The 280,913-nt window shown below is 49.0% G+C and overlaps 11 protein-coding genes across 17 annotated transcripts; 5 read left to right on the top strand and 6 right to left on the bottom strand.

Moving 5' to 3' along the window:
• Window positions 1-50,972: 50,972 nt before the first annotated feature.
• Window positions 50,973-57,603, top strand: LHX5 (LIM homeobox 5). 2 transcript variants are annotated; one of them, XM_030460539.1, is made up of 5 exons: window positions 50,973-51,145; window positions 52,960-53,183; window positions 54,345-54,622; window positions 55,828-55,993; window positions 57,236-57,603. In XM_030460539.1, exons 1-5 carry the CDS (start codon window positions 50,973-50,975, stop codon window positions 57,601-57,603), a joined length of 1,209 nt encoding a protein of 402 aa, XP_030316399.1. The 2 variants fall into 2 exon arrangements, with proteins under 2 accessions (XP_030316399.1, XP_030316400.1); XM_030460540.1 differs by having other exon boundaries at window positions 50,976-51,145; window positions 52,960-53,207; window positions 54,360-54,622.
• A 4,463-nt stretch (window positions 57,604-62,066) lies between these two features.
• SDSL (serine dehydratase like) lies at window positions 62,067-64,303 on the bottom strand. Its single transcript, XM_030460541.1, is given in 9 exon segments — window positions 62,067-62,323; window positions 62,437-62,561; window positions 62,668-62,821; window positions 62,824-62,894; window positions 62,989-63,077; window positions 63,355-63,494; window positions 63,599-63,638; window positions 63,729-64,009; window positions 64,209-64,303. Coding segments are annotated over 9 exon segments (1,143 nt in total). The 5' UTR covers window positions 64,258-64,303; the 3' UTR covers window positions 62,067-62,129.
• Window positions 64,304-67,058: 2,755 nt separating this feature from the next.
• On the bottom strand, window positions 67,059-72,460 carry PLBD2 (phospholipase B domain containing 2). 2 transcript variants are annotated; one of them, XM_030460331.1, is made up of 13 exons: window positions 72,369-72,459; window positions 71,396-71,668; window positions 70,747-70,840; window positions 70,483-70,641; window positions 70,044-70,144; window positions 69,475-69,689; window positions 69,301-69,395; window positions 69,051-69,211; window positions 68,850-68,945; window positions 68,450-68,521; window positions 68,178-68,330; window positions 67,604-67,766; window positions 67,059-67,497 (listed from the first exon to the last, which is right to left on the bottom strand). In XM_030460331.1, the coding sequence occupies exons 2-13, from the start codon at window positions 71,602-71,604 to the stop codon at window positions 67,330-67,332; spliced, it is 1,686 nt and encodes a 561-aa protein (XP_030316191.1). In that variant the 5' UTR covers window positions 71,605-71,668; window positions 72,369-72,459; the 3' UTR covers window positions 67,059-67,329. The 2 variants fall into 2 exon arrangements, with proteins under 2 accessions (XP_030316191.1, XP_030316193.1); XM_030460333.1 differs by having other exon boundaries at window positions 67,489-67,536; window positions 72,369-72,460.
• Window positions 72,461-72,696: 236 nt separating this feature from the next.
• SLC8B1 (solute carrier family 8 member B1) lies at window positions 72,697-79,078 on the top strand. 2 transcript variants are annotated; one of them, XM_030460329.1, is made up of 16 exons: window positions 72,697-73,417; window positions 73,879-74,031; window positions 74,120-74,172; window positions 74,270-74,327; window positions 74,570-74,675; window positions 74,786-74,953; window positions 75,034-75,141; window positions 75,227-75,283; window positions 75,493-75,623; window positions 75,789-75,930; window positions 76,300-76,421; window positions 76,617-76,770; window positions 76,866-76,946; window positions 77,449-77,513; window positions 77,596-77,769; window positions 78,400-78,532. In XM_030460329.1, exons 1-16 carry the CDS (start codon window positions 73,241-73,243, stop codon window positions 78,469-78,471), a joined length of 1,821 nt encoding a protein of 606 aa, XP_030316189.1. In that variant the 5' UTR covers window positions 72,697-73,240; the 3' UTR covers window positions 78,472-78,532. The 2 variants fall into 2 exon arrangements, with proteins under 2 accessions (XP_030316189.1, XP_030316190.1); XM_030460330.1 differs by having other exon boundaries at window positions 72,698-73,417; window positions 77,596-79,078.
• A 522-nt stretch (window positions 79,079-79,600) lies between these two features.
• Window positions 79,601-129,320, bottom strand: TPCN1 (two pore segment channel 1). Of its 3 annotated transcripts, none has more exons than XM_030460361.1 (28): window positions 124,748-124,793; window positions 123,573-124,463; window positions 103,825-103,949; window positions 101,165-101,341; window positions 100,357-100,470; window positions 99,958-100,088; window positions 99,556-99,644; window positions 99,089-99,123; window positions 98,453-98,511; window positions 97,588-97,687; window positions 96,576-96,692; window positions 95,556-95,680; window positions 94,262-94,310; window positions 94,023-94,086; window positions 92,974-93,018; window positions 91,935-91,991; window positions 91,792-91,845; window positions 90,674-90,746; window positions 90,324-90,431; window positions 89,035-89,106; window positions 88,117-88,206; window positions 87,217-87,335; window positions 86,495-86,541; window positions 85,879-85,947; window positions 85,344-85,428; window positions 84,688-84,824; window positions 83,360-83,440; window positions 79,601-82,253 (listed from the first exon to the last, which is right to left on the bottom strand). In XM_030460361.1, the coding sequence occupies exons 2-28, from the start codon at window positions 123,682-123,684 to the stop codon at window positions 82,131-82,133; spliced, it is 2,457 nt and encodes an 818-aa protein (XP_030316221.1). In that variant the 5' UTR covers window positions 123,685-124,463; window positions 124,748-124,793; the 3' UTR covers window positions 79,601-82,130. The 3 variants fall into 3 exon arrangements, with proteins under 3 accessions (XP_030316221.1, XP_030316222.1, XP_030316223.1); XM_030460362.1 differs by having other exon boundaries at window positions 87,217-87,332; XM_030460363.1 differs by lacking the exons at window positions 123,573-124,463; window positions 124,748-124,793 and adding an exon at window positions 129,214-129,320.
• Window positions 129,321-129,434: 114 nt separating this feature from the next.
• On the top strand, window positions 129,435-135,381 carry DDX54 (DEAD-box helicase 54). 2 transcript variants are annotated; one of them, XM_030460738.1, is made up of 20 exons: window positions 129,435-129,496; window positions 129,920-130,055; window positions 130,138-130,208; window positions 130,291-130,476; window positions 130,575-130,624; window positions 130,732-130,773; window positions 131,029-131,124; window positions 131,239-131,360; window positions 131,534-131,595; window positions 131,744-131,875; window positions 132,200-132,410; window positions 132,871-133,005; window positions 133,313-133,534; window positions 133,624-133,697; window positions 133,806-134,009; window positions 134,151-134,296; window positions 134,364-134,477; window positions 134,565-134,669; window positions 134,884-134,984; window positions 135,067-135,381. In XM_030460738.1, exons 1-20 carry the CDS (start codon window positions 129,455-129,457, stop codon window positions 135,288-135,290), a joined length of 2,475 nt encoding a protein of 824 aa, XP_030316598.1. In that variant the 5' UTR covers window positions 129,435-129,454; the 3' UTR covers window positions 135,291-135,381. The 2 variants fall into 2 exon arrangements, with proteins under 2 accessions (XP_030316598.1, XP_030316597.1); XM_030460737.1 differs by having other exon boundaries at window positions 135,064-135,381.
• Window positions 135,382-135,629: 248 nt separating this feature from the next.
• CFAP73 (cilia and flagella associated protein 73) lies at window positions 135,630-137,880 on the bottom strand. The gene is made up of 7 exons (XM_030460711.1): window positions 137,825-137,880; window positions 137,142-137,250; window positions 136,912-137,016; window positions 136,649-136,849; window positions 136,310-136,531; window positions 135,862-136,020; window positions 135,630-135,767 (listed from the first exon to the last, which is right to left on the bottom strand). Exons 1-7 carry the CDS (start codon window positions 137,878-137,880, stop codon window positions 135,630-135,632), a joined length of 990 nt encoding a protein of 329 aa, XP_030316571.1.
• A 1,054-nt stretch (window positions 137,881-138,934) lies between these two features.
• On the bottom strand, window positions 138,935-147,258 carry VSIG10 (V-set and immunoglobulin domain containing 10). Its single transcript, XM_030460559.1, is given in 9 exon segments — window positions 138,935-139,470; window positions 139,610-139,710; window positions 139,712-139,765; window positions 140,137-140,149; window positions 140,477-140,587; window positions 141,118-141,411; window positions 142,227-142,508; window positions 146,079-146,363; window positions 147,088-147,258. Coding segments are annotated over 9 exon segments (1,296 nt in total). The 5' UTR covers window positions 147,173-147,258; the 3' UTR covers window positions 138,935-139,399.
• Window positions 147,259-148,402: 1,144 nt separating this feature from the next.
• Window positions 148,403-151,026, top strand: PEBP1 (phosphatidylethanolamine binding protein 1). Its single transcript, XM_030460812.1, has 4 exons — window positions 148,403-148,599; window positions 148,906-149,015; window positions 149,599-149,699; window positions 150,166-151,026. The coding sequence occupies exons 1-4, from the start codon at window positions 148,465-148,467 to the stop codon at window positions 150,381-150,383; spliced, it is 564 nt and encodes a 187-aa protein (XP_030316672.1). The 5' UTR covers window positions 148,403-148,464; the 3' UTR covers window positions 150,384-151,026.
• TAOK3 (TAO kinase 3) lies at window positions 150,502-209,977 on the bottom strand. The gene is given in 22 exon segments (XM_030460811.1): window positions 150,502-153,643; window positions 153,761-153,943; window positions 154,331-154,543; window positions 155,356-155,595; window positions 157,862-158,065; window positions 158,999-159,127; window positions 160,166-160,402; window positions 169,021-169,155; window positions 178,529-178,735; window positions 181,995-182,162; window positions 188,177-188,258; window positions 190,950-191,043; window positions 193,023-193,114; window positions 194,134-194,247; window positions 195,472-195,568; window positions 196,529-196,574; window positions 197,801-197,902; window positions 198,844-198,915; window positions 202,813-202,890; window positions 202,892-203,026; window positions 204,246-204,344; window positions 209,914-209,977. Coding segments are annotated over 20 exon segments (2,697 nt in total). The 5' UTR covers window positions 202,934-203,026; window positions 204,246-204,344; window positions 209,914-209,977; the 3' UTR covers window positions 150,502-153,481.
• A 39,594-nt stretch (window positions 209,978-249,571) lies between these two features.
• On the top strand, window positions 249,572-274,360 carry SUDS3 (SDS3 homolog, SIN3A corepressor complex component). The gene is made up of 12 exons (XM_030460610.1): window positions 249,572-249,861; window positions 252,140-252,209; window positions 253,150-253,205; window positions 253,938-254,009; window positions 256,857-256,876; window positions 257,448-257,604; window positions 259,995-260,090; window positions 261,818-261,879; window positions 262,779-262,800; window positions 263,504-263,609; window positions 268,402-268,486; window positions 270,604-274,360. The coding sequence occupies exons 1-12, from the start codon at window positions 249,696-249,698 to the stop codon at window positions 270,700-270,702; spliced, it is 1,011 nt and encodes a 336-aa protein (XP_030316470.1). The 5' UTR covers window positions 249,572-249,695; the 3' UTR covers window positions 270,703-274,360.
• The last annotated feature ends 6,553 nt before the right edge of the window (window positions 274,361-280,913 follow it).

Below are 280,913 nucleotides of genomic sequence, written 5' to 3'. Positions count from 1 at the left end.
GACAGCTGTGGGGACAAGAGTGGTGGCATCAAACACAGCATCCTCCCCGAGGTGAGACCTCAAGGAGATAAACCAAGAGGCCCAGGAGAGAGATCCCAGATCTCCTCCAGCTCCCAGCCTTGGGAATCACTTTCCCATGGAGTTACCTCTGCAGTGGGAAGTGGTGCTGTGGGTACTGGAGGTCCTCTGGCCCTGGGGTAGGGTCCATGCCAGCTCTCCTTGGAGACACAAAGCTCAGCTCCCAACTGGCCTGAGCAAACCCCAAAGGCTTCCACTTGCTGCTTTTTCCCCCCCTCTTTCACTTTGTATTTTTGCCCTGCTGGGCTCTAAGCATCACAAACCAAATCATCACAGGGTTGGTTCAATGAAAAACCCCAAACACTAGAGAAGACATTTGAAAAAAATGCTCGAGGAACCCTTAACATAAAAAAAAAAAAATAAAATAAAAAGGATGTGGTTAATGGGCTCACCAAATCTCTGGGTTCCAGCTCTGGAAGGGGGGGGAGCAGAGCTCTGTGGGACCCTCCCAAGGATCAGACCAAAGCCACCACCCTGCTGAGCTCCTCCTGGGATGAAGTTCCAGCTCCAAAGTGATGGAAAAGGAGATGGGGAACACAACCCCCCCCCCTCCTCAGCCCAGGTGGCCAAGGGTGCAGGTAGGAACTGATGGAGCAGGATGAGGGACACCGAGGTGCCAGGTCCCAGAGCCCCCCCGGGACACGGCGGGGCCTTTCTGCAGCCTTTGTTGGGCAGCTCTGAAGTGGTGTCCCCACAAAGGGGGAGGTGAAAGGGGTTAATTCGGGGGACAGAGGTAGGATGTGAAGATGCAGAGCGGGGACAATGGGCTGCCCTCTCCTTTTGTCAGCGGCCGCCATTGTGCCGCGTGTGAAAAATGAAATCTGTTTCATTTTCCTCCCAGATGCGATCGGGTGCCTCTATTTAGAAGCCATCAGAAAAAAAAAAAAAAAAAGGGGAAAAAAAAAAAAAAAAAAAAAAGCAATCAAAGTGTTGTGGTTGGGAGGGGACAGGGACACATAGACGGGGAGGGGGGAGAGCACAGGCCTGCCAGACACGGGCACACCCCAGCCCAGAAGGGCTTTTATTTAGTTGGCATTTATTTCGATTTAACCCCCTCCCTGCCTCCGGCCCCCAGGTGGCTGGAACACGGTCAGAGTCAATGGGGAGAGCTGGGCAGGGTGGGGTCAGAGCACCCCTCCAGCCCTACATCCTGGGGGATGCCCTGCCCAGTGCCCATCACTTCAGATGTCCCACCTTGTGTCCCCTGCCATGTCCCCCCAGGACTCCTCCAGGGTTCATCAATATTTTCCCTTCCCCTTGGAAGGAGCAGATGGAATGGAAGGAACCTCAGCCCAGCTGCTCCCCCCGTTTCCTTCTCCCTCTCTCCCCCCAGACCAAACCGTGGGGTTTGCAACCAATGTGAGAAATTTTCACCTCCAGCAAAGGTGTGAAACTTGGCAGTTTTCTTCTCCCCTCCGAGGGGAATTACAGCCTCTGCTGAATGCAAACAAACAAACAAATGCAAATTAACCCCCCCAAAGCATGGTTTTTTCCAGACGCATTTTCACCTTTGGCTCAAATTAACAAATCCAGCTGGAAACTCCCAAGTTCTTTTTTTTTTTCCCCCTCATCCAAGCACAGAGCTGGTTGTCTGCAGAGACACAGCACCAGGGTGAATATGGGGGGTGGGCAGAGCAAGCCCTGAACCTCAGGCTGCTCCTAGAACCCACAACCATACAAAAAAAAAAAAAAAAAAAATTAAAAAAAATTAAATTAAAGAGAGGGGAAGGTGAGCAGAGCACAGTGAAAGCACAGGATGCTGGAGGGGGGAGTGGAGGACATCATCCACCCAGCTCCGGGCAGCTCTTCCTGTCTGAGACCCAACAAACTCACTCCAGCTGTGACATGGGTCAGGTAGCACTGCCAGCTCTGTCCCAGCCCCTCTGGATCCCCCAGGGTCCCCACCTCTGTTGGCCACGTCTGGCTGGGTCCATGCTGCTCCTCCCCATCCCTGTGCCACCTGGGGCTTTCTCCAGGCTCTGGTCTGTGCCAGCTCTGTGAGAAGCAGGTTTGGGGACATGCAGCCAGGTCTGGGGACACGCAGCCAGGTTTGGCACCCAGGACACTTCCAAAGGTCCTCCCTCCCAGATCTGCTGTCACTGAGCCAAGGCCCCCAGGCTGGCAGGAAAGGGTGGCATGGTGAGACATGCCCAGGGCCACCCGGGAAGCCAGCGCTGTTTGGGGACACCAGGGATCTCAGCAGCTTCAGGGGACACATGTGACACCCCATCCATTCAACAAAACCCACCCACGGACCCCCTGAGGTGACCACAGGGAGGGTTTAGAGCTGGAGGGTGACCAGGTGGAGGCTGCTGGGACCCAACATCACGCAACCTCCTTCCTCCTCTGCAGACCATCCTCCTCCTCCCTCCTCCTCCTCCTCCCCAGCTCTTTGTGCCAGAGCCAAGCAGATGGGTGGTCCTGCCAGCTCGGTGGCCACAGCCCCCTCCAAGCCCATCCTCATCTGCCAGCGAGTCCCTTCCCTGCTCCCAGCCAGCCCCTCATTGTCCCCGACACGTGTCCCCACCCCGGGGGCAGCCCCGGGTGGGCTCTGTCCCCTCGGGAGTGGGACCCCCCGGCCAGGGGGAGGGCAGGATGGTGGGAGCTGGAGGAGAGAGCGTGGGTGTCAGATCACATAAATCAAGCTGGGAAGCCTTCCTATTTAACACACTCTTCCCCTTCGAGTTGTCAGTGAAACCGTTAATTAATTAGCTAATCCCGCCATGAAGTGGGTTCTAAATGGAGCTCCCCTCCCTTCCTCCTGGTGAGGTAATTACAGCTGAGGGAGCTTTTGTCAGAGTAATTTTCCAGCAGGGACAACCCCGGATGGCAGAGGGAGATGAATTTAAAGAGAGGGGGGGAGAGAGCTGGAGTCACAGCACAAAGCAAGGGAATGAGGGAGGCAGCACACAGCCAGGGCAAGGGAGTGGCCACTGTGGGTCTGAGCAGCACCCATGGGTGGGAGCTGATGAAAAACCTCAAATCAGCCCAAGCCAGGGTGGGTACAGCAGCTCAGCTCCTCTCTGCTCACCCACAGACTCCATCCTCCCCAGCAGGAGATGCTCAGCATCTGGGAACCAGCCAGCTCTGGGTCCCTGCCCACAGGGGGGTTGAGACCTTTAAGGTCCCTTCCAACCCAAACCCTTCTTTGGTTTCACGATCTCTGCAACAGCAGTGGTGAGACCACAACAGAGCTTCCCCACTCCAGGCTGTCCCCTGGTTATCCCACCAGCACCTCCCAGCTATGGTCACACAGGTCTGGTTCTGAAGCACCTTTCACAGTAAGAAATCCATCAGTAGGAATGAAGACAAAACCCCAAAGCCCTGAAGGGTGGGTCTGAGCCAAGCAAAGAGGTTTTCATGGCTAAGCAGAGCACTAAGCCAGCCGACCCCAGCCCAGCACCTCTCAGAGCGTTCAGCTGAGCACCAGGACACCACTGGCACCGTTCCTCCTTCAGACTTTGCTCCTCCCATACCCCTGCACAGCTCCAAATCCTTTTTCTTTTTTTCTGTTCCTGGCTCTGTCAAGCAAAGTCTCCAAGTGAGGATTTTTCAAGTCATGTTGAGTTTCAGATCCTCAGTTTTGTGTCCCCAAGCTCTGCTGTGCCCAACAGAGGTACCAGAGCTGCACCCCCACCCCCCTCCTGCACCCACCCCTCACCCTGGGGCCAGGGGCAGGGCTGAGGGGGACAGGAACTGGAGCTTTGGGGGACTTCTCCTCTCAGGGTGGGGACAACAGCATTAAAGTCCCCCCACGGTGTTTCTAGGTGCTGGGTTGAGTGAAAAGGCATCAACTCCTTCCAGGGATCACCCTAGCTTTGGGTGAGGGTTTGTTCACAGAGAGAGCAGGAAAATGGGGTCACTGAGGGGGGGGAGGGTATGACAGCTCTAATTTAACAGGTGTCTGCAGTTTGTTTGCAAGGAAAACATTCCCATCCCTTCAAGAGGTTCCCCCAGCACCTGGCAGGGAGATTCCCATTTTCCATCCCTCCCCACACGTTCGTTTCCCCAGGGCCAGGGAGCAGCAATGTCTCCTTCTTTTGCTTGCAGACTCCCAGAAAAACCTCCTTGCCACTAAACATGGCCCCAGAGAAGCCTTGGAGGGAGGCAGGACCTCTTCTTTTAGGCTCTGGGGATGTAATGACCAGGGTGGGACAGCTGGGAATGCTGGAATATCCTTTTCCCTGAGGCTCTCACCAAAGGTGCAGCTCCCCAGACTTGTTCTGTTGGTGCAGCTGGAGGTTCTCTGGGGATGTCCCAACCTCTCCTTCTCCTCTCCCTGCAGTCTGAGGGAGGCAGGGACGGACTCCTCCTCCTCCCAAGGAACAGCTCAGCAAACTAGAAGTGAGAAGAACATCCCAGGAGATTCCTGAGAAGCTCTGGAGGTGGCATGGGGACAGGACCTGCTCTGGGGCTCTCTGGCCCAGCAGCACAGAGGACCCTGGAGATGGGGCAAGAGGTTCTTGGGAGGAACTCATCAGGATCTGCTGAGACCATGGCAGAGAAATTGTCATGGAAAAGTTGGTCTGAGAGCTGAGGCCAGGCAAGTGGAAAGGGGGAGCAGGACAGGGAGGGATGGCTCCAATTCAGGGTGTCACATGAAGGACAAAAAGGGCAAGGGTGGGGATCCTGCTCAGCAGCAGGTGGGCTGGGGGACCCTGCCCTGGTTCCTGCTGCAAACCCAGCCCAGCTCCATGCACTTCACCCAAAATCCTGGGCCATGCCACCCCTTCACTGGGAGGTGAACCTCCTGGTCAGGCTGGTCCCACCCGCACATCAGGGGGGGGAATTATCCCACCTGAGCTGTTATCCATCCTCCAGGCACAGACACAGCACCAGGGGCTGGGGCTCTGCCTCTCCCCCTGCCCCAGCAGCCAGATGGAAAACAAAGCCCCCCAGCCTGAGCCTGGAGGAGCATGGAGAGGGACAAACAGCTCAGCCCTGCCACCCTCCTCTCCATCCATCCCTCCATCCCTCCCGGAGTGGTAAATCACAGTGACAGCCCCAGCAGTGGCAGCTCCTGCTCCCAGGCAGAGGTCCAAGGTCAGCTAAGTGGTTAATGGGCCTCCTGTGAGGACAGGAGAAGAGAGGAGGCCAGAAGGGAGCATATGTCACTGCCTGAGCTCTGTGCCTGGTTTGAAGTGACAGGGAAAGACTTCCCAGGCGAGCAGGGGGGATTGCTTGCTCCAGCCCCTCTCCTTTTCCAGGAGCAGAGCAAGGATCTGCTGTGGCCTCCAGCACCCAGGTGCTTGCAGGTTGAGCATGGGTGATGGGTGCCTGGATGCCTGGATCCTGCCAGCAGAGTGTGGCCAAGGACCTGCAGCCCTCCCAAGAGCTCTGACAAAAGCCACCATACAAAGCAAAACCCTCTCCTGGCCTTGGGCTTGGCTCCAGTTCAGGGTTTCCTGGTTCTGAGTCAGCTTAAACGCTGAGCAGGAGAAGTGAAGGGTCTGGAGGGGTCAGGGGGATCAGGAGCCATGGTGGGACACAGACCTGGGTGGGAGGTACCTGGCAAGGCCACCTGAGTTGTCTCCTCCCAGTCTCTTGTCTGAGCACACCTGGACACAGGCACCCACAGCATCTCCTTGGCTCCTGACTTCCAACACAAGTCCTGGCACAACTCAAGCCTGGAAGGGTTTTTCCAAAGCCCAGGCTAAGACACCAGAGGACATCAACAATCATTTCAGCAGCCTATTTTCATTGCTATCCCAAAATGAGAAGGATACTCTGAGCCAAGCTCAACATTTTGGAGTTGTTGAAGCATTTTGGCACCTGAGTGTCCCTGGAAGGTGCTCTGCTCTCTCCACAAACTGCTGCATCCTGTAGTATCTCTGTAGTATACCATACAGAGGAGCTGATGACCCTCCTCAAAAAGACCATGTCTGGGTGGTCAGGGTGGTTTCAGGGTTGTTTGGGGTTTGGTTTTTTTTTTTGTATCTCACAGTTTGATAACTTAAACCAGCAGCTCCTTTACTGGGCACCTTCAAGCCAGGTAAGAAAAGATTCTCCCAGTGCTATGGCTGGAGGAGGTGCAGGGTCCAAACCCCCATCCCCACAACAACTTCTGGTCACAACCAAGCAGTCAAAAGCAAAAGAGGTGCTGAGCCCTCATGCAGTCAGGGCTGCAGATCCTCTGGTCCTTCTCCAGCAGCTTCCTATCCCTCCTGTTTGCTTCCCTATCTCCAAAGGGAAATCCAGCCATCCCCACCTCTCCCAACCCACCTTTCCCTCTTCCACCTCCACATAACCTGCTCACCCTGCTCATGCCCACAGGAAGCCTTTGAGATTTATGTCCCCCCTGGTGGAAGCTCCAAGCTTGTGTTTCTGAGACCTTTGCTCCATCACCCCCTCACCCCCACCTGCACCTCCCCTGCTTTTCCCCAGATTTTGGGGCGAGAAGGGACCAGGTGTGGGGCAGAGCAGAGCTGGTGCCCAGCAGCACATCTCGGGGGGGGTGGAAGGAGTGGGGAGAGGAGGGCACTGGGGACGTGGGACACGAGGTTTGCTCTTGCAGAGGGAATCAACCACCCCCAAGCTGGTGAATTATCTGTGTTTGCTGAGCAAACGCTGCCGGGTGGGGACAGGAGGGGGAAGAGTGCTTGAGCACACAGGATTTTATTTGCCAGCAAACATCTCCAGCTCCTCCTCTCCCTCCCTCCCCTGTTCTTCCCTGTGCTTGTTCCTCAGCTTGTGCTCCAGAGAGGCTGGACCATGGGAGGAGGAGGAGGAGGGATGACATTCCCAGGGAAGAGGGGAAATGTTGGAAAAGTGTTTGCTTTCACCAAGGTGTCTGCACCAGAGCAGCCCAAAGGGGAGGGGGGGCTTTGGTGAAAAAGCCAAAACCAAAATAGTCACATCCTCATCAAGACTCCTGTGGGCTGCATTGTCCACCTGAAACAGGGGCTGCACCCTGGGGGGGGACACTGAGGGCATCACAGAGCAAGAGACAGGCTGCAGGTTTGGCAGTGTCACCGAGGAGAAGCTGTCACCAAGGAGAAGCTCATCCCCCTGCAGCTTTGGGGCCCAGCTCCTGCACTCTGGGTTTGCTTCTTGCACGTCGAGGTTGGGTTGGGGTTTTTTGGTCTCACTTGTCCCTGGGTTCTGCTCCTCAAACATCTCTCCCAGCTGCAGTCCCACACTGCAAGGTTGTGATTTACAGGGATGTCAAAAGGTGGGACAGGAGGAGAGGGAGGAACTCACCTTCTGCAGCACTGGGAAACATCTCCCCATCTCTGTCAGCTGCAGGTCACGGTCAGACACAAAGCCACATCTCCCCCTCTGGGACCAGCAGGACTGGGACAGAGCAGACACGTTATGGTCACCTATCTAACACCTTTAGAGCCCAATCTCTTGGTCTTCCTTTCTCTGTGCCTTCTCCAGGCTTTCCTAGTGCTGTTTGTTGGCTCCATGGTTCTGTTCCAGCTCCCCAGGCAGAGGTGGGAGCAAAGACCCAAAGGCAAACAGGGACATCCCAGCACCCCCTTAGCTGGAGCTCAGAGACCTGCTTCACAAACACCACCACCTCTGGCTGAGGGTTCTTGGAGATCACACCTTGAAATTCACGTGGATGATGCTCATTTCATGCCCGTGGGGTGAACCACTGGAGACCACCAGGGTCAGCATGGTCACCGTGCTGGATTCCCCACAGCTGAACTTTTGGCTGGAGTGAGGGCATCTCCCCAAATCCCTGCTGCTTTTTGAGGCTGTGGACAACTGGTTGTGAAGTTTTCCTTCCTGCAATGCAGAGAGCCCTGACAGGACAGGCTGTCCTGAGAACCTGGGGGGTGGCAGCACCATTCCTGGGAGCTGAGCATCTCCTGCTCAGCCACCCATGGTCCTCAGGACCCATGGTCCTGCACAAGGCCAGGAGCTCCAGAGCCAAGGCCATGTGCAAATGGGATCTTTTTATCTCAGGCTGTTGGCATCTGAGAGCACAGGCAGGCATCCCCACCACCCCTGAGTGTCTGCAGGGGCTGATTTATAGCCTGGTGCTCTGAGATGTTCCCCCTGTGGGCAAGTGTCCCTTCACTGTGTGGGAGGAAACTTCCTTCTCCTGGTAGGTGGTGGGAATGCTGCTCTGCTGACCTTTGCACTGGCCCAGTTACACCCATCCCAGGTCTGTGGTGGGGTCTCCAGCCCACAGCCAACCCCCCAGATTGTCCCCTGGTGACACTTGCAGCTCCTTCATCCCTCAGCCAGGGCACGGGGATGAGATCCTTCTGCATCCTCCAACTCTGGGCAGCTCCTCCTTGAAGGGCTTTTGAAGTTGTCCTACACCTGGAGATGAAGAGAGAATGCATGGAAATTCCCTGGGATCCAAAGCCACCTCAGAGAAGTTAAGGAGAAGAGAAAAATCCTCCAGGATGGAGCAGGTGGGAGCCACGTTGAGGTGCACGTGTGCCCTCACAGCCACCTCTCCTCTGCCTCCTCCTGCTCCTTCTCTTTCATCCTCCTGAAAAGGAAAACTCGGTGATTTCTGGGCTTTGTTGGTGGTTGGGAGGACACTGGATAAAGAGGCTGAGAAAAAGTGAGGGAGGGTGCTGCAGGGCTGCGGGAGGAGAAGGAGGGGAGAGCAGGAGAAGGAGGGATTCTCGGTGTCTACAAGGGAATTAAAGAGCTTTTTACTGGAGTGAAGAAATCAGCTAAAGAATGGCAGGGGAACAAAAGCAGCAAGGCTATGGACAAGGAGCTCTGAATAGATCCAGATCCCCTTAAGTTTGTAACACCCCCTCCACGCTGGGGTTTTTTTTTTTTTTTCCATTCCCCCTCCCCATCCCTTCTTAAGCCTTCACTCTTTGCTCCTTCCCAGGACAAATGCAGGGCCAGGGGGGGAAAAAACAACACACACACACACAAAAATAATAATAATAAAAAAAAAAACGGGAGGGAAAGAGTGGAAGAAAGCTAAAAAAAAAAAAAATCAAATAAAATAAAAGGTAATCCTCAGCCACTTTGCCCCTCTGGGGGCTGCTCAGGGCCAGATTAAAGGTCCGGTGTGAAGCCATTCTGCTATTCAGATGCGATAAGCAGGATTTACAAGCAAAGAGAAAGAGAGAAAAGAATGGGGCGAGAGGAGAAAAGGAGAATTATTTGTGTCTCTTAATACTTGTTAAGCACTTCTCTTTTGCTAGACAAGACACAGCTCTGCTCAAAGTCCTGCACTATCCTGCTGGCTTGTCCAACACATCCCCCCCCTCCCCTTCTCCTCCTCCTCTTCCCCCCCCCAGCCCAAACCCCCGGCAGCACTTTTGTTGCTACTGAGCTGAGCTGGGTCTGCTCTCCCAGCAGCACACAAAGGGGACAGCAATTAACCTCCCTGCTCCCTGGTGACAACGATCTCATCAGAGCCTGGGCCAGCAGCTCCAAGGCTTTTTGGGCAGGGATTGGGGGCTACTGGGGAGCCGTGCCCTGTAGCTGGGCTGGGGTGGATGGAGGGATGGATGGATGGAGGGATGGGTGGATGGAGGGATGGGTGGAGGGATGGACAGAGGGAGGGGTGGATGGGTGAATGCCCCAAAGACACCCAGCTTGGATGATTTCAGGCGAGGAGACCTTGGTGGCTGCTGTTGGTATGAATCAGGGCCACCAGCCTCCATAGAGAGAAGACATGGAGCTCCTTGAGCAGGTCCAGAGGAGGCCACAGCAATGATCAGGGAGCTGGAGCACCTCCCTTGTGAGGAAAGGCTGAGTTGGGGTTGTCCAATTTGGAGAGGAGAAGCCTCTAGAGAAATCTTCCTGTGGCCTTTCAATACTTAAAGGGTCTTGTAAGAAAGATGGGACAGACCTTTTGTAGGGTCTGTAGCAGTAGAATAAGGGGTGATGGCTTTAAACTGCAAGAGGGGAGATTTACACTAGGTGTAAGGAAGAAAGTTATGCTGAGAGAGGGTTGGACTCGATGATCCCTGAGGTCCCTTCCAACCCAGCCTATTCTATGATTCTATGATTCTATGATTCTATGAGGGCAGTGAGGCACAGAGCCAGGATTCCCAGCTGCCCCATCCCTGGAAACTTCCAAGGCCATGGATGGGGCTCTGAGCAACCTGATCCATGGGAGGATGTCTCTGCTCACTGCAAGGGGATGGAATGAGGTGACCTTTAAAGGTTCCAACCCCAATCATTCCAAGGTTCTATGAAATTCTGGCCAAGCACAGACCAGGGCCAGTAGCCCTTATTGCTGGTGGCCCAGTAGGACTTGGCTGCTGAAGCCAGAGATCACCAGCAGAGTGATGCTACAGGGCAAGAGGTGTCTGTGGGTGATGGGATGGAGCCCCCAGGCCCACCCTGTGCTGGACACTGGGCAGAGTGGTCCAGATGGGCCTTAGGAGCCTTCTCAGTGCTGCTGCTCTCAGAGGGTCACTCACTCCTTGCTGCTTCTTCCTGTCCTTCAGAGCTGAATGATGGGAGAAGGATTCTTGAGGAAGAAAGGAGGGAAAGGGCAGCCCAGCCTCCCATCACCAGCACCAGGAAGGCACCTGTGGTGTTTCATAGCCCAGAACTGCATGCAGATAGAAATCCTTTAAAACTTCCATGTAAGGTTGAAAATCTGGTTTTGGTTTGGTTTTTTTATTTGGTTTGGTTGGTTGTTGGTTTTGGTTTTCTGGTTTCTGTGGGGGCTTTTTTTTTTCTGTTGGGTTTTGGTTTTCTTTTTTGTGGGTTTGTTTTTGTTTTTTGGTTTAGGTTTTGGTTTTGGTTTGGGGTTTTTTTAAGGGAAAATAGTGTTGTTAGAAAATCCTCAAGCATCCTTTACAAAAGAACTGCTACTCACCCCTGGTACTTTCCAGCAATCCTCCTCCTCTCCATATTTTTCCATTTTTGCTGGATCTGTGGCTGAGAAGCAGCAAGTGCCTTGTTAGAGGACTAAGACCTGAGAGTTGGGTTGGTGTCCTGATGGGGATGGATGTTCCCAGCTTTGACACCACCTCCCATCCCACCCCATCCCACCCCATCCCATCCATGGGGTAAGCACTGCCCATAATCACCTGCTTAAAAACCAATCACTCCCCGTGTCCTTATGGTTTGGAGTTTAGGGTTTCAAGCCTTTCTGGCGGCTTTTCTGCTGCCTTCTCCCGGGGGCTGGCACATCTCAGGGCAGGTTAGCTCGACCTGATGACACAGAGCTTTGTCACCCGAAGAGGTGACAACAGCCGCAGCTTCCTAACCCGCCCGGGGCCCCCCTGTGGGTGTGATTTGAGGCCATCCCCCCCCCCTCCAGAAGGCAGCCCCAAACCTCTGCTTCTCCTTTCCTGCCCCTTCCCGGGACTGGGCAGATCCCGGCTCCATTTCAGCTCCCTCGGAGTTGTTGGGATCGATTCCAGCCGAGCTCGGGGTCCCGCGGGGAAGCCGAGGAGCAGTTTGTTTATTTTTAACTCATAACCAGGACAAAAATCCCAATTCCGGGGCAGGATGGGGGCCACCCCCTGCCCCCTCCCTCCCATTTTTGTTCCCCGTTCAGCACCACGGGCAAAGCCCGATCCCCGCCTATACCGCTCCCCCCCCTCCCCATCACCCCCCCCGGAGGCAGAGCCATTCATTAGCAGTAATTAGCACCCCCTCCTCCTAACTTCAGAGGCTAATATTAGGCTTCATTTTTAAGAAAGGTAATTCGATGGCCATAAATTACAATTATAAAAACTTCATTAGAGTCGGCAGCGCGATCCAGCCACCATTGTTCTAATTACACACTGGAGGAGTAATGAATGCTAATGGTTTAATGTACAATAATTACCACAATTGAAAAATAATAATAATACAGAACAACCTCAGTTATCCAAATGTCACCCGGGATGGGTCTGGGGGGGTGGGAAAGGGTTGGGGCAAACGTGGCTTCAGATAATTGAGGGGCTCTTCAGTGGGATTAATTGGGGAGGTGACCTCTGGCTGGGGAAAAGGAGTTGGAAATGGATGCAGCATGGTCAAGTGAGGTAAAGGCCCTGTGCAGAGCAGGAAAAAAAAGAAAAAATAAAATCAAATATCAGGCATCTTCTGTCTTAGCTTTGGATTTTACATGGGTGGTTTTGGGTCTGAGGTAAATTGATGAGGTTGGAAACCGAGCTGTGCCACCTCCTGCTGGGTTTCAGGCAGGGTTGGCAGGGATGGAAGCAGAGGTGCAAGAGGCAATTTCAGCCCCTTGCAGCACAGCAAACACCCCCAGATTGTAGAATCTTGCAGGTGGGACGGGGCCTCAGGAGATCTCTGATCCAACCTCCTGTCCAAAGCAAACCCAGCGCTGGCTTCAGGCCAGAATTTCAGGGATTTGCCTCTTCTTGAACCTCCCAGGTGGGGATCCTGTGCTCTCCTTTGGCCCCTCTTCTGCTCACTGTGAGTTTTATTTTCTTATATCCCACCAGATCTTCCCCTGCTTCAGGTTCCCCTCCCCCCCCTCCTCTCCTGTCCTCCACCCCAGCAAAGAGCTCAGGGTTTTATTCTGGCATTACTGGGAGCCCTCCAGGCTCAAGCATCACCTCCCACAGGCCTCCCCCCTGACCACTTTTTGTAGGACATCTCCAGAGCCTGAAGCAGATCCCACCCATATCCCTGATTAGAAATGAGGAATCCTTGATACCCCTCCCCTTTAACAGGATCCTAATTTATAAGGATGCAGATAATATATCAATGGGAATTAACTTCACACTTCCCTTACACTGGCAGGTTGAGCTGCAGGTGAGTGCAATGTAATTAAGAAATTAAAAGGTAATTTCCACATATGCTTTCTGCTAATCTAACTCAGCAATCATTTAATTTACAGCAGGGGACTGCCAAGGAGGCAAGCCAAAACAAATAATGTAATACTACATGGAGTTACTGGGTGGGATGGGGATGGAACAGTGTGGGGTCTGCAGGGAGAGGGGCAAGGCCTGGGTCAGTTCCTCTTCCACCAGGATTCAAACTGTCAGCCACTGCCAACGAGTTTCCTTGGATTCAAATTTTTTACATTTTTAAAAGTTAGCTTTAAAAAATATATAATTTCTTTTAACATCCCCCTAATGTTCATGTTCATGTTCCATTTTCTGTAATTAATTGCTTATCTGGCACCTGACAGGTCTGACTTGATCCCCACAGAGGACCAAGAAGTTTCTCCTGGGTCTTTCCATTTCCATTCTCCATTCTCCAAGGGCAGCAGCTGGGAGGCAGGTAACCAGGAGCAGCATTGCACGGGGAGCTCCCTGGGGAAACTGAGGCACGGACTGGTGAAAACCAGAACTTCTCAGTGTCCTCAGCCCCAACACCTGGGTCCCCACTTTGGCTGGTGAGGTTTAGGTTGAGGAGAGCAGATAAACCCCATGCAGCAGAGATTTGCTGGGTGTCCCCCAGTGCCACCACAACCTCTGGACACAACCCTTGGCTCACTAGGGAGCCATTCCCCTCCCTCTGCACCAGGCAGACCCCCTGGTACCTCCCTGAGCTGTGGGCACACTGGGGGACATCAGCTGGGAGGCTTTGGGCTGGGGGCTGTGGTGGGAGCCCCTGGAGCCATGCATGCCATAGCCAGCCCTCAATAGCCACTTTTGGGAGCCCAGCCCCAGGGCCCCAGCAGGGATGCTCCTCATGGAACTCTGGCTTTTTGTTCCCAAACCTGAGCCACGGGGAGAGGGGGGGGGGGGATGTTTCCCACCTCCCTGCTGGAGCCCATCCCCTCCTCCTCCCCTCGTGTCCCCCGAGATGCTTCCTCTCCTTCCCTGGGGAGCATTCATATGGGAGCTTAATCCTCCAGAGACCTGGGGACAACAGGGATTACTGGCAGCCCTGGAGAGGGGGGGGGCTTCTCCCCACAGAGCTATAGGGCTTCTGAGGCTGCCATGGGGCCACCAGCCCACCCACCTTCTTCTGGTGGCCTCGAGTCCACCTGGGACAAGCAGGACAGCAAGGACTGGATGCAGTTCTGAGTCCCCTGCCCTACTTCTGGTCCTGCTCGCTCAGGGGAGTTGGACTCGAGGACCTTCGGGGGTCCCTTCCAACCCCAGAAACTCTGTGATTCTGTGACCAAAGTGTAACCTGTGCCTCCACGGCAAGAGGACTTTGGTGGCAGCTGTGACACCCCTAAGTGGGGCTGCATTATTATTTATCTGAGGAGTTGCAGCCTGCTCTTGTCACATGAATGAGTCCTGACGGTGAGGGAGGTGATATTTGTCCTCTTCAAGCAGCTCCAGAAACGGTCAAATAATATTTGCCCAGCAAATTGTTAATGGCAATTCTTCTGTTGCCGGTGGAGTAAATTACTCACTGAGCACTTGTTTACTCAGTGCCAGAACTCCCTGCCTGCTCCCTACACAATTGAGCAAGACCTGCCCGAGCCCTGGGAACCCCCCTGAGGGGGTCTGTGCATCCTTAGAGATGGGGAAAGGTGATGGGAAAGGTGCCCAGGTCAGGGGTTTGGTGATTATGGTGACAGAGGAAACCTGTGGCTCAGGTACCCTTGTGAGGGGTGCTGGGAGCTGCTGCTGCAGCTTCTGAGCCTGAAAGGGAGGGTGTTCATCAGACAAAATCCCTCTGGGCTGTTGGTCCTGGCCAGACCATCACCTTCATAAGTCCCAGTGTTACTGCCTACGTGTTTCTCATCTTTCTCCTCCTCTCTTCTTCACTGCACCCCTCTCATCCAGAGCTGTGTCCAAGCCCTGGCTCAGCCCCACAGACCCTGGAAGGGCTCCAGGGGAGATGGGAGCTGCTTCCTCTGGGGGGATAAGGACCAACAGCATAGAGAAAAAGAAAAAAAATTGTAAGAAAATAATACAACTGTAAGAAAAAGAACAATTGTAAAATGATTCTTTAAAAAATATTCTGGTTTCGTTTTAACCAATTAAAAACCCTGGAGGAGGACTCAAGGATTTTCTTTTTCTCTGTTAGGTGTTGGTTTGATTTTTTTATTTTTTTTTTTCCTATAGATACATCTCTGGCGTTTTTTCTTGGGTCTCTGGGGACAGAGAAATATAGTTTAAAACCTGCATCTTTCCCTGCTACCCCAGCAGCATCTCTTGCAGACCACAGCTCAGGTTGTAGCTAAAGCTGCCTGGGTGTTCCTGTTCAGCTGAGGAAGTTCCTTCCTGCACCATGGGAAACTTCAGCTGAACTTTTCACCTCAACACAAACCTTGAAAAACCTGCACAAAAATATCTGCTCAGCCAGGTTTAGGGCAGAAGCCTTGTCTGGGGGAGGTGTCCCAGCATCCTGGGGCTCTGTGTCCCTCTGTCCTCCTGCCCCATCCCCTCTCCCTCCCTCCCTCCCTCCCGTTTTTCCCGTCTTGCTGCAGGATTTCTTTGCTTTCACCCTCTATTTATTTTGATTATTTTCCTCCTTTAATCTCCCTCCCACTCCCCCCTCCTTTTCATAGGGTTTTCTGCTTGCATTAATCTCATCCCTCCCCCCCCCCCCCCTTGCACTTTTCCTGCAAAATAATCCAATGCATTCCAGCCCCAGTCTGCCCAGGCTCAGCCATCCCGGGAATGCTGGGGTCCTATCCCCTCCCCACACCAGAAATTCCCTCTGATCCAACAGGTTTCCACCTCCTGCCCGTGTCCCCCTCCAGATGTCCCCCCCCTGCCCACTTTGTACCCTGGTGCAGCAGCTCCTTTCCCAGGGGAAGCTGCCAGGATTCATCCCATTCCCTCAGAGCAACAAAATCCTCCCTTTCCCTTTTTCTTCCCATTCCCTCTATTCTTCCCCTTCCCTTCACCCTTTTCTCTCCCTTCTCCTTCCCTTTTCTTCTCTTTCTCCTTCCCATTCCCCTTCTTCCCATTTCTTTACCCTTTTCTTCTCCTTCCTTTCCCTTTGCTCCCCCAGCTCCTTCCCATTCCTCTTCCCCTTCCCTTTCTCCTTCCCCCCTCATCTTCACCCTTTCCTTCCCCTTTTCCATTCTTCCCTTCCCCTTCTCCTACTCTCTCCTACACACACACACACACACAGAGTAATACACACACACGTGTGCACACACACTCACACGTTTACATACACACATTCACACACACGTGTACACACACACACGTGTGCACACACACACGTGTGCACACACACACAGTCTCTCACACACACCCGTGTGTACATACACACATTTACACACACGTGTGTGTAACACACACGTGTTCACACTCACACGCACTCTCACACACGTGTACACACAGTCAAACGTGTACACACACATGTACACACAGTCTCTCACACACAGACTCACAAACACACACGTGTGTACACACACACACACACGTTTCACACTCCCACTCGTGCAGCTCCCTCAGTCCCAGCTCACTCCCCAGGGCTCTCCATTCCCTCTGCACGGCCCGGGATGCTCCGGGCTCTCCAGCGGCGATTCCCTGATTGGGAAATGTTCCCGGGCAGGGCGGGGAGCGGGAGGGATGAGATGGGAGGGCTCAGAACCCCGAGCGTGTGGCCAGGGATGAGTTTAATAAATCCGGCACATCCCCTGTCACAGCACCTGCTGCTCCCTGATCCCATCCCGTGAATCCCATTTATTCCTCATTAGGAAAATCACCTGTTTGTGAAATAGGGACAGGAAACTGTGAGAGGGATGAGGAACAGAGGGGAGGAAGGGAGGGAAGGGAGGGAAGGGAGGGAAGGGAGGGAAGGGAGGGAAGGGAGGGAAGGGAGGGAAGGGAGGGAAGGGAGGGAGGGAGGGAGGGAGGGAGGGAGGGAGGGAGGGAGGAGGGAGGGAGGGAGGGAGGGAGGGAGGGAGGGAGGGAGGGAGGGAGGGAGGGAGGGAAGGGAGGAGGGAGGGAGGGAGGGAAGGGAGGAAGGAAGGAAGGAAGGAAGGAAGGAAGGAAGGAAGGAAGGAAGGAAGGAAGGAAGGAAGGAAGGAAGGAAGGAAGGAAGGAAGGAAGGAAGGAAGGAAGGAAGGAAGGAAGGAAGGAAGGAAGGAAGGAAGGAAGGAAGGAAGGAAGGAAGGAAGAAGGAAGGAAGGAAGGAAGGAAGGAAGGAAGGAAGGAAGGAAGGAAGGAAGGAAGGAAGGAAGGAAGGAAGGAAGGAAGGAAGGAAGGAAGGAAGGAAGGAAGGAAGGAAGGAAGGAAGGAAGGAAGGAAGGAAGGAAGGAAGGAAGGAAGGAAGGAAGGAAGGAAGGAAGGAAGGAAGGAAGGAAGGAAGGGATTACACAGCATCTTTAAGGGTTGTTTTCTTTTTGGTGTTGGGGTGGGTTCTGATGGGCTCAATCCATGGTCACCAATCAGAAGAATGAATTTAACACATTTCCCTTCCAGAAGAGGTCAGGGACAAAATTTCATCTGATTCATTTCTATAGCTTGGGAGGTTTTCTAGAAATTGAGCAAAGATGTTGGTGGGTCTGACCTGTTCTTCCAAAGAAGCAGGGTTTTGATGAATCAGGATTTTCCACCAACATTAAAATAAAAATAAAAAAAAAAAATCCCTGGGCTGCACTAAATTAAACGTCTGTCATGCCACCAGCTTGGCAATGGAGGCTTTTTTCTGCTGGTTTTGCAGCTTACTTGATGCTTTTCCTAATGCCAGCCCTGGCGTTTCCCTTTATCAGTTGCCTGCCATGAGGGGAACCAGCTGGCTGCAAATCAAGCTTGCTGGTCTGCTGAAATTCTCCCTGGTTTGTGTAGATTTGGAGTTTTGGTTCAAATTTGGATCCCACCCAACCATGTGTGTAGGAAAGATACAGAGAGAAACTTGGGGAGGTTGGGGAGAGCTCAGAGCTCCCCATGGCTCCCCTGCCACCCCCTTGCCAAAAAACTGGAGGAAAAGACCCAGACAGCAGCTCCTGGGTCTCCAGCCTGAAACTCCACCTTCTTTTTTTGTTTGGTTGTTGGTTGATTATTTTTTTTTTCCCAGGTTATTCTGCATTTTGGAGAAGTCCAGCACAGGCTGGGTTTGGTCCCAGTGAGGGATGGGTTGTGGGGAACTCCTGGGGGCCATCAGCTGGGTTAAGCCACTCAGGGGGCTGCAGGAGGAGTCACCAGCTCTCCAAAAGGTCATTTTTTAACTTGGGGAAATAAAGGATTAGGAGGTGAAGGAGAAGACCGTGGCTATGCACATTTTTCTACTCACTGCCTTTCCTCCTCTTCCTCCTCTACTTTTTGTCTTGTTCTGACCCCCATCCCCATGCATCCAGCTCTTTTTCACCATGCTTTTTCCCCTTCCTTCCCAGGATACTTTCCTCCCCCCACCACTGAACTCCTTCCCCCCCACCCTCTGCACATCTCTCCAGCTCCTGCTCACGACCTCTTTCTGTCTTGGAGGACGTGTCTGGGGACATCCAGAGCCCCAGCCTGGTGGGCCACAAGTCCCACAGCACCAAGCCCAGCTCCCTTTATCCCCCTGTGGTGGTAAATTGGGTTAAAATGTGGAACCATTCTTTACCTAGCTCCAGGGTGGTGGCAGGGCTGGTGGGGGGGACAGCAGTGACCCCCACCCCAAGCTTGCAGCCCCACCTGCCTGGATCCACCCCCACTGCAGAGCAGGAAAGGCAAAACCTGCCCATTGAGCTGCACCCAATGCCCCATGGCCAGAAGGATGGATGGGATCCCACCACCCCTCACCTCCTCCCCCTGGGTGCCAGCCGTGTCCCTGCAGCCCCTTCCCCACCCAAGCCACCACTGCCTGGCAATGCCACCACGTCCCCCCTGCCCTCATCGTGTGTCCCCCCCACCCCTTCCCTCCTCTCTCTGAAAGTCATCAGGCCTAGCGAGGTCTTCTCCCACTTATGCAGCTCATGAATATTTAACAGCATCTGCTCTGGAGGCGATAAAGCCTACCAATCCTTGACAAATATGGCCTAATCTTTTCAATTTCGGGGTGCAAATATTCCTTCAGAGTCCTGTTTGTCACCTAGATTAATGACTCTGCCTCCCATAATCCTTTGGTGCTAATTCAAGTGGTGGCTGCCGGGCTGGGCATGGTGGAGGGATGTTGGGACACATATGAAGGGGAGATTACCCACTTGAGGGCCCTTCGCTGCAGGGTTTTGTTCCTCCTTGGCAGTTGGGGATGAGGAGGGGGGGTCTGGGTGTTTGTTTGGTTTTCTTCCTTCTCATAGCTGCTGAATTTCCATCCTGGTGCTCCCTGGCTCCCCTCTTCCCTCTGCTTTCCCCTCGGGAATGGGATGTGATGGGAGACACAGGTTTGTCTCCAGCCTTGGATTCCCAGTTTCCAGTGCCCAATGTGGGGCCACCAGACTGGGTTTCCAGCACTTCTCTAAACCTGGACGTGGTTTGGAGCCCTTCCTCAAGTTCAGCCCCAGCCCAGGGACCAAAGGCTGAAGCCAGGGATGTCTTAGCCAGAGGAATGAGTCCAGCCCCATGCCAGGACCCCTCTCTGCATCCTGGGGGGCTGTGGGGCTGAGTGATGCTCAGCTCTCAGCCACAGTCAGCAGAAGAATTGATGGATTTAGCCAAGCTCTGGCAGTTCTGGAGCTGATGGTCCCCTGCAAGACCCACAGCAGAAACCCCAGGACCTCTGGGCCAGTAGAACCACTGCTCCTATTTATTTATCATGGAATAGTTTGGGTTGGAAAGGACCTTCAAAATCATCTACTCCCAAATCCCATGAGAGGACACCGACCCCTCCAAGAGCTCAGGGGCTGCCTGATTCACAGCAGAGCCAAGCCCTGGGGTTTGAAGTGAAGAGCAGAAGGAAACCTTGAGCCCTCCCAGGAAATTTGGAGGTGAAGCTCTCAGCACCATCAGTGCACACCCTGTTTGTGCAGGAGGGCAGCTGGAAGCACAGACAGGTTTGCAAGGAAGATGCAAGATTCTTGGAGAGAGGGTCTGGAGAAACCTCTGGTCCTCTTGATCCAAAATTATCCATGCAATCCTCTCTCATGGAAGTATCTGAAAGGCTCCAGCAGGGAGGATGTGGAACCATGAAGGTTCTCATAAATAGGATTTATTTTCTTCCCTCTGGCTAATAAGAGTTGCTGGGGGCAGGGCAGCCCTGAAATAACCAGTCAGCATCACACCAAGGTGTTTCCCTGGGGAAGGACTTGCCAGGGAAGTAGGAACTCTCTAAAATCCAGAGACTGGACCAAAACCCTTTCTCCAGGAGTGGGGACAATCCTGGGTGCTGGCAGAAGGGGGTCCCTAGGAAAAGGTCACCTCTGCTTGCTGGCTGGGGCAAACCTCCCCCTGCACAGTGAATGCCAGAGAATCACGAGTGGGAAGGAGGAATTTTTAGTTTTGTTTTACATTTCTGGGGCAGAAAATGCTTTCTCAGCCAGGCACAAAATACCATGGCAGGTAAAGCAAAAGCAGGAAAATACAATTTTTAAATTATTTTTGTCATGAGTGAAATCAGAAAAAATGCTGCTTCTCACTCATCAGCTGACAGCTTTTGAACAAAGGAAAATTCTGGGCTTGTTTCTTCCTCACGATACTTTGGGAGGGCAGAACTGCAAAGCCCTTTCCCTGACTCGAGGCCCCACTTTGGCTTTGCAGCCCCGCAGTTCTCGGTTCCCCTGAGCCGATTCCCCGCTTGCTGCCGGAGGATTTGTGCTGGAGATCCAGGGCAGCGTTTGCAGCCCCAGCTTCGGAGTTTCCCGGAGTTTCCCCCTTTCCCGAGGGTCCCCAGTGCCGGGACAGGGGGGTGCGATCCTCCTGGGAGCGATGCTGGTCCCAGCACAGCCAAACCCCCCCCTCCCCCCAAGGAGGGAGACTCTGGGGCAGTTTGAGGTTGACCTGAGACTTGAAGCCCAGAGAAGAGAAAGAGGGAGGGATGGGGGGGTGGAAATGATGCCTGGTTAGTGCCAAACCCTGCCCCCCCCCACACCTCCTCAACAGCTCCAAACAAAGTTGAAAAGCCTGGCTCGGGAGAACAAAAGCTTCTGCCATGCAAGGGGATGGGCTCTCTCCAGCTAATCTGCTGCCCTACCCCCCTCAGCCTCCCCAAATCCCTGGAAAGAAAAAACAAAAAAAATCAACCCCCCCAGCCCTGCACACTCCTCCTCCCAGCCCCCCAGAACCCCAGGCTCGGTGTCAGCCCCGTTCCGTGCCACGCTGCCCATCCTGGGGCTGCACCGGCACATCCCTGCCTCCTTCCCTCTGCTCCCTACCCCCTCTCCTAATTTTTTTTTTTTTTTTCGCCGCTGAGCAGGCTCAAAAAGCAAAGCTGGAGCCTTTGTATCCCCGCAGCATCGTTAGGGCCCTCCCGGAGCCGGGCAGGAGGGAGCCAGCGGCTCATTAGCCGGCGGCTTTGAAGCGGGCTCTGTTTGGGGTTCATTTGTTGGCGGCAGAAGGGAAACCTCTGTGTTTGGAGGATGTTTTTTCTGGAGGGGCTTCCTGGAAACATAACAAACATGACCCCGAGGAGCGCTGCCCCAGCCCACATGGGCAGCCCGGCTGGGTGGGAGATGGATCCGGCACAAAGGCGGCCCCGGCCCCGCAGGCGGAGAGGGAAAACCAAAGCTTGGAGCAGGGACCCCTCCCACAGCCCAGGGGGCTCCAAGCCCCATCCAACCTTCAGCACTGCCAGGGCTGGGGCAGCCACAACCTCCCCGGGCAACCTGGACCCTCAACCCAAAGAATTTCTTCTTTAATCTCACCTCATTTGGATGCCAGGAGAGAGGAATCAAGCCATGACTTCTGATTCAGATCAGCACTGAAAGGTTCCAGGCTGAGTTTCCCCTCTGCTGCAGATCCCCAGCACACCCAGTGCTGGAGGGCATGGCTCCTCCTGGGCCTCAGAGAAACCCTGAGCTTGGAGGGACCTTGGAGGGACTTCAAAACCTGTCCCTAAGATGCTCTGTCTGCTCACCCTCCTGCTGCTGCCCCCAGCTTTAGGCACCTCCATCCATCCATCCATCCCGTGGGACACGGCTGCTGGGACTTTCATGGAGTCACAGAATCATTAAGGTTAGAAAAGACCTCCAAGATCATCAAGTCCAACCACCAACCCAACACCACAGTTCCCACCAAAACACGTGCTGCAGTACCACATAAACACATTTTTTTAACCCCCCCCCCAGGGATGGTGACCACCACAGCCCTGGGCAGTCGGTTCCAGTGCCTGACCACCCTTTTCCTAAAGAAATTCTCAAGGAAAGGAAGAAGAAACCCACAATAAGCAGAGCCTGGCTGGCTCTACCTCCCTGATCCTTTCTCCCCTTCCCCTCTGGCAGCCTCTCTGCCTGCCTGTCCCCAGCCCCATCAGGCTCTGGCTCCCTTCTCCCCCTGCAGCTCTCTGGGTGACAGGGAGCACTCGGGGAAAGACGAATCGAGGTGACACCTGAGCTGTAGCTGGGGTGATGCATGGGCAGCTGTCACCTGCTGCTCCTCCTGAGCAGTACAGATGAGGGACTCACCTCCCCTGCCAAGGGGTCAAGGGCATTTGAAGGGCACACAGCAGCTAGAGCTAGCTGGGGAAGCAGTCAGGAAAATAACCTCTTCTCTTTTGTCTGTGAAGCACCTCGATGGTTTTAAAGCAGGTGATACCCCATCACTGTTCCTTCCTGCCAAGGACAGCAGCAAAGAGTCAGCCTAGAGCTCCCGACATTCTCAAGGGACAAGGCACCAGGATCCCTAATCCTGCCTTGCTCCAGGTGAGTTTGCATTAGTGCCAAAGCAGAGATGGAAATTACTCTGCAGAGTTCTGCAAACCCCAGAACAGAAGTTCTGACAGAAGTGAGGAGCTCTTCCAAGACCCCCAAACCTCCTGCCCAGCTCAGGCCTGAAGTCCCCCTCAGTGTCCTCCACCCAGCTGGGGTGTCTCAGAGGCAGCCTGGCAGCACTGCAAAGCACCCCAGAGCTACTAAACACCCCAAACACCCCAGGCTGGAGCATGTTTACTGTCCCCTGCCCAGCCAGGAACCTGGACCTGCTGAACCACCTGCTGGGCTTGTCCACGTGGAGCCAACAGATACCATGGGGAAGTGATTTTATCATCATCGCACAGGGAGCTGAGCTTGGTGGAGCTCTGGGTCACTCACCTCCCCCTTCTCCTCCAAGACAAACCCAGGTTCATGTAGCAGGAAGAGCCTTTCTTGCTCCTGGGGCTCGACGAGCTGCTGGCCTCTCCATTGCCTCACACAAGACTGAGCTGAGCTTCTCTCTGTGGGTGTGTGTCCCACCTTTATTGGCCCCCTGGTAATAGGGGCCCTGTCCTAACCAGGCACAGGTGGACTCACACCCACTCTTTGGCAACTCGAGGCACCTGGTTTATCTTGTTTCTCTACAGTCAAGTCTTCACCTTCTCCTTTGGGTGCCTCTGTAGCACTGCCAGCCAACACCTCTGGGACATGGCTCCATCCCTTGGGGTAAAGATCCAGTGGATTCCAGCCTGGAAAAAAAAAAAATTGTTAGGCAAATCCATCATGGTTCAAAATGCTGTCTCAGAGTGACTGGGAAATTCAGCTTGTTGCCACAAATTCCTGCCAAGTTTGGCAAAGCAACTTGCCTAAAAAAATGTGTTTCTAACAGAGACATCATGCTGGCAAAGTTGGATCATGTATTCTTCATATTTCCAACCAAAGCAAAAAAAAAAAAAACAAACAACAAGGTGCTTCATTTGCCTCGATGGAGGAAAATATATATTTATATTTTTAAAACAGCATCAGGCATTTTATTTTTAACCAAACATTTCAGCTGTCTCGAGAGAAAAAGGAAATCCCTTGTTGGTGCAGGGGAAAAAAAAATTGGCTTGGTTGCTTGAGTAAAACCAAACCAGAAATCATCTCCACCATGAGCCCCCCAAATCGAGCTGGGATCTGGGAATGCCTCATACCTGGCATCTCAGGACTCAGAGTCCCCCTGCTCTGCACCTCCTTTTGTGGATGGTTTCTCTCTTGCCCCAGCAGGAAGAGCAAGCAGAAGGACCAGCCCTGTGGTGTCCCCTTCTGTGGCTGCTGAAAACCGAGTGATAAGTTGAGTCCTGCCTGAGGGAGAGGCTGGAGAGCAGCCAGGGGGTGCAGGGATGTGATGACCCCCAGGATGTGCTGCTTGAGAGGGAGCAGGGAAAGCTGTGAGCCCCTTAGCAGGTCCTGTCAGCCTTATTCACACCTTATCAGATGGGGGAAGCCCGAAGGGCTGAGAGGGAGGTAATTAATCTTGGTCTGCAGCAGAAAGACCAAGGAGAGGAGGGGGGAGGTCACAGGGAGGGACTGCTTGAGGAGCAATGGGAATTTTGCAAATGCTTGGATGGTTTTTTGCCCGTAATGTGAAGTGCACCCTAGATCTGCAGACACCTTTGTGCTGCCTCCCTGGTTTAATTTGGCTTTATTTTTAGTAGTAGTAGTAGTATTTAGGATCATCAGCTTCTACTCACCATAAAACATATCGTCAGAGCAAAGTACTTTTATGACACCTCTGTCTGATTATCTGGAAGCACTTAATCAGCATTAACTCATTAAGCTTCTCCCTGGCCACAGCAGGAGGAGCAGAGTCTGTGCCTGCTTGCAGACAGACCCCTGCCTGGGGGCATCTGGGGCCACAGCTGGGGTCAGAGCCATGAACAGGGCTTGGTCCCCAGCTCTGTCCATAGGGAACTCACCACTTTTCCTCCGGGATGAACTGGAGGGACAGAAGGTTGCTCTGGTAGGTGGATCCACCCCATCTTTCAGGGGTCAAAGGAAAAGCACCTGGCACAGGCTCAGCATCACCCAAGCCTGGGGATGGGCATGCTGACCTTGACCTTCTTGAGACACATCCTGATGGGGCTCAAAACCTCATACAAATCATCACACACAGCTCTGACAGAGGAGAGAGGCAGCCTTGTTTAAAAAGCCCACCTGAACTCCCCCATTTTATGGCAGAGAAGAACAAATCCAAACCACAAAGAGATCCCAGCAAAGATCAAACCTCACTCGTGGAGACGCTGTCACCTGCTGAGCTCTGGTGATGCCCCAATTCCCTGCCCACTGGATTTGACCCCAAGGATGAAGCCCTAAAGCATCCCCCCCTCAGCAGGATTTACAGGGTGTTGGTGCCTCCTGCATCCCAGCCCAGGGAGGGCTGTGCCAGGCAGAGGGAGTGGGGACATCTCTGGGGACCCACTGGGGTGGTGGCTGTGGGATGCTCCCAGCTCCCCCTGCACTGGGGGTGTCCCTCAGCAGCAAGTCAGGACACAGCAGCCAGACTCCCCTTGCCCAGGGATGGATTCCCCTGGCTTGGGTGGCAAATTAGACCCCTGGAAAGAGGAGGTGGGCAGGGTTGCCCATCTGCTCCTGCTTTTGTCCATCAATTAGGGCTCATTTCCTGCTTGCTCGCTGGGGTTCATTGCTTTCCGCTTCACGTTCCTCCTGCTTCCCAGACACCACAGCACAGCAGCTCTGCTCCCTCTCCAGAGAGTTCCTGCCATTATTTCCCCCCCCCCCTTCCCCTTCAGCCCCCCCATATTTTTTTCCCCCAGTGCTCACTCTGAAGGGTGAGTTGCAGGGTGCTGCACGGTGCCCAGGGTGCCCACCAGCACCCATGGGTTCACCACCTGGGCAGTTCCCAGCTGGGATGCTCTCTGTAAAACTTCTCTTGGATGCTCCTGACTCCAGGGGACAAAACTGGATGAGGAAAAAACAGGTGGGACCCTCTCCCATCCCAGCCAAGGGTGCAGGGTGAGGGGTACCCAAGGCAGAGGTGCAGGAAACTCTGGGGACTCCTTGGGTTGCTGCTGCTGGAGCTCTCAGGTGCTTCACAGGGACTTGGCTGTCCATCCCACAAACTTCATGGAGAACCTGCCAAGCATCACTTCATAACCCTGAACCAACCAACTGGAAGTTCCAGAGACCTGAAATATAAAATAAATGCACAAAGCCATTGGGGTGTCCATGGGCTGAGCCTGTGTTGGTGCTGACAGGATGCAGTAGTGAAGTGAGATCCCTCCATCTTTTTTCCTTCTTACCTTCACATCCCTGGCTGCCTGCTGTTGCTGCACTCCATCCCTCCATTTTTACATCCTAGAGATATTATTATTTCATTCCCCTTGCAGCTGCTGGCAGCTCCTGATGGCCGAGCCATTCGCTGGCTGATCAAAAAACAAAAAAAATATAAATAAAATTGAGCATCAGTCAGTAAATCAGCAGCAGCAGAAGTGATGAATCATGAAATCTCCCCCTGTGATGTATTTCAGAGGGGTTCAGGAGCAAAGTGGCTGGGAGAGCACACACTGCCTCTGGAAATGGGAATGTCCATGGAAGAAGGCAGCACCTCTGGGTGAGGAACCCAAGCACCTTTTTCCCTCCTCCCTTCACCCATTTTTGCATGGCTGCCCAAGTTAGAGAGGTGGTCCAAGACTCCAGAAGTGGAGCCCAGGTTTCATCACCTCTGCTGCACCACTGCCTCAAAATGCCAGATTGGTTTGGGTTGGAAAGGACCTTAAAGCTCATCCAGTCCCAACCCCTTCCATGGGCAGGGACACCTCCCCCAGCCCAGGGTGCTCCAAGCCCCATCCAACCTTGGACACTGCCAGGGATGGGGCAGCCACAGCTTCTGGGGGCACCCTGGGGCTCAGCACCCTCACATCAAACAACTTCTTCCTTATGGTCAACCTAAATCTCCCCTCTGCCACTTTAAAGCCATCTCCTCCTCCAGGCCCTTGTCCCAAGTCCCTCCCCAGGTTTTCTGTATCCCCCTCAGGCACTGGAGGGTGCTTGAAGGTCTCCCCAGAACCTTCTTTTCTCCAGACTGAGCCACCTCAACTCTCAACCTGTCCTTGTAGGAGAGGTGCTGCAGCCCTCTGAGCATCTTCATGGTCTCCTCAGGAGTCTTATTCCCTCCCCCTTCCCTCTTATTCCATCTCCTCCTGCCCAAGATACAAAAATGCCTCCAAGTCCAAGCTGGAGCTCCAGCTGGCCAGGGGCACTGCCCACCAAAGCCTCTGTTGTTTGGAAAGGCACAAACCCAGCTGCCAGCCTGGGGACAACGGTGTGTCACACAGGCCACCGTGTCCCTCAGCCTGGCCATCCCTCTCCAGCTGGGATGCTGGATGCAGTCAGGGGGCTCCAAAGGCAGCAGCAGAAGAGAAGAGCCAAGGTAAAGCAGAGGAATGCCCTGTTTTCCTGGTTCTGGCCAAGGTGGCTCTGGCCCATTTAAGTCCCTGCTCAAAGGGGAAAATCCTTTCCCCTGTGGAGAACCAGATATTTTGGATTGATACCAAGTAATGACTCAGGAAAGAAAAAAACAGAAATCCCCATTTTTTGTAAAAAAATAGATTTTTAAGTCAGGGCCAGGGCTGATGGGAATAATGTAAATAATTGGAGCTGCTTTCTAAGTCCTGGTGACACCTTGGGGTCAAGCAGGGCTGAGCATGAGCCACCACTTAGTGTAATCCCCCTCTGGGGAGATGCAGGGGGGATGCCTGACCCAGGCACAGTGCCTTCCTCCAAGCACCTGAATTCCACATCCCACCCCTCTCCCACTCACTCATCCCATAAATGCAGACCAGTGCTGATGCCTTATTCGGGGAGGAAGGGAAGAGGGAAGGAAGATGCTCTCAGCACCCAAAGACCCACAGAGTCGCCTTCAGCAAGAGCCTCAGGGGCAACCTGCCCAGCACGGAGCTGCCTGTGACTCATCTCAGGGCTCTGGCCTCTTCCTCCCACTCACCCCTCCCCAGATTTTCCCTTCAGGGTGTCACCTTTTGGGCAGTGAGGCAAAACCTACCCGAACCTCCTGCTGCTTTCCAGATCAGCTTCATGCTGGGGGAGGGTCAGCAGCATCCCCATGGAAGGGGTGCTCCAGCAGAGCCCCTTTTACCCCAGTCTGAGCTGTTCCTTGCCCTCCAACAAGTGCTTGCTGCCAGGTGAAACAATTATTTGTTTCCCCCATTCTTCCTCTTCTTTGTAAGGAGAAGAAAAAGGGTAGAACCTCCCTGGACACAACGTGTGTCCCACCAGCCTCATCCTGCTGTATCCTGCTGGGTACCCAGCACATCCCCCAGCTTCTGCAGGACCCTCTACCCGGGCATCTTTCCACCGCTCTCACCTCAAGGAGCTGCACAGAGCTCTTAAATTCCCTGAGGAATCAGCAGGGGACCAAAGGTCTCAGTCCTGTCCTCAGTCCCCCAGGGGAACTCAGTGATGTTCAGCCTCCTCCAGGTTGGAACCAACCTCATACCTGGATAAGGAGAGCTCACTCCTATGTAGTTTCCTCACAGCCTCGCATTTTTATTGACCAATCCTAATACTGGAGCAGTTTTTATGGTGTTTCAGAGAGGCAAAGGGCTGGAGGCTCCACAAGCTCCTTGGAGAGACTTTCTTCCAGATCTCCCTGCGAGATCCTCAGGACCACCACAACTGGGGGCTCCCCTTAAACCCTAAAACCAGAGAGACAAGTTGGGGGACATATGGGTGTTGGATGAGAGAGAGAAGAGAAATAGAAGGATGAAGAGCTGGGTGGGGGGAATGGCAAAGAGATCCAGGGAGGGAAGGAAGGAGGGGAAAGGTGGTCAAAGGAGGGGAAAAGAGAGGAAAGGAGGGGAAAGGAGGGGAAAGGAAAGGAAAGGAAAGGAAAGGAAAGGAAAGGAAAGGAAAGGAAAGGAAAGGAAAGGAAAGGAAAGGAAAGGAAAGGAAAGGAAAGGAAAGGAAAGGAAAGGAAAGGAAAGGAAAGGAAAGGAAAGGAAAGGAAAGGAAAGGAAAGGAAAGGAAAGGAAAGGAAAGGAAAGGAAAGGAAAGGAAAGGAAAGGAAAGGAAAGGAAAGGAAAGGAAAGGAAAGGAAAGAAGGAAAGGAGGGAACGAGATGCAGCTAGACCCTGGGGTGATGGATTCATGAGGCAGAGCAGCGGCTGGAGCAGAGGAGGGGTGCCCAGCCCTGGGGCCACAGAGCCCGGGAGCAGCCAGGCCCTGGTGCTGTGCCCTGCCCGAGGCCAGGGGGGCTGTCGGGGTTACCACCACCCCATGGGGTGTCCCGGCCGGCCCCGGCGTCTGTTTCCTTTTGTAGCGGGGAGGAGTGCGGGAGCTCCGGAGGGGATTTGGCAGAGAGGCACTTCTGCTGGGCAGCGAGGCTCTTAACGAGAGGTTTGGCTTGGCTCCCCTCCCTCCAGCACATGGCTCCCTCTCCCCTCCAGGCTCCCCGTTGAACGGCAGCCCCGGCGATCTCCCGTCCGCGTCCCCCCGTCCCCGCCCCAGCCCAACCTCATTGTCCCCGGGAGATGCCTCCTTCCCCCCCCCCCCTCCCCTCCTCTTCCTGGCGAATTCTCCCCCTCCTCCTGGATCCAGCCGCTCTCATAATAGCATCCTTTTCATGGAGACAAATTGTCCAGCCGGGGGCTGCACCTGAGGGCTTTCACCCTTTAACAAATAGCCTTTTAATTTTCTGCCAGAAGGGCATGGAAAGGGAGGGGGGAAGTGGGAGGGGGGAGAAGGAAACAGGGGGGGGGCTGCAGAGGGGGCTGCAGAGAGGAGAGAGAATCAATCAGACATCCATCTTCATCATTGCTGCCAGGGGACCATTTGCACTGGCTGGATGCCCCTGGGGGAAGGTGGGGTGGAAAAGAGAAGAGGTTGGGTTGAGGGGGAGGCAGGAGGTGGGGAGGGGAGGGGCGGGGGGGGGGCGTGTCACAGAGAGCTCCTCTGCTTCTGAAATCCACCAGGACCGGTTGTCCTCCAGCAAGATAAACAGCAACCCTTGGAGCCCGGGAAAGGGAGCAGAGGGTGGTTTTCCTGCTCTTCTGCTGCTCCCCAAAGAGGTCGGGTCAAATCCAGAAGAGGACACAAAGCAGCGCAGCTGGGGAGACCCTGGGGGATCCCCGTGGAAGTGAAGAACTTCCCAAGAGAGACCAAGAACAAAGAAAGGTGTGGAAAAGCCCACGGTGAGGGCATCACGGTCACCAGGCACAGCTGCCACCGCAAGGCAGAGGGCCCAGAAAGGTTTGGAATTCTCCTCTTCCTGGTGTCTGGACAGCAAGGAAGAAGCCAGCAGGTGAAGGGACCAAATCATTTCCCTCCCCTCTCCTCCAAGATCCAATCCTGCAGAGGGGACACCGAGCCGTGGTGCCAGTTTTGGCTGGAATCTGTCACCTTACCCACTACCACCAACAAAAAATAAGCAAAGAGGTTAATTATATGTTCACAACCCAATTTATGTCTTGTTTGTGAAACCAGCATTTCGCCTGGGAGCCTTTCCTGTGCCCTTGCTCTTTTGCTAAATTTATTTCACAGCTTTGCAGAACAGGCTGGGCCGGGTCAGAACTCTTCCATTATCGTGTTATCACTGCCTCTTACTCTGTAATTACAAGCTGCTTCTCCCACACAGCCCCCTCCTCCTCTTCTTCTCCCCCAGCCCCCTCCAAGCACAAGGTGGGAGATGCTGGTCTTGCTTTCAAGCTCCTTCTACAATTTGTCTCACCCACCGAGGCTGGGAAAGGTTTGGCCCTGGTTGGAGCAGATAAGGAAGGGAAGGTGGCTGGGAAAGGGGGGTCATGCTGTTCTCTAGCTCCCCAAGGATTAAAATATTCAGATGCACCGATGAATAGCAATGAGCATGGAAAATTAAGGCCTGGAAACTAAGCTTTGGAGTCAAGCTGGCAGGAAGGAGAGGAGCTGCAGAGGTTTGCGTGTTCCCTCATGTGTCCTCTGCCCTACCCTGACCTGCTCCCCAGGGCCTGACTGGGGGGAACTGGTGGGCATGGGGTGAATCATGCCAGGATATGTCAGCAGAGGCGGTCAGCACTCTCCCCTGTACCCTGGGGGGCTTTGGGAGCCCTCTTGGCCAACACACCCAGCAAGGATCCCTGGGGAGCAGCTGAGGTGCCCAGCAGGAAGAGCCAGGGACCAGTATCTCCTTGGACTCCCAGATCAGGGACGGGGACTTGAGTCCCAAGGCTGGCATCACACCCAGGGGACAGTCCCCATCCAGCAGGGTGGCTCCCTGCCACGCAGGACACCTGGAGCAGCAGCACTGATCCACACACACAACACTTTATCTCCCCCATCCTCTCCCCAAAGCACCAGGCTCCTCCATCTTGGGAAGGGACCATATCCTTACCTATCTCACACCCCAGGACAGAAGCATGTTGTTCTGCACAAATTCATCACAAACTCAGTGCCATGGTCTAGCAACTGCAACGGTGGTTCAAGGGTTGGACTCGATGATCTCTGAGGTCCCTTCCAACCCAGCCAATTCTATGATTCTATGATCCTGAAAAATCTTCCCTGGGAAAGCAGAGGGGATGCCCACCCTTTCGGGGCTCTGCAACATGCTGGCCATGGGGGCAAGTCCTGCCAGGACTCAAAACCTGAGGTTAGGCTGGAGGTGGCCACTGTGCCTGCCCTGGGAGTCAGAGCTGCTGCCCCAGGGGCAGAGGGTCTGGATGCGGCCAGGATGTGGCCAGCAGCACCTCGCTTTGTTGCAAGATTTGGCTTCACTTCAGTCACCTGTGAACAGGAATCAGCCACGAAGTTGCAGGCAGCAGGAATGTGCCCAGGCAGGCAGCTCAATTGCCCATGAGAAGGTTGGTGTAATTAACAGCCAGCCGGCTTCCCTTTCATGTGGCACAGAAAGGATGATGGGGGGGCAGGGGAGAGGATTTTTCCAGGCTCATTCCCTGCGAGCAGGTTCCTACAGGACAGCTCATGGGAGCAGGGACCACGACATCATCTGTGAACAGGACCCCAGGGGCAAGGAGGGATGGGCCAGGGGCTCCTTTGCCCCTCCACATGTGAGCTGGGTCCCTTCCCACCCTTGGGGAGAGGAAAGAAAAGATTTTTCCCTGCCAGATCCACTGGGCAGGGAGCCTTTCTGTGCTGGAGATGGGGAAAGGATGGATCTTGGTGCTCCTTGTGCTAGGCAGCAGGAGGCAGGACCCGTGCTATGCTCTCACACCCTGCTCTGTGCAGGTCCCACCACGGGATCTCCATCACATCTCTGAGCACAGGGTTCAACCCTTGTGCCCAGCTCACACTTGAGCACGAGTCCCCACCCCAGAGTATGTCTGGCTCCACGTTGTTCAACCCACACACACCATGCCTGTCCACAGACACCCGGCACAAAGACACTTCAGTTCCCCAAAAATGAAAAAAAAAATCAAAGTTCTGCACCACGCCAGCTCAGAGCTGAGGATTCTCCCTCCCCTTTGCTGGAGGAACATTAAAACCCCGTTATCCTGGAGGTGTCATTAATGTTACCCATGGGGACAGCCCTGATGCCCGAATGCCCAGGCTCCTGCCAATGTCCCCGGCCTGGCTTCAGGTGACACAGGATCTGGGAATAACCCTCCAAGTGCCAGGTAATGAATTTCGTCCATGAGGCAGAGGAGGAAAGTTTCACAGAAAGTGGAAATAATCACCCAGAGGCATGGCAGGGAGGGGACCCAGCCACATGCCAGCCCTGTGGGTGACAATCCCTTCGGTCTGAGGGCACAGTGAGGACACCCCGTTTATCACCCACTGGAAGAAAACCTCCAGCCATGCCACAGAGAGCAGCCAACCAGAGATCCCAGGAGATGACCACTCTGGAGACCTCCAGAGGATGCCGCGGGAACATCTTGGGCATCCAGCACGCAGGGAACACCAGGAGAGCCGAGGCTCTGCCTGCAGGGATCTATGCAGGCTGCAGCCCCATCAAGCCCTCACAGTTGGGTGATATTAAAGCTTTCCCCTCATGCATAGAAGCAAGCAGGGGGGCTAATTGCTTCTTATGACACTATAATGGTAGGACTATTTACAGTAGATTAAAATCCAATCCATAATGAGGCATAATAACTTTGCAAATGCCAGGATTCGTCAAAGGGTGAGGAGCATCACTGAGGCACAGGGCTGGGGATGGGGCCTGAGCCCAGGCATGGAGCAAAGGGCTCTGGCTGGAGCTGGGGGAGGGGGCTTCTGGTTGCTTCTCCTTACCTGGTTGCTTCTCCCATAGGTTAAGCCAAGTCTGAAGAAAGAGCCAGTGGGGACTGGAATAATGTCACACCCAGGACTGTGCAGGGAGGATGGAGTCTGCAGAGTGCCTGGAAAGGCTGAGCTGTGCCTGGCCAAGTGGTTGGACACATCCATGGAACTGCCTGCTTTTACTTGCCATGCCAGGAACAGAGCTTCTTCCCGAGGGAAGGGTTATCCCAGGTGCAGATAACCAAGATCCTCCAGCAGCATCATACCAAGGGTGCTGAGGCAGCACCAGAACCCAGCACCAGAAAATTCCCAGCTGCTGGATGTCACAGATCAGCTACAAGATCAGCTCCCACCAAAACCCATATTCTGCCCAGTTCTGGGGTGGCCCTGCCTACAACCCCCCAGACAGTCCCATTCAGTCACCCAACCAGGGACACAACCAGGGACAACTCCCGGGCTGTGTCCCCCATTTCCAGGCTCTTCTGGAGCAGAGGAAGTTGTCCTGCAGTGCCAGGGCTGAGGTCTCATCCAGTCTGGATTTGCTTCCATCCTCCATCACATGTTTATGGGTGTGACCTTGGAGGAGCCCAGCAAGGCCTCACTCCTGGCTGGTTCCAAGGAGGAATTTATTTATTCCCTGCCAATGACAGGGGCTGGTGGTGCCTTCTGAATTTCAACAAGGACTTGGCTTAATTTTTAAAGTCTGAGTGGCTCTGCTAGGAAAGGGACAGAGGAGAAAGAGCCAAAAAAAGCCAAGCCATAATTTCATCACTTGGGAAGGGAACGCTGCTCCCCAGATCCAAGAGCTCTGGGCAATTCCTGGATCCCACCAGGTGGGGCTCAGTGTGGTGCTGGGCTTCAGCAAAACACTTGAGGCTCCCAGTGACCTCTGGAGGATCCTCTCCAGGAACTCCTGGGGGTTTCTCATCACCAGGCTCCAACTGCAGAGGATAAACAGACCCCAGGCTAGAAGGAGCAGGAGGTGCTGGGGTTGGTGTCAGCCCTTCTGTGCTGTTACTCTGGGTGTAACCAGGCTCTCCAAGCACCACCAGCACCACATTCACAACCAGCTGCCTGCTGAGACAAGCTGACAGCTCCAGACACCCAGTTCTTCAGTTCCTAATGCCATGAATTCACCCCTCATCCTGCTGGACACTTGGTACCCCCAGTTTCCCGACGCTGCATCGTGTGCCTTGAGGATGAGGAGAGCTGGAAGCAATATTTGATTTTCTAACCAGGGAAACCCTCACCTCCATACAAACTCATCCTCAACAGGTCACCCAGTGCTTGGGGATGTAGGGGAGGCATTACATTGTGAAGCCAATGAGGAGCTCAATGCTCTTGGTGCTTGGAGGAAGATCAGCTGAGCCCCAAGGACAGCAAAGATAAACTCAGTGGTGTTAAACTCACCCTCAGGTCAGCTCAGAGGCTCCATGTAGGACTCTCCCTGGCATCACAGCTGAGGATGCCCCATGGCCAAGGCCCAGCAAGCCCCATCCCATCCTCTCCAATATGGTCACCCCAGGAATGGCAGCTGGGATGTTCAGAGTCCCTGCCAGCAGCAAGGCCACGGTAATGAATCAGGTCTGAAAGCAAGCTGGAAACACAAGTGAAGATCAGGGCTGGTGGAACAGAGCAGTGAGCAGCAGACAGGTCCATGGCAACAAGGGAAGCCAAATTTTGGGAAGTCAGCCCAAAGGCTGGGGCCCAGCACCAAGAGTTCAAAGCTAAGAAGAGACAAACCTGGAGCAGGCAGAGCTCCAGCAAAGCTGGGGAGGAGCCCAAACCCCCTGCCCTGAGCTGGAACAGAGCTCCCAGCTGTGGGCAGAGGGTGCTGGGGGTGTCCAGGTGAAGCTGGGTGGTTTCCTTAAGGACAATTATGTCCCCAGGGCCCCAGCACCCATTGCCTCCAGCTGGAGCTGTGTCCCAGCAGCCTGGGTGCACCCAAGCTGAAATGTTCTTCCTGGAGGTTACTCAGGATCCTACTGCAGCTGAGAGCTGTTCCTTGGTGTGATCTCAGGTGGGCTTTGAGCCTGGTTGTTAGATTGAAGCCTGGATGATTTGTCCACTTGTCCTGGCAGTGGCACAGCCCAGGCCTCTCCATGGAGGACATGAAGGGGTTGCAAGCCCCAAGCTCTGCAGGGTTAGGAGGTGTATGAGAGGGCAGGGGGTGTGGATCTGGTGGGTACAAAACCCTGTACCACCCCCCAAGAGGTTCCCAGGGAGCACAGGGAGCTCCTCCTGCCAGGGGACATCCATGGTGTGCAGGGTCCCTGCTGCTGTCCCAGGAGAGGTGGCAGCCACCACACCACCCAGACCCTCACACACTTTTATGGGCACAGCCTTCCTAGTGAGAGGCAGAGGATGCTCATAAAGTCAACCTGAAGCAGAACACATGTATGTTGGGTGGATCAATATGCTCGAGCTGTAAAGGGGGAGACATCCAGGAGCCCAGCAACTCCAGCACAACAGATGGAATGGGGCCCAGCAACATCTCTGACTGCGTGGCACCTCCAGGAGGGGACAAGGCTTCTTGGCCAGCCTCTGAACCAATTATCTTCTGACAAAAGTGATGCTCTTTGATTGACCAGAGGAAAAAAAACACAAAAAACAAAAAATACACAATTGCCCCCCTCGTCCTCCCCTCTCCCTGTTCTGGTTTCATTCAAATGTGAGAGGGAGAGCAGAAACTGCTGGAGAGGGAGGCATTGCATCCCGATTGGAAAGAGCCAGTGGCTGCTGCCCAAGTGAAATTCCAACTTTATGACATAATGGGCTTTTTCTAACCAGTGCTCACTATTAACTCCAGCACTGGCTTAAATCCCCTGGCCTGGGGCACAGGCAAAGCAGAGCTCACACACTGTAAATGTTAATACTGCTTTAGCACTGTAATAAGCTAAAAGGTGGATGCAAGATCTGGCACATTAATTCCTTTTTTCATCTTTTTAGCACATTTCAGGGTAATATGAATAATAAATATTTGAGCTCATGAAGGTTAAGGGATGGAGAGCCCTGGAGACTGGCATGCCCTGGGTAGGAAGGCAGCAGTGTCTCCAGTGTCTCGGTGTCTCCAGAAGTGAGCCAAGGAATCAGTCACCTCCAGAGAAGTCAGAGGTGCTTGTTGGCAAGGAAATGTCTGGTGCAAAAACTTGTTGCCTGGTGCGTTTGTTCCCACTGCAAAAAGAGCCTTTGGGATTGTGGATGAGCAGAGGTGGGGACTTCCAAGCATCCTGGGTCAAAATGATGGACAGAGCAGTGGTTAACAGCTGGGCTTGATGATCTGAAAGGTCTTTTCCAACCAAAACTATTCCATAATTCCATAGAAGGAAAGTCTCCTCCATTCCAGCATGAGCCCTCAGTCTCCACTGAAGAAGAGCCAGGGCTGGACAGCAAAAGACCCCAAATCTCAATGCTGTTTGGGCATTCAGGTCCCACTGCAACAACATCTGGAGTCACCTGGGCTGGGAAGCTCCGTGGTGGATCAGGGATGCTCAGAGCTGAGCAAACACTTGTAGAGTTTTAACCTGGACTCTTCTGTCAGGGGGTGAATGGGTCAGGGGCAGTGGATGGATCTGAGCCTCATCAGGCTCCTGGCTTGGCCTTGTGTTGCAGGTGCTGGGTCTAACGTGGAGGACTTCAAGGATTTGAACTCTTTGCCAGGAGAAGAGGCACCAGACCATGGGAATTCCCAGTGCTTACCTGTCCTGGAGACCTGTCTGGCAGCAGCAGAGAGAAAAGGGCTTGGGATGAATATCCTCTGAGAGGGAAGTGAGGACCTGTGCTGCCAGACCCTGGGTCACCCAGGGCATGTCCACTGCCCTGGACTCACACCCTGCTGCCATGAGTGTCACTGGAGGTGATGATGCAGGAGGAAGGGGAATTCCAAGAACTGTAGGAGCTGGTGGGGACAGAGGTGCTACAGCCCCACACAGGTGCCTGATGCAGGAAGCTGGTGCAGACAAGGAGCACTGGGTATGTTCCACTCCAGGAGGACAGTCATGGAGATGGGACAGCTTGGGAATGGCAGGGGACATGGGAAGGACACTGCTGGATAGAGAGGGGTGCTCTGCTGGGAGCTGCATGCCCAGGGCTGAGATTGGGGGTCAAGGGGTGACCACTGGTGGTCTCTGGAATACTCAGCAGGGAGCAGCCCCTGCCAACATAGGCCTGGAGAACATTGGTGCCCAGGAGATTGGGTGCCCAGGAGGCAGGGTGTTCAGGAGGTTGAGTGCTCAGGATGCTGGGTGTTCAGGAGGTTGGGTGCTCAGGAGGTTGGGTGTTCAGGAGGCTGGGTGTTCAGGAGGCTGGGTGTTCAGGAGGTTGGGTGCTCAGGAGGCTGGGTGCTCAGGAGGTTGGGTGTTCAGGAGGCTGGGTGTTCAGGAGGTTGGGTGCTCAGGAGGCTGGGTGCTCAGGAGGTTGGGTGCTCAGGAGGTTGGATGCTCAGGAGGCTGGGTGCTCAGGAGGTTGGGTGTTCAGGAGGTTGGGTGTTCAGGAGGTTGGGTGTTCAGGAGGCTGGGTGTTCAGGAGGTTGGGTGTTCAGGAGGCAGGGTGTTCAGGAGGTTGGGTGCTCAGGAGGCTGGGTGTTCAGGAGGCTGGGTGTTCAGGAGGCTGGGTGTTAAGGAGGTTGGGTGTTCAGGAGGCAGGGTGTTCAGGAGGCTGGGTGCTCAGGAGGCAGGGTGTTCAGGAGGCTGGGTGCTCAGGAGGTTGGGTGTTCAGGAGGCTGGGTGTTCAGGAGGCAGGGTGTTCAGGAGGCTGGGTGCTCAGGAGGTTGGGTGTTCAGGAGGCTGGGTGTTCAGGAGGTTGGGTGTTCAGGAGGCTGGGTGCCAGGGAATTCCTCACCCCATTGCCATGCCCACTTCTTGCCCAAGCCTGCACCCACCACCTCCACGGAGGGGAGGTGGGTGTGGGTGCCCCCGATGCCGTTGGGGGGTGCAGCCCTGGATGCTGTGCAGGAGGAGCCCCCCAGCCCCCCCTGGTTTGCCTCCAGCTTGGCTCACTCTTGTGTGACAGCAAAGCCCCCCCCTCCCTGCCAATCCTTGGGGGATATCAAGGGCAAGCAAGAGAAGGGTTACCTGGAGGAAAGGGTTGCTAAGCAACAGCCCCCCCCGACCACCCCCCAACCTCCCCCACCCCCAAGCACCGCAAACCCAAAACTCGTTCCAGACCTGCAACCAGATTAGCATATTAATGAGGCTGTAATTTCCCCGGAATTGTCTGCACGTCTATGCCCGCTCACAGCACACACTGGCCCAGGAGTTTGCTATGCAAATAAACTGGTTTTACAGGCTGTGGCTTAATTAACTCATCAAGTTCATCTTCCTAACAAAAAAGGCAGACTAACTGCGGATTAATGGACCTGTGTTTGCTCTCCTCTCTCTCTCCCTCTCCACTGCTCCCCAAGGCGATGCCTCCTCCCTCCAGACTCTTCCCGGCCAGCCCCAACGTTGGGTGGATCCTTCAGGAGATAAATCCTGGGAAAAGAGATGGAAGGGGAGGAAGCGGGGGGGGTGGGGGAGGGTCCTTAATACCGCGTCCAGCAGAGTCTGGGAGGTTTCCTCATCGACTTCAAGGGGAATAAGATGGATCAGGCTTCGAGGATGGTAATTACGCCGCCGGTTGGAGCTGGCAGGTGACCACTTATGGGAAGGAGGTGGCCCATCGAGAGGCTGTCTCTTGAAACCGGTTGTATCTGTGTGGATCAGGGGTCGGGGATTTTGGGGAGGGGGATTAAGGCCCCGTTTCCAGGTGAGCTGCGGCAATACTGCTCCATCCCTAAGGGCAGGGGCAGAGGAGGTGAGAGGGATGCTCTCTCTCCTAGGTGAGTCAGAGAAACCCGAACCCTGTGCTCAGACACCGTGGCTTTTGAAAATTACACACACACAAAAAAAAAAAAAAAAAGTATAAGGATTTGCAGACTCACTGGGGGAAAGGTCACACAGCCAAAAGTCTGGATTCGACAGCAAATCCTTGGATCAGAGCTTTCTTTGAACATTAATGTCACCCTGAACTTGTCTCCCTTTCCCTTCCTTTCTTTTTCTGTTCCTCCTCTTCTTCCCTGGGAAGAAGGAAGCAGTTCCCTGTAGGACTTTGCCAGTATTTAGGTACAAATGTCCCATGTCCCCCCACTGTGGCTCACACGTGGCTGAGGGGTTTGGAAGCAGGAGCTTCTCAGAGCTCCTCAGCCCCGAGGCTGTGGGGATGAAATGTCAGAGTAACTTTTTCTTTTACCTTTTGGTTTGGTTTGATTATTTTTCCCCCTTCCAGCTGTATTGTTGGTTAATAGGAGCTTGATGTCCAGGAAGATTTCCCAGAGCTGGAGAGGGGGCCTAAGACACTGAATACAGAACCTAGGGTGGGGTTTACTTGGCATTCAGAGCCTGCAGGAGCTGAGAGCCTGGCCAGACAAAAAGGAGAAGGGAAACTGAGAAACAGACGTGCCAAGAAGTGCCCAAGGTGGCCCTGTGGCCACTTCCCCACCTGGCTGCTCCCTGCACTCAGCACTGCAGCATCTTCCCAGTGAACTCCAGCAGAGATCCACACCTCCCTTGGAAGGAAGTCTGGGAACCTCCTGGCTGCAAACCACCCCCTGTCCCAGCCACAGCTGTCATGGAAGAGGCTGAAGTTGAAGCTTTCTTGCTGAAGTTGATTTAGACCAGAGAGAGTCCTTGAGAAACCTAACTGCACTCTGCAGCTTTTCTGCATTCACAGGGAAATGGACTGGCTAACCTAAAAGGTCTTTTCCATCTCTTAATTTCTGTGGTTGTGTGATTCATCCCTCTTCTTTGAAAGCGTTCCCTACACGAAACGTCTCATAGGAGGGGAAGAAATGATACTAAATAATCTTTTTCCATTTCCCCTCATCATTGTCAGAGCTTATGAGAGGTGAGGGGTATGTCTGCTGTGACATCCGTCCAGCAATGGAACAGAAAAGGCAAACCAGGATTCAGCTTAGCAGCCAAGAAAGATGTTATTCATGTGGGGTGGGACAGGAGGTGACGTGCTGGAGACATCCTTTCCAGGAAGGCAATTGTTCCTTACTTTCTCAGAGCTTGAGAAAATACCAAGCTGCTGAAAAAGAAACATAAGAACAGAAGGGTGGCCACATCCCAAGCAGGGCAAGGACCTCGCAGGCTGCTGTGCCCAGGAGGGACAAAGAGCCAGTGCCTGGGGCAGAGCAGTAGAGCAGGGCTAGAATCGAGGCCAGGATGCTCTTGGGTATCACCAGAGCCAGCTCTGGGTTCAGTGTTCTCAACAGCCTTCAAGGCATTTCTCTCCCATGAGCTCATCCAGTTTCCCTCGTGCCGCAGGAAGGTCCTGCAGCAAGGAGGTTCCACACAGAACTCATTGTGAGCAGCACAGTTTGTCCTAAATCCTGCTATTCCACATAGGTTATGCTACCAATGTTATCAGCACCTTGCCAGCCATCCCAGGGGCTAATCCAGCCTGTCCCACACACTCAGCAGGGTGACATTGCTGGAAAACAGCCTGTTTTCATCCAGTTTCTGCTTCAAAAGTTGGCTGTGAGGGCACAGGCTCACATCAGGTAATTTGCAGGAAGGTTGGAGAGCTGACCTGCTCCAGCCTGGCACCCACGGGGCATCCTGGTGGGCAGGTAACAAACTGCTGTCCCCAAAAGGGAGGGGAAATGGTGGAGGAGGAAAGGGACAACACCCTGCAGGGAGGCAAACTTTGCAGCTGATCCCAGGGCATTTACCAGGGAGGGTTTCTCAGTGATCAGGGAACCAGAGGTGGTTTGAATCATTACCCATCTTCAACTGCCACCAAGTTATTATTTGAATAATTTTTGTGACCATAATACAGTACTTTCAGCTCCTTTATTTCCTTGGTTTGGTGGATTATCATTCTCTTTCTTTATTTTATTTTTTCTTTTCATTTTCTGGGAGCAAGAGAAGTAATATAAACCAAAGCCCTTCCACAGCATCACCGCTTCATGGCAAAATACATTTATATAGATTATTTTATTTTAAAAAAAAAAACAAAGACTAAATGCTTGCAGTCAGAGAATCACCCAAAAACCCAAACAGTTGCCAAATACTTTTTCCACCAGTCCTTTTTCAGGTGACATTCCAAGACACTGAATTCACTTCTTTCAGTGCAAGGGAGAAAACATTTTTCTGCTCCAGGAGAAGTGGGAGAAGAAGGAACCCAAGAGGACTAAGCAGTGGGAAGCTGGAACTACAGGAGCTGAACCTCAAAATAATAATAATTAAAAAAAAAAAAATGCCCTTTTATAATTAAGGGGGAGAAGGATAAAAGAAAGGAAAAAAAATGAGGGCAGGAGAGATCAACTTCTCCAGTGCTCAGGAGCCCTCTTGCCCATCACAGGGGGGCTGCAGAAATTGCCGGGTGAGTCTCTGTGGCTGGCACTCGGGGGGAGGTCAGGCTCCGTGTTGGTCGGGGTCCCTTCTGGCCCTAAAATCTATGAATCTATTGATGCTCTGAGGCTTAAAAAGCAGCAGCTGCTCCTACGCAGCACCTAGTTCTCAGAAGCCTTTGGAATAATGGATCCATATTGTGCCAATGCATACTAATGCTCATATACGTTTGCGGCACACAAAGCGGTGGCTTCGGAGACACCCGGGTGTCAGCTTGAATCAGTGTCAGTGACACACCGGGCACCAGGACTTGGTGGCAGGTCCCTGTTGGCTTCTCCAGAGGGAAGCTTTCGGGTCTTTGAAATGATTGTGTTTATCCCTTATGTTTTCTGGAGATCGGGGAGGGGGAGAGGATAAAGAAAGAGATGGTGGCGGGCCCACAGCAGGACTCAGGGTTTGCATCCTGCCTGCTTTCCAGAGGGTGAGAGATGTGGATGTGAGGGAAAACAAAGAAAGATGCTGCATGACGAACAGCCAAAGAGTTCAGAGAGCCTTCTGCTCCCTCCCTGTTCATCTCTTCTCGTGCACCAGTGCAAAGAAATTAAGAGTGGGGGCCGGGGGCTGCTCTCAGCTCTGTGCATCCCAGCCCTGCTGAAGCCCAGAGAAGTTGCACTAAGCATCTGCAAGGCACAGACCTGAGCCTGACTCTGCTGGCTTTAATTCCACCCCCACCCTCCCCAGCTTGCAAGTTCAGCAGCAGGTTCAGGTTCTGCACAGAGAAAATGGCCTCCTCCATCTTGGCTCAGGGTGGTGGGGGCACAGGAGGAGCAGACCCCCACCCCCTGCACCCACCAGACCTGGCACCCTGGGCACCTGGGCAGGGTGTGGGGGGTCAGGGGAAGGTTGGCATCCCTGGTTTGACCCATGTGGTGTGTGAGGGTGTGGGTATGTGTGCCTACACGTGCAAATCCCTCCCATTTATGTATCCACATACAGACAGCTCCTCTTTTCATCAGAGACAAGCCTACACCTGCCTCATCTCTGTCCCCTCCCAAATTACTCTCCAAGCCAGTGTGAACCCCCCAGGGGAAGCTGCCCAAAACATCCTTTGTACTTGGTAACACAGTAAAGCAGAACACAACCCAGCACGGCCTTGCTTGTTGGAAAGCTCATTATTCCCTCAGCTGCTATCTGACAAATCAGCCCCAGAGCTGGCACCAAGGGGGCTTTGTCACCACCCAGGCCCTGCATGCCTGGCACTGCCTGGGGACTCACCTGCAGCAAGGCCTGGGTGGGTGGAGGTCTCCCAGGGAGCCTCTGCCCTGCAGTGCCTTTTCAGGGCTCATCCCACACACCAGCTGGGTGAGGAGCCCTTCCAAGCCTGGCCCTTGTCCATCCACACCTCCAGCCATGGGAAGTCACTTCCAAGGGACACGCTAAACCTGTGCTGATTTTTGCCCGCTCCAAAACCAACCAAACCAAACAAAAAAACCAAAACCAAAACATAAGACAAAAAATCAGCAGTAGCATTAAAAGAAAAATGGAAATAAACCAACAGCTTCCCGTGCCCACAGGGACTCTGCTCCCCTTTCACAGCCCCTCACTGAGCCCTGCTGCCAGATCTTCTCTCTTGGCCCCTTGGGAAGCCCAAGACATCCAGGTATTGATGGGAGACAGGAGATTCCCTTGACCAGAGCAGCTGGGGATGCTTCTGGGCTCCTCATCATGGTTGAGAGGCAGGTTGAGTACTTCTACTAGGGACAGAGGAGAGGGGGGGAGAAAGGAAACAACCGTACCCAGGTGACAGGCTCACCAGAACAAATCGGCCGCTGATGGGGTTAGAAAGGTCCCTTTCCTGAGGCGATGGGGGCGTTTGCAGGTCCCTGCCCAGCCTGAGGACCCCGGCTCCTCACCCAGGTTGTGAATCGGGCACTGAGAAGGTCTAGGCCAAACACTCAGCCCCACTCCTGGCCCCAGGTCAGCTCCAGGAAGGGCTCTCATTTCCTCTGACCTGCACAGAGAAAAAAAAATCTCATCTCCCGGTGACAAAAATTGGGGCTGGGACACAGCATCAACACCCGTGCTGCTGAGCCAGTGGGGGTGTGCGGGGCCTCGTGTGAGAGTAGGGGGTGTGCACATACCTGGACACGCGTGTAGAACCACAGGAAACGTGCTGGTTGGGTGGTACAGACAGGGAAAGGGGCTGTGTGCATGTGCGGGAAGGGATGAGACAAAGAACCGCAGACCCCAGCCCCTCACCGGGGTGTCGGGGCTTGTGAAAGCCCCAGGGAGGAGCCGAGGGTCCGGCCGGTTCTCTGTCCCGGAGGAAAGAGGACGATGCGAGGTCTGTGTGCAAGGCCAGAGCGTTTCTGCAAGAGGAGAGGTGGGACGTGTCCCAGTGTCCCCTCTCCCTGTCACTCGGGGGTCGCCACTTCTTTTTCTCGGCCGCCCAGCTCACCCGCGGGGCTTACCCCTCTCCCGGGTGGGCAAACCCCGGCGCTTCGGGTTTGGGTTTTGATCACAGCTGCTGAAAGAGTGGGGGGAAAAAAAAATAAAATAAAAAATATTCTTGCCGCGATCCCGCAGGTCCGACCCCCGCAGTGGGGAGGGTGCCCGGAGCTGGGAAGCTCTGCGGGAAGCCCCTCTTCCCTCGGGATGGAGGAGTCAGAGTTCGACGCGGGCTGGGTGACGGGGGGTGATTCCTAGGAGTGTGTGAGAATGGCACCGTCGTGTTGGCAAAATGTGCTGTCTTTCGGGTAAAGGCGGTTTTCTGCGGGAGGGCGGAGAGAAACGGGAAAGGAGGGGAAAAAGAGAGATGGAGAGATTGGTATTGAATGTGTGTGCAATGAGAGTGGGAAACGAAAAATAGCGAAGGAGAGAAGGACGATCCAGAAAAAGAAAAGAAAAGGCGAAGAAAAGACCAAAGATGAAAAGAAAAAGGAAAGAGAGTAAAAAAAAAAAAAAAAGGTGGTGGTGGGGAAAAAGATAAAAAGGGAAGAAAAAAAACCACAAGAGGAGAAGATCAGAAGCAAACAAAAATAAGGAAAACGAAGGGGAAAATAAAAACGGAGGAAAAAAGAGAGGGGAAGAAAGAGCGAGGCAGAACGAGGGAAATAAAGGCGGAGAGGAAGGGGGGGTCCCCGGGACAGGCGGGGGCTGCGGACCGGGCCGGCAGGGCCGAGAGGTTCAGCACCCTGGAGAGCTCTGAAAACCGCGCGACACCGAGGGGACACGGTGGGGACAAGGAGACACCGAGGGGACACACACACGGGGGACACACACACGGGGGGTCCACGGAGGAGAGGGCAGAGCTCGGGACCCTGCGGGAGCCATCTCGGGGCTGTATCCCGCGGGTTCCGCCGTTCCGGGCTCAGCCCTGCCGGGGCACTGGGGCCGTCTCGGAAGGGGCTCGGTGCCCAGCAGGGGTCTGGGAGGGGGTGACCATCGGTCACGGATGCTGCTCCGCTCCCCGCAGACACACATCCCCTAGGGCTGCCCCCGCCGCCCCTACGGCCCCCCTGGGCTCGGCGGGATGTATGGCTTTGGGGGGCTCCCAACGTGTGCCCCCCGGGACCCAGGAGAGGGCGAGCGCTGTAACCCAGACCCCTCATCCCGCCCGCAGGTGCGGGCCGTGCGCTCCCCCTTCTCTATTTCCCAAGAAAATTCAAGGCAGGGGAAAAAGCCTGGAAGACCCGGGGGGGGGGGAAGCAAGCTGTGTGTGTCCCCCAGCTTTGGGGTTCCCATGTGCCGGGGAATGCCTGGGTGAGGGTCAACACCCGCATCAATACCGACCCACGACGGGCTCAGCGGGGCGAGCTCCCTTTCCCTCCTGGATTTGCGAACAGAACCTCAACCCCCAGCTTCATCTCTGCCCCCCACAAGCCCATCTTTCCACCCCCCTTCTCCTCCCACCCCACTCCAGGGGCTCTTTCACCTCCGCGGCGGACTCCCCACGCACCGGCTCGCTCCGTCCCGCCGCCGCGCTGCGGAGCTCCGCGGTTGCCGCCGGCTTTTCTCATGCAGATTCGTTCCCTCTTTCACACCTCCCAAACAAAGGCAAGCGGGGGCATCGCCTCGCCGTGTCAACACACACGCTCATTAGCGGGAAGGCGGATGGGGGGGGGGAACGTCCCGAGAAGCCCCTCCGGGGGGGCTGGGGGAGGCGGTCGCATCGACGGGAGGTTGCAGCGGGCCGGGGATCACCGGAGGAAATTTGAAGCGAGTTCTTCACCGCATACCCCTTCAAAGTCAATAAGTTTCCGAAGCACTGGCTGCCTCTGGTTCGTTCAGTGCAATGCACGCTGCCCACAGCCAGGCTTTGCCCCCCAACCCCCTTCCAAACCCACCCCTCCAAACACCCCGTTATCCGGCATCGCAGGGATCCGGGCCGGCTCCAAGAAGAACCGGGCCGGGAGAACCCCAGGGAACTGTCGGGGCGATGGGAACGGGGTGCCAGGATCATGCCGAAGCTAGAAGGTGCTCAGGGGCGGGTGGGGGGCAATTAAAGGTTCGCCAATTACCGCCCCCCACGGGGTGAGGGGTGGGGGGGGTGTGGAGAACAACTGATTAAAACGGCTGTGGGGAGGTGGGGTGGGGGAGCGGAGCTGAGTCGGGAAAGTGTGAAAGTATGGCCGGGAAAGGGGTGATGGGAGAAGCAGCACCTGGGGCGATATTGCCCTCCCCCTCCTCTTCCCGAAAAAAACAAAGCAAACAAACAAACAAACAAAAAGGGAGCTGCGAGCTGCGGGACTCGGGCAGCCCCAGCGGTACCAGTACTGCCGGGGAACAGTGACTCTCCCCGGGGCTGCTCCCCGCGCCCGGGCTGGCACCGACGGGCCCCGCTGCCGTCGTCTGATTTTTTTGTTTGCATTTTGGTTTGGGATAACTTTCTTTTTCTTTTTCTTTTTCTTTTTTTCTTTTTTTTTTTCTTTTTTTTTTTTTTTTTTTTTTTTTGTTTCGTTTGTTGTGTGTTTTTTGGTTTGGTTTGTTTTTTCCTTTAAACCGCCTGGCCTAATCCCGCAGCCGTTCCGCCTCTCCCGGGGCTTCACCCTGCCCGCCAGCCCTGGCATCGCTGCCCGGTTTGTGCTTTTTCTCTTTCCGAAACCCAGGGGCTCGGAGGGAAGGTAGCAACAAATTCGTTAAAATAAGAAAAGGGAGAGAAATAAAAATAAAAGGAAAATCCGAGTCTTCGTTTGCATTCGAGCCGCCGTAGGGCGTGGGAGGGGCGAGGGGGGGGTTGGTTTGTTTGTTTTCTTTTCCAAACCTCCCCCCGCAGTTTACAGAGACACCCGCGGGGAGCAAAGAGCCACTGGGGGGGGGGGGACACACACCAGGACCCTTGGCCCTTCCTCGGGGGCCCCTTTGCGGAGGGAGGGGGGAGGGAAGGCGCGGTGGGTCGGGGTTTGCGGGTGGTGGGATGTGGGGGCTCGGCGGAGCTGGGGACGAGGGGGCCGCATTGTTTGCCGGCTGTGTGAACACTCACACATACTCGCATGCACCTCAGCCCTCCCCATAATACGGAAATTTCCATGTCCCAGCTGCCTTCCCCTTTTAACCTTGGTATTAATTTAGGACGGATCTTTTTAAACAGCCCTGTAATGCATTCAGACGCTGCTGGAGGTTTATCTTTTTTCTTTTTTTTTTCTCTTTTTTTTTTCTTTTTTTTTTTTTTTTTGTACCGTGGGTTATATTTACACCCAAAACAAAATAATTACACTTTTGTTGGAGAGAGAAAGCTGGTGATTAGACTGTGGCTCTTTGCAGCAAACCCTTTCTCAGTGGTACACCAGGACAATTTTTCACGGCTGGGTGAAATCAGACGCGGGAGGTAATGAATCCTGTGAGCTATTTAAATTTACAATTTGTAACGCAGTCACTCAGAAACGCCTATGGCCCGGCGAGGAGATGCTTGCTGGGTTTGTTTAATGTTAAAACCTGCACCGTCCCCCAGCTTACCAGGAGAGAGGAGAGGAACGCGGGGAAGAGAAGCCTCTCCCGCCCCCCAAACCAGCTGAAACCCCGCGGAGGAGCGCGGAGACTCGCGGATCCGCCGCCTCCCATCGCGCCCGGGTTCGGCTTCCCCGGGCCGGGCAAAGCAGCAGAGCCTGGTCCCGCTCCGCGTTCCTCCGCGCTCCCTGGCGTGAGCATCCCCTAAAACCAAAAATGGTTGGAAATATCAACAAAGTCGTCAGCGGAGCATCCTAACAGTTAGATAATTAATTACAAAACACAGGGGGAATATGCAAACCGCGTATTACAAATTCTACAGGGCTTAACTGATTGGAAACAGATTATTATCTTGTTTGTCTTTTGTCTGTTTCACTTATCCCTCTGCCGTCTGTTGTGTTGTAAGTTGATACACTTTATTCTTGAAAGGGGATTTTATATATATATTTATATACATATATACATATATCTAGGAAATTCCATCAAAACCTTGTCTGAGCGACGCTGCTTCTTCACGCGTTACCCTGTTAAAACACAATGGGTTTATTAGTTACATATAGCCGGATATTATGGGGCCTGAATTACCATCTGTTACCATAGGGGAATGTGGCTGATGGGGTGAGGTTTTTTCCCCCCATCTCCTCCCCCTCGGTTTTATTTATTACTTTAATTTCAAATGAAAGGAAAAAAAAAAATAATGGGAGCCGACCCGGGAATGGGGAGAGGGACATCTCCTCCCCGCAGCCACCAGACCAGGGGGGCGGGGGCCGGTAACGAGGGCCAGAAGGGTTGTGCAAGGCGGGGGGGGGAGCGAGTTGTGCGGGTGTGCAAGGCAGGGGGGCAGCTGTGCAAGGCGGTGGGAGAGGAGCGGGTGTGCGTGGGCACAGGCAAAGGCGGGAGCGCTGCTCCCGCACCCCTCACTGCCGCCTCACAGGTTATTCTTACGAACCGCATTATCCATAGGGTTATCCATAGAAGACCCCTATCCCGACGCGTTTCCCCCCTCCTCTCCGCAACCTCATGTTTAGGGCTGCCCGAGCTGCCCCCCGCCACAGCCGGGCACATGTGTGCCGGTATCGGTGTGCGGGTCCATCCACGGGCACCGCCGGGGATGGCCGGACCCGCACTCCCCAACCCCCTTGGAGCGATGGATTCCGCTCGGCCAGCCGGCAGATCCCGGCGGGACGCGGGGCCGGGAGCCCGGCCAGCCCCGCTGCCCTCCGCCCCTTCCCCGAAATTCTTCCCCCTGCTCCAGTCTTTCGGGTGCGGAGGCTGCAGCGCAGTGACCTGGCCCCGCTCCGCACCCTTCCGCGCATCCCCCGGCAGAGCCACCGGAGCCCTCGGCAAAGTCGGGCAGGGCCAGGGCGAGATGGGCCGCCGGGTCGGTCCCTCGTCCTCTTCCCTTCTCTCCCTTCCCGGTTTTTGTCCTGTTTAACCTATTGCCTTTTTAAATTTCTTTCCTTCTCCCTTCCCTTCCTTTTTTTTTGCCTTCTGTCTTTGTTATCTTTCTCTTCCCTCCTCTTTCTTGCTCGCTCGCTTTGGCGCTTGTCATTCATGTATTCTTTTTCGTTTCCTTTCTTTTCCGTTCTCGCTGTTCCTTCTTTCTCTTTATTTCTTTCCTCCGCTCATTTTTCTTCTTCCCTTCCTTTTTCGTTTTTTATTTTTTCGTCTTCTGCTTTGCCTTCTTTATTTTTTTTCTGTTCCTTTATTGCATCTTTCTTTCCTCCTTTTTCCTTCTCTTATTTTTTCTTCGTTTGTCTTTCGTTTCTCTTCGATCTCACTTTTCATCCTTTTTCACTATAGTCTCCGTTAATTTATGTTCTCCCACTCGCATTTTTAAACTCTCTTTACTCACTCTTTTCCTTTTTCCGTCTATTTTTTCGCCCCCTCGCACTTTTTTCTTTCTTTCCTTACGTGCGTGTGGGGTGTTTTTTTTTTTTCCTCTCTATTTCCCTTTTCTTCCTCTCTTTTCTTTCCGTTCTTTCTCTCCGTATTTTCTTATTTCGATTCTCGCTCTTTCCACCAACACTTCTACCTAAGGGCAAACAAAAAACTGCCTCCACTTCCCCGCCGATGCCGTGCCGACTTGGGGTTTTGGATTTTTTTGGGGGGGTTGGATTGTTCTTTTGTGGATTGGTTGGTTTAGCTTTTTGTTTTTGCTTTGGGTTTATTGCGAAGCCGGTACAGGGTGCTCCGCGGTACCGGGCCGGCGCTGTTTGACTGAGCCCTCTTATCCCGGCAAATAAAACAAATTGAAAAAATAAACACTTTTATATTTTGGCCGAAGAAACGAGCGGGTAAGGGAAGGAGGGGGGAAAACAGCCTTCACCTGCCCTGCCGCCTTCCTCCTCCTCTTCCTCCCCGCACGGCCGGACCCCAGGGCTGCTCCATCCCCTTCCCAAATCCTGGGAAAACGGAGGGAGAGCCGGCGGCGCTGCCCCACATCCCTCCACTCGGCTGGGAGCTCCGGGCTGGGGCAGCAGCCCCCCGCCCACCCGAGTAGGGTAACCTCCCCATTGTGCGTGTGTGTGTGTTGTGTTCCCCCCAAAAAAACCCCACAGGCGCCGGGTCCGATCCTTCGCTCCGTCCCCTCCCGCACAGCGATTTGCAGCTCCACCGAACCTGGAATTAAAGAGAAAAAAACCCAAAGAATGTCCGAGGGGGCAGCGCTCGCAGCATCCCCTGGGCCGCACCCCCTCCTCCTCCAGGCCGCCCCCTGCTCCCCGTGCCCCCCGGGGGGTTACCAGCCAGCTGAAGGGGCGGGCAGGCGACAGGCCCATGGGACAAAGGCCAGAGGGGAGCCCGCACATAGCTCCGCGCAGGGAGAACTTTTCATCCCGCCACGCTGCGCGGAGGGGCTGGGCCTCCCCCACCCCACCCCCCGCCCTAAAATTCTCCCCTTCCTCAACCTCCCTTGCTCCTACAGATAAACAAATAAGACATCTCTCCCCTCGAGACCCCGGTGCAAAACTACCTCCAAAACCAGGTGATGCTCAACTCGGGACCCCCCAAACATAATTTTAAAAGAAAGAAATAAAAATAAAAGAGCCGGGGGGGGGCAAGCAGATTTTTGGCAGTGTGTGTGTATGTTCCCCCCCTCCCAGCCCCCCAGCCAGGTGCATACTCACTTCGCGGCACAGGTACAAGCCACCCTCAACAATAGAGACGCGTTGTTTTTTTCCCTCTGTGCCAAGCACAAGGCTGGAGCCAATTTAGATATGCTATAAATTAAGAGGTTGCCATGGCGACCGGGCTCCCATTGGCCGCAGCCGAGGCGACGCGGCCCCCCACGTCACTAAATCTGAATAAGGATGCGCGAATTACTAAGGCGGGGGACAAAGCTGGCGATGGGGACAGCATGAGAGTGGCGGCGAGGCGGCGGCGGAGCACAGCGAGGCACCGGGGCTGCCGGGGGGGGTTCATGCACCCCTCCCGCCGCGCCCGCTGCCGCAGAGCCCGCCAGCAGCGCGGCCGCCGCTCCGCCGCTTCCCGGGACGCTCCGGAGGGACCTGGGGTGGGAGGGACCGGGGTGGGTTTTTAATTATTCTTCGCATTTCTCGCGGCTGGTTTGGATTGGATTTTTTTATCTTTTTTTTTTTTTTTTTTCTTTTTTTAATTTTTTATTTTTGGGGGGCATCTTTTTTTTTGTTTGGTTTTTTTTTTTCCCCCTCCCGCCACCGAGGCTCCGGAGAGAAGAGGGGGAAGAACTTGACAGCCGCTCCGCTCCCTTTCCGTCCCCTGAATTTTTTCATTATTCCTTCTTTCCGCCCCCCCACTTTTATTAAATTATTAGTATAATTTTTCTTTCCCCCCCCTGCATTTTTCGAACCGCCGCCGTGTGCCGGCGAGCGGGGGGTGGGGGGGGAGCTGACTTCTCGTTTGCGCGTCTCCATCCCCCGGCGGAGGTTATGATGGTGCATTGTGCGGGCTGCGAGAGGCCGATTTTGGACCGGTTCCTGCTGAACGTCTTGGACAGGGCTTGGCACATCAAATGCGTCCAGTGCTGTGAGTGCAAGTGCAACCTGACCGAGAAATGCTTCTCCAGGGAAGGCAAACTCTACTGCAAAAACGACTTTTTCAGGTGAGCAGTCGTGCCGTGCCGTCCCCACGCACACACACACCACCGCCGCGGAGACTCACACCGCACCCGGGCCCCCCGTCTGCCTTCCAGGGATCTCCCCTGCACGTTTTAGGGGGGTCTCCGCTTCCGTCCCATCCCTCCCTGCCGGGGGTCCGCACCGAGCTTGCCCCATCGCCCCGGCGGGGAAGCAGCCCCCCGGGCCAAGGGAGACCTCCGGGCCAGGGAGAGGGGGCTGCCGCGATACGGCCGCGGCTACAGCTTGAGGTGGGGGCGGCGAGGTCGGAACCCTATCCTCAAATCTCCCTATGACCTTCCCTCTACCGGCACCGGGCCCCGCTCCGCCGGTGCCACCGCCCGCTCTGTCGCGGCAGGCCCGAGCGGGCACCGCGGGGGAAGCTTTGTGTGCGTGTGTGTAACCCCCCCTCCCGTCCCCACCGGGCACGGCCTGGCACCCCTCGCCCCCCTCTAGGGATCACAGGCCCCGGTGAAGACCGTGGCCAAAACTTCATGCTTCCCCCCCCCCCCCCAATCCTCAAGCTCCTTAAACGCCCCTAATGAGAGCGATAAGGTGCGGGAGAAGAAATTAAGGGCCGGGATGGGAAGGAGGGGGGGGGCGATGACTTATTACTCCTAATGCCCTCACTACATCAACGTCACGGGGAGCAGCGAGGGAGGCAGAAGTTGTGCCGAGACCGGAGGGAAAAAAAAAAATGGGGGGGTGGGGGTGGCGGGGGACCCTACGTGGGCACATGCCAGGGCCTGGAAGCTCCGGTTCGCCCCGGGACCCAGCAGCGCAGCCCCCACTCCCAGGAGTTGGGGGATTTTTTGGGCTTTGTGGCTTCTTTATTTATTGTTATGGTGGATTTGGCTTTATTATTATTTGTTTTGTTTTGAGGGCTTGGGGTTTTTTTGGTTCTTTTTTTTTAATTGTTTTGTGAGGGTTGGGTTTTTTTGGCTATTTTTTCTTTTTTGTTTGTTTTGAATTTGAATTTTTTGTTGGGTTTTCTTTTTTTTTTTTTGCTTTTTGTTTTGTTTTGTTTTTCTGTTATTGTGAAGATGATTGCCAACCGATTTGAATTCCCGGCAAAAAATATTAATCTTTAAAAGGCATCTTCTGGGGGAAAGAAAAACAACACAAAACAAAACATTGCTCTACCTCCAGCAAAGAGAAGCAAAATAAGGACAATCGGAGATTTCCAAAGCGTTGCTTCCAAACAGAAAAAATTCCTCCCAGTGTCGGCTCCGGCTTGGGAGCTCCGGGATGCTTCAGGAAGCGGAGCCCCCTCCACAGCTCCAGTTTCTCTGCGTCCTCCGTTTCTTTTTTTTTTTTTTTTTTTTTTTTTTTTTTTGTTGGGTGGTTGGTTTGTTTGTTTTTGTTTGTTTTTCTTTTTCCCGTCGTTCTGGCCGCAATTTGCCCGTTTTCTCCCCAGTATTTTCAGGCCGTGGCCGGGGAGGACCCGAGCTTCCCCGGTTCCCCATCGGCTGAAACGAAATTCCCCACCCCTCCACTCCCCGAACCTTGGAGAGGAACCCCTCCCGTACCCAAAACCCGGCGAGGATGCTCATGTGCCTCTGTCTTCCCCCCAGTTTGGGGACACCCCAAACCCACCCACCCTCCGCAGCGGGGATGAAGGTTCTCCTCCTCCTCCTGAAGGAGCAGGGGCTGCCCATCGCCCGTTCCCCCAAAATCTCCCAGTGGGAGCTCCTGGAGGATCAGGCCCCCGCTGTGGAATTTGGAGGAGGATGGGGAGGGGGATTATCGACCCATCGCCTCCGGGGCTCTCAGCTCTCGGTTTTTTTCTCCCCTTTTCCAGGAGATTTGGTACCAAATGCGCCGGCTGCTCCCAAGGCATCTCTCCCAGCGACCTGGTGCGGAAAGCCCGGAATAAAGTGTTTCACCTGAACTGTTTCACCTGCATGGTCTGCAACAAGCAGCTCTCCACGGGCGAAGAACTCTATATCATCGACGAGAATAAATTTGTTTGCAAAGAGGATTATTTGAACTCTCCCACACTGAAGGAAGGCAGCCTCAACTCAGGTACGAGCGGCTCAACCCCTCTCCGCCCCGGGAGGCCGCAGCCCTGCCGCTGGTACTGCCCGAGAGCTCCGGTGCTGCTGCCGGTACCGCTCGCCGGGCCGGGATGGAGGTTTGGCTTTCTGGGGTGAGGGGCTGCACCCCGCAAGGAGCCCGAACCCCTCCTCCCCTCCCCCGTTAACCCGCGGAGGGGAGGGATTTGAGGTGAAAGCGTTTGAAACGCTCAGAAGCCTCTGTTACCCGCGGGAGGCAGACACGCGTGGGATGAGTGGTGGCAGAGGTACACACACACACACACACACCCAGCTCCTGCCGTCCCCTGCACAGCCCCTATGGCAGCGGGGATGTGGGGCGGTGGGGAGGGGACCCACACACCGTGACGCTCCCCCCCCCCTCGCGAATGTGCCCGCTCCCCCCGCGCCGCGGGCCTGATCCTTCGCCTCCTTTCACCCAGAGGCAAAGCTCCCATTTGACTTCCTTGGAAGCTGTCTCTGCGTCAGGAGAGCAGGATCAGGCCCGCCCTGCCGGGCCCCCCCGCTCACCCCCTGCCGTGGGCTCTCTCTCCGTCCAGCACCCGGGGCCGGATCCTGCCACGCCAGTCAGTGGGGCCGCTGCTGTGAGCGAGGCGAGTAGAGCTTGGCCTTGGGGAAGGGGGGGGCTGGCATCAGGGGTCCCTTGGGAAGGTGGTTGAGGGGGGAGTGATGGTGTATGAGCCAGGCTCAAGGCAGCCACTGGAGAACTCCACCCCCTCCCCCGCCAAAACCCCAGGCAGGCACCGGGTGCGTTTTTCCCAGCGGCGCTTCCCGGTGTGAAAGGTACAGGGAGGGGGGATAGGGGGAGTGCTGGGGGCTACGGTGGGCCTGGGGGATAACCCCCTCCCCAGCTCCCCTCCTCCCCTGCTGGCACGATGCGGTGAACAGAGGCCAAATCGGGCAGTGCTCACCTGGAGCTCTGCGTTAGGTTGGGGCATGACGTTTAGGGTTACCGGGGGAGAGAGAAGGGGGGACAGAGGCGATCTGCACCCCCTGCTGCTCACTAGCAGCCCCCAACCCTTCTCCTGGAAAGTGGGTGGGCCAGGGAGGGCAGAGGAGGGGGTGGGGCTGATCTCTCCCCTAAGTCACCTGCCCCCTCCCCACCCCTTTCCTCTCTGGGTCTCCTTTACAGTGTCCTCATGTACAGACAGGAGTTTGTCCCCGGATCTCCAGGACCCCATGCAGGACGACACCAAGGAGACGGACAACTCGACCTCCTCGGACAAGGAGACCACCAACAACGAGAACGAGGAGCAGAACTCGGGCACCAAGCGGAGGGGTCCCCGCACCACCATTAAAGCCAAGCAGCTGGAGACCCTCAAAGCTGCCTTTGCAGCCACCCCCAAGCCCACTCGCCACATCCGAGAGCAGCTGGCCCAGGAGACCGGACTTAACATGAGAGTTATCCAGGTAGGGCAGCCCCAGCCCACCTCCTCCAGACCTCCTCACCTGATAGCGTGACGTCATGGGGCTAGCTGGTGACATCATTCCCACCGCAGGCCGAGGTCCTGTGACATCAGAGCTTCAGGGACTGATCTCCTCTCGCAGGGCAGAGCCAGGGAAAGGACCCAGTGGGGGAGGGAAGGAGAAGGGGTGTTGATGGGAGCCCAAGGCTATGATGATCACCCCTGGGTGCTGGAGACACTGAGGCCACTCCCACGACCTGGGGAAATGGGGACAGGCAACCCCCATCTGCCAGCATCACCCCAGGCCCCCCCCCGCTCTCCCATGGGTGCCCAGACTCCCCCGCTGTGCTTTAATGCACCGATGCCATGGAAAGAGACAAAAAACAGCCCCGAAACGTGAGCCAGCCAGAATCCCCCGGTAAACCCTGGAGACGGCTGCTGGGGGCTGCTGAAAGCCTGGAGAAGCCATTGCACTCTGCAGGAAGCCCGGCACTTCCTTACCACACTGCTCCCGGGAAGAAAATTCCTGCGGGAACAGAGGGATTAATGGACTTTAATAGAGGCATTAATAGGGGAGGACCCGCCGGCTTTGGGGGTAGCAGAGCTGCCAGCGACCCGGCTCCCAAAATCCCCGAGGAACGGGATGTGCTCCTTCCCCTGAACTCCCCCATCCATGGGGAATGTGGTGGGCGACTGGGGCAATAATCCAGACACCCCAGAAGGCCAAGGCGATGCGGTTTGGACGAGGTGATGCCCCGTAGAAAGAGGGCAGCATCTTCCTTTTCCCTTTATCTCCATCCTCACCACCCGGATTTTATTCTGCCCCCATCCCGGCAGGTGCTCCCCTCCCTGCCCCCCGCTTTCCAACTCCTGCCACAATCCTTTTTGTTCTCTTTTTTCCTCCCTTCTTTCCCCTTCTCCTAGAAGAGAAAAGAGTGTGGGGGGGCAGGATTTTAGGAAGCCTCAGTATTTGGTGTGTGTGTCCCCCAATGCACATATTTTGGGGCTAGCAGCACCGAGGGGAGAGGAGGGAGGATGTATTTAAAAAACACCCAGAGATGAGAAACCGCTTTCCCTCCCAGGCAGGTGCAAGATTTCCATCCCCTCTCTTGACCATCCTTTGGGGAGAGGAAGAGTTGGGGAGGAGGGGCGGGGGGCCTGGTCCTGATCTCTGGGGCTCCGTGGGATGTGACGCTGTCCCTGCCGCAGGTCTGGTTCCAGAACCGCCGGTCCAAGGAGCGGCGGATGAAGCAGCTGAGCGCGCTGGGTGCCCGCCGGCACGCCTTCTTCCGGAGCCCCCGCAGGATGCGGCCCCTCGGCGGCCGCCTCGACGAGTCCGAGATGCTCGGATCGACCCCCTACACGTACTACGGAGGTGAGGGACCGGCCGCTGCCCCCCCCCCCGCCGCTCGGCTCCTTCCCGCCCCCCACCCCTTTGTTCTTCCCCTGTCCCGCTGCTCCGCTGGTTTGGGTTTTTTTTTCTTTTCCCGCTCCCCGTCCTTCTCCCTGGGGAGCGCAGCCGCAGGGGACCCGAGGGGACAGGGAGGGGACAGTGCCCACGGGGGCTGCGGCACCCGGCCGGCGTTTGTGTGTGCACACACCCGCACGGAGCTGAGCACACCCGCACCATACCACGCCGTGTACACACGCGCGTGTGCACACTCGCACAGAGCTGTGAACACGCGTGTGCGCACCCACGCACAACCATGCACACACACGCGTGTGCACACCGACACAAGGCGCGCACTGACACGCACACGCGTGCTCCCTCCACGCACACGCCCGGCCCTGTGTGCGCACAGCTCCCGGTACCCCCCTCCCCAGCACAGCCCCAGCTGCGGGGCTCTCTGCCCCTTTCAGGCGGCATTTGTTCCACCCCCCCGGGCACCCAGGATACAGATGGGCCCCGACGGGAGGGGATGGGTGCGGGGGGGAGGGCGCTCTACCTCCTCCCCTCTCTCCCGCCCCATGCAGAGTCCCCCCCCCATCATCTGCCTTTTTAAAGCCTCCCCCGGGACGAGGGGTTTGCCGGGCACATCTCACTGCCCTGCAGTTACTTTCCATAGTCCTTCCAGGCTGCTCAACACGTATAGAATTTCCCCATTAGATACAGCATTTTTTCCCGTGATATATATATATATATATATATATGTTCCCCCCACCGTTATGCTTACATTTGTCATTATTATATTTTTTCCCATTTCATTTGTTTCCCCTATTCCCTTTATATGTCTTTCCACCTCTTCCCCTCAATATTTCCCCCCTTCCACGTATATATCTTTCTCCTCCCTTCCCTTTATATATATTTTCCCCATTCCCTTTATATATGCTTTTTGTCCCCTTTACATATAAATACCATATTACCACCCATTAACTAAGAATCATGGTAGATTCTTTGCCTTCATCCTCCCACCCCCAACCCGACCTCCAGCTGCTCCTCACCCCCCCAGACCAGGCAAACAGAAGGGGATTTCCTTCTCTGGATCCAAATTTGCACCCGAGGAGCCAGCAGAGATTTTTTTCTTTTTTTTTTCTTTTTTTTTTTTTTTCTCCTTTTTTTTTTTTTCTTTTTTAAGTTTTTGACTGCTCCATTGTTATTTTCCCCTCCTTCCCGCAGATTACCAAGGTGACTACTACGGTCCGGGAGGCAATTATGACTTTTTTCCCCACGGGCCGCCCTCCCAAGCCCAGTCCCCGGCCGACTCCAGCTATCTTCAGAACTCAGGACCCGGCTCCACACCCCTGGGACCCTTGGAGCCCCCCCTAAGCGGACACCACTCCTCAGAAAACCAAAGGTACACGGATATGATCTCGCATCCCGACACCCCCAGCCCCGAGCCGGGGATGACCGGTTCGCTGCACCCCATCCCGGGGGAGGTCTTCAGCGGGGGGCCCAGCCCCCCCTTCTCCATGTCCAGCAATAGCGGCTACAGCGGGGGGCTCCCGCACCCCAACCCGGAGCTCAGCGAGGCGGCGGTGTGGTAGGCCTGGCACGGGCACGCGTGGCGGGGGAGAACACCCCACGCGTGTCATCACCCTCCCCACCCTCTCCCCGGGACCAGGGCGCCGGATAAAGACCCCCCACCCTCCGATGCCAAAACGCATCCCTGCATCCCCCCCCCATCATTGCAGAATCCCTCCGGACCTTGCCCCCACCCTCCTCCTGGCACCTTTTCCCCCAGCACTGGGAGGGGGGGGCCACGATAAATGGTGCCCAGCCCCGAAGACACACATGATCCCCCCCTCCCCACCGGCATCGGGACCACCAACCTCTTGGACCAAAGCTGAACTCGCCTGGACACAGGTCCCACCGCCCCGGCGGTACCTGGGGAGAGGGAGGGCTGGGGCAGCGCTCCCCCCTGCTGATTAGCACCCTTTTTAATTAATTCTTATCACACCACGGAGGGGGGGTTGGGGAATAGCAGGAATAACACCCCCACCCCACCCCGACGACTCCCTTGCCCTTGTTTTTGTTACTCCAATTTTATCCCCAAGGAGAGGGTGGGTTTGGACCTGGTGATGGGCAGCAAGAGGGGAAGGGGGGGGGGAGGGCAGGCTCAGGGCTGCCCCAGTGACTGGCTGAGATTGGGCTCCCACGCGGTGGAAAAAGACACCAGAGAGAGGCAGAAACAGGACAAAATACAATTAAAAACCCAAACAATAAACGAAACAAACGAAAAAAAAACCCACAACAACCAAACCCAACAAAAAAACCACCGATGAACTCAACCCAACCACCAGGAGAGCAAAAATTAAACCCGAGCCTGGACGCCGAGTCCCGCCCCAACATTTTCCGGCGGCTCCACCAATTTAAGGATGTATAATAGTTTTTGCTTCTAGTTTCTTTATTTTGTATAAAGGAGAAACAAATAAAGTATGTTTTTGTGTTTACTGATTATTTATTGTACTTTAGTCATCGGAGGCTCCGAATTTTTCTATTTTGAAGGCGGGGAGGGGGTGCCGCCGGGGAGGGGGGCGAGAGGACAGGGGGTGTGGGGGGGGAATAAACGGAAGAAGAATGGGAAAGGAAAGAAAAGTTGTTTTCTGAAAGCGTCGTGGGTTCCCTGTCCCCGCTGCCTCTTGCAGAGGCTGTTAGTGTGAATGGCTCTTGTTGTTCAATGTGAATAAAAAACCTTTTAGTTACCTACTGTTCAGTCACCTGGTCCCTTTCATTTTGTTTTTGGGGTTTTTTTTTGGGTTTTTTGTTTTTTGTTTTAAGACAAGACCACGAGAGATGCTGGTGGGGCTGCCCTGCTCCCCACCCTGTCCCCCAGCCCTGCAGAGGGTTTGGAGGAGCAACCCCCCTGAGTGGGATGGGTGCCCCAGCCCCTGAGCAAGGTGATGCAGCTGCAGAGCCCACCCAGTACCCCACCCCACCAGTGAGGTGTGGGGGGGCACATTACCCAGCTCAGCACCTTCGCCCACAACAGACAGGTCACTGTGTCACCTCTTCGTGGGGGGGACACCCGCCCCTTGGCACCCCAGCCCTGCTGGCAGAGCACCCCAGAACAAGGGGAGACACAGGAGGGCCAGGGGGGTCAGGAGGGCTGCTGGGGGGGACACAAACACCACCAGCAGCTTTTGCCCCATCTGCCCCAGGGGACACAGAAGGTAGGCAGGGGGCTATCCCACCCCAGCCTGCCCTCCCCTCTTCTCTCCTGCTTTCCCTCTCTTGTTTTCTAAGATACAAAAATAAATAAAGTCCAAGACAGGTTGCAGCTCTGAACTAATATTTAAAATGCAAAATCATGGCAAAGTTCCCCCCCTCCCCTCCTTGTCTTGCAGTAAAAAGATATAAACAGAATAAATTACCTTTCCTCACTGCCTTACGAGAGCCCCTCTCTCCTGACCTGAATTTTAAGTCCTGGCTTGGTTGTAGCACAGAGCACTGATGATTTATGAAAAGCCAACCACTTCTCTGCATATTTTCTCTGCTCAGCCAAGTGGTGGATTTTATCCTTCCTATACCATTACCAGCATTAATAACAGGGTGGCAAACAAGCTGGGCCAGACCAAGCCCCAAAGGATCCCCCAGCCAGGGGCTGGGGCCAAAACAGAAACACCAAACACTCCCCACACACACCTAGCAAAGCACCTTCTCCCCTTTTAACAGGTAGGGAAACTGAGGCAGGAGTGCAGTCAGCTGCTGCCTTCTGCTCCATCCTTTCCAGGTTGTCTGTATCAGTGAGTGATGGGGGCTTCTTGGCAGGGCAATGTGTTAACAAACAGCTTCCCAGCATCGTTTTGAGGATTACAAAAATAGAGCACAATGTCCTTCACTGAGTGAACACACTGGCTGCTGCTGTTTATTAATTATTATTATTATTATTATTATTATTATTATTATTATTATTATTATTATTATTATTATTATTAAACCCAAGGCATACACCTGAGGGCTGTTTGCAGCCCATCCCCAGGCCCCTGGCAGGGCACAGGCTGCAGGAGGGATCTGAGGTGACCCTGGCCTGCTCCAAGCTGCCCTCCTCATGCAGGGGCTGGGGGACTCCGTGCAGGTGGATGGGGATCTGCAGGGAGCACTCGTCCCAGCAGGGATCTTTGCGTGCAAGACCCAAATCTTCCCTCCCACCCCCAGCTCAGTGGCTGGGGGCTGCCACTCCTGCCCCTGAAAATCTGGCAGAGGGGACCTGATGGGTCCCCATGGCAACCAGGGTGGGGTACAGCACCAAAATGAGGCTGGGGTCCCTATGGCAGACAGGGTCTGCATCACCCCAGCAGGCCTAGGATGCCTCCAGCAGAGTTCACCCCCCCCTCCAGCTGGGGCCATGCCCACCCCAGCAGGGTGTCCCCAGGTAACCTGCACCCCCAGTCCCAGCCAGGGATACCCAAAGCCCAATCCCCCTCAGCTGGCACACACAGATGGAGCACTCCCCTCATCATGGCAAAGAGGGCTCAGAACTTGTGTCCCCAGCATTGCCCCGTGGGGACGTGGCTGGGGGTGTCACCCCAAGCCCTGGGCTTCTGCTATTGCCACCCCCAGCCACACCCCCATGGGGCAGTGCTGGGGACACACCACTGCCAGCTCCACACAGACCCCAGCAGAGCAGCAGAACTCCCAGGAATAAACTTCTTTTCCAAAGCTGTTGGGCAAACACCAATGATATTTTTTGTTGTAGTTGTCCCCTGACCTTTTCCCCTTGGGTTTTGTTGGGTTTTTTGTTTGTTTGTTTTTTCCAGCAAGGGAAGGTCTGTAGAAGGTGGAGAGTAATCAGGTTTTGGACTTGGGATAAAAAATGACTGGAGTAGGTTGGGCTGACTCCTTATAATTAATCGTGTGCCTTGTAATAGGATTCTCCAGCCTTCGGTGCTCCCTGGAAACACCTTTTTACCCGGGATATTGCTCACGATGGAGCAGTGGAGTTCTGATTTATGGAGTTTGGGCTTCCAAGAAGTATCTGGGGGTCTGACCTGGCCAGTGGGGGGTACCGGGGGGGAAGGGCCAAAGGTGGGGAGGGTTTTTGAGGAGGGGACTGGCAGCTGGGTCGCAGGGGAAAGAGCTTGAGGGGCTGTGTGCGTGCTGTGATCTGGGGGCTGAGCCCCCCCCCCCCCGCTCAGAAGTGGAGGAGGAGAAGGGTCTGGGGGCAGGGAAGGGTTTATCACCCTGCTTGATGGCACCGGGTGATGCCCGGAGCATGCATGGGCTCAGCTGGGGAACAGGGAGCAGGTGGAGCTGGGGAGCCCCCGGTGGGATGGGAGGAAGGAGGGGGTGGGGAGAAAAGTCGTGGGGGGCCGCAACAAAACCCGGGAGGTGTAATAGTAAAGGGCTACAAAAGTAAATGCAGCACGAGTGAGCAGGAAAGCCTGGAGGAAAGGGGGGAACAGGAAAAAAAAGAGGGGGATGGGGGAAAAAGGGAATGGGGGGGAGGGGGATGTGTCTGTGAGGGGGGTGAGTCTGTGGGAGGGGGCACAGGCACCCACAGACAGGTGTCAGTACCCCCCCCCCAGAACCCCCGGTTGGGGGGATTAAAATGAGCTCAGGAGCTCTGCCAATCAATCACCGCGGCCAAGCGGGTCCGTGCGTGTTCCGACCGCAGGGAGGGCGGCAGGGGTGGGAGAGCATTGTAACAATTAATAATCATTAGAATAATAACGCATAAAGACAGTAGCGAGGTAATTAGTCAGAGGGGGAGCTCTTGCTAATTGAGGCGCGGAGCTGCAGCTTCAAACAGCCTGGGGAGGGGGCCCGAGGGCAGGGGGATGTGAGAGGGGGGGATGCCTGGGGTGTTGTGTGTGCCCTGATCCTGCCCGCAGACAGGCAGGGAGGTACAGGCAGCACCCGGCCCTGCCTGCAGTGTGAGCCCCGCTCTCGTCCGCCCCCTCCCATCCCGTGCCTCAGTTTCCCCATCCCTACACAGACGCTTTGCGCTGGGGCAGAGGCTGTGGGAGGGCTCCTTATTCCGAGGGGATTTTATTTTTGGTCCTTTTGGAAGGACAGCAAGCAGAGGGGGCTGGCTGGGCTCCGTCACCTCCCCTCTCCTCGGGGGTGGGCATCACTCCAGCCCCACTTGCCTCTTCAGGGCCTGCAGCTGGGCCAGCTGGATGCTGCTGCCCCCGCACACCACCACCACCACGGAGCCCAGGGGGGTGGGCAGCCGCCCCTCCCGCTGCAGCCGCTGCAGCCGCCCCTCGTAGAGCAGGGCCAGGGTGGCCCCGCACGCCGGCTGCACCAGCATCCTCTCATCATCTGTGGGGACAAGAGCCGGGGGGGACACCCTGAGCCCCCACCCCATCCCCAGCAGCCCCCTACCCTGATTCCGGCACCTCCCGAGGCTGCTGTGTGCCCCCCCTCCAGCTCACCCAGGAACAGCTCCACAGCCCGCACAGCCTCCGCATCCTCCACCACCTGGGAGATGACCTGGCACTCCTGGGCACACTCCAGCGTTCTCGCTGCCACTCTCTTGGCTCCCAGGCACTTGGCCACGCTGGGACAAGAGGGAAGGAAAGCGATGGGGTGGTGCCGGGACCCTTGGGAGAGCTGGGCTGAGAGCCCCGGGGACTGCACGGCTCCCCGCAGCCATCCCGGCTCACCTGGTGATGTCGGGCAGGGAGATGAGCTGCCCGGCTGCCAGCGCTGCGTGGAAGCTGTGAGCCCCTCGGGTCTCGGCGGCCACGATGGGGATGTCCTGCCAGCCCACCTGCTGCAGCCCGGCCACCACGCCGGCCAGCAGCCCCCCCCCCCCACCGCCAGCAGGATGGCATCGGGTTTGGTGTCCAGAGAGTCCTTCAGCTCCTGGACCAGGCTGGAGTGACCCTGCCTGCGAGGGGGGAGAAGAGGATGGGGCATGGGAACAACCTGAACCTCAGGGATGGGGATGGAGGGGTCAGGAGCTGAGTCCTGGCAGCACTCACCACACCAAGGGGTGGTCAAAGGGGTGGATGCTGACCCAGCCCTCTGTCTTGGCCAGCTCCAGAGCTCTCGTGTTGGCATCATCCCACACCTTGGGGGGGAGGGTGGTGAGGGGAGTGGGCCGGGGCTCAGCAGGGCCAGACTTAGCCCTGATTCCCCAGAGGTGGGTCACTTGTCACCACAAGACCAGGGGACACCAGACCACCCCCACCCCCTGAGGTGACCCTGCCACAGTGCTGAGGGTGATGCAGGAGGGGGACATTACGGGATGGGGTTTGCCATGCACATCACAGAGCAGGTTTAGACCCCCTCCCCTTAGTCTCCCTCAGATCCCAGGTTTAGGGGGGTAGGGGCTGCCGCAGAGCTACCTGTCCAGAGACCTCCACCTCTGCCCCCAGCTCCTCCAGCTTGTGCACAGTGGTCTGGCTGGTGGTGCTGGGGACCACGATGGTGACAGGCAGCCCCAGCTTCTTGGCTGCATATGCTGCTGCCAGCCCCGCGTTGCCCCCTGCAGAAAGGGGTGGGGGGTCAGGCAGGGCTCAACCACCCTATAGCACCCATGAGCATCCCCCAGAGCTCCCCCTCCCCAACCCCAAATCAAAGCCCAGTTACCTGAGGAGCAAACGAAGTGGTGATAGCCCTTCTTGGCAGCCTGGAAGACAGGAGGGAGGAAGGGAGGGAAGGGGGCAGTTGTGTCCCCTCACCATGTCCCCCATGAGGCCCACGCTGTGCCCACCCTCACCTCCTGGCAAAGGTGCCCGATGCCCCGGATCTTGAAGGAGCCGGTGGGCTGAACGTTCTCCAGCTTCATGTAGACCTTGGTGCCCGCCACCTTGGACAAGGGCAGGCTTTCCAGGAGGGGCGAGACGATGTGGAAGGGCTTCTCTCCCCTGCCCAGCTGGGTGGCCATGGCCTTGGAGGTGGGTTCTCTGGCGGGGAGAGGTGAAGGCACCGGCTGCTCCAGCCTGGACCCCCCAGCAGCCCCACCGCTCTCCCCGGGCTCGGTGCAGGGCACGGGAGACCCTTTGGGAGGGACAAAGCTGTTCCCTCTGTCCCCTCCCAGCTGCAGAATGTCCCCTCTGTCCCCTTTCAGCACCACGCTCTAAGCCCTCCTTGGTGAAGCCCCGGGTCAAGCTGGGCCACCCCCTCCCCTGATGTCCCCGAGGTCCCCCCGCACACCCTGATCCCTCCCCTGTCCCGCTGCGTGTCCCCAGCTCCTCACCTGCAGCCACAGCAGAGTTTGGAGGGACAAAAGGAGGGACAGGAGACATGGGAAAGGCCGTGCCCGTGTCCCCAAGTCCCCGTGTTCGTCGGAGCGAGGGGCAGGGGTTAAAGATTGCCCTGGGCTGGGCTGTTTGCTCAGCTCCGGGCAGGTTTTTCCAGCTGGGAGGCTGGATCCACGCCTGAAGCACCCAGCCGTGGGCTGGGCACCGTGCCGGGTGCCCTGCCTGGCACACGTGTCTGTCCCCGACAGCCAAATATCCCGACAACAGCCACATAACATCCCAGCCAGCCCGGTGTGCCCCAGGGACAGCAGCTCACAGATGACTCTGGGGGTCCCCAGAAGGGTTTGTCCCTGCCAGCTGGGCACAGGCACAGCCTCTTCTCAGGTCCATCCCCAAAACATGTCCCAGAGGATTTGGGGACTTGTCCTCCTGGTGTAGTGAGGGAAGCCTGAGCACCCCAAATCCCCAGGGAGCAGGTGAGACACCCCCCCCATCACCTCCAGAAGAGCCATCACACCCCTATGCCCACCCTGCCAAGTGGCCCTGCCTCGCCCACCCCCCCCAAGCTTCCCATCCCCACGGGGGCTCAGCCCTGCCAGCTGGGTAAGACCCCCAGAATGAGCCCCCCTGCAGCTCCTGGCTGGCCAAACCGAGCACCCTGCAGGCAGGAGAGGTCTGGGGGAGGGGTGGGGGACACGGTCACCATGCAGCTGGCACAGGTACCCCTTGGGCATCCGATGGGGACAGGGCTGCCCAGAGGGACACAGCCAGAACCCAGCAGAGCCCTGGGGTCCAGCAGAGCCCTGGGGGCCAGCAGCATTCTGGGGTGGCCGCAGGCAAGGCAGGCAGAGCCCTCCCCTCCTTTCCTCCAGGACACCTCAAGTCTTGTCACCTAGCGCTGATGACACCCCCCCAGGGTAAGGGTCCCCCCAGCACATCCCCTACCTCTGGCTCTGTCCTAGCAGGCAAGGAGGAGGAAAATAGGCTCAGGAGGAAGGTCAGTCCCAGCTCCTCAGCCCCTCAGCCCAGTGTACCGGGGATGTACAAGGAGTTTCAGACACTCCCTGGCAGTGTCTGAAAGCAGAAGCTCTGGCACAAGGTTGGTCCCGTCCCTTCCCTGGGTGGCTCAAGGGGGGTCCCAAGGGGGGAGCTGCCACACACGAGCTGGCACATACCTGACACAGCCGTGACACTGACTGCACACACACTGTGCTGCTAACCCCCCCAGCTGCCCCCCAGCTCTGCTGGGAAGTGAAACAGGCCCCAGAATATGGGACTTCAGTCCCTGGACCCAAAATCTGCAAAGCACCCTGAGACCACCACTGATGACAGGCACCAAGCAGGGCATGAGCTCCAGGACAGCCCTGTCCCCAAGGGAGATGGCCTTTGGTGGCAGTGAATTAACTGGCTCCCCCCATGCTTACCCCATCATTAGGGTTCAGAGTGAAGGGCACAGAAACAAAGTGCTGCCTGCAGAGAAGACCTTGGGGACATGGGGGACTGGAAATGGGAAGGGGTTGAGGAGGATTTCTGTGATGGGGGCCCCAAACGGGGGGGTCACACGTGCTCCAGCCCCCTTAGAGGAGAAAAGGCCATGGAGTGACCCCCCCATCACACAGAAGGGCTGCAAGTGCTTCCCTGGGGATAGGCCTGGGATAGGCCCTGGGGACAGGCGCTGGGCATGGTGCAAGGGTCCCCCCCCTCCAGAGACCAGGGGACAGGGACCTCCTTGGAGAGGGCACCACGATTTGGCTCAGCCCTGGAGTGCTCAGGGGTCCTTTCCCACCCCACGCCCCCCTCCCCATCTCCATCCCTGCCCAGGTGAAGGTGATGCCAGCCTGTCACCTGGTCACATCCCCTGCCCAGGGTTCCTGAGGCACACAGCAACCTCAGCCACCGGCTGCTGCAGCTGGGGTGATGGCTGATCACTTCTGTTGGGTTTTCCACTTTTAAGAAAACAACAATTAAAAGGGGAGGGAAGCAGCAACGCAGCCACCACTGCATTTCCAGCGTGCCATGGATCCGTGTCCCTGTCCCTCCTCACTGCCCTACCTCTTGGTGGCAGTGACTTCCTCCCACCCAGGGAAACCGAGGCACAGGGACCACCACCCCAAGCAGCCCCAGGAGCCCCCACCCCATGGGAACACCAGGGGACATGAGCACGAGCTCTGCCCCCCCAGCACAGTGGGTTTTGGACATCCCACCTCCTCTCCAATCCACCCATCCCAGCTTTTGGGGTGGCAGCACCCCAAAAGTTCAGAGCTGATGCACCCTGGCCCTCTGCAGCCAGGCCCCCCAAGAGCCCAAAGGGGCCCCAGCTACCCCCCAGCCTCGGTGGGAACCTGGCACCTTCAAAGCATTGCTGAGCCCCAGCTCATTAATCCCCCAGTAATGACCTCGTTATTCCTAACGAGGCGGAGCGGATCAAGGGAGCTGCGTAAGAGGATTTTGTACCAGGGGTTTCAGGGCTGGGGGGAGGACGACACAGGTGGCAAGGGAAGGGAGGACAAAAGGGATGAGGATGGTCACCCTGTCCTGGGGGTGAGCTCTGTCCCACTCTGGGTACCCCTCCTGAGGCAGCAGCACCATAGCAGCCTGCACCCCAAAAGAGCCCAGTCTGGCTGTACACCCTCCCACTGGAGAAGCAGGGAGCACCCCATTAATCTGAGGGGGGGGGGGAAAGGGGGAAGGGAAAAAAGACCACAGCGTGATCCCAACTCTTGTACAAGACGCCAGAGAATCCCCCAAGAACAGCCCCCCCACCCCTGCTACAGACAACACTTTTATTTGTCACAGCCAAATCAGGTCACTCCCCTCTACTCTGCCCCCCCCCCCGAGGAATCCCCCCGCCCTTTTCTGGAAAGACCCCCCCATAAATGGGTGTCAGCACCCAGGCAGGCACTGCAACCCCTTGACTGGGGGGGGGAACCAAAGAGCCCCCCGGCCCTGCAGCTGCCAGGGCAGAAGCAGCAAAAGCCAGGGGGGCTCCTGCACCCACACCCCGGGGATGGGGGAGAGATGGCAGCGCTGCGACCCCCCCACCCCAAACCCAGCTGCCCCCCTTAGAGGGGGTCGTGGCACTGGACAGACAGGCGGGTTCAGCCCAGTGTCAGGCACTCAGTCCCAGTGGACCTTGACGGGGGGGAAGGTCCAGAGGTCAGGGTGCCCCATGTGCAGCAGGGCACTGCAGGGGGATGTGCTCCAGCAGAAGGCGGGGACATCATCCCACACCGGCCCGCTGGCTGCCACCAGCCCCAGGGTGGGGACCATGCCCCAGGAGGTGACCTTGGGGGGGGAGAGAACAAACACGGGTGCAAGTCAAGCCTGGGGAAGGGTAACACAGGTCCCCCCCGAGAGGGGACCCCCACACACACCTCTCCTGCACCCCCACCTTCATGTCAGTGCCACCGTGGCAGCGCTGGCGCAGCGCAGGGAAGGGGTAAGTGCCATTGGGGGGGTTGAGGTCAGAGCGGGCAGAGATGGCGTTCTCAGCATTCTGGGGGGGGTCACAGCCCCTGCAGCGAGACAGGGGGTCCTGCAGGTAGTTGTTGGACCTGTGAAGTGGCCATGGGAGAGTGGTGGGGAAGGTGGGGAAGGAAATGTACATATGGAAATTCAGAGTGATGAAAAAAATCACCCCTGAGGGTTAGAGGGCAAGGAGCAGACTGGTGTGGGTTGGAGGGGCCTTAAGGATTATCCAGACACCTCCCACCAGCCCAGGGTGCTCCAAGCCCCATCCAACCTGGCCTGGAACACTGCCAGGGATGAGGCAGCCACAGCTTCTGGGGGCAACCTGGGCCAGGGGCTCAGCACCCTCATACCAAAGAATTTCTTCCTTATGTTCAGCCTAAATCTCCCCTCTGCCAGTTTAAAGCCATCCCCCCTTGTCCCATCACTCCCTGCCCTTGTTAGAAGTTGTAGATCTCTGGAGGACACCCAAATCTGGGAAGGCACCCAGCACCCACCTCATCAGGCGGATCATGGAGTCCAGGTCATGGACCAGGGTCTGGTTCCGGCGGAAGATCTGGGCACGTGGGTTCTTGTCGTAGGAGAACCAGTCACCATACTTCTTCACCAGCTCCAGGGTCCCACTGGTGTTGAAGATCTCCTCAAAGTACCTGAGGGTGAGGGAACCCAGCAAGTCAGCACCCAACAAGGCAGGGGGACCAGGCCAGCGTTGGCTGCCCCCCCCTTTGTGGGATGTGGGTGTGGTGGGATGGGGCTGGCTGGAGCTCACGGCAGGTTGTAGCTGGCCCAGTAACCCTGCTGGTACAGAAGCTCTGTCCGATCGGCCACCACCACCAGGCCCCTGCAGTTGAGGGAAGAGCATCAGTTGGAAGAGATGGGAAAAATGGAGCAGGGATGGGGGGGAGGCATGTTGGGCAGGAGGGCAGCCCTGCTGGGGGTTCCCACTGCGGTGTCTCCATCCCAGTCAGGGGTGCTGGTCACCCATCACCTGCCTACAAGCACCCCTGGAGAACCTTCAGCGTCCTCAACATCTGCATCCTCAGCTCCCACCCTTGGGGCTTCCACAAAACCATGGGAAGAAAAAGTGTAGGAGCTGGTGCATGAGGGGGAGGGTGTGGATGGATGGATGGATGGATGGATGGATGGATGGATGGATGCGGGGTACTCACGGGATCTGCTCCAGCACGGTGAGCAGCCCCTGTGGTGGGCTCACTCTCCCTGGTGTGAAGACGTTGTAGTCCACCACCATCCACTGGTTGTTGTACCTGGCACAGAGAAGGGGCAGATGATTCCTGTGGGGAGACATACCCAGCCCATCCCTTGTTCCCGGGATCACCAGGAGGATTCCCAGCCCCATCCCCCTGGCTCACGTGCCACTGTTGAACTGTCGGAAGATGGTGGCCCACTCGGCGCCGCTGCGAGCCAACCGGTTGGCCACGATGTTCCTCAGCCACTCCAGGACGCTGCCCCGTGGGTCCACATACTTCCAGAGTGCTGGGTTGTTGTTCCCAATGGTGGTCTCCAGTGCTACCTGTGGGAAGGGGAGCAATGGGGAAAGGCAGCAGGGCTGGGGAGGGGTCCCCCCAGACCTCCCCTCCCCCCCCACACACACATACTCACCAACCCGCTGCTGAGGATGTAGAAGTCATCTCCAGAGAAGATGGTGCCAGGGTAGGAGGAAAACACCTGAGTGCTGCCAGGGATCTGAGAATTGCCTGGAGGAGGAGGATGCAGAATGAGGGGAGGATGAGGAGCGGGGTTTGAGGCACAGCCCCCCCAGCCCAGCCCACCCACCGCCGGCCGAGGTGCGGAAGGGCAGAGTGTACTTCTTGATGATGCGCAGCATGGACTGGTAGGAGTTCCAGGTGTCATGGGCCACAAGGAGATCCTGATGGCCTGGGAGCAGCTTGAGAAGAGCAGAGCAAGAGCCTGAGCCCAGGGCACGCTGTGGGGAGGAGCGGTTCAGGGCAGACTCCAGGTCCTCCAGGTCACCCCCCAACTGCAGCAGCCTGGGGAGGGAGGGAGCCATGGCAGATCAGGTGGGGGACAGCCTGGGCCAGCAGCAAAGCTGTCTCTCTGCCTCTCTGAGCTGGAAGGTGTTTCTCCATCCCATCCTGGTGCAAGCACAAGCAGTAAGAACAGCAGTAGGAAAACTGAGGCAAGAGGCTGCATCAGGACTGGAGGAGACCCAGACCACGGTGCCAGGGAGGAGGAGAAACTGCCTTGCTCCCCCGCACCCCAGCAGAGAAGGTGGGCAAGGAGGACAGGGAGCAGAACTGTGTGTCCCTGGACATGCAAGAATTGTCCCCACGTCCCCCCCAGCAGCAGCCCAACCCCCCCATCACCTCTGAGAAGGAGCTCACAGGAAGCCGAAGGGTGTCAGGGTGAACCCACTCCAGGGGAAGTCCAGGCGCCCGTTGTAGCTGTCCTCCAGCCCCTTCAGCTGCAGCAGGGCCAGGTGCACCTGCAGGGACAGGGACAGAGCTGGCACTTGCCTCCTGCAGGGAAGAGGGGTGAGGGATTTTGGAGGACCGGGTCCCCTCTTCCCTCCGGGCACCCACCAGATCCAGTGGGTCCTGGTGCTGTCTTGGGGTGAGCGAGCGAACCCCGTGAGCACCCGAAGAGCAGCACGTGAGGCTCTAGCATGGAAAAGGCCACGATTCACCTCTGCTCGAAGAAAGATCCACAGCAGCCACATCCCTGTCATCCCACCTGGAGTCCAGCCAGCACCTCGGACACCCCTCATAAAGCCCCAGGGGGGCGTCAGGGGGTTCACCCGGGGTGGGGGCACCCCGTCCTCACCTGGTGCCAGTACTCAGGGTCCTGCCCCTGCTCCATCTGCTCCTCCATCCAGGCCAGGTTGGTCTCCAGGTAGCTCCGCAGCTTCTCGCAGTACTCGCTCTCATACTTGAAGGGGCCGCAGTATCCCACCATGGTGTTCATCCAGTGCATGTACATCAGCTGGGAGACACGGCAGGGGGGTCAGCGGCAGGGCCTGGCCAGGGGGGAGGACAAGGACCCCATTATACCCCTCAGGACTTCAGTTTTGGGAGGGTTCCCCCTTACCTGCTCAGAGACGGCAGCCTCAGCGAGTCCAGCGGCGTAGGCCTGCAGGCTGTCATTGTATGAGGAGTTGGTGGTCACCTCCAGGAAGGCCCAGCTGGGGGGACACGGGCACAAGGGGGTCACTGACATGGTGAGGACATGGACACGGGGGGACATGGTCACATGGGAGACACAGTGACAGCAGGGACATCGACGCGGGGGCACATGGACGTGGGAGGAACGAGGTCATGGTGGGGATCATAGACACGGGAGGGACATGGGCAGGACATGGTCACAGCGGGGGTCATGGACACGGGGGGGACACGGGCAGGACATGGTCACGGCGGGGGTTATGGACACGGGGGGGACACGGGCAGGACATGGTCACGGCGGGGGTCATGGACACGGGGGGACATGGACATGGGGAGACACACAGACATGACGGGAGGTTCATGATCAAAGGGGGATCAAATGTCATGATCAAATGTCACAGACGGGAGCGTGACACGGACACGGGCACGGGGGAATCACGGGAAGGAGATGGGGGGGGAACAGACACAGGGGGGACGAGGCACAACCACCCGACCCGGCTTCCCCGGACCCCCCGGCCGCCTCCCCGCTCCTGCTCGGCTCCGAGCGAGCCCCGAGCCCCCCGGACCCCCGTCCCTACCCGACGGTGGGGATGCGGTCGTCGATGCTGGCCCAGGCGACAGCGGCGGGGAGGCGGCCGGGCAGAACGCGGAGCTGCTCCGAACCGGGCTCCAGCAGCACCGAGACGTTACGAGGCGAGGGGGAAGCGGCGGCGGGGGCTACTCCGGTTCTCCCCGCGGCCAGGACAGCGGCCAGCGCTGTCCCGAGCAGCGTCCGCAGAGCCGCCATGGCGGGGATAGGACTGGGGGGCGGGACCGAGGCGGGGCTGGGGGCTATGGACACGTCCGGGTGGCTGGTGGGAAGAGGTCCGCTTGCCCCTCCGTCTTAATTCCAACCCAAACTCCCGCATGTATCCGCGCCCCGCTCTGCACCATACCCCCAGCCCCATGTCCCCAGAAGATGTGCGGGGCTGTGTGTGTCCCCAAGCTGTGTCCCACCATTGGGGAGCACCCATGCTCCCCCGCCCCTCGCCGTGGGGACTTCCGTGGAGGTCGGATTCAGTGAAAGTTTGGCCTCCTGGGCGTGGGGGGAGGAGAGGTCTTGAGGCCTCCTGGGGATTTTGGCCGGGGGTGACACCGAGGTGCTGGTCCCCGTCCCACGTCACCCTCCCGCAGACCCCACCTTATGCAATCCCGGCCGGCGCCTGTTTACAGCCCTCCCCGCTCCGCCGGCGGGCAAAGTCCCCCGAGGCCGGGGTGTCCTGGCGGGGAGGGGGCAGACGGCTCGGAGCTCCCTGCTTGTGGTGGTGAAAACATCCCGGGGAGGCGTAAAGTGCCCAGCCCCTCCCCACCGCCCACGAGTGGGCTGGGGACCCGAGGACACAACCGTGGAGCAGGACACAGTATAGCGGGAGGAGATGGGGTTGTGGAGGACGGGGGGAGAGGGACCCTTCTGCTGGGTTTTGGGGCCACCGGCACGGGGGGCTGGGCAGATCCGTGTGCCCCTCCCGCAGCCCCCAGTGCCCCTCAATGTGCTGCCCCCTCTGAACCAACCTCCTCGTCCGTGCATGTGATGCACACAGCCGCCCACTTGTGATGAGACCGAGATTGCCCGGTTTGAGGAGGTCACCCCAAACAGGGGCTGAGTGGGTGCAACATCCGAGGGATTGTGGTGTTCGGACACCAGTAGGCACTGGGATTGGGCGGGACGGGGCAGACAGCGGGGATGGTGCTGGGACACACGCACACACACAGGACGAGCAGGGACTCCCCCCTACTCCGCGGCAGCCACATGTAAAAACGTGACGCTGTCGCTTTAAGAGCGGAGTGTCGCGGCCCCTTTAAGACACGGAGGGGGGGCTGGCGGGATCAGCTGCCCGCACACGACAGCGGGGCCGTGCTGCCACGGTGGGTCCGCGGGGCGGGTGGGGTCCCCTGGCTCTCCCCGGCATCCCCGAGCATCCCCCCGGCAGCCCCCGCCCCGAGATCTCCCACCCACCCCTGGGTCCTCAACCCCACCCGCATCGGGGTCTCTCCGTCCCCTCCCTGGCTTGGGGAGGGGTCCCTGCGGGTCCTGCGTGGGGGGGTCGGTGCTGAGGCTCCCCCTCTCTGCGCTGCAGCCTTCCCCCCCCCCTTCCCCATCTCTCCCTTAGCTCTGCTGGCGCTGGGGGCTGGGAGCGGCCCTGGGGCTGAATCCCCCCCCGCCCAGAGCAGAGCGTGTTTTGCAGCCTGACCGCACGGTGCTGTGCCTTTTCTCGTTATTTTTATTCTTATTTTAATTTTTAACTATTTATTTTTAACTCTTCCCCCACTCCCCTTCACCCCCCTATCTCCGCCCTGCCCGGGGAGCTGCGGGATGGTGGTCCCGGACCTGTCCCTGCTCCCCCTCCCCGGGGGTCGCTGCCAGCGGTAGAGCACCCCCCGCCATGGGGCAGGGTGCCACCGGGCAGGGTGCCGTGGGGCAGGGTGCTGTGGGGCCGACTGGAGCCCTCGGCTTGGCCAGAGTCCTGGCGGGGGACATGGGGATGACCCCGCAGCTGCTGGACCTGGGGTGCACGGTGCCCCCCGGGGGGGATGCTCCGAGCCACGGCCGGGGCCTGGATGTGAGTGTGGGGACTTCGGTAGGGCTTGGGGGGGCGGTGGGAGGGATGCATGGGAGTGTGTGGGGGGTCCCGTTCTGCCCCTGCAGCCCCTCTCCACCCCCTTCCCTCCCGGCGGTGATCGCAGCGGGGATCTCACCAGGATTTCCTCCGCTGCTGGTTTTCTCTTCCAAAAACCTCGCCGCTTGCCAGGCCGGCGCCTTCCCACGGCCGGGTCTGGGGGGGAGGGATGGGAGGGGACCCCTGGGGACAGGGATTTGCCCCCCCGCTGGCCCTGGCACAGCCACTGACCCGCAGCATAGATGGGGAAACTGAGGCAGGGGTGGCAGTGACCTCCCGGCAGCAGCGGAGCAGGGTGACCCGGTGGCAGCTCTCCCTGGAAGACAGCGGGTACCTCGGGTGGGGATGCGATTTTTTTTTTTTTTGGGGGTGCCCGGCCCAGCACTCCCCTCTCTGCCCCTCAGTGCTGGGAGGTTCGGAACCACAACAGCTCCGAGTGGTGCCACTTCATCCGCAGCAACCCGGACTGCCAGCTGGAGGGCGGATTCCTCGACTACCTTCAGGGGGTCTTCTGCGTCTTCCCCCCCCAGCTGCTCCCCTTGGCTGTCACCCTCTACGTAAGGATGGGCGTCAGGGGGGTGCTGCTGGGGGATGCTCAGCTTTGGGGGTGTGGGACCCCACCGAGCCCTCTCTGCCATCCCACAGGCTTTCTGGCTCCTCTACCTGTTCATCATCCTCGGTGTGACAGCAGAGAAGTTGTGAGTAGCCCCGTGGGGGGTCCCTGAGGTGAGCAGGGGGGCCATAGTCCCAGAGAAGCCCTGTCACCCTTCTCTGCCTCCTTCTCTGTCTTTCCAGCTTCTGTCCCAACTTGTCAGCCATCTCCACCAACCTGAAGCTGTCCCACAACGTGGCAGTATCCTTGGCAAGTCACGAGGGGGGAAACAAGGGCAGGTGACTGTGATGGGGCCACTTTGTGTCCCTTTGGCACTGTGCCAGAGGGAATTTGATTGATTTGGGATGTGAGTCAGAGGTGGCAGCAGAGCCAGGGGTGGTGTGGCAGCAGCAGGACAGAGTTCTGTGGTGGCAGGAGTGGGCAGGCCTCCTGTCCTCTGGAGGAGGAGGCCACCAGCTCCTTCCTTGACATCTTCTCTCCATGGTGTCACCTTCCTGGCCTTTGGCAATGGAGCACCAGATGTCTTCAGTGCTGTGGTGGCCTTCTCCAACCCCCGGACCGCAGGGCTCGCCATTGGGGCTGTCTTTGGTAAGGAGACCCCACTGGGGGTTCCCAGCTCAGGGTGGGGGTGATGAGGGTTGGGGACACTGTGGAGCTGTGGGATGTGCTCCCCTGAGAGGGCCCCGTTGCACTGGCAGGTGCTGGTGTCTTTGTGACCACGGTGGTGGCTGGAGGCATCGCCCTGGTCAAGCCCTTCACAGCTGCCTCCAGACCTTTCCTCAGGGATGTCATCTTCTACATGGTGGCCGTCTTCCTCACCTTCATGGTCCTCTACTTCGGCAGGATCACGCTGGGAGAGGCTCTGGGTGAGCAGCACGAAGGGTTGGGGCTGGGGCAGTGGGAGCAGCCTGGGGTGCTGTAACCCCCCCTTGTCCCCCCACCCTAGGTTACCTGGGGCTTTACATCTTCTATGTCTTTGCCGTGGTGCTTTGTACCTGGATCCACCAGCGGCAGCGTCGAGAAGGCCTGGCCCCTCCCAGGCCCTGGGAGCCAGGTAAGGGCTGCTCAGCTGTGCCAACAGGACCCTCAGTGTCCGGGGGTCTCCCTCTGCTGCCCCCCATCTCTTCTCTTCCCCCTAGAGATGGCAACAGACACTGAGGAGGGGGAGTCCTCAGGCACAAACAGCGGGGACTATGGTATGTTGGTCTTGGGGGGGCTCAGGGTCAGCTCTGCTCTGTCCTTGGGAGTCCCAGGGACACCCCCCCCCAAGCTGCTCCATGCATGGCTGAGCCCATGGGGTGTCCCTGGGGCCATGCAGGTGAGCACAGCCCCATGCTCCATGCTAGAAGGAGCAGGGGTGCCCTCAGAGCCCCCTGCTCTGCTCAGCCACCATGGGCCCTCACAGGTGAGGAGTACCGGCCCCTGCTCCCCTCCCAGGAGACCTCCCTGCACATCCTCACCTCTGCCCTCAGCCCCCTGGACTGCCGCAAGTGGAGGAGGAAGCCCTGGTACTGGAGGCTCTTCAAGGTTTTCAAGGTGAGGCCCAACATGGGGCATCCCCCTTCCCTCCCTGCTGGCCCCCGGGGCTGCCTCCCCCCCCGGGCTCTGCAGCAGGGATGGTGGGACAGGAGCAGGTAGGTTTGGGGACAAGCCATGGGGCATCTCCTGGGATGTCCCCTCTTGGGGGTCTGCTCCTCCCAGGTGCCGGTGGAGCTGGTGCTGCTGCTCACTGTTCCTGTTGTGGACCCTGACAAGGATGACCTGAACTGGAAGAGACCCCTCAACTGCCTGCACATCCTCACCAGCCCCCTGGTCTGCATCCTCACCCTCAAGTCAGGCAGCTGTAAGAGCCTGGGGCAGCCCTGGACACCTGGGAGGTGACAGGATCAAGACTGGGACCAGAGGAGCCCTCTGGAGCTGGCACCCTCTGGGAGGGGGTAGGACAGGCTGGGTTTACAGCTGAATGGCTCTGTGCTCCTCCCAGGGGTAAGGGTTGGGGCCCCCCAACATCTAGTTCCTGGGGAAAAATGCATCAGGCCTGGGCTATCTGGGGAAACTGAGGCACCAAGGGACACAGTGCTAGTTGGCTAAGGGTGGAGGTGGCTCTAGGGGACAAGGCTTTACCTCGTACCACGAGCCTAGTCAGATCCTGCCCCAGCCCACGTGGTGCCTGCAGAGCTGCTCTGATGATCCCTCTCTCCATCACATGTAGATGGGCTGTACCAGATCCAGGGCATCTTCCCAGTCTGGGCACTGGTCACACTGGTTGGCTCTGTCCTGGCCATTGCCATCTTCTTCACCACAAGCAACGAGGAGCCACCCAAGTACCACTGTGTAAGGTGTCCCCCAGCCCCGAACTCTCACCAAGGACCAACCCAGACTGCTCTGGACTGGGCTGAGGGTCCTGGAGGTGGGGCAGAGCAGGATCCAGGAGCTCCTTCCCAGTCCCCAGTGTCCCCAGGAGGGACAGGGCAGGCTGAAGGATCCGCACAACACACCCAGGGACCACCTTACCCCTCTTCCTGGCAGGTATTTGCTTTCCTTGGCTTTTTGGCCAGCGCCATGTGGATCAACGCCGCAGCCACCGAGCTGGTGAACATCCTCCGGACCTTGGGTGTCATCTTCCAGCTGAGCAACACCGTGCTGGGCTTGACACTGCTGGCCTGGGGCAACAGCATCGGTGGTGAGGGTTCTGCTGTGCCCCATTACACCCCAGGGACACCCCAGGGCCACCCTTTCCCCTGGCATCCCCCAAGGTCTCCCCTTCTCCCTCTGCAGACACGTTCTCTGATCTCACCATGGCACGGCAGGGCTACCCACGCATGGCCTTCTCTGCCTGCTTTGGGGGCATCATCTTCAGTATCCTTTGGGTGCCAGGGGGAAGGGAACGGGTACTTGCGGCAGAGACTGCCTCAGTTTCCCTGCCAGCAGCCCAGTGTGAGCCCCTGCTTCTGGGGCAACCCTGGGAAGGAGCTGGCCAGGATCCATCCCAGGGTCCCTGGGATGTTGTTGATGTCCCCAGTGCAGGGGGACCGGTGTGGTATTGGTGAACCCTTTCCCCAGGGCTGTCCCAGTCCCAGCAGGGTAGGGGTTTGGTCTGGTCTGGCAGATTTGGGGTCTGGCAACAAAAGGAGGGGCAGAGGCTGTGCCACCCTCCAGCAGGCTTTGGGTGGTCCCAAAATCCCATTCCTCGAATGCTCCATTCCCCACGAGCAGGACACAGTGGGTGAGGCAGCAGCCACGGGGTGCAGGGAGGAGGAGGGACCGTGCTGCCCCCCTGCTTGGAGCAGGAGGGACATGACTGACCCCATCACTCCCCTGAGGTCCCTTGTGCTTCGTCCCCATCCTGAACGTGCCCCAGACATCCTTGTTGGCGTGGGACTTGGCTGCCTGCTGCAGATGACCAGCACCCAGCTGGTGGTGAAGGTAAGGACATGGTGGCATGGGTGAGGCTGGCAGCAGCACCTCAGTGTCACTCCACGTGGCTTCCTTCCCATCTCTCTGGCAGCTGGAGCCTGACAGCCTCCTGGTCTGGATCCTGGCTGGAGCTTTGGGGCTGAGCTTGGTTTTCTCCTTTGTGTCGGTGCCAGCTCAGTGCTTCCAGCTGGGCAAGGCCTATGGCATCTGCCTCATCCTCTACTACCTGGCCTTCCTCTGCCTGGCCCTGCTCACCGAGTTCAGGGTGATCCATCTCTCTGTTATCTGACCCGTCCCACACATCCATCCCTGGCTCTCCCTCTGTCTGCCCACCAGATCAGGACCTCCCTGTGCCCTCTCCCTGCCAGGGGAACTCCACCACATGCTGGATGCTGGCTGGTTGGTTGTGCTCAGGGAAAGGAAAAGGAGCAGTGGGTCACTAGCTAACCTCCTCACTCCTTTTCATCTTCTTTAACTCATGGTGGCTCTGAGCAGGAGTGAGGTTAAGACCTTGGCTTCCTCCCAGCCTGGTGGCAGGGGCAGAGGAGAGGGCAGCTCCAGCCCGGGCTCACAGCAGAAGTTTTACCTCTTCAAGACCTTCACTTTCCCTTCCCAATCTCCATCCTGGCTACTGGGGAACAGGGCTGGGATGGTCAAGCTGCAGGGGGTGGCTCCGTGCAGGGTTTGTCATTGCAAAGGTCAGGACGTGCTCACATGGCAGGTTTGAAGTAGCAGCTGACACAAAGCCAGACAGGGTTAAGGTGAGACAGAGCTCCAGGGCAGCACGGGGTTTGAACACAAGCAGAGCTGGAGGAAGAGAAAAAAAAACCCCACCAAACCAGGGTGGCTGGTTGCCCCTCCTTTTTTGAGCTCTATCTTTCAACTTGGGTTTCAGATCCTACTTTTCTCCTCCTTGGGTGGACAGAGCTGGAGGAAAGGACCCGGAGGTTTCCACACACAGGGTTAGCCTCAGGCAGGAGGTTAGCTTTAGGCAATGGGGAAAAAAAAAAAAAAAAAGGAAATTGCAATACATAAACCAAACACAAACCCAACCTTGACTTGTGGTGTTTGCTGTGGGGGTCTTTTCTCCTGCTCTGGACCCAGCACAGCACCTCTCAGCTTGCTTGGAGGCGGACAGGGTTCATCCTTGGCTTTCCCAGCACTGAGCCAGCAGCAGCAGGAGGTGAACAGGGGGGGCTTTGGGGCCTGACCCCCTCCGTGTTGTCCCCAGCAGCTGGGGCAGTGGTTTCCTCTGGCTTCAGCAGCAGTGGATTTCCCAAGAGCAGTCACACGTGCCTGGCTCAGGCATTTGGCTGCAGGGCTGGGAACTGCAGTGTCAGTGGTTCTGTGGCATGGGGACAGCATCACTCAGCTCCCCGGGGATGGGGACACGGGTGGGGGGCAGCCCAAGGGCAGCAGAGTGGTTGGGCTTGGTGCTGCTGCTGCCCACTGGAGACCCTGCAGGGCATGGGCTGGAAATCTCCATGATGGGGACAGAGAAATGCCTTCCTGCTGGGCAAGGGGCTGTTTTGCAAGAAGCTCAACTGCCAGACCTGGTTCCTGCTCCCTTCTAGGGGTGCCAGCAGCTTCCTGTTTCTAACCAGATAGAGGATTTCACCAAACAAAAAAAAAAAAATTAAAAATCAGGCTCCCTCATGTCTTAGCTATTGGCTCTGCTCTGAACCTGCTCACTGGGTACCAGCAGCTGCCCACCCCCTACACACAGCAGGGCTGAAGCAATCAAAACGACAGCCAACATACTGACACAGAGCTACAGGGTTAAAAAAAAAAAACCTTCCAACTTTAAATATTGTGTGGGGGTAGCTTTAAAAAGCAAGTTTGAAAGCATTAGCTTAATGTTTAGGGGAAAACCAGGCAGGGGGGAGGGCAGATGGGATGCTTTGCAAGGTCCAGGAGTGTCCAGAACAAGAATTCAGAGCAGCTCAGCAGGGCATGCATGCAAAATATGCCCAGGCAGGCTGTTGCCACTGGAGAGGGAGGCAGGCACCCCTCCTCTTCAGACCCAGTGAAATGTTTCAGCTGTAGCCAAGCCTTGTGCCTGGAATAACACAGGAAGAGGAAAGGCAGACACTGCATTTACAAAGCTGAGGATGCTTTTTATTAGTGTGCTAGAAAAAACCAAAAGAGAACAAAACAAACTAGAGAACATTTTACAGACGTGTCCATAAAATCGTTTTATAAACAAAAGGCCAGCATACAAAATCCTGCAGTGCTTCCTGCCTTGCTCCCTACAAAATGATTGTCTCTATCATTAGTCTGTGTGTCAGGTTGGGGGGGGAGAGGAGGATAAATACAAGGGGATGCCCCGTACTCAAACTTTGTTTCCTTCCAAAAGTTGCATGGAAGAAGTAAGCTTCTGTGACCTTCCTTGGTTTACAAAAATAATTAATACATTATTAATTAGGGGCGGATCAACACCTCAGTGTGAAAAGCAGCAGCACCTGAACTCCAGGCCCAAGCATTCCTGGCTCTGTGACACAAGAGCCCCATTATTGCAGATGACAACACCCCTGGACAGAGCTTAAAGCTGCAGCTCCTTTCACACCTTAAAAACACCAGAAAAAAACACCCTCCCCCCTCAACCCTTAGGAAAAGTCACTGGCAAGGAGAAACAGGCTGTAGGAGGATGTGAAGTTTAAGCACAGCCCCATTTTTTTTCCCCCCAAACCTTCACAATGCTCATTTGTCCTGCCCACAACTTAAACAGAATCACCACCAGCCCCTCCAGCCCCAGGACTAATCTGGATAAACCCCCCAGGCTGTGACTCTCCATGCAGAGTGCCTGCAAGAGCAAGGACTGCAGTGCTCAGAATTTGTGGCTGAATTTATGGTTTGGAAAACAGCCCTTGAAGGTCCTTCAGGGTTTAGCTCAGAAGAGTTTCACACTTGCAGCACCCAGAGAGGAAAGAAAGAATTCACCCTGAGGCACTCAGGGAATTTGGCAAGAGCAGAGGGCTGGGGTGTGTGCTGCCCTAACAGCTGCTCACCTGCTCCTTCCATCCCAGAGCCAGGGGTTTCTGCAGCAGCTCTGTCTTGCCCACTTCTCAAAGCCTCATCCATGCAGGAAATGTTCCTGAGCTGCCCAGGGAGGATCAGTCCTTCCCCACTCTCCTTGTGCCACGTGGAGAGGCTTCCAAGGAAAACTCCAGGATGGGGACAGAGGGAATGGGCACACACATTTCCCACTGCCTGGTCTAGCTGGAGGGGGAGAAAGCGTCTCCTGCCAGCTCTGCCCTTAGTCTGAACCTGAGAAAAGATCAAACAGCAAGAGGTGAGGGGAGCCTCCCAGCTGACTGGCACTTCTGACAGGGGAAAAAAACGGGGATCTACAGACAGGTTCTTATCACATTGTGGGCAACAAAACATGAATGATGGCACAACCTGCCATGATCACAGAATAAACGTGGCAGATCCCTTTTCCCTTCTTCCTTTCCATCTCTCAGCTCCCAGAGCTGCCCAGAAAAGCAGACAAGTGAGAAGAATCATCATCTTCCACATCCCTTCTGCATCCAAATTTCAGAGGAACAGTAAAGCTCTTCAGTGGATCTTCCTAAGATGCAACTCAGTCAGCACTGGGCAGCCTGAGGAAGACATCTGCAAGGGTGAGAGCAAGGGAGGAGCAACACCTGTACAAAGCAATGGCCTGGCTGAGGACTCACCAGCAGCACTGGTTGATGCCCAGAGCTCTCCTTAACCCACAGCCAGGCAGAAGTCACACTTAGATGCAGATCCATCCATTTTTTCCTCCTACTCATGTATCTGAACTAAAGACCAGCCAGAGATTTGCCATTTACAGAGCAAGTGGCCCAAGTGGCCACTGTCCCCCTGCAGAGCCTCCCTCCCCCCCCTCACTGAGCAGGGACAGGAGTTTTGGGGGGTACAGAGGCAATCCCAGTCCCATGGGCAGAACTGACCAGCAGTGACACAGATGTTGCATAGCTACATCAGAGACAGAATTCCTCTCCCCAAAAAGATGCTGGCCCTCAGTTCTGCCTCCAGCTGCCACAGAACTGCACAGGGACAGCAAAATTCAATAATCAAAGCTTCATCTGCTGCAGGGAGTGTACCCAGGTGTGCCAAAGAGGAGGGGAAAAGCAGACTGCTCTTCCAAAAGTGCTGAAATTTTATGCCACCTCCCCTTCCTTTGAATAAGGAAGGTGGAGAAGAAACAGAAATCCACTCCCTGATCTTTTATTCCTAGGTTAGTGGTACCCTCTAAGTAAAAAGATCTTCAAAAAGGGCAAAAGTTTTACTATTTAGCAGGTGGCTTCAGTGCATTCCCTGTTGTTAGTGGATTCCACTTCCCTTTCCCCCAGGTGTGTTCGTGGGGCAGTGGCTCAGAGGAAGGTCTCTGCTCTGCCCCAGGTGTTGGCTCTGTGCTAAACATGGGCAGCATGCTCAGCCTGTGCACAGCAGCCTCACAGGGTCCCCTGGACCTCTGGATTTATGTTTGCTTTGCTGTTTGTTTTTTTTTTCTGCGATTCACTGCCTAGGGGAAAAGATTCAAACCCTACACTGAAGGGATCTATGTACACTGTCCCAACACATGGGCTGGGAAGGAATACTCCAGGTTATTGCATAGAGGGTGGCTCAAGTCAGCAAAGCCTAAATGACAGTCTGGGAACGTTGTCGGAGGCTCCGGGGCTTCAGAGAGCTGTTGGAAGCAGATGCAGGCTCTTGAGTGGGTGTCTGAGATTCCTCTTTTCTGGAATGCTCCTCATACCATTCCTGCAACAGGAGATCCAAGACATGGAGACCATCAGGCCCTGCCCCACACTGGCCTTGCAGCCCCTCAGCAGGACCCCAAGGACAGAGCTTTTGGCTGCTCTGCCCTGAGGGCTCAGAGGGCTCTTCCTAAAGCCCTGGACTGAGCCCACCCTCCTGGGACAACCTGGCTGTGATGGACACACTGAGACCTTGCCCACCACACTCCAAACAAGAAGTTCCAGCTCTGGCTTGGCTCCAGCTGGCTGAAGTGACCAAGCTGGGCAGAAACCATCCCTCTCACAGGATGTCCCCTCCTCAATGTCCAGGTCTCCACTACTGATCTCCCTGTGATGTTTGGGATCTGTGGAGTTGCTCCCAATGCTGGGCAGCACCCAGGGTGCTCAACATGTTACATCCCTGAAGCAGAGGCCAAGCAGGGAGCTTCTCTGCAGATTTCCACCCAGCTCCATGGCAAATAACATGTTTATTTTTGTTAGGAGGACCAATGACTCATCCCCAAACCAGCTGACCAGGGGACAAAGGACAGATTCTAATTGTTAAGAGATTAATTCTTTCAGCACTAATAATTCTGTTAGCCCATAACCTTCAACCTGGGGCTGAACATCTGTCAGGCACCACGGTGACCAAAGCCATGGTGGTGTAGAGCTCCTGACCATGAAGGGTGCTAGCAGGAATGTTCTAATCAACCCAGAGAACCAGCTGATGGGAGCATGTCCCACCTCAGCACTGCTCATACCTGCCTGGGGTAGAGAGCACTTGGTTCCTGTGTCACAGACACACCCAAGCTCAAACACAACCACATTCCAGCAGTTTAACATATTAAGAGTTCAGGAATAGTGCCCTTAACCCCAGCAAATACCAGCCCAGGTGAGCCCAACCAAGCTGGATGTGACTCAGCTGACACACACCTGCACCCACCCAGGAAGCTCTGATGTGCTCTGTGGGTTCAGCAAGTCCCCAAGTGCAAGAACAGATCAATCTCCACTTCATCTGCTGCCCACCCTGCTCACAGAGCACATGGCTGCCTGGGTTTAAAAGGATGGTTTGTTATTTTTAGGCAGTATCTGGCTCACCATAGAGACTATTTCCAGCTCAGGCCCACATACCTGGATCTCCTCCTCGTACATCTTCATACTCAAATCACTCTTGGTTCTTGATCTGCGTCCCAGAAACACTGCTGACATTTGCTGAAGGGTTGGGGGTGGAGGAAAAAACCAACAAATACATTTATCAGTCACTGAGCAGCTCACAGGATCAGTCCTGTGAATTCAGGCATCCTTCCTGCAAATATCCACCCTCCACTGATGAGCTTGGGCTAACTTGGCCTTCTGCTGTCATGGAAAAAAGGCATTTTAGGGTGCACATCACCTAAACAAATGCAGGCATCTACTGCAGGCTGGGACAAATAACCCTGAGCAGATCCCCAGGGACTACAGAGGGATGGATGCACCTGTCAGAGGTGCTTAATTTAGTCAGATGAACATAGCATCAGTGCCTTGAACCAGGCTCACACCCAAAGTTTCCAAATAAGCTCTAATGTAAGAAAAATTTCAGGTCCCATTTGTATAGACCACGAGCCTGGACTTTTAAAACTGTGCAGGTACTGAGCTGAGGTCTGAGTTACTCTCTGACCATGTGAGTTACATCAACAGGATTAAGAAACAAAAGAAACCTCAGGTTTGGCATCATCATCCTGTACTCCATTAAAAAGCTGAGGACAGCATCTCCCTTTGATTTATTGTCTTGAAAACTGCTTCTGATCTGGATCCTCATCACTATTCTGAATTCTGTCTCTGTGACCAAGACTCAGTCCTTAACTACCAAGCCAACCACAGAAAATAAAGGTTGCTTAAGAGCCTGTAGCTCCTGCACCCTGTAGTGGTGATACAAGAATATAATGGCTATTATTAAAACAACCACTTCAGCTGATGCATGAGATAGCAGCTCTAAGACACCAGCAGTTACCCAGCTCAGCTCATTTTTCCAATTGTCCATCTTATTTTAGAATAAAAATGTAAGCAGTGCCATGGAGAAAGGAAGCCTGGTGTTTGGGATCAATACCATCATCTTGCTGCATCATGGCTGAGGACTGCCCAAGCCAAAGTGTACAATGGCACAGAGAGAGAGGCAGGAGAATTACAAGACAGTGGCTTCCTTAGAGAAAAAGAAATGTATTTTTTTCCAGTCAGGATTGGTCCAGGACAGCACTGAGAGAAGTCTGTAGCAATAGCAATGGGCCTTTGTCACAGCTACTCAGAGTGCAGGGGAAATCCAGATGCAACTTTTCTAGGTGCAGATGCTGCAGTGTCCTGCCAGGAGCTCAGCTCTCAACACCAGACAGACACAGGCAGCTTCTCTCTCAAGGGAGCAAAAAGGCATTTGTGGCCCTGGCACACCTGGAGCTGAGGACTTGGGAGTGAATGTTTCCTCTTACCCCATATTTGTCCATCTGCAGAACAATCTGCTGCAGCTGAGCTGCTTCAGCAGCAGCCGAGCTCCGCTTGTACAGCTCAATGATGCCAACCACTTCCTCCTTGGAGATCTCCTTCTCCAGCACAATGCCATTGTCTTCTGGACAGGTAAGAAAAGATGAGAGAAAAAAAAAAAACCTGTAAGCTGAACATGGCTTTATCAGCTGCTATGATAATCCTGGAAGGCAGAGCTTAACAGCACACAGGACCAAGGCAGATGTTAGGCACTGTCTAGACCTACTTTTGTTCCTAGAGCTTGTCCTTGTCCCCCAGCAAGGCAGGGAAGGAGTTAACTCGTGTGTAGGGCCAGCAAGAACCTCAAGTTCTTAAAATAGCAAGCTCCTCAGTATCTTTAAAAAAAAAAGTAGCTTTTTGCTTGCCTGTAAATGAAGCAGCAAAGCAAATAATCCCATGGGAACTGCTGCCTTTGGACCTTCACCTGCCCAGCACAGCTCGGGAGTTCAGTGCTAACAACTGTACCACAAAAAAGCACAAGAATGAGCTTAGGAAGTCAGGATGAAAACAAGACATCAGGTCTTTGCTGGCCAATCTCAGTCTCTCCTACAGACAGACACAAGACACCAGGGAGAGAAGACACAACCAGTGTCTCAGTTCTGACCTTCTGAGTCTTGGTTCTTCCGAGTGTAGTTCATACGGAAGACGAAAGCATCCAGAATGAATGCCACGATGATTGTCATCACCACCTGGCAGAGGACATGAACACAAGAGATCAGGAAGCTCCTGCTGGAGGATTCTTCCAGCCCAATTCACCAGGAAGCTGAGCAGCTGGCCTGTGCTCCAACTCCATGCTCCCAGCTCCTCCATGGCAGAGGGGATGCACATCACACATCTATCTGTGAGTAAACTGCTAACAGTCAACCCTGACAGAGCCAGGATTGCAAAACTCCTGGGCTGCTCTAGTCCTTACCAGATGACCTTCAAATGCCCAGTTTTGTGCAGCATCAGCTTTGTCAATGCCCATAAATTCAACTTTCTGCAAGTGATGTGAACTCACACCTGTTTCTAGAAGACATTTATGTAGAAGAGTGAAGCTGTCCTTATTTAGGGATGAAAGCTCCCTCTGGAACACAGTAAAAGCTGTCTCCCTTCCTCATCCCCACTATTTGATACACAAACTATGTCCAGAAACCTACCATGGTCACAATATAGAAAATCATGAAGTAGAGACGGCTCCAGTGGGTGGTTTGGGATGTCACCCCTTCCTGCAGAGGAGAGGAAAGAGGTCAGCAGTGCACAGCCCAGGGAAGAATCTGCTGTTAACTGCTTATCAACAGAAAAAGCAGCATAAACACCATCTACCCCTCATTCATGGCTCCACAGCCTCCAGGGCTGCCTGTGCAATGCTCAATGTTCCAAAGAGTCCTTGCAGCTCTTCTACACCCTAAGAAAAGTTCCCACATGGAAACACAGGGAACATAAAGCTCCTGGCTTTAAGAGCTATTGCTGCTGTAAAAACACAGCTTGGGCAGCAGGGTGACAAGCTGGAATGCAGAGTGACTTCATTTGCCCTGATGGTGAAACCTGGCCTGAGGGCTGGTCAAGATTCACAAGAGAACACGCCCAGCAGCATGCCAGAGGTCAAATGGCACCCAACAATCAGGACCAAAAGAAGTCTGGCAACCAGAGGTGGCAATGTTGGGCCCATCTCCAGTCACCAGGTGAAGAAAGAAGTGGTGGCATGGAAGATCTTTCTCAGCTGGTGGAGAACCTGTGCTGTTTCTACACACAAGGTAGCTGAAGGTTACTTACCATGATGATGTACCAGTCATTGACAACTGTCAGCTCAAACAGGGTCACTGTAAACAAGTGAGAGAAAAAATACAGACAACTGCTTGATCTATCCTGACCTCCTTCACAGTGATTCTTAGACAAAGCACTTCCCAGGGAAGACTGGTACAAGACACCAAAGTTTCAGTACAGCCAGGAAATCCAGAGACAGAATGCTGACCCTCATCACTGCAACTACTTCAGACAAAGGCGGTCAAACCCCACAGAACCAGCAGCATGGCTTTATCCATATTTCTTAGAACAGCCAGAAACAGACCTGACTCTTTCCACCAGAGAGCATGCAGACCTCTGAAATCTCCAGGAGACAAGCACCTTTGCTTACACATTAAGAAGCATCTTGGAGAGTGAGCAACACATTCAAATTATTCTTCATCAGTGGGTTTACAGAAATAGCATCACTACTGGTTCTTTAGAAGGGCAGTGACTTAAAGCCCTCCTTAAACAAAGTCTCACAAATCAGAACAGATCTGCTGGCTTCACACTGGCTTTTAAGAGACCTTGCAAAACAGTCAGCTGGAGTTCTCTGGACAGCAAAAGCAGGATGCCAAGTGTTTGAGGTGCATAAGTAGGACTCCAGGGGAGAGTTCCAGCTTACAGGAGCATTACAGTCCTGCCAGCCAGCTCTGCAGGACCATTAAGGTGCATTAAGGATCAATGTTTGCTACCAACAAAACTGCCCTTACCAAAGCTGTTCAAAATGTTGTCAAAGTTGTTGAGATAATAATAACCTTCTTCCACCACAGTCTTGTTGCCAACTGTATGGTTCACCCACCGGTAGGCATCTGCCACTGTGCTTGTGCTGCTTGGAGAAACCAGGACAAAGAATGAAAAGCAAGGAAAATCTCAAGGGTTTTAAACACCAAAACTCTTAGAAGGGCGTGAGCAGGATAGCAATTTCTGCCTCTTGGTCAACATTTGTTTGGTTTTTTTTCCCCCTCAAAGAAAACCTCTTCCCTTTGCAGCTCAGCACAAGCCCAGGGAGCACATGGGAGTCTTCCTAATAATTCAGCCAATATTACACCAGAGAAGCTGTTTGAGTTAGACCACTCAGCTCACACCCTTGAAGCTTGGCATTTCCAAGTGGTCTGACCTCATTTAAGATGAAGAGGGCACAGGACAGCTAAGCTTCCAGGACCAGGTGAATTTATCTTGGTACAAATTGAGGTCTAAATATGTAACATGTCTGGTCAAGCAACTTTGGCATTGCCAAGATAAAAATTTCATCTTGACTCTAAAACAGGTATTAAAAGAGTTTCCAGCCACAGTACCATGAAGAAGACTTCCCAGAGCAGCTCTCTGAAGCAAGCTCCATAAAACCAGGCAGCCACAGAAAGCTCTCTCTTTCCAAATGCAGTAACCATTTCATCCCATCTCACCTACTGGAGTGTCTCCTAGATTTTCCTAGCTTTTTCCCTAGACCTACTAGATGTCTCCTAGGCATGTTGCCTTAGCTGCAACCCTCCCTCCCCCCCAGACCCATCCTCTGGCCCCTTCTCCACAGGCAGACAGAGCTTCCAGAGCTCCCTGTTGACTTGGCTGTGCACCAAAGCCACTGCAGAGGGGGAAGGATTTGTGGTACTCACTTGCAGCAGTTTGGGTAGACCACGCCAGCAAAGAACTCCATGCCAACAATGGCAAAGCAATAGTAGAAGATCAGCAGGGTTAAACCCAGGCTGGAGGCAAAAACAAAAAGAGTACTGTGCTACTGAAGTGTTGCTAAGGCAGGGAAACACAAAGTCACAGGCTGGTTGCTCTGGAAAAAGTTTCCATTGGATGAGAAGCAGCACTGAGAACCCCAGACCACCCCCCCTGCAACTGAGGCTCTGCAATTCTCTGCCAGCTCTCATTCAACAAGTCCTTGGACAAGGAGCTTGCCACTCTCTGAAGAGAGAAACTGAAGAGCAGCCTGGATTCCCTCCCAGCCTGCCTTTTTCTGGTGAACAAATGTCTTTCCACAGTTTCTTTGATGAAGAACAACACACACTGTTTCTGCCCTCTCCATGCCCTTGGGTGCAGGGACTGAGCCAAGGTTTCCTTGCTCAGACCTCCTTCAAGAGAACAAGGATGCCCCAAACACCAAGCTCCTTCTGTCCCACTATTTCAGAATAATACTCTCAAGTGGCTGTCCTAAGGACAGGGAAACACCTGAGATTGATTATATTCATTCCAGTGCTCCTCCCAAACAGGCCTCTCTCCCCTCTGACCAAAAGGTGGGAATGGAGGAGAAGAATTAAAAAAGCCTTGAGTCTTTGTTACCTTCCTAACACAAAGGCAGGAGGAGGCCCAGGGTGCTGGAGTGTTGCTTATCACATACTGCTCCAAGAAATTGGGAAGGTTAACAAATCACTACAGCACAATGAGGAACCAGTAACAATCTATTGACAGATCACAGCATAAACAATTTCAACAAGGTTCAGGTCCAACAAGACCCTGTCCTGCCCCTCAGACACTAAACCTTCTCCCCCTCTCCCCACCATCACCCAAAGAGAAGAAGTTAGGACCTGGCCATCCGGGGGAACAACTCAAACATAGTGTCCAGGACATTTCTGTAGCGTTTCTTCAATTTAAATAGCCTGAAAGGAGAAGCCAGTAGTTAGTTACAGCACTGCAGCTTTCCTGGTGTTGTTGGAAATAGTTCAAGAGAGCAGAACAGTTCCCTGGAACTCCCAGGTGAACGAACAGGAAGGTTTCATGACACCAAACTCACTTGCTCAAGTAATCTCTGCTGACCTAACAATGCCCTGCTGTCCCCTCTGAATGGGTTTAACACTTTCAACCAAGTGTTTACAGGACTGGGGAATCTCAAGGAGAAGTCTGTCTTTGTACACAGTGTGATGTATAGATAGCTGTTTCCAAACAAAAATCATCAGAACTTAAAACTCGTCCTGTGTACAGGCTCAGGATTCATTACTCCCTTCCTCAGACACAAGCTTTTCTGTGTTTCCCCCATGACCCAATAAAAAACTGATGAAAGAAATCTACATTGTGCCTGCTAATTTAAGCTTTGGCAACTCCACCAGCCTTTACAGAGAAACACAGCTGCCAAACACAGGCTCTGGCAGGGGAGCAACAGAGAAAACATTATTCCCCCCCCCCCCCTGGAGTGTCATAAAGAGTTCTTTAAACCCTCACTGAAGAGCTAAATTACACTAGCTTGTTTATAACAAAACAACATTTTGCTTCAAATTCTTTCCCCTCACAGCTCTCAAAGCTGAAGGTACCCCTCTACTAGCCTTGGAATGAGAGGGTTAACCAGCCCCCTCTTACTGACCTGCAGAGAGGTTACAGGTCCCTGTCTTGCTCAAGGGGTGAGCTGCAGTTAGAGCAGGGCTGCACTTCACCCAAAGCAAGCAGTATCCTTGGAAAACTGTAATTTCTGGTAATTCAATGGAAATTACTAAACTGGCTGAGACTGTCTCACCCTGACAGGAGAGCTTTTCTCTGAACAGCATCAGACAATTTAGAGGAGGTATAAGAACCCCACGAAGGCAGACACAGGATAATCTGCCCCCAGTAAATCCCTTGATCTCTATTAGAGATCAGCTTAAGCTTCAAAGCATGGGGTTTCATATCCCAGCCCAAGTTTTTGTTAGTGTTCATTTTGATAACTCTTGCTAATCTCATTACCCCACACCATTCCTGTTTGCCATGGTCACATACCCACAGAGCAGTCCTTGCCCTCTCCTGGTAAGGAGCTGGGTTCCCAGCTGGACTGATGGAAAACAAGCCTGGCTGGTTCCTTCCCCACCTGCTCTCTGTGCCCACTCCCCCCCAGACCTTCCCATCTCACCTCAGGAGCTGAAGGGGTCTCAAGACCACGATGAAGTAGAAGGGCTCCATGTTAAATGCCAGTGCCATGAGCCCCAGAAATGCAAAAAGGGTGACAGAGAAGTCAAAGCTGGAAAGAAAGAAAGAAACAAAAAACATAAAAAGAGCAATGATTTATCACTAGTGCTTCAGCAGAGGAGAGGTACTTGGTCCTAACAAGATGCACGAGGCCAAGGGCAGTAGAATCACAACAGCCTGTTGGTGGCCTTGAAAAACTCACATCTTTGGTCTTTGTAACCCAACCCTTTTCATCACCTCTTTGTAACCCAACCCTTTTCATCACCTCTCTCCAAACCCTCAGTGGGTACTTACAGATTCCAGCCTGAGGACAGGTACTCCACAGGCCCCAGTCCAGTGGACTTGAGGAGCAGCTCCACACCATAGACTGAAAGATGACAGCATGGTCAGAAATCCACAGCACCACAGGCAGGGCTCATGCAAAGCTTTGCTCTCAAAGGTGTGTGGCACTTTATGCACAGGACTTTTGAACTTAGGTTCAACAGAAATCCCCTCCATCCTCCTATTCTCCTATTCTCAGTGACATGTCAAAGAGATATTTTCTTCCAAATCAACACTTTTTTCTGTATTCATGGAGATTTCTCCCCAGAGCAATCTACAGAACAGTTGGATTGCATGCCATAAATGCTGAGGCACAAGCTCTTATGGAAAAGGCCAGAAAGTCATGTAGGGAATTCAATCCTGCCTGTTTATTTTCTTCTGTCTCAGTGGAGCAAATCCACACCCCATAACCCAGCCTTCAAACTTTCAGAACAAGTGTTTTGAAGACTGATAGCCAGGGAAGCCTTGGAACTACCCAGCAGTCAAATAACTGGTTAGCAACCTCTCCTAGATTCTTCAAAGAGCCTCTTGCTGCAGTTTGAGCTGTACTTTGCTTCTCCTTGAGCAAGAGGCACTGGTAGGAGAAGGGAAGTGAATTCACACCACTGACAGAGTCCTGAGGCAGCACAACCAACCAGCATGTGAAGATGAAATTGCTGAAGGCAAAGGTGCATCCTCATGGAGGGATGAAGTTCAATTAAGAAAACTCAGCTCATCAGTTAATTCCTCTTCACTTTTCAGTCTTCTCCTCAGCTCCACACGGAGCCATCACAAGTCTGGAAGGAGCTCAGCACTTTGCAAACAAGCAAACAAGGCTGTTCTGCTCTCAGGGCTGAAGCCAGCTTTAAGAGTAAGTAACAGAGCAGCTTCTGCAGGGAGTGGCACCAGAGCTGTGTAACAGTGCCACAGGGCTCACATGGGGTCCCTGTGGGTGCTGACAAGCCCTGCCCAGGCACAGTGTTGCTCTAGAGGGAGTCTGTACACCTGTGGTTAAGTTTTCAAACTGAATAATTTTCTGGGAAACAGAGCTGTCTGTTCTCTGCCCTGCTGCTTATGAAACAACACAGCTCTGCTGGGAGGCATCAGCTTACTTGTGAGGAAGACTACGTAGCTCCATGGGACATTTCTGGAGAAGAAATTCCCTCCTGCAAGACAAATGAAGAATGTTTTTTAGCCTTCCCTCTTTTCAATCACCTAGCAGCATAGTCAAGAAACAAGCTGTGATGTTTCCTACCTTGCAGCATGAAGGTTTCAACAAGAATCCAAATTCCATTCACAGCCACCACAGTATCTGGAAAACAAAGGAAAAAAAACATAGCATATCCACTCCTGGGCCAGAGCACATCCATTTCCTAGGCTGAAAAAACCAGTACAATCCAGGCCATTGTTTCCAGGTCAGAGAACAAACTGAACTCATAACTTGGGAGAGTCTTCCACCCTGACTTTTCCAGGCCTTTAGCAGATGCAGTACCTTTATCTTCAGAAAGAAACAAAACCAAAACAAAGCTATGGTCTGAATCACACTTGATCATTTTTGTTCACACTTATCTTACATTCTGCCACGTTACTGCCTGCATATTTCAATTTCCTCCTAGTTCTAGAACAAGATCATGAGAACCACTGGGTCCCCACAGTGCAGGACAAAGCCCTGCTGGCTTGGATCTAATGATGATCCTCAACATTTAAATCCTCAGAACTGAAGGTGCAGGACTTCTCCTTTTCACACAGTTCACCCCACATTCTTTAGTTAAGGACCCCAATTTACAAAAATCTTCTCCAACAACCAAATAACACAAAACCTACTGAGTAGGAACATATAGTTTAGAACACTGCACCACGAGTAGGTCCTCTTTCTCTTCTAGAGGAGCAGGGAAGCATTCTCACAGGCAGTACAGTTGCCAAGCAATCCCTTCAGCAAGGGGGATGCTTGCACCTTCTCAAGAGCAGAGAGAAGAAGGTGGTTGACTGGCAATGCAGTTCCTTACCCAGCATCCTTCAGCTGCAAGATAAGACCCTCCAGGTCTGTGAAAGCTAACCACCAACCTACCCAAAAGCAACAGGCTGATTCCTACAAAATCAGACCCACAAGTAGTGAACCCAAGAGCCTCTCCAAAAGGCTCAGCACAGGGAGAGTCCAGGCTACAGCAGCAGTTGGTACGAGTATGCAGCTCCCCCCCTCTCTGCCAAAACTCAACAATTTGTAGACAACCAAAGATCTGGCATACCAGAGCCATGGGAACCCAGCAGAGAGGCAGCTGGTTACTTGTACTTACACATGGTGTACTGGAAGGCACGGGACTTCACCAGGATGTTGATGCCTGCAGGAAGGGATATATGACAAAATAAATGTTATCATCCATACCTTACACACAGATTGCTCTGCCTTCTCTTTAGAGATATTTCATACTGATCCTCAGCACAGAAGCTAAACAGATTATTAGCAAATTATTAACTTTTACTCCTTGGGACCGAGGTCAAATTTCTGCTAGAGAACTCCTCTAGGAATTTAGCAGCAATGGACTCTACCCCCAGGAAGCTTTTGTTTTCTCTCCATGCTGTGAGTGGTGTGGACAGAGGAAAATGCAGGTGCTGAAGCACTGCCCAAGTCTGGAATGAAACGTGCTGTCAGGGAGGGCTGAGTGCCTCAGCAGAGATGTGCAGCACTCCCACAGCAGCTGCATGCTGGGATCAAGATGGTTGGGATCCAACACTGAAAAAGCATTGCAGATAACTTCTTATTTCTGAATTGCCACATTCAGTCAGGAATCAGGACATGAGATAAATCACATTTACAAGCCAGATGACACTGATGGGTGTTTCAGGCCTCTTTCCCCTTCCTGAGCAGCTGCACTTGACCCGTACGAGTGCTGCAACCACAGCCTGGGAGATGGGAGCCTGGCAGCTTTTCTGGAAGTACTGTGGGCACTGCTCTGAGTTGCTGCCTAAGATGGTGGAGAAACTCTATGAACTCTACTAGATTCATCAGTCATAAACCCCCATCCAATCTCTGTGCTGAACAAGAAATACAGCCCTCTGACCCCGGGGTCTGGTTCACTACAGAGCTTCTGTCAAGAAGTCTCTTATTTTAAAGAAGTCAGGGTTTGGGTCTGGGCACAAGGAATATTTACATGACAGAAATCTTCCTTGGAGATTCTGAATTCAAGGCGCTGGCCTTGGAGGCTTTGAATACACAAAGAATGGGTTAGAAGACCTTCCCTCAGCTGTTTACCTAGGACAAAAGACAATGTCCCTTCAAAGGGGCTTGTCTTTGTAGAGAAATGCTCTTCCTGTTAGCTGAACACATGAAAACACAGCCTCTTACCTTTAAAAATAAGGAATGCTGTCCGTGGAAGGTCATCAAACCAGTGCTCACGATTTCGTTTTGCCTGAAGGAAAAGAGACACAATCAGAAGCAGCCAGGGCTACACCCAGACAAAACCTGTGCAGTCATGGTGAACACCTTATCCCCATCAGCTGCTTCCTTTAGATTACCTTCAGTTCTTATCCTCCTTCTCTTTAACCACACTCCCCCCCCTTCTTCTCCACCCAATAAATACTCACCTTCCATTTTAAGCCAACAACTTCATAGAAATTGTAAAAATCCTTCAGACTGCAAAACAGAAAGAAGCATCTGATCAGAGCCTTGGAGCTGATTAGATGCTTAATTGTCCTTGTCAGGCATCATCATCAGAGAGTCCCTGGAAGTTATTAACTCCTTATTAGAGCTGCAACAGCAGCTGATATAACTCAACCCTGACCCCCCCCCAGCCTGGTGGAAGGTTACTGATGACAATGGTCAGGACAGGCTGCAAAGCCCACCTTCCTTCTGTAAAGTCCTCAGAGGAAACTCTGACTCCACTGAACTCCAGAATTTTACCTCCCCAGAGGAAAAAGAGAAGGCTCAGAGAGCAAAGTCTGAGGGACAGAGATTGTACTGCTCTTCACAAGGAAGTCTTGCACTGTCTTAATTACTCACACAGCCCTTTCCTAAGGTCTCTGCACATTTTCTTTTCAAGGTAATAATGAAATTTGAAAAAGGATGTGAAAGCAAAGGAACTCATAAAACATGAGTGCCTCTCTAGGTGCTTCGGGTCAGGCTTGCAACAGCTTTTATGTGTCTGAAAGTGAGGATACTGAACTTCTCAGACTCTTACTGGTGTCATTAGGTGCCTAAACTTAAGAACTCAGTCTTTCTCCCTGTGCCATTTTCAATATTCCCCTGTAGCCTTGGACTTTAAAGGAGAAGCATCAGCACCACTTTCATCAGAGACTCCCCCAAGCCTGTCTGTGGCCAAAACAAAGGAAAAGAAGATTTCCTGCTGTAATTCCCTCTACTGCCATATTTGTTGGAGTTAGATGCACCCACCCACCAGAATGGTAATTCTCTGCCTCATAACACAGGGGATGAGAGTCCTGAAAGCACCAGCAGAACCAGATTTTAATTAACAAAACCCTGGGGGACACAGACAGCTGCTGGAAAAAAACAAAAAACTTGTTAAGCTGTGAGGCTGCACTGTGTGAAGAAATGCTCCTTGCAGGCTGTGATGCTGCTCCTCAATTTCTTGCTCCTCTGTTCTGGCAGGGGAGGTGGGAAGCAGAGGCTGCCTGCTGGCTGCCAGCAGAGCACTGTATCCACAAGAGGGCATGCAGGAACTCCAGCACCTACACAGAAAGCCCTCAGCTCTCAGGGTATCCACCCCACCCAAGCTCCCTGCTTCCCAGACAAAGGCTTTCAAGCTCAGAACTCTTCCCACATTTCCTTCCATCACCCCAGCCATTCTCTCTGGAGTGCAGCCTCACTTCAGAGAGTGAAGCCACCTCCCCTGCCCTGGGTGCAGTGGTGAGACCATCCTACCTGATTAAAGGAGTATTGCTTTGATTCAGTGCTTTGAAAGTGAGATATCTCTCCCTGGCACACATCCGAGGTTTGTAGAAGCGCAGCAGCCCTTCAAAGTGCTGGAAGGAAATTCCAGATGGCCTCTAGAAACAAGGGAATGTTGTCACAGCAGTGACAGAGGCACGGAGAGGATACAGGATTTAATTCTCAGTCTGGATTTTGTTTTAAGCAGGATTTCTACATTACCATAAGATGCCATTCTAACTAAGCCCCAGAAGTACCCTGAGCTTCACATTACTCTTACGTCCTGACCTTATCCCAGAGCACTGAGGTCAGAAAGCTCACCTGGCAGCCAGTCCCTCCCAGCAAATGGAGAGCTGCTCCATCATGTGCAAACTGTCCAAGCAGGCACCCCAAAGCAACAGCATTCAACCACTTTCCTTGGGAAATTAGGAGACAGACTAAGAGATTCCACCACTGGCACTTTAAAAAGACTACCAGCTATTCCTCAGGAGCTGAGGAATGGATGTGCCCTAAATGTGAACTAATCTACTAGAAGTGGGTTAGTTATTTTTGGGCCTTATTTCTCTTCCTGCTCCACAAGTTAAGCAAGAAACCAGCCCTCTCCTCAAGTGCTCTGTCCCTGTAAAGTGTTGTTTGTAGGTGAATTGCTTCTGCTTCTGCATTATTTACTCATGCAGCCTCTAGCAACCGTTCTGTACCTTCACATGGATAACCCACTCCTCCTCTAAGTACTGGTGCTTGAGAAGCAAGTTCTCAAGTGACCCACACTGAATCAGAGAGAAATCAATGATTGCATGCTCTCCAGAATGAACTTCACTCATTTTATCAAGACTTCCATAACGTCACATGGGGCTGAAATTCAGACTACTTCATTTTTTCTCCAGAAACAGATAAAAACAACTTGCACAAATGGAAAAAAAGCAAAACAAAACAGTAGCCTTTGCTGACTACGATTACAGTCAACAGGCACACTCCAGACCAGTGGTGCTGTTAAGCCCCCAGGCTGCCCTGTACCTGTCTGGTGATCAGCAAGCGGAAGGCGTGCTGGATGGCCGTGCGCTTGTGCAGCAGCAGGGACTTAAACTTCTTCTTCTCAATGTCATTGAAAGTGTCAAACACGACAGCCAGAAGCTGTAGAGAAAAGACAGGAGAATCAGCAAAGGCCTGTTGGCTGCAAGGGATCCCACAAAAGGATCACAGAAGCACACTGCACACACACTGATCTGCTTTCTGGAAGAGGTCCGGATGTGTCTGGCCTCCTAATGCTCATTAGTGGTTTCTGAGAGCCAAGGCTAAGCCCACAAAAGCATGCCAACAGAAAAACAACATCAAAAGGTTTGTTCCAGTGCTCTGATCTCTTCCTGGAAAGTGGTTTTTGAGGGACTCACACATCAATGGGATCTTTGACAACCACATATCAAAACTAATCCTCCATCTAGGAAAACACTAATAAAATCCAAGCCCACTGCAAGCACCAAATTGCTCACCCTGGGGTGCAGAACTCCCCAGCTCCTCTGGTAACCCTTTTTTTTTCCACTGCTCACATTCTCACCCGAGCTGGTCTTGGCCCTATCCCAGATGCTGGAAGAAGCAGAGCAGCCATGGTCTCACTCTGCAGTTATTAGCACTCTTCAAGTCCTGCCCTACTCAGTAATTCCATTCCCTTCAAACTGATTTACAAAGTGTTTCAGGCAAGCCCAGATAATAAAAAGCCATTTTACAATAAATAATTAAGACAGAAAAGGACAATAAATTTCATGCAACTGAGTATGTCACTCCAAGCATGATATTAATGTGAGAGAAGTTGAAAGATGCCCATATTATTCTGCTTTCTGTGATTTAGTTCAACTCCTTGTGGTTAAACATTAAAAGACTCCTTTTTGTAGCAAACCTGCCATTTCTAGATATATTCTGCCAAAGGGTCTCAGATTATTACAGAGCACTTTCGGAAGTGGGAAAGTTGCTGCTGGGCAGTGAGCTCCAAAGCCAGGCAGAGAGAAGTCAACTGCTGCAGCAAGAGACTCACCAAGTTCATGATGAAGTACAGCTCAATGGAGAGGTACACGATGAAGAAGACACAGGACCAGGGGTTCCGGGCATAGGATGGCATCATCACATCAGGAAAACTGCATCCAAAGAAGACAGAAGCTGAAGCACTAAAATAGTTGCTGCTGCTCTCCCCACTACCCATAGGCAAGAGGCACAGCTCACATCCAAAGAGCTGCATGTTTCTGCAAAATGTCTGGTTGCTCAAGACACAGAAGTTTGTGCCTAGCAACGAGCAGCAAGAACATGGAGATATCAAAAATGGGTATAAAAAGCACATTCCTTGCACATCCTGAAACCCAGATGGGCAAAGGGGGTTTGAAAAGTGGCTAAGGGCTGTGCTTTTGATACTCAGCAATGACAGCAATTGGTCTAAGTGTTACAACCTCAGATTTATTCCATCCTTTGCTAAATTCCTAATCTTCAGAGCTCTCCCTGACAGCAGATCAATATTTACCCACTTTTGTTATCCCCCTTTCCTAGCAGATAGGTGAACCCGAGCAGAGGAATAGAAGTTACTTCACAGCAGCAAACTGTTGGCTGACAAAGGAGCACAAACTCTCCCTTTTAGGACTAAGGCCTAACAGAACTCTTCCCCCCCTTAATTGCTCTCACAGTGATGAAAGTGGTCTGAGGTGCTTAGAGATAACTCTGTATCTGAGGTCACAGTCTCTGAAACCAAAACGAAATACCATTTCTTCCCATGCAGGCTGAACCAGGAAATCTCTCATATGGAGGAAAGGGGTCACAACTGGAGACAGAGCATTTCTACAAATAAACTCTTGGCTCTGCTAGACTTCACTGGGAACAAAGAGATCAGCTGAGCTAGAAAAGCATGTACTTACTTTGAAGTGGTCAAAAGTACAAAGAGATTCACCAGGCTGTTCTCTAAGGTATTGAAGTACTGAAAGAGAAAACTCCCATGACAAAACACATGAAGAATTTCATAGTGACATTCCACTCAAAAACCCACCCAGCCAGCCACCTGAATACAGGCACTTCTACAACTCCCTGGCACCTCCCCAAGGGAAAGGGTACCACAGGACCTGTCCTTTTTAAAGGTCCCTGAGAGATGACATGTGAGGAGTTAAAACAATTAAAAACTCATCTATACAGTTTTGTAGCAGCTACTTCCAGCAAGCTCCAGACATGTCAGCAGCAGGATCAGTGGCTGTTAGACTCAAATAGCCATAGTCAGATGTGTCTGAGCTTTCACAGAGGCAGGTGGCTCCTTTGACTGATTTAAGACACCAAGAACAAGAAACAACCCCTGGAATGCCCCTTTTGGGACATCCTGTCTTTGAGGAAGTTCTCTGCATGGTCTTCCTTCCCAGCAGAGGGTAACAGTACTGAGCAGCCTCAGTCTGACCAGCCAGCATCTGTCCTCCCCAGGAATAAGTTACATCTACACAGTGATGTTTGATCCTTAACCACATCAAAATGGGACTCAAACTCTGGTTGAAAAAATGAGGGATACTCACCGGATCTGAGTGGTTAGGAGAAAACAAGTAAAAACCTAGAGAAGAAGCAGAGAAGGTAGAGAAGAAGAAAGGGAGAAAGAACAAACAAAATTAAAACCTGTTTAATGTGAGGCAGCAGAGTGGTGAAGAGTCCCTGTTCCTGAAGAGAGGGGCACACTAAGCCTTGTCTGACACCAGGAGGAAGGAGAGTATGTGGGAGGCCTTCTCCATACAGATTTGCCAATATGGGTTACTGACATTTCACTGATCCTTTCAGACAGCAAAGTTTCTGGGGATGATTTGAGTTTAGGACTGGAGTAGGTGCACTACAGACACAGGCATTCATGGGAATGTAGGACAAACTTACAAGACTGAGGAATTGTTGATGGAAAAAGGAGCTGAAAACCACAAACACCAAGACTGTTTGTGTTGCTTTTGGACAATAACTGGTCAAGAGTGTCACTTCACCTTCCATAAATACAACTCACCTAGGATGGCAAAAATCACCATGAAGAAAAGCAGGAGGAGAAGAATGTCAATAAATGGTGGGAGGGACTGGAAGATCTGTCGCAGATTTCTGAAAAATGAGAAAACATCCATTAACTAATTTTTTTATGTTTTCTTCTCCAGGTTGGCAGGGAAAAAAAAACAACAGATGAAATTTGAGGACTTTCCTCCCCTTCCCACCAAGGATTAAAAGTAGAAAGCTAGCTACACTAAGATTGCCTCCAAGCTCCCTACCCAGGCACAGCACTCGTCTTAAACCATGATTACAAAAGATCTGATGTGAAAGACACTTATTTTCCCACTGATGCCTGCAGGGTCAGAGTGCTTTTCCTCCACCCCAGCCCCAGGTGTGCCAGCAGGAAGCCCAGCAGCTGCCTGCTCACCTTCTGACTGCCCCACAGTACCGACAGTCCACCAGGAAGATGCAGCGCAGGGCTCTGGTGATGCGGACGTGCGAGGTCTGGCGCACCAGCACCACGATGGCCTCAATGAACTGTACCAACAGCACACATGTCTGCAACAAAAAGAGGGGGTTTAATGAGAGGGCAGAGCTAGATAGTGTCTAGGGTCTCCCCTTTGCCTGTTGGGAAAGGCAAAGATCTCACTGACCACCCATTTATTTGGATACTTGAAGGATGGGAGGTGGCTCCAAGAGATCTCGCACGGATCGCTTGGCAGCTGGGACACGTGGTTAAGTCCTCCCTGCTGCAGTAGAAGTCATTTTTTAATGTGGTTCTTTAGTTTCTGAAGGTGAAACACAGACAACCAGACAGACAACTCACCTTCACCATAGTCCTTTTGTGCCTGATAAAGGTTTGGAAGCCCAGCCACCTCATCTTCATTGAGAGTTCAAAAACCACAACAATTAAAGCAAAGAGCTCCAGGGTTGCATGGACCTGTTAGGAGACAGTAAAACTTAAACTAGTGCTTCTGATTGCAAACAGCAGCACATTTCTGCCTCTCCCTTTCCAAGGAGCATGTGGATATGACACCAAACTGAGGACAGCTCTGTGACATGCAGAAAACCCTAAGGGCACTCCCAGAGCTAGCACTGCATGCTGTTTTATGAAGTTTCTATGTTTATTGCTTGGAGCTTTTATTAAAGCCTGTAGAGTTTTCCTCCATTCAGTATCAGCCCAGAATTTCCTGGAAACCTGTATCTCTTTTGGACTAGAATAGCACATCAAAAGATTGTATTGACACATTTGAAACATAAGGACTAGAAATCAGCAACTTGAGCAAAAACCCTTTGAAAAAGCTTGAAGCTGCAATTTTTTTAGTGAAATGCAGGAAGAAAAGCTGTTGGGCAAAGAATTTTCACATAGGGAAGGGTTTTCCCTTGAAACAGAGGCTCTGGATAACCACAGACAGGGTCCTGCACAACCTGAAAAATGGGAAGTGTTACTTTCATCTTGGTCTGTCCACATCAGATGAAAAAAAGGACATTCTGCTGCTCAACCAATGTACAGAACAATCCAGGTGGTTTCTTTCCTACTGCTGTTCCCTTCTTCCTCTATGTTTAGCCTCCTTTTTCCCTTACCCACCCATGCAGAAGAGGCAGACTTCTTCATTTTGCCCCAAAGTACTTACAAAGATGCCCAGACGGAGCATGGGAACAGCTGGAGCCTCGCAGAGAGACAGCAGGAGGAGAAGCAGGGCTGTGCTCAGCTCCATCAGGTAGAAAAGGTGATTGTGTGCAAAGAGGTAGGCAGCAAGTGCTTTGGCATTTTTGGGGTGAGTGAAGAACTTATCATTGTTTTCTCCTTCCTAAGGCAGCAGGAACAAAGAACAGAACAGTATTAGTGACTCTGGGCTCTATAACACAGCTTTACCTATGAAGAGCACAGATTTTTATATGGATTAGATACAATTCCCCACAGATTATTCCCCATTTACAGCCTGACATTGATCTGTTTATTGAGGAATGAACTCTGTGCACAGGGGACATCCCTTTCAGGGGACATCACAAGCATATTTCAGTAATGAAATTCATTAACATCCACAGACTCCTGCTTCAGAAACCCTTGAGCCTTTTCAAAATGAGGAAGAGTGCTAAAAGAGTTTATAAAAGTAGGCAAAGAAACTTTAGTCAACATCCCAACACAAGCACAGCACTTCATTTATTTGCAACCACTTCCACATGCTTACAGACTTCTTTGATTAGACTTCTGCAGGACAGAACACAAAAACACCCAGATAAGCTCCAGGGCACCAGGCTGACAGTTGCTCCTCCTTGCAAAATGTCTGGGAGAAAACACTGGAGCACACGTAGTGTTTTCTGCTTCAGGAATGTGAGAAGACAGACTCCATAAAAAATTAACAAGTCCCTGTGCTGATTTGTCATTCCCTCCTAACTAGGAAGCTTAATTAGCATTAAAAGGTCAGCTACTCCATCTTAAGAGTTTGCCTATAACTGATTTTTAAACAGCCACATCATTACTTATTTTTTACCTCTAGGACAAGACTTAGTTTGGAGGGAATTTACAGGGGTTTTCAGATTCTTCTCTTTCTTGAGTCAATGGTTTAAGCAAGGGAGCTTTAGTCACTCACAGGCAGCTTGCTGCCTTTTGGAGACTGTCACAAGAGATCATTTTTTACCTAGCTGGGACATGCAGGTGCACAAGTTGTTGTTTGCCAGTTTGTTTTGTTTTGTTCTTTCAATTAACATCTTTCCAAGCAAGCAATTACTGTCAGGACAGTACTACTCTCAAAGCAGAACAACTGTGATTGCAAATGGGAAGCAAGGTCAGGAAACAAGATCTTCTTGAAGATGTGAAGCATTCTCGAGATTAATTCAAAAGAGGGTTTCAAATATTTCTCATTTATTCATCTCACAGGCAAGCTCACATGATTAAGAACAAACACACACACAAAAACTACTGGGTCAATGAGACAGCTTGTGAGCAGGACAAAACCCAGCAGCCAGATCCATAAAACACAATCCTTCCCCCCTGAAAGAGAGAGCTAGCTTAGATCAGCAGGGCATTCTTATTCACGCCTGACAAAACCTACCTGCAGAATAAAAACCAGTCTAAATTCTGCCTCTTGGTAGCCAAGCAATTCAAAATGTTGCTGGACAGTAAAGTCCTCTTATTCAGATACGACACTCACCTGCAGCTACTCATTCAAATAAACAATCTGCATGTGCTTTAAGTTACCTCTACTTCATTTCAAGGACACTGTCATTGCCAGCACTGGTCAAGGCAGCAGCAAGAATAATCTGCAGCAGAAGAGCCAAGCCTGCTGTGTACATCCCCATCAGGCTCAGCAGCAACTCAATGACCCTTTGCAGAGCACCTCCAATCATCAGGACTTCAAACAAAAGCCTTGTTACACTGTCAGTGCTGCTCTAGCATATGATTAAGATGAAGCATTACTGAGGTTTTAAAGCCTATCAGGTTTTAAATTGTCAGTCCTGTGGAGTGGGAGCAGGAAGGAAACAAATGGTTTCAGTCACCTCACAGTGGCTGGAACAAAAAACTTAACTGGGTCCAAAGCATCTCAAGATGCAATGCAGAGACTTTGAAAGGGAATGAAGGAGGAAGAAAAGGACAGTAAAAGAACCAGCAACAATTTCAGACTGGCCAGCTCTGGGAGAAACTCAGTTTTGGTACCTAATTCATCACACCAGACTGTATGGTGATCATAAAAATATTATAACTTTGTTGAAGTAATGATGGTGTTTCTATAACAGGAGCATGGTGGGTTGGTTGGTTCGATTGTTTGTTCTTTCTGATTAGGATAAATTTCACTCCTGAACTGTTCCTGATCTCAGCACACTTCCTTGTAGAAATCAAGACTTCTGTCTTCTCATGTCTTACATGACCTGAAGGGCTTGGCTGGTGCTAAATGAACACCCCAGGGCCACTCACCAAATCTGTAGCAAAGGCAGGATCAGGAGCAGCAGCTCCAGAACATGGGATGTGACCTAGAGAATGCTGACCATTCACCCCAGAGTGACTCAAGAGATAAAATTATTATCTATGACAAGTTAAGGAAATCTCCCTGGTAAGGTGACAGACCTGAACATGGGCTGAATCCCTATGGTCCTTGTCACTGGGAGATCTGGGTGGCTTGGTCAGTGGCTCCCAAATTATTTGCCAGAGCTGATCTGAAGACAGGTCCACTATCTCCCCACTCTTCCTTTGCAAAGCACCGATTCTTTAACCTCAAACCTGAAGCTCTTTGTTTCTTATAACCCAGTTTTAGAAGCCCATTTTTCACTCAACACAGCAAAGAGCAGGGATCACCTGGAGGTAGATTGCTGCCTCTTGGTAGTTCATTTCCCAGTTGTGTCGGGCAGAGCTTTGCTGTGCACAGCAGTCCCCTGCAGCAGGGCTGGATGCATCATTATTAACATCATAGCTCCCTCCATCTGCAACAGGAGAGTAAGACAAAAAAATATTTAGAATTTAACAAGCTGAGATTGATCAGGAAGCAGGCAAAGAAGCTGGGACCACAGATAAGAATCAAGAGGTGGTACCCAGGAAACTGGCAGCTTGTACACAGAAAAAAATTGACTCTTGCCATGTAGGAGCTTTTCAGAGGCACACTCAAACTCAGCACTTCAACACAGGAAGGCTCCCAGAAGATCCTCAAAAGAGACAGCATCCTATTTGAAACAATAAGCAGGTCTCCTTTCTCAGGAGCTCTGTGCTGTCATGTTCACAGCATCAGCAGTCATACATTATAAACAGGCAGCTAACAGAATTCTCCAGGGCTGTCCCACCCACGAAACAAAAGGGTGCCTGTAGAGAAACAAGATAAACCAGGTGCCTTGAGTTGCCAAAGAGTGGGTGTGAGTCCACCTGTGCCTGGTTAGGGCAGGCCCCTGTTACCAGGGGGCCAATAAAGGTGGGATGGGACACATACCCACAGAGAGAAGCTCACTCTGGTGCGAGGCCATGGAGAAGTCAGCAGCTCATCGAGCCTCAGGAACAAGAAAGGCTCTTCCTGCTACAGGAACTCTGCCTTTTCACACTGAATGGGAGGAGAGGCAGTGAGGAACAGAGTCCAGGACTAGCACAGGCAAGGGCCAGCAGCCTGGGCACAGTAGCTATATAATGCAGCAGCAGTCAGTCTCTTTTAGAAGAAAGTCTTGCTTTTCAGAGTGCTGCAGAGGCATTAAACAATGAGTCTCTACAACACTATTTGGTGCAGACAAGGACCTGCCCCCCTCTAATGAAAACAAACAGCAAGATTGATTTCCAGTTCATACCCCATAGATTGATTTGGAAACCTTGTGTGCCTGTCATCAGTACAGCACTATAAAACAATGAGCATTTTGCACCAGGGTTCATTAAAATGTCAATTAAAAAATACAATTCTATCACAAAAAGCAACTTCCAAGCATAGCTCCACATCCACAGTGCCCTTCCCAAGGAAGAGCTCTGCAGGACATTTACATAAACTCCAGAGTACTTGCTATTTCTTGCATTCTGCAGCCTCAGTTCTATTAAGATGTGAAAACCATGCATGAGGACAATTATTAAAAAAAAAAACAAAACAAAACATCACTGAGTTTCTTCTTCTTCTGCCCTGGGTTTTTCACTTTGCACCTTTGGCAGAGAATACTGACCCCACAGAAATGAGAACTGGTCAAGGCCATGCAGGAAACCTGTGCTGAAGCTGTCCACACACTCAGGTCTCCAGAATTTTAGTCATTACCCAAACCACATGGCTGTTCCTGTTCTCAGCAGATGCTTCCCTCCTCCAGTGCCTCGTGTTCCCACAGTGGGTGTGTGTAAAATTGATCTTGCCAGTGCAAAAGTGCTGATTTCCCCCTTTTTATGAGCAATGAAGCTGTGATGTGGTAGCTTGTTCTGTCTTATGAGAGGTGGGGGGGAAAACTGACAGTGAGGTGGTTCTCCTCTCTCATTACAGCATGATGAAGATATGCTGCCCCTCTTTGCTGTGGCAAAATAACCCTCATTAAATCACTGATCCAGTCCTTCTAGAGCACCCTCAGGAGAGGGGAGAGAGTCCATGCAAAAACTGCACTCACCAAGAAAAACAGCACTGCCTGACAGAGACAGAAACCTCTTCACCAATGCAGAGCCACAGTTGCCTTTCCCACCTTCAGATCAAATTAAGATAATATTTAGCTGGGATCTGCAAAGACTTTCCAGATTGCATACTCAGATGGCTGAGAATCCTGCAGCATTTAAGCCTATTTCTCTTCCTTGCTTCCCCCATAGCCTTAAAATACCACTCAAAATCTGGATCAGTGTTTGGATGAGGCTCATGCCTCCCACACACCCCTTTTACACCTCGAATGAGCACAGCTCTCGGGAAAAGAAATGAATGGTAGAGAGTTAATTTATCCACAGAACAGAATGCTAGTCTTCTGGGTCTGTTTGCCTTTTAACTAAAAAATGCAAAAATCAGAAACTTTACATTGCTCTAAAAAATTTTAAAATGTTTAAAATGTTTAAAATTTATGAAGCTTTCACTGTGTCTGTGTTTCAGAGAGACAAACTCCCTCAAACTGCAGCCTGGCAGCAAAAACCTTTGCATTTAATGCTTAAGAGAGTTGCTGAAGGAGCAACACCTTCCTCAGAGCCTGGACTCGCTGTTGAAGACCTTCACTGCCCAGAAGATAAGTATTTTGCCATGCTCACTCCCATCTTAACAGATCATTTGCTGCCAGATGAAACATGCTCAGAGACCTCAAGCATCCTCACAGATGGGCACAGAGCCCCCAGACACCCCCAAACTTTGCTGAGGGGCACAAGCAACTGGCACATCAGAGCAGAGGGCATAACCACATCTTCTGAAGATGCCCAGAGGTCTGTGTGCCATCACCCACAGCTCCTTTGTTATCTGGTGGCTGGGCTAAGGTTGCAGAAGGCACAAACGAGTTTCAGGACTTTCCAGAACTCGCCTTGAAAACACAGCAAATATTCAGAGAAAATCTGAGTGTGATTCATCTCACACAATTCAGGGGATTGGAAAAGCACAGAATCAACACCTTGGCTGTGCCAGCTCTTCTGGGGAAGAGGGATATATTAAGCAGGTTGCTTACCATATTACCATGTTATTGGAGCACTGCAGCAGATACAAAATTTCAGAACATTGAGCCATACTCATGTCAAATCACTGAAGGTTTGCAGCATTAAAAAAAGCACTGTACCCCACCAAAAGATGCCAAAACTACCTTTAACCCCAAAGCAGTTCTTTCACAAAGACCAGCCTCTCTTGGAAAAGAACACTAGGAAAAGATACACTGCAATAAAAACCCAGGACCCCTCTCTGCCTCTCACACAGAGGACTCACAGCTGGAACACAAGTCTCAGTGAGATCAAGGTTGCAAATACAAAACAGCACTCAAAGATGCAAATTAGAAACAAAAACCCTCGCAATTCCACATAACCAAGATGCTTTCCTCCTGTCTAAACCAGCCATCATCTTTCTAAGCACAGACTACAGAAAATATACGGGTGAAGTGTTCCAGTGGGGTGCTGCATTTTGTAGATCAGCTCCTTCCCCATCAGGTGCCAGAAGGTTGATCTAGCATCCCCTGGGCAACAGCATCATCTGGGTAATAAATAATAATAAAAATAATAATAAATTTGAAAAGCAACCCCCTGCCTGTTTGTTTGGCAGCCCTCCAGCTAGCTAATTTCCTCAGCTGCTCCCATGATAACAATGACACAGACTAATGCAACCACAGCTCGTGCCGCAGAACATCCCCGACGGCGTTTACCAGTCGTACGGAGCTCAATGAGATAGGAGGACCTCTCCACGGGGCTCCCGTAATCCTCCAAGTAGATGGCAGGCTGCTCTCTCCACTGCATGGCAGCCCTTGGGAAGCAGGCAGGCTTTGTCTTCAGAGTTGGGAGACAAGTCAGGGCTGAAGTTACTCCCTCCCACCCGCCCCTCCGAAAGCTGATCCTCGATTTCGCGGCTTCCTCAAGGGAAAAGCCAAGCACAAAAGAGTTTGCTCTCTGCAGAACTAAACGGGGTTGGTTTTTTTGGTTTGGTTTTTTTTTTGGGTTTTTTTTCCCCTCTGAGGAAGGTGGCTCAGGCTTCAGTTAAATCATTTCCCTATCTCTGTTTAGCTGCAGGATGTTCCTCAGTGCAAGTTGTTGGAAGGTTGAGCTGCGGGATGAAGAGATTTCCAGCACGACGCCCTCCTTTCTCACCACGCTCCTGTACCATGATCTCTTATTTTGGCACAGAGAAGAACATGCTCACCAGAAAACATCAACAACTCATGCGAAAGGAGTCAAAGTGCTAAACAGTGACAGTAAGGAGTCTTGGCCCCCCACCCCCCAGCAATAAAAAAATAGATATTTGTGAAGTTCACCATACAAGGGGCGTGACAAAATAAATGAACTGAGCTGTCCACAGATGGCAAAGCTTCCTTCCACACTTGTGTAACTTATCCCAGACGTTCCCTGAAAAGGGAGAGAGGGAGGTGAAAAAAAAAAGAAAAAAAAAAAAAGAAAAAAGAAAGAAAAAGCAAAACCAGCTGGCTGCTTACACAAGGCATCCGGAATGATACTGCCGGGACTCCAACAATTCCATTCAGTGCAGCAGAGCATGCTCCTGTGTAAATAGTTTCCATATGTCATCATTACAATAAAAAACAAACAAAACAAAACCAAACCACAAAAAAAGAAAGGAAGGGAAGGAGCATAAACTCTCCAGAGCCCAAACTTCACCCTTTGTAAAAGAAATTCCCTGCTTAGTGGAAAGAAAACCTCTCCCCTGGCTGAGCAAGCAAACAAACTCCTCTGGTTTGAAGGAGCTCACACGGCCACAGGGACCTGGAGGCAGAGCCAAGAGGGGAGTGAGGGACAGAAAACATCCACAGGAACCAGGGATAAAACACCCTTCCCAGCCAGGCTGTTGTATGCCAACCTAGAGTAAGTTTGGACATGCACTGTTTCATCTTTGGGGTCTGCATTTCTTTTAATAATAATTTTTAAAACCCAACAAACTCGTAACCTCCTGCAAATTCAAAGAGTTATAAACAAACTCTACAGGGTAGCTCTTCCATTTGCCTCAGAGCTCCCCCAGTCTGTCTCTCATTAGCCTGTTTGCCAGATGCTCTGCTTTCTAGAGAGCACACACTTTTTATGGTTTTACACTGGAACAGACTGAGATGCCTCTAATTAGCTCCTTGGCTGACTCCAAAGCCACATGCCTCTACTGGACTTACCAGGGCTTTCTCCTAAAAGGCTGAGGAAGCTCTTGAAGGAGCTGCTAGTTGCCAACCTCTCCAGGTGATGCAATTTTAGCAAGTACAGCTGGGATGAGAGAACTCTACAAACTGTGTGGAAGGCAGGGCAAGTGGCACAATTCAGCATAAATATTCTTGTAGTTAAAACTGCCACTCATACTCTTTAGACATCACATGTGTAGTCAGTGTAAGACAGCAATACATAAGTCACTCATCTAATGAGCTGCATGTGCAAGTAATATATCTCAATAAGTGAAAAAAGAAATGCCAAGGACACTTCAAAGATGGGACCCATCTTCATTCACAGTGTTTTACAAGCTTCCTGCAAGTGGATTCACCAAACAGAGCAGCAAAGAAGCAAGCAAGGCATTATCTTCCACAGTCAGAAAGGGTCAAGCTGTCCAGGGTACATGCTCCAGGCAGCTCCAGTAACCATCTCAGGCAACAAGAGATGTGCCAGCTGATAAAACACTCCACCAGCAAGTAGGCCACAGACGATGAAGAGGACACAGAAAAAGGAGCCAAACTGCCAGTTAACCATCAGCCCCTACTTAACTAGTCTGGTACCAACATTGTCCTTTCTTTCCTTCTTGCAATCTGGCTCCTAAGAACTCCTGTCTTGCACTCTACCTCCACCTTACAGTTATTATTTCTTCTTTGGAAAGGCACAAACCCTGCTAGGGAATGCACTTGCATGGCTGTTTGTGGCAGCACTGTCTTTTTCTATCAGACCTGGACACGCTTCCAGGAGTGGTGAATGGACACATAGATGCCCCTGAAGCTGAGCAAACACTGCACAAGTTTTCTGCAAGAGTCCACACAGACATGTGAACTGAGCTTCCCTGTTCCCTGGCAGGCTCCAGCCCCTTTCCAAGCAGGGAAGAGAGCCCAAAGCAGTGTGGGGGTCACTCAGTCACAGCCCCTCACTGCAGTGACTGCTGCACTCTTTAACTGGAGCCATTTCTTTTCAGGCTTTGCATTCTGCACTGCCACACCACCTCTGGCCCTTACATCACCCACCTGGGCTGTATTCATATCTAATGACCCAAACTCAGCTAGTCACAAAGCTCAAGCTTTCAGTTAAATAGAACCAGGCATCCAGCAACATTGAATATGTGCCCATGGATGAAGGAAGATCCCAGCAGCACCAGAGCTGTCCTTGGGGTTCCTGGAGCTCCTGACCACACATAAAAGATTAGTTCTGGAGCAGGATCCCCGTGCTGGCTAAAACTGCTGGATCCCTTGGCAACTTTATTTCCTGAGGCTGCAGTCAGGATGAACAAAGCTGCAGAAGGAGGAGACCACTTCTCTGTCAAAGACAACCACAAGTGCTCCTCTCTTCCTGAAAGCCCTGGTCAGCTGAACTGTATGGAATGCCCACTACAGAAGATGTAAATCCATTAAAAAAAAAAAAAGGAAAGAGGGTGGATGGGTCCCCTTCCCCAACACAAGCTGTGCAGGCACCTTCAGTCCCAGAGTCAAAATTTTAGCAGTACTACAACACAATCCAGGCAAAGCACAGAGGCAGCTCTGGCCAGGAAACAGCAGGATCCTAAAGTCTATGTTGGAGTTGTACCAGCACCAATGGTGCCATTTTCCCTTCCAAGTGCTTACATGCCTCCAGAGAATTTATCATCTCTCCCTGCTCCAATGCAGCTGATAAGAAACTGCTGCTTTTCTTTCTGAGTGCTGAGGCATGAAGATGCGTGCATTTGTCTCTTCAAGGCCAGACTCACCTACCCGGGAGAAAGCAAGCTGGAAGCTGCCTGGAAAAGCACAGCTGGTTTGGCACTCAGCCACACATCTCAGAGGTGGGAGAGACAGAGAGTGAAATCAGTGCCTGTGATGCCTGGCTGCCAGCTCAGCACCGTGCCAGCAGGAGCGTGGCAGGACCCATCTCTGCAGCCCAAAACATCCTAGCGCCCATTCCTGTTTTCAGGGAGTGTTATGGGGAGGAATTTAACAGCCATGAGGAAGCCTAGACAATTTACTATCTGTTTACTGCCGAGGCAAAACAGGGCATTTCCAACAGAGTGCAGTACCAAGTCCTTCTGTTGCAAGAGGACTAACACGCTTCCGAGTGTTTCAAGTTGGCATCACTGAGTCGTGCTCTTCCTTAGAGACCATGGCACAGCAGAAACATATGCAGAGGCCTCAGGGTTCTTTGTCTTACTGTATTCTCACAGCACTTGCTTGCTCAACAAAGTCACTTCAGTTTCCTCTTTACCACAGAAAAGTTTTTTTTTTCAGAAAATATGGATGTTGCCACTTCCCCTGGGCAGCATCAGGTGGCTGAAGCCCTCACCCTGACTCAAGAATCCAGCCAGTTCCTCCAGCACCAACACCAGCTCACTTCATGCTATCATCCACCACACCACAGGGAGCTGAAGCCACATGAAGAATGAGCAGATGTCCCTCAGCATGGTAAGACACTTTTTGTGTATTATTGCCTCTTATCAACCACACTGCCTATCTTCTTGTATTGAAGGCAACTGAAGCCCTGCACTGTTTAATCGAGGGACTGCGGTATCCTTGCTGACATCTGCACAGCACACATGTAGAAATCCTAATGCACAAAGCTAAAGACAATGACAGGAGAGCTCAGGGGTGGTAGGAAATTGTTTTGTCTCAGTGGAAGCCATGCCTCCAGCCGGCTCTTGCTGAGTGGGTCAGACCCAGAATTTCATTAACCATTTGCTCTGTGGCTCACTAACCCTTCCAAACAGGGGGGTGAGCTCTGACAAGCCATTTGGATGTTTACTTCCTGCACCACTCATGGTAGGGACAAAAAGAGACATTAGTCAGGAACAAAGAAGAAAAATATGTAAAAGGCTTATGAGAAAATAAAGATGAGGGTAATTTTACCTCTCTACACTCTCTAGATGGGTTGTCGGAGACCCTCGTCTGTCTGCTGTGTCTCTTCAGGGCACCTGCTCTCCTTTGATCTCAACCCCAAGTCACTCTGGGACGTAATTTTTCTTTATTTTATTTTTTTTTCAATGTTATGTGAGAAGTTTTGCTCAGAAAATGTCTGATTGCTGGACAATTTTCCTTCCTGGATATGTAGCAGCAAGATGAGCAGATCCCTCTCCTTTGGGGTGTTTGGGATCCACAGCCAGGTTAGCAAGAGATTTCAGCAGCTGAAGACAAACTGATGGGTGGCTTGTTACCCTCAGAGAGCCCACCTTGTCCTGACAGCCTCCCACAGCTCATGTGTACACCAGACCACAGAGCTCCAAAGCCTCTGCAGCAGTCAACATGAAATGGAGGAGGATCACTCCTTAATTCCCAGCTGCATCCTGCAAGAATAATGTTACCTGCCCCACTAGCTCTTGCTCCTCAGCTGCACTGCCTTCCAGCAGCTCAGGCAACCCACCAGATGCCCAGGCCCTCTTCCACAAAGCTGCTTTGTGCCAGAAGGGTGACTAAATCCTCATACATGAGCAAGTCCATGAAAAGCTATCAGGAGTGCCAGAAGCAGGCAAGTGACAGTCTGAGGCTGTCTAACTCATAGCTGCAATGGCAAAACAAGAGCAGTTTTAATCATGAAAACTCACCTCAAAGGAAAGGTTGCAGTAGGAAAATATAATTAAGAATCTTGTTTGTGCCAGTTCCATACCCTTTACTTCTGATCCTAACAAACAAACCTCCACACCAGAAAAAGGAGAAGTCAAAGCCACAAGAAAAGGATCAGCCTGGCATTACCCATCCTTTTAGCAACCACTATGGGTTATAATCTTGTTGGTCTGATCATATCACAGCAAGAAGGACTTTAGAGACACAGATAAAATTATTCTGTAAGTGGAATTAAATACCTGAGCCATTGAGGGGCTCTATGTAACAACTGATTTTGGATGGAAAAAGCAATTGGAAATAATTAAGTTTTTGCTGGAAACAACAAAGAAGAGATGAGCTCTGCCTAAGGCTGTGGCTCATCAGAGAGGTCAGACATGAAATACACACAAATACACACATAATTCAAACTTTTTGAGGAAGTAACAGAAAGGGAAAGAGACAATATCAGAATCATTCAGATATGGCATTTTCTTTAACACATCCTGTTACACGGGGGAATTTCCTTTTTTTGTTCCAAAAAGAGAAGCCAATGCTTCATGGGCTTCACCATGTTAAAGATTCTCTTTAGTGCTGGTAACAACACAATGTCAGCATTTGTAAGAGCACCTTCCTCATTTAAATTCTCCAAAGCAGGGCCTTTGGCTTTCCCTGCTGCAGTTTGGCAAGCTGTTCCATTAAGCTGCAATCTGGCCTTTTTTCCCCCCCAAGAGCAGTGTGCTGCCAGCTCTGGCTGCCTGGCTGCCAGCCCCCAGCAGCTCTCTGGGGAAGTCACAAAGTTATCAGAGGGGAGCTGAGAGGAAAAGCTTCCCTGTTGTGAGAAACCACTGCTGGTTTGGGCACCAAGCCTCCCGTGTGGCCAAGCTGGACCAGAACAAGGTGGGAAGTACCAAGGTATGTGCCACCTTTCTGACCTAAGGAGAGAAGGAGAGCAAGAAAATGAGAGAAATTAAGTCAAATAACAGGATGATGGGAGAACCCTAATGCATTACCAGGACAGGCTGAGACCTGACCTACATTATTTATTGTATTGTATTGTACTAAGAAGTCCATAATTGTCTTCTATGGTTTTAGAACAAGACTCTGCCACACAGGTTCTGTGTAAATACAAGGCTGCCAAGCCTGCTCCACCTTCTCACCACTTCTCAGCCAGGAAAGGGAAGCTGCCAGCTTCAGGGGGAGACAAATGGAGAGGAATGGGGAAAGCCCCAGCCTCTAGTGCTGTGTAACTGCTCCTCATTCACATAAAAACAGGACTTCTGAAATTACAGCTGGCAGGAACTGGAGAGGTTACATGTCAGGACTGGGGAGGAAGGGAGGAGTTAAACCACTAGTATGACACCACAAACCAGCTGCCAGAGGGTTTTCCCCCTGATTGTCCTTACTTCAAGTCCTACAGTCCTGATGCAGAACCACATCTTCAGAATATGGACAATTTTGACTTCCAGCACTGCAGAACTCTCTACATCTCCTACGAAGTGGTTCCAAACTTTAACCACACTGTCAAACACATGTCTTATTCCTTGTCTGAATTTCCCCAGCTTCAACCAACAGACACAATTCCATTGTGACCCAGCTGCTGCAGTCACCTTCAAGCCTCTTGCATGATGAGCAAGATCAGAAATGGCTTCTTTTTTTTTTCCCCTCCCCTTACAGATGAGAAAGAAATCTTGCAGCTGACAGGCAGACAATACCTGACCCCTGTGACACTCTCTGCTAAGCACTAACCAGTCCCAATAACCACTTGGACTTTGAGACCCATCAGTCAGATGGCTTGCAGAGCCATCAGATACACAGTGGTGATTGCTATTGGTAATTTCCTCAATCAAAATGCCACGCAGTTGCCAAAATAAATATCTTCTCAAAACACTGTCAGTCCATCTTGCAACCTCACAAGTTCATATGACACTCACTTCCATAAACCCGCACTGATTGACATGAAAATCCTTTAAATCCAGTTTTTGGAAGAGCTCCTGTGGAAGAGCTCCCATTATTTTGCCTGGAAAGCTTGTTTGGCTGGCTGGCCCACCATCCCCTGTTCGGTGCAAAATACTTTCTGGGGCTGGAAAAAAAAAAGTCAGGATTACAGCAATATTTAGCCTGCCACAGCTGCACCCCTAAGGAAAAATCAGAAGCCCTCTGCTGGTTTTTAAATGCCTACCTTTAGCATCAGCTGTTTATTCTCTATTTACTGTAGGAATGGAAGAATAGATCACACGATGACCAGGTCACCTGGCTTTTCACCAGATACAGAATTCATACAGTACTTCTTGAGCTCCCTCGCAGCATTATCGACCAGTGTTCAACCCTGAATTCCTAACAGGCCAGTAGCACTTAACATGTCTTTTTATTTCTCACATCCTGCAGAGTACTTTTAGCTCTGCTGACCGTGTTTCTCTTTGTGATTTTCCTCCACTCCCAGTTTCTATTCCCTCCTCTGCCATACAGCAGTGTAGCTGCCTCCACCTTGGCCAGCACAGCCACATCTGTGCCTTTTCACTGCCCCTCAAACAGCTTTAAGGCTTCTGTTAGTGCTGGTTTGTATGCATTTGTGCTCTCTCAAACTATATGATTCATTTCCAATGTTTTTTGAAGCCTTTCCCTTTGCAGCCACCAGAGATAGGGTCCTGCTACCAGCCTTACATTCGAAAGGAAAGAGCTTTGCCTCAGTCACTTCTGACCCCGATGCCAAAATTCTCCTTAGTGAGCTCCTTGCAAGCATTTACTGAACACAGGCAGGACCAAAGGGGTCACTTGTTTGCACCTGACAGCAGTTCAGAGAACACACAACATTTAACACCACTTGCAGGTAGCAAGGCAGAGCCACAGTGCAAACCAGTCTCAGCCTGTGTTCCCCTTCAGTCCCATTTCCAGTCTGGTCTGCTCAGCATCCCGGAGAAGCAACATTCCCCTCTGCACCATGGAAAACAAGCAGCTGGGCAGCAAGCAGCAGCATCTGCTCATTTCTGCAGTGACTCACTGCTACCTGACTGAAAAAACAGCTGGACACTGCTGCTTCTGGGGCAGGAACACTGCATTTACAAGATGGATTATGCTATAGGTCTTGTGCTTCCCGCCAGGTGCAGATCCCCTTCAGCCAAGGTGACAGTGCCACAGAAAAAATAAAAAAAAGGGATAGACTGTGGAAATACTGTGCTAGTGAAAACTTCTGCCCTTACCCTCTTCCTCTGGAGCCCCATGCCTCCAGCCAGCAACTGCCAAAGGCCAAGCTGCAGGGGATGGCAGGATCCCTTCCTTCCTCCTCCCACATCTGATTATCCTGTCACTGGCACAGCCAACTCACCAGTACAATTTGACCCCAGGGAGTGTTTAGTGCTCCCACTTGCAGGATTGATCATTTAGTTTTAATTCCACAGGCATTTCTTCATTTAGCTAATGAAGAGCAGGGACATACTTGTGCATTCCAGTGAAATCCTTTAGCAGGCTACATTACTTTTCTACCATAAACTTTCCCAAACCCATTGAGAATAGCAAAAAGTGTTCTCAGAAAAACAGCTCTAGCTAGAATAAAACACAGATGATCAGAAACCCCCAGATGACAACACATACATAACTGCATGTCCTAGGCAGACAGTTAGGGAACACAAAGAGCAGCTAAGCTGTCCAGCCCCACAGAATCAGAGGGTTTATCATGGCTGAGCCCAGAGATACTTTCATTCCCCCATGTAAGCAGGAAAAGCAAAGCCTTTTGTTCCAACAAGACAGATCATGATACTAAAAGCAGCACTGGATACCAGCTTCAAACTCCCACACTGTGACTCAAGTCCTCCTCCTGCCCTCCTCAGGCTCTGTCCTCACCCACGGGGTGCTGTGGAGGAGCAGCACAGCCACATCTCAGCTGCCTCCTTGCCTCCCAGATGCAGACACCAGCAGTGCAGGTGCTCAAGCTCCCTGCCGAGCTGCTTGCTTGGAGCAGATGGATGAAATCTGAAAGCTGCTCCTCCAGCTCTCCATAAAGCAAGCAGTCATCTAAAAACCAGGCATCTTCTCAACGTGCAAAAAAAAAAAAGCAATTATGCCAAAGACACGGGGAGAGCCCTACAAGGTCCAGATCAAAAGCCAGAGACATTGGAGGCAAGAGACAGACCTATCAAATTCACCACACTTTTCCCAGCTTAAGGATCAGAAATGAAGTGTTCTGGCTCATAAATTCTACTTCCAGCAAATTCAAGCTGAAATCCCCTGAAGGCAATAAGGAAAAGGCAATCAACAACAACTCTAACCACTTCACAGATGCTCCTGTTTAGTTTATACAGCACTTCTTACAGCATTCAAATGGGTAAAATGGGATTTCAAGGCAGGGGGGCTGACGGCAGCAGGCAGGATTCCTCGGTGAAGATACCAAGGGCAAAGGAAGTTCTGAGAAGCATCGGATGGGTTATGATGAGTGAACTCAGCATGCTCAGCCTTTGCTCATTTTCATCTGCCAGTAAGCAAGCTCGGCTAAACCAAACATCCTGCATCTACAGTGCCTTAAAAATCCACAGGAATCACAAAAATAAGGGGAGGGGGGGGAACAAACAAACTGATGCGTTCCCTGGGAAGTCATGAAAAAACCAATCACTATTTGTTTCCAACTGTTGTTCCGCTTCCTGAGCCAAATGTTCCCAAGTCAGCTGTGGCAGCTGAGTGACCGGTTCGAGCTGGAAAGTTGTGGATTTAAAACTGCAGCCTGAACACTTTCAAACTCCTCAACATCTTCTAGAGCTCCGGGATCACCTGGTGGAAAAGCAAAGCCCTCTGATGCTGCAGCACCTGCCCTTACCCCCACCCGTCATCTTTCAACCACAGCAATCAGCTCGGGGAGGAAAACACTCAGTTTGCCCCTTTCTTCTGCTCTCACCCCCAAAAGAGGCAAACTGGGTCCTAAAGAAGAGGCACAAGAAGGGAAGGGGCTCCCTCCTTCAAAGATAAAGGTGATTATTCCATTTTTAATGAAAAAAGTGAGAAGCTTCCAGACTCCTCAACCCCCACTGCAGCATCCTCCCAAATTTACAGCAAGTGTGCATGAAAGATGAGCTCCATCCCCAGTGCTGCAGGGAGATGACAAAGGAGAAAGAACCATTTGACTCCAGGATAATGGAACACAAACCCAAGTGGTCTTTACCTTGTATACACTTGTACTCGCTCAGATTTGAACAGCATGGGGCATTCAAGACCAAATCACTCGGATTTTTTTTTTTTTCACTGCTCCAAAGAGTCAACAGTGCAGAGATTCTGTTTGACAAAGCATCCTACTGTGAAACACACAATGTGTGCATTGTGCAGAGGGGTCTCCTGCAGGGCTAAGAAAACAAGGCAGGCTTGGAAAAAAAAAAAAACCACAAGATAACTGCAGCCTGCAACACCTCCTGGTACTTTACTCTGCTTGTGATTTTTCTTCTGCAGGTACCACGTTCACCCAGTCACGTTGAGAATGTCTCAGTACAAATGCTTCTGGGAGCTCTGGACAGCACAGTGCTGCTTCTCTTGACTCAAAAGGTGCCAACTCTGGCCTCTCAGTATGGGAAATATTTCAGCAAAGCCAAAGCAGTGGGTTGTGCCTTAAAACCTGAATTCCCAGAATAAATGAGATTCCAGAGGATGATGCATTTGGAACTTAAGAGCAGAAACACATTTTCCACTGTTTCTAACATCATACTGAAAGACACCCAACATCTCCTAAAAAGCAGCATTTTCCTCCTTCCCCTGAGTTTACAGAGCTCATCACCCAGGGAAACGAATTGTGGTGAAGGAGAAAACAATAATCTCCTTATGTTTGGGTGCTCATTTCTCTTTCCAAGATTTTCAGCCCTCGCTCATCTCAGAGGCAGTTTTGTTTCGCTTTGCTAGCTTAAAACATTCATTATAAATCATCTAGGCCAGGAAAGGATTAGCAAAACACTGGCAGAAGTTGCAAACTGCAAGGCTGTTAGGTCGGAGAAATGAGACTTTCAGAGGCATAAACAACAATCCAGCACTGAACTACCACTTCTGCTTCAGAAAAAAATGCCTCTCTATAGAAATTTTAAGCAGGTACATACCAAGAAAAATAAATCATGCACAGCAATGCAAACCAGCACCTCTTTATAACAAAGGAATGAAGCCTACCTCTCCACAACCACGAAAGGTGTAATCTGTGCTTTGCAGATGAGACACATTAACCACAGTGAGGTGAACTGATGTATCCCTGGTATGAAAAGGAGCAGGACTGGGATGCTCCTGAAAATGAGATCCCAGCCCCACATCCTGGCCATGCTTCACCTCTGAAGGCAGCAGTGGAAGCACAGCTACTGAAACTAATTAAAGGCAAATCGGAGCCACGACGTCAGAAAATATCCTGCACAGCATCCAAGAAAGCCACCAGACAATCCAAAAGGCTGGTTAAGAGCCTGGCTGGCAGAGATCTTGGGATCTGCCAGGTCCATTGCAAGGATTTGCTTGTTCCCTCATCCCCTATTTCTTCCCATCTATTTGCAACAGCATTTCCTAACGAGTGCCCAAGTCCAAATAACCATCCTCAAAATCCTGACCTTCAGACAAGGCTCAAAAACTACAGATCCCCAAGAGTTTATTAAACCTATTAGCTGACATTTCAAAAGCCTGTTTTCCTCCAAAGGCAGCAAAGCCAGAATGCTTCCACAGCAACCCCAGTAGCTCCTCAAGAAGCACAGCTATTCCATGACTGTGGGGTTAAAGCCTTTGCCCACAGGTCAGGGATTTTATTTACTTATTCTCAGCCCACCAGAAAGCCTGCACTTGTTTTACACCTGAAGTTCTCTTTCATCCACAGACAGCTCAAAAGCAAGCTGCAGCAGGAAGAAGGCAACAGAGGTGTTTGAAGATTAGGGACTCCATGACCGTATGAGCTGAAGCTGTGGATTGTACAGACAGATTTACTTCCCCTGCTGATACAAACTCATTCTGGAACCAGATCCAAGACAGAAAGGAATTATATCACTTCAGGTTGCACTTATTCCTGAATCTGCAAATCCAGGTTACTCACAAGTTTCATAGAACACCATCAACTGCCCACAGTCCTGGGCCACCTCCAGAAGCATGTCTACATGTGGAGCAGTGAATAATTTTTTTCTTAAATGTGTTTGTTGTACACAATGTCCATTAATGTTGTAATCGGGCTCTGTGTTCAGACCCATCAGCTGAGTTTCCCTCAGCAGCTTTGCTGGCAGCCTGAGGGGCTGAGGTGCAGCAGGAAGGCCAGGGAAGGGGCACAGCCCACAGCCACACACCCCACCTCCCTTTCAGAGGCACAACCAACAGTCTGGGAAGCACTCACTGCTTTCCTTGGCCAAAGTCACATTCCTCACCAGGGACACCTTGGGCAGCCCCTCCAGCCACACCAACAGGGAAATGTCATTTTCTTTAGACACTCTGGGCCACCTTCTCCATCACAGCAGGGCCCAGGCATCAGGGCACAGGTCTCAAGAATTCTTTAAAATGCAGCAGGCCAGGCTGGCTCTTACCCTGACTCTTTGGGCAGCAGACACTTGGCCTGGTTAAGGCTCAGCTGAAACATCAACATTCAAAGTTATAATTTCCCATTTTCCAACAGTCCTTCTGGAAAACATCCCACTTTGCTGTTGCAGTGGTTCCCTCCCTCCTCCAGGCAGTAATTCATTTTTACTTCAATAGCAGGTGCAGTCGCTTTCTTGTAAAAACCCAGAGTTTAAAGATGACTTCTTCCACTTGCCATAACCCATTGTGTGGGAGAAACAGACACACAATATCATATTGTTCCCCATACAACACTTTGAGCTGTACTTTCTGCTCTGAACACACTGCAACTCCACTTGAGGCTACAGCAATTTCCATGCAGGAGGCAAAGGAGAATCTTGGATCTGATCTAATACAGGATAAATCAATGTGCACTCGTTTACTGCTTATAGTTCCCATCAGCTCAAGGAGAGACACTGTCCCAGAGTTTCAAGGCTATGCCTTTGTATACAGAAAACATGTATTTGGAGGTATTTTGAGAAGCCTGTGTGAATGCTTCTCACCAATCTGGGTGAGGGACAGGCAAGCACTAAGCCCAGGCTGCTCCTCACCCGTTTCCAGTAGGCAGTTTTGGGAAAGGTCAGGAAAAGATTGTATCCCCAATTCTGCTTTCTGCAGCAATTCAGTTAGCATTAGTCATTCACCTCAGACAGGTGCTGGGAAGAGTAATTAGAGGGTGTGCAGCCCTTGGAGATTCTCAGATAGGCCGTACCAGGGAAGGGCAGCATCGTATTAATTAGGGTGGATTCAAGTGATTAAAGTGCTTCTTGGTCTCCTTCAGCTGCAGGAGTTTGAAAGAAAAATTACTCAGCATAACAGAACTTCATGTTGTAGTCAGAGAAACGCTGGCACCACAGGGACCACGTTTTTCTGGATGCAGTCTGAATTCCCAGCAACTTTGCAGGACTCTGACCTTCTGCTGTGGCTGCAATCAGGAGCTCCCTGGCAGACGTGTACCCCACCACGAGCCAAGGAAGGCAGAGCTTTAATATTCCTCCCCATGCAAGTACTTTCTCCCATTAAGTGCTTCAGAGCTGTATGATTAGGGAGATCAATTTTTGCAGCTGGATGTTTTCTTTAAGAATGTAATTTTCCACACAGTTTTCTCATTTAGCTTTCTTTTTACTCTTACTCCAAGGCATTCACTTACCCAGAAGCCCTCTCTTCTGCAGGATCCAGAAAGGATCAGTTGCACTTCAGGCCTTTCTTTTTACAGATGTAACTGCCTTGCTTTCAGAAAACCCTGTTATTACTTATTTCAACCCAGTAATTTGTCTGTATAACCAGACAATCAGTACCAAGACCCCCAACTTACTAATTTGTTTATCCAAGGGCCTGGTTGAACAAACCCACATGATGGATCAAGTTGGTTTTGTTTTCTTTTTTTATTAAAAGAGCAAAAGAAGGTCCTTTAAAAATGTAAGAGTCACTCTACTGAAACCACACCAATACCCAGCATGAGGCTGGAATATGGATCACAATTTGGAGAGGTCTGTGACACAGCAGAAGAGGAGTAAAACTTAACTATAATCAACCTCTGAGGCTTGATTTAGCTTCCAGGCAATTGCACTCACTTTGGCTTTCCCTCAGTGGCACCTGGGGAGAGGAGGAGGGGTACTGCACTGGTACCAGTCCCAGCTGGTATCTGGGGGGGACACTTCAACAAAAGCTTGGTGTTGAGCCTGCCACCACACCAAGGGGCAGGTGCAGTGACCTGTGATTGTTACCAGAGTTTAGGCATAAAGAAGACAAAACCAGAAGGAAAACAGTCTCCCCCATCCCCAAGCCCTCATCATTTCCCTGGTGGGCTCTTCCTCTCCTGAAAGGAACTGCTCACAGAACCTTTTTTTCCCTGAAAAAGCCAGCCTGTGACTAAACCCACAACATCATTGCTAATGTCATTTCAGTCCTCAGCAGAGCAGAGAGGAACCATCTGAATTCTTCAAGCCTCCACGAGACACAGCTTTTCTGCATTTCACAGCAGATTTCCCTGTACAGAAAGAGGAGAGCTGGGCTCCAGGTTCAGTTTTTCAGACACACTTCCTTCCCCAAGCACTGCCCTTGTCTGCTCACTCCCTGATTTAAGCTTCCCGCTTCTCAGAGATAAATCTGCCTTTCAAGCTGTTGGTGCCAGCCTCCCTCTCCTAATCCTTCAGCCCACTCTCACTGCACCCACTGACTTCAGAAGGCTCCATATCATCCAGCATCACCTTCAGAGAATAAGCTTTATATTTTTCAGCAAATTCAACTTTAACAGGGATTAAAACCTCCAGCCAAACCCACAGTCCTTCAGCACCACGTCCTTCAAAGAATTCCAGGAAATTAATTCTCAAAAACCACAAAGTCATCTTTTAAGAAGCACAAAATTGGTCCCTAAATAATTTCCCCATATTTCAAGGGGAGCAAACTGTGTTCACTCTGATCCTGGTGCTTTAACACAACCGTGCTGGCTTTAACCAAATGATAAACCTCACAGAGCTTCTTTAAAGGGATGGGAAGCAGAGAGGAGAAAAAGATGAGAGAAGAGTGATTAAAATTAGTCACAAGAAAGCCTATAAATACACTCCCTGATGATAGAAGCATTCTCTTTTCTATTTAACTTGAAAACAGAGGGGTAAACTTTAAAAGACAAACAGATGCAGTGGAGCAAGGATGCAGCACAGCTTAGGGAATGTCAGCTGGGCAATTTAGGCAGGGATGTGTGTTGCAGGACTGGAGGAGGAGAAGGAAAAATCGTGACTGTCAGAAACTAGCTACTGGCTCAGGAGTCACAGACACAAAAATAAAGGGAACCCATATGATTGCAAGACAGAAATCAAATTGCAGAGTCACAGAGGTGACATGGAATGAAGGTATAATGCAGAGAAAAAAAAAAAGAGATGCCAGGCCTGGAAAACAAGTCCTTGTTACAAACGTGGCAGCTTGAAGAGGTCCACAGGACCTGAGCATCCACCTGCAATGTCAGCTGGAAGTCAGATGTGTTGAGCAAAACTGCTTGAATACATTCCACGAGGAGTAACACAAACCAACAACTCACTGAACGTGCTCAGACACATCTGCTGCTCCCATCTCACCTGCTGCAGGGTGATGGAGGAGAAAAAGCACTGCTGCTAAGAGCTGGAGGCTTTTGTTTTCCCCCTCCTAACACTGGCCCTGTCCCACTGAACCCCTATCATCTGAGAGTACTGCAGGCTCTTTGACAGCAGTAAAATAAAGGAGTTATCAATATGTATCTCACTGCAAAAAGAACCCAAAACAAACCAAAATAAAATCAGAATGTAAACCAGAAACAGGCAAAGCAAGAGCTGCAAAGGACAGAGATTTTGTGGTGCTAGGAAATGCTCCATTGCAGCACTGCAGCTGCTGCACCTGAGAGCTCAGGCCAGGGGGGCACTGCAAGAAGAGGAGACAGTGGGGAGCAACACGTGGGAGGGGAGTTGAACTTAAGGACAGGGAAGTCACAGAAACCACAAAAATATGTGTTAGAAACAGAGTCAGTAGGACCCAACCATCTGAGAGTCTTTTGCCCTGTGCCACACAGGTGCCTTGAGTAACCAAGCATCACAACAAGCACCTTCCTGACCTGAATTTCTCAGGGGGTGAGGTGAGTGACAGCTCTGAGAGCTTCAGGTCCCAGCAAGCAGAGGGAAGAGAAGCCACAACAGAAGGAACGGCAGCCCAGGCCAGCACAGCACGCAGGAAACCCCCACCCAGCAATCTTACTTTCATTAGGCAGCTCCTCCTGATCCAGGTCACCAAAAGGGGCCGAGGCACTGCTGCCACTGTCCTCCAGGGTGAGGATGAGGGGAACATCATCATCCATGCTCACAGCCATCCTGTCCCTCCAGAGGCTCCTACTCCAAGAGCTTCAGATGACACTTTTTTCAGTTCCACTTCTGAAATGCTTATGTCAAAAACTCTTCCCTGAAAGTCTCCCATCAGGAGAGTCTTCTAACCATAAGGAAATAAAGGGATGGGTGCCCATCTCTGGACACCACAGTTCAAAAAAATGACAGGATCTGGCAGCTCACCAGACACCAGCTCAGGCAGTGCTTATGCAAAAGCTGAATTTAAAAAAGCCAGGCCCGAGCTGCCTCTTCCAGCCAGTGCAGGGCTCACAGCACAGCACGGAAGGCAAAGAAATTGCTTCTTGACCAAGTCCCAACTGCTGAGCACAAGGAGCAGGCAGGTGGGATGCACCCGGTGCCAGCACAGTGCTAAGTGTCCCCATCAGACATGGCTCTGTCCCCTCCTGTGCCAACACGCTCCGACTTCAGGTGGGGAAGGGAAAGAGTGAGAAAAGGAGTCCGGTTGGGGTCTGCACACATGAAGCTCCCCGGGGCTGCTCTGCCGGCTGCTGACACTGTCACAGTCAGGGGCTGCTTTAAAAGGTGGAGAAAAGAAACAATCACGGCCACCGGTGTCACCAGGGAGCTGTCACCGTCCCCGTCTCCTTCCTTGTGGGCCGTGTGAGGGTAGGAGGCAGTCACGGCGGAGGCCGCATCTCCCGCAGCAACAGGCCGGACCGGGACCGGGCCGAGCCGGGAGACTTGGCGGCGGACACCCGGGGCTGGAGAGCAGACGGAGCGCTCAGGAGCGGGTTCCTCCCGCGGCCTAGAACAGAGGGACACCGGGACGGGGCTCTCACCGCTCTCTGGAGGCCCCGGCCCGGCCTGGCCCCGCCACCCCCGCCCCACAGCCCCCTCCCGGCTTCCGCGGAGCCCTGGGGCAGCCTGGGGGCTGACACCGCCCCCTGCCCACTGCCCTACAGGCCCAGGGACCGGTCCCCCTCGAACCGGCCACCCCCGAACCCGCCCCCGCCGAACCGGTCCCCCCCGAACCCGCCCCCGCCGAACCGGTCCCCCCCGAACCCGAACCTGCCCCCCCCGAACCGGCACCTCCGCTGCTGCGACACCGCTCCCCAGCGCCCGCGCGCGCGGGCCCGCCCCGCCCCCGCCGATTGGCCGAGCCTCCTCCCCGTCCCGCCAATCCGCGCTCAGCTCCTGCTCCGCCCCACCCACCGCCGCTCCCGCGAGAGGATCCGACTTGTTCCCTCCTTCTCCTCCTCCTGCCGCTCGCCATTGGGCAGCGGCGCTGTCTCTCCGGGAAAGCGGGGGCGATGATTGGCCCGAGGGGTTGGTGGGTGACGAACGCCTCACATCAAGCGGGGTAAGGGGCGGGGTCAGGAGGGAGCGCGGGCTATCATTGGCTGTGCCGATGTCCCGCCCACGAGGTCAGAGGGGAGCGGTTACCTAGCAACGGCGGGGCAGCGGCGGGAGTCCGGGCCTACCCCGGCAGCCCTGGGCCCATCCCGGAGGGAAACCCGGCCCTACCCAGGCCCCACCGAGCTCTGGGCGGGTGTGAATGGCTGCAGAGTGTCTGGGCCCTTGGGGAGGGGAGTCCGGCCCGGCCCAGGGCCAGCGAGTACAGCAAAGGAGGAGCCGAAGGCCCCCTCTGCGAAACAAAACAAGACCCCAGGATCGTGTCCATCTGTGATGTCGATTCTCAAGCTGGAAGGGAGCAGCTCAGTTTGTAATGAATAAATCTGTCCCTCCGTCCAGGAGGAGCATTTCTCAGCCCCCCAGGAGAGTCCCTGAGCATCATGCAGCCTGAAAAAGCAACCAGGCTCTGCTGGGGGCTGTGCCTGTGCTGTGTGATGTCCTCTCCACACTCACACAGAAGTGCACATAGGGTTCCTCTTACTGAATTCTGTTTCTCTCGATTCTGTCTCATAGGAGGGCGTCTCCTCTTAATGGCTGCAATGGGGCGTCCTCCATCTGTCCGAGGAGAAAGGGGTGAATGCAGTTTCTCAGATGTTCTCTTGATAGCTGAGACCCAGGCCCGACAAGGGGCCATGACAGCATCTTCACACTCGTACAGTTTTTATCACATCACCCACAGTTGCATCCATCTCTGCAGGAACCCATGCTCTAACCAACTGAGCTAACTGGCCAGCAGCACAACTGCTGTCAGTGTTACAAAGAGGTAGGAAGGCAGCTGGAGCATCCCCCTTGTGACTGGAGCAGAGATGTAGTCTCAAATTCCCAACGTTTTTCCCAATGAGCCTTTCCTCTGCCCACCTGGTACTTCCCTGCCCCTTCTCCTTCTCAGTGGGATTTTCTTTTCTGTCATCCTACTGAGCTGGCTTTATGAGAAAAACACAGCTTGCAAGACCTGACCCACAGGCTTCAAAAAGACCCAAAGACCCAGCAGGGAACTGTGAAACAGCAGCAACAGGAGCTGCAGGATTCCCTGCAGGACACTCAGCACCAAAGAACACAACTCAGTGGAGAGGCACACAGGAACACTGAGACTGCTCAGGCACTGCAGGGGGAGATGAAACCTCTCCCAGTGCCATCAGGTCAGGCTGCTTTGGGTCATCACCTGGCTCCTGACAGCTCCTGGCAGGATGCAAGGGGCTGTTTTTTGGAGTGTGCTCCAGCACAATGCTCTGCTGGTTGTGGGGGAAAGCAGCTTTGTAACAACACGAGTGCAAACACCCAGCAAGAAGCTCACTCGTGGGACTGCTTGTTCTTCCCCATCCACTGAGTCAGTGCTGCTGAGACCTCTGCAAAGCACTGTCCAGTCTGGGGAGGCTGCACACAGCCAGAATGCAGAGCTGGGAGGCTGCTGCAACTTGGCTGAGGTGTGAGCTGTAAAACAAGGGAGCTGGGGTGAGTTCAGCAGAGCAAAAGTAACACTGCCCACACAAAATACTGCCCACATCTTTTATAGACATTGGTAGCACAGCTGATTTTGCAAGCTGAGCAGTTTCCAGATTGCTGAGACACAAGACAAGGAGTCAAGGTTGAGTCAAAGGTGAAAAGTGTGATTTATGGCAGTGCTGAGCAGATAGAAAACCAAGAGATAAAGCAGCAGCAGGCAGGAGTCCCAGTGGTGACTCCAGCCCTTGTCCCCACTCTCACCCAAGTTAAGCATCAGGGACACTGGGAAGGGGAGAGCTGGAGGCAGCAAACAACCCAACATTTTTCCCACTTCCTTTGATTCAGACTCAGTGATTCTCCCCCAGGCAGCACAGCCCACAGCAGCCCCAGCTGTCTGCACAGCTCTGGGACAACAAGAGAGGGGAGCAGCAAGAAAGCATCAAATGTGAGAACCCAAGTATCAGATCCAAGCAGCTCATTTATATTTTAACCAACACTGTCCTCTGGGGTGTAAATAGTGAGGAAGTGGCAGCTCTGACCTCCTGGAGCCCTCAGTGACACCCCGGGACACTGTGGGACAGGAAAGTGTGTGCCTGATGCAATGGCTCCAGCTTCCCCTGGTGATTCCTTGGAGCCTGCACAGCACAGGGGGGATAAACCCACCAACCCTGGCCACCACCAACTTGTTTTTCAGATAAACCTCTCTTCATTTGAAGAGGTTACATCTTCCAGTCACTCCAGTACTGCACTGTGTGTCCTGCTTTCAGGTTCAGCAGCTCTCTGCTGCCCAGACTTTGGGGCAGATGCCTCAGTTTGCTGATTATTCACTGGCTCAGACTCATCCACCTGCTGCTAGGGAACAGGCTCTGCCTTTCCTCTCAATCCTGAACCCTCTTGTCTCCATCTAGTGTCCACATCACACTGGTGTTTCTGAGAGAAGTTGCTCTGCCCACGTCCCAGTTCAGCTGAACAGGCTCAGATTCACCCCAACCCCCAGTCCTCTTCCCAGAACCCCCCAATTGCTTTCATGTCCCTCCAGTTTTCACCAGGTGAAAAAGAGCTGCTGGATCAATTCCAAGTGTAGGAAGGGACCTGAATGCCTGGGGCTCATCACAAGGACCCTCCCCTTGTCAGGTTACCTTCAGGTTGTTCTTGCTTTCTAATCTCCCAGGGCACCCCACAACTCTCCCTCTCCTCCTGTCTCACTGCTACATTGGGCAAGGAATAAATCCTTGCTGAGTGCCACCAAAACCACCCACCCCTGGCCTTCTGCAGGCACAGCCTGGCCCTTCCCAGCTCCCAGAATATCAGCTGGGTGACAGGAACAGTCAGACAGCACAGCCTGCTGCTCAGCACAGCCCCATCCAACCCTTGGAGCCATGGTGGCCTTTTCCTCAGCAGGGCTGCCCACAGAGGGAAGATCCAAACGAACACAAAGGTGTTTGGAGCTCATGCTGTCTGTGTCAGGAAAAGGCCTGGCCCTGAAGGAGAAATCCTCTGTGCTCACCTCCTGTTCCTGGGCTGGGGAGGAGCAAGGAGTGTGACAGAGCGAACAGGACGTGAGGGAAATGGCCATGACCTGTGCTGCCACCCACCTCCAGAAAACCTGCTTGTTCAGACACTCCTCACTTCAAAGGGTGAGGACAAGAAATAAGCACCAAATCCATCCTCTCCTCTCTGCTCTGCCAATGGAACTGGACCAGGAGTGTCTCTCTGAGCTGGCATTCCCATCTTCAGTGCCCTCAACTGCTCAATCCTGCTGTTGAAGTGACAGGAAAATCATTCCTGAGGGCAGAATGATGCCCTCCACCTGACTTGGGTTGTCCTGGGATGGGTCTGAGGGAACGTTTCCCTTTGTGTGGAAGTTTCCAGGCTCCCAGGGACCAGAGACTCCCTGCCACCCCCTCCAGACCAAGTGATCCCAGGACTGTCCATGGTTAGAATCAGGACTCTCCTCTCCCCCCAGGTGCTCAGCAGGGCTCCCCTTGGACCTGCCATGCCCTGGCCAGGGGCTTCCACCCCAGGATCACCCCCTGTTTCTTGGGGGATCCACAAGTCCTGCCTGTCCCTCCCCAAGCTACACCCTGGGCATACCTGGGCCTGGTCCTTCTCCTGGATGGGTCCTGGACCAATGCTGGGGGCAGTCCTGTCTTCCGGACAGCAGGAAGCAGATTCATTTCCACGTCTGAGCCCTGGACAATCAAGCGGAGCTGCTGTTGCCCCCTCAGCAGGGAGCACCCTGCCCACCCGGTGTCTGCAGACAGGGGAGACCCCGGGTCCCCAAGGTCACCAGACTGAATTCCCACTTTCTGAAGCCAGGCAGAGCCCACCCGCCGAGCTGGGAAGGGTCCGGACCCCCGGCTCGCAGAGCCCACACTGCTGTGAGGAGTTCGCAGCCGCAGGACGTGTTCCCCCGGGTGGTCCCGGGGGGCTCCCGAGCAGCGTGTGGAGCTAACCCCTCCTGTCCCACCCCAGGGGCTGCCCTCCGCCCGGGCACCCATCCGGGTCCCGTGGAGCACAGGGCGAGGAGAGGGGCGGGTTCGGTACCGGGGACAAACCCTGGCCCGTGGGCTCCAGACCCTCCCGGAAAGACCGGGGGGCACTGCCGGGCTGCCTGCACCAGGGACCCGCGGCCACCGACCCCAAACCTCACGGGGTGCGAGCCGGGCCGAGGGCTGCGGACCGGTACCGCCGCTCACCTGCTCTTGGGCCACCACCCAGGGCGGCGGGAAAGCAGCGGGCAGTACCCCGCGGGGCTGCCGCAGAGCGATTCGTCCACGGAGGGGATGCTGGACCGGCCAAGCCGTGGTTCCTGGTTCCCGGCCCGGTTGCCGCTCCATCCCCCTGTACCGGAGCCACCGCCCCCGCATGTCCGCGCGCGCCACCGGGGCCCCGCCCTTTCCGGCCTCGCCCCGTCCCGCAGCTTCCGCCCGCACCGAGATGGCGGCGGCACGAGCGCAGCGGCAGCCCCCGGTAGCGCCGGTAGGAGCGGGATGGGGGGGTGGGAACACACGGCAGGGGACGGTGACACCGGTGTGTCCTGAGCCGCTGTGCCCGGGCCCTCTCTGCGGCTGGTACCACTGTCCCCTGGCCCGGTACCGCTGACCCTGTCCCCATGTGCCGGGGTCCCCTGATGCCCAGCACCGCTGTGCCCGGTTTCCGCGTCCCCACTGCGATCGGTACCGCTGTCCCGTGGGCCCATCCTCGGTACCGGTGTCCTCGGTGCCCATGTCCCCGGTACCACTGTCCCCAGTACCGGTGCCTCCAGATCCCCTTCCTGCTGTTTCCATAGCCCATGTCTCCAGGCTTGGTGTCCCGGTACCGGTGTCCCCAGGACCGGCCGGCAGCGCAGAGCACCACCAGGACACTGCCACCACAGCCGTGTCCCCCCCCTGCTCTCTCCAGGTCCCCGCCGCCCCCACACTGCCCGCCTTCCCCGCTGCCGAGGAGAACGATGGCGCCGAGGCTGAGCCGGACACACGGGCCATGGTGCGGGCCCAGAACCAGAAGAAGAAGAAATCTGGAGGCTTCCAGTCCATGGGTAAGTGTGGGGCAGGGGTGGCTGTCCCCACGAGAGGGACAACTGTCCCCTTCGCCCACACCCCTCACTGACCTCCCCGCAGGCCTCAGCTACCCCGTCTTCAAGGGCATCATGAAGAAGGGCTACAAGGTGCCCACTCCCATCCAGAGGAAGGTGAGCTCAGAGGGTGGCAGGACCCCGTCCCGGGCTGGTGGGACAGTGACAGTGACAGTGACAGCGGGGTGGTGTCCCACAGGCCATCCCCGCCATCCTGCGTGGCCGGGACGTGGTGGCGATGGCGCGGACGGGCAGCGGGAAGACAGCCTGCTTCCTCATCCCCATGTTTGAGAGGCTGAAGGCTCCCAGCCAAGCCGGGGCACGTGCTCTGGTGCTCTCACCCACCCGTGAGCTGGCCCTGCAGACCCTCAAGTTCACCAAAGAGGTACAGGAGGACAACAACAGGGGCAAGTGGGGACAAGGGGGCTAAGGAGTTTGTTTGGTTTTAATGCCCCTCTGCTGTGTTTCTTTCTCACCCCACAGCTGGGCAAGTTCACAGGCTTGAAGACAGCCCTGATCCTGGGAGGAGACAAGTAAGCTGTCCCCATGTCCCCATCAATCCTCTGTTCCCTAAAGCCTCCCAAAAACCCACTGAGGGGCTGAGCCCAACACTTCCTCAGCCTCTTCCCCACTCTGACAGGATGGAGGACCAGTTTGCTGCCCTGCACGAGAACCCTGACATGTGAGTGGGGACGCAGGGAGGGGACCTGGTGGGGAAACAGCCCCCAAGAGCCGTCCACCATCTGGGGACATCACTGCTGTCTGCAGCCTGATGGATGTGCCACTGTGTTTCCCTGGAGCATCTTCCCCTGCTCCCTGTGGGGAACAAGGGGGTCTCTATCTGGTCTTTGGGTCAGATGTGAGATCAGCACCCAGGAGGGTGTGAGGATGGTGCTGTCCCCTCCACCCTGTCCTGTCACCAGCTCTGTCCCCACAGAATCATCGCCACCCCTGGGCGCCTGGTGCACGTGGCAGTGGAGATGAAGCTGAAGTTGCACACCGTGGAGTACGTGGTGTTCGATGAGGCTGACAGGTCAGCAGGGCCTGAGGGTCCCCATGTGGGATTGGGGTGCCCTGGGGGGTGGCAGGGTTGGGCACGGAGGGACCAAATCGGGCACTGCCATGTCCCCTGTCCCCTCCCCTGCAGACTCTTTGAGATGGGCTTTGCTGAGCAGCTCCAGGAGATCATTGCCCGGCTCCCAGACTGCCACCAGACTGTCCTCTTCTCAGCCACGCTGCCCAAGCTGCTCGTGGAGTTTGCCCGGGCTGGTGAGATGGGGCTGGAGCTGGGCAGAGCCTGGGGACAGGGACACTGCACAGTGCTGCAGCTGAGCAGGGCCTGGTGAAACCAAGCTGGGACAAAGCTGGGCCAACCAGGTGTCCCCAAGCCATGGCTCCAAGTGACACATCCTACCTGTGACTTGTGTCCCCACATCCCCCAGGTCTCACCGAGCCGATGTTGATCCGTCTGGATGTGGAGTCCAAGCTCAGTGAGCAGCTCAAGGTGAGAGGAGCCAGGGGGGGTCTTGGGGACAGGCTTTGCACCCCACACCCCCTGCAAACTGCCCTGTGGTGGCTCCAGGCTTGTGAGGAGGGGACAGAGAGGGTGACAATGCCTGGCATGGGGCTGCAGCTCTGCCCTTCCTTCACAGCTGGCTTTCTTCCATGTGCGTGGGGATGACAAACCAGCCGTGCTGCTCTACCTGCTCCGGAGTGTGGTGAAGCCCCAGGACCAGACAGTCATCTTTGTGGCCACCAAGCACCACACAGAATATCTCAAAGAGGCAAGTGACATTTGGGGGTGCCCAGTGTGTACCCCTGTCAAAGGGCAGGCTTCAGGGGATGCCTGGGGCCTCCTTCCAGACCCACACAGGGTCTGCATCTGTGGGCACATCCCTGCTGGAGTCTCCATCTATTTTTCAGAAGGTTGAGTGAGAAATCACAGCATGTGTGATGGTGGAGGGAATGCACCCACCTACCCCTTGGAGAGAGGAGGGAGGGCAGTTGGATTTGGGGGTCCAGATGGGCACCCTGGAGGCTTGGGGTCCTGTCCTTTGGCTGAGGGTGCATGCCCAGGTTGGATCTGATGTCTCCTTCCCCCTCCCCAGCTGCTGACAGCTCAGGGCATCCACTGCACCCACATCTACAGCTCACTGGACCAGACTGCCCGCAAGATCAACATTGCCAAGTTCTCCCAGGGCAAGTGCCCAGTGCTGCTGGTCACTGACGTGGCTGCCCGTGGGCTTGACATCCCCATGCTGGACAATGTCATCAACTACAGCTTCCCTGCCAAGGCCAAGCTGTTCCTGCATCGTGTTGGTGGGTGCTGGTGCCTCATGCAGGGGTCCTTCCAGCCTGGGGCCCCTCAGGGTGGCAGAGAGGCTACGAGTAGGCTGTCCCTGGTCCTTTGTTTTTCTCATCCCTGTACCCTGCTGGGCTGGTGCTGGTGCCACCGAATTGGTGGTGATCTTTGGGGCAGGAGGTCACTGTGTTGTGACATGAGGAGGCAGGCTGGGGACAAAGGGGGAACAGGAAGATTCCTCATCTCCCAGCTGGACTACGGGAGCTCTTGGGGGCAGGGCTGGTGCCTTCCCTTTACAATGACTCTGTGGGGGGCTCCCCTTTGCCTCTCTCCAGTAACCCACAGCCCCTCACCATCCCTACCCACCTGCTGAATGTCACATGCAGGGGCTTCTGGAAGCACTGGTGTCCCTGCCCAGGTGGGGGCAGGCTGGGCTGGTTCTAGGTCTGGTTTCCCACTTTTTCCACCCCTTGCCAGGTCGCGTGGCCCGAGCTGGCCGGAGTGGCACTGCCTACTCACTGGTGGCTTCTGATGAGATGCCCTATGTCTTCGACCTCCACCTCTTCCTGGGGCGCCCACTTGTCCTCGCTGGAGCCCAGGAGATGACCGCTGGTATGGCAGACCCAGTCACAGCCATTGGGGCAGAATGTTCAAGCTGGGACACTGGCCATGTGGCCACTGGGCTTTTATCCCTGGCCAGTGCTGGAGTTGCAGTGGGGTTGCAGTGGCTTTCGTGCAGAGGGGCAACACGCTCGTGTTGCTGGGGTGCAGCTGGGGGGAATGGGGGCAGGGTTACCACCACCAAGGTCCCTGGAGCTGTTAGCTCTGCCTTCTCGGGTCCTGGCTCAGATCCCAGGGTGGGCAGCAGTGATCACAGGGTGGGTAGCAGTGAGGTGACACAGTGTCCCCTGGGATGCAGATGCCGATGGGGTCCTGGGCCGTGTCCCCCAGAGCCTGGTGGACGATGAGGAGTGCCTGCTGGTGACAGACCACGAGGGCTCACTGGAGCTGAGCAGCCTGCGCCGCGTTGCCGACAACGCCCAGAAGCAGTACCTGAGGTCCCGGCCCGGCCCCTCGCCCGAGTCCATCAAGAGGGCAAAGGACATGGACATGACCCAGCTGGGCATCCACCCGTTCTTCAGTGAGTGCTTCAGGGACGCTGGCAGAGGGCACCTTATTCCCATCACCACGGAGCTGATCTATGACCCTTTCCGTGCTCACCTTCCCCAGGTGCTCGCTTTGAAGACACGGAGCTGGAGAGGCTGAAGTTGGTGGACAGCATTAAAAGCTACAAGTCCAAGGCGGTGAGTTGAGACCTGTCTTCAAGCAGGAGGTGCCTGGGCTGGGGTGGAAGGGCAGGTCCCTGAAGCCAGCTGTGAGCTCAGTGGTGTCCTGCCCTACCCCGGGAGCAGACCATCTTTGAGATCAACGCCACATCCCGCACGGTGGCCAGCACCGTGATGCGCTCCAAGCGGCGCCATGATTGTGCCCTCATCGAGAAGTTCCAGCGTGGGCAGCAGGAGAAGCGGGCAGCAGCTCTCCAAGGGCAGGGGCTGCGCCCACCCCACCCTGAGCCAGAGGAGGGAGAAGACGGAGGAGAGGAGGAAGACCTCCAGGTAGTGGGGCAGGGATGGGGGGTTTGCCACTGCGAGTTGGCCTTGGCGAGGGCCCCTGAGCTATGCTGGGACTTGGGGGCTGGTGCAGTGAATGGGGGGGGGGCACTTGGCTCCTCTATTTCATCCACCTTCCCCTTCCAGGACATCTTCTCCAATGTGGCGGGCCAGAAGCGAAAACGGGGCCGAGATGGAGAAAACAACACCAGGAAAAAGCCGCAGCATCCAGCAGAGCGGGATGAGGACTTCTACATCCCATACCGGCCCAAGGACTTCGAGAGTGAGAGAGGGTGAGTCCAGGGGGGCTCCTGCCACCTTCCTGCCCCGGGAGCTGCTCTCATCACCCACCCTTTGCAGGCTGAGTGTGGGAGGCGAGGGCAGCGCCTTCGAGCAGCAGGCGGCTGGAGCTGTCCTGGACCTCATGGGCGATGAAAACCACAACCTCAACAAGAACAGGCAGCTGCTGAAGTGGTGAGTGCGGTCTGGCCAGGGGCCGAGGGGTGGAATTGGAGCTGAGGGTCTGACCTCCCTGTCCCACTACCCCCTCCTCTCTCACAGGGACCGCAAGAAGAAGCGGTTTGTGGGGCAGACGGGCCAGGAGGACAAGAAGAAGGTGCGAACGGAAAGCGGGCGCTACATCAGCAGCTCCTACAAGAACAACCTGTATCCTGCCTGTGCCGTGGTGAGGGCTGGGGGCGAGGGGGAGCAGAGCTGGGCCCTCTGGCAGCCACACAGCATCGTGTGGCTCCCAAGAGTCCATCTCCTGCTGGGACAGAAGCCTGGCAAGGAAGGGCGGTCAGAGTCCACGCTGGGTGGAGAGATGGGGAGTCAAGTGATGGGCAGCCACTGCACGTTCCCTTAACCCACCCTGGCCCAGCTATGAGAAGTGGAAGCAGAAATACAAGGTTGATGAGCGGGATGAGGATGATGAGAACCACGGCCGGCAGCAACTCCGAGGGAAGCACAGGCGTGGGCTGGGTGAGTACCGGGAGCAAAGCAATGGAGCCCCGTGGCCCTGTCACTGTCCCCTGAGTTGAGCTCAGCTGTGTCCCCCCAGCAGGGCCGGGGCAGCCCCACACCCATGGGAAGGTGAGATCAGAGCTGAAGAACAAGCAGCAGATCCTGAAGCAGCGCAAGAAGGCGGCCAAGCAGCGGTTCCTGCAGAGCGGGGGCCTGAGGCGCCTCAAGGCCAGGAACCGTCAGCGGGTGCAGGAGCTGCGGCAGATGGCATTCGGGCGGCGGGCAGGAACCACCAAGAAGGGCAAAATGCGGAAGAGAGTGTAGGGGAGGGGGCTCTGACCCAGCAGCTGCTCCCTGCCCCTGGCCTGGGCTGGGCACCAGGGAAGGGTACATTAAATATTTGTCTGGTTTTGCATCCTGACTCCTCTGTCCTTGCTACAAGCACTGTGCTGGGGGTAATTTCTTCTTCTCCACCCTGGGGACCCCCAGGGGCAGTTCTAAACCAACCAGGTGTCACAGGGCCACAGCACTGTTATATTTTGACACAAGACACCTTTAGAAATACCAGCAGTCTGGACATGTGGCTCTGTGCTGGTCCTGTGGCTCCGTGCTGGCCAAGGCAGCCTCCCCCCAGCCCCTGGAGTAGGCAGTTGTCCCTGGGGGCTATTCCTGGCCCAGAGGCACCCTGGCACCCCTGTGGCGTGTGCTGGTGACTGCAGGCAAGCGTGGGAGACATGGCCCTGGCTCCCTGGGAAGCAGCTCGGCACAGATGGCAGCCAGGTCCCGCATACAGAGCAGCACCTGTGGAGAGGGCAGCCTGATGCCACAGCCATCCAGGAACATGAATGTCGTACCCCTGGCAGCCCCACTGCCCAGGGGAGAGGGCTGCACTGACCATGTCCAGTTGGGCCTCAGTATCCTCCAGGTCCACGTCCACAGGAACCCCGAGCCTCGCAGTGGTGAGCTGGAAGAGGTTGAGCACTGCCAGCTTGATCTGCCCCAGCAGCAGGGTTTTCTGGCTAGCCACATTCTGGATGTGGGCCCAGTGGGACTCCTGGAGGGAGAGGGTGACAGAGAGCCCTGGGTGTCATTCTCCCTCCCCCCCAAGCCACTGCCTTATGTCCCCTGCATTGCCCTAGCTGTGACAGGGTCCCAGGAGCCCTGGCTGCACATCCCTCATGCAATTGCTGGTGATGCTTTCTGGTTATTTGGAGACCCCCAGCTCAGCCCAGTTTCCCACCACCACTGGGCTGGGCATCTCCTCTCTCCATCACGCTTGGGGTCCATATTGCTGCCTCTCTCCTTGGTGGGGGGAACCTGAGGCACACCACATTCCCCCTTACCTCCTGGAGCACATCATGGCGAGTGGCTTCCAGGCGTGCATGGAGCCGGTCCAGCTCCTTGCTGGTGTGCAGGAGCTCACTGCTGGCCTCCTCCTGGTACCGCTGGAGCCGTGCCTGGACCTGGGCCAGCTGCTCCTGCCTGGCTTCTGCCTGTTGTGCCAGGGCTGCCTGTGTCCTCGCCAGTGCCACAAAATGGGCCAGCATTGCCGGGACATCCTGGAACTGGGCAGCAGGAGGGGATAGGAGGCTGCAGGGGTAGGGGGGCTGCAGCCCTGGATTGGGACAAGGGCCATGGGGACATGCAGGGTGGCAGTTCAGGAGGGGGACCCCCACACTCACCTGCCCCGTGCTGGCCAGCACCTCCCTCAAGTAGTCTCCGAAGCAGCGGAGGCTCCGCAGGCGCCGGGCCAGGCTGTCCCTGTGCCTCAGCAGCTCCCCGAGCTCCTGGCGCAGGCGGGCGGCCTCAGCCCCCTGTCCCGCCACCCGTGCCCGCTCCGCACTCGCCCGCCGCAGTGCCCGCTCCTGCCTTGCCGCCGAAGCCTGTGGGGATGGTGTCAGTGGGACCCCAGTGGCCATCCCGGCCCGGGCCCCTGCCCCGGTACCTTGAGGAAGGTGTCAAATTTGAGGATGGCATCTCGGAGCTGCTCCTGCCGCTGTCCCAGCCGCTGCCGGCGCCGTGCCAGGTGCTCCATCCTCTGCCGAAACTCCTGTGGGATCACCAGGTGCTGAGAGCATCACCCTCAGCGGAGACAGGCACAGCCCAGGGACATCTCCCAGGGCACGTAGCAACCCCCAGGGAGGGGAGACATGGAGGGCTGGGGGCTGCCCTTACCTCCCGCCGCCTCTGCAGGACCTTCTCCACCTCCACCATCTCCTGTCTCTTTAGCAGCAAGCGTGTGGAGGGCAGCTGTGTGGTGGCACCCCAGCCCGGCACTGTCCTGCTGCAGGTCACAAGGAGATAATCGTGGCTGGGTGGGGAGAGCACCCACCCCCCTGGCATGGCTGGGACCTCCGGGGACCCACACTGCCAGCTGGGGCTCAGCACTGGGCCCCTGGCTCGCTCTTGCCTCACCTCTCTCCCATCTCCTCCATCTCAGAGCCCCCCAGGGAAAGGACGTCCCAGCAACGTCCCAGGGAAAGGACAAAGTCACAGCATAACCACAGCTTTCAGATCAGAACCCAGGGAACGCCCCTGCCTCTCCCTGTCCCACCAGACTCTGTAGATCCCACCCAAGGGTGGCAGCAGGAGCCCTGCTGCCAGAGGGGACCCATGCGACAGCCACCTGGGAGCAGGTGAGCACCCAAGTGTCCTGGCAGCTCTGGATGGGGTGCAGGGGGAAATGGAGCCCAGACACGCACCAGGTTGCCCCAGCTGGGAACCCAGCACCCACCCAGCGACACCCTGGGGACCTGGCAATGGGGACATCAACCATCAGAGCACTAGGGACATGCTGGCTCCCTGGCCAAGCCCTCGGTTGCCTCCGAGGGGGGGGAGCAGAGGGGAAGGTCACTCACAGCCGCAGCTTGTCCCGTACAGCCGTGCACAAACGCTCCTCCAGCTCCGAGGCCATCTCTCCCATGCCTCCTCCTCCTCCCCCCTGCCGAGGGGCTGGCATGCAGGATATCCTCCAGGTGGTGCCGGGCAGCCAAGATGGAGGCAGCACAACACTGTTGCCAGGGGCAGCTGGAGGATCCCACAGTGCCCTGGAATTTTCCCAGCATGGCTCCAACCATCGCCCATGAGGGTGGAATGATGAGCACAGGGACTGCAGCAAGGCTCCTGGGGGACAGCTCGGCCCCACTCACAGCTCCCTGCCCCCACTCCCTTCCTCCTGCCCCCACTCCAGTCTCCCCAGCACTTGGGCCCCCCAGCCCCTCAGACACCTCGGTTCAGGCTCCATGTCCCTTCAGAGACCACCATGCACAGATGGACCCCAATCACTGTCCCACTAAGACCACCTGCACCTCCCCACCTCTCCTCCATCTCGCACTGTTCTTATCCATGTCCCACTCATTGCTCCTCTCCCCTCCATGTGCCCCAAGGTCCTCTTCATTCCCTGTGAGTGCTCACATCCCCCCCTTACCCCCTCACACACTCAGATCCCGTGTGCACTCACTTATCCATCACCCTCTATGTACTTTTTCATTCCCCAGTTTATGCACTCGATCCCTGTTCCCCCTCCAGCACACTCAGCACCCTCCTCCAACCTTCATTCCACCAATCCCAATGACTATTCCCACACCTGTGTACTGATCCTCACCCTCCTGTGAGCTCAGATCCCTCCCTGCTCCTCTCTTTTGCCCCATTTGCATTTTCAATCCCTCCCTTCAGCCCTGCAGGGTGCTCAGATATGACCTGTCCCTCCTTACCCTCTCCTGCACCCTCTGGACCCTGTCACCCACCCTACCACCCCACCAGAGATGCCCTCCTCCCCCTCCCACCAGATATTGCTCCCCCTTGTCCCTGTGCGTGTTCTCTCCATGCTTTCCACCTCAGCCAGGTATCCCCCTCAAAACCACACCACGAGGTTCAGATTAATGCCCGACTTAGACACGGAACAGCATTTCAGACAGACTTGGGGAAAAATATTTATAACAAAAATAACCAATTAAGCCTCCCTAAAGTCAGCAACACCCATGTCCTGCCTGTGCACCAGTTGCTTCTTCTGTTATTCCAGGACCATTGTGGCCCCATGGTGACTTTCTCCATCATGTTCCCCACACCCTCAGCACTGCTCCTGTGTGACAGCTGGACCAGAATCCTGTACTGGTACTTGAGTCTGTTACAGGTATCAGGAAGAGAAGGGCTACAGGGACCCATCTCCTGAGCTCTGCCTGTGCTGGGTGCCACTGCATTAAAAGGGACACCTGAGAGAAAGAGAGGAAGAGAGGAGAGAAGAAATGGGAAAACATGTCTGGGGAAGGAGAGAGTGAAAGTCAGGGAAGGGACTAGTGGAGAAAAAAGATGCTCTGACTGAACCAGCTGCTGCAGGACACCAAGGGCCTGAGCTCAGCCATGCAGTCCTGAGGATGTGCTAGATGCCAGGGGTCCAGTGGAGCTCCCTGTGCTTCCACACCAAGTCATGGAAACTATGAGCCTTTCATCTCTTCTGCCCTTGTTTCCTGCAGAGAGACCCTGCTGTGCTGCTCACCATCATCACCTATGAAGGACACAAAAGCAGCAGCATCTCAGCAAGAGTCAACAAACCAGACAACAGGAATTCCTCCTTCCCTGGAGCTGCCCATGGGAGTCCCATGGATTAGCTCCAAAAAACATGGCCAGCAGGCACCTGGGTTCACCTTCAGTAAGGCAGTTGAGGTAAGCAGCCTGGACTCTGTTCCCATTGACCAGTGTCATTGCCTCCTGCTTGCTGGAGCTGCTCAGGGTCTCCTCCTTTCCTCTCATTGTCATCCTCTGAGTCCACCAGCACTAAGACATCACCTGAGTCCTGGTTCCTGTGAACAGCAGAGCAAGCAGCAGTGGGCCGAAAGGCTGGGGACAGCCTGTCCCAACCCCTCCCTGCAGCCTGCACCTTCCAGGGCTCTGACAACCAAAACACCCAATTCTGATGGACTCCTCCAATCCTACACTAACTGTGTTCAAAAAGCTGGTTCCAGACCCTACAGCTTTGGTGCCAAGGGCTCCTCCCTCATCCTCCTGCTCCCACACCCAAGCCGAGTCTCACCCAGCCCCACCATCCCCTTCCCACAGGAGGCACAGCCCCCACAGAAGATCTCCTGCCTCCAAGGTGGATTCCCCATTCTACAGGGAGGGAGGCAGAGTAGTGGGGCCAAGCAGGACTGGGCTTAGAAAAATCAACACTCACCTGAATGCGGCACCTGAGTGGTAGAGAAAGGAAAAGACAGCATTAGAAAATGGACTCAGAGCCTTGGGCACCAGAAAAGTCCCAAGGGAAAGGGAGAAGGTCCCTCACAGCACAGCTCCCTGGAGAAAGTGAGGGGAAGGTGTTTGAAGTACTTAGCTAGGGAAGGGCCACGTGTTTCCAACCTGTCTGCCTCCAGGGCTGACAGAGTTTTGACCAGGGTGTCATCCCCAATGGCTGGGGTGATGGTTACAGGACACCAGAAGGGACAAGTAGGTTAGGATTAAAATGAGGCCATCCCTGGAAGAAGTAACCCATTCCCTGGCTTGTGAAGAGCTCCTACCTCTTAGGCACAGGAGGGGATTGTAGTACAAAATGACCCCAGTGATGGTGAGAACAGCCAGCAGGGACAGGACCACCACTGCACCCACGACTCCTACAATATTCACTGGCTCTGTGGAGAGGAGAAACAGGAGGTCAGCTTGTCAGTGGGACACAGATGGGTGAGGAAATCTCAGTGGAAGCAACAGAGTTAGTCCCAGTGCTGTCTCAGAACTGATTTCCCACCACTGCAGGAGTTCCACCATCCAAGAGGTGCGAGTTTCAAGTGCTCCAGTGACATGGAAATCACCACAGCAAGGCCCCTATCTTTTTATGCCTATGTGGATTTAGTAAAAGCAAATCAACTCCTGCCCACTGCACCTTGAGGAGCTTGAGACTTGGAGGTGCTCCTCTGTACCCTCAACCTACAGAAGGGACCAAGGCTGTTCCTCTCTCAGACCCACTATAACAAGGTGAAGGGAATCAGGCCTTTTCAGATGTAGGGAGTCCTACATCTATCTACACTTGCCATAGGAGTATGGAAAGCATCAACAGCCAGAGAGAGCTCTTGGTGGCAAATGCCTCGGGGGCTGGCCACTGGCCCCTGTGAGCAGTGTCCCTGACTCCTCCTCAGTCAGATCAGCCCCAAGGAGCCCCACTCACGCTTCACTGTCAGGCAGACAAACAGCTCCCTCAGCCCCACGGGGTTCTGTGCCTTGCAGATGTAGCAGCCTCCATCGGTGCCCTGGGAGCAGTTCTGGATGGTGAGTTGGGACATGTTGCCCTCCTGGGTGATGAGGTACCTCCCTCCAGGCTGGATCTCCACCTCTGGCTGGGTGATGTCCCGCAGCCAGCTGAGCCTGGCTGGGGGGGTGCTCTCTGCCACACGGCATGTCAGGGTCACATTGTCACCAACAAAGCATGTCTTTGGGGGGTCTGTTTCCAGGGAAGGGATTTCTGAACAGCCCCAGGGCAGGGGAAAAAAAAAACCAACCAAAACAAACAGTCATGGAGAGGGAAGGAATGGAGAAGCTTAACATAACAAGCAATCAGCCATCTTACTGATTAATAATCATTAACAGAAGGAAGTCAGACGGGCATCTGGGATTTGAGCACTGTGGGTTTGCATTCAGGTCACTCACAAGACTTCAGCAGACTTCTAAGGAGCAATCCAAGCAACTTTCACATTGCTCAGTCTTTTTTTTTTTTGACACCTGTCTTTATGCCCTCAAGGAAGAACGGCTAGAGGGCAGCCAGTAGGAAGGTATCAGAGAGGAGAAAGGCAGCCCAGTAATCTTCCTTGGGATCAGTAGAGCTCTTTTTTAGTCCTGACAACCCTTGGAGGATAAATACAATCAGGTTTTCAAAAGCCACTTTAGTTAGATCCCCTAGGCACTGGTAATGGCCTGGGAGCACACACAATCCTTCTGTTATCAACCCAGCTCTGCCAAACTTCACCTCAAGCTGAGCAAGGCACTAAGACCACCTCTTACTTTCAGACAGTGCCTGCACAGCTGAAAGCTCAGAGCAGGGAGATTTGTACCCAAAATGCAGCTCACCTGCAATTATGCTGTGATGGATCTCAGCTGCAGGACTTTAGTCAGCTCTGCACAAGCCAAGCCCTGCCATGCTGCCTCCTTGCAAGTGCCCACAAGCTTGGTTTGCCCGACCTTTGCCTTAGTGCTCTGGAGGGCAGAGGATGACCAGGCCACCAGCCTGCCCCCTCATTAGCAGGCTCATTAATAGTTAATAAGGTAGAGAAGTAAACTCACTTATCTCCACAGTGCAGGAAGGCTCCTCCTGTTTGATGACATGGCTCCCCACACACTTGAACACTTTGCGGTGGGAGAGGTGAGAGCTGTTCAGTGTTTCCACGTGGGTGTCTGAGGAGCTCGTGGAGCTGATGACCCAGCTTGAGTTCTCCAGATCGTGCCCCTCTTCTCTCCAGTGCAGGGTGGGGTGGGGATACCCCCCAGGCCAGCTGCAAAACAGCTGTAGTGTCAGCCCTGATGAGGAGGTCTCAGCCCAGCACTTTGGGGTTGACTGAGGTGGATCTACCAGCAAGAAAAGAACGTGGTCAGCAACACTTCCAGATCACAGCTCTCAGCACCTCAGGGCTGGAACCCCCAAGAGTGCTCATGTTTGACATCATTCTCCTTGAAAATCTTCCTGGTTTCCCTTCCTATCTTGCTCCCTGACCTCTGTTCCACAGCCCCAGGTGAGCACAGCTCTGCATGACAGCCAAGAGGGACCAAGCAGGGGTCTGTCACAGCAGCCACAGCCAAGCTTTGAGGGACAAATGTACTGGGAGGAAAAACTATTGCCACAGTTTTATCCAATGGAGATAAGCACTTCAAAACTTAGCAGGGGAGCAAAACCTCCACAGCACCCTTGTTCTTCATGCCACAGCTACAGGGGGTGACACTGATTCACACGACTCAAGAACAAGGCTCTGCCTCTCCCCTCACAGGTACAAGCACTCACATTTTCCAAGGGAACATGGAAAGCATGGAGGCTCTTGCCTGGAGAGAAGCTTCTCAGAGCCACTGGAGCACTTCCCCAAAAGCTCAGCACACTGTTGAAAGAGGAGGCTGCTCCTGGTGTACAATATGCTCTGCCCACAGAAGGGTCCCAGTGACTCCAGCTCGCAAGGTCAGGGCCACGTCCCACTCACTGGAGCAAGACCAGGTGTGCTTGGCTCCATCCAGTCACCACTGTCACTGCCATGTGGTACCACTCAGCCACACACCACACTCTGTGTCCACACCACAACAGTGGGGACAAACTCCAACAAAGAACACAGGCAGGGTAAAGTCACTGCTGGCCTTGTGCCAGGGCCACTTCATAGCCACCCTGACTTCTGTTTGTTATTTAAATACAGACACAACTACCTGGTGGCAAGGGTGGGTCAGAAGGCAACAGAAACCCAGGAGCAATGAATTTGGGCAGAGCTGGGCTTCCGAGTTCCTTTCTCTCTCCCATCTTCACACACCCACACCTGTGCACAGACACACGTGTTCATTTAACAGCTGCAGGGATTGTGGACCCTGATCCAGGCAGAATTAATACACTGACTGTGTCCCTGTGGCTGTCTGAAGAGTCCTCCACCAAGAGATCAGACACTGCCAAAGGAAGCCCCCCACACAAGGTGTTAGAGGGATGCCCGATGCTTATTTTGTGGAGCTTTTATTCAAGTGACTTTCAAACGACACAAGCTGAAAAAAAACAAACCTAAACATGATGGCAAACCCCAGGTGAGCTACATGCACATACCTTCCTGGGGCTTGGCTTTTCATGAACTATATACACACATCTTGTATGATCTTTGAAACTATCTGGCTCTGGCAAGAAAGTTCTTTACAACATTTCCTTTGTCCCTGCTCTTGTAACTGATCCTGAACCCTGGCTGTGGTTGATCCAAGCAACCTGTTGGTCTGCATCCCCAGGAACTGCCCCACGCGGAGAGGCAGACACAGCCTTTCCAGATGTTCAGCCAATTTCCATGCTGGTTCCAGGAACCTGATTCCTGAAGCCATCAGCTTTACGCCCTGAACTCCCAGGCTCTCCCAGTACATCTGTGCCTTTCTGCCTAAATGCTAAAGGGAGATCTTTTTCTAAAATGTTAAATCCTCAAAATTTCTCAACCCCTACAACCAAAAAGCCTCACAAAACATTAGCAAAAAGGACCTCATGCCCATAGAAGTGCCAGTAGTGGCTTATATCAAATAGCACAAACACAAGAATTCCTTTGGAGAAGTGCAACTGAATGTTTCCTTCACACCATGTGCTTCCCCTCCAAAAGAAACACAGGGCAGCAGCTCCAGACAGGGCTGTACCTTTGCTGTGCTGCTGGAAGGCTTCCTCTACTGCTTGAAGTTTTTTAAATGCAGTTTTAAGCAAAAATAAAACCTTTTGGTACAACCCATGAGATGAGCTGAAGACTGTAAACTGGTAAATCCCACATGAAACATACAAACCCTGGGTGAGTCTTCTACAGCAGTGCCAAGTCTGTCTGGGTCTCCAGCCCAGGCTAAATTGCTCCTGTAACAGTGAAAAATCAGGGTTCATGCTTCTAGTCTGAATTTGAGAAACTTCAACTTTGCTGGTGCTTCTTCTGCTGATATAAAGCACCACCAGAAGTACCTCTCACAGCTATTTAAGGGCACACCATATCTGGTGTCCCATATCACCAGTTTTTGGAAACTAATCGACTCATTAATTCCATGCTAATAAATGAAGTTCAGAGTGCAGCACTAACACTTGACATACTATCACTGTATTTTACTGTTCTGCACCAGTGCTCCAGATTTGGGGCTCCCTCTCCTAAGCCTACATGTGTATTCTCTGAAGAAGCCTGGGCCTTGATTCCTTCACTCCAGCACTCCCAGACCCTCCAAAGCCCATCTGCAGGTTCCTTGCCCCAGGAATTTTTACTGGTGTGAACTTGCAGAGATTGAATGTGTACAGACCAGGTGTAACTTTTACAACATGCACCCTTCACCAAACACTGAGAAGGAACACCCTGAAAGCAAACGGAAAACACACGAAAGGTGTTGACAGAAAGACCAGCAAGAAAGGAAGGTGCCAGCAGAGCACAAAGTGTCACCAAAACAGGCAAAATGGCAGCAGCCTTTCTCTTTTCTCAACCCCAGAACATGGGCTTGGCTGGCATAACAGACAGCAGGTCAAAGCCCAGGAGGGGCCAGAGCCCACGGCACATCTGGTTTGATTTGGGGAAGGGGCCAAGAATGGCACCAGGCTACTGGACCTGTGTTCTCTGCTCATCTGGAGAGGACTGTTTCCACAGAAGGGATGGGACATCTGGGAAAGATAATGGTTCCCCAGGAGGAACAGGAAGGGCCCACCCCAGCAGTGTGGGAATTGACTTGAGAGCTCTCCAGCCCAATCTCCCACTTCCCTTTGTGAAGAGGAAGAGAGGAAGGGAGAGAGGAGGGGAGAGAGGAAGGGAAGGGAAGGAATAGAGATGGAAATGTGAGGAAGAACCAAAAGACACCAGGACATAAAGGCTGAAAGCACAGCCTGTGATGGTAACAATGGGCATGCTCCCAGGACGCTCCCAGCAATAAATGTGAGGAATGTGATACTTCCATCAAAATCAGAAGGTTGCACTGCAAGACTCTGCACAGACAACTCATCAACTGATGACCCTCCATCCTCACACCAAAAAGATGGCAGCAAGGAGTAGCACAGCACATCTATTTCAAACCTGCTAATTCAACTGAGGGAAAAAGGACAGTGAGCAGAAGCCCCCAGCCTAAGATCCATGAAAGCTCAAGTCAGACAGATTCCGAGGCAAAGGGCCACCCTGGAAAGAGCTAAAGGACATGAAAGATCTGCCCCAAACCAGATAAATCATCACCAATTAAGAAGGAACTGAAAAGACATACTGAGGACTTAACACCTGGCATTTTCTGGCTGCATTGCACACAAGTATTCTTGACAGACCTTAGACACACGTCTGGGTGCTTGTGGGTTAATGTGGAATTGAACAGTATCAGCCTGCTCACAGATTTTACATAATAAGGCCACCTTTTTTAACATTATTTTTTCACCACTGCCAGATGAATCTGGGGAGGGAATTCACAGACAGAGGACAGACTTACTGGCTACCAGGAGCTGGACTCTGTGCTCGTGGTCAGTTCTGTTCAGCACTTCCTTGCAGGTGTAATTGCCTTCATCCTGCAGACGCAGCTCTGTGATGTGCAGGGAGCTGTTGTCAACCAGGGAGAAACGGACATCCGGAGGGAAGGTCACCCTTGAGGAGAAGAGTGGGGGGAAAGAGTGCGAATCCCCCTGAAACCAGACCACCTCGGCTGCTTCTCTGGAGACATTGCGGCACAACAGGAGGACGCTTCCTCCAACCTTCCCAAAGACCACCTCATCTGTTCCTGCAAATCAGAAGGGAGAGAGTTAAGGATGTGAGGAACCAGCAAAGCCCTCTTTTGTCAGCAAATATCTAGACATCTGATCTATACCAGTCCTCTGGAGTGCTTGCTGGGGGCTGGTACTGTTGAAGGATCTCCAAGATGCACTTGGCAACTAAGGATCTTCGTTGCAGACACAGGATCAGGAAAAGGGACACAGCCTCAAAGGCTCATCAGAAAAGCAGGGACGGGGCATTTCTGCCTGAGAGAGGAGGGCAACAAACAAGTGACCTGAGGGAGCCAGAGAAGCGCGGTGCTGGAGCACTCCTGGCACTGGTCACAGCAATGTCCACGCTCACCCAACATCCTGCTGGAGCTCTTGCCCAGGCAGCCTCATTCAGGGTAGCACAAAGTAATGAAAAAAAAAAGGTTGTTAAAAGCTGCTTTGGCATCGTCGGCCAGCGAGGAGGACGCACAGCTGTTGATTCCCCCTTCACCTCTCCCACATTCCCCCTTCCAAAGGGCACCCAGACCCTACAGCCACCTCTGGAGCGCCCATCCCTCCCGCCTGCCCCCTTTGCTTGTCTTCCAGGGCGGATTTTGCTCCTTCCAGCACGAAAAAACCCCCAAAACCCTACACTTCTAAAAGGAAATCATGACGAGGGAGGAGCCCGCCAGCCTGAGGTACTGCTCGAACAGGACGCCCAGAACTCGGTCGCCGCTCCCTTTCCCCTCAGCCCCCCGCTACCTGCGGCGTCCCGGCGCGCCATCAGCCTCCAGACACAGAGGGCAAGGAAGAACCGGGCCCACGCCGTCCCGACCGGGAGCTGCATCGCCGTCTGCAGCTGCCAAACCCTCCCGCCTCGGGAAGGCGGTGCTGGACGCACTCCGCCCCGGCCAGCGGGCAGGGGAGGCGGGCGGGCCCGTCTGGGGGCCATGGAGGGGTCGTGTATCAGTCCCCGCAGCCTCAAACCCGCCATCTTGGGGGCTCCCCTGACCCCGCCCGCCATCTTGAGCAGCCCCCGCAGAGCGGCCCGGGGCGGCTTCCCTGCCCGGGGAGGAGGGCGCTGACCTCGGGTGCAAGGAGCGGGAAGGTTCAGCCCAAGGAGGGTGGTGTTTCCAGAGGGTAAAACTGAGGGAAGGTAGTAAGCCAAAAAAAAAAAAAAAAAACCAACCCAAACCAACCAAACCCGCCTAGAGATCTACCATCATTCGGCTGCTTAGAGACAGCCCAAGAGCAGTGGGAGAAGGAAGAACAATGATAAGTGGTGGTGAGCTGCGTGAAGCTTGGGTATGGGCAAGAAAAAAACTAAAATAGTAGGCAGTAGCCTAATGCAAACGTGGAGAGGAAAGCAGATCGGAGAGGAACTGAGAGGAGGCAGCAGGTGGAAAGGGTAAAGGATGAACTGCACAGCTGGAGGGGTCCCTGAGGAAACAGGGAGCAAAGGAGAAAGGTATGAATGTTATGTTTTCCGTTTCTTTAAAGGTGACCCTCAGATTCCCCGAGTCGGTGTACAGAGCATAGACAGTGTGCTGTTAGACTTCAGCAATGGCTGCATTAAAAGCAATTGTCCCCATGACAGTTTTTGTTGCTGACTGATGCCAAGTGAACCCAAGGGTCCTGTGTTGTCCACCACTGCAGGCAGCAGCTCCCAGGCTGGTTTGTTGTATGTCGTAAGACACAAATTCCTTCTCTGCAAAAGCTCACCACAAGGGCTGTAAAGCATGCAGGTGGCCTGAGGCATCTGGTGGGGAAGGCACGGCACAGCATAGCCAAGCCTCCAGCAGCCATGCTCAAGGGTGCGTTATGTAGAGTGCTGAGATCCACGGGCTGCAACCAACACGGCCCTGGCATCTAAATTACAACCTAATTAATGTCAGGACCAAGAGTGTCTGTGGAGGGAAATGGCGCCACCAGTGCTCCGTTCCGGGCCCGGCCGCCAGGGGGCGCCATAACAGCCGGAGCAGGGGAAAGGCGAGCGGCGCGTCGCCGCCAATGGGTGCGGAGCGTGGCGGCGTCTCCACCAATAGGAGAGGAGCGTGGCGGCGTCTCTGCCAATGCGGGCGGGGGGCGGGCCGGGGAGCTGTCGGTGCGGGGAAAGTGCGCGGAGCAGTTGCAGCAGCCATGCCGGTGGATCTGGGGCTGTGGAGCGGGCCGCTGAGCCTCACCGAGGTGGAGCAGAAGCCAGCGCACCCGCTGCGCGTTAAATATGGCTCCGTGGAGATAGACGAGCTGGGCAAGGTTCTCACGCCCACGCAGGTGAGCAGAAACCGGCACCGCGCGCAGGGTCCGGGGGGGGAGGAAGGCAAAATGGCGGGTGGCGGGCGGGCTTCCTGCGCCTTCGCCCATCGGAAGCTCCTCGGGTGAGGGGGAATGAGAAAGGTGCCTTAGGCCTGGCTCCGGGCTGCAGGAGGAATCCCATCAGCTTCCCCAGGCTGGGTGCGGTCTGTCAGGAATGTCCCGGAGCTCCTCGGGTGTTAATGTCTGCGCTGCCTCGGTGCGGTGCGGTGCGGCGGGCGCGGGCAGCAGGGCTGGCTGCTGGTCCTAACCCTGTCACCCCTCCAGGTCCAGCATCGACCCACCAGCATTGAGTGGGATGGCTGTGATCCTCAGAAGCTTTACACCCTGGTTCTCACAGACCCAGATGCTCCCAGTAGGAAGGACCCAAAATTCAGGTAAAGGGGTTGGGCAGCTCCCTGTCTTGTCTGGGAAAAATGGAGCATCCCTCTCGATCCGTGGAGAGGCTCAGAAGCAGGTCAGGACTGTGCTCTGCCTAAGGTGCAGCCGTGAGCCTGTGGCTCGGGGTAGGAACAGTGACCTTGCATCTCTCCTTGAGAGGAGGACAGCATAGGCAGAAGTAGCTGCCTTTGCCAGGGGTGCTTGGAGGTCTGTTGTAGCTGGGAGCATCTGCTGTTCACTCTGATTTGGCACGTGTGGGAGTTGGAATTGAGTCTGTACTTCTGTACTAGCAGTGGAGTCTTAAACCTGGGAGCAGCTCAACTTTCTCAAATCAGGCTCAGAAGCGTGTGCAGCACCTACTCTTGGGGATCTGGCTCTGGGCTTCTCAATGCTGCAAGGCAAGATGACAGCTGGTTTTGATGGGCTCCCCCGAGGGAGGCAGTACCTGCTGTAGGATTTGGCAAACCAGGAACAGCAGCTGTTGGACAGCTTTCCCAAGCTGACAGCCTTATGGAAAAGCAGCAGCTTGCAGCCATGAAGGGTCTTAGCTGGAGCTGACTGGTGTTTGCCATCTTTCAGGGAATGGCACCACTTCCTAGTGACCAACATGAAAGGCAACGATGTGGGAAGTGGGACTGTGCTGTCGGATTATGTTGGCTCTGGCCCTCCCAAAGGAACAGGTTGGTACATGGATGTGACTGCACAGCAGCAAAGGGTACAGAGGGGAGGGCGGGCTGCAGGAAACTGGATACCAGCTTCACCTGTGCTACCTGGCTGAGCAGGATCAAGGGTTGGACTCGATTATCTCAGAGGACCTTTCCAACCCAGATGATTCTATGACCAAAGGGCATGCTGTGCTGCCTAAAGGGCCCACAGGGGACTGCCTGCAGCTGCTTGTATCCAGGGGCAGCAGGGACACCCATCACCACTGTCCCTTTGTCTGGGGACAGGCTGGTGCTGTCCTGCTGGCAGTGCTGCCTGGTGGGAGTAGCTATGAAGCATATCTGGTGCGTGGTCTGCAAGCTCCTTTTGGCTGAGTCCTGCGTGGCCTTTGTACCCTGGAGAACGAGTCCTGGGCACCAGCACATCCCAGGGGAGCAGGGGTGTGTGTTTGCTGTGCTCTCAGGGCCACCCCTCTCCCCTCAGGGCTGCACCGCTACGTCTGGCTGGTGTACGAGCAGCCGAAGCAGCTGAGCTGCACCGAGCCCGTCCTCTCCAACCGCTCTGGGGACAAACGAGGGAAATTCAAGGTGGCTTCTTTCCGCAGCAAGTACGAGCTGGGGGTGCCAGTGGCTGGCACTTGCTACCAGGCAGAGTGGGATGACTACGTGCCAAAACTCTATGAGCAGCTGTCGGGGAAGTAGGGGGTGAGGGGACCTGAGGTAGCACTGTGCAGCACCCCCTGTCCCCCTGCAGACCAGCTTGGGCAGAGCACATCCCTGTAGTTTTGATTTGTTGAGCCCAACTACTCCTGCACTGACCACTGGGACTGGAACCCTGTCCCTGCTTTGCTGTTGGTGGTGGTCCAGACCTGTGCTGTGCTCCTGCAGGCTGATGTTGCTACAGGCAACCATCAGACAAGCTTCTGACACGGTGTCCTCAGAGGGCCACCCCTCCAGGCTGCAGGGCTGTAGGGGAAACCAGAGCCTTTGTGAATTTGTGTCCCTGCTGTAGTGAAGCTGTGTTGTGTGACAGTGGTGAGGGCACAGAACCACTGCTGGGGTGGTGTTGGCTGTGCAGTCTCCCCTTTCCAGAAGAAGGGATGGCAGTCTAAGGGAAGCTCCCATTTTTTTTAATTTTACCCTCAAGTATTTGGCCAGTGCCTCCTCTTCACTGAGGAGAACCACTAAAGTAGTGATGGGGTAGTGGGTGGGAGGAGGCAGGAAGCTGGTTTGTAGCACTACTTAATTGTTCTCTGTTGCCACTCTAAGCTGAGACCACTTCATTTTGTTCTGTTGTGACCTGATCTGTTTGCTCACAGTGCAATTAAAAACTTACCCACGTGAATGGTGGTGTTGTCTTCTTGGGTGAGGAGTGCCTGCAGGAGCAGCACGGTGTCATCAGTGCCTTTCCCCCTCCTGTTGGAAGGCTGGGCAGGAGCTCCCCTTTCCCCATAGTACAGCCCAAAACACTTGCTGCTCCAGAACACAGCTCCATCTTTCCATCCAACCTTCTGTGTGCCACCACACATCTTCTCACCCTGAGGTGCTGCTTGCTGTCACAGTGAAGGTTCGTGGCAAGCGGAGTGCTGGCAGCCTGGCTCTGGCAAGTGAGAGGGTGTTTCTGAAGCAACTGTCTCTCCACAGGGTAATTTATCCCCTGAAACCCTGCTGTCACCTGTCGGGCAGCTGGCACAGGAGCTTGTCCCTGTCTGTCCCCTGGGACCTTCCCTCCACCCCCCAGGAGCTGCTCTGCAGGAGCCCCCTCACTGCTGAACCCCAGTTTCAGCTCCTGCGAGAGGCACCCACCCCCACCTTTACTGACCTGAACGCAGTTACCAGCCCAGCTGCAAGGTTCCTGTTGTGCTGATCCTCCAGCAGCTCTCAGTGAGGTCTGGTGGTGTCTCGTAAGCAGAAAATGAACCTTTGGGGCAGTCTGACATCTTTAAAAGGTTAAAAAAAGAATGAATCCAAGGTAATTCTGCTTCATGGAACTAGAAGCTGTTCCCCTTTTTTAAGCTGCTTTCTTGGAAGTGGTCTGAGAAACAGGTGTGACTCCTGTGAAGCAAGGTGGTTGGGTTCTGCCCCAGGGTAGTTTTTTTCAGCCCAGCCATTAAAACATTTCCTGAAAACCCATCAATCCTGCTGTAAACATCCCCAGTTATTTAAGACCAAGATCCACCAGATGAAGTGCAGGGGGTGGGTGGAGACACCCTTGGCCAGCTGTACTTCCTGTGCTCCCTCTTGGGCCATCTCAGGCTGGAAATAAACCACAACCCATTAACCTACAAACCTCCACTGTCAGAAAAAACAGGTTTGGAACAAAGCCCCATCGGTCCCTCCAGGCACCCTGGCACGGGCTGAGGGACATTTTCCCCTCCAGAGGGGGCAGCAGAGGGGTCACTTCACCCTTCCCGCAATGAGACAGCAAGGCATTGTGATGAACACTTTTATTTACAAATATAATTAAAAGCTCTGACAGTTACTCATGCTCTTCCTTGGAACCTGAAAAATGTTTTGTTTTTCTTTTTAGTAATTTTTTTTTTTTTTTAATATTTTTGTTTTACTTTTTTTTTTTTAAAGTGCATGCAAAAGAAGTAAAACCTTTTTTTTTTAATCTTTTTATTGTAAGAAAATACACAGTTTGAAAGTGTGAATAATGCAATATTTATGACGAAGATCATGGGGTTGGGGGTGGACTCGGGGGAGGAACAAAACAAAGAAAAAAAGAAAAGAAGGAAAAAATAAAAAAAGGGCTGGGGATGATCTGACAGACAGTGTTGGACTTCAAGTACGGAACCGGAGAGTGGGGAGGGGTGGGTGGGAGCAGGAGGGGAAGGGGGAAAGAAGTAAAAAAATTTTTGATCAGAGAAACAGTTAAAATACAATATGAAAATAAGTAAAAGCTCTCCTTAAATTCCTTCTATACACAAAATACATGATTTGACAAAGCCCAATTTGTGCTACTGGGATCCTGTGGGCTCATTTAAGTGTATTCACATTCTCTGCGACAGCAGAAAATGATTATGATACAATCAAGAATATGCTGAGGAGCCAGGGCTGTCCCTGCCCCCCCCAGCATGGTTCTAAAAATCATCAGAGCTTTGCCCCACCCCTCCCCACCCCCAAAAAAGTAATAATATGTCACCACTGATATGTACATCACGATTAAGTTTTTTTTTTCCTGTAAAATGTATCAAATTTTTCAATCTTTAATAAAATTTTTTTATTTATTATTATTATTATTTAATTTTTCCTGATGAATAAATACCAAAAAAATAAAAATAAAATAAAATTATGCAGCAGCTAGTTAAGGTAAGGCTGCGGATTTAGTCTCTCTCCCCCTGGGTTCGTATATATATTATTTAATTTTTTTTTTTTTTTTTTTGCTTGTACTTTCCATTGATTGGTGGTAAAATGAGTGATTGCTCAAAAGCAACATACATCCACTTTTTTTTTTTTTTTTTTTTTTCTCCATTAAAACTGTCTCCAAAGTTTTCACTGAAACATTTTTAATCATTGCACAGAGACATCAATACTGTGACATACTATGGAAAAGACCGCCAGGAGCTGTCCTGCACCAGGAGCTGACAGAGGGGGAAAGGGGCCCCTGATGGAGTGGGGTTTACAGGCACTGGTCCGACACGATGTCAGTAAGAGAGACAGAAAGAGAGAGAGCACGCCCGTAACATGGGGAATGTTGGTTTGCAAGTTTTATCCTTGTTTTGTTTTGTTTTTGTTGTTGGTTTTTTTTTGTTGGTTTTTGTTTTGTTTTTTTTTTTTAATGGCAAAGAAACCCAATCTCATCTATAGTCCTCCTTGGGATATTCCAATGTGACCAAATTCCCAAAGCCCATCCGCAGGCTCTCCACGTCAAACGTCTCAATCTCTCGCTCCTGCCTTTCCAACAGAAACTTGATCCTCTCGCTGCGTTCCTTCTGGAGGGCAGCCAGCTCCTCTTCGATCTGCAACAACCACAGTCAGCAGCCCCTGGGCACAGCACCACCACCCCACACCTCCCAGACAAGCTCCACACCACCCCAGCTTTCCCCCCTGCCCCCAGCAGCCCACCCAGAGCTTACCTTTTGTTCAAGGTGTGCCCTGCGCAGTGACACCCGTTGCTCCAGCTTCTGGAGTTCTCTCTCGTGCTGTGCTTCTGTCTGCATCTTAATTTTGCTCTGGTACGCGTTGAGCAGCTCCATCTCCTGCTGGAGTTGCAGTCTCAGGGCTTGGCATTCTGCTTCTTGGGCCTCGTCCAGCCGTAGCTGTGCAACAGCAGTGGGAAAGTAACATTGAAAACTTGGAGAGTAACTCACTCCTTGGCTCCAACACCAGCTACACACTGCTCATCCTCCTCAAAGCCTCTGGTGCTGGTGTCAAGGGGAGAAAGGAGGCAGGGTCATCAAGAGCTGCTTCCCCCTTCAGGCAGCAGAGAAGCCTCAGGGAGGCTCCAATTCTAAAACCCCAGCACGTGAGGGGCAGCAGGGAAGGATGGGTGCTGTGCAGGGTTACCAGAGGAGAAGTGCTGCCCAAGAGATTTTTAAAGCTATCAACAGGATAGCTCAGGTGCCAGTGCTAGAACAGGAGACCAGGAGGTGCTGCAAGGACCAACAAGGACTCCACCCCAGCTCCACAGAGGCCCCTGCACCTACCGCCTGTGAGGCCATCATCTCGTTGATGCTCTGCTCATACTGCTCTGCCAGGATGGCGAGCTTCCTCGTCTGCTCATCCTTCAGACTCTTCAGAATTGTCTTGTGCTCACTCTTTGGAGTTACTTCCAGCTGGTGATTCTTCAGTGCTTTGTACTGCTTAGTTTGCACTTTGCACGTGTCCTGGAACTGCTTTTTGATCTGCATTTCCATAGCCTGCCAAGGAAGGAATGATGTGAAAAGCACAAAGAGCTTTGGGAATGGAGAGGTTACAGGACATCCCAACAGGTGGGCTGGGAAGAGACACCCAGAGTTCCTTGTGCCAGGAGCAGGATCCACTGCGCTCTCCTCACCCGAGCACACCTCCATCTCTCACCCCTGCAGGTCACCCAACCCATCCTCCTGCCTCCTAAAAAGCATTTATTTGCTTTTTCAAGGCCTCCCACTTTGCTTACTCACCAAGGCCTCCTCCACAAGCTGCCTCCCCCCCCCTCAGCCATGTGCTGCTGCACAGAGACTGCAGAGCTGAGAACTCAGATGGCCCTGACAAAGGCAGTAAAGGCAACGTGACTTTTTGGAGGTTCAGAAGAGGAACAGAAGTGACCCACCACTGCTCAGAGGTTTCTAATCAACCTGCAGCCAAACTGGGACAGAGCTCAGCACACCCTCTCTCTCCCTCCACTGACTTTGGAAGTGAGGAGCCATCACCCAAACCCCTTCCATCTCCGGGTTTACAGGCTGCCAGCATCAAGGCCTGAAGAAAGCACAGCTCATCAGAGCAAGTTCTGTAATACTTTACTCAGGAGTAGCCTATTTTTACCCTGCAGCTTCAATTAGCTCAAAAAATCCTCAGTGCTCAGTGAGCTCTTTCTTGCAACTTCCTCACATCAGAGAAGCCCTGAGCACAGGGAGGGAGATCCAAGGGAGAGCACACAGTGCTAGTGGAGAACTGTGAGAGGAGGCAGCAAGCAGACAGAGCAGCCTGCCCCGCAGGACAGAGGTTGGAAGAGAAGGAAATCCTCCAGCACCTTCAGGTTCTTTGGTTGCTGCCGGAGCTCCATGAAATGCTTCCTGTGCAGCTCCCGCTCCCGCCGCTTGTTGTATTCCAGCTGGTTCTCCAGCTCAGTCTGGTGCTGCAGACGGATCAGGTCCATGCGCAGCTTCTGCAGTGTGTGCAGCTGCCTGTACTCCAGCTCGCGTGTCGACTCGTCGTGCCGGATCAGCATGGCGTGCTCCATCTCCTTCTGGGTCCGCTTCTTGTTCAGCTCCTGCACAAGAGGGCAGCAGAGGGCAAGACAAAACCTGAGGAGCTGATTCCCTTTCCCTTGTGGAGCGGGTCCTGGTTATTCTGTTATCTGAACAGTATCAAGGACTTCCACGTGCCACAGGGAACACAAATCCACCAGAAGAATGGGAACGCTAACAAAGTAGCAATCTAGCATCCATCCATCCATCCCCTGTAACCTGCTCCTCTGGCAGCTCCTAGATCACCCAGGAAGTCTCCAGCAAGTGGCACTGAGCACACATGAGGCCTCTGTGGCTGCAGAGACTTGCTGAAGCTTTTAATAAATCCATCCTGGGGTGTGGGGGAGTTTGGAGTCAGTGACAGGATTGGGGGCTCTGATTTGTCTGGTTTAATCTGCCCCGAGTCCCTGCTAGACCCTGGGAACCAAGGCTTCTCATCCATCACTGGTACTAGAACGGCCAAAGCAGAGGTGAACAGCTCTAACATGAAGTAAATTCCAAAAAGCACTGTGTACAGTTTGGTTTTCTGGCCCCAGGCACAGCATGTTTTGCAAAGTTACAGCCCCACACAGTTTTGCAGTGTACACACAGGGTGCCCTGCAGTCCAAGGAAACCTTCACTGCACTAAAAGTAAAATAAAAAAAAAAGAATCTAATTATTTGGAGTTGTTACTTGCATGTTGTAATCCTGTAGTAACTCCCAACAGCAGCACCTGCAAGCAGACACTTAAGCCCCTTTGGCTGTTACATCTGTGATAAGTTTATGCTAGGAGGATGGGGAAGGAAGCAGGGCCAGGTCTTGTCTCTGCGTTCTTGGCCCTAAGGATGTTGAATGTGTTTGTATGTAAGCAAAACTTGCCCCTTTTACAGCCAGATTAAAAATCTGTGCTGAAATCAGTTGCTCCAAGGCAGGCAGCAGGCTGAACAGGCAGGAGTCAGCCTAACCTCCAGGGAGCTGTGGCACTTGTGCCTTCCTTGCAGGCCAGGCCAGGCAGCCCCTTGTGCCCCCCGTGCCCATTCCACACTTGGTTTCAGTTCACACAGTGTGAACAGAGGCATTCTGCTTCTCCTAAACACTTGCCTGTTTTGTACAGAAAAAACCTCTGTGGTTACATAAACATTCTTGAAGTGTTACTTACTTCATCTGTCTGATCCAGTGAATTTGAACAAGTTAGTAGGGGAGTTATTTTCAGGAAATAAACACTTAGATCACTCTCAAAATCAGATCTCTTAAGAGCTTAAAAATGCAGGAGCTCAGAGGAGTGTTTCCCAACTAAAATACCATACTGGGCAACTGAATTCTCTTCTCATCCCTGCTGGAGAGCTTCTATGCTATGGATAAGGGTGCCCATACCCAATTTTTCAGTCACTCATTTTCAGGGTGTCCAAGCTGAGATGTCTGGGTGGGATCTGCAAAGCAGCTGAGGAGCCCCATGCACAGCTGAAGTCAGGAGCAGCAGAACTCTGAACAGGTGAACTACAGGGCAATGTTAAATAAGCTGGTACATGATCATCAGAAATTTTTCCTCACTCACTCACTCACTCACTCTCAGCCTTTACTAAAATACCTTCTCATCTGTTAGCCTTTATCCAAAAATAATGTTCATGAAGAATTCAGAAACTAGAGTGACTACCACAGAAAAATGTACAAGTAATAATTCATTCTCCAAAGTGATACTTGACTACAGGCAGCTGTAAGGCAAGGAGTAATAACTGATGAGCAAAGCAGGACACGGAACAGCTTCTCACTTACAAACCACTGACCCCATGGAAAAGCAGCCTCTGCTTATTTGAAGACAATCAATGCAGACACAGAGGGACTGGAGTGCTGGTATTTTGTACATGTGTAGCATTTAATTCTGCAACCTTCATATTGTTCTTTTAGGGCTGTTTACTGCTTTATTACATATTTCAACTGCATAGCCAATGCACACAGCTCCTTCCAGCCACCCCTCAGCTCTCCCACAGGGGGCCCTGGCACTCACCATGGCACAAACTGCCCTGGGCTGAAAGCCCCCAAAATCCAAAGCCCAGGAGCTCCAACAAAGCACTTAACCAAAAGTGGGTGGCCCACTTACTGTTTCTGTCTGCAAGGCAACTATGCCACCCCAGTTTTCCACAGCTTTCCACACAGCTGTGGCTATTTCCCAAAACAAGTTTCCTGCCTTTTTCTCAGTTCTGTTTAGCAATTGGAAACACAAAGATCTAATGTCTAGTGTTTTATAGGCATGAAGTTAAAACAATTGAAGCTTAGGGAAGGAAGTGGAGGAGTGCCAAAGGAGTGTCCTACCTCCCGAATGTTCTGCTGCTCCATCTCGTGCCTCTTGATCATCGTTTTTCTCTTGAAGAAACGGCAGTTTTTGTCATAGTAGAGTCTCTGCTGGCTGAGAAGATGGGCCTCCTCTTCAGCCTGTGTGTGCTGCAGGTTCTCTTTATGTTTGGATATTCTTTCTTGCTTCTCTTTCTTCGGTGTGCTGTGGTCCTCATTCATTTCCTGCACACATACAGGGTCAAAACCAAGACTTCTCTTAGGATCCCAGCGACAGGACTTGAAGGACCTTCAGTCTCTGGTTCCTCTCCCACTCAGTTCACAAAAGGACACTAAAATCCTGACTACACCACCAGAATCAAACTTGTCACCCAGCCGTGCCCAGCTCTGCTGCACCTGGAGTTGTATTATCACCCACTAAGAGGAGGAGCAAAAAGCAGCCAACATTTCAGGGGCTGAACAGTGCAGCAATGAAAGGACAGTGACAAACCTCAGCAGGGGAGGTTCTGCCTGTCCAGGACAGAGATTGGGCCCAACCCCTTGGTTGCCTTCCCAGCTCTGCACCTATTTTAGAGTCCAGTTTGGGCTTAAGTTTACAGGACTCATCCTTGATTCTCTATCAAAGCAGATTCCTAACATGGCTCCTTGCTATTCATTTTCTCACTTCTACATTCTTAACAGCAAATGTTTTTGTGATGTGGGGGAGATGCTGAACATAAGTAAAGCAGTTTGGGATAGATAAGGTACATTTGTTTCTTATTCGTGTAAGGGATCACAGGGGTTTTAGTCAAGTGACAGCTAATTGGCTTTAGCCAAAAAAACCCCAAACCAATCAATAATGAACCAAAAAATACCCAAATCCCCCCCAAAAACAGATGACAAAAAGCAGGAAAAATTCTCAATGCAGTCTCATCTTCCCTCATGACCCCTGGTTTCAAAGACTCTGCTCTACAGCAAACTGTGAAGGCACCTCTGGCTTCCCTAGAGATTATTCTAGAAATGCTGCCAGCTGCTCCCAGTTTCTCAAATATACTTGCTGAGAATCTAAATTTGCTTCCAAGCATGACAGTATCCCTTAAACCCCCGGGCTGGCCCAGGTTTATAAAAAAGAAAGTTCATTCCACACCCCTTCAGCCCTGATAATTATGGTTTTCTTGCCTCTTTAATCTTTTCCTTGCAAAGCTTGTATTGTTTCTTCTGACTTTCTAAAAAGGTTGCCAGGTCTTTCTTTTGCTGAGCCAAAATCTGTTGCTGGAATTTCTTTTCATCTGCTGCAGCTGCCTTTGCCTGCAAGGCACAGAGAAAGGGAAGAAAGAAAAAAAAAAAAAACCAACAAAGCCAAAGGTGAGGGAGCAGGTACTAAATCCAGCAAAATCAGTCTTCTGTTGTGCATTTTTTGGTCTGTCATTGTCTCATCACTGTGCTATACAAAGCCATGGGTATCCAGCCACAGGAAAGCTCCTTGCACAGAACACCCATAATGCTCACATTTCAGTTTCCTCATGCCTCTTACCTTTCCACCAAAGCCACCCCAGAGGGTACAACCCCACTGGTTTACAGATGCTGACTTTTAAAACAAGCCAAGTAAAAGCAGCAAGTTTTGTCACTGCCTCAGACTTGAAGGAGAAGCCTCCAAAGTCTCCAGAGTTTGTCCATCCCTGAGCCAGCTGTCAGAAGCTGCAGTGCTGGTGGACACCAATGGAGTGCCCATCATCCAGAAGGTTGATTTGTAGCTGTGACAGAACTAGCAGGGGCAGCTGCATTGTTGTAATGATATAATCTTAATCATAAAGTGATGAATGGAGTGGAACATCTCCCTTATGAGGAAAGGCTGAGGGAGCTGGACAATGAGGGGTCACCTCACCAAAGCTTATAAATATGCAAGGGGTGAGTGTCAGGAGGATGCAGTGAAGCTTTTCTCAGGGGTGACCAATAACAGGACAAGGAGCAGTGGTTATAAACTGGAGCACAGGTGGTTCTGTATAAATGTAAGGAAGAATTTTTTCACTGTGAGGGTGACAGAGCCCTGGCCCAGGCTGCCCAGGGAGGCTGTGGAGTCTCCTTACCTGGAGACATTCAAAGCCCACCTGGATGTGTTCTGTGTGACCTGCTGGAGGTGACCCTGCTCTGGCAGGGGGGTTGGACTCGATGATCTTTCCAGGTCCCTTCCAACCCCTCACTTTCTGTGATTCTATACTGTAACCATATAGTGCACTTGAGAACATGGGATTTAACCAGCACCTCCACTGCCTCCTCCTAGAGCTCTCCCATACACCTCCCCCTCCAACCTTCAGGTACGGCTCGGAGGCCTGTGACTCCACTCACCTCTTTCTCCATCACAGCCACTTGCTTCTTGGCCAGCTTCTCCAGCTCAATGGACGAGTTGTTGGCATGTGTCTCCACCTCCTTCTGCAGCTTGAGGCGGTGCTCGTCCATCTCAGCCTTCAGCTTGTTCTCCAGGGCGATCAGCTGCTTCTGGTGCTGGCGCCGCATCCGCTTATATCCTGACATCTGTTCCCGCAACTCGTTCTCCTGCTCATGCTCATGGATCTGTCTTGTAACCTGATGTCAGGAAACAGGGCAAGAAATGCCACGTGGCTTTCTTCAGCCAGCCTGTCCCTGCATCAGCTGCTTACCTGGAAGCTAAACCCTGCTTTCCTGTACTCTTAGAAGCCAACTTCCAGGTTTCAGACGTTTCCTGGTACTTCCTAGCACAAACCAATGGCCCCAAGATTTCTCTCTTGATCTTCCCCAACATTTTTAAGGAGAATATTATGTGTGTTTTCAGTGACACAGCAGAAAATAGTCATGTCATCAATAAAGGAAACAGCAAGGTTACTTCTGGGAACAAAGGCAACTGCTGGACAAACTTCTTCACACAGGACTCAAATTATGTGGGTGACACGGGCTTACAAGAGGGCATCCATGGACTTACAGGATGGCATTTATTTTAAGAAACCCTCCATCCCACCCATTCTTCCCTTCCCTCCCAATCCACCGCAGTCCCAAATTCAGTCCTATGATACCTATTTTCTACAACCTCCTTGTAGAAGGTAGCCTCCTTCAAGATTTCTTCTTAAAATTCAGGAGGATGGCAGACTGAGCCCTTTCCCTAGCAGAACCCAAAGTTTTCTAACAAGGGAACACTGTTCTGCAACTGTGTGCTCTTTAGAAGATGGATCAGATGGTCTAAGCAGATTTCAAACCCTGCTCAGCTGAAACAAACTCACAAGTTTCACATTCATTTCCATGCCTAAGTGCATCCACCATGTGAAAGGAGGGAAAAGAGCTCCAGCAAGGTGTGCCAAAACTTTTCAGAAGAAAATGCACATAGTAGTGCTTCCATCTCAAGTGAACTGAGTGCCCAAGACTGATACTTCCCATTTTTTAACAGTCTCAGGAACCTGATGCATAAAGGTCTGCTGATACTTCCTGCTAGACCTGGGAGCCCAAAGCTGGAGCCCTTAGTACATGTGTGTAGAGCTGCACTCCCTGGGGAGCACAGGGAAGTACAAGGGGACCTCTCCCTTTCACACTTCACAAATATGAAGCAAGACCTCAGCCCTTTGGAAGTGATCACTGAAGCTTCATGAACCAACAGTTCTTCTTGCAGCCTGAAGGAGTTCAGCCTTCCTGATTGATTTCTCCATAGCAGGCAAGAGAAAGAACTGGAACCTACTACAGCATTGCTGTCACTCCAAGGCTGTTTCAGAGATCTTCAAAGTTCAGGTGTAGGATGGGATGCACCCAGAGACCTGAGAAGGTTCCAGTTCAACAGAAGAAGAGCAGCTGCTTTACCAAGCAGCAAACCAAGGTGATTGCTGGCAGCCCTGTGCTTCAGGACTGGCAGCTGACAGGAGGCAGGGATGAACTGAGATAAACTAAGAGCTCCAAAAGCAACAAGCAAGTTTAGCACCGTGACTGATGTGTCACCCAAGGCAGACAGAATGCTGCCACCTGTCTCAGCTCAAGTGACTACAAACACTTGGGAGGCACGTGAAGAGGAGGTTAGGAAAAGCCTTCACCTTGAAACAGATTCACCACAACTTAAGTCAATAGTTACCAACCAAGAAACAGAACAGAAGGAATACATGAAACAGAAGGAATACATGAAAGCGTGAAGCTACTTAAGTGGACAGCCTCTGTTTTCCCCAACCCCCTTCAAAGATAACCCCAGAGAGAAAACAAAATATCTAATTGCAAAGAACAAGTCTGACTGTAGTGCTGTATCAGGCTCCATTACTGGGAAGGATGCTGGGTCAGACACAATAGTGAAGTCAAACATCAATGGCAAGGTGAATGTTGATGCAGAAAATGACATCCTCCTTCTACAAGGAATTTTGGGGTGTTATTTTGCAGCTGACTAGATTAAAGATGTACTTACACCTCAGTAACTGGTATAGGACGGCAGCCTTCAAATGCTTGAGACTAGCTAATGAAACACACCCAAGACAGGTTCTGGGAATATGTGGGATTGTAGGAACAACTACAGACACACAAACACAGTATTAGCTCAGTGTTTTCTGTTGGCTCAAAAGGCTTTTCCTTTTCTTCTTCTTTCTCTCTCCAAGTGTGACCATGTCAGCCCTACTTTGCTCAAGTTGGGAAGTGTTTGTACCAACCTGCACATTTCAGTCAGGCTCTGCAAGAACAAGACCTCTGGCAGAAGCTTCCCTTCCAGGTAATGGAAGTTTCTCTGAGAAGTCATCCAAGTTATGTACAAGAGACAGGGCACACCTCACCATTTCATAGATGCCATTTACTACGTTGGGTGACACACAACTTGCAGAGGCACACAGATGTGGCAATGGCCATGCAGCAGTCCAAGATCTTCCTGAGTGTGCTATTTTTGAGGCCCAGCCCTTTTGTGAACAGTGGGACATTCTGCACAGCACACTCAGTTCCAAGGAGTTGGCAAAACAAAGCAAACAGCAAGAGTATAAGAAAAAAAATGGATCCCAGAATCCAGTAGCAACTCTGACAGTCTCCCCTTCGGTCTCATCTCATCAGATTTAGAACATTGCCCTTGTTTTATTTACAGCAAAAATCATTACACATTTATCTTTTTTCTTTTTACTTTTTTTTCTGCTCCTGTGCACCCCATTTCCAGTCTTTGCTCCGCTTGTTTCCATCAGGACAGGAATTCCATCTTTGAAAGGTTTTGCATTACATCTGGGATATGTATCCCGAGCAAGAGGATGCAATTACTTATAACACTAGCTGACAAAGCCTTCCAGTCACAGCAGAAAATGAGACATTAGAAAGTCAGAAGAAAACAAAAGAAGCATTTCACTCCTGAAGACAAGAGTAAAGGAGAATGGTCAATTTGGTGGACATTTTGTAGATTTAATGTCTGCATACTCATGCTAAAGACCTAATTTATCACCATAATCTCTAATTGAGATCAACACTCTCCAGAACTCCACCTTCAAAGACAAGGTCTCCAAACAGAGATGTTGGAGCATGGGTAAAATTGGAAGAAATTCAGGTTACTGAATGTATGAGTTCAGTAGCAGAGAAGTACTTCAGATTGTGCATGTCAACACATAGATCAATGAAGGTTTATGGTTTTGAAGCTGAAATCCCTAATTAATTAACAGCTTCAATGATGATTTAAAAAGAAATTTAGGGAGGGTCCAGTAATCACCTTCCTGGTGTTTTTAGACAAAGGCACTTGGAATGTTACCAAGTATTTCACAAACATAATCCTGTAGCTTATGATGGGAAAAGAAGATGTCAACTGGATTGCACATTGCAAGATTTCTTCTCTGCATAACCAAAACCCATCAGAACTATTTAAAGCAGAAAGCTGCAGTTTTCTGAGGCTCTATTTGAAGCCTGTAATAATCAATAAGGTCCTCAGCACGACAAAAAACCCTCTATAAAACAGAACAGCTTTAATTAAGGTATGACATTTTCTCAGCTTCTTACCCCTCTGTATCTTTGGCACACACAGAACTGAGAGATGGCTTTTCCAACCTACTCCCACAGGCACTTCATGTGCTATAGAATACAAGCTTTACCTCTTTCACCCCTCCAAGATTTTTGCTTTATGTAAGGAATACAACTACTCCTCTAAAACAGAAACTTAAGAGTTCCTTTATCTGCATTGTTTGACCAAGATACCAAACAGTCTCCTAAAGAACAGTTACACTCAGCTCACAATACCAAAACGCTGAGCTCCTTTTTGCTGAACAAGGACTGGGAAGCCTGCTGTAGAAGGAAAGGCTGAGGGACCTGGGTTTGTTCAGCATGGAGAAAAGAAGCCTTAGCAAAGACCTTACTGCCATGTTCCAGGACTTGTAGAGTGGCTTCCAAGAAGATGGGGACTTCCTTTTTACAAGGAGTCACATGGAAAAGATGAGGAGCAATGGGTGAAAGTTACTCCTGGGGAGATCACGAGTGGACATCAGAGAAAAAATGTTCACAATGAGAACAGTTGGAATAAGAACAGTGTAATAATCTCCCCAGGGAAGTGGCAGATTCTCCAACACTGGACACTTTTAAGATTCAGCTTGACAAGGTGCTGGGCCATCACTTCTGAACTGTGTTCCTACCTAGAAAGGTTGAAGCAGATCATCTCTGAGGTCCCTTGCAAGAGGGCATTCTGTGATTAATCTATCAACAAGGCAGAGTATTGAGAGAGACACTCAGAGCAAGAGAACAACTTTGGCATGGAAGAAGAACAAGTTCAGTATTTTTAGAGCAAAGATCAAAAAGGCATCAGCAAGGTAAGTCCATTAGGAGAAACTCAACCATCTGAAATAAAATGTCACTGCTTCAGCACAAGAGGGTCCAGGAGAACAGCCACCATGTAAACTTACCTGGATCTGGAATCAGGCTGATGTCATTTCAATGGCCACATCCTGAGCAGCCTCCTCACACATACCCAGACATCTGGCTTTGCAGACCCAGGATGAGTCTCATAATTCTTTTGCTGGCATTTGGATTTCAAAGAGAATGCCAAGGCCTTCAATGGACTTCACACTCTCTGATCTTTCTATGAAATTTTAACACTAGACCATTTCATTTGAAAACTATGAAAGCAGCTATCAAGGAAATGCATGAAGCAGTGGGGAGTTAAAGGGTCAAGCATGAAAGACATCTAGAAATGCAGATCAGTGCATCTCTGCACATATTTAAAAGACAGCTTGTTCTTGAAAATGTTGATAGGTGTAGTCTTATTAACAGGCAGAACTCTCTAGCCTTTGTAAACACAGCTTTCTGAACTTCAAGGCTTAGACTTCTAGTTGTAACTATTAATTTATGTATCACTGATAGTCTGCAAAATAATATGGAGATGTAGTGGGTGCTTCATCTTCATTTCAGATACTAATTTCACAGCAGAAATATGCAGGGTATTTGCCATCACTGTTCCAGGGGAGTGATCATTACTGTTGCCACAAGAGTGCCATGAAGGAAAAAAAGAAGGGATGAGGTTGGTCTACAAAATGACAAAGGTTGGTCTACACAATGAGAAAGGTGGTCTAGGAAAGAGTGACTATTTAAATTGTTCCTTGAATTATGACCAGAGATTATCTTCTTCAGCTTTCTTAACCACAGTTTCTCATTTCATTATTTTTTAAAAACCAGGGTAATATCAAAGGATCATTGAAAGACCTGAAAGTTATGTTCACAATCTGTTTCTTTGTGGATAGAAAGTTTCACTATTTTATCTGGAAATCTGTCCAGTTTCCTTTTTATAGAGAAGAGAAACATGGCAGGGGAATCACCCCTAAAACCACATGGACATCTGGAATATAGAGTTGTCAGATGCAGTTCCTCTGCCTGAAACCCCTACACTCACTGAAACTGCTTGAGCTTGTTCATGCAAAGAGATCCAACTTTCAGGTTGAGACCATTCTCTTAGAGAAAACAGTTTTTCCTCCACCTGCAATATTCTGAATACTTGGAGGCCCAAGATGCTGGACTCCACCAGCAGGACCAGCTGTGCAGCAACATGCAGGACCCCTGACCCCCTGACTTGGTGCTCTTCCTCCGTAATGCTGCCCTCCTCTCATGGGGGGTGGTGTTCAGAAGTCCCAAAAGCAGAAGTTCTTACACCCAAATATCATTTCGTGTTATTGAACTTGGGGTCAGAACTCCCATGTTCTGAGTCTCTGCAACGCAGGCCCCCTGGAGCTCTTACCTGCATAACCCTTCTGTCTGTCCCCAGCTGCTGAGAAACCAACCCACGCTCAGCAGCAGCAACACAAGAACCAGCAAAGGATGTTGGTTTGCTTAGCTTTAAACAGCGTGGGATCTTGAACACCCATTTGTATAGGATTATTTGTTTCCAGATGCCATTGAAGTAGTAAATTTACACAGAGAGATGAATGAAGTCTAATTTTCTCACTTAACCCTACAAATTTTGGACTTTTAGGTTGTTCTCACCATATCAGCTACAGAGGCTGACCTTGCCCTCCCCAACATTATTTAAGGAGGGGACAAGGGGACAGTCATGAAAGGAATTTTCCCTCAGCCAGCAGAGCAGCAGCATTCAGCACCAGCACCCACTGACATCACCCAGTGACAAGAAAGTGTGTGACAGCCACACTGGCACTTCAAACCCAAGCAGCTCTGCTGGCATCCTTAGAGTTCTGTGCAATGGGTTGCAACCTGGCATTTTTTCTTCCTAGATTTCCCTTTCCAATCACGAAGAGGTGGAAATGAAAGATTAAAGGCAAAGCCTTTACCTGGTCTAGTGGGAGGTGTTCCTGCCCACACAGGGAGTTTGGAACTAGATGATCTTTAAGGTCCCTTCCAACCCAAACCAGCCTGGGATTTTAAAGCCCATCACAAGAGTAACTGAAATAGAATATTTCTATGGTAAACAGAAGGAAACTTCTCCCCCAGCACACAACCTAAGGACACAGTAACACCTCCTGTAGTACCAGGGTGGTGCTTTGGGAACTTCCCTCAGTACTGGGAAGGGGATACATGTGGTGTGATGGGCACAGCAAAGCTTTTGCATGACACAAACTTCCATGCCCTTTCCAAAGGCCCATTGGCTGACAATGAGCTGATAGGTGGGACATGCCTCTCCCTTCCACAAGATACAAAGATACTGTGCTGTGGATCTACTCCTCACCCTAAGCCCTCCCACCATGAGCCCAGACACACTGCATCAGGGAACCTTCCACAGAAAACACAAAAAAAAGAGAAGAGTTCTCCACAAAGCCTACCATACTCCCCACTTGGTGTTAATTTTATCTTTAGTATTGTTTGGTAATGGAAGCAGAGAGATTTAGCAAACCCAAGTGACTAAGGAATTAAGGGAGGTGGAGTCTTAGCCCCACAGAAGGCTGTCATGAGATTTAGCAGTGACCTTGGGACTTGAGCTGTCTGCCCCAAAGCTTAAAGTGCTGGGAAGACCTCACAGTCCACACCTTCATGCCAACACCTTTCATCAGTCCCCAGGTGGTTCTTGGCCATGCAATACTTTCAAACCACCCAAGTAGCCCTGGGATGACATATTAAAGGGAGACAAGAATTATGGACTCTGCTGCTGAAGGCAGGACAGAAGGTGCCATGAGGAGTAAGAGAATATGAATATATTTATCACACACATCTATTTATCAATCAAAACAGTATATATTTGGAGTATGACAGTTAAGTCATTCATCTTTTCTTCCCTCCAGCCAAGCTAACCAAATCCTACTTTTATTTGCTCAGTGCAGACAATAGTGGGTGCATGCACATACACATAAACACACAAAAAGAGAAAAATTCTTAAGGCAGAGGGGGTCTCTGGGAGACCAGAGATCTTGCCTGTGTCAGATGTGCTGCAGGAAGCCCTCTAATGAACACATTTCTAGGTCAGTCTTGAAATTTGGGGGCAAAGGGAAGGGGAACAGGGGACACTGGCCTGGGGACCACTGGGGCTATGGCTATCCAGAAGTGCACCTGCAAAAGATGGAGCTCTGATACTCCCCCAAATTCTCAGTGCAGGAAGCATCTGGCCCCAAGACTGTATGTATGCCACAGCATCATTTTAGATTTTAACAGCAGCAATCACCACACACACACACACACAAAATGTGGCTGCTGGCACTGCTGCTGCTGCTGCTGCTCCTTTTTCCCTCCACTCACAACCCTTGGCTGCGGTCACACACACACACAGAGCCTGTCTGGTGTGTGTAGAAATGGGAAGTGATTCAGGGGAATCAAGAAATGGTGGTATTGAAGGAAAAACCCCACTGTTCAGGCAGGGTAAAACAAGAAGGGGAGGGCTCACTGGTGTAATTTCGGGGTTGGTCTAGGATGATGTCATAGCACTGAGCAAGTGCCATGGCCAAGCTGTGGGTACTTCCTAGCGCTCCCCATCCATCTGCCTGTTAATACCACTGAAATATTTAAGATTACATTAATTTTTGCTTTAAAAGGCCATTTTTCACTCCTTTCCCTCAAATAAAAAAAAAAAAAAAAAGAAAAAAATAGAAGGTTGCTCCCGACTGCAGCCGGTGCAGATGTGAGGTGGGGGAGGTGGCACAACTAACTCTTCCGGCACACACCCCTTTCCCTACTACAAAGGCATCCACAGCAATCACATTTGCAATAGTACAAATCTTGATGGATTCATCCCATCCCCCCTCCTCTTTGTAACCCACAGCCCCGCTCTAAGCCCTCTCCCTTATCGCAATCCTGCCGAGGGATCAGGCTGAAAAATGCAGTCAGGGTACAGTTGCTTGAAATAAATGAATGAATGGAGGAAAAAAAAAAAAAAAAAGCCAGCAGCTCAGTCGGCAAGCAGCTATCTTATTGTTTCAACACCCATCTGCATCCCCGTGGCATTTAAGCATATTGCACACAAGCACATATACACACTATATGCACATGCAAATAAATATATTAATGACAGAGATGGAAACAAGGAGGGGTGGGGAGGGGATCTGAGATGATATTAAGTTCACCCAGAAAAGTGGCTTATTTCATATAGATGGCAAATACACGCAGAAATGAAATAAATTCTACATTTTGCATCTGACACCCAGAGAATTGAAATACCTTCCCCCAGTTCAATATCTAGTTGCTATGCCAACAACAAAAAATATAAAATCAGGAGAGGGGGGGGAAAAAGAGATAAATAAATAAATAAATAAATAAATTCCTGACCCCTTTGCAGATGGAGAAGGGGGGGAGAGAAAGAGGAGGTGGGGTGGGGTGGGGTGGCTGCTTACCAAAGATGCTGATTTGATTGTGGCAAAGCGCTCTCGGTTCCGGTAGTGGAGGGCCTGATTCTGCACTGACTGGGTAGGCCGCACCTCAGGCCTGCGATCCCTGTGGCCCACCTCATCCCTTATAAATACATGATCCTGCAGAAATGGATAAAAAGAAGGAGAAAGTCCGGCTGTGCTCTTCCCGCGGTGGCTGCCTCTCTCTCACCCCTCTGGCTGCAGCAGCGCGGCTGTTGGAGAGGCATAGTTCAGCTCTCTGCTAGCCCCGGCAGCTCCCACCGTACAAAATGAATAAGCAACACATTGCAGGCTGGGGTTCGGTCGGTGTGTCAGCTGATCGCTAGCAGGATGCCTTCCGAATCCCTGGATGGGTTTTTTTTTTCTTCTTCTTTTTTTCTTTTTTTTTTTTTTTTTTCCCTTTTCAAACCTCCAGTATTACATACACACAAAAAGACTGAAGAGCACAAAGCGATGCAGAGCAAGCAGACTCCTCGGAACGGTCGGGTTCAAGCACTGCAACCCAGCAATCCCGTTAAAAACGTGATTTCCATGTCTAGCCAAGGAGATGCTGTTTCCTTTTAACACCAGAGCAACATTTTGACTCATTCCCTTCGCTGAGTGGTGCGTCCTCAACAGGGTTTTTCTTTGTCTCCTGTTTGCTATCTGCCGTGGAGGATAAGCATCTTGGCTACAACCTGGAGAGGACCAGGAAAGCCTCTGTGACCACTCAGAGATCCTGCTTTCCAGTCATGATCCTGCACAGTTCTAGCACTTTCTCTCCACAGCCCACAAAGGATTTTTATTTCCCCCCCCCCCTTTTTTTTTTCCTTTTTAAAGCAACAGCTCACAGGTTTGAGCAGGAATGGTTGCCGGTGCAGCTTCCCTCTTGCTCGCTGCCAAGGCTCGGCCAGGAGTGGCTGTGCATCTGCAAACCCACACCTGCCAATTCTTGCAAGAGAACCAACCTCTCCTCGAATGGCCAGAGGAGAGACCCTATCAGAAAGGCTGGCCAAAAAAATAATATTAAAAAACCCACCACCACAATCTTGCTAAGTGAAACGGTGACTGCCAAAAGTCAGTGCACCCACTGCACCTTCCCTACAGAGCAGCTTTGCACACCCAGCATGTCCTGAGCAGAGGCACAGGCTCCACAGGGCAGCAGTGCTGGCAGCCAGTGTTGGCACAGGACACAGTTCTGCAACTTCCAGCCTCAAGTTCCAGCTCCTAAAAACTCAAAGAGAAACGGAGATTCTTCTTGAATTAAATCAAGTTGCCACGGGTGCAAAAATCAAGTCTGCAAGCACCTGTGCCAAAAGGCAAACTGAAGACCGACTTTGTGCTCTGGCTGTTTAGGGGAGAGCAGAAGCAGCAGCTTTGTCACCCTGCCATGCCAAAGCAGACACCAGCAAGGTCAGAAATCCCTATGGTGAGAAATCAGCTGATATGGAAGAGCATCTCCACCATGAGGCTGCTGTGGTACCACTGCTCTCTTCCCACTCAGCAGACACTCATCTTCCTCCCTGCTGTCCTCAGTCTCTAGTCTGGACTCAAACAAATTCAGTCCCTTTCAATATAATTCTGTACACTTCTTCATGCAAAAATCAAGCAGGTATAAAAATGCTGAAGGACACATTGATTTACAGTGCTTTTATCCCAACACCTTTGCTCCTATCCTTCATATTTTGAGGACTTTACACTCCACGGTCACTTTTTAATTGATTTCACATGGAAAAAGCACAATGGGCAAGATCAACACAGAACACCACCTTCACCTGCTCCTACCCACCCCAGGGAGACAGAACAAGCTAAAACAGGTGGGGCTCTCAGACTTGAACATTTTTCTTGAGAAAGCTACGTCTTAGGCTATAGAATAGTCACACCAAAAATAAACCTAAACATTTAAACAATATCACTCAGTTTCAATGGACTTGTAGCCTCACTGGAAGGCTACCAATCCCAAAACTTACCCACCTGAACCACAAAGAGAAACAAAGGTTCAGAGGAGCTACTATTTATCTGCTGTAGCTATGACATTAAGGTGGAGGCATCAGGCACATGTGAACACAAAAGGTTCCTAAGGTCTGCTAGGAATACACCAAGCCCTGGACCACCCTCCCTCTCTCCATGACTTTAGTGTGCCAGGGTGCATGGTGCAGAGAAGCACCAAATCACTGAAATGAAGACTTAAAACGGGCATTCAGGTTTTTCAGAATGCTCCAAAACACCACCTAAAATGACCAGTTCAAATTATAATTACTTCCTATATCAGGAGATTAATCTGTGGGCTACTTTGTTAGCTAAGAGGTGAAGTCTCAGAGGGCAGAATGTCAGCCTGGTCTTGTTCTATGGGACTTCTGCTTACTTCAGTGCACATAAGAAGCTCACAGCAGAATCTAATTGCACTTCAGGAATGTGAATTAACTGCATTCTCCATTTCAAACTGAGCTGGGTAAGGAATGGGAAATTTCCTTTGCAACTGAGCAAGCAAAAGAACCTGTTTCAAGAGGACAGAAAGCTCAGTGGTTGTCCATGGCACCCCTTAATCTGAGATCTGAGGCTTCTGCATCAGGCAGGCAACCACTATTAACTCTCAAATAAGCCCATGCAGCCTTTTCCAGGGCTGCATTTTCCAGAAAAGCTGTCACACTACCAAAAATAAAATCACTTGACATGAAGAATTACCAAATCCAGCAAGTTACACCACCACAGAAACTGCAAGTAAACAGAGACCTGTAAGACAAATAAACCTAAGAGGAGCCCTGTCTCCACCAACTTTCCTCAGACATGACTGATGGCTTTCATGACAGATACCTACCTACAAACCAGAACATTTACCTTGGCTCTTTTTATTTGCTTCTCCCCAAAGCTTGCTAAGAGATACTGCAATGGTATCTCCTGTCAGATGCCAGCAGAAGTCAGGATATTTTGTTTCCAACTTTTAGCTCCAGATTGGTGGGAAACAAAAGATCCCAAGCAAAAATTGGTGAGAAACAAAAGAAGAAGCACCCTAGCTTGAGTTACTCAGGGAGTAAACTGATTGAAAGCACCCCAGAAAATCATCAAGTTTGGGTCAGGGTAGTTCACAGCCCTAGATCTGCACTTCAAACATTAGTTTGCTTTTAATGTAATGTATCTTTCATGTACATTTCACTATCAATCTGTTTATTGCAATATTTGTCTAACGAATACAACTTCAGGCATGCTCAGATCACAACTCACACTAAACCTAAATCCTTCTATTAGGGCAAAAAAATCTGGACTCTTCAGCTTCCTACTAAATAAATCATCTGTTCTTCTAACAGTATTAGGTACTACATAACCAGTGGTCAGGTTGATCACAACAAATGGGGGTATTTGCTGTGTTCTGGCTTTGACATTGCTCATTGCCAGGACAAAAAATCCTCAGATACTTCTACATTATCTCACTGGAGAGCTGGTGGAGCTTCCAGTTACTCCAGAGAGTAACTTGCTCTTTAGGAATGAAAAAACCCACGACTCCTACATATATTATGGATTAATAAGTAACTTAAAATAAAATTAATTTTTTTTTCTTGGGGATGTTAATCTCTAGAGAAGCAGACACACAGAGCAGCAAAGGATGTAACTTGCCCCAAGAAACACTATGGGGAAAAAAACCCCACAGAAACACAGTGATGCCATGAAACTTCCTAGGTGAATGCAATACTGGCTCAGAAGACAACTGGAACAAGCAAGCTACAGAGGCAAACACAGAGCAGCTCAGCAGGTAGACCATTTGTTTCTTCATACCTTAAAATCATTGAGAATTTTGCCTCAGATTTTAAATTCAGCAAAACCATCCAGGCAGATGTATAAATTGCATCTGAGATTTACATTGTCATATGGGTGAAGCAACTCCTGCACTGACAAAGCATCAAACACAACAATTAACAAAATGCCAAAGGGGCCTCATTGCCTTCAGCAGCTGATTTAGAAACTCAGACCCCCTAACTGCAAACTCTGATCACACTGGACTAGCCTAAAGCTGAAACACCTATACCACTGTCTGAAAAGAAAGATCCATTTGCACAGTGCATCTCTGGTTATGCACATCAATTCAAAGCTTCCATGCTGCTCACAGAAATGGATTTACAAACTGGAAAGGAGTGCCAATCTCCTAGACAAACAGGAAAGGCAATTTCTGAGCCAGACTGAGAGGACTGTAATGAAACTGCAGCAAATCCTTGCCTTCTAAAAAGAGGAAAACAACAGTGGTGTGCCACCATTCATTTTAGTGCAATAAATGCCTCAGTAATCTACAGACAGGTTTCAAGTGCCAAGAGGCTTTCAAGAAAGGCTTCATGCCACCAACCTGCTTGACATGATTCCAGAAGGCAGCAAAGGGGTCATCATGGCCAGGACATGCAAGCCAAAACTCAGGAAATCATTACCTAAAGATTTTTTACATCTCATAAAAATATATTTTCCAAGTCTGAATCATAATTCCAGACATGTAGGAAAACACCTTCTAACCCTGCAGAACTGCCATGCCAGCACACTCTCCACCCAGAGAATTCAGCATGAATCCTGCCACAGGCACCCTGTGTAGGGTCATGTAATGCACTTGGGAAGTCACTCAAGTTGCAGCAGTTACTACAGAAGTATCTTTTGACTACAGACATTTGTGAGGATCAACTACAAACACCCTCTTTTCGTTCTTTTTGTTAAAAAGTGTATTTCAATCACAGGATTTCCCTGGCATTTTTATTGTCCAAGTTTCATCTTCCAAATTACTAATGGCTTTAAGGTTGAAGCAAGTGACATCAAGTGCATTACAGTCAAATAAAAAAATACCACGCTGGGTTTTGTTCAGATTAAAAACCTTTTTCACTAGTACAAAGTTTTGTAGAAATAATACCATGTGGGAGCATCTGAAACCTACCACTTGACATATTCATTTATGACAACAAAATAACATTTCTGGGAAGCCACCTGCACACAGGTTGACAAATACCAGCAGTTGAACAAAGATGACAAATTACCTATGATGCACCAACTGATGCCTGTATTCTTAGGAAGCCAAAATCTTTATCCTCATTGTAAAATGAATTAACTGATACCTATCTGCTTTTAAAATCTGGGTTCCATGTCTTTGAAGCACAGTGTTTAACTGTTGGAGTTTAATTACAAGCCCTGTTTTCTTTTTTCTTTTTTTTTTTTTTTTGTGTTCTCAGGTACAAGGAGTTTGCATTAGAGCTGTCATTTACTCTTCAGTTCTCAACCTGTGCAGCTGAACAACTGAATTAGCTCCCAACAAGAGATGGATACAAAAATGCCCATCTATAGGTAAGATGACCCTTGGACAGAGAAGCAGTTGTGTAAATTCTCTTTGAAAGAGAAATGCTATAAAACTGTAACTCTTACACTGATCATCTTGAGACCTATGTTGAGGAGGTCAATCTGAAACCTGCAAAGGGACAAGGAAAATTCCTAGTAACACAGCTCACCTCTTTTTTCCTGTAAAGAGGGCCTCCTCCTGAGGAAGCAGTCCTCAATCCTAAGGACTGAGATCCCAGGAAAAGAGGGTGCAAGCTTCTTGCCTGAGTAGCAGAAACTATTGCAATTTTGCTCCTCTCAGGAGTTTAGGACACAGCTGTAAACTAAATTTATCAAAAGCTACATATTCAATCAGAGCTTTTTATTAGTATTATTTTCTTCCTGTCTAGTCACTTTTCTTCTGGATCAACAAGTTCTACTCTGCTGGTAGGTGGGAGTCACCTCTGCTCTAACAGCACAGAGCTCTACTGCTGCCCCAAAGCTTTTATATTGTGGAAGGGGTGAAGCTGTGCCTGCTTTTCATGGAGGCTTTATCACAAATGCTATCCCTTCAATCATGCAAAACCCAAGCATCTCAGCTATCACAAACTAGTTGATTTTCACCAGACAGTAAAAATCAGCATCATCAGAAGCAGCTCATTTCAGTAACTTTGTGACCACAAAACATTTTTTTGAAGTTACAGCCAATTATCAATTATCAACTGTTTAAAAAAAAATTAAAAGCTGTTTACAAACACAAAAAGTGTTTTCTTACACTTTGTCTCTGCCTCAGAGTAGCTGGTCACAGTCCACCTGCTAGGAGTGCTTGATGGGGATGCTGGAAGCTTCTCCCAGCCCAGCATGACACAGGAGATGCAGCCAGAGCTGGAGGTCTGCTCATCATCTACACCAGGTAAATGCCACTCCAGACTGGCTCTTTGCACCAAGCAGCAGCTGGGAAATATGTTTTGCACATGACCAGAGACTCTTTCATGCTACATTTTACAATTGCACACAACATTTTGGGGTTGTCATTCAAAGAAAATCAAAAGGCCTCTGATACTTAAGAGTGTTGAGCCTCCAAAAATATCAACAGTCCTGGCAATTTTGCCATCGTGGTCACTTTACACAGCCTGGTACATCTAGAGATTCTTAATTAACTTATTTGTGAAATAGCCACAACAACCCCAAGCAGTGCTACAGGCTGGGGACAGAGTGGCTGGAGAGCAGCCAGGCAGAAAGGGACCTGGGAGTCTCCCAGGAGACCTGGGAGTCTGGATTGCCAGGAAGCTGAACATGAGCCAGCAGTGTGCCCAGGTGGCCAAGAAGGCCAATGGCATCCTGGGCTAGCTCAGGAACAGCGTGGCCAGCAGGTCCAGGGAGGTGATTCTGCCCCTGTACTCAGCACTGGTGAGGCCACAGCTTGAGTCCTGTGTCCAGTTCTGGGCCCCTCAGTTTAAGAAGGATATCGAGGTCCTGGAACAGGTCCAAAGGAGGGCAACCAGGCTGGTGAAGGGACTCGAGCACAGACCCTATGAGGAGAGGCTGAGAGAGCTGGGGCTGTTCAGCCTGGAGAAGAGGAGGCTCAGGGGAGACCTCATTGCTGTCTACAACTCCCTGAAAGGAGGCTGTAGCGAGGTGGGAACTGGACTCTTTTCACAGACGACCTTCAACAAGACAAGAGGACACAGTCTTAAGTTGTGCCAGGGGAGGTTTAGGTTAGATATTAGAAGGAATTTCTTCACGGAGAGGGTGATCAGGCTATGGAATGGACTGCCCGGTGAGGTGGTAGATTCTCCGTCCCTGGAGACATTTAAAACAAGACTGGATGTGGCACTCAGTGCCATGGTCTAGCAACTGCTCCGGTGGGTCAAGGGTTGGACTAGATGATCTCTGAGGTCCCTTCCAACCCGGCTAATTCTATGATTTTCTATTTTCTATGAACACTTCAACGTGACCTGTGTCAAAACAATCTCATTTACTACCCTAGGACCATACACTGGAGACAGCTGGCTAATAATATCCATCAGTATTTTCTTGTTGGCCTTTAAAGGCTAATTCAATGCAAAACAAAAGCTTAATTTAAACTTGAACCCCATTCCATTTTGTTTGGGTGTTACTGAACTCAGCACTCCCTGTTTGTCACTTGCTAGAACAAAACCAAGTCGTGTGGATCAGCTCCATCACAGCCTACAGAAACACAGCTATAGCCAGTACCCAGACAAAGGGAAGTTTCTTCAGAATAAGGAACTTCACCTTGAAAATAGAGTGGGATCTATGTGTATAGACTCTCTGAAATGTCCTGCTCCAATTTTGGTCTTTTCACATGTAGTAATGCACGCACAATATATAGATGAAGCAGTTTTCTATTTAAAATTACATTCCCTGAAGTAAGAGAATTTTTAAAAGTGTACTAAACTAAAGCAATATATTTGCATATGGAAATATGCAGGACTATCTCCTGCTACACCCAGTCTAAATTCACCTTCTGTGCACACACAGCAGAAAGTAACATTTAGTTGTTAGGAAGATCCCATACCACTATACACCAAGCAGTAATCACAGTCTGTTATTGAATGCTGTAAAGGCCATCAGTGAAGATCTGGTTTTTGTGCTTCCAAAATTACCCTAAAACATCTGATTTAAATGATCTATGATGATTTCTTTCACAATCCTGCAGTTACAGCCTATTTTTCCCTATTTTTCCAAACCAGGTAACATGCACTTCATGCACTTATGCATCCTAAGTCTTAAAGAAAACAACAGCTATGCAGAAGTGTAAGAGGACTCAATTAATAGACCCCAAAATCTTCCTGTACATGTAACTTTAGAAGGGCCACTCACTCAGTCACTGAAAACCAAAACACTGATTCTTATACCAAGCAGATACTTGACAAGTCTCACAAATTAAATTTACATCTGATGGGTGTGGCTTCCATTTTTGTTTTCAACAACTGTAAAGACACTGCTGAGTCAGCAACATTATAATGAATGAATACTATGTGAACTAATACCTCAAACTTCTGTTTTAACACATACAGGAATAAAACTACTCAACGACATGAAATCAGAATTAATACACATTTCTGGAGCCTACAGAAAACAAGAAGTTCCAACTGTTGTCACCCAGAACATAAGAACAGTAGCACCATTCTTCATCCAGGAAGGTTCCCCAGGCTGGCATTTTGTACCTAACACTGTTTTTTCAAAAAGGTAAAAATAAGATCTTCTCTAAAGGTAAAAAAGATGTAAACCCCTGAAGTCTATGCAGATTATCTGCCAGTATCCTTAAATACACAGGGCAGTCTTGTTGAAGACAAAATTTCTTTAGAGCTCCATTTTATAAGCAGTTCAATATTCACTTCCACAAACAACTGTAGTTCAGGGGGAAAAACTGCTTACAAATAGTCAGACCCAGGCTTTGCTGTAACCCTACAAATGAGGAATTAGTACTTCTCATGATGCTGTTATGTTTTAGCTCCTCTGGCACAAAGCATACATACACTTTGAAGCTCTTTGCAAGTTCAGTCACACAACCAGCATTTTACTGCCCACCCACCAGTAAAAGACACTGCTAAGATTGAGTCAAAACTACTTTCATAAAATAGTCTTAGATTAGATGCTGACTTACAGCTACACACCTTTAGTTTGATATCTAGCACTAAGAAAATGAAAGGCATCAGATCACAACATGCAGCAAAAGAGCAGAAAAGGACTGAGTGGAACTTGGCTCAAAACATACCTCATGGGAAGGATACGAAGTTCTGCACACTTCCACTTCTCAGGAGGGAAATCCAAGTGCAAGCAGATTGTAACCATACACTATGACTGGGAAATGGTTAGCTGAGCTGCTGTGACCAGGTGTCACCATACTACAGAGCAGGGGACAGTCATTCACAAGTTAAAAAGGGCTGATGTTACAAGCAGAGGGAGAAGTGCACATGCAGGGCTGGGTAAGGAGCATGCAGTAAGTTTGTGTGAGCCCTGCCTGGCCACTGGCAGCATTAATGGCCTCTTTTTCTTGTCAGAAGTTCTCTAAATGCCATTTAGCTTTTAAAGAAAAAAAGGAAACGCAGGACTTGGACTTCAGTCTGGCAAGTCTGGTACCAGCTCCTTGCTCCCAGCAGATGGCTCAGCACAAGACCACAGGACATTGATGGATGGGCTCGACATGGGTGAGCCAACATGAGCAATAGCAAGGGCTGCAGGAAGCTATGGAGAGCACCAGGGAACATACCTTCTTATGAACAACGGAGGAAGTGGAATTAATTGTGCTCTCATCACTATGCATCATGACCAGTTCAGGGCTGCTCTCATCCAGGACCTCCTGCATGCTGCTGACACTGCTGCTCTGACTGCCTGTGCTCACAGACATGCTTGGGATGGAATGGTTGCTGCCCAGACTGTCCATCTTCCTACTCAGGTTTGATCCATGCTCACTGTCCTATAAAACAAGGGGCATCAGTTACAAACACTGCAGGAGATCATCTGCCCAGCACATGCCTGCAGCAGCCAAAGTTTGTTTTAAAGGCAGCTCTGCAGAGTTAAAGGTTGTTTCCTCATTATTGTGACAAATGTGTTTCTGCGGGCTGCTTGGTTTATGACGTGGTCCATGTGGGGCAGTCAGCTTTTGCCTCTTCTCTAGCGATCCTACTATACCAAGCCTTTTTTACTTTTTTTTTCCCCCCCCCCCCACATATCAGTAAGTCTGGGCATGGCTCTCAGCTTGAGACATCCAGGAATACTGGATGGCTAGTGGAAGGAGTCTCACTATTAAATGGAGCAACCTAAGTTTGTATTAAAACAATGTTCCAAGTCAGGGTATGCTACATCCACTGTGTGACTCTCCTGATAACCCAGTTGGTTATGATTTGGTAACTATCACAAGGTGCTTAACAGGTGCAGAGGTTTTAACTTCCATGTCCCAAGCAGTGAGCAATTACACTTTGTCAAGGTAAAAAAACACCCTTGGACATTCTGGTTTTAGCCAAGGTAAATTTTTCCTTCACCTTTAAGCAGCTGACTCAGAAGAGCCTGCATTATTAGTGATTACAACTATTTTCATCTACTTAGATTTACATAAATAATTTATCCTCATATAGGACATATTTTTGATTCTACAGATGTATACTAGAAGCTAGCAGCCTTCTCTCTCATTGCATACTCATCCCAGATCAGTAATCCAACATTATGTGCTCAGTCTGGACTGACTTTGAGAATTTATGGAGTCCTCTGTAGTTAACAAGTGGCACTGAAGAGGTGTGTGAGGATTGTAGAGTGAGGATCAGGAACTCCAAATACCCTTCACCTCCTGGTCTGAAACAGCCCTGATTAACAGAATTAGTGGCTTGCTACTGTACCTAGTTTGTCCTGGCCTTCTAAGTGATTGATCTTGGGGAGAATTACATCACATATTGATTATCAGGGTACTAATTTTATTGGAAACTGACAGAAAGATAAAACTGGCAGATTTGACAATTTGTATTTGATTGTGTAATTATTTTTTAAGTAATTAGCAGCTTATTCAGAGCCTGTGTACAAGCACTTAGAACCTAACAAGAATACTGTTTTATAGAGAACATAAGGACATGAGAATGAAAATATTTCCAAAAGGCTTATATAAAATTGAAGAAGAAATAATCTGATGAAGCATCTGAGCCAAGGATATGGCTACGTAATTAAGGAACATATTTGAACAGAGATTGCATATGCAGCCTTAACATGGACTTCCTGACTTAAATACTTTCCAAATGACTTTAACATTTCGGAAGAGCTCTGAGGAAAGCATTAGTAGTATTTTTAATGTTAAAGGGTTCTGATGCTCCTATACCACCTTTGAAAGTCTGAGGTAGAAAAAGGAACTGTCTTGTGGCACGTAGAGTTATCAGCTTCTGTTAACCAGTTAAGTAGCAACTGAAGCAAGTGCTGTCTTCCTTTCACTGCTGAGTTAGTGACACACAAGAGAAACACAACCTCCTTCTGTGGTATGTAAGCTCAGTGGCAAAATGTAGTGCAGAGCATGCTGTGCACATGCAGAGTGTGAGCCTCAGAGTGTTCATTCCTAGAGACACAATCTCTTTTCTTCTCTTTTTATTGAGAGGTGGGAACAGGAGGCACAGAATGGACATCTTCAAGTCAACTACTACCACATGTATCTTGCTTCACTGTTGAGCTTGGATCTGCTGAACAGCCAAGTGGGAAAGCCATTCCCTTGCTCTTTCCTGCCCTGTCACTCTAGCAGCTTTTCACACATACATAGACAAAGCTTGAAGGGTTTCAGTGCAAAAAAATCTGACAAATCTTCCCCTTCTCCTCACCCTAAACAAGTAATCTGAAGGTTTAGAAGTTGGCAGGCTGGAAGGCCAAAAGAGAAGCACTTCCTAGTTTCAATCACAGTGCTGCTGCTCTTGCTCCTTCTGTGCATCTCCTTCAATGGGAAGGAATGTCACGTTAGCTAAGGGCCAGGTCCCCTCCTTCTGCATGCCAGCCACCCATACTCTCCTAGTTCTTAAACCCCAGCTCTAGTTTAGCTTTAAAGGAACACCTGATACATGCAAACCTCAAAACCAAGTCCCTGAATGTATGCTGAGCTTGGGCATATTACATCTTACTTTATCAGAACAAAACGGAACAGAAACAGCAGTTACCATATCAGTATTTATTTGCTGAGAACCAACTCTGGATTTATTTAGCCACTGTGCCTCCACCAAATGATATTAACTTCCATCTAATCTCATCAATTGAAAAAAAAGTGGTTTCCTTCTAAGCCAGTTAGTGTCTATTATCATCCACTTATTAAGCAGGTTGTTTATTAGAAGAGTTAAACTGAAGCTGAATTTTATGTTTTTAATCTTTGATATAAAAGAATCTTTAAAAATAAGACTAATTTGGTGCTTTGCTTTCAGCTCAGGATAGGCCAATTCTTTTACACTTAAGATACTTGAAAAAAAAACACAACCATTAAACAGTTTTGACTCTACTTTTGAGTACTTGAAAAGCTTGGGCTGCCAACACCAAGTGAAACTGTGTCCAGTTCTGGGCCCCCCAGTTCAGGAAGGATATCGAGGTCCTGGAGCAGGTCCAAAGGAGGCAACTGGGCTGGTGAAGGGACTCAAGCACAGACCCTATGAGGAGAGGCTGAGAGAGCTGGGGGTGTTCAGCCTGGAGAAGAGGAGGCTCAGGGGAGACCTCATCACTCTCTACAACTCCCTGAAAGGAGGTTGGAGCCGGGGGGGGGGTTGGGCTCTTTTGCCAGACAACTTTCAACAAGACAAGAGGGCAGGGTCTCAAGTTGTGCCAGGGGAAATTTAGGTTAGATATTAGAAAGAATTTCTTTCTGGAGAGGGTGATCAGGCATTGGAATGGGCTGCCCAGGGAAGTAGTGGATTCTCCGTGTCTGGAGATATTTAAAAAGAGCCTGGATGTGGCACTCAGTGCCATGGTCTAGCAACTGCAACGGTGGTTCAAGGGTTGGACTTGATGATCTCTGAGGTCCCTTCCAACCCAGCCAATTCTATGATTCTATGATAAGGCTGCTGTCACTCATTATCCTCCCCTAGATCTCTGCTGGTCCAGATGGCAATTCCAGCAGCATAGATTGCATTCTCACCTAGGCTGCCACTGTTCTGTCCCCTTAAGATGAGGAAACATTTCACTCACCCTGAAATTATTTATAGGAATGCAAGTGGGGTAACAAAAAGTACCTCCTCCTCTTCCTGAGACTCAGTCAGTGGGCCATTCCGTGTCTCCTGGAAAAGGATTTTCTTCATTTTCCGGTACTGAAGGTTGTCCAGCTCACGGACTGCATCTTTTGTCCTTTGGATGAGGTCTATGAGCACCCTTGGGGGTCGGTCTCGGCGAACAAAATCATGCTGCATTAGAGGAAATAAAACACAGAGTTTCAGCCCTGACACCAGGATTTTGTAAAGACAGGGACAGTAACTTATTTTAAGAAGCAGCCAAAATGAGAGATTGTGCTCAGTAACTGCTCTGCTCATACTCAGTAGCACCCATTGTGAAAGACTCCCAACACACTCAGCACCCAACACACCAACTGTGCTCATCAATGTTTCAAATAACCAAATGGATCATGCTATGCACTAGGAGTTGGAACCACGGGCTGCAAAACATTGTGTTCAGAAGTCAGAAGATGTGTCCTTGCAGGGAACTCAACTAAATGTAGTGAGAAGTGAGCAAAAGCCACTTCACAACCTGAAACTCGTGTACACAGACAGGCAGCAGGAGCTGGAGCAGTGGATGGAGAGGTGTGGTACCTGGGTGACCCTTCCAAGCTCTCTGTAGCCCTGACTCCCCAATACCCTTCACTGTCTGAAGTGAAACAGTGTGGACTGGGGTCAGGTTTTCTGACCTCTCCAGGCCAAACAGTGCAATTGCCCCTTGCCAAGTTTGTTCACTTGATGTGTCTGAGGTACAAGAGAGTGTCACTTCAAACCTTACAATGACAAGGGGCCTCAAAATGAACAAAATGTGCAAAGGACAAAGAAGAATCCAGTCTGATTATGCAAGATTACCTGTGTAGGATACAAGCAAAGATTTCTCTTGCATCTATTTCAATTCATTTATTAAAAAAAAACTAGTAAGATGATTGCAAGGTTTATTTATACTCAAAGCATTTATAGCCATAGCTGAAATAAAATCAGATTCTTACCAGCCTAGGGATGTACCAGAAGCACATATTTTTGGTGCAGACTTTAGAATAAATCCTTCAGTGAAATTTAAGTAGTGATTAAAGGCTCTTCTCTGATTTATCAGTTAAGTTCTGAACTGTACAACTGGCAGTAGAGTAAGAAAGCATTGCAGCCTTCCCATTTAACCTTTGACCAAGGCAAATACTTGCCAAAATTCTACATGGAATCACTACACCTGGGTTTGTTGCTTAATATATATGACAGGAGATTGGCCTGAAGGCACAAACATCTTCTGCACGAGTGGCTCTCTACTCTGCATTGCAAATGCCAGAAGAGCAGCTTGTCTGTCTCTCAGCAGCTGAACTCTCCTGCACAGAAACTCTCAGGAGGGTCATGTCTGCCCACTTGGCCCCACAGCTCTTTCCACACCTCATGGACTCAGGGAAAAGCATCTCTACTCTAGATGTGCTGCCACACCTCAAGTTCAAGAACAAAGACATCCAACTGCAGCTGGAGTGAACAATACATGAAACCCAGGTCTCAAAAGAGGAGTCTCCCATACAAGAAAGCTCAAAGGACAAGCCAGTCTTTTAATTGTTTTTAATTGAGTTTAAACTGTTGTGCACTGGAGTTTTGCTAATGGGGACAGCTAGTCATTTCACTATCAATTTTTTGCTAGTAGTGATGGTGTTTATTTTTTAATCATGGCTAAAAAGTTCTAAACATCACTTCCCACAGAAGTAAAACGAATCATTTCTGCTCCTCAGCACAGATAACCACCATTTATTTCTCCATAAACATCAACAATCTGCAGCTTTGCTACAATTAGAAAAAAGGTAACAATTCTTTATCTCATTGCAGATCATTTTTAGGAAGCAGTAGCACATTTGAAACAATGGTCTTGAATTTAAACCCACTCTACATGTTCAGTGCCTACTTGTTTATGCATATTCATTAGCAGTGCAATACTCCTTTCACATGCTTCATATTCAGGCACTACTTGAAGATCAGGATGCAAACACAAAGAAGCTGTAGGGCAGATGCACAAAAGTAAAAAAGCAAAAGGCTCTTGCAAAGAAGAGAGCACAATTCTGACAGCCCACTTGCTTTATCTAATTGTCTGCTTTGCACATGAAATGCAAGCTCCTTCTGCTAGGTGCAGCTCTAAGAAACCACGGCTAGAAGGACTTTGTCTACTTTCTCCAAATTGCAAGGAAAACAAAAAAACCAAACAAACCCAAAACACTCATAGGGGGGCAGAGGTTAGTCTGAAGACATGTACTGAGGTGGATGGGAGAGTGACTAGCAGAACTCAGGTTTCCGAGGAATGCCATGCAAGCTGAGAAAAATACAGAAAAAGTGTTTAAAACAAATGTTATTGTTGCTTTCAAAGTGAAAAATATTAACGAGATAGTTTGGGGAGGTTTTAATTTACTTTTTAATGTTAATTTACTCAGCATTTTAATACCACTACAGTCATTTGGCTGTCTCAGCCGAGATTGTAAATGGAAGATGAATTTATTCTCAAACACCTCAATTTAGAATTCAGTTCTCCTTAAAAAAATGGGACCACAAAAACTTGCTCTATTTCTGTTTACTGCATGCAAGTGAAAAACCCTTAGAACAGAAAAGAGTGTAACAGGCTTTAGAGAGAGCTACTGCAGGAGGCAACATCTAGGGTACTGTTCTGAAAGTCTAAAACCAAATTAAAAGACTGAATGCCACATGACTTGAGAGTTCTTAACATCTCAGTTCCAATTCTTTGCACAGACTCCAAACCAAAGGTAGCCATGAAATCTTATCCTCCAATGAACTTAGGCTGTTCCTAGAGAGCAGAAAGGCTGCCAGTCCTCAGGAATGAATCACTCCAAAACCCCAAACATAAACCTATTAGCTGGTAAAAGCCTTGTCAGGGTGCTGCAAGCAGAAGCAGAAAACAAAACACTGGTTATGTGCCCCAGCACAAAAGTATCACAGGGTAAAAAATGCACCAAGAGAGAGTACAAATCAGTGGTTCATCAGCCTGTACCCTGAAGAGTGAAGGCATGAGGGTTAAATACTGTAGAGAGCCCAGGCTTAAAGCCAGGACAGAGGGAAGAGCAAAGCTAGCTGTTCAGTAAAGATTGCAGAGTTTCAGTATCTCCCCAAGAACCCAGAGGCTCAGAAACATCCAGGAGAATGCATTTTACTGAGCTGAAAGAGCAACAAGAAAAGCCATAAAACAAAGGCTGAATGGCATGAAAAAGCTGTCAGGCAGACACAGAGCAATGATCTAACCTACTGCAGAAAACAAGCAAAGCACTCGGTGGAGCTTGCAGTTCCTCTGCTCAGGTATTTAAGGAAAATCCAAGTCCCATGGCCTGGATCAGCAGATGCCATGCGATTCTCAGCAGCAGCTGTGTACAGCAACCAGAGGAATAGCAGGGCCAGGAATTAATCAGAAAGGAAATACTCAAGAAACAAACAAACAAACCAAAACAAAACAACGAATAAGCCTGAAGGAAAAAGGGCTGGACAAGATTTCACACCTTCCTACCTTCTATTGAAAACCTGCTCCTGAATTTTCCTAACACAAAGCTTTTGGAATTGTAGGCAATTCTTCCACTTGGCAGATAAACTGGAACCCAATGAATTAAACAGATTTCTGTGATCTATTTAAGTGATTTATGATTCACTGACAAACTTCAACAAAGGCTGGACCCATCACTCCCAGCACAGGTTCCCCTCCTACACACTCTTGGCAATTTTGAACTTGTACAATGCACTTTGCTAAGTGATACAGTTGTTTCCAAAACAACTTCTAATTAGTTGGGTTCAGTCTAAAGGCTAATAAAGAGATACCAACAACTTTTGGATTTGGTGGTTTGATCAGGGGAATAAGTTCACCTAAGCCTATTCTGTCAGTGCTACTTTTAATGCCCAAGTATGATGCTGAAGCCGAAAAAGGCCAAGCAAAACTGTTTAGAGACAGAGTTTGAGTCTTTAAACAGCAAAGGTATTTATTTTCGGATCTGGGGAAACCCCCAGCTTGCGCTGGACAAGGAGTTCCAAGGGTTAAGGGAAAGGGTTAGGATATTTATACAGTAAAAGGGGAGGTCACATCATCCTTACATACATATTCATAACAGGTGGAGTCTGGGCGGAGTTGTCTTTTTGGGGATGTGTTCGGGGGTCTTTGGGGGTCTTCAGATGAAGTAACGAAGTCTTCCTCAGGGTTGAACTTTTTACCTTTCTTGCTCTTAATGACTTCATCCCCTTTTTATAGAGGATAATTGGACCCTTGCAATAAAACTTCCCCTTATCTGCTAGTTCTGGCAGCCTCATCCTGCCTTTCGTGCTGGTGTTTACACTCCCCCAGTGCCCAGCTGTCTCAGTGGTGCCAGGACTTACACTTCTAATTATCTCCAAGACAGAAGTTAATCCCGTTAGGGTCTTGACATGTCTCATCTGCTTTTGGTCACTTCTTTCTTAGTTTATCCCTGAATTCTACTGGTTATGAACACAAATTCATTAACATATATTACAAGTTCTAATTCTACATAAAGTAAATTCACACAAACAGTTTGGCCTGATCCACTCTCTTCTTCAATGCATGGATATTAAAAGAAGCACATGCATTACCAGATGCTTATGAATCAAGAAGATAATGCTCAAAATCCATTCAGAACAAAGAAATTATGGGAAAAGGAGATCAGAAACACAGACAGAAATACAACACTGCAATGACTGGAAAGTAAAGTTGAAAAAAATGTTATGTTTGGAAATTCACAAATACAATTTTTCAAAGGCATGCAAAGTCTGCTGGGTAAGTAATAAGATGAGGAGTAATATACAGCTGGAACTAAGCTGTGAATTTATTGGGACTTCTGCACCAGACAGCAGTCAATAGAACATGGCATCAAAACCTCTTATTGCAGCACCACAGAGCAAAGACAGCCTTTCCCAGCTCCCACATATCCACATGTGGAATAACATTTCATGGCATGTGCATTAGTGCCAGAAATGTCTAGCCAGCCAGAGGAACTTTAGACAAAAAAGAACAAACCAAGAAGTGGATCAGAAAGGCCCAAATGAATGATTCACAAGAACAGAGCGAAAGCAAGAGCTGAGCAGAGATTATTAAAAGATTATTAAAAGATACATATTCAAAAGGTATAAATTAATCATGCTCACATTAGCATTACTAGAGAAAAAGGTCAAGATAACCTTCCTGAACTTTAGCTGCATCTATAAAAAAAAAAAAAAAAAAACCCAACAAAAACCCAGGACAGTTCAGAGCACCACACAGAACAATTCTGCTCTGATGAGGAGAAAACCATAGGTCACCTGGTCTCTTTCCATCTCTAATACTCATGTTCCTTTAAATAATCAACCACTACCACTGAATTGTTATTAGGAGCAAAATCACCTCATCATCTGGAGTATAAATCTCAAAGTACTACCAGCTCTGCAAAAGCCTTGCTATTGCCAATGGGCAGTCTTATAAAGACTGGTTAAGTCAAGATTTTGAGTAGCAATTAAAATAGCTTTTTGGATTTTCCATCACTTTCACACAGAAAGCCTGTAGCAAACTACAAGGCTTAAATCCTACTGAAATTGTTTATAACCTTACTAGCAAGTATTGCTTCTACCCAACAGAAAAACCATATTTTTCCTTACTGAAGAAAAAAAAAAAAAAAAGCAACATCAGCAGCTTAACAGTTACATTACTTCACACAAACGAGTGTATCTGCTCCAAAAAGGTCTTTGCTTTCACACAAGTTACACTAGAAAAAAATAAAAATCAAGGTTAAATTCCTCCATCCCCCTCCTGCTGACAGGTCCTTCCTTCAGCTAAAAACCTGCAACTCACACCCCTATGTTATGAGATTTCCAAGTTCTCAAACACAGATGTAACCTCTGCAGAGCTTTGGGGTGTAAGAGCAGCAGGGTGCTGGGCTGCTGTCCCAAATAACTCTCTTTCCTCAACAATATAAGTGTTTTACCACAGTCTACCACTACTTTACTCCAGCAGTTTGACTCCTGAGCACCACGTTAAGGAGAATTGTGCCTTATGCAACAAAGCTAAACAGCCTGAAATACTCTTCAGAAGACTCCAAACTCTACTGAATCCAACAAGAGCAAAACTAGTAATTTTTTTTTTTTTTTTTGAAAGGGCAAATATTTCTTTACCATCTTCAGAATTATTTTTGTAGACAGATTCTTCCCAAACTTCTGGAAAAGATTTGAAAAATTACCCGTAACAGATTTGTGGATGATGGCCTTTCCTGAGGTATTTTCTGTAAGCAGTCATCAACAAATCCCCTAAAGGAATCTGACCTGTAAATTAAAAAAAAAAAAAAAAAAAAAAAAGTTCTAAATTAAGAGAAGCTTTGGATCTGGAAGATACAGAGACTTATAAGCACCAAAGAAAAAAAAAATCTTGACTCATTTTTTCTAGGTGAGACAAAGTAACTGAACATTTCCAAGTTCTGAGTAAGCTGACTCCACCAGTTCTCCCAACAGTTAAAGACTGATGAAACAAACACATAAACACAATTTTATCCCCAAACACAGCAAAAGCTATGTGTACCAGCTACTATTTTCAATTTTACTTCAACTACTTGAAACCAGATGACAATGACATTCTTGGTAAGTCCAGAAATGCCCTAAATGAGCTGATGAAATAGCTCACTAACTCCTCCCATCCTTTCATAGAATGATAGAATCATAGAATTAGCCGGGTTGGAAGGGACCTCAGAGATCATCTAGTCCAACCCTTGACCCACCGGAGCAGTTCCCAGCCCATGGCACTGAGTGCCACATCCAGTCTTTTTTTAAATGTCTCCAGGGACGGAGAATCTACCACCTCACCGGGCAGTCCATTCCAATGCCTGATCACCCTCTCCGTGAAGAAATTCTTTCTAATATCTAACCTAAACCTCCCCTGGCACAACTTAAGACCCTGCCCTCTTGTCTTGTTGAAGGTCGTCTGTGAAAAGAGTCCAGTTCCCACCTCGCTACAGCCTCCTTTCAGGTAGTTGTAGACAGCAATGAGGTCTCCCCTGAGCCTCCTCTTCTTCAGGCTGAACAGCCCCAGCTCTCTCAGCCTCTCCTCATAGGGTCTGTGCTCGAGTCCCTTCACCAGCCTGGTTGCCCTCCTTTGGACCTGCTCCAGGACCTCTACATCCTTCTTAAACTGAGGGGCCCAGAACTGGACACAGTACTCGAGGTGTGGCCTCACCAGCGCTGAGTACAGGGGCAGAATCACCTCCCTGGACCTGCTGGTGACGCTGTTTCTGATACAGGCCAGGATGCCATTGGCCTTCTTGGCCACCTGGGCACACTGCTGGCTCATGTTCAGTTTCTTGTCGATGCAGACTCCCAGGTCCCTTTCTGCCTGGCTTTGTAACAGAGACTCTGCAAAGCACTTTTATACAATGCTTAACTCAACCAAAATCTGGGCTACAGATGAGCTTGTATCACAACTGGAAAGAGGAAAACTGATCTAGGTGCCACTGAACCAGAGAGCAGCACAAAAGGCACCTTGCTTGCTCCCTGTTTCTCAAAGCCACAGAGAGCAAAGAGGTAACTATAAACAAACTGCTTGCAATCAAGAATACTGATTCTTATCCTGCAGTCACAAGTCACAAGTTGTCTCTACTCTGCATTGCAAATACTGCTCAGAACAACTCAGGCAGCAGTGTGCAGATGTAAGGCCACATTCTTGCTTTCACAAATGAAAAATGGACAACATGGATGATGAAATAAGGAAACTGGAGTGGTTTTTATAAAATGATCAGCAATGAAATAATTTATAGAATCACAGAATGGTTTGGGTTGGAAGGGATCTTAAAGCTCATCCAGTTCCAATCCCCCTGCCATGGGCAGGGACACCGCCCCCAACCCAGGGTGCTCCAAGCCCCATCCAACCTTGGACACTGCCAGGGATGGGGCAGCCACAGCTTCTGGGGGAAACCTGGGCCAGGGGCTCAGCACCCTCAAATTGAAGAATTTCTTCCCCATGTCCAACCTCAATCTCCCCTCTTCCAGTTTTAACCCATTTCCCTTCTCCTCTCCCTGCCCCCCCGTGTCCAAAGCCCTCCCCCAGCTTTCTTGTAGCCCTTTCAGATACTGGAAGGTTGCTCTGAGCTCCCCTGGGAGCCTCCTCTTCTCCAGGCTGAACAACCCCAATCCCTCAGCCTGGCTTCCAAGGGAGGTGCTCAGCCCTCTGAGCATTTCAGTGGCTCCTCTGGACACCACCCAGGAGCTCTGTGTCCTTCTGATGCTGGGGACTCCAGAACTGGACACAGAACTCCAGGTGGGGTCCCACAAGAGCAGAGCAGAAGGGGAGAATCCCCTCCCTTGACCCTCGTCTGTGCTTCCTCTGCTACTTAAATGCCCAGCAGTGTAACTGGAGGAACTTCACACCTCTCTGGCAGCTTTTGTTTCAAGACATCTGCAGACTCTGCCTAGCATTACTCCAAGGATACATTCCACTCTTGAGGACAGAGAAGAGAAAACAGGGTAACCCCTTGGCTCCCACAAGCATCCTTGTCCCAAAGCTGGGATTCTGGAGCAATCCTGTCCATAAGGAGTATCTGCTGGCCACAGAGCTCTGATGACTTTGGAAGTTGCTCATTAAAACATATTTAATTACCTCTACATTCTGTGTACCTCTCCCCTCCCTTTCTCCACATTTCAGCACCACTACAATGCTACCAATTATTCTGTCAAGGATCTTTTGCAGCTGGAAACTCTGCTGATGCTGAGCTTAACACATCCAAGAATATTTTAATTCCTACAGCATCCGTAGCCCCATAATTAACACCTCCACACTTTTAGATTGTAGCACAGCCAAAGTGACAGAAGGTCAAAACTGAGCCTGCCCACACAGGAGCATTATTTGAGAAGGCAGACAAATCACTACGCTGCAACAAACACCTTTGTCAGACTTGAACCATGAGGAGAGAGTGGTGCAGAGCATTTGGAGGGGAACAAAGGGAAAATATCAGGTAATAGCTCTCTTACCATTCATTTGACTGTAACGTAGGGGAATCGTTCTGGGCTATGTGATATAAGGCACTCATTGCATTCATGTTGAAAAGCGGAGGCTTCCTTTCAGCTAGAAAGATAAGAGAAAGGTGTGATAAGGCAATCTGGAAAGAAAAAGAGAAAGCTAGAATATGAGCAGGGTTATCACTGCTGAATCAATAGCTCATTACTGCCATCATCACCTTTAAGCTAATTATTTTAATACTCCAGGTTAAACCAGGACAACCACTCCAGGAAAGCTGTTATTCACTTGAAGAGGGGATGACAAAATCCAAAGAGAACAGGATGCTCATTATAAGGAAACTTTCTTTTGAATTCTCCCATAACTGCAATGTTTCATACCTGACCTGCTATGCCAAAATCAGCAGAAGCTGAGTGAAAAACACATCTTGAACACACAGCGTGTCAGGGCTAGGAAATTTATATATCAGTCCCTACTGATCTTTGATGTAGTGACACAGCATCTGTTTTAGGGAAACAGAGTGGCTGCCTCTTTCATTTGTCACTGGCATCACCTGCAAGTGGGACAGTTTGCCACATTCACTTGTCTGATGTGTGAATTCCCCCTTAACTTGTCCTTGCACTGAGCAGACACCTACAAACCTCTGAGCTTTCAGAGTGCAGCAGATCTCACACAGAAACTGAGAAAAGCTGGTTTCCCCCCTCCATCTAAGGTCAGTCACTGATGCTAGGATTTTTAAGTTCATGTCAGGTCACAACTATAACTTTTCCTTGACAAACCACTGCATTCTCTTTTCTTTAAACACTACTTATTTTTGGCTACACAAGAAACTAAAACACCAGCAATCAAAGAAAGCCAAGTGGTGCTCAACAAGAGGTTTGCTCCCACTGCTACCTAACCCCATGTTCAGATACAGAATCATGCAAAGGCAAAGCTCTAATTTTTACAGAAAGTAAGCTTAATATTTCTCAAATGCCTAATACTGAAAAGCAAACCCATCAACTGTGTTAAATAGCTTTGAGTTTCTTGACTGAGAAGCTCCCTAGAAATTTTAGTATCAAGACTCAGTGCCTACGTAGCATCATCACCTTGTGATTTACTCCTTGAGAGGCCACAAGTAGCCTAAACTCCACATGCACACACACAAAAAATATCAGTGGCCACGTGGAAGAAAAGTAGCCTTGAACTTCTGACTTTTGCATTATTTATATCAAACCACAGGCTGGATCAGCAAAGCATTAGCACTGACACATGTAATACAACACTGGAAGTTAGTAATTTATACCATTATTGTCTCCATACTGGGGCCAACACTTCTTCCCATTCTTTATGTCCCCCTCTATGTTATCCTGCATGTATTTCTGCTGATTAAACATTTATAAATAACATCTTCAGTGAACTTGCCCTCACAAAACTTTTCTGATATACTGTTAAGGTAAGTATCACCAATAATCAGGAGTACCTTTGAAAATAGTCTACTCAGCACATGCAATGTCAATATTCAAACTTAAAGTGAACACATCTGCTCTGTATACCTGCTACCACATTTACATCTGCTTCAGGTCGTGTGGCTGGGTACCATTTGCCCTTTGCAGTGCAAACCCTTTTCTTCTTACATAAAGAACCTGTCCACGTTGGTTCATGTCACAAACTCTCAGCTGAGACTGAAGATTTTGTTTCAAAAAGTGGGGAAGTAAGAAGAATTGAAGATTAAATGTAGGTCCCTTCTGACACACAATCCTTAGGACATCAGTTACCTTCATACAGAAGTTGGAACAACTTTCTCACAACTCAGCTTAAAAAATTTAGACTACAGACCATAGCTCCTCCTCACACAAAACTAGAATCCCCTGGTTAAGGGAACAACTAAGTATACTATATTAAGGCACAGCAGCATTAATGGCTTGTTTTTGATTTGTCAGTGAGTAAAAGATTTCCAAAGTCAGCCTTTTTTTAAAGAAAAAAAGCTTATAAGGAATAAAGTATCTTCCATTTTGAGGAATAAAGAATCTTCCATTTTTTCAGGATTTCCTAACAAATATTGCAGACAGCCAATTCTTCATCTCAGCTGCCAACTCTTTACTCACCTAACTCAATACAGGTGATCCCAAGAGACCAGACATCCACTTTTCCATCATACTGTCCCTCGTCCATAGCAAGGATCACCTCTGGTGCCATCCTACCAACCAGAGTGCAAAACACGTGGGTTAGGGAACACAAACTGTGACTTCCAGCACACAGCTTAAACTGAGATGGCTTCTTCATCTTCATCCACAACTGAAAGAGCCAGCAGGGAGCTGAGTAAAGCCATGCTGAAATAAAAATGCTTGCCTGCACTGGCAACTCTTCCAAGAAGTAGTTTTAAGAAAGGAAATAAGAGGCCAACCTGATAGTCTTGCTGTTAGCACAACGTGATGGCACCAGGAGACCCACACCAACCTCAAAGGCATCAAGCCTGCAGGCAGATAGGAAGGGTTGGGAGGGCCCTAAAGGTATCACTTGCACTCTCACCAGAGAGAGTGGGTTTTCCATTGGCACACCAGGAGAATTTCCCAGCAGACATATGCAGCCTGTGAGTGTAGCTATGAAACAAAAATTTGGAACAGTGGGGAAATCTGGATGTCCAGGATTAAAGGGATGAGTGAGGGGGAAAAGAAGCAGTGTGCCCAGTCTGCAAAACTTCAGCCTCTTAACTTCTGTTCTTCAAAGATGAAGCAGGCTTCCTGCCAAACAGATTTGTTTAGAGGTTGGGCAAGTAGGTGACCTCCCATCAGGGCCTGGGGTGTCTGCCACAAAATAAGTGGAGCATAAAGCTATGCTGGTCCACTTTGTTATAAATGCCAAGCAACTCAAGTGACCCTTAAGCAAGTTTATTCATAACAGAATTTAAATAGCTGTGTCACTCCCAGTCTGCATGGGCAGATAACCAGGATTGTCTTAGTTCCATTACCTATAGAAACTGTAAATAGTTTTTAAGCCAATGGCATTACAAGAGTCAAAACATTAGCTGGTGCCATTTCAGAACACTGCACAGCCCACCTCTACTCACAGGCTCTGAGAAAGAACACACTTCCTGAAGAGCTGGACCCAGGGATCTGAAGAAAATGGTTAATAAAGTTTTCTTGCCATATATTTTCCAATTGTGAGATACTGGAAGAAAGCAGTCTTATGGCTACATATTGCAGGTTTCACACTCACCAGTAAGGTGTTCCCACGAAAGAATTGGCAGGGGAGACTATAGATGCAGACCCAAAGTCAGCTAGTTTCACTTGACCTGGTTCTGTTAGAAGAATATTTCCAGCTTTAATATCCCTTTAAAAGAAAAAAAAAAAAAGTACACCTCTGGTTACAGTAAAATAATTTCCAGAAATTTATCAACACACAAAAGTCCATTAGCTTTTTATCAATCAAACATCAATAAAAAAATGAGAATATTTAGAACGAAAAATTACAGAAAGATAGAAAAAATCAGGTACATAGGTTTTGTGGGGTTTTTTGTTTGGTTTTTGGTTTTTTTGTGGGGTTTTTTGGGGGGGGAGTGGGGGAGAAAGGGAGATGGCATGGAAACTTGGCTACACCCAAAAAGGGCAGTCAGTAAGACAAGAGAGGAGGAGATGAGCCCTGGTTGCAAGGTTGAGGCCCTCAAAGCAGACACAAAATGTCACAAAGCTGTGACACATAAAGCAACACCAGATACACAATTTTCATCCTTTAAATGTTGTAAGGTAAGTTCCCTTCTCTTATCCCTGCTACAACTCTCAGATAATTCAATATATACAGGAGATTAATGATGATGAAGCTAGTGCAATGCTAAGGTATGAAGAGACATTCAGCACTTTAGCACCACCCATTCCCAAGTTCCAGCAGTAAGTGGTTTAATTGCAAATTAACTGCCCGTGAAATGCTGAGGAAGGTAAACTTGGTTTACATACCTTCCAAGACATCCATCAATGACCCTGTTCAAAGTTAGAGGTGAACTCACCTAAGCACCACTTACTTCTTAGTCCTACTTACCCAGGATTAGGAGAGAGTGTAAATTGCCCTCTTAGCCATCATCTCATATCACAGAATGTCAGGTTGGAAGGGACCTCAAGGACCATCTGGTCCAACCCTTCTAATACTGTTTATATCTCACTGCTACCTTCACCATACAATAATTAACAGAGGACTCAATGGCCACCTTAGGTAGCAGCAGATATATTTGCTAACTTGGGTTTGCCTTGTGCCTGCAATTCAACAAATTAATCTCAGCTTTTGCCACCTTGTAGCAAGCCCCGAGAACCACCTGGTAGCAAAGATGCTTCTGGAGCAAGCCGAGATCCTTGCTCTGTCTCTGTATCCCCACAAGGTGTCCCTCCATGCCAGGGCATGCTGGCATCGCCTTCCCAGCTATGGGGCAGGGACACTGCTGCTGTCCCCCTGCCAGTTCTGCTCCTCCTCCTCCTCCCTTTACCAAAGTCTCTTAAGCACAGAGCATAAATGTTGAGATTCCAGAAGGGTGATGATGGATGGACATCTAGCAGCACCAAGCCTTACCTATGGATCTTACAGTGAGAGTGCAGGTAGGCCAGCCCCTGCAAGGCACCGTGGGTGATGGCAGCAATCTCCACTTCCTGAAGTGGTTTCTTGTGAACTACAGGAAAAAAAAAATTAAAAAAAAAAAAAATAAAAAATCAAGCAACACAACATAAGAAGCTTAAGTGTGATCTTTTCCTGATTAAGCATTATGGAAAAGAAGAAACCCCACCCATTTTGGCAGCTATAAGCACTGAGTATCAGCTTCATGGTACTGGTTTCCCATGGCCTGACAGGCATAGCAGCTCTGAGCTCAGAGCCTGGCTGTGTATTTCACAGCACTGGAAACCACACCTTTGTTCACATGCCTGCCAGGGCCAACAGGTACTGTTAACACCAGGAGATGCCTTGTGTGAAGTTTGCCAAATGTATTTGAAATACTCACTTGTTCTTTAGCAAGGAAATCTCACCTTTCCCCCCCTCCCCCTGTAGCCACAGCACAGGAAAATGAAGAATACCAACTAAACAGAGATGCCACAAAGCACCTGCCACAAATCCCTAAATATGGCCAGCACATGCCCTTGGCTGACTGTATCTTAGATACAAGAGCTATGGCCCACCAGGAGTACTACATCTGCCAAACTTCATCAGGATTCCCTATTCCTGTGCAGGTGCTGTTCCAGTCTTATCAGCCTCTTGGTTCCATAAAACCATCTGTAATGATTCCTACAAGCTGCAGAGCAAGGACAAAGGTGATCTTTGCAGGATTTTGTTATGGATATTAAGAGAAGAGGCAGTCTGCTTCAGTCATCAAGAAGGCACAAATTCCAGGAACAGAGGTAACACCATTGTTTTACAACACAGAAATGTGCATGCCAACTACACCTGGCACTGGCCTCCTGGGAAAGCCTCAGCTTAGCCTTGGTCTGACACACAGAGGCAATTTCACTACAAAACAGAGCAGTATAGACAGACTGCTTCTACCACCTGCAAAATGCCAGTCTGTGGGAAAACAGCCTCCCATTATACACAGCAGGGCCACGACTAAAAGGAAAATCAAAGCCTATATAAAACTTACCCTCTAGCAAATCAGAAGCTGATCCTAAACAGTACTCCATAACCAACTGCAAGGAAAAAAGCATGATTTTAAGTAACAGGGTAGACACTGCCCCCCTGTCAGTTACTGACTGAATGGCTAAGTAACAACAGGAACAAATAAAATCTGAAGTTAGGAGAAATGCAATAAACAGTGAACAAAGTAAAATGCTCCAAACATTCCATTGTAAAGAAGGTTTAAGCACTGAGAAATTTGTGGGGGCATATTGTAGAGGGTGTTCCATAATAACTGTTCAATCTGCATGAACACAGAGAAGCAAGGATTTGTTCCAATACCTTATATTTATGTATATATACATGTATATATATATGTATATATGTATATATGTGTGTGTATATATATATATAAAATTCCCTCTAAATTACCTGGAAGCTTCAAATGAAAGGCACTAAAGGCATTATGGGATGCATAGAGCTGAACGTAAAGACACTGATTGCTGTACTGTCCATTTTCTGCTCATGAAGCCACCACACGGCCAAGTGCCGGGTCCTGCACTTTGGCCACAACAACCCCATGGGGAGCTCCAGGCTGGGCACAGAGTGGCAGAAAGGGACCTGGGAGTCTGGATTGACAGGAAGCTGAACATGAGCCAGCAGTGTGCCCAGGTGGCCAAGAAGGCCAATGGCATCCTGGGCTGGCTCAGGAACAGCGTGGCCAGCAGGTCCAGGGAAGGGATTCTGCCCCTGTACTCAGCGCTGGTGAGGCCACAGCTTGAGTCCTGTGTCCAGTTCTGGGCCCCTCAGTTCAGGAAGGAGATTGAGGTGCTGGAGCAGGTCCAAAGGAGGGCAACCAGGCTGGTGAAGGGACTTGAGCACAGACCCTATGAGGAGAGGCTGAGAGAGCTGGGGCTGTTCAGCCTGAAGAAGAGGAGGCTCAGGGGAGACCTCATCACTCTCTACAACTCCCTGAAAGGAGGTTGTAACCGGGTGGACGTTGGTCTCTTTTGCCAGACGACTTTCAACAAGACAAGAGGGCAGGGTCTTAAGTTGTGCCAGGGGAAATTTAGGTTAGATATTAGAAAGAATTTCTTTATGGAGAGGGTGATCAGGCATTGGAATGGGCTGCCCAGGGAAGTAGTGGATTCTCCGTGTCTGGAGATATTTCAAAAGAGACTGGATGTGGCACTCAGTGCCATGGTCTAGCAACCGCAACAGTGGTAAAAGGGTTGGACTCGATGATCTCTGAGGTCCCTTCCAACCCAGCCAATTCTATGATTCTATGTCCCTCACTCACCCATGCTGTGTGCTCCTTCAGGTAACAGCCCTTATACTCTATGGTGTTGGGGTGCTTCAGCTGTTGTAGAAACTTAACTTCTTTGATGATATCCTGCCATTTCTGGTTTAGAAAAAGGCAAAAAGCTATCAATACATTTGTCTTGGTCCCCTAAAACACTCACACCACAGCACAGACTCAGAAGCAACCATGAAACTTTTACAATGTGAGCACACTAAGAGTCATAGTTGCAAAAGCACAATTGTCTCCCTTGCACTGAGACTCTGCTAGGACACACTTAAACAGCTTGAGCATTGCAAAAGAAATACGTTTTTCCCTCATTTTACTTGCAATACATTTTACTTAAAGCACTGCTACTGTTTTGCACATTGAATTAGTCCAGCGGTCTCAAGCTTATTAACAAAGCCACCTGTAGTATGTGCTAGAGATGGTAGCATTTAGCTGTGTGCCCCCTAGAACACAGCACAAAGCCACTGACATTTAGAAGATCTCAGTAGAGTGAGACCAACAGATAAGCAATGAAAATTAAGTTTAAAACAGCCCTGTTTGCCCTTAACAAGCAGATTCTCCACTGTATGTCAATGTCCCAACCCAAATCAACAGATTCAGTCCAAGTTTACAGCCCTGGAGCACAAAAATAGCAACTAACAAGAAACAACTGAAGTGAGACTGATATTCTGAACACAAGGTCTATGCAATTTTAGATTATAGATCCTGAGGAATGTTTCCAGTCAGCTACAAACAGCTCAACAAGTTGTGGTTATGCCTTCAGTATCTGGAGTGCTCTCAATGCACTTATTACTGAAATCATTACTGAAATAACCACCATACCAGCACTCTGGATTCCCATTCCCTTACTTAAACTGAGCTGCTGGTCAAAATTGACACCAATTCATTTTCCCTCCAGAAAACTCCATGCTTCATGTGGAAGGGAACAACAGCTACTGCATGGAGAAGATGAAATCCACAGGTAGTTTCACTGTTCAGGTTTCCATTATGGTTGCAACAGCTTCTGCAAGCAGAATTGGCTTTATTCATCTTACCTCATTTGTTTGCTTTCCACTATAGGACATTTTCTTGACTGCCACCACCTCATTTAGTGTGGGAATTGTAGCCTGTGTAGGGAGAAAGAAATAGATTGAAAAGTTTCATGTTTTTTCCTCCCTGTGGAGCCAGCTGTGCCTTTGTCAAATGCAAGCTTTGTTTCTCCTGTATCTCATCCTGGAAAGCTCCTACACTTCAGAGACACCTTCCTCAGGATAAGATTCACCAGAAAATTCTGACAGTTTTTCCAGATATTATCTGTCCATATCCACTGTTCCTCCCCTGGCCCTCACTGCACTTGTTACCTCTCTATTGATCTGCAAAGCAAGGCCCAATACTGCACCTACTGAAAAGATGCAGAATATATTTTCCTTGGAATTGCAATAAGAACAGTTTTTAGATAAACCTTTAGGAAATGAAAACAAATCAAGAGAGGTGCTGAAATCTCTACAATTTCACCCAAAGTCTCCATCCAACACTGATATTCTTAAGTGGCTAATTTCCAGTTTCAAGGAGATGCTTCATTCTGGAATTTATCTCAAGTAAAACAACAAAAAACAACCCCTCTTTCACTTCAACAGATCTGTTTTGCAATGCATAATACTCACTAAAACTATTTTTCTGTAGCCTGTATGATAAAGGGATGGTGACCAGAGACTGAAAACTTTTTTTAGAAAAAGTTCTGCTTGCCAGGATTGGCACTACCATGATTTCTACATGTAAAGGATAGAAAACTTGAAGGTTTTGGTTTTAAAAGAACTGCTGAAATCCTCATGCCTCCAACCACTTAACATTTCTGTGACTAAAAAATTAGTGACAGTTAAAAGCTTAAAAGAGAATGGAAGCTAAATGTGGTAAAAATCCTTCTTTCAACTGTTTGAGAAGATGAGTACACTTTCAAATAATGTATTAATGAAAGAGATTTCATGATGTGCACAGTAACTTCAAAGAAAAATGATGTTGAGTGAACCAAGTGAGCACAGAAATTACTAAAAGGAGTTGACACATTTAAGACTTCTCACAGCACACAGTCCTCCTCCAAAGACTTAGAGAAAGCTGAAAGCAAGTAGCTTTTGGATAAATCAAAACCCTTCCTAACTCCTCACCACCCAGCTGCAGCACAAAAGATCAAGAGTATTTTACTCAAATAGATTAATGCTGGTGTTATAAAGAAATTGCCAGTTATTTCTGCCTGTTACATTAATCCCAAGCATCTCATTTTAGACACAATTTTTTGCCAAATAGCACACTGCCATCTTCTCACAGGTGTGGGTGAAGTTCTTGCTGAAGTTCAGCACTCCTGGCTGAAATAACTTGAAGGGCTGTACAAGCACACTTGACAGAAATATCCACTTGCTGAAGTGGATTTGGCCAAACTTGGAGATATTTTAGTGAAAAGGATTTTCTGCTTGCAAAACGTTTACACTGCCCTCATCTGCTTTATCACTTTTCTATATTTCTAACATGGAGATAAGAACACTGTTTTAGATGAAAACTATTCTTCTGAAGGCAAGTGAAAAAGCAGCTTAGTTAATTTCAAATCAAGTTAGCATCAAACCTTAAAACCTTGTGAGAACTGATGGATTTTTTTTCTTAGAAGTTTGACATTATCTTGCCAAGCCTTGGCAATAGTATACAAGAAAGCAAAACAGCTTTGCAAAAATTTTAAAGTTTATACTACAATAATAATATTAACAATAATAGCATGATAAGATAATGATTTTTGCTTTTTATAATAGTGTCAGGACCAATTTAAATAAAAAGGCCACAGAAATTGAAGCACCAGCAGAATAATCCATGCTCTGCCCCTTTTTATGTATCTAAAGTCTCTACCCCATTTGTTGGTAATACTTTGAAAGCCCTGTGCCTCCAAAGTTCTTTTGACCCATCTTCCTTTTTTGGTATCAAGGAACATCCCTGAATGTAGCGGGAGGAGCCATTCTTGCTCCTGAAGCTCGACGAGCTGCTGGTCTCTTCCAGGACTCCAGCCACCACACAGCACTTCCAGGGTAGAAGTGTAGCAGGAAGAGCCTTTCTTGCTCCAGAGGCTCAAGGAGCTGGTGGCCTCTCCATGCCTCGCAACCCAGAGTGAGCTGAGGTGCCTTCTGTGGGTGTGAAGTCCCACCTTTATTGGCCCCCTGGTCTTGCATCATGCCCAATAGGGGCCTGTCCTAATCAGGCACAGGTGGACTCACACCCACTCTTTGGCAACTCAAGGCACCTGGTTAACAATGTCTCTCTACACCTGAAAATCTTCCTGTGATTGGTCCATGATCTTATTTCTCAGCCTCTGCCTTAATCCAAGATGTAGATTAATTAAAATGTAAGACAGGCAGAAGTGCAGTCACCATTAATCTGGCAGCTGCAGCTGCTGTGAGGATACTGCAAGAAGACTGCAGTATGGCTAAACCCTCCCATGTTTGTAAAGGTGCAGACCAGTTAAATAAAGCCTCCAGAGAAAGGAGGAAGAGAAGCATCAGGAATGCAAGTTGTCAGCCTGCTTGGCAGATCAGATGTCTAACATGCCTTATCCTCTTTCTCTGGAAGTATGAGGAACTTCTGAACACCAGAGCTGAATGATAAAGACGGTACCTTCACTCCTTCAACTTTGCCCTAACACATGACATGCATCCTCTCCCTTTGGCTTTGAACCCCACTGGGTGGGACCTCCCTACTCTCATCTAGAAAAACTGCTCTTCTTCCTGAGTGGATCACCAATGCATTAAAGTTTCACAGCCTCACCCTCTTACACATGTAGTATGAACATTATACTTTCACCAGCCTGTCACCCCACCACCTACCAGGGTCTGTCCCACTGCTAACAATCCCATGGCAGAAACTCCCCTGTGCCATCACTACCAGATTACCCTGAGGAATTGCTTTCCCTCAGACACCACAGGCACTGCCTTCCTGACACAAAACATCAGGGTCCTCTCCTGTTTCTAACAACAGTTCCACCAATACCTCCATGACTGAATAATGGCCATAAACAGAGAACTGGAGTGCTTGCAAACAGCTCATGATAGCTACTGCCAGGTTCTGGAAGTACAGCTGTAAAGGGAGTTTATCTAAAAACTTGAACATCTGATGTTCAGACATCTCAGTTCTACTGACGTTGATCTTCAGGAGTGGCAGGCCATGCTACCAAGCAGCTTTAACCTGCTGGTGGACTGGTTTTCTGAAATCCTATGTCAGTTTCTCTGATAGTGTCTGGATTACAGTTTTTTTCCAAATCCAGTATTTTGGATTTGGTTTGATACTAAATTATACACATTGCTACTCTTGCCACTTTCCAGATTAAATTCTCTTATGATTATCACAATACAGCCTTCCCACTTTGCCAAATGAAACACTTGCTGTTGAAGACAAGTATGTTAGTAAGATGAACACAGGGACAAGGGTGGCCGAACAGAATATGCCAAAGCCACCTGTAGCTCCATAAATTATCAGAGCAGAAGAGGAATGAATCAAAAGCCTGAAACAATTTGATGCACTTTCCACACTTGCACCTTTACCCTTTACCTTTCCTTACAAATGGTAGCTTTAACTCCAAAAGCACTTTGATTCATTAATTCACTAAGATCTATTAATTTGCAATGATTTACAAGCATATGAGCACCAAGTAGAGCATCCTGAAAATTCCAGTTTGGCAAATTAGTTTCCAACTGCTTAAATTCAACTTTTCAGCATCAGACAGCACGCAGGTACCATATACTTAACCTGAATGGTGGGGTGCACAACTAAGACTGTAGTCAACTGGTACTATAAATACAGCTGTGACAGCAAAGAGCTCAGGAGTGCTCTGGAAACAACTTATTTTGAGAAGGTGGTTATGAGAAAGACAGTGTATACCAGAGCACTAAGTGCTCACAGGACACTGACAAATGCTGAAAATCTTTAAAAGGTCCACTTGAAATGCTTTTCTGGGGGAAAAAAAAAAAAAAAAAGGCTCAGAGAACTATACTTACAAAATAAACTGCTCCGAAACTTCCATGCCCCAATTCGTGTAAACCCACAAAGATTCTTTTCAGGATATCTTTGTAGACACAGGTCAGCTATTTCTGGGGTCCTTTGGCACCCTTTGCGCATGGTGAAACAGTGTTACCAAACAGCTGAGGCTTGCAGTTCCCAATCAGTTTCCTCTTAATCGACAAAGTAGTTTGTAGGGCCAGCATTCAGCACCTGGTGAAAGAGTTAATCTTAATATGTTTCCTTTATCCACAGCTCTGTTTCAGCTCTCTGACAGCAAGAAATCAGAGGAAACACTTTCAAGAACAATAGGCTTCACTATCAGCTCATTCTTTTTAATTATTAGTCCATTTAGATGGAGAGATTAAAATGCATCAGAGTCCAACAGCTCCTTATCTCATACAGGAAGCAAGTGCTGCAGTTACAACTGAAGTCCCTGGAAGACAAACTCCTGTTTCTGTATAAAACACCTGTGATAGGAGTTTGTAACTTTTCATGATGGTCCTCTATATCACGTCAGTTTTTAGACTGACCATTGTTCCTCCTACTTTTCTCTGCTGTTTGCTTGCTTTTTTCTCTACTCCACTTACCAGCTGGTGCTAGAAGAAAAGCTAGTTTCTATACCAGAGACACTTCATAATCACCTGATGGTTTTTTTAATTTGTTTTTCAGAGCTATAAGACAGCTAGTGTGGATTGTGATGGGTCCCAGTCACAGAACTGATTTTGAAAGATCCAAAATTCCATCTGTCAGGCAGATACTTTAACCTCCTTATCATCTTTCTTTAGCCATAACCATAGAATCAGAAAGCACAGAACTGAGCTGCACATTAAGAATTTAAGCTTTTTAAATATTCATTCCCCAGAATTTATTGACGGGAAAACAAAGAGGAACATCAGAAAGTTTCACTTTTCTACCAAGTCTTCGCTGAAAAATTGCATTGCGTTCATTACAAAGCTGTGTGCAAAGCATGACAAGATGGCCTCTACACATCTGTTTTGATTTCTGGATTATCCAGCCAGATTATCTGCAGTGAGTCAACTCAAAGAAAGTGTCTAACAAACGCCTGGAGTAAGTCCCTAACCACTTCCAGATACTCCATTTAGCTTGAGACCAATCTTAACCTGTGGCATAAAAGAGACATCTGAAACAACAGATTAAAATTATTCAGCCTACCTCATACTATAAACCAGTGTAGCATTTTAAGAGGACCCAGATGAGATTGGCTAGGAGATAAATTAAATAAGAACAAAACATAATCAGGAGGTTTATAGACTGCCAGTGCCATTCAGACTGGAATGATGAAAGAGAGCATTAATTTTGCGTTCTGGGCTCAGACAGTCATCTTGGCTCAGGATGAGAAGTAATGGGGCAACAAGCACAGGAAACTGAGGTTCATTAGAAGTGCAGCAAGACCTCTGCTGGAGCATACCTGGGTAGCTGTGGCACAAAGCATGCTCTGTGGCTCAGATTCCTTTCAGCAGCATTGTCCTGCCCTCTTGTCCCCCCAGACTCTATGTGCTCTCTTACCCTGCACAGGAAAGCAAATATCAGTGTTTAGAAAACAAGTATTTTAAGTTCTATACCTTATTCTAATACGCAAAAAAACAACATCAAGAAAGGACTCTCAAGTATCAAGGCACCATCTGAAAGGACAGCTAAAGGGAGCACTGGCTGTGAGTGCTACTGGTGCCTCCTCAGTTGAGAGACTTCTGTGTTCTATAGACCTTGGGCTGGCTATTTATCATTAAAAGATAAGAAAATAGGAGGACAAGCAAATGTTACGTTCTTTGACTTTTATAAAGATTCTTAAATTTACTGGGGCATAGGAGGAGTGTGAAAGTCTGCTTTCAGACTGCTTATAAAAGAGACAAAAGCTCACAAAGCTGAGGCTGCTACTTCACAGAGCAGAAAAGAAAATCTAGGCATTAGTAAGTCAAACACTGTTGGATTCCACTGAGGACAGAAGGAGCATAAGATGAAAAAGTAAGGCAGCCAGTTGGACCCAGGAGCTGAAACCAGTTGTAAATTGTCACAGTTAGGGATGCAGCAGCCCTGCAGTCACTGGTTCCTCCCTGGGCAGCAGCACCCAGAGCAGCCACAGCCTTTCCTTTCAGTCAAGCCCAACACACTGAGCTTGGAATTACCCTGCCCTCACAGAAAAGGTTACCATGTAGCTGAATCCATAAATAAATATGCTTCCCAAGCCGAGCATCATGCTGTAGTTATACTGTCCCAATCTTGAATTAATGACAAACAACTTCTTATTTATTATATCTAACTCATCTTCTTATTTATTATAAAAAAACATAAATATTCTTTCTGGTAGCTAAAATGACAAAAAAGGTTGTATTTTTGTCTACTGTTCTCAACACAGAGCAATAGTATTGAGCTGTTAAAAAGCTATTTGAAGTGCTCCAGAAATAAGGATCTGCAATGCTTAGCTCAAAAGAAAAAATAAAATATTAAAGAATTCCAAGAGCAAACTAATGACAAAACCCAGATGAATGAAATGATTACTCATTCTCAGCTGATTGGCCTCACACAAAGGTGCTATATTTACTACATGCCTGCAGACAGGGGCAAAGAATGAAGTATTTCAGGTCTGGCATTCTTCAGCCAAATGAAAAATCCATTTGGCTTCAGAACAATAAAAACAAACTTAAGAAGAAAACAATTTTATCTATCTCTAGTCATGAACTTCTCTGCCATACACAAAATCTGTGCAGCTCTAATATTCCAGGCTAAATTAGCATTTAAACTGGGAAACTAAATGTCAGTACTTGAAGTTGAGCCCTAAGAAATAATGTCATGGACCAGTTGGGACAAACACATAAAACTGAGGCTGCACAACTGGTAAATCTTTTCAGCAGTTTCCAGTAATCACTCCACTTTGAGGGAAGCTGGCAAGGCCACATACTCTTTATATCACAGCTTGCTTTTAGACACACAGAGACTGAAATCAAGATGGTTTAAACAATGGCAGAATGCTATGGGAGTCAAATGCCATTAGCAGAAAAAATCAAGTTCAAGGGATGGTCAGTCGAAGCAAGTTCTTGCAGTCTCCAAACTACTGAAGTGACACATCCAGAAAAAACTTCTAGAAGCCTATTTTTCACTCTTCATCCTTCACAAAGGATGAAGGATGACACAAAGGATGACTTAGAGACACTGCATGTTCTGAACACCTCCAATGAAACAGCATTAACCACCCTGGCAGTGACTTAGGGATGAAAGGAGTTTCCACAGTTTGAGAGCTCAGTGTTTTGGTCAGATAAAGCCATTTGAAGATGCCTCAGACTGAATACCTAGGAACTGAACCTCTCCATCAACAGTTATTAGCAAAACAAAAATCCCTCCCTTGGAGGCAAAACTGCTTGTGCCCCATTTCTGAAATACCACCAGGGGTTAGGAAGATGGGAGGAATTCTTGAGAGCACATTCAGCTTCAGAAGGGATACTGAGAACAATTTTGGGAAAGAAAAAAATTCTCTAATGATGATTACAGAACATACTATAAAATCTGGAGAGAAAATTGTTTTTTAAAGGCCTCCAACTATTCCAGCTACTGTCATGCTGGACACAGCTATATGGCAATGCCTCCATTTCCCAGTCATGTCACAGGCAGGGGAAAGCAAAATCCCTGGTTACTTGAAAATCCACTTTTTTGTTAGAAATAGACCGGAGCAGCCTATGGCCTGCCCCAGCACAGAAGTGCCAGAAAAAAAAAAAAAACAAAACAGAGTGAAATGCTGAAGAACTGCTCATAGACTGGACCTGGGCACACTGTAACTCGTTTCATTACTTAGCAAGCAAAGGTTTATTTTCACCAGTTTAAAGATATGCAAAATTTCTCCAATCCTAAGCAACCCTCATGTTTAAAAAGCATGAATGAGTGCTACATCCATTTGCACAGAAAAAACCCCTCTTTCTACCTATATAATTACAACCTCTGTCTGCTATATTAGTAACAACAGAAAAGACCTTAACCTACATATAAAGGCAGCAACAAAACAAGTGGAAATGCCCAGGAGCAGATAAATGCACCAGCATTCACCAGTATTCACTGGAATTAAAACTATGTCCGTGTAGAAGTTGGCTGTGCTTGTGCTCTCCAGTTCTTTAGCTGCTAGTAAGATGTCTTCCCAGGGCACAGGATCAGAAAAGTCAAGACATTTACTTTTCCTTGTCACTAAAGCACCAGCAACCTGCCCAGCATCCTGGGCTCACAGCCCAATTTCACTCAGATGAAGTGCAAAACGTGTGGCTTGTAAAACACAGCTTGAATTGCACCTCCCAACACTATAAGCCTGTTTCAGATGTCTACAGAAAGATATAAAATTAGTTTTAGATCCTAACCACAGCATGGCACTTCCCAAAACAGGGACAAAGTTTTCCACTTGGAGCAGAAAAACAAACTGCAGGAAACAGGGTGGGACAGCAGCAGATTCCACGCCCAGGAGGAGCAACATGACATGGTCATGGCATTCATTTTTAGATGGGTATTTTGGGGGGAAAGACTTTTACAGCAGAATTCTTTTCCCAAAGGAATGACAAACACAGAGTCCCCGTCCTTCATTTCAGTGCCTACAAAATCTCCAAAATCTGGAAGACAACATTAAGAAGGAAATTCTCGTGACAAATTTCAGCTGATAAAAACCTATCCAAAGAAGAATTTGTGAAGCTCAAAGCAAGCACAGGCTCACAGCCCACTGCAGTCCTTACATAAACTTGTTTGTTTATTTCATTTCAGATTTGGGTTTGGTTTTTGTTTGTTTGGGGGTTTTTTGGTTTTTAGTAGAAGCTTTTTTCTTTGGCTTTCATTGCTACATATGGCTGGCCAGCAGGCCCAGAAACAAACACTTCATCAAACAAACATTTCTGTTTTCCCACTGACAATCCATTATTTTGCAGAAGCTGCTGCTCTGGCTTTTTGAGAAAGACTCTTGGGCCTCCGTATTTTAAGCTTTTCAGTGTCATTTCTTTGATTGATTTCTTTGATCTCCTTTTATCATCAGGTGACCCGCCTGGTGGATGAGGGGAAGGCTGTGGATGTGGTCTATCTGGACTTCAGCAAGGCCTTCGACACTGTCTCCCACAGCATCCTCCTGAGAAAGCTGGCTGCCCACAGCTTGGACAAGCACCTGTGCTGGGTTAGGAATTGGCTGGAGGGCCGGGCCCAGAGAGTGGTGCTGAATGGGGCTGCTTCCAGTTGGCGGTCACCAGCATGTCCCCAGGGATCAGTGCTGGGCCCAGTCCTGTTCAATATCTTCATTGATGACTTGGATGAGGGGATTGAGTCCATCATCAGCAAGTTTGCTGATGACACCAAGCTGGGGAGAAGTGTTGATCAGCTGGAAGGCAGGAGGATTCTGCAGAGGGACCTGGACAGACTGGAGAGATGGGCTGACTCCAATGGGATGAGGTTCAACAAGGCCAAGTGCCGGGTCCTGCACTTTGGCCACAACAACCCCATGCAGCGCTCCAGGCTGGGACAGAGTGGGAGAGCAGCCAGGCAGAAAGGGACCTGGGAGTCTGGATTGACAGGAAGGTGACCATGAGCCAGCAGTGTGCCCAGGTGGCCAAGAAGGCCAATGGCATCCTGGCCTGGATCAGAAACAGCGTCACCAGCAGGTCCAGGGAGGTGATTCTGCCCCTGTACTCAGCACTGGTAGGCCACACCTTGAGTCTGTGTCCAGTTCTGGGCCCCTCAGTTCAAGAAGGAGATTGAGGTGCTGGAGCAGGTCCAAAGGAGGGCAACTGCTGGTGAAGGGACTCGAGCACAGATCCTATGAGGAGAGGTGAGGAGCTGGGGGTGTTGAGGCTGGAGAAGAGGAGGCTCAGGGGAGACCTCATCACTCTCTACAACTCCCTGAAAGGAGGTGGAGCCAGGGGGGGTTGGTCTCTTTTCCCAGGCAACTCTCAGCAAGACAAGAGGGCAGGGTCTCAAGTTGTGCCGGGGGAAGTTCAGATTGGATATTAGAAAGAATTTTTTCACGGAAAGGGTGATCAGACATTGGAACGGGCTGCCTGGGGAGGTGGTGGACTCTTCATCCCTGGAGACATTTAAAAAGCGACTCGATGTGGCACTCAGTGCCATGGTCTAGTGACTGTGGGGGTAGTTGATCAAGGGTTGGACTCGATGATCTCTGAGGTCCCTTCCAACCCAGCCTATTCTATGATTCTATGATTGTTAAGAATGACTTTTCCAGCTAACGTTATGAAAGCAAACATACATTTTTTTCCCTAGAATATCAGCACCTGGTTTATTTTAATGCTTAGAACAGTCACACACACACATATCTGGTATATAAATTCAAGCTACTTACAAGTTTGCTGACAAGTTTATACAAAAATCAATTGTACTACAGCCTTTGCTTGCTTAACCATCAGTTCCAAGATACTAAGAAAAGATTTCCCTTCGGTCTAGAAGCAGCAAGTCCTCTCCTGTCCTTCCTGAAAGCTTCTAAGAAGCAAAATGAACCAATTTTTAAGTAGCAGAAAGAGAAGGCACCCAGTGACCTTCAGTAGCAAGGAAAAATATTTTTTAGCTTTTGTAAATGCTCTGCAGACATCAGGATACACTCACTCCCCTAAGGGCACAGGGCAGGGGGACCAGGTTTAGGAATCAGGACATAGTCTGCTAGGAAAGCTGCATAATGTCACCAGAACATCAGCAGGAAAGGTGCCCAGGCATAGAGGTAGCAGCTGAGACACAGGCTAGTTCCTCAAACACTACTTTTTTTTGCTCCCTTTTAGCTTCCCAGAACACCCAAATCAATTCCATGCACAGTTTCATCAACATTTGCATCACATTTGGAGACAACCACAGCTCTTCAGTACCTACAACTTCTTAGAAGAACTGCAAGAACTGCTCTTTAATACATTTATTCAGCTCAGCAATCCAGTTCAAACATGACCTTGACACCCATCTGTTGATTCAGTATTCTCCAGTGCTCATGTGTGCATTGGGTCATTTAGAGTTAAGGTGATTACTCATGCTAATAAAAACTCTGAATCAGAACTGTACTGAGGTGAGCACAGTGCCCCTGGGATATGAAATTAAACTAATAACTTGCAGGTCTTATTGTAGACACATACCTTCATTGAAGCAACTTCTTTTTCACCCCTGATTTGGAACAGTAGTTTCAAAGGAAAATTGTCTGTAACTGGTATTTCTAGATCAAGAATATGACAAGAAACTTATATAAAAAAAAATCAAACCAGAAAATTACATTATGTTTTAAAGACACAATTGGGAGAACACTATGAGTGAGTTAAAAACCCAGGTGATGAGCCCAACTGAGAAAAGTCATCAAAAGTAGCAAATCAGAACTGGTACTTCCCAAATCTCACCTGCAAGTGGCATGAGAAGTAAGAATGAACTGAAATAAAAGGTGTGCCAGAATTTCTTACCACCTTGGACACCTGTGTCTTACAGGCAAGAGGCACAGCCTTTACCTTCTCTTTGCTTAATATTTGTAGCTGTAGTTACCCAAGATCATGGGTAGAATATTTGAAAAACAATTAAAAAAATCTATGATACAATGTAAATGAAGAAAATTCCCTCTAAAACCAAATTAAAAAAGTCAAATAGCATCATTCTTCACAATACCTTGTACAAAAAGCCACAGCTAGAGACACTGAGTGATGCTTCCCAAGAGTGTTCCAGTTAAATTCAAAACAATTTAATGAAAAGATGCATGCCTTCATTTTGGTTTGGTGCAATGAACACTTTCATTTCTGTATTTTTTACCAAAAAAAAATTTGTGTGTTATTAGGGGTTTTTTTTTATCATGAAATAAACTGTATGTAAAGAAAAAAAAAGAAAGGAAGTAGCTTCCTGTTTTGCACATCAAAATTTCAAAGTATTTCATCATGGCACCCTTGAAATAATTTAGTAGCACATCTGGAAGTGAGGAAAGATACATGAATCATTTTAAATCCTAATGCACATAAGCCCAAACAGCATCACACAAAGAAATTAAAATTTCACCAGAACTACTCATCAAAACATCTCTAAAACATCACATCTAGGGCATGAAATGGAGGAAATTGCCTCCCTATTTTCATCCCATTTATTCTGCAGTGGATCAAGCTCTTCATCACATTGCCTGACAGACAGTGAGCTCTCTAGACAGTTACAAATTCATGAGTATATGCTGTGTGCTACTCAAGAGGCAAAAATAAGTCATAGCATTTGTTTATGAAAGCCTGAAGAGACACCAGAACACTCAGAGTTTCCTACCTACTAATGTAATAGCTTGGAAAGAGCCGTATCCACTTTGTGGCTCAAAGCTACTTTTAGATCTTTTTAAAGACAGATATTTTGACCATCAGGTCATCAAACAAAGAAGCAACCAGACAAATCTATTCCCACAGCTCCCAGAGTGCCAGGGATGCTGCTGCATGAGACTGACCTACTCACCCCAGCACCATCCAGACCAACACCACTGAAGCTGCACCAGTCACAGTGGCCACCAGATCACTGAAACAGCAAACTCAGAAGGGTGCTGTAAACCTATCCCCAGCTGCACCTCCAGTTCAGCTTTGCAGAAATGTAGGAAGCAACTGTCACTGTAAATCTGAACACCAAGAACTTCCATGTGCTGCAAAATGAGCCTCCATGCCCTCAGCTCAGGTGGCACGTAAGTTAGAAACTACAGAGAACTCTTAGATTTAACTGAGGGAGAAACATCCAGCAATGCTATCTAACACTTGCTTTGTGATACCCAAGGAAAAGGTGTTTTTTGGTGGAGGGACATGTCTGTATTTATGTGTGAGAAGCATATCACCAGCAGGTCCAGGGAGGTGATTCTTCCCCTGTGCTCAGCTCTGGTGAGGCCACACCTCGAGTACTGTGTCCAGTTCTGGGCCCCTCAGTTTAAGAAGGATGTAGAGGTCCTGGAACAGGTCCAAAGGAGGGCAACCAGGCTGGTGAAGGGACTCGAGCACAGGCCCTATGAGGAGAGGCTGAGAGAGCTGGGGCTGTTCAGCCTGAAGAAGAGGAGGCTCAGGGGAGACCTCATTGCTGTCTACAACTCCCTGAAAGGAGGCTGTAGCGAGGTGGGAACTGGACTCTTTTCACAGACGACCTTCAACAAGACAAGAGGACACAGTCTTAAGTTGTGCCAGGGGAGGTTTAGGTTAGATATTAGAAAGAATTTCTTCACAGAGAGGGTGATCAGGCTATGGAATGGACTGCCCGGTGAGGTGGTAGATTCTCCGTCCCTGGAGACATTTAAAAAGAGACTGGATGTGGCACTCAGTGCCATGGTCTAGCAACTGCTCCGGTGGGTCAAGGGTTGGACTAGATGATCTCTGAGGTCCCTTCCAACCCGGCTAATTCTATGATTCTATGATTTGGTGCAAAAAGACAATGAATAAAGTCCTTGAATGTAACTGTGTGCTTGCAGCTATGTAGCTTCTGCCAGAAGACTAGCTGAGTACAAAAAAAGTAGATTTCTATTTGAAAAAAAATAAATGCTTATTCTCCTTCTACAAGAAAATTTAACTCAAACAGGGATTTTCTGGAAGCTATACCACAGTAAAACCAGCCAAACGGTCATGCAGTGGGTTCTTCACAAAAAGTAAGAAAACAGATGCTGACTGCACTCATGGAAGGGGGGAAAAATATTTTCCTGGTCACAGAGGGCCAGAGAGAGTGCATCTCTCAACAAAACAAACTGGTTTCATTTTTTTTCCCTTCTGCTTGATGAGTCAGGGAAAGACAAGTGTGTAGTATGTTGATGGAACATACTACAAGGAAATCCGTGGCTCTTCATTCTGCACCCACTCTTAATAAAACCCCCCAAACTTCTTACTTTCTGAGAAGGGCTGCACAGTGGTATTTGTCCTTTCCACTGGTTCAGAGAAAGGCTCCTGGATCCTAACCTCACAGTGCTGCTGGTTTAAGAGGCATCAGAGAAAGCCTCGTCATTCCAATGTACTTCCTCCCCAATGCCAAGCCCCGGCTGCCCCCCCCTCTGTTCTCTGCCCCACGAATCTCTCCTAACCACACTTCTCCTTTTCCAGCTCTCCTTCCTGCCTGCCTCCTCTGTGCCAGCCAGAGATAACCACTTAGGAAACAGCCTTTTTGACTGCTTTGGTTTTGTCATTTCAGCTGGGTGACTCTTTATCATTGAGGTGGGTGACACCTCAGTGACTGGTTCCAACACACCCAGCTCTCTTCCTGACCCACTTACAGGCACCACTGCCACCATTAACACAGAGAACAGGATTTTTTTTTCCACCCCTGTGTAATTAGAAGTGGCCACATCTGCTTCGTTCAGGTGTCCACAGGCTGCTCCAGGAGTGGGATTAAACATGAAAACACTTCCTTGGAAGAATCCACAAAAATGTCGTTTCTTTTGGCAGTATTGTTATTAAAACATGACAAGCTTAATCCAGCATGTACCAGCCAAGACAGAATCAGTCATTAATATTACACAACTTACTCACTGCCTTAGTTTATTCTTTTATTGCTAGCCATAAAAAAATGCATGTGTTAGGGAAGTGAAATATGGATGTCTAATGTCCAAATCATCATTACTGTATTCTAATAATTGCATATAAGAGGAGAGTGTTTATCCTTGATGAAAAGAGCACTGGACAGATGAAAATCTAGAAAAAAAAAAAAAAGATGACTCAACACTCAGAACTGAAGATTTACTGAACTGGCCATTGTATGTGCTTAGGAGACAGCCCTCTTGTGGATACCTCGGGAGCATTTCAGCATCCTTATGGAAACCACAGCAAGTATTTACATGCAGCAGCTAGCACAGAATCATTTAAATAGCAAATACATTTTTATCTTCACCAATGCAGTAAACCCACCCATAAACAACACCTTGCACCATGAGAGCATCCAGCTTTGCACAATACACTAGTAAAGTGGTCTGACATCCTTTTTCACAACTGCAGGCATTAAAATTTCCTGGGCAGCCCTAGTGAAGCTTGAGGTTAGCTGGTGCTTAAGGCAGAAGCTTTGGAGGACAGAAGGACACATCAGGAGGAACCAAATAGGGAGAAGTGGGGGTTGTTGTTGTTGTTACCTGGAACCCTCCTAATGGTGTCCATGTCTCTCAGAGGCTTTGAGGCCAGCCCTGCCCATGCTTTACAAGATTAGATAAAAATGAGCTGATAGAATGAGAAACAAAGCCTGTTTGAAGTCATTGAAAGAATACAGCAACTATTATTAAAAGTGAGGTTTCCAGATTAGAAAGAAACAGGGTGGCAATCTCCCTCAGTAATCATTTGTGGCATTATTTTTATTTTTTGGTCCATTTCCCTATCACACTCATTGACATAGGAAGCTGGCCTTCTGGCCAACTGAACATTCATAAAATAAGTCACCCAAGATCTCTTAGAGATCTGAGCAAAAGTCTATCAAATTTACAAACACAGCTTTTCCCAGGTATGGACTCTTGCCTCAAGCCTGTGGGCAGGAGTGATTTCCTCATCCCCAAGCTCCCTGGTGATGCTCAGACAGCTGCTGCTGAACCAGCTCCTTCTCCCTGCACATCCTCAGCCCCTCTCCAACAGGGGTCACACAGCACTAAGCTCTTGGGAAAGGCCTGCACACAAAATAAAACAGGCTTGCTGCTTGCTAAAATCCTTTCCAATCTCCCAGAGTTACAAACCCATCACCAACAATAGAAGTAATAACAGCTTGGTCACACAAACTAAAAAATGAAGTGTTTTAACATGCATTTTCTCCTCTCACTGTACAGGTGGCCACACGACCTCAGCAGCAAAACCTCCTGGGTCTCTCTCTGCCTTACAGCTGCTCTGGTCTTGTCTTCGATAAGTTTGTTCCATGACAGTCCCAGATCTCCAGGGATTTTTTTTTTTTCATAGCTTTTTCTATTTTTGCAACAAATTCACAGATGCAAGTTTCCTCTATCTTCTCCAAAGTTCAATTAAGGAACAGCACAAAACCAGATTCGTTTTGGCAATTTATGTTTTAGAAAGAGCTGGGCCACAAATACTACTGATCTGCTTAGAGGAACATTTATTTTAAGGTCACATTCATATCCAATTCTCTCCTGGCTCCTCAAGCAGCTGTTTCTGAATGTTGTTTAATGCTGGAAAAAATATGTTCCATGTTTAAACACCCAAATTTACTTGTTAAAATAAAAAAGAAAACACAGAGAATGTGAAGAAAGGTTAAAAAGGACTTAATTTGATTCAGTCCCTCCTCCAATAAGTCCACTAAAAAAAAGGCATACAGGTAATTTATGTTTTGCATATACTGAAGGCAGGGAATGTTCTTTCACTTTGCTTATTCTGAGAGAAGCAGACATTTCTCCATCACCTGAAAAGGTTCAGGCTTCACGTTTGTCTCACCTATATAAACTGGCCAACAGGACTCCAGCTCAGAGAAGAAACTAAGAACACATCTAATGGTCTGATGCTTATTAGTTTAAGTGAAAAAATTAAACGTGATGTAAATGCACTATATCCAGTGTGCTCCACCTAGAACATCCTGCTAGACCTTCAAAATCAAACATTGTACACAGATTATTTCTAGAAGGGGCAGGAATAAACTGCAATACTGACTGAGGGAACGGAGAAGGGGCACAGATACTGTCTCAGGTCCAGGATTTGTCCTTTTTTTTTTTTAAACTGTTTTTTTCCAGGACATGAGGACAGTACAGAAGCCCTTTCCACTGCCATTTCATCATGCAATGATTGTGCCAGCACGCACAGGAATTCAGATGTGGGCATCCTGCATCACTAACATGTGTTTCTTACCATCACTCCCTTTCCTGAAACAGCTTCAGACCTCCTGCAGAGCATCCCTGTATCACATTACTCCAGCCTCTCACAACACAATTTTTGGTATGGCCCCAAGCACTTTCTTGTATTCACTCTGCAAAGTGAAGTTGGAGATTCTAGAGTACAACTCTACAGTGACTTCAGTAGTTTTTACTTATTCAGAGAAAACTTCACTTGTCATCTACCTGCATGACACAGCCACACTTCTCTGTGCTGCTTTGGGTAACTCCATTCTAGCACCAGGCATGAAAACCATCCAGGGCTTCAAGAGACAGAATTTCCACCTGCATTTGATGAATTGCTTCCAGCAGCACTTTCCATCATGTCAGAACAGCTGATTCTACACCCTTGATGCTGATCCAGACAGGTAACAACCCAGCAAAACCAGTTCATTTTTGCATCAATTTGTTCCCTGGTCTCACTCCCCATTTGTCATGAACAGTGCAGGAACCACTTCCACCTGTGCTGTGCTGTGGTCACTAAAACTTTAAAGAAAAGCAGGAGTTTTAGGCCACACATTTATCAAAATACAATTACTCACCCTGAAACCTGCACACGTATTTTCTCCTCATGTCAAGGCTCCTGTTTTAGGTGTTTATTGACAACTGAGGGCTGCAGACACCCCTTTGAAGAGACAATTTCATTTTCCTGCAATTTATATACTCTTACCACCTTTTGCTAATTTTTTCTATTTGGCAAGCCAGCTAAGAGAGTAACACTATAAGACACCAGGATTCAGTGTTTTACTGAATAATTATTGCCAGGCATATCACTTATAAGCTTTGGAGTAAGAGTGAAAAAAAAAGAAAAAAAGAACAGACTTGAACTGAAATCACCATTTTGCTTTAGCAGACAAAACAAATCTGAGGTAAGGCTGAAAGGACATCTCTTCACACCATGACATCATTCCCATGATACATATATAAAATAGATATATAGATACATTCCCATGATAAAAATATGCAGCACTCAGACCCTTTCAATAACTGGATAGTGGAGAGGTCCAAGTTTGTGACTCCAGCCTTAAGTCTTCTTTTCCTAGGATTTATCAGGTCAGAACAGGCCCTTATAGTTGCCTTAATACAGGTTTTTTGCAGCATTAGCCACCTGGGTTAGGATATGCAACCTCTCAAGCACCTATCCCCTCAAAGTCATAGTTTTTAATATATGGCATTTCAATCCCAAAGAATTAATATCCAGTTTTAACTGGTGTTAAATGAATATTAAATAATGCATACTTAAGTTGCATTTTTCCACTTGAAATTCAAAATGTAAATTTCAGTCCTGCACCCTTATGTGCAAGCATATCCTCAGATGATCTTTCAAGTATTAAGATTTAATGTTTCAGGATGTTAAGCCCAGAGAGAAAAAATGATCATTAAACAAAACCTACTTGGTATCCTCAAGAAAACAAAGCAGAATAAGGGTAAAATAAGTAATGGGACTAATCTAGTCACAGGCAAAGAAAGCAGCCTCAGTCTCCCAGGACCTAGTGGGTCCTTTTAGGAAAAGGGGAAGGTAGATCACCATGGCAACAAGAGTATTTATGAGATACTTCAGCTGTGCAATATGCTGTGCTATATAATAGATAGGGTGAGAAGAAATCCTCTCCCCAGCCAAAGAGAAAAGCTTTTAGCAAAAACATGGAGTGCATTTCTGTTTGCTGTAATTTCCAACAATGAGAGACTGATGTTGGAAAACGACACCACGGATCTGTCCTGGTTTGGGCCAGGATAAAGGTGATTTTCTGTCTTGTACTTTTACTTTTAGCTCAGTCTCTTTAAGTAGTTGCACTTGCTGAAATGAACAGCAAGTTTCTCAGACAGTGTGTGCTTCTAGGATTGATAACACTTGATGTTTATAGTTACTGCTAGAGACTGGTGTGCAGAGCCAAGGACACTGCTCAGCTCTGAGGAAAACATTTTACCCTCCAGGAGGATAAAGAGGTCCCACCTGAGCCCTCCTTTGGGGAGGAACCGACAAGATAGATGCCAGAATTGACCAAACAGAGGATTCCATCCCATACACGTCACACTCAGTATAAATTTGAGGCATCACGAGGGCCGAGCCAGATCTTTTCTGGATTTCCAGATCTCCAGACTTCTGGATTTCCTGATTTCCCTTCCTCCCTTCCTTCACCCGGCATCCTGGAAGGATCCCGTCCATTCATCTGCCTGTGGTCCTGATCCGTGCCAGCCCATATCTGTGTGTTCCTGCCTCCAGCTCCCAACTGCTGCTGACTCCAGGAGTCCAGCCTGGACTTTCCCAGGGCTGCCCTGCAGCCTCAGTGGTGACGTGAGAGTTATTGGGGGAGAGGGGGGAGGAATGTGGTATCCATTTTCCTGTATATTTGTATATATTTAGTAATTTTACCTATTTATCATTACTGTTCATTAAAGCTGTGTAGTTTAGTTTCCAACCCATCAGTCTCTCTCCCTTATTCTCTCTCCTTTCTCTATCAAGGAGGAGAGAGAGATTAATAGAGAGCTTCTGTTATTTGGTTTAATCGCCGGGCCAGTGTTAAACCCTGACAGGATCTCAGGAACAGAAATTATTATCAAAGTTTATATTCAATTCTCTGGTCACTGGGCTAACCTAAGGAAAGCATCTTAAGACCTACACAGTCAATAGGAGAAAGCTCTTACAAGGAGAGAAACTCCAGCCCAACTTCCATGCAAAGTCCCTAGAATCACACCAGATTACTGCATATCTGCACAAAAATCAAAGGTGACAGAATTCAGGAGGGCAGCTGCAGGGACAAAGGGGTGTCTTGTGTGTGTGACACTGATAGACATTTACACTGGCATTTGGGGGCAAGAGGAAACAGACAAGAAATTCAGATCAGATTCATCACTAAAAAAAGAGACTATAACACAAAGAACTAAAAAAAAAACCATGAAAGACTATAGTCTAAAGAATAATTTAGAAATACTTCTATTTCTGTATGAGCAGCAGTCAAGAATTGGCAGCTGATGCTGAGATGTGTGTTCAGTGGCCAAGAAGCAACAAAATCCAGGCTTATTAGTAAACTCTGCATAGGAAGAAGAGACCATTTAGAGACTGCTGTAAGAGTTTTATTCTTAATCTAATGATAATTTGCTATTTTGAATTGTTATCAAGGTAACCATTTAGTTGGTTGCTATTTTTGAGAAAGCATCTAGGAGTGAAGACTGACTTGTATACATTAAATTTAACACCACAAATAGGTTCCAGGCACTTATCTTGTAGATAAAGTTCATTCATTCATGGCAGAGATGAGGAAATCATTGTTAGAACAAACACAGCCAGGTCCCACCTTGAGTGGCTAAGACCTGAGAGAAGGCAGAAGCAGAGTTAGTGGCTGACAAAATGCATTTCTTAGAGAAGTAGGGTACCATACAGCAGTAGTAATATTTTCAGCTACTTGCACACACTGCTGAATTTTAAATTAATTGTAACCACATGGGAAAAAGACCTGGGGGCTGTTGTAGACAGCTCTCTGAAAATATCTGCTCAGATGCAGTCAAAAAGGCAAAACTGGAGTGCTGGGATGCATAAATACAATGAGAAAAAGCCATGGCAGAGGTACAAATGTCACAACAGAAATGAAGGTAGAGTATTACCCGAATCCAATATCCCACATTAGATACCTGAAAAATGCAGCAGAAAGAAAGCAGAAAAAGATCTGAACGCATTAGATGGAAGCAAAGACATCAACGTGAAGGTCCACTGCAAAGAAAGGAAGCTTACACAGAGGATAAATAGAAGAGGTAATGATGCATTAAACAAAGGGAAAAGGAGCACACAACAAGGCTCTGCTTTCTTCTCCCCTCTGAGAAGAGGTAGAACAAGGAATGTTGCCAAAAGGTAAGATGTTTCACCCTAAAAATAAAACAGCTAATTCAGACAGATGGACATTAAAATATTGTGTGTTTCTCTACTGAAAACAGAAACAAAGCCTTCTCAATTAACACATTCACTGATTTGTAACGCTGAATGCAAGGCTCAGAACTAAAAGCTCAGATAACTGCAGTGGGAAACAGAACACATCCACCTCAAGCAGAAGACAAGCAGGGACTGTGAGGCCAGTGTGAAAGCAAAACCCCTGAAATTCCAGTTACATTTTCTAAAGCTCCTTGGAGCTTATTCCAAGGATGTTGTGTTACTATTTCAAGTTTGGTTACTGCAGATGACACAGCAATCAGGAATACCCAGTGTAAGTGCAACACACGAGCCAGCACATGTATCCCATCACATAGAAAGGCTGCAGCTCAGTACTGGTTCATATTCACTGGTCCTCAGTGGCAACCAGTTACATCTTCATAGAATCATAGAATCATAGAATCCTTGGGGTTGGAAGGGACCTCGAAAGATCATCCAGTCCAACCCCCCTGCCAGAGCAGGGCCACCTAGAGCACTTCGCATAGGAACGTGTCCAGGCGGGTTTTGAATGTCTCCAGTGAAGGAGACTCCACGACCCCCCTGGGCAGCCTGTTCCAGGGCTCTGTCACCCTTACAGGAAAAACATTTTTCCGGATATTCAACTTGAACCTCCTGTGCTCCAATTTACACCCATTACCCCTTGTCCTATCACTGGTCACCACTGAGAAGAGCCTAACTCCATCTCCCTGACACTCACCCCTTACATATTTGAAAACATTGATGAGGTCACCCCTCAGTCTCCTTTTCTCCAAACTAAAGAGACCCAGCTCCCTCAGCCTTTCCTCATAAGGGAGATGTTCCACCCCCTTAATCATCTTAGTAGCTCTGCACTGGACTCTTTCAAGCACTTCCCTGTCCTTCTTGAACTGAGGGGCCCAGAACTGGACACAATACTCCAGGTGCGGCCTCACCAATGCAGAATAGAGGGGGAGGAGAACCTCTCTTGACCTACTAACCACACCCTTTCTAATGCACCCCAGGATGCCATTGGCCTTCTTGGCCACAAGGGCACATTGCTGGCTCATGGTCATCCTCTTGTCTACCAGGACCCCCAGGTCTCTTTCACCTACACTGCTCTCCAGCAGGTCAGCCCCCAACCTATACTGGGACATCGTGTTGTTCTTCCCCAAATGCAAAACTCTACACTTCCCCTTGTTGAATTTCATCATGTTTCTCCCTGAAACATCTGATGGATGCAAAACCAGAAATATTGCCATTGAGCCTCCCCGTGCCCCACGATTTCCTGATCTAATCTAAACAACTTTCTTCCAGCTGATGTTTGGTTAGGAGGGGAGCAGAGAGGAGCTGGAGTGAGGCCCTGGCAATGTGCTGGAGCAGGGACAGGTCCACACTGCAGCACCCCAGGTCTCCTCATTCTCCAGCCTGAAGCTTTGCCTGATGAAGAGCAGACACACTGCAAGGTTCTCCCCAACCAAACACAAACCAAAGAGATCAAGTTTTACCCTTTGGCTGGATTAAAACACAGCTGCTTGAGTAGCTACGGCCTGGTGGTTTCAAGAGACAGATGTTTAGGCATCACTTGACCACTTAAAAGCTTTGTTTATTTGGATATATATTGAGATAAAGTAGCTACCAGTTAACATCCCTGTGTGACCAGGGCCCTACTTGTCCAACTGCCTGTTTATGTCCTCTGTTGTAGCTAAGTTGTCTGTGCAGGGGGGAGGGAAAGAAATAATAATAAAAAAAAATTAACACAAGACTATCACATACAGTTTGGTATCTTTAATTTTAACCCTAGGGCTTGATTTTAACAGAAACGCCCCATTTTCCACTAAAAACTTCTCTATTATTTGTCTGCAAACCTTGCCTTGGCAGCAACATGAAACAAGGCAGCCCTTGAAGACCAATAGAATTTCTTAAAACTCATGCAATTAACCTTTTCTGAGAGAAACCAAAATGGTCTTTTTGCTAATTAGAACACATCTAAAGTTCATTCACTGATATGATCTTGATGTCCTACTTGTTAGCTTTTTAACCAAGGGGTGGGGGTGGGGGGGCGGGAAGCCTGAACGGAGATTAAATAATCCATGAGGTTTTGATCTGAAGACAAATGAGCCTAACTACTATAGGAAAGCTTCCATCACCAGGAAAGGCTTTGCCAAGAGTATTTTCCCCTACAGGCAATGCTGTTGGACTGAAATCAGAAAAAAAAACCAAACAAAACAGTCATTTATGTCAGTCTATTCCAGTTCTGCTTTCTCTGCTTCCCTACCAAGAGTGCAGGGTAAACCACCTGTGTCCCACATTTCAGTCTCCTCTCTGTTCACTATGCCAGACACCAAAACCAGGTGGGTTTGGGTGTGAAACTCCTCTGAAACATATCTGTGTGAGTTACTGGGATCTAAGACAACCACAGAAATAGATCCTGCACAATATTAAGGCACATTCTTCAGAAATAATCCCACCTTTTACTCTCAGATAAACTTACATAGATGTATGTGCAACCATTCCTACCTTGTGATCACCATTGCTTTTCCACTTAATATTAACAATATTTCAGACTTTGGGCAGGCATGTTCTGAGGAGGAAGAGCAGGGAAGGAAACAAGGGCCAAGGTTTTTTGATAAGATTTGTTAAACAAGATTTCAATCCATGAAAACAATATTCTGCTGATAAAAGAGTATCACACAACCTTACTACAGCAGCACTGACAGGACAAAGGTTTTCTGCTGCCTGATAAACGTTCTGCATGGCACTAAAGGAATTTGTGCAGGAAAACGTCAACAATTCAGTGCCCCCTTTAGGATCCACAACAGCTTTATGCACATGAAGAAGATTTTCCCAGAGACAGGGTGCTCACAATTGGCCCTTCAGAGAATGTAAATATCATTTTGTTTTGCAGGTGGGAGACATTTAAATGTTTTGCCTGATTGTGAACGTTTTCAGGATCGTTTTAATCAGACTTAACCATATTCACACCAGAGGAAAAAAAAGCTTTTCTTTTTGGGAGGGGTACCTACTTTTAAGAGGGCCATTCTATTTTATCTTTAATATATACTAGAATTGCCTTTAGATATTTAAAAGAGAGTCTAGATGAAGGATTCTACACACACACACACACACACACACACACACCTGTCAATTCAACACAGCAAACAACAGTAATTCTCTAAAAACAAGAAAACCCCAAACACCACAAACAAGAGCTTTTTAAGGGGGAGAAAAGTCAAAAACTTACTTGACTCAAATGCTGGTATGTCCTTTGCCTTCCCACTCCCTGTAGCAGAATTCCTGACTGCTTCCCTACACTGCTTTAGAAAAGCTTCTCTTTTCATGACATGTCCTGTTTGAGAGTCTTAAACATTAATTAAGCTTAACAGTCTTCAGAGATGTTAGCACAGCTATAAAAAGGTTTTGGAATTGAGTGGCTACTGAAGGAACTGGCATCTGATCAAATTTTCAAGAGTTATGCTCCCTGCTTTATGAATAAATCAAGGTATTATCAGTTTCTGAAAGTCTCCAGCACTGTTTTAGCTCTTGGTGCCTGATGCACATATTACCAGCCCTATTTTATGGATTAAGCATCTACAGCACAATGAACCAAAGGGGATATTGCCAGCAAACTATGAAAGAACCCAGTCCTGCACCTTAGCCAGAAGATTTCATTTTTATTTATTTACATATTTAGCAAGAAACTAAAAGCTGACTGAAAGACTTAAAGACAATTCTGTATTTTCTACACATTACAGTGCCTAAATGATGGATGTTTTTAATGGTTTTTCAGACAGCTTCTCAACCACAGGTTAGCTTGGAAGACCCATGATTTTGTTCCTGGTAATATTATGCATGTAGGTTTTACAGCAGACTGGGGCATATTGCCATTAGTTAAAATTCTAGCCTGAGCCAAATTCATGATAGTTCAGTATTTTGCTGTATGGTTACATCAGTCCAAACTCCCAAAGGAGCTCAGGAGACTTCAGAAAGTCAGCCCAGGAGTATCCAATCACTACTCCCATTAGGAGATACTCAAGGTAGGAAGACTGGGGAAAATTCTCCTTTTTGGGTCTTCCTAACATATATATACACAGTATAAACCTAAAACTATATCTATTATGACAAGAGCAAAGGCCTTACAAGGATTACCACATCTACCATGAATTTTACACATAATCTCACAATTTTAAAACAGTTGCCACCAAGGATGTGGTTAGTAGGTCAAGAGAGGTTCTCCTCCCCCTCTATTCTGCATTGGTGAGGCCGCACCTGGAGTATTGTGTCCAGTTCTGGGCCCCTCAGTTCAAGAAGGACAGGGAAGTGCTTGAAAGAGTCCAGCACAGAGCTACTAAGATGATGAAGGGAGTGGAACATCTCCCTTATGAGGAAAGGCTGAGGGAGCTGGGTCTCTTTAGTTTGGAGAAAAGGAGACTGAGGGGTGACCTCATCAATGTTTTCAAATCTGTAAGGGGTGAGTGTCAGGGAGATGGAGTTAGGCTCTTCTCAGTGGTGACCAGTGATAGGACAAGGGGTAATGGGTGTAAATTGGAGCACAGGAGGTTCAAGTTGAATATCTGGAAACATTTTTTTCCTGTAAGGGTGACAGAGCCCTGGAACAGGCTGCCCAGGGGGGTCGTGGAGTCTCCTTCACTGGAGACATTCAAAACCCGTCTGGACATGTTCCTATGCGAGGTGCTCTAGGTGGCCCTGCTCTGGCAGGGGGGGTTGGACTAGATGATCTTTCGAGGTCCCTTCCAACCCCTAGGACTCTATGATGATGATGATGAAGGATGGAAGCCCTTCAGGAGAAGATGCACTGAACTCTTCTGATCAGCCCTTTTGTTTGTACTAACAACCAGTTTTGGGATTTTTCTCTTCACAATATTTACCTATACAATAAGGTTAACACTTGTAACTAAAAGGAAAAACATACTAAATATTGGTATACAAACAAGCATACATCAGAGCTGAACATTTCTAACACAGCCAGACAGCAGTACCCAGTGACTTGAAAAAAAAATACTCCACTTAAATAAATAACTTTGTAACTTGCATGAACACAGACGCTTCAAACCATTTCAAATTATGATGCATGCAGACACTGTTAAAAAAAAACACAGATCCATTTTTCCTTAGTCTGAACCAAGCTTTCCCAGGGAACATGAGAGTATGAGGAGCTTACAGAGCAAACCTATACAGTGCTTAATCTCTCTATTAAACATACATGAAGCCCAACAGAGGAACTGCCTTCTCCTCATCTTGCTCTGCTCAGGAAGTGCAACACAGGTTCAGCTCCAGGCTTCCCCTTTTTCAGGGCACACACAGCTGCAGCTCTCCCTGCTCCACTTACTGCACCAGCCCTGGCCCCGGACCCACCACTCCTCTTTGACTTTGCAAAATTTGCTTTTTGTGTACAAATGCAACATTGCTGTTCTCCACTAACAACTGCTGCTTGCTCACTCTGCTCTAAGTCCAGGCAAAGCCCATCTCTGCAGCCCAGAGGGGGAACCAGTCAATATGACTGGCAGTAGGAAAAGCACTTTGAGGACTTGCCCTTATCCCATGAAACCTCCAGTACAATGTAGGTCCACCCTTCCTTAGATATTTCATTGTGTGCTCTAGAAGATAAGGTACACAGGGCTCATTTCATGCCTCTAAACAGGAGAAGTCCCTCCCCAACAACACTGCTATGGGATCAGTGGCTGAAACAGCCCAGGTAGGGTTCTGCTCACCAGCCACACAGCTGCCAACACAAGGACAGCCAACCTTCCTCACCTGGCAAACCCCACCTTGAAATCTACTCCTAAAACATGGCAGGAAGACAAATGTCACATGCCCTAGACAATCAAGGGAGCACATTCAGAAAATTCTCCAGATGACCACAGCTTCTACTACATGGAGGAGCTGGGTAAGGCATCAGCACAGAGCCCAGCAGACCAGGAACACAGCTGCCTGCCCTGCTGCTTCCCAGCACTTCATATTTTACCCTCAGAAAGCCAACAGCTACAAAACAGAGCAAACATTACCACTGTCTTGGATGTGAAAGTGGGGCTGGACATGAGAACACTGCACTGACACGCTGGGGCTTCCCTGAGCACTTTGTGTGCTTTTTGCAGACAAGATCTCCCCCTGCATGGGAATGCAGACCTCCACGCTGCAACACACAGGCACATCAGCTTCTGATGCAGTGGGTTGGTTTTATCTGGACAGTAGGGGAACAAGAAGTCACTCTTGGACTCCACAAGCCAGAGCTCTGCTTCTTGCACCTTCAACTGGCAGAAGAGCCACTCCCATAGATATCCTTTCCAACTGCTTCTGTCCACTCCTTCTCCACCCTCTTCAGATGGCAGAGTGGGGTGAGCTGTGTTCCAGGGCAGGCATTACCACCACCGACAGCTCAAGCAGCTCCTTGTCCCTTCAGTTCCCAGCCTGCAGAGAAACCTCAGATGCAGGTGGACATCCCAGCTCCATGACCTCTTTAACTCCATCCTCCTTGTGCTGCCACACAGCCCAACATGGCCACACAGAACACGAAGCCAATACCATCCCTAGCACAACATTTCCCTGTTCCAGGCAGCTGTGACCCTGCTGACAGCTGAGCAGCACTTGCAGGCTCCCTTCTCTACCAGGGAGTTGCAGCTCCCCAGAAACTCAGACACACTGCCAGTGCCCTGATCCACTGCTGATAAGGGACTTGTGCCTGAATTGCTTGAAAGCTGCACAGAGCTCAAGAGACACTTTAATTCCTGGGGTTTAGGAGTTTAAAAACAAACAAACAAACAAACCAGGGAAGGTCTCTCAGATCTATTACATAAAAAAAATGAGAGCTATTCCTGTAGCAGGAAGAGCTTTTCTTGCTCCTGAGGCTCAATGAGCTGCTGGCCTCTTCCTTGCCTCACACCAGAGTGAGCTTGCTGGGCTTCTCTCTGTGGGTGTGTGTCCCACCTTTATTGGGACCAGGCACAGGTGGACTCACACCCACTCATTGGCAACTCGAGGCACCTGGTTTATCTTGTTTCTCTACATATTCCCTGGTGACAGCAAGACAAAAGTGAAATTTCAAAGTAGAAAGACATTTCCACAGTGATGCTGAAGATCAGAACTGGAAGAAAGCACCCTTTGTAAAGATTTCTCTGAAGTGCCCTCATTAAAAAAGAAAAAACAGTAGAAACAGCAGCAGTGTGTAATCACTAAGCTCATCCAATAAATTGTTGAGTCCCCAACACTCAATTATATTTATCAAGACTCCAGAAACTATCATAAATAGGTTGAGATCAAGCAGCATCTGCTACTCCTAAGATGAGTAGTGGTAGGAAATTCCCCTGTATTTTCTAGGAACCTGTTAAGCAGCCAATGATTGAAGCAGGGATCTGACTGTGAAGGCACCCACACAGAAAAGAAATAACTGGAACCACTGAATCCACATTAGGTTTGAGATACTGCAGATATCAAATAAGTGACTACAATTAAAAACTTGTTTGGAAATGCATTTCCCAGTTTAATTTGAATATCATAAAAATTCTGTCAGGATCTGTTAAGGATAGAAGAGACTGGATCAGTTTGAGAACATTTTGAAGGAGGAAAGTAAATACCCAACAAAACTTCAACACCCCACAGCACTTGCTTGCATTTTCAAGTGCTACATCATTAACCATGTAATCTCTTACCATATCTGTTCCTCCCCATCCTTTAAATAAATAATTGCAGCTCCTGTTTTATCTAAAACTAAAAAATTCCCTCTCACTGATTTCTTTCCACTCTGAAATACTAGACTAGAAATGCCTCATTTTCAACAGGCAGACTCCTTCCCCACCATTCCCAGGTTGTCCCTATTTACCCTACTGACAGCAAGATCCTTCACTCTGAAGAGATGGTTCATTCTGTTCCTCCTCTCAGATGCTCCAGAATCCCACAGAAACCTCTCACAGGATACATGTGCAATAGGAGCACTTCCATATCAGCTCAGGAATAAACCCTGATCTGCCCTGAACTTAAACACACCCTGGGGCTGCTTGCCTCTCTTTCCCAGCAGTCTGCCATTGCTTGGGATTGAGAGGGGCTGCAATGTGCAAAATGTAAATTTAGCTGGGTTCTAGGTTTGGGGTTGGTCAGTCAGAACAATATAGATCTTAAAAATCAGGTCAGCTAGACAGCTCCTAGTGAAGAAATGCAAATTCTCCAACAAGGTTGAATTAATTTTTACTTTAGTAGGTATTGAAGAAATGAGTCTTTTGCTGGGCACAAACCCAAGCTCCAAGCTTGGGTTTTTTTTTGAAGTAATTTTACATGGTTTTGACTAATTTCAAAATTTTTACTCCATGGTCAATACAGTTGCAAGGAAGCTGGGAGGATACAGGGTTTCTGTGAAGACTCATACAGTTTTAAAGCCCTGGCTGTGTACTTTAAGCTATGATTTCATTTTTAAAAAAACTTCTAATCTGATAATGAGAGCTCAAACATTTATGTGCAAGTAGCAAACTAGTAACACTTCCAGATAAGCCCTCAGGCTCCTAGAGTTACTGAACAGTACCAGTCTCACCCTTCAGAGTACAAGATGGCCTTCTTGAATTACCAGGACTCTTGATAAAAACCCAGTAGGACAAATGAGAAATTCCACCTCACTTTTGAATACCTTAAAGTTACATCCTCGTCTGCCAAGGGAGTGAAGTTAAATCCACCAAACCAGCAGCATCCTTTCCCATGAGGTTGAATTACTTTGAAGGATACTTGCTCACACAGGCTGACACAGAATAAGATTCCTTGGTTTTCACCATGAAAGTCACTGCAGGAAGAATTACAAGCCCTAGTGTTGGAGTACAAAGAAAACTATTTGCTATCCCAACAACAATCCATAGGAGGAAGTCTGGTCTTGCTGTGCATTAATTGCCCAGCTCATAGAGGCTCCCTGTACAACCACAGCCCAGCCACCAGCTCTATCTTCAGACAAGACACTTTCTGTAAAGTATCATCTTCCTCTCCTCAGTTATCTGCAATATTTATACTTAACATGAATTTATAAGCAGTAACTAAAATATCTATTTCAGCATAGCTTACTGAAATGTGGCACTGTATCTGAACAGGATTTAATGTTGTAATAAATTTGCAGCATAGTGTCAGAAAGGACAAAGAACTAAGACTTAGTACTTGTCCATTGACAAGTTCTTAATTACCACAGCAATGTTGTACTGATAGGTTTAACAACAAGTTCAAAGAAGCAACTGGAAACTTTCATTCCATTCTGAAAATTGCTAATTCTGAAATCAGCTCTATAAGCAAATCTCTGAATCAGACACCAAAGCTGACAAAAACACCACACATAGTTCTCCCCAGCACTCACAGAACCCTCTTCACCAGCATCAGATGTAGCCTAAGACATTTTTTTTCCAGCTGTTGAGTTTTTTTAAAAGACCTGTGACCAGGGGGGGTTTAGGTATTACTAGGTATCTAAAAAGTGCCTGAGTACCAGACCACTGCAGTTGGTAGCAACAGAATAAGGCAGAGCCCTTCACTGCAGCAATCTATGCTCATTTCAGGTCCAAAGGAGAAGGTCAATTTCATCAACATTTCTTCTCTTTGGATATGTCATGTGGCCTTTAATTGCAAAGCAGCAAAGGCTGGTGAAGGGACTCGAGCACAGACCCTATGAGGAGAGGCTGAGGGAGCTGGGGGTGTTGAGGCTGGAGAAGAGGAGGCTCAGGGGAGACCTCATCACTCTCTACAACTCCCTGAAAGGAGGTTGGAGCCAGGGGGGGGTTGGTCTCTTTTGCCAGACGACTTTCAACAAGACAAGAGGGCAGGGTCTTAAGTTGTGCCAGGGGAGGTTTAGGTTAGATATTAGAAAGAATTTCTTTACGGAGAGAGTGATCTGGCATTGGAATGGGCTGCCCAGGGAAGTAGTGGATTCTCCATCCCTGGAGATATTTAAAAAGAGACTGGATGTGGCACTCAGTGCCATGGTCTAGCAACTGCAACGGTGGTAAAAGGGTTGGACTTGATGATCTCTGAGGTCCCTTCCAACCCAGCCAATTCTATGATTCACTCAATCACAAAGCAGAATCAAAGGTATCAACATAATCACAGTAATATATCTGGTATCTTGTTTCTAGCTGCAATCAGTGCTACATAGGTGAAATGAAGAAACAAAATCTGAGTATTATAACCGAATTTTCTACACATGTAAATCTATTCAAAGCCCAGGTCCCTCCTGCTTTCCAAAAAAGACACATCCTAATTTCCTACAGCAACAGGGAAGTGCATTAGATAGGGAGGCCTGTGAATTCAATGGCAAAAATCTGCCCTAACGAAGTATGTGAAGTAAACTTCAGGAAGCATTCCTGAGACACAGAACTGAGACACAGAACAAATCTGTCCAACAGATCTCTGGGAGGCTGAGGTAAAGCCCACAGGTAGCTGTTCCAGAACATCTGCTCAGCAAAATGGCCATCACAGTCCTCACTTCTCTCTTCAAGTGTCAGTTGTCTGCATAGGAGTTTGCTTTAGTGCAAGAAGTGTGAATACTGTAAGCACAATTATGTGTGTTGTATAAGGTTTGCTTCACCAGTCTGCTTTATTTCCATCCCTGTAAAGAATAAAACTGCCCTGTAAGCAGCTTAATTACTATAGATATTTAGAACACATCTATATACTGCTTAGAAACACCCCTGAAGTGCATCTGCATAAATCCTCCAATTTAAAGAGCACCAGCACTGCATCATCCACACCTCTGGTCAACAGCTGAGTATGAGCACTGGCATTTTAAAACAGTGTTTTTAAAAACATTTCATGTAGGTTACTGCTACATGAGTGCTACTCAGGAAGCCAGAACCATTTTCATGGCACGGCAGGCAATTAACCCACAACTTGCCATGTCTATTTTAACCAAGCTGTAGATCTGACCAGCCATGTGTTTTGTTTACCTGCAGTGTGAAACAGTCTCCAAAGGTGCAACTGAAATGTCAGTATCAAGCTAAAAAACTAATACATGCACTGAGTGAGGAAGCCTCACCACTATGGAGTATTTTGTCACCAAAGATGGGCCAAGACCAAGGGAAGTTCAAGCAGCAAGGCCACTTCATGTCTGAATGATGAAGACACTTAATCATTTATTACATTTTTATCATCTTGCATCTCTTCTCATCATACATTCAATGGGGAAAAAGAATGGACCATATGAGTATTGTGAAGTGCAGCCCTCCAAGCAGAGGCTCCAAAAGCATCCTACCCTTAACTCTGCCATCCTATCACCCATTGCCAGAAAAGTCTGCACTTACTGAGAAAGTGAGATAAATTAACAGTCAAAACAAACTGAAAGTACTCTGTAAATCCCTAAGGGTAACCCAGGACACTTGCTAAACAAACCTAGTAGGTTTTAAAGGCTACACAGATAGCAAAGTGTCCTTCAAAAAGCTACATTATCTTGTACAACAGGGACAGAGCACAAGCACTTTAAGGACAAAGAACAAGATGACCAGAACAAAAAAACAAAGTGCATCGAATTCATCTGCAGGACTTTTTTGACAGCCAATCAAGATATATCATAATTAAAATTAATTACAGGCCAGCAAATGTTCTAATGCTCAGAAGCTATTCAAACACATTCCACAGCAAACATTTCTTTGCTTTCTGGTATGCATTTGTCCTTGGGAATTTTATGGGTCTGAAATCCAGGTTTAACCCAGTCCCAAGCTTCTTAACTACCTGCTGTTAGCTACACACTTCAGCAGATAAATCTGGAGGCCTTACATCAGGGTTCAAGATTTCCATTTGAACTACCAGCAGTGTCTGGATTCAATTCAGTAAATGCATCATTTGGCATGTAATTTAGGAAGGAGAATAAAATTTTAAAGCTGCTTCTGAGAAGAGTAGAAAACGCTAAAATTACTAGATAAAGATTCTGGAAAAGCCACAAGGAATTTAACTACTGTTACACACAGTTCTGTCTCTATGGGACTGGAAATGCTTAGCCCTGTACTTCCAGAGCTGGTACACTCAATCAGTCATTGAAAGCATTCCCCATCAGCTCTGACAGACACTCGAGATTCTGATGTAGTCTCTTTGGCAGAAAATGTGAAAGAGAAACTGCAAAGATACTTACAAAGGTAGACAGAGCCTAACATGAGCTCAGTGTATGAACCAGTCTTGGGAGTAAAGAATGAGACAGCAAGAGCAGCAGAACCCTGAAGATCAACATGGAGAAAGATGTTTTGACAACAGAGGAAAAAGTGATACCCAGGATACACCTCTTGTGTGGACAAAGGAAACCTTGCTCTACATTAGAAGTCTGCAGACTTTCACAGCCAAAATGAGCCACCATGAGGCAGTTTATGCAGTATAAAAACAGTTTCAAAACACATTAAGAGTAAATAAGGACAGAAACTATATGCCCTGGTAGCCCAGCATGGCAGCATCTCACTGCCATGCTGTTTACTAAAGGTTACCATAAGCCATACCTACCCTCTGCTCTTTCACTCCCCAAATTACAGCAGGGTACCTCCTCCTGCACACAGAAAGCTTTTCATCTCTTCTCATCATCACCCTCTTGAAAAGCTGTTGTGAGGGGTCTGCAGGCAAGGATGGTCCTTCAGCTCCAAACACTGCACAATAGCCTTTCTGAAGTGAGCCAAGTTTCACATGGTTCCTCATGAGGGGCAGCAACACAGTCTGTGGAGTTGGCTCTCCAACCACAGACCAGGAGACAACTCAGGATCTCCAGGCTCTCTCTTGTTACCAGGGGCTGAAGGATACTACCTGGCACTGAAAAAGCATCCATGCAGAACTGCTGCTTGTGTGGTATTTAATAGGGCAGACAGAGGGCTGGAAATCAGGAAAAACTTCCTCGTTTTTCTTTAAGAAAGCCTGGAATAAACACTATGAATGCTGCAGCAAATGCAAATGGTTATGCACTTGATTCAGGGAGTGTTGAGTTTTGGGAGCCTTGAGTGGCATCTAATATGGGGTGGAAGGGGCACAGAGCCAGGAACACATTGCTACATGTGTTTAGAAAACTTGGTATTTTTAACAGGGCACATTAAGACCACTAACCCTGAAGTAATATGGTTAGAACATTTTCGCCCATTGGTGTTCTGATAGCACACCAAGAGCTTTCAGAGGGTGGGTATTTTAGGTCAGTGCAGCAAAACAGGCTCATCCCAGGAAGGAAAGCTCACCCACTGTGGCAAAAGTCAGCAGAGGAGGGGTAAGTTTATTCATCCATTATGCTGAAGAGCTCAAAATGGAAACATTCTGTGTCTCTCTTCAGGCCAGGATGAACAACCATACAAGAATGAATCACTAGGACAGCAAATGACTGGAAAACACACCAATGGAAACTGATGGTATCTTTTGCCTCTCCCTCCTCCCCGTGAAAAAGTCCTTCTGAACACACAGTTGCATGTTTTTGCAAGGAAGGAGAAAAATCTGAACCACTGTTTTTACTTTTTTCTTTGTTTAATTAAGCTTTGGTGATTCTCAAGCTACAGAGGCTGACCTATAATGTCTCCCCTTTCCTTGCTTTCCCTACTTTGCCTATAGCTTTAGCTACGGATGCAGAATTAAAAAAAAAAAATAAAAAAAAAATCAACAGCACATAGAGATACTTGGGAAATGCATTGCACCCAGTCCTGAAGCTTCAGAGGTTTAAAAAGATTTAAGGTTTAATGAATAAAATTGAAGTGAAAAAGTATCCTGTGTTTAGTGCATTTTGGTATGAAAAAATTCCTCAAAGCAGGAACTGTCAGCTTAATTTACCAAACATTCCAATCAAAAAGAAAAAAAAATTAAAAAAAAAAGGAAAATATTCACAAGACAAAAGCTAAAAATAACTGGCCTGCTGCAATTCCCACCTTCTGTGGCTCGGCAGAAGTGCTCCCTCCTCCCCCCCAAGAACACACAGGCTCACTTCCTTCTTCATTGCAACATCAGAAGCTGAACTTGATGCTAACAAGCCACAAAGTCCTGCCCAGAATTCAAAGTCACACCCCAGTAATTACATAAAATAAGTTCTTGGTACAAGTGGTTAAAATAAAACAATATTCAATTGACTCAACTTCCATTTAATTCCAAAATATTTTGACTGGTCAGAAAATAGAAAAGCAATTTCATTTCCAAGGTTTGTTCCCTTCACCCAGATGTCTCAATTTTTTTTAATCTCACTGTATAGCATCAACATGTTCATTTGTTTTGCTGCTCTGTCAATACAGGGATCAAACTCCACAAATATGCAACAGTTAAGGAAAACCAGGATAATGTAAAACTCAGTGCAGATGTTCCACTCAGAAGGTGGATCTAGACATCAGAGCAATACACAAAAGCAGCAAAGATCCTCCAAAACCTCTGGAAGCTTTCAGTAAAACAACAATGTGTTCTTCCTGTATCTGTCCTAAAAAAAGAGGCAGCATGCACAAAGTCACCAAGAAATAAAAACCCTTCCATATTGTGTAGTTTTTCTCCTGGGAAGACAATAAACCACACAAGTAATTAAAAAAAAATCTTGTGCTCTACTGGTACCTTGACATTAAAAGGGACAGTTAGAAACCCACTTAAATCAGGAGATGGTTCCAGGTCATACAGCTCCCAGGAACCCCCCTCTAGAGGGAACACAACCTGCTGGGTTCAGCAGCCTGTGCCCTGAACCCAAACAGCAACCAAAATCTCCCCAGTGCACAGCAACACAGCTCTCAAGCCACCAGTTAACCAACTAAATGCAAAACCCTGGGTTTAAGTGCCCTGATTTTTTAAAAAAACAAACCAACCACCAAACCTCCTCCTATGTGCTGGCCCAACCAGGAGCCCTGGGAACTGGAAGGACACCCAGTACCTTCATTAAGGCAGCCTGAGCTCTGCAGCACCTTTCTCAAATCAGTCCTCAGCTGGGAGGAGGCAGATTCCGCCCTACATCCCCTTCTACTAATAGCAGCAGCAAGCACTTGCTTGTGGTTCTGTGAGGTTAGCATCAGCACTGGGAAGTTCCTCCTGCCAGACAGCCAAGATGACAGTGATAACTCTTCACATACACAATCTCACCATCTCCTGCAAAGCTTTAAGCAGCAGCAATACAAAAGCAGAGGACACAGAGGGCGTTCGAGCCAGACACTCCATCTTCAGTTCAACTTCACCAGAGTTTTTGTTTGTTTGTTTGTTTTTTTATGAATGATGACCCAAATTAAGCTGTCTTCTTTGTTTAAGGCAACAGAGAAGACAAGATCATGAACACAAAAGTTCTTTGACTTCTTCTTTATACACCCTTGAGATTCTTACCCACAACTTCACTGACAGCAGCTGCAGATGCCCTTTGGATGAGGAGGCCCTGCTACCAGATGCCAAATGTCTTTTCACCAAGAGGTTTTATTCTTTACACATGCATCAAAAACTCCCTGGATGGCTTTGGAAGCCAGGTATACTTGGCAATGCTCAGAAAGATTTCCCTTGTGCTGTACTGCCTTCCTCAACTAAGGAGCTCCTAAAGAAAAAGCAAACAAACAGAAACCACACTCACTTGTTTTAACAAAACAAACGGTCTATTTGAAGAAAATTAATATATAATGGTGCTTCCTCTTCTAATTTTAGGTTCTTGTTTATATACTACAAGTCTCACACTTCAAGAACAAACAGGACTTAATGCTAAGAAATAATTTTTCTCTTTCACATGATTGCAGGTACCAGGACCTGACAATTTAAAAAGCCATTATATACCTAAAGTGTGAAATAAAACTTTGTGTCTGGCAATAACTGTTTGCTTACATGTCATTATCTTCTAATCAAAAGTCTTAGTGCATTCTGGTTGGGATTTTCTCCCACTTCTTAAGGCAGGAACATTTTTCTTTGTAGGCTATAAAACACAACAGCTAACATGTAGCAGAATGTGGCAGCCTTTCAAAAAAAGCTTTTCCTTGTTTATATTAAATATCTGAACAAAAAAAAAATTAAAAAGAAGGTGGAAGTAATACAAAGCATTGAACTACTGAACGTGGTTTTCAAAATAAAAATCAAAAAATAAAAAAGCACTTCAGAAGGTAAAACTGAGTAAAAGGAGAATGTGGAGAATGTGTTCATTCAGACTCAAGTCTTCCCCTGTGGTTTGCAGCCCAAGACAACCCAAGTGCTGCTCATGCACAGGGGAAAAGAAAGTGAAACTCACCAATTTACTCCCTAACAAACTGAACAGTACTGTGGGGTTTTTTTGTTGGTTGTTTTTTGCTGTTTTTCATTATTACTAGGAAAGGTAACTCAATGTAATTTAAGAGGACTGCCCCTACTTCCCTGGGGGGATGAAGTTTCTACCTTCCAGTCCCATTCCAGTTCCACATCTGCCCATTCCTAGGCCCCCATCCCTGCAGATGGATCCCTTTCCTAATCTCTGTGACACTCAGGTAGCACAAAGGTTTGTGCCAACACAGCTGAGTGGGAAAAAGGAGACACTAGAATAAGACCTGGTTTTAACTCAGCTCTAACATCAGCTTAAAATTCATGTTAATTTACAGACTCACAATTTAATATCAACTATTTCTTTCTTCCAAACCAATCCCTACTCTCAACAGGAATCTGTGTTTGTCTTTTTCTTACAGTCAATACATTTCCAAGCTGTCAAGACACAGAAAACTTCTTACATGTATAACAAAGAGATGAAACTCCAAAGACAAATACAAATGTCTGGTTTGAGACCTCAGTTGTCAAGGCTGTATTTTGACTTTCAACTACATGAATGTGACACCGATGAATCTTAAGCAAGTTAATAAAGTTTAATAGATACCATTGCTATTGACTGACATGATTATTTAGTTTCAGAAAAAGAAAAATCAAAACATGGTCTTTCCTAAAGTAGGTTTTTCTCCTCTTCTTGCATAGTTGCTTATTATCATGCTGGCTAGAAGGAATAAAAAATGAGAGCTCATTTATAAATATACTATCAAGGAAATTTTTAAAAATCCAACATGAGGATTCACACAAAGGTTTTACAGGCTGTCAAGAGACAACCTGACCTTGCAGATCACCAAATCTTCAGAGGTTTTTAATATTTGGTTTGTACCTTTAAATACTCAGTACTAAAATTTCTGTTGCCTAATATATATATATTTTTTTTTATATGTTTTGTTTGATTTAGAACAATATGTCAGATTAAAAGAGCCAGGCACACAGAGAGGAAAAATTCAGCTGAAAATGTAGGATTTCTTTTGCAAAAAAGGTGCTAAGGGCTCAGTCGTGGCAGAATAAGTAATCATCACAATATTAAACTGCCAAAATTCACTGAGGCTACAGCATGACCTGCATGCAAACCCAGCCGTGAACAGCAACAAATTGCTGAAGGCAGCCTTGAACATGAAGACATATGCTCTGGTTCTGCTCTGGTTCTGCTCCAGCTCACTGCAGAAGCCTGGGTCTGCTCTGAAGCAGACACGGGTAATTGAAGGTGAGGCCAGGAACAGCTCCTACCACAGCTTTGGCTGTGAAGGCTCCTTAATGAATGGTCTAACAATAACCCAGGCTTAACCAGTTCTCTCCTTGCCAGGGCCTTAACCATAATAAGCCCCCTTGAACATTCCTGAAGTGTTTCCAAAGATCCAGCAGCATGAGGATACTAACTGTGCTCTCACAGCCTTGTGAGGCAGGTCTTAGTCAACCTTTTCTATTTAAATACAGATATAAAAAAAAGAAAACAACTGAGGCAGAAAGCTAGCAAACAACTTCCCTGTGGATACACAGCTGACTAGTGGCATACAGAATCCAGATCTTCCAGATTCCAGCCCTGTCATCAGGCAAAAGGCCATCATTATGAAGAAAGAAATTAGTCTGGTCTTATAAATAGCATTTGAATATAAGCCTTTCTAAAATATTTGCAAGGAGTTGACCTTAAACATCAGCAGAGCTGCACTGGTAGCCTGGGGCTTCTATTAGCAGCTTGCATGTCAGTAGACCAGGGTTCTTGTCCCTCTGCCTCTCTGGTTGTTTTCAGAGCATGGATCCAACTCAAACCATGTGGCAGATCAGACCACAATCTCATTTGACCACCTCTGGCTGGTTTGGGCTCAGCTTATCAAGAAACAGACTGCTCAGAAGTACAAATAGTGGTGTTCTAAAATACTCAGGTAGTCAGGAAAAAAAAAAAATAAACAAATCTTAGTCAGCAGCTTTCCACTACTCAGTTCTAAGACAACAAATGATCAAGGTCAGACCAGCAGAAATCTCCCTGCAACACTGTTGGAAACCTGAAACATAGAAAAAAAGGTCTCCAACACACCTGAAAACTGGAGCACTTGTCCAAGTTAATATTGAAAAAGACTTTAGAACTTGAACTGCTCCTGTTGTCTATCACACATTTACTTGCAATTTCTGCATAAGTATATTTTAATTCGCAGTGCTCAGGTGGTGAATCCACAAAGAACGAGGTCCTCTTCTGGATTACAGCTCCCAATACCTGCAGCAGGGCTAATTCCTACCTAGACTACTTATCCTACAGCAAAATACAAAACCCAGTACTGAGTTTAGTACCAAAAAATCCTCTAATGTCTGCTTCTGTAAGAGTATAACTTTACTCAGAATTAATTACTTTCTGATAAAGCAACATTAAAAATGAAGTTGTAAATTGCAGAAGCAGACTTAAACAAAGTAAAAATAAGAGTTTGAGTAGGAAAAAAGTAAACCCACTAGTCAGTCACTTATTCAGCTTTAGATACTTGCATTACCACCTTCTACCCACCTGGGCAGAACACAACATTTACAACCACAACAGGAGCTTTTTCTCTGGGGGATAACTGTGTTATCTTCTGTGGGGATCCTCCAGGAGAACAGACACCACACAGAAATGTACACAAGCCATTTTGAGAAACAACTGCCCAAGTGGAAGAACAAATTGGAAAGGTTTTTATTTCTATTCCTCACCTGAGGAAACAAAATGTGGTTATAGGCAGAAGAGCCATAAAATCCTCCTATTCTAGGCTGTCTGCTTCCCAAATGGACACGACTCCTGACTATGAACATGGGAGCTAAAGGCTCCTGGCTCCTAATGCAAGAGCAGCAGCAGAGTTAAAATCCACCACATTCTCCACAGGATGACAAAACTCATTGAATTAGTATGCATTAAAGCACCGCCTGACTGTGGCAAAGCAGATGAGACCTGACTGTTAACAGAGGCTGTTTCCATCCCAGCTCACATTTAGGTCTCAATTATCTTATCTGCTTTGCCACTCGCATACTTTCGAGATAAGAAATGTTTTTCCCCTCTTTTGAAAGAAGCTTAGAGTTAAAGCTGAAGCCACAACCAATGTCAGATTAAAAATAGTATAAATTAAAATTCATTGGAGGCTAAATACTTCTTAAAAAAATACTCCGTGTCCAAGTTCAACCTGGGCAGCAGAGTTAACTGACAACACTCTGTGAGTTTTAATAGCAGCAGTGCATTTCGCAAGTGGAAAGGGAGTTATTTCTTGACTTCAGTTTATTCACATTAGGTCAACGATCAGTTCATCTGAAGTTGAGAAACTGCTTCAGAGTTGGGAGAGGGGAAAAAGCCTGTATTCCTTTTCCAATCTATGACTCAGAATGAGGCAAGTGAAGGGAGGGTCTAAGATCCTGAAGGCGATGGTAACAAGAGGTCATTAGTTAATTCCCTCAACGATAGATACGACTTCCTTTTATTAAATATCAGTTTTAATTCTGTCAAATCTCTTTTCTTACAGAGACAGAATACTTAAAACTTTACCTGAATTCATCAAAATAAGCTGAAAGGATTACAAGAAACCTAGAACTAAAAAGCAGATTGTCACAAACCAAGAAGCAAATAAAACTCATCTGATCTTTATGCAAAGGACTTACAAGTTTGACAGAGTGTATATTTTATTTCTTTCAGATATTATGTGTCTTTGGCCTAACAAAAGCAGCAACAGATTTGGTATGAAGTCTTTTTTAGCCAGTCCTTTAATAAACAGTCCAGTCTAAATAAGTTAGAATCAATCTTCTCATACAAAAAAACCAACCCACAAACAAAACACCATTCTAAGGTTTAGATGAAGGTTCCTGCTTAAGTAATTTTGGAAAAAAAAAAGCTTAATCAGTGTATTCTAATGACTATTTATTATCTATATTACTACAGTACCTGTGAGCTTCAGTTACACTGCAGTAAGACCTGCAAAGCCACAGCAGAAGTGTGCCAGCACTGAAGAGATGATCATCATCTGAAAGATGACTAGTTAAAAAAACCAGGAGAGCACCAGGAAATATTCAGCTGGAATTTATGATCGCTCTAACTGCACTTTAGTACACTTACCCTTGTGCACTGGAAAGATCAAGGTGTGCATTTTCCTCCTCCACCCACTTCAGAAGAAACAAACCTCCAGAAGTCATAGGAAGACCCAAAAAAACCCCAAAAAACAAACAAGCAAACAAACAAAAAACCCTGAAGGAAGATGTTTTGGCTAGTAAGACTGGAAGACAACCATATATTTAGGCATTCCTAATACCTCTCTACTTTCCAAAACTGAAACCCTTTCTGCCTTATATGAAGTTGTCATCCCATAGAGTGAGACTGACCCAGAACAAAATAAACATCCCTCTGGCTGGCTGAAAGATTCAGCAGGCTGTCGGGGCAGAGCTGCTAAGGTGACACATTCAAAGCTGCTCCAGTCTTCTAAAAAAACCAACAATCCCATCATCTTTAAAGGAACATCCAGTGAGCTCGCATATTCACTCCAGTGCAACGGGCACAGACACAACTTTTGGAAGAATGCTGTTTCCATTAAAAGGGATTACTGGAAAGTTGAGGCCACACCTCAAGTCCTGTGTCCAGTTCTGGGCCCCTCAGTTCAGGAAGGAGATTGAGGTCCTGGAGCAGGTCCAAAGGAGGGCAACCAGGCTGGTGAAGGGACTCGAGCACAGACCCTATGAGGAGAGGCTGAGAGAGCTGGGGGTGTTGAGGCTGGAGAAGAGGAGGCTCAGGGGAGACCTCATCACTCTCTACACCTCCCTGAATGAAGGGAGTAGCCAGGTGGGGGTTGGTCTCTTTTCCCAGGCAACTCTCAGCAAGACAAGAGGGCAGGGTCTCAAGTTGTGCCAGGGGAGGTTTAGGTTGGACATTAGAAAGAATTTCTTTCTGGAGAGGGTGATCAGGCATTGGAATGGGCTGCCCAGGGAAGTAGTGGATTCTCCGTGTCTGGAGATATTTCAAAAGAGCCTGGATGTGGCACTCAGTGCCATGGGCTGAGAACTGCAGCGGGAGTGGATCAAGGGTTGGACTTGATGATCTCTGAGGTCCCTTCCAACCCAGCCCATTCTATGATTCTATGATTTACTACAGTAACACCACAGTGCAACCAATGCAAACCAGCAGCCAGAGCTGTTTACAAAGCTTCCTGCTCAGCCTTAAGACTAAAACTCCAAACTCCATTTGCTGTGTAATAAATCAGTGCTCTGCATTTAATGATTTTCAGCAGTGCCATATGCTACAGACTCTCACATGTTCCATTACAGGGAAGAAAAACATCATCTCAATGTGAATCACCAGTCAGTATATTCTTGTAAATTTGGCTTAAATACTCACAACGTTCAAGGGCAACCCTAAATAAATCTGCTCATTTTTATGCCAGATTCTGTGCAACAGAATCAGAGATGACTTATTTAAAAATAAGGAAAGAAAGTGGTTTAATGTAGGAGGTGAGCACGCTGCTTGCATCTCTCCAGAACCAGACTATGCACAAAATGTGGCATGCATTCATCAACTCCAATCTAATAAAGACATCCTGCTCATAAAACGAGGATAGTATCTGGTAGTCATAACACCTTTCATCCTAAGCTGCTTAATACATGTGAAAAGGCAGGGGCTACAAACCAGATTCATTCCTCCCAGTGCTGAAAAGCAGTTACTCTGGCATCTGCCACGTTCTACAACACACCAGTTCTGGAGTCGTTTTAGAGAAAAGTACAAAACCCAAAAAAGCAAAACCAAAGCAAACCCACCTGTTCCTTTCTGGCTACAGGGAAATGCAGTGTATAGTTCCTAGACAGGAGTTTATTCAGGACTTTGGGGTTATCATTCCCACTCAAAGTGACAATTTCTGAAATTAATTATTAACATTTTTCCCTCTCTTCTCAAAGACAGTTGGAAGTTGAAGGCCTTAAACATGGCACACCAAGGTCACTGACTGCCCTTCTTTTGAGGAGTTCCTTGGCCTCTCAGGTACCTCAGCATCCTACTTAAGAGAGACAGCCCAAGGAGGTGGAAACTGGGGGAGGGGAGAGGAGTGGGGATTTACAGGCAACCTTATCAGTTGACCTGCATGAGCTGGGTTCTCTTAGCTTTGCCCAATTAATCTCCATGATCCAAGCATGCCTAATTGCACTAATACTCAGAAAGACAGACTGAAATGAATACATTGAGCAAGCTGTGAGAATGTCCTTACTACAAAACCTTTTGTAGCCAAGGAGGAAGGCATGCAACTGCCTGTTCCCACATAACTATTGGTTTCATTCAATTCAGAATAAACCAGAGTCCATTTTGACCTAATATTCAGGGTGGGGAAAAAAATAGTAATTACATCAACATCAAGCTATTACCTGTTCAAGGGCATAAGTGCTTACTTCATTAACAACTCAGACAAACTTGTTTTGTAAGCTCCCTATATTAAATTTGAAATTTCCCTGCCCTTACAAATTAAACTAACAATTTCTTACACAAAGGGGAAGTTCAGTAAGACAACACAAACATGAATACATCAACAAGAAAACTTCCAAGCTGCCCAAATAGAACTCATTCTTTGCCATCCTCAAAAACAAGCAGCTTACCCAAGCCCCTAGACAGCCTCATTTCAACGATTTCTTTGAATTCACTTCAACAGCTGCTTTCAAAAAGACAATAACCCACATTCTTCAACCTGAGAGCAAAATCTACTGTTCTTAATGTTTTCATGTCACCTTAGAAGCACTGCTTTTCTGTGTGATGAAGTGGGGCTTTATAAAGGTTGAAAAAACCTGCCACGATATCCGAACTAACTAGAAGGACACTTGGATTTCCAATATCCATTGGTAGCTCAGGAGATGGATTACCACACCCAATTAATTTACTTTAATTTCTATTTCAAATTTCCTCTGCATTAATTAGGAACTGAGGTTCACACAGATTACAGTTCCCTGCCTGCAATACCAAGGATGATTTTACATGGTGGACACTACATGACCACTCCTCATGTGCTGTAATTCAGCCAAGAGATCAAAATGAAAAGTCAAAATGTGCACTACAGTGGTCAAAAGAGATGATTTCCTTATTTTTACCCACAATATCTAAGGAACCTTAGATTCATCAGACCGATACTTTCCAAAATGTATTTCACTCAATAAATTGAAACCAAGCATAGTGATTGCAGAGTGATAACAAGGCAGTGTCAGGAAAACTCCCTGAGCTACCCTTGAAAGAACTAATGAACAAGCAGGCACAAGGCAATTGCATAATGTTTATTACACAGCACTAAGCCAAAGGCAATCAGATCATTCTGGTTTAATCAATGGCCTTCAAATAAGGAAGTAGTCTGAAAATAAGCATAAAACAATTACTACTTGGATTTCCCCCCCCCTGTGTAAAAGCACCTCTATTAAAAAAAAACTGAGCAGGTGCTGAGATACAGTTGTTAAAAATCTACTTCTCAAGTATCTTTGATACTAAAATTGCACTTTTATTCAAACTCAGTTCACTGACTGAACCATAGAGAGGTTCTGTTAAAAGAATCTGCACTCTTTCTTAACACAACAGGTCTGTTTTCTATTTTAAAACATTAATGTTACACACTAAGATTTTTTTTTTTTTTGCCTGTAAAATCACCAGGTCAACGACATGGAAAGTGTTTCATGAAAACCATTTTGCATAGCCTGGCTGTTGAAGCATTCCATGAGGCTGCAGAACACCTGAAACAAAAATCCGTCAACACAGAAAACAAGTAGTCTGTGTTCCTGGTCCAAACTCACTGTCCCCACCCTTTGTGTAGACAGTTTCACCCACACTTTTACCCTCCCTGCTCCCCAGCCACAGGCTTCCTGACCAGGCTGTGTCAGCCCACCAAACTCCAGGCTCACTACATCCAAACAGGGATTTTCTCTTACAGGCAAGACAGATGATTAGTCAAAAGGGAGAGAACTCAGTTCTGTGGAAAGACCACCCCATCCTGCAGCACATTCTGAAAAATAAATTTGACATTAAAAGCCTGTTGATACAAGATCCCTCTTTAGAATGCACATAAATGGAAATAACTCATCTTTATAAGTTCTGAGTTGCAAGGATCCTTTTTAGCTGATAACGAATGTAACAAAACAAAAGGAAAGTAGAGAGAATTGGTAAAAGTAATGCACATGCAGAAGAACTAAGTTTGCAATCTGAAAACCCTTTTATTGTGAAGAGAATATGGAAACACCTGGCTTGAATTTTCCTCGAATCAGATGCCAGAGGAAGTTCTATGATGAGTTACAGGGTAAATAAGACATCCTGACTCAACTAAACCTTAAAAACACTGTAGTAACACAGATAGCAACAGCTTGCAGCATCACTCTGAGCACATAAAACAAGTTGTCACATATTTGTATGTATTTTCACGTTAGAAGAGAGTTTGTGAATGGGTATTTATATGTAAAACACTGCCTATATTGTTCCATTACTCCCTGGGAACACAGCTAGCTAGCCACCAGAAGCAATACAGTTTTAAAAAACAAACACAGAGCAACAAGCATGGTGGGTTATTTATTTCTACAAACAATCCCTACCAACATGTACAAACACCAGCACGTGTACCCTAATAAATCTAGCACAAGATAGGTTAAACTGATGAGCACTAGCAAAACAAGCTACATGACTCTAAGCATTCAACACTCTAAACATTTGTTGAAAATATGTAAGCACACCTTGGAGAACAGCTTGGGGCCCACTTATCCTCACCCAAATATGGACAGGACAGACTGTGGGCCAGTGTCATAACCCTCCCAGTTAACTTTTAATCATGCTGTGTGCTGCAGACCAGCTTCCACAGTAGAGAGCATCCACCCCTGTTGATCCATAACCCCGTGATGCTTTCATCTTCCCTACCTTGTGGGGTGGGCTCTGCGACTGGAAACCTCCTGGGACAGCAAGTGGAGCTGAGCACTGCTCTCCCACAGCCCAGGGAAGTCCTCCTGCAGAGCAGGGAGGCCACAACAGCACCACCTGTTTGGCTGTTTTTAAACAAACATGGCAGCTGCCACCAGACTGTGTGCTGAGCCCCAGCACTCCACACACCTATGAGCTGGGTGTTCAGCCGCTGGAGCAGAGCCCTGAGGAGAACACCATGGCTGCAGGCAGCAAATCCAGCCCCAAGCTGCTCAGGGCTGTCCAGCAGAAAACCTGAATGCTGCCAGGGATACTACATTTTAGAAGTATCATAGCTATGGGGTTAAGGAATTAATTCTACCTGCATTCCTGGGGGGAGGCGGGGGGAGGCACGGGTAGATATGTACACAAAACAGAATTCTAAGGGCATAGTACTTGCCTAGTGTTCTCCTTCTTTCTCCTTCCCACGCAAATATGAGTACCGCTAGATGACATTCAGCACCTACAGTAAATCATTTCTTGATGTCATTAAAAGGACAGATAAATCTCCTAAAACCAGAGCTAGGTCATTGCATCCAACTCACTTTAAGGAAAGTAGGCAGTAACTAAGCTCCCCTTTTCCACTGGGATTGCACTAGGCCAGCGGTAACGCTGTTCAGGGAACTTGCTCACCAGCAGACCCGAGGAAATCCGTACAGACTGACGCCGTCCCCCCGAGCTGGAGGTGTCCCCAGCCCGCAGGTGAAGCAGCGCTCCCCGTCCCTCCTCTCCCCCCCCCCAGCACTTCCCCTTCGCCCGGGTCTCTCTCACCGCTCGGCCGCCCTCCTCCAGCTCTAACTTCCCACCCAGTTCCTCCAGCAGGACAAGCACACCCGGGACCCCTCTGCGCTACCGGGACCCGAGTCACCCCAGTCCCACAGACCCCAGGACGAGCCGCTGAGGAGCTGCCCCCCTTATCACCCCCCCCGATTCCCTGACCCCATCCCGCCACTCCCAGCACCACCCCAAGAGCGGGGTTGGCCGGGGGGCCTCACACACCCCTCAAACCCCCTCCCTCCAGTCCCCGAGCAGCCTCGGGGGAGCGGGCGGGCGGGCGGCCCCGCCGTGAGGAGCTACGCACCGGGCACCCCGCAGCCCGGTACCAGCGTCCCGCCTCGCCCGGCCAGCAAAAAGAAACCAACCAAACAACCGAAACTGCCAGTGTTTTTCTTTTTTAAGCCCCAAACCCGCTGCTGACCCCGGCGGGACCCGCCTGTCAGAGGCTAAGCCGCCGCTCTCTCACCTCACGGCTCCCACCGCCTCGCCTCACCTGGTGCCGGCCGGCGGCAGCGGCCACGTCCGCGGCGCTCGGGAGGGAGAGAGGCGGGAAAAGGGAAGGAGGGTGTCCAAGGGAAGGAGGGTGTCCGCCGGCCCGGCCCCAGCCCCAGCCCCGCCGCTTCCTGCCACGGCCCCGCCACCGCCCGAGGTGCGGCTGCCCCTGCCAGGCGCTCGGCGATCAACTCCACGGCCTGCCCGCCGCGGGCGGCTGAGAGGCGGAGAGGGAGCAGGCATCGGCGCTCGGCTGCTCAGCCCTGCGGCACCGCCCCATCGGTGCAGCCGGGATTGATTCACCCGCCTGCCCGGTCCTGCGGGCACAGCGAGGGCGCTGGGGGCTCCCGGACTCCCCCCCCCATCGGAACCGGGGTTCGGGGCTCCCGGACCCCCCCTCGGAACTGGGGTTCGGGGCTCCCGGACCCCCCCCTCGGAACCGCGGTTTGGGGCTCCCGGACCCCCCCCTCGGAACCGGGGTTCGGGGCTCCCGGACCCCCCCCTCGGAGCCGCTGTTTGGGGCTCCTGGGCCGCCCCTCAGAACCGGGGTTTGGGGCTCCCGGACCCCCCCCTCGGAACCGGGGTTTGGAGCTCCCGGGCCGCCCCTCGGAACCGGGGTTCGGGGCTCCCGGCCCCCTCCCCCCTCGGAACCGGGGTTCGGGGCTCCCGGCCCCCTCCCCCCTCGGAACCGGGGTTCGGGGCTCCCGGCCCCCCCCCCTCGGAACCGGGGTTCGGGGCTCCCGGGCCCCCCCTCGGAACCGCGCTTTGGGGCTCCCGGGCCGCCCCTCGCAACCGGGGTTTGGGGCTCCCGGGCCGCTCTCGGACCCCCCCCTCGGAACCGGGGTTTGGGGCTGCTCAGGGCCGGGGTCTCCTGAGGTGTGTGTGGGTTTTCTGAGTTTTAAGCTGTTCTCAGTGCTGAGGGAGCTTTGGTGAGCGCTGTACCGTGCGGGGGGTCTCATCGGGAAGAGAAAGGAGCCCGGTGACTGAAGTGAGGAGAAGGTCTGGGTCAGGGGTGTGCTGGAAGGAGAAGAGGTTTCGGAGGAGGTAGAAGGAGCTTTATCAGTGGTGAAGAGGTCTGGGTCAGAGCAGAGAGCCAGGATAAGGTGATATAACTCAGTTCTTATTTTTTATGGTTCCCTACAGCTTCTGAATCTACAGGCAAGCAAAGCACTCCTTAAGGAGCTTTGGAGCTCCACATCTGTATTTCCTCTGATGATTTTTTAATACTTTTTTTGCTAAACGAAACTGAAGGAACAGAGCTTTGTCTCCTGTTTCTTGCAGTCCCATTCTGCCTCGTTGCTTCTAACATATTCTGTTCCTGGGCTTTCTTCTAGGACCCCCATCAGGTGGCCCTTTGAAAGAAAAGGTGCAGAAACTTGAAAGCTGTTGAAGGCTGAGATCTTGGTATGCTTTTAAAGGTCAAGGTACTATATTAAAGGTTTTTTCATTGCAGTAATTAATGCAATAAATGAGTTGCCATAATCTGTTTATAATCTGGGCTTTGTAAATTTACTTTTTTTTTCTTTTTTTCTTTTTTTTTTTTTTTGGGCTCTTTCTACAAGTGGAATGAGTAACTTGACTTGTGTGTCAGCTGCTCTGTGAATAGCTGATGCTGAGAAAGCAGAGGACAAAAAAAAAAAATTGTCCAAAACTGAGAAATGAACTTAAACAATGAGAAAAGCAGCTTCGATGAACAGATGAGCCAAGAGCAATAGCTCTACGGTGACCTTTAGGCTTTCCCTGATAGCTCTTCGGGGTGTGGACAGTGAAGTTTTTGCGTTTGCAAGGGAAACACAGCATTCCTTAGAGCTGAGCCTCCTCCCGTGGGTTCCTGCTGGATGCCTGAGAGATGACAGCAGAGGGTGGCTCCAGAAGACTGATATTAAACAGAGGGAATTAGTGCAGAGGGAGCAAGTGAGATTCCAGTTCTGACCACAGAATGAGCTAAAAAATGTTGCATCAGCATCTGTGTGCAGTTTGTTGCTCTGCTCACTGGCTGCTCACAGCTCCTGCTGCTCAGAGGGTTCGTGTGGTAGGAGCTGCCCCTGGTGTGAGGTATGAGAGGGGCTGCTCCACTGGCTTCAGATAGAGGGAAAGTGCTGAGGCCATGTCCTGGGAGGTTAATTACCCTCAGCCTAGACACAAAACTGATGTGCTGGGCCCAGCAATATCAACTGGGCACGAAGGGGATAAACATGGGGGCAGATGGCAGACAGGCAGGAACTGGGGAAGGGGAGAAAAATGGTGTTTATAAAGCTTTGGTTATTTCTGAGAAAGGGCTTTAGCCAGTCCCACCTCTATTTGTATGATGTTGTAAGCTCAACAGTGAGCAGTTGCAGCCCAGAAACCTAACCAGATCCTGGGCTGCATCAAGAGGAGTGTGGCCAGCAGGAAGAGGGAAGGGATTCTCCCCCTCTGCTCTGCTGAGACCCCACCTGGAGTCCTGAGTCCAGTTCTGGAGCCTCTGCTTACAGGTGGGACATGAAGGTGCTGGAGGGTGTCCAGAGAAGGGCCAGGAGGATGCTCAGAGCAGCTCTGCTATGGGGACAGACTGGGAGAGTTGGGGTTGTTCAGGCTGGAGAGGAGAAGGCTCCCAGGAGACCTCATTGTGACCTTCCAGTGTCTGAAGGGGCTACAGGAAAGCTGGGGAGGGACTTTTTGGGGTGTCTGTAGTGATAGGACATGGGGGGATGGATTCAAACCAGAGGGGGAGATTCAGATTGGATGTGAGGAAGAAGTTCTTCCCCAGGAGGGTGCTGAGACCCTGGCCCAGGTTGCCCAGAGAGGTGGTGGAAGCCCCATCCATCCCTGGAAGTTTTTAAGGCCAGGCTGGAGAGGGCTCTGAGCAACCTGAGCTGGTGGGAGGTGTCCCTGCCCATGGCAGGGGTTGGGACTGGGAGAGCTGAAAGGTCCCTTCCAGCCCTGACAATTCCGTGATTCTGTGACTTGGGACAAGTTATTTGAACAATTCGAGGTAGTCACCGGTCTGCGTGGGCAGGCCCGTGGGCATCCGGTCCGCGCATGCAGCATGTCAGGTGCCACGCACCCCACCTGGACAGGGGATGGGTCAGGATCGGTGCCGGCGGTGCCGGTAGCCCCGGGGGCTGGCAAGGGGCTCTGGCAGGGGCTCGGTCCAACGGGACACTGAGATCTTTTCAGGAGAGTTCGATTTTTGCTGCGTTTCAGCCTCATCTGCTGTCAAAGGGAACACTGACGGATGAAAATAAAAAATAAAAGAATTAAAATAAAATAAAATAAACGTGTCGGGAATACTCGTGGGGAGTAAACAGTCCAGAAGGGCAAACAGATCTCCGGTCCTGGCTCCAGGAGCGCAAAGTTCATTGCGGTTCTGGTCGGCACAGAGCCCTGACCCAACGCCCCCGGTTCGGGAGGTTGGAAGCGCGTTGCGGGGTTCGTGGGCAGAGCCCGCTCCTTTTGGGTAAAATCCGTCGGGCTTGGTCTGCCCGCCCCCGGGAGGATGCTTGGTGCCCGGTGGTACAGCCGGATCGTGGCAGATAGGGTCATTCTGGCAGCACGAAGGGACAATTCGGGTGTGTGGAGGCCAAGCTAGGGACCCTCTGACACGCGTGGGAGCAAAGGCCGCCACCCCACGGGGCGCGTCAAGCTCTGGGACCGTTCCCGGCGGGGCCGGGACTCGAACCGGGGTCCCCTACCTCTTGCCTACGTAAGGAGCCTCCGTCCTTAGGTGTCCACCGCGTTCGCCGGGCGCAGGCGCTCCGGCAGTGAGGCAGCCGCCCGGAAGCGGAAGCGGCGGTCGGGGTCCTTGGCCGTTGCCGAGGCGCAGTCCCGCGGCGGTCCCGGTGTCGGTCCCGGTCCCGTGTCGGTCCCGGTGTGGTCCCATCCCATCGCCATGAGCGCGGCCGGGCTGGTGACTGCCGCGCCGCCGGCTCCCGCTCCTCCTGGGGTGGCAGCCCCCGCCATGCCCCCCGGTCCCGAGTACTACGAGGAGGAGGAGCTGGAGAGCGCGGAGGAGGAGGACGGCGAGCGGAGCGCTCGGGCCCGTGACTCCGACGAAGGTTGGTACCGTGGAGGCTGGGCCCGGCTAGGGCCGGATTTTGGTGTCCCAGGGGAGGCGAGGGAGGGGGGACCGGGACGGGGGCTCATGGTTGCAAAGGGGTCTGTTCCGGTGTGCTGGGGAGGGGGAGGAAAGTGTCTGGGGGGGAAAGTTGGGAGGGGAGGGGGGGGATGAGGGGTCTTGGGGGAGGGGGTGGTCTGGAGCGGCAAGAAAACGGTGAACCAAGGAGGTCCCGTTAGATTGCTGGGGTTCCCTGTGGAAGGGAGAAGAACAAAGCTGACAGGGGGAACTGAAGGGGAGAGCACTGGGGAGGGGGGAGGGAGTGTGTGGAGAAACCTGATGAATGAAACTGCCTTACAGGGTGTGTAGGGGCAGTGAACTAGGAGAAAGAGGACAGAAGTTGAGGTGTGAGAGTATGTTGGAGGAAAAGGGTTTTGTGGACAGACCAGGAAAGCTGCAAGAAGACCTAATGGAAGTAAAACTCAGAGTGTTCTGGGGCTTGGGAGCCATAAAATAACTCAAGGGGGTTGGAGAACGAGCCTTTGGCAGTGCCTGTTGCTTTGCCAGCTGGAGTCCTCCCGGGTGCTGATAAACAAGGTGAAGGAGCCAAACCTGCAGATGGTTGCAGGGGGTGACAGTCAGGGGGGGGTTGTTGTGTCCATGGCTGCACACAAGTTAACTGAATGTGGAGTCCCCTGTGCTGTGACCCAGCACTTTTTCAGTTAAAACGTTTTGGTTTTGCTTTTTGTGTTGATTTTTCTCTTACTAAAAGTAAGCTTAAAGTTCATGGTTTAAGAAAAATCCAGAGAAAGGATTGACTGAAGGGATTGGTGCCTCCAGCTATAGTTCAGGCTTTCTGGCTGTGCCCTGCTCACCACAGCTCTGGCCTGGAGGCCTCTCCTTGGGGAGGAAAGGGAATTAGTCCTTAGCTACCCCCCTCTTACAAAGAGAAGCCTGAAAAGGCAAAGCAGGAAACGAGCAGTCCCACACTGGTGTCATTTATTTACAGTTTATATTATCCATTCATGAAACTGGGGCTGTCTTTGTATCTGGTCTTTGCTTCAAGTTCATGTTGAAGTAGTCCAGTGTGTAGCTAAGAAGTTCAGATCACAGCAATTAACTTGATTGTCTTTAGTGGGAAGTTTGTGGCCAACCCTAAGAGAAGCTGTTGGTGGCAGTTTTGTTGTGGAGTGTTTCAGGCCAAGATGCAGCAGCAGTGAGAGCTCTTTCAGTCATTGCCTTCCATGCAGGTTATTATGTCATGGGAGAAGCCTGTAAAACATTTTTCTGAGTCCTTTAGGCTATTTCTGTTACACTTCTGTGTGTGTGAGCATTAACACAGAGCCTCTCATCTTAAACTAGAAATTACCACAGTGTCTGAAGCTGAAGTTGTTTAGAGTTGATGTAAACTTCACTGCAGCACTGCCAGAGGATTTGCACAGGTCAGTTTGCAGTTGCAGGAAAGAATCATAGAATCATAGAATCCTTGGGGTTGGAAGGGACCTCGAAAGATCATCTAGTCCAACCCCCCCTGCCAGAGCAGGGCCACCTAGAGCACCTCGCATAGGAACGTGTCCAGGGGGGTTTTGAATGTCTCCAGTGAAGGAGACTCCACGACCCCCCTGGGCAGCCTGTTCCAGGGCTCTGTCACCCTTACAGGAAAAAAAGTTTTTCGAATATTCAACTTGAACCTCCTGTGCTCCAATTTACACCCATTACCCCTTGTCCTATCACTGGTCACCACTGAGAAGAGCCTAACTCCATCTCCCTGACACTCACCCCTTACATGTTTGAAAACATTGATGAGCTCACCCCTCAGTCTCCTCTTCTCCAAACTAAAGAGCCCCAGCTCCCTCAGCCTTTCCTCAGAAGGGAGATGTTCCACTCCCTTAATCATCTTAGTAGCTCTGTGCTGGACTCTTTCAAGCACTTCCCTGTCCTTCTTGAACTGAGGGGCCCAGAACTGGACACAATACTCCAGGTGCGGCCTCACCAATGCAGAATAGAGGGGGAGGAGAACCTCTCTTGACCTACTAACCACACCCTTTCTAATGCACCCCAGGATGCCATTGGCCTTCTTGGCCACAAGGGCACATTGCTGGCTCATGGTCATTCATTTCACTTCTGAATTCATCTCTTTAGTGGCCTGGTTGTGTATTTGAGGTTAAATTGCCAGGGGTCTGGGGATTTTGCTTGTTTCTTTGTTTCTAAATAATTTACTGTTTTCACTTTTGGAAATAGTACTTGAGTTTTAACAACTGCTTCCTTACCTCATTCAGACACTGAGGATGCCAGTGAAACTGACCTGGCAAAACATGAGGAAGAAGACTTTGTGGAAATGAAAGAACAGTAAGTAACCCATTCGAATAAAAAATAAGGTAATATTTTGTTTATTTGGGGCTTTCTTGCATAAAACATTGCACTGGGGTTTTTGAAGTGCCTAGCTGAATGTAGTAAGTAACAAGTCCATTTACTTGTATTTCTTCTTGCCTCATTTTGTTCCTCTGTCCTGTATATATTCAAGAAACTGAGCACTGCTGCTGTTCTGGACAAAGCAGCAGGTACAAGTTTCTGGGAGCAGCTGGGTTTTTCTGTCTGTTGCTGACAAATCCATTAAAATAAAGGATCTACTTCATATAAGCCAACCAAAAAGCAAGATGCCTGTTAAAACCCCTTAAAAACAGAATATCAGTCCTGTCTAAGATGATGGGCCTCTTGGAGCCTTAAACTAGTTTCCTTGATGTCTGGGTGTATTTGCAGTATTTTCTGTCCTTCTTTCCTGGCAGAGAGATGTCTTTGTGCAGGTCAGGAAGACTTGGCCTGTGTTACACCACAGATCTGTGAGAAAGGAAATGTAAGTTTGCATCAGGACCAGGAATAGACTTTGGGGTTTTGTTTTGTTATAATGTCAAGATCTATGTGAGGAAATACCTTCTCATTTATAAGCAAGGAACTGAAATGTTCAGACTTGCCAAAGTGGCACAAGGATTCTGTTGTAAAGGGTCTGTAGATCTAAATCACATTTAAGAATTCAGTATTTAAAAACCCAGAAATCCTGTCTCATCCTGAACTGCTCCCAAAATAATTGCTTTGGGTACATTGTAAAACCAAAGGTGTGGCAGGGTTTTGAGTGATAACCTTTCATTTTAATAATATTCTGTTAGTTGTTAATTTGTTTCCTGAATTCCTTCTTCTGAAAAGCTTTTAATTCTGTGTAAACATGCTTGTAACCTGAACACTTGGTGACACAAAGTTGGTTTCACAGTAGCATTTTTTTTTTTTTTTCCAGGATGTATCAGGACAAGTTGGCATCTCTGAAGAGGCAGTTACAACAACTGCAGGAAGGTAAGCCTTCAAGGGGGGAGCTTTTTACTTCTAAAGAACTTTCAGCACTCTTCAAAGGTTGTAGAAGGATGAGGAGTTTGGAAGATGTGAGCAAGATCCTTCACTGAGTGTTGGGTCTGTCATGCTGCCAAGTGAAAAATGTCATCCACTTCCCATCCTTTTCCCTCTAAACACTTGGATTCATAGAACCATAGAACTGGCTGGGTTGGAAGGGACCTCAGAGATCATCGAGTCCAACCCTTGATCAACTACCCCCACAGTCACTAGACCATGGCACTGAGTGCCACATCGAGTCGCTTTTTAAATGTCTCCAGGGACGAAGAGTCCACCACCTCCCCAGGCAGCCCGTTCCAATGTCTGATCACCCTTTCTGTGAAAAAATTCTTTCTAATATCCAATCTGAACTTCCCCCGGCACAACTTGAGACCCTGCCCTCTTGTCTTACTGAGAGTTGCCTGGGAAAAGAGCCCAACCCCCCCCTGGCTCCATCCTCCTTTCAGGGAGTTGTAGAGAGTGATGAGGTCTCCCCTGAGCCTCCTCTTCTCCAGGCTGAACACCCCCAGCTCCCTCAGCCTCTCCTCATAGGATCTGTGCTCGAGTCCCTTCACCAGCCTGGTTGCCCAAGCTATTGTGTGCAGAAACATTTCTTAAGAGTAGTTGTTGGCTTTCTGAAAAAAGAGGGAACATGCTTATCCAAACAAGCAAACTAGATTCACAATTTATTTCAACTAGGTACCCTTCAGGAATATCAGAAAAGAATGAAGAAATTGGACCAGCAGTATAAAGAAAGGATACGAAATGCAGGTAAGCTGGATTTCTTTCTAAGGTGCTGCATTCAAGTTAATCTTTCTTTGTACCACCTGAAGAAAAGTAATGTTCTTTCCATCCTGTGAAATTGAGGAACTTGCTTTAGTAAAGTGTTCTTCTGCATTTAGGGTACAGTGTAAGTTTTTTGAGAGCAGACAAAGCGTGGCAGGGTTCTATCTTGATTTTTTTTTTCTTTCATCAGCACTATTTGAAGCAACACCAATAAGCAATTTTAGTTTTCAATTGTGTGAAACAGCACAACAAAAAAAAATATTTTCATCTGGCACAGTGCCTGACCTAAAATCTCCCACTTTGGCTTCTTTTGTGCAGTCTGGAAACCTGCAGGTGCACAGTTCCTTTCAGTGTGCAGGAATGGGAAGCTGTTTGGCCTTTCCCAAGGATCTGTTTTGTGCCTTGGAACACTGAATATCCAGGGTTTGTTGATGCATCTGTTGTTCTGTACAGCTGTGGCACTGCAAGGGGCTGTGCTGCACGTTGCTTTCTGGCGCTGAGATTCAGAAGGCCCAGGTTGCAGTGCCTCACCCAGCCCCTCTGGGACACCTCTGGTGCTACTGCAGAGAAATGGCTTGGCAGTCATGTCTCTGTGCTTGCCCTCCTTGTCTCTTCCCTTTCCAGAAGGTTCCTGCCTTGGATACTAAAGCAGGGCTTTCTATGGAAGCTGTCCTCTGGAAATAGGAAATGTAGCTGTTCTTTTAGAGAAGTTGGGTGAATCCTGTGCTGTTACTCTGGGAGATGAGGAGCAGATGTATGATCACCATTGTGTGTTCAGGGTGGTGAAGGATTTGCCTGAGGAATTGAAGTGAATTTAATTACTTCTTGTAAATGGGAATCTTTCTTCTGAGATGAATTTCATGTACACTGGAGCTGATTTCTGGTTATCTTGGGTTATATTGATAATATCATGACTGGCTGCAAACTTGTATGTCTTGCTGGCAAAGGCCAATGCTGCAGAAACTTAGTATTTCCACAGAGGGGCAGATGATGATAGCTTTTAATTTTAGCATTAAAAAATCCTGCTGCCTAGTACCACAGGAAAACCAGTCTTTTATCCTTCCCATCTTGAGATTTTGTGGTGTTGGTTTTTTTTTTTTTTTGAGAAGTCAGATATTAAAGTAACAGTTTAGATTTACCTGTATTTGGTTATCTCTGTACTACTGGTTCCGTGGCACAATTGGTATGCAAACAAAAGGTTTGACTTTTAGTTGGCCATCATCATATTTTATTTCTATTTTGTTTTTTGAAAAAGCTTTAAAAAAAAAGACACAATAGTACAGTGTTGCTACTACAGTCTCCTCCCAAACAAATTTGCAGCCTTTGAGTTTTACAGAAGCTTTTACTATTTCAGGTATTGCCAAAGCTTAATATGCTGATTTGAGGGCTGATCAGGTGCCTTAGATCTGGGGGCTGACCTGCTGGGGAGCAGTGTAGGTGAAAGAGACCTGGGGGTCCTGGTAGACAAGAGGATGACCATGAGCCAGCAATGTGCCCTTGTGGCCAAGAAGGCCAATGGCATCCTGGGGTGCATTAGAAAGGGTGTGGTTAGTAGGTCAAGAGAGGTTCTCCTCCCCCTCTATTCTGCATTGGTGAGGCCACACCTGGAGTATTGTGTCCAGTTCTGGGCCCCTCAGTTCAAGAAGGACAGGGAAGTGCTTGAAAGAGTCCAGCACAGAGCTACTAAGATGATTAAGGGAGTGGAACATCTCCCTTATGAGGAAAGGCTGAGGGAGCTGGGTCTCTAGTTTGGAGAAAAGGAGACTGAGGGGTGACCTCATCAATGTTTTCAAATCTGTAAGGGGTGAGTGTCAGGGAGATGAAGTTAGGCTCTTCTCAGTGGTGACCAGTGATAGGACAAGGGGTAATGGGTGTAAATTGGAGCACAGGAGGTTCAAGTTGAATATCCAGAAAAATGTTTTTCCTGTAAGGGTGACAGAGCCCTGGAACAGGCTGCCCAGGGGGGTCGTGGAGTCTCCTTCACTGGAGACATTCAAAACCCACCTGGACACGTTCCTATGTGATGTACTCTAGGTGGCCCTGCTCTGGCAGGGGGGGTTGGACTAGATGATCTTTCGAGGTCCCTTCCAACCCCTAGGATTCTGTGATTCTGTGAGATGGCTTTTCTTGCCTCTGCCCTGAGTAAAAACTTTTGTTTTGAGCATTATGTCCTCCAGGAAACAGAGGAGAGGTCCCACCCTGCTTAATTTCAAGTTGTTAGGAACCTCACAGACATCAGTAGCAGGACTGTTTCACACCCAGGACTCCTTTTGCCTATGGTCCATAGGTCTGACTTGAACTGATCCCTCCCATGTGCCAGAAATTTACCTTCAGGGATAGGTAACAATTTCATTACTTGTTTTCTTAGGCATAAACAGCCTGAAATGAGGTGAGTTGAACAGGTGAATCTTCTAGCAGCTGCAGAATTACTTCTGAACCAGCCACTGCTGAAATTCATGAAGTTGACTTGAACTGTGAAGTTTTGCCAGCCATACATCCTGCTGCATGTGCCAGGCTTCTGTCTGAGAAGTTTGTATATAGTATTAATTGTTCCTAATGAACCTTGGAGAAGGATTTAATACTGCTGTGTAAGCTTTGCAAATCTGATTGGCAATCTGTAAAAAAACTTCAATTAGCAACACACTTGTGTGGAATTTTTTCATGTTTTATGTATTTTCATCATAAAAAGGTGAAGCAAGAGTAGATGTTGGATGTGTACATACACTACTTAGTTCACTGCCTCTCAGCTGCAATATTTAATGACTGAAAATGTTAGGAAAGTAATTTTGTGCATCTTTGAAGGTAATAAATTAAACCTTTCTTCTCTTTCAGAATTGTTCCTCCAGCTGGAAGTAAGTAGTCTTAATTTATCAAAATACCTATTGACTAGATGGAAGAGGTATAAACCTCCTGTTTCATCAAGTAGTACTTGTGCTTGCTTTCCCCAAAGGATTAAAGAAATATTGTTTCTCTAGCTAGCATTATTACACTTGTGATGTAGTCCAGCCTGCTGTTGGAATTGCTTCAAGTAACTTCTGGACTTCATCATTGAAACAGAATTAAAAGAAATATTTGCTTTTGGGCTGCTGGATGCTGGCTGTGCATTTGACTTGTTTAAACAGCTTGTGTGTAAGATGGTAAATGGTAGTGCTGTTTATAAATCTGAAGAGCTCTTTGCTAGAGACTTTTTATGGTACACAACATTTAAAAAGTTAAAAAAAAAAAAAATCCCTTCCCAATATGGTTCTGCTTGCTTGGTCATTTTTAGATGGTTTTCTGTTGATTGTGAATATTGATAATCTTTTAGAACTGGCTACAGTTGTGAACTAAAAAGCTAATCAATACAGCCATTAAGAGAAGCTGTTGTTGTATTGAGTCATTGGTTCCTTAATTAACCTTCATGTTCTTTTGGTTTGCATTTAGACAGATCAGGTGGAAAAAAATTACGTCAAGGAAAAAAAGGCAGCAGCAAAGGAGTTTGAAGATAAGAAAATTGAGCTTAAGGAAAACCTGATTGCAGAGCTGGAAGAGAAAAAGAAAATGATTGAGAATGAAAAGTTAACCATGGAATTAACAGGAGGTAAAAACAAGATAGACATCTTACCTACTCTGCTGCTGCTTAGAGAAGAAAAGGATATCAAGGTAGCAATTCTGCTTTATACAGACACTTGGAAGGCTTTAAAGCTTTCCAACTGCCAGCACAGATTGGTGGTCTTTTAATGAACAAAGCAGTCTGTAATAAAGTTGAGTGACCTGAATTACAAACAAGGGAATCAAAATAGAGGCAGTGAAGCAGCAGAGTGGACAGGCAGGGTGGACATTCTGTGCAGGGAAAGAGGCTTCTCTGGTTCCTGTGATCAGGCATCTGTTGAGCTAAGCCACAATGTTGATGTAATTGCTGGTCTCAGGTTGTAGACTATGTCCTTTTTTTATTCAGTAATGGGTGGTCAGGAGGTTGAAGGCAAACAATAAAGGTTGAAATATGCTCCTTAAAGCCATAAAGATAGATTTGTGAGCTACATGTCCAGGCTCTGGCAAATGGACATTAAATGGACAGATTTATGTCACAAGACTAGATGGTACCCTTGATGCCTTGGCAATGGCAAAAGAGATGAGCTGCTTCATTAAACAACTCCAGGGAAAGGCTCTGGAGAAGAGATTTTGGTGTGAACATGCATTGGAGTCTAAGAAATATGAATGTGGGACTTGATGGTTTATAAAAGCTCTGGAAAGTGAGTGTATGGAAGGGTGCAAGTCAGCAGCCTGATGAATGGGCTTGGCTGAGTTCTGGGAACACTGCAGTCTCATTAGATGGCAATATTTGCCTCCTGTTTTGGAGCATTCTGTAGTGTGATTCTTTAAGTATGAAGCCTCATGCAAAACTTGTGTTTGAGGTTAAATCTTTGTGCTTTAGCAGCTCTTCAAAGCTTCCTTTATGAAGTTTCCATGAGTCTAGATAATCCCAAAGTTCTTCAGATGTTTCACAGCAAATATAAGACTATGAAGCTTTTTTTTTTTCTGAAAACTCGTTTGGTGTTGACTTTCAGCTGATTTGTCACAATTTTAAGGTATAGGATGAAGAAAGAAAATTTATCTCTTTGCCTTATTCACATTTTAAGCAATGTACATAACAGCTCTGTAACAACTCATTTGAAACTAACCTTTAGAAAGAAAAAGCCTCCTCGACTTGGTTGCACTCACTTTCAGTAACTGCTTCAAACCTGAGCCTTCTTCTGAGGCTCTTGTAAATGGGTCTATAATGAGAAGAATGACTTACATTCAACACAGTAAGTCACATTTTTAGTGTTTCCTGGGCTATTAATGTTTGTTTTTTTCAAATTCAGCTTTGAGTCCTAGAAACAACGTTCCCTTTGGCGTAGGCTTGGTGGGTTGCACTTTATTTTTATTTTTTTAAGCTTTTACCATAATATTTGTTATGTTATGTGCAGCACTGTCATCCTTGAGGCAAAGTAAAAGGCATTTAGTGTGTTTTGAACATGCATAGCTGCACAAGGTTTTAGCATCTAGAGGGAGCCAAAGAGGCTTCCTAGACTTCAGGACTACCTAGGATGTGATTCACGTGTCCTTAAAGATGTGTGAATAATTCTTGGAGAGCTGAGATGATGTGTTTAGCATTTAAGATGTGGTATTTTTCTTGCCAGTTCAAGATATCTTCATAAATTAAGGAATGATTTGTGAAAGGTTGAGTGAAGTGGTTCAGTTAAGCCTACCTGGAGACATTTGGACAAACTGTAATTTCAGATAATTACTTGGTGATGAGACTTGTGTTGCAGTTTTAAACAGATGTTTTTCTTTTTCCCCAGTGCATATGCTACAATTTATTTCCTGTCAACTGCTGCTCTGCATGTTATTAATTATGTTCATTTCATTAATAATAATTTGAAACATTTTTAGATAATCTGAATTTAAATACTATTTGTGTTCAAAATTACTCTGTCAGGCTTGTATCAGTCTTGAATGCAGTAATTATCTGTATTCTTTTGACAAAGCTGTTTTTCCAGCTTGGAGACCAGAAGAAGAGAGCAATGGATTTGGAGCTGATGTATTACATGCTATTAACTATCTGAGTTTTGTTAGCAAAGAGCTCCATGAACTTTGCATTTTAAATGATCTGTTCAGAAGCAGATAGCATGAAAGCAGCATTAAAGAAATTTGTCCTGAATCCTTGTAGCATCATTGTGTTTGTTATATCTACCTGATGGAGCTGTTAAATGTCCCCAAGCTAACTTCCAGGCAATGAAAGCTTTAACCATGGCATCACAATGCTCTTACTGAACTGCCAGCAGTTCCAGCTTGGATGCTGGAAGCTATCACCAAAAAAAAAAAAAAAAAATCAATTTTCTGGATGAAAGAGGAAAGATCATTTTCCTTGTGCCCTGTGTAGAAAGCTGCTGCTTCTTACTCCTTTCCCTTCAGTCTGATCAGCTCTCCAACTTCATTGGTCTGCAGACTCAATGGAAGTGAAGCCCATTATGACAAGGAAACTGAGGCGACGACCAAATGATCCCGTTCCCATCCCTGACAAGAGGAGGAAACCTGCCCCTGATATCCTTTCACTGACTCACTTGAGGGCTCTTGTACTGGAGGCCAGCATGGTATCTACATCTGTGTTGTTTCATTCAGGAAAGAAAATGAAATGAGGTCCTAGGAGCAGGTTTTAATCTAGGCAGTACCAAAATACAATATATCAGGTATACACTATGATAAACTACTAAAACACCACCAGCCTTTGGAGCCCCTTTGGTGTGCTGACTTAAGCTTCACAGTGTCATGAGAAGTCTTTTGATTTCTATTTTTATTTAATCAGCAAGAATAGTTTGAATTCTTCAGGCAATATTTTTTTTTTCACAAAGGGAAAAAACTTTAAAAGAGCATTACATGTAAATGCTAAGGTAATTGTTTCCATAGATAGTAAGGTGGCTTCTTACATGAGCCAAAGCTTTTCTCATTTCAGGATGTGACAAAACATTTGCCAGAAAGATCATACTTGTCATATCAAACTAGTTTTTCCATTTCTGATAAAGACTTCGTGTCTCTAATACATATAGCAAAAGCAAGGAGTACTTGATTTGTTCATTGAATTAAAAAAGGGCTGAAAATCCATCTGATTTTACCTATCATGAGAGAAAATGACATATAATCCTTGTTGCATGTACCTTAATTAAAATATTCCTTAGCTTATGAAAATGTCTTTAGCTCCTCTGTGATGATAAGCACTTTTTATAGAAGACAATGATATTTGCTTTGCAGAGGCTTCTTACCAGATTCCAAACTTGTATTGCTTAAATCCAATTAAAAAACTTTATTTTGGGACTTATGAGTTAACTCACATTTTCTGAAGGAAATATTAAATCTTGAAATTCTGGAGTTTTTCTGGGATGGTCACAGGCTCCTCCAGTTTAATTAACCTCTTTCTGGTTGGAGATTGTTCACTCTTTCAGGAAAAAGAAGAGTATTAGTGCCCCTATCTCATACAAAACAAATGGGTTTCATTGTGAACATGACCTGGTACTGCAGCCACAGGACTATCCTGGATCTGCCTTTCTTCACTTGGTAGGAAAGTCCATCAGAACCCAAACCTTAAAATATGCAGCCTAACAATTGTTAGCTTTGGTTTAATACTTTGAATAGTTTTGACTTAAGAGCTGTTTTGAAGAAATGCTGTAGATGAAAGCTGGAGAGAGGCTCCACTGCTTTGGGTATTGTTTTCCTTCTGTGTTCCTTTTGTGCGGAGATGGCAGAGTAGAAAAGGGAGTCAGGAAGATGTACTTGTGAAACTACACCAAATTACAATGGAGCTCTAGTAAGGCTTAAAATACACTAATTTCAGTGTGTGAGATGTTGGGTTTTTTTCCTAGGTTTTGGAGGGGAAGAAGGAGGGGAGGGGGAGATTGGCTTAATTGGACAAAATCTGAAATGAGTCTGTTTCAGCTCCCAGATAGTTCTTTACAGAATTGCAAACTGAAAAGCACTGAAAGCACTGGTGCTCGATGCCTCTGTGAAGTAAATGTCAATGCACTAAAGGGTTTTCATTGATGGTTATGTCAAAACAAGTTAAAATGATTTTGCACTCTATTTACTGCTAACTATGAAGCTCTGTGGAGATGGACTTGTGCTAATTCATATGACAAAAGCAGCTCAAATATGACAATAAAATCTGAGACAACTTTACTGAAACCTTTTGGCTCATGTTGAGTCAAGTGAAATGTGACTTGACCTTTAATTTTTAGCCTTGATTGTCAAGAGCGTTTGGGAACCTTAATTCTGGGTACCTCAGCTAAATTATTTGTTGACTGATGAGCAAATAATGGAGGACCTGAGAACTCTGAATAAGGTAGGGATTACTGCTTTATTTTACTTCATTGTTTTAAAGAAAAAGCTAATACTTTAACCTGAAGGGAACAGAGCTCTCTGTTCTGTGTTTGTTTTTGAGATGCCAGGACTATTTCATCCCAATAAGCTTCCTGAATTAACACCATGAAAGATTTAACAAGATGGTATCTCCTCCCTTTTATTTGAATAGGTTTAATTAACCTAATCAAAATGACTGTCATTTTAAGATGTTGTCTGAACCAAGTGATGAGCTATCTTAGGGAATTTCTTTCTTCTTCCTCACAGCTGAGCAGATGTTAACACTCCTTTCAGTGAGATCACAGGCTGCCTCTGGTTTAGGTCTTTAGTTTGCTGGCTTTTTAGATGTTTTTTTTCTCTTCTCCCCACTATCACAATAATTCACCAAACTGGATAGGATGCAGTGTGCGTGCACTTAGTTGTTCTAGATTTCATTAGCCTATTGCTTTCTTGCTAAATGCTTTAAAGCTGGTGTAATTTCTTATAAAAGAGGCTTCTCATTAAGGCTTCTGAGGATGGTAGTGGAGCATGGTTTTTGTGCCAGCTGTCGAGGTGTCTCTAATGATTTATCTCCAGTGTTTTGTGTACCCTGAGAAATGCTGGATCATGTTCCAAAATGTAGTGAGTTAGATGGAGTTGATTTTCATTTGTGTTAGTGGATCATTTGAATGATATAAAGTTCAGTTTGTAGACTTCTGTATCATGATACTGATTATCTGCAGCTTTGTTTATATCATGTTGTTCTAAGCATCTGCTATGCCACTTAACAGTACATTTAAAAAAAAAGAACCATTTAAACTATGGAAAGTAAGACTGAAATTATTACTGCAAACTTGTGTGGCTCCTATCAGATCTCTAATGTTTTGCTTTCTTTCCATACAGCTTAAATCACCCAAGAGACCAGGTGAGTTCACAGTTACATTGGAACTTGTTCACAGTTGTGCTGTTTTGAATGGAGGATTTTCCTGTAGACTTTCTGACAACAGTTCTTGGCTGTATAACTTGGCTGTGTAACTGTTTTGACTGTGCAATTGCTCTGTGTGTGGTAAGTTCTGTGTGGAGCCTCTTCATCTGTCCTGGAGTTTGTCAGGGTTGGGAAGGGAAGTGTATCCATGTGGCTGGAGCAGTTGGGCATGGGACAATCTAACTGTGGGAAGAGGGTTTTTTGATTGTATGCAAATGCATCTGGCCAGCTTGCTTCCTTGTCAGGTAGATGGAAGGGTTGAGAACTTAGTTTTATGCCTTCATCTCTCTAGAGGTGTCTGTACATTTTATTTCAAGACAGTTTTATTTCCCTAAGTAATTCTGACCCTATTTATCTACTTGACTATAGATTAGAATTAAACCAAAATGAAAGATGTATTGTATATACCTACCTGTCAGTATTTTTCAGATAAGTACTCTGTTCCAGTGAATGTTACAGTTTATATACCTCAAGACAGAGTTTGAATAACTCGTCCCAATAGAGAATATTGGGAAATTTGAATTTGTAGCTTTTTGTGCTTGTTATTTCTGCCCAGTATGACCTTAATGATTGTAATTCTGCAGTCAGATGTGCTACTCTGTGGTGAACACTTAGTCTTAAACACAATCTCTCTTGTTCTCAGCCTCTCCCTCCTCTCCTGAACACCTCCCAGCTACACCAGCAGAGTCTCCAGCACAGCGGTTTGAAGCCCGGATAGAAGATGGAAAACTCTACTATGATAAGAGATGGTAGGTCCTGGTAAATTCATAGTTTAATTGCTCTGAGCCTTGTATAGTGAAGAGACAGACTGCAGAGACAATTGCTTTGATGAAAGAATTTGGAGTCAAAAAGTGTTTGGGCATAGGTGAGCCACTTCCTCCAAGGGCTAATTGTTGTGACTTAAGTGGTAAAAGTGTCTAGATAGCAAAGACTCAGGAGAGAACACTGGTTCAAGTTAAAAGAGACTTAAATCTTTTCAGTTGTGCACACTGGGACACTTGAGAAACATTTTTGTCAAACCTACTGTTAAATAAGAGATCCACCAGCAGACCAGGGGTGAAGCTGGTCAGCTAGGACATAGGCTGGCAGGCAGAGTGGTGCTGGCAGGATTCACAGCCCTGATGTTCATTTCTGGAGAGCACAAACCCATTGATCCATAAGGTGGTGGAAGAAATGTTGTGCACCAGATGAGCAGAATGAAAAATGTTTCTAATAAAGCCAAATAACCTTTAAAGATCAAAGCTGTGTGGGACAACCAGCTTCAGAGTTGCTGGTTGGATTTAGCTCTAATAAGTTTTATGAGCATGTAGCTGTGCAAGCCTCACAAAATGCAAGGAAAATATTAAATTTTGCAGAGAAAACTTAGTAGGTGTTAAACATAATCTGTGAGACATGCAAAACTGGATAATCAAGTGGCCAATCTAGTACTCTTTGAGCAGAAAGCAATATGCAAGTCACATGCTTATTTGTAGCCTACTTTGGTGTTCTGCTGGCTCAAAATGACAAGTGATGAGGTTGTAATTTTATTACAAAAATGGTAGGAGTGAAGCTTGTTTTCTAGACACCAGACAGCTTGTATAGTTGATGAGTTTTTCCTTCTGCTAGTGTTCTGACATTGAGGTTTCACTGAGGGTTCAGTGTATACAGCTGATAAAAGCTGCTGCCTGGAGCTTAGACTTCTGTGAGGTGTAAAGCAGGCTTGAACTGAACAGGCTACTTGTCATTTTATAAATTTGTGAAGTTCTTTTTTTACTTACATAATAATTTTTGTGTAAAGTGACATATATCCTGTAGGATATATTCAGGTGAATAAACTGTTCTTCAGAATTTTTAAGCATGTGGAGAGCTGCCTCCAAACTTAAACCTGGGAGAGCTTTGGTGAGCCCAGATGAATCTCTTAAAAAAACAAAACAAAACAAACAAACAAATAAACAAAAAAAACACACAAGAAAACAAAACAAACAAACAAAAACCCACAAAAAAACCCCAAAAAACCAAGCTCTTAGAGTCACCATCTCTCTTTGAAAGCTCTGTAGCTGGGATGTTTTAACAGATCTTTTCATCTTGCTGAATTCAGTTGTTATGGGAGTGTCACTGTCAGGAATTCTAGCTGCTGCCTTTCCTGCCTTCTTTGTTCCTCTGCTCTTTTAAGATAAGGATTTTACATTTTTTGTCTGCAATAATTCTGCTAAGATTTTTTTGATTGATAGTAATAGTACTTGTGCAAGTAGCTGGTACTTTAAATGAATGAAGTAACTCTTTATAGGGGGAGGATAATTTTTTCTAAGGTGTATTAAGGCTGTAGCTGCTTGCATGCACCAGACAGAATAGAAGTGACAGCTTGAGAGTGACTGCTTTCTGCATTTCCTGACAGCAGCCAGGAAGGACCATTTTCTGCAAGCAGTGAATGGCTAAGGCTGGTAATGGATTCCCTCAGGTGTTCACAAGCATGGCTCCAAAGGGGAGATTCTGTACAGGGAGTTTCAGATAGATGTGGAGTGAGACCTTTGGTGTTTTATTTTCAGTCACTTTGCTCTGCCCTCCCCCACCAGATCCTAAAATACAATTCACTGTAAAAGATCCATCTCTGCTTTTAGCCTTGTCTGTATATAGTAATGCAGAGTGATTTCTGTCAATCTTCTGGTGGAGAAGCAGTTGAAAAATCTTGGCCCTTCAGCAAAATATTTTGTATCAGGAAGTGGAATTATTTCTGCTTGCTTCACTTACCAGTATCATGGTGTATTTTATCTACTGCAAAAGTAGGAATTGTTTGGCATCTTCCTTCTCTTGAAAGCCAACTTAAATTCCATTGCATTTTTCACTGAAGTATTTTCCACAGTTCTACTTTGCTCTTCCCCTGTGGGGATATAAACTCTGCAAAAGGCTGAGATATGAACAAGTAGCTGAGATGCACCAGGCTGCTGAGCCTTCTGATCCATCTGAGTGTGTGTAGAGCATGAGACAGCCAAGACAACTCCTCAGAGCAAAAGTGCTGAACTTTTCTGTGCACAGTTACCAGGCTTACTGATGATAGTAACTTGTGATGTGAAATCTAGGGGCTGAAGCCAGCTTAATGTGTCATAGAATCAATCATAGAATCATAGAATTAGCCGGGTTGGAAGGGACCTCAGAGATCATCTAGTCCAACCCTTGACCCACCGGAGCAGTTGCTAGACCATGGCACTGAGTGCCACATCCAGTCTTTTTTTAAATGTCTCCAGGGACAGAGAATCTACCACCTCACCGGGCAGTCCATTCCATAGCCTGATCACCCTCTCCGTGAAGAAATTCTTTCTAATATCTAACCTAAACCTCCCCTGGCACAACTTAAGACTGTGTCCTCTTGTCTTGTTGAAGGTCGTCTGTGAAAAGAGTCCAGTTCCCACCTCGCTACAGCCTCCTTTCAGGGAGTTGTAGAGAGTGATGAGGTCTCCCCTGAGCCTCCTCTTCTCCAGGCTGAACAGCCCCAGCTCTCTCAGCCTCTCCTCATAGGGCCTGTGCTCGAGTCCCTTCACCAGCCTGGTTGCCCTCCTTTGGACCTGCTCCAGGACCTCTACATCCTTCTTAAACTGAGGGGCCCAGAACTGGACACAGGACTCGAGGTGTGGCCTCACCAGGGCTGAGCACAGGGGCAGAATCACCTCCTTGGACCTGCTGGCCACGCTGTTACTGAGCCAGCCCAGGATGCCATTGGCCTTCTTGGCCACCTGGGCACACTGCTGGCTCATGTTCAGTTTCTTGTCAATGCAGACTCCCAGGTCCCTTTCTGCCTGGCTGCTCTCCAACCACCCTGTCCCCAGCCTGTAGTGCTGCATGGGGTTGTTGTGGCCAAAGTGCAGGACCCGGCACTTGGCCTTGTTGAACCTCATCCCGTGTCATTGACTTTGGAATTCAGTGGTAATCAAAAATTGGAATAAAAGGTTTGAGTGGGAAAATTATTATATTATCTCTGCAGGTACAGGTAATGAGTTGGCATTTGCAGTGGTATCTGCAGCACTCGAACTTGTGCAATGATTTTAAGATCATCAGCTCTCCTTGCTTAAGCACTCAGAGCATGGCATGGTACGACACCACTGGACTGAGGTTTTTGTTTTATCTTAGTGCAGTGTGGTTTTTGCAGCAGCTTCTGCTGATCCTTTATATCAATTAATGATCATCTGAGCTCAGTGAATGGAGATGTTTGGCTCAGATCATTGCTGTGATTGCATTGCCCTGGGCTCACTGACATTGTGTGTCTGGGTACAAGTGTCTAAAGATTGCAGAATTTGAGTCTGTTTGGTTTTTTTTTTTAATTACTGTGCCTAGCCCATTGGTAATTAGTAAGATTGGAAGGCTGAAAGCTGACACTATTAATTTTTGTTACTAGTGGGCAGTGTGAAAATTCTGAGGATGTGAGCCAGCAGGGAGAGATTATGGAATGAAGTGTTGGAAGACTTCCATGTTTACAGTATGGTTATTGTAGAAATAGCTCTAAAGATGATGCAGCTCTGTGCATTTAGACAAATAGCTGTCTGCCAGTCAGACTGCAGGGAGGTAGATGCTGAGTAGTTACTGGGGGAATCTCTGTGGTGATTCTGCAGCTTGCATTGCCCAGTTAAATATAAAACACATCATGATTAGGTTAAAGTTGGAAACACAGTTATGGTGTTACATTGATTAGGATAATTTACTTGCAAATAATCAGTTTCAGGATAATTAGCTCTGCCTATTCTCCCTGGCAGAATAAAGAGAAACAGGGGAGTTTTGTCTGATGCACTTTGCAGCACTTAACAGAAAGATGGTTTGCAAAGAAGGCAAGACTATGCAAGTTTTGAAGTTTTTATTTATTTTTCTGAGTGTATCTTGGATAAAGCAATATAGCATGACTAAAATAAGATCTAAAAAGGGATATGCTGAGGTATGGCTTCCTCACAGCAAGTATATACAGCTTCTTACTGAGTTAGTTACCCATCACTTACCTTTTCAGGGTATTTTCACACAACACCACCCTATTAGAAACTTGAGGTCTCTGTTTAAATAGCACATAGGCTGTGCTGATAGAGTACAGGTCATGTGGTGGTGCACCAGTAATTTTAAACTGGGGACTGTGAATAACTTTTTAGTATCTCTGACTTGCACTGTCATGCAAAAGGCAGAGTTGCCTTCTAAAATCCATCCTGTCTCTGCATGTGAAAAGCTGGTTTGATTAAGTCTTGAAACTTGGGCTTATTGTCAGTCAGTATTCTCCTGTCCTGCAGCCTTGTGCTCTGCCCCTTCTTTTTTTAGATGTGAAATCTGTTTTCAGTAACCTTTGTACAGAACTGAATGTGAATTGAGAGGGTTTTGTGCATTCTGAAGCACCATTCCAATGGGAAAGGTGTGTGTAGAATCACACAGATGGCTGTGTTGGGAAGATGGGAAAAGTGGTGTGGAAAAAAAAAGACAGACTTCATATTTATTCTATCCAAATGCTTGTAGAAATCTGGGCTTATCAATATTGCTCTTCTTCCTTTTTGCAGCCTTTGGACAGCTAATAGTTGTTTTTTTTTTTTTTTTTTGCAGGTACCACAAGAGCCAGGCTATTTACCTGGAGTCTAAAGAGAACACCAAGATCAGCTGTGTGATCAGCTCTGTGGGTGCCAATGAGGTAGTGGCTGCTTTGTTGGTCATGAGTGGGGGGGAAGCCATGGATCAGTGCAGGCAGGTAGATGTCTGTCTAGTAAAAACTAAGAGAAAAATCAATATTGCTGTCAGATAAGACCTAGCTGTCTAGTGTCTGAAGAAGCTGAATCTGAGATTAAACTGAGTTTGGAGCACTCTTCTTGAAATAGAGCTGAGTTGGGGAGAGACTTTGCTGTGCTTCTGAAGAATGATCCTACATTTTCCAAGTAGTAGTTTGGCAGGAAGGAAAAATGAGAAATGCATTCCTGCTGCATCTCATTGGCACTACCTTCACAAGTTCCATTTCCACTGTTTTGAGAGCATAATTTTGTCACCAAATTTAATTGTTAGGTGAGAAAACTCTTCCTGCTCCCCTGACCTGGGAAGTAAGCTGGCAGCATTCATCACCTCCTTGGGAGACTGGGCAAGTGAATCATTTGTCTGAGGCTGTTTCCTTGTGGCTAATGATTAAGGCTTAGAGAAGCAAGTGGATAGGGATGCATGCCTAAATTTGATGAGAATCTTCCTGCAAAATAAACTTAAGTGCTTGAGCAGTGTTGGGCACTGTTGGGCAAAGCCATGAGGTCATTCTTTGATTGCAGATTCCAGACCCTTCAAGGAAGGGTAGTCTTGAATGCACTTCTCTCCAATTAGCCAATGAAGTTGCTTTAATTTGTTTTGGCAGCTAAGGGAAAATATTTTATTTTCAAGAAAATGAGGTGCAGATGGGAAATACTTTGCATCACAACTTGCAACAGCAGTTGCTACACTCAAGGATTGAGTTAGGGTTATCAGGTAAAGTAGCAGTAGCAAGCTAACAGGTTTGTTAAAAATGTAGGACTGCTAATTTGATTAAAGTTATTAAATGTTGAAACTTGGTATTTTGGGAACATCTCACCTGAAACGTGGAGAAAATGCAATCCATTAATGATAATTACATGGATGGCACTTTAAAGTGAGACAGTAGGTTTTCTTTTAGTTGTGTGGGGTTTTTTGAGAGAGCCTGAGAGGAGGTAGTTGTTTGCCCTGTGCTGTTTTACTGCAACAATATAAAGCCAAAGGAGATAAATATTTAAAAGTGCACTGAAATGAGAAGGTGTCCTCAGCTTAGATTTTATCACACTTTTGAAACCATGGTTACTAAACTATGATCTTAAGGGATCTGCTTGAATTTAAAAGCTAGAAGATAGACCTAGGTTTGAGGATTCTAAGTGTAGACCAGAGTCAAAAGTTCAAAGCATTTCTAAAAGAAGTCAAGTTATTCAAAAGAATGTTACCAAAAATATTTGCAGAGTGTCTCCCCATGAGCATTTCCATTAAGGCTCAAAGTGAAAAGGCTGAACTAAGAAATAGAGATCTTATGGCACACAGTTGCCTTCTTGTGGCTAGGGAAAGGAAGTAGATAACTTCAGAGTTATCTTTTTTTCATATGAAGGCTTAAATCAGTTTTCTTAAACTGGAGTTTTGCTCAGATTTGATTTTTAAAGTATGAATATTTGGGTCTTAAGTTCTTAAGTTATTTTTATTTTTTAAAAATTGAGTTGCTGCCTCCATGGAAGCACTTTGTCATTTGAAACATACTGTATATCAGCAAGTTATCTGAGTTCTTCCATGCAGGTGTTTTTAAGAGAGAAGCTCTTCAGGTGCAGTTCACTTAATACACTGTGGAAAATGTTTCACTGAACAAAATCAGAATAAGCTTTTAATTTGACTAATAGTCACTTGTCTGGACAAGGCCCAGGATAGGTAATTTTATGATCTGTGGATCTACTTACTCTTGATCAGGTAAAGCTTAATTCCAGAGTTCTGTTGCTAACTATAGCAGAATTCCTTTCATGATGAAGAGTAATTTTTCTTGGAGACTGTTTTGAGCAGGAGGTTCAGGTGGTGAAGTTAGAAACCTTATTTGCTTTTCTGCTCAGGTTGTAAATGGGGATGGGGGGGGGGAAAGCTCATCATCATCTGTGCATCTTGAATAAAGGAGGTGTTCCTGTCTGACAGTAAGAATACCTGGATTAATTTGTCTATTACTTACTTGGGTTTACCCTTTTTCTCCCCAATGTATCTCCCTGCCCCTTTCTTTTTTTTTTTTACTTCATGCAGATCTGGGTGAGGAAAACCAGTGACAGCACAAAGATGAGAATCTATCTGGGACAGCTGCAGCGAGGAGTCTTTGTGATTCGTCGACGATCAGCTGCATGATTCTTTTTTTTTAAAAAAAAACCCAATAGACAAACAAACCTCTGATGGGAACTGGCAGTTTGTTCACTCAGCAGCAGAGAATGCTGGTGTGACCCTTTACAAGACAGTTTGTGGCTGGCCATATAACCCCCAGTAGTCCTTAAATCTTTAGTGGTACCCAAGCACTGTCCTGGACTATTTCTGGATTTTGCATCAAGCTTCTTTATGTTGTCTTTATATTTTAGGTGACTATTTAAGAAGACTTTGCATCATGCGTGTTTCATCATTGTTTTGAGGTGCATAGATGGAACTAGGATGTTGGAAACTAGCTTTTGTGTTTTGAATCAGACCAATGGAAGAAGCTTTGCTTGTAAGGACCTGAGGTTATTTGTTCTTTTTGGTTTCGTTTCCCTGCAAGACTCAGGATGTTGGGAAAAAGGTGATTCTTGCCAGCTCTCAGCTGCAGCCAAGAGATGAATTTGTAATACCTGGTATTGGACATCAGCCTTACTGGATGAACTGGTCAAAGACTTGAGCACTGAGGCAAGTGAAGGAAAGTGAGTGGCTCAGAAACTGCTGAAATGTACTTATCTTAATGTAGTTAAGCAGTCATATGTGGTTAATCAGAAGCTTTTGTTTTTCTTTACGTTAAAAAATCCTTCAACAAACAAGCAAAGATTTTATCTATTTCTATCCTGAAATTGGTGGAAAATTATAAACCAAAGGGTTAATTAACTGGGCTTTGCAGATAGCAAGACGGTGAACAATGTGTGTGATACTGACACTTAAAGGAACAGGTAGTTTCTGGAATCCTGCTTATAGAAGATACTGGATCTATTTTATCTTCCAAACAAGTCTGATACAGAGTAAGAATCAGCACTGACACCAAAAGCTGTTATCTTTGTTCCCAAAGTGTCATACAAAAACCTTTTCCTTTGAAAGGTGTTTTAATTACTGGAGGTGATACTGGATTCTACACAAGGTCTCCAGTAGCACAGTGAAAATGCTCAAGTGATGATATTGGTGTACTCTCTTCCAAGTTATTTAAAGATCCTCCTCTGGCATTCCTCTGTTATTCCCAGCCTTTGCTGACAGCTGAGACCACTGGTACCACGTGTGACTGCATTGGCATTAACTACACAGTGCACTGGCAATGCTCTCAGAGCTTTGCCTTCTGTGCAGATGAACGTTGTGCTTCTTTTGATTATGGGACTGAAGAAAAGTTGTAATTTCTGCCTTTATTGATATCTGTCATTTTGAGACATCCTTTGTTTCTGTTTTTTTTTACCAGCTTTGTTGTTCAGCATCTATCTAGCCTTTTTGTCATAGCTGTGTAAAGAGATTATTTTAAATTACTGCTTCCATTTCTTTTCCTTCCTGCAGTTGGGTGGCAGTCACATCCCAGTAACTGATGTGCACATGTAAATTTGGAGTAGAATTTTTGATGTGTTGCCTTTGTGGTTGAGTCACCTTGCATCTTTTCACCGTGTTTAGGGTTACAACTGGCTTTGGAGCCTTGGTGTGGAAAGGAGAAGGTGTCTGTTTCACTCCCCTTGAAAATGTGCCACCTTGTCTGCAGTATTTGTCAGGTGGAAAGCAGCAGGATGTGTTTTGTCAGGTTAACAGCATACTTCATGGAACAGCATTCTCTGCATATGTGACAGGTTTTTAATAAGGTGGTGATGTACACAACAGAATTTTTCTGAGTCTTAAAATGAACATCACAGTTCTTATAATAAAAAGTGCTAAGTAAATTGCAGGATTTATTTCCTATATCCTTTCATCAATATTTATGTTTGTGGAAATAGCTAGGACCTTTGGTTCAGTCTTGCCAGCCTGCAGGTGATCTCTTTGCTGCTGCTTTGTTAACTGTTTTGGGGTAACTTTAAGGTATTGTTAGAAGTGTGGAAGTGCAGCAGCTCTTTCAGAGCCAGACATGGTAGAGGTGCACATTGTGTAATCATAATTATTTAGCTTTGATGTCGTGTCTTAATCTGAATCAACATCTGATCACCACCCCTGTCCTGTGGCAGAAGGGTGGTAAGAACAGCAGCTGAAAGGATGTGTTCCCATCAGGTGGAGGAGGTAGGGAAGGTGGTGAAAATTCTATTCTATATAGAATTCTTAGTTTTCTGGAAGTGAATACCTGTGGGACTGTCATAGCATTTCCCTCTGCTGGGACCCCATGTGGACACTCCAGTGAGCAGGCTGGGTGGGAAGGAGGAAGGGTAAGTGTAGGGTTGTACTGACTGGGCAAGTGGGTTATGGAAACTGGTACAGAGTCAGGTGGTGTGTTGGCATGAAAACTGTCAAAACTTGATCTCAAACTCTTCTCTTTTACCTGGTCTTGGATCTTCAGGAAGGATGCGTGAGGTTTGGATAACTTCCTTCTGTCAGGGTTCCTTATCCACTGCTGGTTTCCCCAGTGCCTCTGGATCAACATTTGAACAGCATTTTCTGCTTTGGACAGTCCTGAGCCTGGGTCTGTAGCCAGGTTTGCTCAAATTTCACTACTATGCTAAAGGTATTTTGCTTCAGGGCTACTTCATCCATGGTTTGTTATTTTAATGAAATGAAAGTCGTGGTTGATCACCATAAAACCCAGATCTGTCTCCTCTTGCAGAGTTTATGAATATTATATCCTGTTTTTTCAGGCAGGCTGTTCTGTAATGGCCTGTGCCATTCACAAGGCTGCAAACAGTGCAGTGGTTATTGTGCACTTGGGGAAGCAGCACATCTTTTAATCCTAGAAGGATGTTCAGAACATGCTGTGGCAAGGATGAGGCATGAGGAGATCAGAAGTATAGACATAAGCTGTAGAAATGAAGATTTTCTGACACTGGTTGGAAAAATAGAGACAAGTTACTCAAGGAGATGGACAAGTCTTGCTTAAATTGAAAGAGAAAATGGGCTTTTTTTGTCTGCCCCTTGCCTGTCTAACATGAGTCTTGAAGAACTCAAAACCTCAGTGAACAGAAATGGCTTTTCTACAGGTGTGAAAAGATTTAACTCATTATCAACAGTGTTTAAAGTAAATAAATAGTTTTAAGTCCTTGTTATAGTCATGTTAAAATGAAACCTCTGCCAAAACCAGATTTTTATTGAAGGTTAAATTGTAGTTGGGTGTTGACTCATAATAAGCATTTTTTTTTTCATTCCCCTGCAAAATGGACTGATGTTGATGGAGGGTAAAATAAAAAAAGACCCATGCCCCCCAAGCATGAGATGCCAAAGTGGGTGGGAAGCCAGAGCCAGATCAGTGAACCAAATTCCAGTATGCTTTTTGGCATCATACTCACAGAAAGGTTTCAAAGAGTGTTTCCTAGGATGAATGCTAATTAAAGACATTTTCTTTTTCAGCTCTTGTTTTCTCTAGAATTTCGTAGTGACACAAAGTGGTTTAACAACTGCAGCTTGATTGTAAGCTTTTATACATTGCTAGGCCACTTACATAAATGAAGTCTAGATGAGCAAAATGTTGCTTTGTGACCCTCATTAATAACTGAGATCCTTCCTCTTTCAGTAAAAAGAAAAACTGAAAAACCTTTTGGGTTCTTGCTCCACAGGAGTAGAGAGTAAATTCTGAATTATTAAGAAAATCTGTGTTTAAAGTTTGCTGTTACCAGTTTTGGTTTGACCTGTTCTAAAAATAAAAATTTAATCTAACTCAAAGTATTTAGAAAACAGAAGAATGAGTATTTTCATTTTTTTGGTGATGGATTGAAAACATAGTAATTTCATTCAGAATTCCACTATTTTTAATGCTCTGCTGAGTTTGGGAAACACCTTTAATTTTTAACATCAGCTTAAATTTGGGATGCTGAAGTATCTTGACTGCATTAAGCACCTGTTTCTTTACAGCAGAGCCAGTGCTAGGTGTTCAGATTCTTCCTTTTTATGCATGAATGCTTTTATTGAACATGTTCTTGATTTCAGATTTGTTAATAAATGTGGGTAAAGAACTGCTTGTGTTTATATTACTTCACCAAGAGCCAAAAAACCCACAAAAGGCTTTGGGCATTTTTCCCTCTGATCAGGGAAATGGGTTAAGAAAGAGGTGGGGAGGGGACGAGGGCTCAGAGAAATGCATACCCTGGCACTGAAGTTAAAATAACAGGTGACAAAAGGCACAAATGTAAAATCTTTTCAGTGTTATTTAAGCAGGATGGATGTCTGAACTCCCTTCATATAAATAGTAACAGTGGCACAGGAAGAGTTTATTAAACCTGTGGTTCTACAGTAGCAATGCAAAGGCAGTTTTAGGGCTTTGGAACTAACTCCCCAGGAACAGCTACTGATTTATTTAATCAATCTTCAATTTGAAACCTATCAGTTGTCCCCTATGCCTAAGGTAGCTTTGTCATTTTTCATTTAATTCTGATTTGTTTTGACGTGTTCTGCCCCAAATCTTGACGGAGGGAAGAGGGGAAAAAACAGAATAGAAAGTGATGAAATGTAGATTTTCATTTTACTGTATCAGTGCTCCTTATTTTTATTGAGAGAAGCTTCTTTGACAGTGATTGCTTGCAGATCTCTGCTATTTTAATGACTATCCCCATTAATGGAAGGTAATATCTTTAATTAAAATAAATACAAAGGCAAGTCAAGGTTAAAATATGTCTTAAATCAAGGTTTCTGCTTGGTGGTGTAAATCCTGTTTGGAATCTATGACTGAAAGATGTCAAATTGAACAGATGCTGAACACTGCCTGAACGTGGGTTTGGAGAGGACTTTGAGGACACATGGACATAGCTCCATGTCTGCTTGCTTCAAAATTAAAAGGTAAGTGGAATTTTTTGTTTGGTTGGTTGGGTTTTTTCCCAGGGGAGTAGTGGATGTCTGAGAAATAATTTCTGTTGAAACAAAGAGTTGACAGTAGCAGCTGATCACCTCAGAATACTGGAGAATTATTCATTATTGGGGAGAAATACTCCTGTGAACTAAATTTTGGTAATAGAATCATAGAATCATAGAATTAGCCGGGTTGGAAGGGACCTCAGAGATCATCTAGTCCAACCCTTGACCCACCGGAGCAGTTGCTAGACCATGGCACTGAGTGCCACATCCAGTCTTGTTTTAAATGTCTCCAGGGACGGAGAATCTCCCACCTCACCGGGCAGTCCATTCCATAGCCTCATCACCCTCTCCGTGAAGAAATTCTTTCTAATATCTAACCTAAACCTCCCCTGGCACAACTTAAGACTGTGTCCTCTTGTCTTGTTGAAGGTCGTCTGTGAAAAGAGTCCAGTTCCCACCTCGCTACAGCCTCCTTTCAGGTAGTTGTAGACAGCAATGAGGTCTCCCCTGAGCCTCCTCTTCTTCAGGCTGAACAGCCCCAGCTCTCTCAGCCTCTCCTCATAGGGCCTGTGCTCGAGTCCCTTCACCAGCCTGGTTGCCCTCCTTTGGACCTGTTCCAGGACCTCTACATCCTTCTTAAACTGAGGGGCCCAGAACTGGACACAGTACTCGAGGTGTGGCCTCACCAGGGCTGAGCACAGGGGAAGAATCACCTCCCTGGACCTGCTGGTGACGCTGTTTCTGGTACAGGCCAGGATGCCATTGGCCTTCTTGGCCACAATGAATATTTTAGTTACATGAATATTTTATTCTAACATGATTAGGAGGCAGCGTTCCAAACTGTACATCAGGGCAGCGTTAGGTAACGGGGACAACTGAATACCAATGCTACTAAATCATGCAGTATAGTTGCACAGAACTAGTGTAAATACAGAGACAAATATTCTGACAAGGATGCCTCTGGTTTTAAAAAATGTCATCCATTGAAACTGGTAATTACTGAACCCCTTGTTTAAGACTGTCCTGAAGACCATAAAACAAGTGTCTGTCCCCTTGTCTTTGCCTTGTCTTTGTCACTGGGAGAGCTGAGTGGCAGCCCAGTGAGAGGCTCTGCCCCAACAGGGCTTTGCTTACTGAGGATTTCATCCATCCAGGGCCTTGCTTGTCCTTTCCAGACACTGAACATCAGTTCTGAGCAGATGCTCTGGGATGCAAAGCTGCAGTATTGGGGCTCTCTTCCCTGGACTGTGTCTGGGCAAGGGAGGTGTGGACTGATTGCTGAACCATTCTTGGAGGGAGTGGCTGGGATGAGAGGGTAGTGAGGGAGTTTCTGGGGCATTTAGCAAGGTTTGGCACCTCTCTGTTCTAAGGCTTGTGGGAAAGCAGTCTGTGGAGGCTTAAGGATTCCATGTGCACATCAATATGATTGTATGAAATCGTTTATTAACAACTTGCACTCACTTTATATAGAGAAGTCTTGTTTACACCATCTTATCATGCAGGTGGCTTTGTATTCCAAGTACGCAAAACATTCTCACAGAACCATCTTCTCACATAATTATTTTCCTCTTCTGTTGCCAGTTAAGTTATCTCTTTCCCATTAGCTCATTCTCAGAAAACCTCTAACTAGGCCTCAATAACCATTAACCCAATGTGGCCTAAGTCAGGATTGCTCACAACCTCTATATTTCTGAACTCTTTCCCCAACAAAGGCTAACTCTCTCAAGGAAGTCAAAGGCTTTAATTTCCTCTGAAGTGCTTGATGAGCCATAGAGAGCATGAAGGACACAGCAGCACAAGTTATTCTGGACCTGCTGTTGCAGTGCTTTCTGCACTTGGCTGTCCTCTGCCATCTGAGTGCTAAAGACCTGGGGCAACATCAGTGGTCTTGGGTGTGAACAACCTTAAATCCAGCCTTGATGAGGCGTGCCAGTTCCTGTTTATGGATGGTGTAACTGGAGGTATCAATCAGCAAAGCCTCTGAGGAAGGGGCTTTTCCCTTCCCATCAGTGCCTGACAGGTTCTCCAACTGGGTTCTGCCTCTCTGCTCTCTGTTGGATCTGTGATTCCTGGGCTGACTGCCAGAGCAGCGAGGTGCTTCTCATGGGTGTGTGTCCTCCCTGTGTAATGGGGATCTAATTAATGGGTACAGCCCATCAGCCCAGCAGAGGTACAAGCCCAGAAGAGGCAGTCCTGTCATTCTTTCAACCAAGCAACTCTGCCTTCTTACAACACTGTTTCAGTGTTGCTGTTGCATATTTAATTCTGACATGTTGCTATATTTTCTTAAATTTCTTATATATATATTGTATATATTTATATTTTTAATATTTCTTATTTTCACTCCCTTTATTGCCAAATACCTTGTTGAATCACTGCAGTGGCTCAGATGAAGAAGAATGTGCTGTGTAGCCAGGCAGGTTCTGTGTTCCTGGTGTCTCACTGCAGGATGTGCTGATGCCTCTGACCAAGGAGGTCTCCAGGTCCTATGATCCCATTTCTTGCTTGTATCTCAAAGCTCTCACTTCACATCCACTGACTTCTTCCTTGGTGAGCATGTTTGTCCCTTGAATGCTTACCTTTGGACCAGCTGCAGTGGGTGCTGCTAAGGGTGGTGAGGATGAGCCCTGCCTGCCTGCTTTCTTGCTGGGTGCTTGACCCACCCATCATCATCAGAGCTTGGGGAAAACCTTGCTCTTTTATCTTCTGTGGTTTTTTTCAGGATGAACTGCCCTCTCCAGCCTCACTCAGTTGGGCTCTTGAAGTATCACTTAGTGCCCAAGCTCAATGCTGAAGTCTTGTGGGATGTTGTTACACAGGAAACTGGAAATGCTACAGCATGTTGTCAGTGCTGCTCCTGCTCTATTAACTGCTTTAATGAGCCTCTTAAATTGTTTTGGGGAAGACCTCAGTCTCCTGCATGACCTTGTTGTTCCTGTGTATTGTCTCATTATGGGGCTTGGTTGACAGAGCTGAGGTGGTACTGGAAGCAGAGCCTGCACCCATGGGTGCCTGCACACAGCAGTGGGTGTTTGCAGGCAGAGTCCTCAGGCACCCTGGCAGGATGGAGGTGAGTAACCATTGAAGCTGTTTGCATTAGTGAGAAGTTTCCTTTGCTCAGGTGGAGTGCTCAGATCCCGCATCCTTCCACAGATCTCTGGATCTACACCTTGCTCAGGTGAGCCTGGGTGTTTGTTCTACTCACCCCATGTTCCTTGCTGTGCTGTCATCCACTCCCAATTTCACACCAACATGCTCTTGACATATTTATAAACCAACTCTCCCATCTCAATCCACTTAAAAAGCAACCAAACACATTCTGGAGAAATATTTTTCTCCTGTCTTCTGTTGCTGTGGGGATCTTTGCTGCTGCTGTGTAGAATGGGTGGGAGAAGGCAGTGTCAGTACAGAAGCATTCTGCTTTCCTGCATGGTCAGTGCTGTGAAGAGTATCCAGTGCCTGCTGCTGCCTCTCTTGGTGGTGATTTTACCCCTATAGTTTTTGATATGTGAATCTCAAAGGTTCCTACAGGGAGAAGTAAATACTGAACGACTCAGCTGGGGGGGAGGCTGAGGCACAGGAGTGCAGTCATCTGCCAAGGTCAGAGGGGTGTCTGTTTTCAGCCAGAAATATCCTTCCCCTTCTTTAACTTATACTCTGAAGCTAAGAGCAAATTAATCTTCATTAAGGTTATGCTCTAGGGTTTCAGCTATGTGAGAACTTGGTCTGCACCTCTCAGCATGTCATCTCTTCTTCAGGGTTACCCTCGTGGCTCTTCTCCATGCAGCTCTATAGGTGAAGGCTTGGTCCCGAGCAGGTAGCCAGGTGATTTCTGGATAACGAGTTACTGCTAATCAGCTACTTGTGGTGTAGTTGACTATCGCTAGTTAGGATTGCTGGTTGCAATCCTAAGTAAAAATGTGCTAGCATAAACGGTTGGAGGAGAGCATGTTTTCCTTTGCAGTAGGTGGAGAGCACAGGGATGGTCTGTTAATCAGATCTGTCTGTGATCATCTGACAGATGGCAGCTCACAGGGGATAATTAATCATTTGCTTGTGCAGCATGTTGCATATGGAACAACAGTGTTTGTAAAGATCATCGCAGAAGAGGGTTGTATGAGACAGCTCAGAGAGGACCTGAGACCCCTGGAAAGGAGAATTTCTCCCTTCAAGGTGGAACTCAGCAGCTAGAGACAATTAAGTCCATTTTGCTGGGGATCATGAGTTTTTTTGCATCCCACCTTTGGCTTTCCCAGGGCATCACAGAGCAAAAAGAAGGACAAAAAGCTGGCTGATGTCTGTGGTCTTTGATCTGCTGTGCAGCCTTTCTGTCCCCAGCTTGCAGAGAGGAGAAATGTGTAGGGAAGAAAAAAAAAAAAGAATTGCATGTAGGTCTGGTCTTTCAGGAAGCCATTACATCAACTGAGTTTTCTCCTTAGGACAGAAGGAGCTGCTGTGATGTGACTCTGATGGCTGGTGTCACTGCTGAGGAGGTGAGCATCCTCTCCAGATCTACACTGCCTACAGGGCTGTCTGCTATTCTGGGAGAAGGAGAGGTGGGAAAGGTGGTGTTTGCAGGCAGCACTCACTCTCCCAGCGTATTGCAAGCCCTGGGCATGAGGGAAGAAGATAAGCAACCTCTGTGTCTGTCTTTGTAATGCTTTTCTCTCTATGTGTTCTCCAAACCTTCCTTTCCAAAGGCAGCTGTCTTGGCAGGGAGGTTGAAGCACAAATAACACAGAGAGAATCACAGAAATCAGAGTGGTGCTAGCAGGATGAGCAGGATCACTGACTGGAAACCTCTCCCTTCCTCTGGTTTTTAAAGACTCCATGTACAATTTAAAGTGTGTGTGGGGGGGAAGGCATCTCTACCAAGGATTTGTCAAGCTTGTTCGTAGCAGGTAAGTTGCTTTTACTGAGTGATTTGACATGTAATTCCATGGAGCATAAGGATGTTTGTGAAATGTTTTCTTAGAGGGAGAGATTTGCTGGCCATACTCAAAATTAAACTTTGTCTCATGATGCCTTTGCTTGGGGAAAATACCTGTGAAGGTGCTGCCAAAATGTCAGGCTTGTCTGGAACAAGGGTCCTGCAGAAGGCAAGTGGCACTGGTGGGTTTGAAGATGCTTCATTTTGAAATACTGAAGGCCCCAGCCTTTGGGGGCTTCCTTTTAATTGAGCTGAACAGTTTACAAAGCCCAGAAAGGAGATGCTATTCACAGCTAGGAAGGCAAGAGGTTCTCGCAGAGAGAGCTGGTTCAGAGTAGGTTATTTCAGCTGTAAAATGACATCAGAAGGATGGGAAGATTGTTCTGAACTGGCATTCCTGCATCTAAATCATTTTAGAGCAGTCAGTTTTATACAGTAAGACAGGTGGCTTGCTTCTAGGTGAGAAAGGGGTTTGGATCCAAGTTTTAATTTGAAAGATGTTCAA

Source organism: Calypte anna, chromosome 15, assembly GCF_003957555.1.
Source record: "Calypte anna isolate BGI_N300 chromosome 15, bCalAnn1_v1.p, whole genome shotgun sequence".
Taxonomy (NCBI): Eukaryota; Metazoa; Chordata; class Aves; order Apodiformes; family Trochilidae; genus Calypte; species Calypte anna.
The sequence above is the reverse complement of the archived record's forward strand: the minus strand, read 5'-3'. Positions and strand labels throughout refer to the sequence as shown.

Bases quoted from the DNA above. Each gene is read 5' to 3' on its own strand.
- TPCN1 (XM_030460361.1), bottom strand. From the start codon at position 123,684: ATGGCTGTGAGCATGGATGATGATGTTCCCCTCATCCTCACCCTGGAG. The intron at 96,693-97,587 runs GTGAGTCTCTTG...TTTTCTCTACAG, and splicing joins TGTACTTCATCATGAACTTG to CTTCTGGCTGTCGTGTTTGA. The intron at 94,311-95,555 runs GTAGGATGGTCT...TCTGTTTTGCAG, and splicing joins AGCAATACTCCTTTAATCAG to TCTGAAGGATTTTTACAATT.
- CFAP73 (XM_030460711.1), bottom strand. From the start codon at position 137,880: ATGGCCTCGGAGCTGGAGGAGCGTTTGTGCACGGCTGTACGGGACAAG. The intron at 137,251-137,824 runs GTGAGTGACCTT...TGTGACCTGCAG, and splicing joins GTACGGGACAAGCTGCGGCT to CAGGACAGTGCCGGGCTGGG. The intron at 136,532-136,648 runs GTGAGTGTGGGG...CCTGCTGCCCAG, and splicing joins TGCTGGCCAGCACGGGGCAG to TTCCAGGATGTCCCGGCAAT.
- SLC8B1 (XM_030460329.1), top strand. From the start codon at position 73,241: ATGGGGCAGGGTGCCACCGGGCAGGGTGCCGTGGGGCAGGGTGCTGTG. The intron at 75,624-75,788 runs GTGAGGCCCAAC...TGCTCCTCCCAG, and splicing joins GGCTCTTCAAGGTTTTCAAG to GTGCCGGTGGAGCTGGTGCT. The intron at 76,771-76,865 runs GTGAGGGTTCTG...CTCCCTCTGCAG, and splicing joins CTGGGGCAACAGCATCGGTG to ACACGTTCTCTGATCTCACC.
- LHX5 (XM_030460540.1), top strand. From the start codon at position 50,976: ATGGTGCATTGTGCGGGCTGCGAGAGGCCGATTTTGGACCGGTTCCTG. The intron at 51,146-52,959 runs GTGAGCAGTCGT...CCCCTTTTCCAG, and splicing joins TGCAAAAACGACTTTTTCAG to GAGATTTGGTACCAAATGCG. The intron at 53,208-54,359 runs GCCCCGGGAGGC...CCTCATGTACAG, and splicing joins GAGCGGCTCAACCCCTCTCC to ACAGGAGTTTGTCCCCGGAT.
- PEBP1 (XM_030460812.1), top strand. From the start codon at position 148,465: ATGCCGGTGGATCTGGGGCTGTGGAGCGGGCCGCTGAGCCTCACCGAG. The intron at 149,016-149,598 runs GTAAAGGGGTTG...GCCATCTTTCAG, and splicing joins AGGAAGGACCCAAAATTCAG to GGAATGGCACCACTTCCTAG. The intron at 149,700-150,165 runs GTTGGTACATGG...CTCTCCCCTCAG, and splicing joins TGGCCCTCCCAAAGGAACAG to GGCTGCACCGCTACGTCTGG.
- DDX54 (XM_030460737.1), top strand. From the start codon at position 129,455: ATGGCGGCGGCACGAGCGCAGCGGCAGCCCCCGGTAGCGCCG. The intron at 131,596-131,743 runs GTGAGAGGAGCC...CTTCCTTCACAG, and splicing joins AGCTCAGTGAGCAGCTCAAG to CTGGCTTTCTTCCATGTGCG. The intron at 134,985-135,063 runs GTGAGTACCGGG...GTGTCCCCCCAG, and splicing joins GAAGCACAGGCGTGGGCTGG to CAGGGCCGGGGCAGCCCCAC.
- PLBD2 (XM_030460331.1), bottom strand. From the start codon at position 71,604: ATGGCGGCTCTGCGGACGCTGCTCGGGACAGCGCTGGCCGCTGTCCTG. The intron at 70,841-71,395 runs GTAGGGACGGGG...GTGTCCCCCCAG, and splicing joins GACCGCATCCCCACCGTCGG to CTGGGCCTTCCTGGAGGTGA. The intron at 70,145-70,482 runs GTGAGGACGGGG...CTGTCCCTGCAG, and splicing joins ACCCTGAGTACTGGCACCAG to GTGCACCTGGCCCTGCTGCA.
- SUDS3 (XM_030460610.1), top strand. From the start codon at position 249,696: ATGAGCGCGGCCGGGCTGGTGACTGCCGCGCCGCCGGCTCCCGCTCCT. The intron at 254,010-256,856 runs GTAAGCTGGATT...CTTCTCTTTCAG, and splicing joins AGAAAGGATACGAAATGCAG to AATTGTTCCTCCAGCTGGAA. The intron at 256,877-257,447 runs GTAAGTAGTCTT...GTTTGCATTTAG, and splicing joins AATTGTTCCTCCAGCTGGAA to ACAGATCAGGTGGAAAAAAA.